The sequence below is a fragment of the Monodelphis domestica genome, chromosome 1 (genome assembly GCF_027887165.1).
Source record: "Monodelphis domestica isolate mMonDom1 chromosome 1, mMonDom1.pri, whole genome shotgun sequence".
Lineage (NCBI taxonomy): Eukaryota > Metazoa > Chordata > Mammalia > Didelphimorphia > Didelphidae > Monodelphis > Monodelphis domestica.
Window position 1 is genome coordinate 420,631,395 of NC_077227.1, and position 256,748 is coordinate 420,888,142.

The 256,748-nt window shown below is 38.3% G+C and overlaps 2 protein-coding genes across 2 annotated transcripts; both read right to left on the reverse strand.

Moving 5' to 3' along the window:
• Positions 1-29,280: 29,280 nt before the first annotated feature.
• Positions 29,281-60,850, reverse strand: TRAF1 (TNF receptor associated factor 1). The gene is made up of 9 exons (XM_007474561.3): positions 59,150-60,850; positions 57,954-58,038; positions 51,628-51,726; positions 43,508-43,579; positions 42,909-42,974; positions 40,922-41,365; positions 38,744-38,921; positions 34,765-34,913; positions 29,281-32,327 (listed from the first exon to the last, which is right to left on the reverse strand). The coding sequence occupies exons 1-9, from the start codon at positions 59,395-59,397 to the stop codon at positions 32,109-32,111; spliced, it is 1,560 nt and encodes a 519-aa protein (XP_007474623.2). The 5' UTR covers positions 59,398-60,850; the 3' UTR covers positions 29,281-32,108.
• A 64,850-nt stretch (positions 60,851-125,700) lies between these two features.
• C5 (complement C5) lies at positions 125,701-241,666 on the reverse strand. The gene is made up of 41 exons (XM_056812030.1): positions 241,510-241,666; positions 240,285-240,477; positions 238,748-238,910; positions 235,946-236,016; positions 233,601-233,692; positions 229,117-229,199; positions 228,211-228,301; positions 225,860-225,974; positions 223,620-223,746; positions 221,911-222,026; positions 220,241-220,426; positions 209,596-209,799; positions 207,672-207,881; positions 207,380-207,532; positions 204,498-204,627; positions 203,499-203,561; positions 201,490-201,684; positions 199,199-199,289; positions 197,140-197,213; positions 195,360-195,499; positions 191,931-192,158; positions 190,084-190,144; positions 182,424-182,513; positions 181,099-181,311; positions 179,890-179,965; positions 171,390-171,549; positions 169,769-169,864; positions 165,649-165,820; positions 163,069-163,274; positions 160,796-160,948; positions 157,426-157,488; positions 154,209-154,290; positions 149,315-149,372; positions 144,035-144,137; positions 137,138-137,212; positions 136,913-137,018; positions 134,611-134,694; positions 133,974-134,063; positions 131,489-131,572; positions 130,028-130,166; positions 125,701-126,528 (listed from the first exon to the last, which is right to left on the reverse strand). The coding sequence occupies exons 1-41, from the start codon at positions 241,572-241,574 to the stop codon at positions 126,399-126,401; spliced, it is 5,031 nt and encodes a 1,676-aa protein (XP_056668008.1). The 5' UTR covers positions 241,575-241,666; the 3' UTR covers positions 125,701-126,398.
• Between the last annotated feature and the right edge of the window lie 15,082 nt (positions 241,667-256,748).

The window sequence follows — 256,748 nt, forward strand, 5'->3', positions numbered from 1 at the left end:
TGCCTACTATATACATGCAAGCAAGGCCCTATGCTAGGTGTGAGATTATAGAGGTAAAAATGAAATTGCCCTTTTCCTCAAAGAATTTACATTCTCCAGGCCCTGGGTTCTAAGATCCCTTCCTGCCCTACTTCTCTGTATTTCTAGGATACCCGAACCAGTTTTGTTCATCTTCTTCACAAATACATGCACATCAAAAAATACGTCATTGTCAGCAACACGAAAATAACATTGTTACAACTGGTTCCCAATGGAGTAATAATATCTTGCTACTTACAGTAGTGTTGCCAAAATAACATGTGTCCTTAGACCTAGCAAAGCTGATGATGTGAGAATGTTACTGGCCAACATTTGCTTCTTGTTATTGGCCTGAAGTTTACATTGCTGAGCCTACCATTCTTGCATGGAGGGCTGCGTGTGGCACACGAAATACCCTTTTTTTCTTTTAACTTTTCACATAAGGATGGCAAAGGAAGAAACTGGGAGATCAGGACACTGTGAAGTCTATTGTTGCACAAATTGGTTCTTTCCTGACTACACAGTCCTCGTTTCATAGAACATTATTTTGCTCAGAGGATACCTGTTATCAAATAGAAAGCCATGAAGCATAAAGTGCTTTACAAAGGCATCACAAATATAAAAAGAAATAATTGAAACTTTTCATATTCTTCTGCAAGCAGGTGACCACTAAATAGGCTCAGGTTTCATAGGCCTAAATTTAAGGATCAGTTTATAATCCTTGTCACCACTGAGGTGTTGATAGGTTTAAAAGTCCTACCACAAAGCCTGGTTGTTAACACCATTTAAAAAATTCTTGGTTGCAAGGGCCAGGCATTGCCTCGTTAAAAAGCATATGGCCTTCCTCAGCTCCACTAAGACATAAACACCTTTACCTGTGGCTTCTGCGGGGAACTATGGAAAGTCAAGTCCCTCAACCAACGTGGTGTAAGAATCTATGAGCTGGCCTCCTACCCAGGCTAAGACTGTTTTCTGAACAAAAGCTGCCTATGGCCTTGGATAAACCACTTCCCTTCCGTGACCCTCAGTTTCCTCATCTGTAAGTGTAAGGGGGTTGGATTAAATGTCCTATTAGGGCCCTCCTAATTCAATGAAATTTAATAAATGTTTATCTAGCAATTGTCACTTATAAGAGCCTGTGCTATGTGCTGTGGACCAGGAGAAAACCCAGGCCCCGGTCTTAAGGAACCTTTGATCTGATAGGGAGGAAGAACAAGTTCAATACATAATATATGGGAGTGAGATGAGAGCAAAGGAGACATTTAAGAACAGAAGCCTTCCTAGAAGAGGGGGCCATTGAAAGACTGAACAATTCTACCATCCTATGCTCTATTTCTAACATTCTAGGATCTAAAGTCATTTTCAGTTCTAATACTCTGTTTTAACCTGCATCTACTCAGCTCCCTTCATGATGTAACACCCTGAGGTTGTAGATATATGTTGTGGTTTGAGGGGTCTTGCAAGGAACTCCCTCCAATAATATCTCCTCCTTTACTCCTTTCATTTGCCTTTGATTCCTACGATTCATTTCTATAATTTAAGGCATAGAAGGCCCCTTGTTAAAATACAGACATGCTAAGAGACAGCCTAGTGTAGTGGCAAGGACATTGGACTAAGAATTCTGTCTGGGCTCTTGCTCTGACTTCCTGCCATGAAACCAGTGCAGACTGACTTCCTCAGCAAGCCACTTTACCTTTCTGGGCCCCAGCTGCCTTATCTGCCAATTTAGAATCCCAGCCCCTGCCCTCTGCCTATCTCACAGAATTGCAGTAAAAAGCAAATGGAATCATGCTTGAAAGCAAGCTGAAAAGTAGGAAAGGATGTTTATTATTATTTATTTAGAGTCCTTTTTGAAGTTAATTTCCATTATGGAGACACAAATATATAGCCCCTCTTTCCCTTCTAGTTAATTTTTATTCTTCTCCCTTAAGTGTTCATTAAAGAAAAAGCTCTGGAAATCTATTAACTTGGATTTATGTAGTTCTTATTAAGTAAAAATAGTTTCATTTGTATAGTTTTTTAAGGTTCATAACATGTTTCATGTGCCTTATCTCAGCTTGGTATAAAAGGGGGAAAATGGACTTGGAATCAATACATACCTGGTTGGAAGCTGGAATCAGATACCAGGTAGCTGGGTTGCTGGAGGAGGTTGATCAAATAACCTCTCTGACCCTCATTTTCATACGTGCAATGTTTGCTTGAGGGGATGATTTTGTAAGGACCAAATAGAATCAAGGGCTTTGTAAACCTTCCAGCAGAGTGTATATATATATACATATATATGTGTGTGTGTGTGTGTGTGTGTATGTGTGTATATATATATGTGTATGTATATATATATGTAAGTTTTTATCTCAAGCAGTATTCTTAGATAATGAAATATTGTTACCACTATTTAGAGAGGGAAGGTGGCCTGCCAATCTCACATAGCTAGCAAGTAGAATCACAGGACCCAGGGTTGGAAGGCACCTGAGATTATCATCTCATTCAATCCTTTTATTTAAAAAACAAAACAAAACACCTTACCAGAAGGTAAGAATCAATACTAAGTATGGGTTCTAAAGCAGAAGAGTGCTAAGGGTTAGGCAAGGAGTTGAGTTACTTACCCAGCCATACAGCAGGAAGTGTCTAAGGCCACATTTGAATCAGAGACTTCCTGTCTCCAGGCCTGGGTATCTATCCACTGAGCACCTGGCTGTCCCTAACCCCTTCCTTTTTACAAATCAATTAGAGCCCTGGTAGTGGGGGTAAGGTTTGGGGTGGGGAGGCAGAAAGGGAAAGAGTTAAGGGGCCTCCCTAATACCCAATTGGGTTTAACCCTCTTCCCAGATTTTTTTTTAACCCTTACCTTCCATCTTAGAATCAATACTGGGTATTGGTTCCAAGGCAGAAGAGTAGTAAGGGCTGGGCAATGGGAGTTAAGTGATTTGCCCAGGGCCATACAGCTAGGAAGGATCTGAGGCAATATTTGAACCCAAGACCTCCAGTCTCTGGGCCTGACTCAATCCACTGAGCCACCCAGCTGCCCCTCTTCCCAGATTTCTGAAGTATCTACAGAACCGTATTTGCTGCCAAGACACTGAAGACCTTACATTTTATTGAATGAGGAAACTGCTGGGAATTGATGTAATTTACCTAAGCTAACAAAGATGTGGTTAATGATGGGGTCTAACCTTGAACTTAGGTCCATTCACCTTTTCATCACTATAGAGTGTGGTCTTGTAAGTCATTATGAGGTTTTGGTTCAGTTTCTTGGGAAATGTAAAAAACCAAACACTAGACCACCAACAGGTGGACCAACCAAACAAGATCACCAAACAATGAGGCTTCCTGAAACCACAAACTTTATGCCTCTGATTTTTCTATTCCAGAAAGATCCCTGGAAAATTCTTCTAACCAAAATTTTAGTGACTCATGATTTTATCATAAACTGGAGGGAATTCCTGTATTGGTTGGAGTTTGGGCTAGATAATATTTAAGGTCCTTTCCAACTCTGAGATTCTATGATCTGTGAGTCACAGTTATACAAAGATAATTTGTGTCCCATATTTCTTTACCCAGAAAAAAACTAGGGCAGTGTGGTATGGTAGGAAAAATATAAAATTGGGAAACAGAGATCTTAAGTTCCTATCTCAGCTCTGCTACATAATAATAATAATAATAGTTAATAACACTTAATAAATAAATAAATAAATAATAAATAAAATAAATAAGTAATAATATTTATACAGAGCTTGCTATGTGCCAGGCCCTATGCTAAGTACTTTACAATTATTATCTCATTTGATCTTCAAAACCATCCAGAAAGGTAGGTGCTAAAATGATCCCCATTTTACAGATGAGGAAACTGAGTCAAACAAGAGTTAATTGACTAGTCCAGGAGCACACAGCTAGTCAGTGTTGGATGTCAGATTGCAAGGTCTTCCTAACTACAAGCTTCTTGTCCACTGTACCACCTGGCTGCCCCCACTTCCTCTTGAGGCATTGGCTGGGATTCAGTTTCTACAAGATCAAGATATTGGACTAGATAACCTCAGAGATTTCTTCCAGTTCTAAATCTATGATCATAGACTTTCATAGTTCATATTCTCAGATCTTTGGTGGGAATTGAGAAATTATTATTTATGGAGGTAGCTGGACACACAGGGCCAGTTTTGCCCAGTAATCTATTGGCCAAGGTTCTTTTTGCTTCCCACAGTCCTGTCCCCAGCTCCCACTGGAAGTAGCTTGCTTTCTCTCTCTTTGGCCATTGAAAATCCAAAGAGATGGGAAGAGGGGCTGAATTTATGTGATTAGGAGATACTAGATATGGACCTTTCTTTCTTCTTTCTCTGCTCCCTTTCCCAAGGCTCTGAGCTAGGCATTTAGCTTGATTCATAAAATGGACTAAGATGGGCCTTAGAATAGGGAATATTAGAACATGTAATAGTATTAGACTGGAAGGAATCTTAGAATAACATGTAGTACATCCTCTGAGTTCCTTCTAACTCACACTCACACTGTACCATTGTGTCCCCAGAGTATAGGCAGCTGCTTACTTCTCCCTTCAGAGTGCTGGGAATAAACCTAAAGGGTTGTAGTTTCTAGTACTTTGCTAAGGAGCCCCTACTCGGTATACTCCTCATTTAACCAGCAGTAGAATTTCACTGGTTTTTAGAAAAAGGATTTATAGAGATAGTATGGCAAGAACAATAGTTACAAAAACAATCTCCTTCATCTGCTTCTTCCTCCATATCATGGGTTGCTCTTTTTGCATATACAATGGCTCTGGAAATAGTAGACTAAATTTAAAGTAGCCTAGGGATGTCAAACATTCAGCAGTCCACAATACTTCCAAGAACTATATATATAAGAGATTAAAATGTAATTGGAACATATTTAACAAAACTAATAAAAATATAATAAAACATAATATTTTATTTTAAAACTAAGTTGATCTGTGACCCACAAGATTCTTATGTGTGGACTAATGACCCCTATTTCTATTTGAGTACATACTACTGGCTTGGACCACTGGAGTGACTCAAGTCCCAGAATTTACTATTGAAACAGAGCTAAGTATGTTTACAAAAGGAAGTGAACAGGTTAAATCTGGCCCTCTTTCCTAGTGGTGATTGAGGCAAGGATTTCTGTAAGATTCCAGATAGGGAAAGAGGTAGCTCCAGCAGCCTATTCTCTCCACCTCAGCCTATACCACAAAATCAGTGGCTAGGAATCAGTCATTGAATACCTACATATATCTTGAAGTGGAGGGCAGGGCTCTCCATTACACATGATTGGAAGCAGGATTCACAGACATCTATGTAGGTTGGCCCCAAACAGGGCAGATTATGTATGTTTCAGGGGCTGGGCTCTCATTGGCCAGTTCCTACAATATTTATAAATATATAAATGAGAGACAGTGTGTGGCATAGTGTGTAGAGAGCTAGTGGAGGAGTTAGGAAGATCCAGGTTCAAATTGTACCCTTGAAACATACTATCTGCATGACCATTGTAAGAGAGAAACCTTTGGCAGAAATCAGCTGCAAAGAGAAACACTGGGGAAGGGCAAAGGAAAAATCTCAAGATTACAGTGAGAGAAGAGAAGCTGAAAGAACTCAAAACTGCCAGCTCACCTCACTCCTCCAGCTGAGAGCCTGAGAAGAGGATCTCTCTCTCTCTCTCTTTTTTTTTTTTTTGGATATCAACTGCTTCCCAGTGAACCCCTGAAATCTCTCACACACAGTTTAAGATATCATAGACTGGGACTTTGAAGGAAGTCGTCTACTGAGAAACTCCTTTCCAAAGATTATTCTCCACCTCTCTCTCCAACTTGTCCTTACCTCCATTACTCTACCTAGATTAGCTCAGGAGTAGGGACCAAGTCAGCAGCTGACCAGAAGAGGGGTCAAGGCTGAAAGCCTGGACCCCTGAGGTTTTGGGGGGGTCAGTCTGCCAATCAATAGGGATTCCTTCTAACCACTTTCCTCACCTAATACCTTCATCTCTCACTTCCCTGAGTGATCCCAAATAAGGTGTTACTACTTAGATTAGGTCTGCCTAGTTCCTGACACTTTATAATTTATGTTTCTAAAGCAGTTTTTGTGGTTGCAGAATGCTTTCTCATATATTATTTTATTTGAACCTTACAACAATCATTCCAGAGAGGAGACAGTACAAGCATTTCTATTGCCATGTTAGAAAGGGGAAAAATTAATCTGAATGATTTGTCCTCATAAGGAGTAGAGTTGGGACCTAGAATCATAGAATTAGAGCTGAACAGGACCTTATGAACAAAGCTGTAGAAGTCAGAATGTACATGTTTGGAGGGTTGTTAGTAGAGTCTTGTTGGAGAGGAGCAATGAGAAAAAAGGCTAGAGAGGAACAGTGGGGCCACTTCATAGAAGGCCTTGAATACCAAAGTGACGGATGATCTTGTGCTTCAATTAGGTAGGCAAATGTGAACCCACTGATGGTTTGATATGCAAATTTCTTTTTTTTTTTTAAACTCTTACCATCTGCCTTAGACTTAATTCTATGTATTGGTTCCAAGGAAGAAAAATGGTAAGGGTGAGGCAGTAGGGGTTAAGTGACTTGCCCAGGGTCACACAGCTAGGAAGTGTCTGAGGCTAGATTTGAAACAACTTTCTGTCCAGCAAAAGAGCAAAGCTATTGTGATTTCTACCAGCTTGTCTGTCCATCTGGATACCAAGGTAACAAAAATATAAATAAATAAAGCCTCCTTTCTTTCACTCTGACTTCTTTTCCAATTATTCTAGTCTCTTTTCCATCTGTGATAATGTGACTTTAATGTTTAAATTCAGTTTTTTTACCTTCTCAAGGTAAGGTGCTTTCTTTGATGGCACTCTCCCAGTCTTGTTTGAATTATCTCCTTTCTTCTGTAACACAAACAGCTCTCTTGTCAAACCCAACATAGTGGGGTTGGCCAATCAAAGACTGATGCTAGCATATCACCCATACCTTCCAGGAACTCCAGCCTAGGAAATCTCTTTATGTCTGGAATGCAACTGCCACTTAGTCAATGCATTCCATATGGGCACCATCATGCTGTTCAGTGTTCCCCATAATCTGGATCCAGGCTTGGGGGATCTCTGTCTGTCCCAAGTGTCTCACAGTTTATGTATTCTATGCCCTAAATCCTTTCTAGCTCTAATATTCTTTGTTCTATATTTTAACAGAGTGTGCCCAAGATTACTTCTGGCTTCAACATTCCAGGTTATAAAATTCCAAAAATTCTATACTTTAAAATCCCTTCTACTTTTTTATTTTCTTTTTAAACTTTATATACTTTAAGACCCCCATCCAGCTCTTATATTCTATATTCTAAAGTACTTTTCAACTCTATTACTCTAAGAGGTCTTGAGTCATGCAATATCTTCTCTGATTGATTAGGAGTTGGGACTTGAGTTGGATCTTGAAGGATTGGTAGATGATTTGGGGAAGTGGAAGTGGGGAACTGAAGACATTCTGGAGAAAAGGAGCATGCTAGGTCCCTATCCAGGTAAAGGAGGCAAAATATTCCTGTCCTGAAAGGGAGGCAAGAACATAGTATGTAGCCAAGACAATGTGGGCAGAGAGTATACTTCTTACAGCACATTTCTACCTCTTTTACACTAAACAAATGTTTCTGGAATAAGTCCTTTCTGTTATGCCATAAAACAGTCATAGAATTCTAAAGCTAGAAGATATCTTAAGAATAATTTAGTCCCTCTCCTTATATAAATATATATATATGTATATAGATATAGATATAGATATGGTGATACTAAGACTTTGCAGTAGAAATGACTTGCCCAAAGTTGAACATTATTAACAGCAAAACTTTATTCCTTTTTCCCTCTAGGCCTTTCTCTATTCCTTGCTGCCCTGTGCCATTCCAAAGCTGGTTTCAAAATCTTTAGTAGCAACTCCTTTTTCTCTCTTTCTCCTTTCACCCAGATCTTCCTCTCCCCAAAAGATACACCTTCAGAGACTGAGAAGAAAGTATCTTTGCCACGATGACTTGAGCTTTAAGTATCTTAGGGCATCCTGTGTTCAATTAGGTAACCCCCTACTCTTTTCCAAACCAGCTACATTTCAAGGATGATTTTGGGGGAAAGTTTCTCTTTTTAAAATTTTGTGTTTATTTAACACAGTGATACCTTAATGAATCAATTATTTGTTTCAAGCACAAAACTCTTTTAGGTAGCTTGGGACCTGAACCTGAGTAAAGGGGTAACTACTGGGGCTTTCAAGGCTCAGTCACCTGGGAGGGAATTATTAGCCTTGGTTGGATTATGGCCTTGTATAAATAAGCTATATACATTAGAACCATTCAAGGTTCACTGAAAGGTGGAACATCAGAAATAAATCAGTAAGGCATGAAATAAGGGGAAGTATGCTGACCAAAGGTTATTGTGAAGGTGGAGATACAGTATAGAATCCAAGTTTGAAGATGGAATCCTGAAGATAGTGAGGTCCTCCATATGCCCCTTTACATAGATGACATTATACTAGTTGCATCAAGCTCTAGAATAAAATCTTCTGTAAGAGATAGGTAACTACTCAAAAGAGTCTAACTTAACCATGTACACAAGTGAGATAAGTGGATGAAGTATGTCTATTGGCCATATTTTCTCATGTTTTTTTTTTTTATAGACAACCTATATAGCTTATCTATTGGGCTGTAGCCATCTATCTATCTATCTATCTATCTATCTATCTATCTATCTATCTATCCATCCATTCATCTACCTAACTACAGATATTAGAAATGGACAATGAGTTGAACCCAGAATTAAACTGGAAGGGGTGGAGTCAAGATGGCAGCCTAGAAGCAGCAGAAGTTCAGACCTCTGAATACCCTTCCTTACCAATCACAAACTGAATGCTCCTAGGGGACTGAAAATCAAACCTAACAACAAGACAGAGCCAAGGAACCCTCCTACTGGATGCAATTCAAAAGGTATGTGCCCCGAAAAGCCGGAATCCGAGAACACTTGGGTTTAAGGGGAAGGCAGAAGGAAGGTCCCAGGACCCCTCCAACCCCACCTAGAGTGCTAAGCCTCCAGCGGCAGCAGGAACCTCTGGGTGGGCAAAGGCACTGGTCTGGAGGGTGTACCTTGTGGGCAGGGCTGTACCAGGCTCAGAGCATTGAACACAGGCAGCAGGGAAGGAGCTGGAGAGGGAGCATAGAGCAGGCAGCCTGGTCAGAGCTGCGGAGACCCTCCATATTGCTCCAGTCTTCCAGGAGGTTTTGGCCTCAGAGCACATCCAGCCCAACCCAGCGGAACTTAATCCCATCAAAAGTCTTCAGAGCTCAGGGAAGCCCAAGCTCCAACACCCCTCCCTCACCGACTGCTAGATTTTAATCCAATCAAAAGCCTCCAGAGGACAGGGAAGCTCAAACTCCAACACTCCTCCCCCAGAGACTGCACTGAGAGATCTGACAAAGATCCAAGAGGGGAGACTGACAGAAAGCCCCAAAACCAAAAAAAATGAGAGAAGCAAGAGTACAGCCAAATATAAGGAGCAAAGAAGGGGGTAAATATGAGCAAACAACAGAAAAATAAGAAAGAAATTACAATTGACAGCTTCTGTACAGCCAACAAACCAAGAACAAACAGAACAGAGGAGACAGCAAGCAATAAAACAGAAATCCCAGCAAATTGGATACAGGCTTTGGAAGAACTCAAAATGCAATTCAAAACACAATTAAGAGAGGCTGAAGGCAATTGGGGAAAGAATTTAAAAACTAAGATAAGTCATCTGGAAACAGAAAATAGTGTCTTGAAAGTCAAAATCAACCACTTGAAAATGAGGCAAAGGAGATGACATATGAGGCAAAGAAGATGAAAGATGAGGCAAAGGAGATGACAGATGAGGTGAAGAGGATGAAAGATGACCTCCAAAGAAAATCAGACCAGAAGGAAAAAGATGACCAAAAAGCCAGGGATGAAATCCAGTCTTTAAGAACCAGAATACAACAACTAGAATTAAGTGACCTCACAAGACAGCAGGACACTATAAACAAAATCAAAAGAATGAAAAAATTGAGGAAAATATGAAGCATCTCATTCACAAAACAGAGGATTTGGAAAATTGTTCGAGGAGAGATAATTTAAGAATCATTGGTCTAACAGAAGACCATGACAAAAGAAAAAGCCTGGACATAATACTACAGGAAATTATCCAAGAAAACTGCCCTGATATTCTAGAACAAGAGGGAAAAGTGGAGATTGAAAGAATCCACAGATTACCTCCTGTACTTAATCCCCAACTGAAAACACCCAGGAATGTTATAGCCAAATTCAAGAACTATAAGACCAAAGAAAAGATATTACAAGCTTCCAAGAAGAAGTCATTCAGATACCATGGAACCACAGTGGGGATAACACAGGATCTGGCTGCATCCACACTGAAGGACTAAAAGTCATGGAATATGATATTCCAGAAAGCAAGGGAAAGCTTGGTCTACAACCAAGAATCAACTACCCAGCAAAATTGACTATATTCTTACAGGGGAAAGTTTGGTCATTCAGCAAAATAGAAGAATTCCAAGAATTTGTAAAGAAAAGACTAAACCTGAACAGAAAATTTGATGCCCAAGCACAGAACTCAAGAGAATCATCAAAAGGTAATTAAAAAGAGGGGGAAAAAGAAAAACAAGACAAAAAAACCCTTTTTTAAGAGACTTAATAAGTTAAAATGATATGTATCCCTATAAGAAAAGAGTATAAAGGATAATTTTAGCTTTGTGACTTAAAAGTCTAAATTAATTTTGGTTGCCAGAGAAAATCCCAAATAATAAATACCCAAGTCAGCTGGAAATTATGATGATTTTAATTAATATATAGAGAGGAACTAAGGACAAGAGAGAGGGAGAAGAAAGAGTTAATTTAAAACTGCTCCGGCTCAGGCTGAGCCAGGCAGGAGTTAAAGGACTTGGCCAAAGTGGCCTCCCTGAGCCCAGGGGAAAAGAAGTAAGTCTTATCACTCACCATGAGACCGTCTCAAGGAAACTGTATGAGTGAGCTCCTCCAGTCTGAGTTCTTCCTCAACTGAACTCTTGTGTCAGCTCCCCTAAATTTTCATGTCTATCAATCACAGCAGATGCTTTTCTCCAGGACTTCCCATTCTTTAGTTCTTACCTTCTTTGATTAGATTTTTGAGTTACTTAACACTTCTTTGTTAAGTTCACCTTTTGTTAGTTACTTGACCTTTTTGTGATTAGTTTAACCTTTATAGGTACTTAACATCTTTTTGTATTAAGGTCTAAAAATAGACTTAGCTTAATGTTTTAACTTCACTATAAGGTGAGAACTAAGTACCTTCATTGTTCAATCAGGAGATTACAACTTTATCTTCCCTTAAAGTATTGTCTAAGTAGGGTGGAATAATTTTAAAGTTCACAAGAGGTCATTGGTAACTCTTAAAAATTGTTATTTTCGGACTTCTGGGTAATCATGGCTGCAATCTAGACGCCACACGCTTCCTCTCCCCGGCACCGAACGAAATAGACTACATCAAAGGAGCATAAAAATCACCTTTGGCGGAACAGGACTCTCCAGTACCCCACAGAGGCGAAGGTATGTGGGGTTTGAACATTTCCACACTATAATAAGAAGGAAGAAAAGCTTGCACAGAAACGTGAACTGAGCCACCCTTCACCCCCCTCCCCCACCAAACCAGAGCTAGCTACCGGAGCGCTCACTGGGACACCGAGTGAGTGGGGAACGTCTCTGTCTGGGGTGGGGCACTCCAGGGTCCTTGGGATCTGGGGACTGCCAAGGAACAACGTCTCAGGGCGGTTTCACGGGAGAATCCTGCGCTGATCACGGGCTGGGGCTGTGGATCCCTACTCGGGGAGGTGGCGCTGAGCATCTGGGTGGAGCTAAACACCAGTGGCAGACCACACGCTGATTATCTGGGCGGAGCTGAACACCTGGGCAGTTTGGATGTGATCAGGGGCCCAGCGCTCTAAGAAACCTCGGAGGCTGGGAAGAACTAGTCTGAGGCAACCTAAATTCACAGAAAACCCGTCCACATCACCCAGACCCCAGACCAAAAAGGCAAGGGGAATAAAACCATCAAAGGGATGGCTCGCATGGCCCAAAATCAAGCCTCCAGGAAGAAAGGGAAAAAGGTGACCATTGAAAACTTTTATGGTGGAAGTACCCAAGGAAAAGAAGAGAATGAGGAGGAAATCCAAAAAAAATCAGAACATGCCTCCCAAAATGGAAACTATCAACAAGCTCTGGAAGACCTCAAACTGGAACTTATCCAAAAGATGGAAACTTGGAAAGAAAAATGGGAGAAAGAGATCAGCAGTCTGACAGATAAGACTGCTCAATTGGAAAAAGAGCTTGCAGCATCCAATAGAAGGGCAGACAAAGCTGAAAAGCAAAATCAGTCCCTAACGACCAGAATTAAGCAACTCGAAGAAAGTGAGATCATATAACAGCAAGAATCAATAAAGCAAACCCCAAAAATTAATGAATTAGAAGAAAACATAAAATATCTCACTGAGAAGGTCACAGATTTGGAAAATAGAGGGAGAAGAGACAACCTCCGAATTATCGGTCTCCCAGAAAAACCAGAGATAAACTCGATATTATTCTACAGGAGATTATAAAAGAAAATTGCCCCCACGTTCTGGAGCAAGGGGGCAAAATAGAAATAGAAAGGGTTCATAGAACACCCTCTATACTAAATCCCCAAAAGACAACACCTAGGAATGTAATTGCCAAATTCAAGAGCTTCCAAGAAAAGGAGACAATCCTACAAGAAGCCAAGAAGAGGAGCTTCAGATATAAGGGGGCTCCCATAAGGATCACACACGACCTAGCAGCCAACACACTAAGAGACCGCAAAGCATGGAACATGATATTTAGAAAGGCAAGAGAGCTGGGTCTCCAACCAAGAATCAACTACCCAGCAAAACTGACTATATACTTCCAGGGGAAAGTATGGGCATTCAACAAAATAGAAGATTTCCAAGCATTTGCTAAGAAAAGACCAGAACTTAGTGGAAAATTTGATATCCAAGCACAGAAAGCAAGAGAAACAGGAAAAGGTAAATATGAAAGAAAGGAAAAAGGAGATAAACCTTATCTTTTTCTTTAAGTCAAACTCTCTTCTATAAGGACTACATTTACATCAAATTATATATATTAATATGTGGGGAAAATGTTTTGTGTAACTCTCAAAAATTATATGCATCATAAGAGTAGTTAGAAGAAACATGCATAGGGAAAGATTGGGGCATTAAGAAGATTTGGGGAAAGTGGGGGAAAAGAAAGGAAAAGGGGGGGAACCATCAATAACACTAAAATTTACTTCAAGAAATAGGGGGGGACTTAATAGAATAATATTTCCCATATAAAGATACACATGGGAAGGGGAGGGGAAGAACTCTCATATGAGAAGGAGAGGAAGAGAGCGTGAAGTGGAATTACTTAAACCTTACTCTCAGTGAAATCAAATCTGGGAGGGAAGAACATCTAGATCCAGTGGGATCCTGAATTCTATCTTATCCAATAGGGCAAGAAAGAAAGGAAAATTAAGGAGGGGGAGGGAGTATAAGTATAAGGAGGGAGTATAAAAAGGGAGGGAAGGAGAAGGGGGAGGGGAAGGGAGCATAAAAAAGGAGGGGCTAGAAAGGGAAGCATCTCAAGGGAGGGGACTAGGGGGACTGACCTAAAGTAAATCACTGGTTCAAAAGGAGATAGCTAAAGAAGAAAGGTCAGAACTAGGGGAAATATCAAAATGCCAGCAAATCTACAAATGACAATCATAACTTTGAACGTGAATGGGATGAACTCACCCATAAAACGTAAACAAATAGCAGATTGGATTAGAACCCAAAACCCTACCATTTGTTGTCTTCAAGAAACACATATGAGGCGGGTTGACACTCACAAGGTTAGAATTACAGGTTGGAGTAAGACCTTTTGGGCTTCAACTGATAGAAAGAAGGCAGGAGTTGCAATCATGATATCTGACAAAGCCAAAGCAAAAATAGACCTGATCAAAAGGGATAGGGAATGTAAATATATTCTGTTAAAAGGGAGTATAGACAATGAGGAAATATCACTAATCAACATGTATGCACCAAATGGTATAGCATCCAAATTTTTAATAGAGAAACTAGGAGAATTGAAGGAGGAAATAGACAGTAAAACCATATTAGTGGGAGACTTGAACCAACCACTATCAAATTTAGATAAATCAAACCAAAAAATAAACAAGAAAGAGGTAAAAGAGGTGAATGAAATCTTAGAAAAATTAGAGTTAATAGACATATGGAGAAAAATAAATAGGGACAAAAAGGAATACACCTTCTTTTCAGCACCACATGGCACATTCACAAAAATAGATCATACACTAGGTCACAGAAACATGGCACTCAAATGCAGAAAAGCAGAAATAATAAATGCAGCCTTTTCAGATCACAAGGCAATAAAAATATTGATCGGTAAGTGTACATGGAGAGCCAAATCAAAAATTAATTGGAAATTAAATAATATGATACTCCAAAATCGGATAGTTAGAGAAGAAATCATAGAAACAATTAATAATTTCATTGAAGAAAATGACAACGGCAAGACATCCTTTCAAACCTTATGGGATGCAGCCAAGGCAGTACTTAGAGGAAAATTCATATCCCTGAGTGCATATATTAACAAATTAGGGAGGACAGAGATCAAGGAATTGGAAATGCAAATCAAAAAACTTGAGAACGAACAAATTAAAAACCCCCAGAAGAAAACCAAACTAGAGATCCTAAAAATTAAGGGAGAAATTAATAAAATCGAAAGTGACAGAACTATTGAGCTAATAAACAAGACTAGAAGCTAGTACTTTGAAAAAACAGACAAAATAGACAAAGTACTGATCAATCTAATTTAAAAAAAGGAAAGAAGAAAGGCAAATTAACAGCATCAAGGATGAAAAGGGGGGCATCACCTCCAATGAAGAGGAAATTAAGGCAATCATTAAAAACTACTTTGCCCAACTATATGGCAATAAATATAACAATCTAGGTGATATGGATGAATATTTACAAAAATATAAATTGCCTAGACTAACAGAAGAAGAAATAGAATTCTTAAATAATCCCATATCAGAAAAAGAAATCCAACAGGCCATCAAAGAACTTCCTAAGAAAAAATCCCCAGGGCCTGACGGATGATTCACCAGTGAATTCTATCAAACATTCAAAGAACAGCTAACTCCAATACTATACAAACTATTTGACATAATAAGCAAAGAGCGAGTTCTACCAAACTCCTTTCATGACACAAACATGGTACTAATTCCAAAGCTAGGCAGGCCAAAAACAGAGAAAGAAAATTATAGACCAATCTCCCTAATGAATATAGATGCAAAAATCTTAAATAGGATACTAGCAAAAAGACTCCAGCAATTGATCAGAAGAGTCATCCACCATGATCAAGTAGGATTTATAACAGGGATGCAGGGCTGGTTCAATATTAGGAAAACTATCCACATAATTGACCACATCAACAAGCAAACCAACAAGAACCACATGATTATCTCAATAGATGCAGAAAAAGCCTTTGATAAAATACAACACCCATTCCTACTAAAAACACTAGAAAGCATAGGAATAGAAGGGTCATTCCTAAAAATAATAAACAGTATATATCTAAAACCATCAACTAATATCATCTGCAATGGGGATAAACTAAATCCATTCCCATTAAGATCAGGAGTGAAACAAGGAAGCCCATTATCACCTCTATTATTTGACATTGTATTAGAAACACTAGCAGTAGCAATTAGAGAAGAAAAAGAAATTGAAGGCATTAAAATAGGCAAGGAGGAGACCAAATTATCACTCTTTGCAGATGACATGATGGTCTACTTAAAGAATCCTAGAGATTCAACCAAAAAGCTAATCGAAATATTCAACAACTTTAGCAAAGTTGCAGGATACAAAATAAACCCACATAAGTCATCAGCATTTCTATATAATTCCAACACAGCTCAGCAGCAAGAACTAGAAAGAGAAATCTCATTCAAAATTACCTTAGACAAAATAAAATACTTAGGAATCTATCTCCTGAGACAAACACAGGAACTATATGAACACAACTACAAAACACTTTCCACACAACTAAAACTAGACTTGAACAATTGGAAGAACATTAACTGCTCATGGGTAGGATGAGCCAACATAATAAAAATGACCGTCCTATCCAAACTCATCTATCTATTTAGTGCCCATGGAACTTCCAAAAAATTTTTTTACTGATTTAGAAAAAACCATAACAAAGTTCATTTGGAAGAACAAAAGATCAAGGATATCCAGAGAAATTAGATTAGATTAGATTAGATTAGAAAAAACCATAACAAAGTTCATTTGGAAGAACAAAAGATCAAGGATATCCAGGGAAATAATGAAAAAAAAATACAAAGGAAGGGGGTCTTGCAGTCCCAGATCTCAGACTATATTATAAAGCAGCAGTCATCAAAACAATTTGGTACTGGCTAAGAGACAGAAAGGAGGATCAGTGGAATAGACTGGGGGCAAGCGACCTCAGCAAGACAGTATATGACAAACCCAAAGATCCCAGCTTTTGGGACAAAAATCCAATATTTCATAAAAACTGCTGGGAAAATTGGAGGACAGTGTGGGAAAGATTAGGTTTAGATCAACACCTCACACCCTACACCAAGATAAATTCAAAATGGGCGAATGACTTGAACATAAAGAAGGAAACTATAAGAAAATTAGGCAAACACAGAATAGCATACATGTCAGACCTTTGGGAAGGGAAAGACTTCAAAACCAAGCAAGAATTAGAAAGAGTTACAAAATGCAAAATAAATAATCTGGAATACATCAAATTAAAAAGGTTTTGTACAAACAAAACCAATGTAACCAAAATCAGAAGGGTAGCAACAAATTGGGAAACAATCTTCATAAAAACCTCTGACAAAGGTTTAATTACTCAAATTTATAAAGAACTTAATCAATTGTACAAAAAATCAAGCCATTCTCCAATTGATAAATGGGCAAAGGACATGAACAGGCAGTTCTCAGCCAAAGAAATCAAAACTATTAATAAGCACATGAAAAAATGCTCTACATCTCTTATAATCAGAGAGATGCAAATTAAAACAACTCTGAGGTATCACCTCATACCTAGCAGATTGGCTAACATGACAACTATGGAAAGTAATGAATGCTGGAGGGGATGTGGCAAAGTGGGGACACTGATTCGTTGCTGGTGGAGTTGTGAATTGATCCAGCCGTTCTGGAGGGCAATTTGGAACTATGCCCAAAGGGTGATAAAAGACTGTCTGCCCTTTGATCCAGCTATAGCACTGCTGGGTTTGTACCCCAAAGAGATAATAAGGAAAAAGACTTGTATAAGAATATTCATAGCTGCACTCTTTGTGGTGGCCAAAAATTGGAAAACGAGGGGATGCCCATCAATTGGGGAATGGCTGAACAAACTGTGGTATATGTTGGTGATGGAATACTATTGTGCTAAAAGGAATAATAAAGTGGAGGAATTCCATGGAGACTGGAACAACCTCCAGGAAGTGATACAGAGCGAAAGGAGCAGAACCAGGAAAACATTGTACACAGAGACTGATACATTGTGGTACAATCGAAGGTGATGGACTTCTCCATTAGTGTCAATGCAATGTCCCTGAACAATCTGCAGGGATCTAAAAAATACTATCCACAAGCAGAGGATAAACTGTGGGAGTAAAAACACCAATGAAAAGCAACTGCTTGACTACAGGGGTTGAGGGGATATGACTGAAGAGAGACTCTAAATGAACACTCTAATGCAAATACCAACAACAGGGAAATGGGTTCTAGTCAAGAATACATGTGATACCCAGTGGAATTGTGTGTCGGCTATGGGAGAGGGAAAGGTGGTGGGAGGGGGGGCAGGGAGGAAAAGAAAATGATCTTTGTTTCCAGTGAATAATGTTTGGAAATGACCAAATAAAATAATGTTTAAAATTTAAAAAAAAAATAAAAAAATTGTTATTTTCAGCTAGAAGAATTACACTTAGAGGGAACAGTGACAAACTGTATAAGATGAAATGACAAGACATAAATAAGTATATAGATATATGTATGCATAAATGCATATACATGTATGTATATATATATACACAACTAGAGTTAAAAAGAGGTTAATACTAAAAGAAATGGGAAAAGAAACAAAAGGGGGTAAATTTATATGTCACAGAATTAAACTGGAATAGGTTGTACTAAACTGCTTTTTTATAAGACCAATTTTTACTTTTGCTTTGTCTGAGATCATGATTACTACCTCTTCTTTTTAAAATTTTAAAATTTTAGCTGAAGAATAGTAGATTCTGTTTCAGATCATTGCTTTTACTGTGTGTATGTCTCTCTGCTTTAAATGCGTTTCTTAGAGATAGCATATTGTGGGATTCTGGTTTCTAATGCACTTTGCTTTTCTGTTTTTTGGGTGAGTTCATCCCATTCATATTCACAGTTATGATTACTGTATGTTTCTCTCTATCTTATTTTCCCCCTTTTTATCTTTCTCTCTCTTCTTTTAGCCTTTTCTTGTTCACATGTTTTGCTTTTGACCACTGCTTCCCCCAATTCACTCTCCTTTTTTTCTATCCCCCTCTCTTCCCTTATTCCTCCTATCCTTTTACTTCCCAATAAGTTAAAATAGGTTTTTATAGTTGGATGAGTGTGAATGCTATTCCCACTTTGAGCTAATTCCAATGAGAGCAAGGTTCAAATATAGCCTGTTTTCCCCTCCATCTTTTCCTCCACTGTATAGACTCTTTTGGACCTCTTCATGAGAGATAATTACCTTCTTTACATCTCTCCATTCCTCTTCTCCCTATGTGTTCCTCTTTCCTGTGTCTTGAATTTTTTTTAAAAATATCATACCCATCCTATTCAGCTTCCTTCCTTCCTTTTAATTGCTCTAATAGTGACAAAGTTCTTAAGAATCTTAAGTGTTTTAGGTATCTTGCATACTTTAAGTAAATTAAATACCTCAAGTTTGATAGATATCTTAAACATTTCAATTTTCACTTCCCCAGGTATGAATGAATATACTCAATTCAACCTTATTAAAACTCAAGTTTTTATTTTATCTTTTTATGTTTTCCTTGAGGGCATGGATTACTTTTTTTTTAAATTGTGAAGCTCCCTTAATGATCTCAAGCTTCTTCTAGGAATAACAACATCTGAAAAACATTTATTTATATCTTTTGTTTTTATATCATGTATATTTCCATCCCACCCTCAAAGAGTCATCCCTTATAATAAATAATAAAAGAGAAAAAGTAAAATTAACATATAAAAAAACGGACATTATACACATTATTCCATACCTATAATCTCCTATCTCTACAGAGGAATGGAATAAGGAGCGCTCTCATAATGGTCCATTTTAAAAATATATAAATATTTTACCATTGCTGGCATAGAACTCTAACACTATTTATTGTTGCAGTAGGGAACACTATTGTCTCCAAAGAACTGAAGTCGAATGTGACACTGGGTCAATGGAAAGGTAGATGGTAGATGAGAACAGTCTGCAATGCTTAACCAATATGGAATTTCAAAGAATAACATGAGTAAACTATGTTGTCAGGGAGATTACGATAGAAAGAGAAGATGGACTACTTAGAGTCCAGGGCAAATAAGAACAGCTGGATAGTCTAAGGGTTCCACTGGTGCCCTTGCAGTGTTTGGAGTATAGAGGAAGTCCTCTAGCACATTGGGTGGACTGTGTAGGATGGACTTTTGGGAGGGTATGGAGAAGAGTCTCATAGGATGGGTAGATCGTTTGTGAGCTGTATCACTAGAGAGAAAGTCCAAATCAAAGAAATAATTGCTCCATGTGAGTATTTGAGCACAGTCACATAGAATTTTTATTATAGCACTGGAACTAAACTTAGAATGTGGAATGTTAGTATTGGAAGAAACTTAGAACACAGAATGTTAAAATTGGAAAGGACTTGGATATCTTCTAGTACCCTAATTTTGTAGATGAGGAGACAAGTTCATAGGGGGGAAATTAATTTATCTAAGGACACACAGTAAATTAATTAGTGGCAGAGAAGGGAAGGAAAGAAGGAAGGAAATAAGTATTTATTAAAACCACTTCATAAATATTAACCCATTGATCCACACAACAACCCTAGGAGGTAGGTGCTATTATCCCTATTTTACAGATGAGGAACCTGAGGCATACAGAGGTTAAGCAAATTGTCAAAGGTTACACAGCTATTAAGTGTCTGAGATAAAATTTGAAATCAGATCTTCCTGACTCCAGGCCCAGCACTCCTTCCAATGTGATACCTCACTGCCCAAGTGAGATTAGAACCCAGGTTTCCTGACTTTCAAATTAGTGCAGATTAGATTTAGGGTTAATATCTTCTCAGAGTCCCTAGATAGTGAATCGTCCTGAGAAGAGAAAATCTTGCTCTTTTCCTCCACTATCAATATTTCTGATAATCAAGTTTCTAACAATGAAATGTGCTACCTTAGCATATTTGTTCATAGAATTATACTGGGGAAGTGAGCTGAAAGGGAAAGGGCACTGGTCTAGGAGTCAAAGAGCTGAATTTGTGTCCTGGTTCTGCCGCTCTTATTATTTGTGTGACCTTGGAACAGGCAGCTGATCTCACTTGCCTTCTGTTTCCTTATTCATAAAATGGAGATAGCTATAGCTGGCTTTGGGGGGAAAGTGTTTGCCCTAAAATAATTGTGAGTGATTTTTTTTAAACCCTTACTTTCTGTCTTAGAATTGATACCCAGTTCTAAGACAAAAGATTAATAAAGGGTAGATAACTGAGGTTAAGTGACTTGCCCAGGATCACATAGCTAGGAAGTATCTGAGGTTACATTTGAACCCAGGACCTCCTGTCTCTAGGCCTGACTCTGTATCTACTGAGCTACCTAGGTACTCCAAGTTACTATTTTTGATAATATTATTAGAAACATGATCTCGTATTCCTGGTTTCTTCTCCCCTAACTAAAGGAAACTAACAAGTTTCCTTTTTTTTCCCCCTTTTTTCCTCCTTTTTGCTTAAATTTCTTTTCTTGGTCAGGTCTGTGTGGGAGTCTAAGTGCTCTTCCAGCTGTGCAGAGATGACATAAATCAGAGCATGTGACCATGACATAATCGTCATATTGATCAGTTACACAGTGACTCACAGCTCCAGCACAGGGAGACGCTTGGAGTCTTGGCAGAAAAAGAAGCCGGGGGCCCTGAGGGCACAGTCCAAGCTTGGGGCGTCCCTGAGCCAGTTATTGCAAAGAAAGCAGTCCATAGAGCTGCTAAAAATAAACACCACGTCTCGCAGAGGCATATCTTGGCCCAACTGTGGGTGTGGGTCTGGGCAGATGTGCTGTGCACAGGAGCTACCTCTACTCCCTGTGTTCCCAGATTCACAAAGGGCTGGGTTTAGGCTGCCTCTCCCCTTTCAATGCCCTGCTAGAGGCATGAAGACGAGAAGGGAAGGCAAGACCTTGTGGGCAAGGTCACAGAAAGGAAAAGCAGGCCAGGAGCTGAGTGATCAAGAGAATTTCTGCTTTGGGGGCAAAACCTTTTAGGCAGAAATAGAATTCTGTCTATCTTGTCATGCTGAATGATGGAAAGAGCACTGAAAAGGGTGGCAGAAAAACACCAACTTCTGATGCTACTTAGCTGGATGGTTTGGGACAAGTCACATCCTCAATGTCCCCATCTCTAAAACAGGGTTAAGAATATCGGCAATAGTAATTCACATTTTGAAAGATAGATAGATAGATAGATAGATGAATGGATAGATAGATAGATAGATAGATAGATAGATGAATGGATGGATGGATAGATGGATAGACGGATAACTAGATATATAGACTGATAGACAGAGAGACATAGACAGACAGATAGATATAGAGAGATGGATAGATAGATAAATAGATAGACAGGTAGACAGGTAGATAGATAGACAGACAGGTAGGTAGATAAGAGATATCAAAAAGTATAGCACTCGAATTTGTAAATTACTTTCTTTACAACTATGTGAGCTAAGGAGTACAAGTATTATTATCAGCATTCAAAAAGTAAAATAAGGTTTGTGTGTGTGTGTGTGTGTGTGTGTGTGTGTGTGTGTGTGTGTGTGGTTATTTTCAGATATATCTGACTTTCCATGACCCCATTTGGAGTTTTATTGGCAGAGATACTGAAGTGGTGTGCTATTTCCTTCAACTTATTTTACAGATGAGGAAACTGAAGCAAACAGGGGGAAGTGACTTGCCTAGGGTCACATAGCTAGTAAGTTTCTGAGGGCAGATTTAAACTCAGAAAACACAAAAAGGTTTATAAAGTAACATGATCCTGTGAAGGAGGTAATATTTTTTCCCCTGTTTTTTTAAAAAAGGAAACTGAGGCTCTTAAAGAAGGGTCCTAAAGCCATATGTGTTGGAGTAAGGCCTCCTGACTGCTCTGACAGCACCTTTTTTCTTTGCTTCACATCTGTCTTTTGAGCAAATGAGATATAAAAAGACTTTGACATACTATAAAGCCCGACATAGATGTGCCACTGAGGTAACAATTCTGCTTCTGGTTTGACTTGAGTGGCTCAGCTATCTGAGTTCCTGCTGAGATGGGATAGATGACACACCCCAGTCCCTCCATTTTGCTTCTCAGGCCTTGGCCCTAGGCCCCATTCTGGATTCTGACCAGGAGATGGGGCCCGGCAAGCAGATGGTAAATTTCCCAAGAATCTCTGTTCCCGCTCTTTCTCTTTTTTTTCCTTCCCCCACTCCAGAGAAGAGAAAAGCCTGAAAAGCAGCCAAAGGCAGGTTCTTCTTTTTTATAAGTTGGACTTTCAGCAGTTTCCTAGAAACTGGCAGCTAAGCAATTAACCCTTTCCCCACTCCCCTTTTCTCCTTCGCCAGTGATTGATTCGAACAGGCATTTTCTAAGATCCTTTCTCTGGGCTCTGCTTTAGAGGAAAGAACAGACTGAAGAAGAACTGGATTCTAGCCCCAATTCTTCTACAAATTCACTTTGAGACCTTGGGCAAGTTACTTCCCTTCCTCTGGGCTTCATCTATAAAATGAGGGGGGTGAATTTGGCAAATTTCTAAAAGCCTTTCTCTTTTAAAATCCCTCCCAGTTCAAGCATCTTTTGTTCTAACATTTCATTAAACATAAATTTACAAAGCACCAATTACATGCGAGGCACTGTGAATCTAGTAAAGATGAAAATGGCTCATATCCTACCTGGGGTGGGGGGTGGGTAGCATACACACTGATCAAATAACTATAAGGTAATTCAAAGATAGAGAATTAGCATCTAGGAGAAGTGGGACTAAGGGGCATTCTCTGGGAATACTTCACAGAGGTACTGGCACTAGGGTTGAAAATTAAAAGATGTATACCTTTTGATCTAATAAAATAAATTTATTTCCTAAGGCAATCAAGGAAAAAAAGAAAAGAAATTATATGTCCTAAAATATTTATAGCAGTTCTTTTTTTGGTGGCAAAGAACTGCAAACTTAGGGGATGTTCATCAAGTGGGGAATTTTTGAACAATTTGTGGTATATGCTTGTAAGGGAATACTATTGTGCCATGAGAAATGACAAACAAGATAATCACAAGAAAACCTGGAAAGACTTCTATGAAGTGATGCAAAGTAAAGTGAGCAGAACCAGATGAATACTGTATACAGTAACAACAGTAGTGGATAATGATCAACTGGGTGATGTATAATAATCCAATTTAACTTGCTTGGGGGAACAGTTAGTAGTTCTGTTTGTCTGGAATGTGGAAGAATAATATGGTATAAGCCTAGAATGGAAATTTAGAACTATATCATAGGGAGTCTTAAACACCAGGCTGAGGAAATTGTCCCAGAGATAATAGGGATCTGCTAAAGGACTTCGAATAGTAGAATGACATGGTCAGGTCTGTGTCTTCAGATGATAATTTTCACTGCTATGTGAGAGGTTAGATTGGACAAAGGGAGAAATTGGATTCCAGAAGGCCAAGGACTCCAAGAAGAACTATTACGATCCTTTGGGAGAGAGGTAATAAGGACCTGAATTAGGGTGATGGCTTGGTTAAAAGGAAGCACAATCTAGAGATCTTAATTGATTGAATGTGGGAGGTGAGACAGAACAGAGAAGAATATGATTTTAAAGTTATTTATCTTGATGTACCTGATGATATCTTGGTTATAAGTAGGGAAGTTTGGAAAAGGAGTTAATTTTGGGAGAAAGATGATGAGTTCCATTTGGGATGTCAAACTTAAGATATTTATGGAACGGTATAAAGATATTCCTCAGACAGAGCTAGTAATGGGGGACCAGAATTCAGTAAAAAAAAAAAAGAAGCCTGGACATTTAGATTTGTAAGTCATTTGTGTAGAATGTATTCTAGATGTATAGAATGTAGAATGATTCAACTTGGGTTTACTGCTGGCATCACTAAGAATAGAGGGAAGAAAAGAAAGCCTAAGATACAGTCTTGGTGGATGTCCTCACTTAGTGAGAGTTAGGGTGGTGGTAGTGGTGGTGGGAGGAAATTCATTGAAAAATCAACAGAGATAATGGTGAAAAAGAAGTGATCAGATATGTGAGAGAACTAGCAGAGAGCCAGTTTCTGAGAAGTCAAAATATTCAGGAGGAAGGTCAAAGAGTATCAAAAGCTTCTGAGATATGAAAGACCCCTTTTAGCTCTAATTTGGACTCAAGAAGATCTGAATTCATATTCCCAAAGGACTATAAAATAATGCAAATCTTTTGATCCAGCAATACCACTACTAGGTCTGTATCCTCAAGAAATAAAAAATGTACAAAAAATTTTTTGTACAAAATATTGTACAATTCTTTGTACAAAAAATTTTGTACAAAAATATTTATAGCTGCTCTTTTTATGGTGGCAAAGAACTGGAAAATGACGGAGTGTCCATTAATTGAAGAATGGCTGAACAAATTGTGGTACATGTTGGTGAAGGAATACTATTGTGCCATAAGGAATGATGAACTGGATGATTTCAGAAAGAGCTGGATGGATGCAGGATGAAATAAGTAGAACTAGGAGAACATCGTACATAGTAACAGCAATATCATGGGATGAACAACTGTGAAAGACATGCTACTTTCAGCAATACAATGACCCAGGACAATTCTGAAGAACTTGTGACAGAATGTCATCCACCTTTAGAGAAAGAACTGTTGGAGTTGGCATGAAGATCAAGGCATACTATTTTCCACATTAGTTTATTTGTGGGTTTTCTTGGTGGGGTGGTTTTATACGAGTTTTCTTACAAAAATGAACAATATGGAAATATGTTTTGCATGATAATACATGTTTAACCCAGATCAAATTGCTCATCAGCTCTAAGAAGGGGGAGGGAAGGTAGGAAGAGAGATAATTTGGATCATATAATTTCAGAAAACTTATGTAGCAAATTGTTATTTCATGTAATTGTTCAAATAAAATATCTTTACTAAAAAAAAAAAAAGGCCCAAGTTCAAATCAAGTCTTAGACATTTGTTAGTTGTCTTTTATCTCTTGGGCAAGACTCTTACCTATTCCGTATCTCCTTGTTTCCTCACTTGTAAAATAGAGAAAATAATAGCATCTACCTCCCAGGGTTGGTGTGAAGACAAAATGAGAGAATATGTGTCAAGTGCTTTGTAAATTTTAATATCCAATATAAATGTAAGTTATTTTTATTGTTAAGAGTGTAATAGTTAAAGGAATTGTTTGAAGATTGAAGAGGTACAGGGAATAAGGAAGGTTTTGTAACAGGGAATGGAGGAGTTGAAGGGATAGAGGGAATATGGATGCTGGTGAGGTAAAAGGAGAGAGATACTCCCTGCTGAGAGGCTGCCTTTGAAAAATGAGGTTCCTGAGAAATGGGCCAACTCTGATAGCCTGAGAGGATGTTTTCTCTATTGACTGATGTTGAAGGGTAGGTAAGCACGGACCCTCCTGAGAGACAAGCCTCCCCTGACCAAGGCTGCCCGGCAGGGGTCAGATAAGGACTGTTTATGGTTGAATGACTGTCCTTGGGCTCAACTCCCTTTATGTCCCCCTGAAATGATAGTCCTCTTATATGACTGTGGGTTATTTAAATAAAGATGAATTTTAATAACAAGTTTGGATTGGAAGGTATCAGAGAAGAGGGAATCGGGATTTCCCTAGATTGGTTTGAGTCTCAGCTTTTGAGCTGAGGCCAGGCCTCGCAGGCTGGTGGAGGGTTTTTTTTTTATTCCTGTCTATGCTAATCTATGCTAGCTTTCTTAAGTTCAAAGTCTTTAGCAGAAGACAGCAAGAGGAAGAAAAGGTTCTGACCTTCAGAGCTGGTTAGGCCAGTCTCTTTGGGCTAGTGCCCCTAAAGACAAGCCTTAAGTTCAAACTGCTCCCCTTAAATCCTTTTGTTCAATGATATGATCACAGGAATCCAGATAGAGCACACAGTTGGGAAAAATCCAGGAATAGAGGCACTTCTATCCAGAGACAGGGAGAGAGAGGTCCTTCCAGTCCCAGGGCCAGGAAAGAGAGTTCTCAAGAGCAACTGTCACTCTCCCAGTCACCCCTCCCCCCACCAATTGTCATCATTGTCCATCAATCTTCACTCTAACATTCTAACTGCTGTTTGCTCCACCTCAGTGGCAGAAAATCCAAAGCTTGATTCAGTTTTCCTTTCTAAAACAGGGACAACAAATGTACCCCCACCACACCCAGCCCCAATTTTTAAAATATCTAGGATACTGTCATAATGAAAATACACTTAATTGAGAGCAGCATTCGAAGAAGAAGGGTAGAATTGGGAACATGGGCTTTGTGTGGGAGGATTGATATTATCTCCAGATGGCTCTTATCAAAATATTCTCTGGGAAGCATGGTGCACTTTCTCTTATCACTAATCTCTCTCTTGATATGCAGTCCAATATTACTTGTTTTCTCCTAGATATCTCTACCCCAATATCTTGAACTCAATACTCCCAAATTGAAATTCATTATGTTTTCTTCTAAACCAATCTTTCTTTGAGACTTCCCCCTTTCTATTGATGGTTCCAACACAACCAGGTTCATAACCTTGGAGTTATTCATATATTTTTCCTTCTCTCTCAACCCCAGATTCAATCATTTGTCAAATTTTGTTGTTCCTGCCTATCATAGAATTTTAGAACTAAGAAAAAACTTAAAACATAGAAAGTTAGAACTCAGGGTGATAGATCTGAAAGAGAACTAACAACAGAGATCTAAAAGGGGCCTTAGAGATTATTGGATTTGGCATCTCACTTTATTTTACAGAGGAGGAAACTGAAACCCAAAGAGGGGAAGTAACTTGCTTATGACAGTGAGTTAGTAGCAGACCTCATAAAATTCTGAGAATTAAATGAGATATCATCTGAGAAAGTTCTATGTTACCTATACTGTATAATATAAATAAAGTATTAGTATAATTATTATCACTACAAATGTTATAAATAACCTGGATTACTGAGTGCTACAGGCTAGAGTGGCAGGAGTCCCTCCCAAATAGCTCTTATGGTTATCCCCCTCCCCATCACCTCTCCCTTTCTCTGGTTCACAGCTGGTCAGTGGGACTGCAGCTGCTTCTCCATGTAGTACATGTGCACACCCAAACCCACAGCCACAGCTGAGTGAGTGTTTATTGCAGGATTGCCCTAGACTTGGGAGCCAGTGGCTTGTCTCACAAGTGGATCCTATTAACGCTGTCTGGGGGTAATTTATTGCCAGATGGAGGGAGCTGCCTTCTTTGGGGTAGGAGAAAAAGACAAAGCAGTTGTTTGCAATGGGTCACAGAATTATAGAATCACAGAACACTGGAATGTGCACAGAGAAATTGGAATGACCTTAAGGCATAGAATATTAGATCATGGGACATAAAATGTTAGGAGCTGGAAGGCTCCTTAGAACATGGAGTGTTACCAGCCATAGCACTGCTGGATTTGTACCCCAAAGAGATAATAAGGAAAAAGATTGTACAAGAATATTCATAGCTGTGCTCTTTGTGGTGGCCAAAAATTGGAAAATGAGGGGATGCCCTTCAATTGGAGAATGGCTGAATAAATTGTGGTATATGTTGGTGATGGAATACTATTGTGCTCAAAGGAATAATAAACTGGAGGAATTCCATGGAGACTGGAACAATCTCCAGAAAGTGATGCAGAGCGAAAAGAGCAGAAACAGGAAAACATTGTACACAGAGACTGATACACTGTGGTACAATCGAACGTAATGAACTTCTCCATTAGTGTCAATGCAATGTCCCTGAACAATCTGCAGGGATCTATGAGAAAAAACACTATCCACAAGCAGAGGAAAAACTGTGGGAGTAAAAACACCGACCATTTTACCAGACCATAGGACACCGAATGTTAGAGCTAGAAGGGACCAGAAAGTCACCTAAATCAATTCATTGTTTTATAGAAATTGAGGTAGAGGGAAGGGAGTTGTGCATGGTCATGGAGTAGATGTGCCCAGAACCAAGACTGGTATATAGGCCTCCTAACTCCTGCTCTAGTATACTGGATCATGTGAAGTCAGACTCTGCTGGTCTTTCCCCCCACTCTATGATCCCCTCTTTTGAGGTCACCTAGTGGATGCTTTGTAGTATATGATAAGAAGACTAGAGAGGGAATGAATGGATTATACATCATTCAATTCAACAAACACCTACCTCAGGCCTTGTCTTGCATCTTAAAAGGTCTGATACCAGAGTCCTATTGCCTGGTCTCCATTTTGTCCTGCTACTAGAATAACTTGAGCAATCAGTCACTTAAATTTAAAGTCTGATTTTGGATGACAGGAAGTGGGATGAGGACAAGGCAGAGAAAGAGCCCATCCTGACCTGGTTCTCTCCCTGTCAGTTGTTGGAGGTGTATGGATGAGGAGAAGAGCTCAGTAGAGAGGGCCAATCCAACCCAGGACTCCTTAACCCCAACTCAACTGAAATCCCTATGAAAGTCAAAGAAGTGCCTGGAGAGAAAGAAGAAAATATCCCAGCCCAGGCAATTGCAACATTCATCCCTCTTTGGAATGTTACCGAAAGCTGACTCCTTGCCACGTGAATATAGGCTGTTTTTTTTTTTTTTAAATCATGCTTTCTTGGCAGTTGCTGGTATAACTATGTGTTTATGATGGAATTGGGGGTGGGGTGGGGCTGGGGAGCATCAACTGAAAATCAGGGCCAATTCATGCCAAAAGGCAGCTGCAGTTTAGTTTGTTCCATATTATGCCCCTTGCCACAGACACAAATTGCACAAAAGAAGCTCCCTTTCTCATCTCCCCGTTTTTCCCCCTCCAGAGTCTGTTCATTTAGTTACAGGAGTTGGCAAACTTTCCAAGTGATATGCCATGTCTTTATTTCTCTGACTTTACCATTTCTTGGGCTAGAAATACTACCATCCTGCCCTTGCTCTTATTATCATTTAGGACCCTCAATGTCAGCCCCAGGACTAAGGATTCTAAAGAGTAATTCTGATATCAATATTCCCAGATCATCTAGAGACAGCAGTCCATCCACTTGTAAATTTAGATGGGGTAGACTGTATAATCTTTAAGTTACTACCTAGTTCTAAGGTCTGGTGGTATTTAAATCTTTGAAATTTGAAAACCCTCCCCAATTCTATTTATGATTCTAAAAAGTTGATCTTATGAATTAACCACTGCTACTGGTGAGTTGGCTTACTTGTTTCTTTCCCAGAAAATCAAAACCCCCCAAAATATTCTGCTTTTGTATTGACCTTTCTGATTGTGGATGAAAGTGCTACCTCTACTATAAAATAAAAAAGCAAGTTGGCATAATCTTCTGGAATGCAATGTGGAATATTGAGAACTGAAGCAATTGCGCTATATTGTGGACTTCCTTTCCCTTAATTAATAGTGGCCTGGATATAATTTAGGCAAATATCAAATAAGAGGGTGGAGAAAGAAAAAAGAGGTTTCTAACAGCTATAGCTGAAAAAGTTCTGAGACTTGAATATAGTCTATATGCTACCCCATTTCCCCTTTAATCAATAAGGGGAGATTGTCTATAATTGCTTCCTGCTTACCTGATATAAACAGGAAGGGAGGTGGTGGAGATGTGGGTGCTTCCAGCTAAAATCTGATCTGCCTCAAGTAAAATAAGAAATAAGAAAGAACTATTTAGAAGGTCTCCTCAGAGTACCCTGTAGTGACTCTGTTTCTAGGTTGTCCTGGAACTTGCTATAATCTGATTTTACTGGGACATATTTGGTGAGGAAGGTTGGTATACAAGGTGTGATTTGGCTTTTAGAGATGGTCCTGCCATCAAACTACTTTTTTTCCAAGTATCTGTCCATATGGTAATGGGAAGAGCCTTGGATTTAGAGGCAGAAGATAGGAGTGTGTTCAATTTTCAGCTTGGACAGAGACCAAGTGTACATGACATTGGGTGTGTCCCTCAACCTCTTTGAGTTGTATCTACTCCTTTTAGATGAGGATAATCATCTCTGGCCAATCTCGCTGAAAGAGATTTCATGGGCATTAAACAAAATGATAATAAAAAACCAGTTGATTTTCTGTAGTGCTTCAAGGTTTGCAAAACAATATATATCTATAATATATATTATGTGACTTTGAAAAACATTATTATGACAATGGGTTATAGTTACCTTATCAGAAAAGTTTCTTAGGTGTACCCAGCTTGTTACTCTCCTTTGGTTAAATGAATTCTGATAATCTCTAGTGGCTTTTTCTTTCTCCCCAATTGGCCCCTCCATTATTTTTTTATTTTCATGAATAGTTTTGCCTTGCTCTTCTCTACTTCACCTGTGGGCTTGGTTCCACCCCTTTCAGTCTTCCTTCCTTTTTTCCATTCTTCTCCCCCTTCCAGTTGCCCTTCATCACAGCCTTGCCAAATTCCCAGACCTCATGGTTTGAGCCACCATCTATATCAATGGATTATCTGTTATATGCAGAGCTAGGTCCCAATTAGTGTAAACTGAATCCCATGAAGTGATTGTGTATGTTCACATTTCAAAGTTAAAATATGGTCTTTGGGTGGAGACTAGTGGAAATATGTAGCATAAATTCAAATGATGAAACCACTTCATGGATTCATTTTATTTGTACTAATTGGAACCTCATTGTAATTAAAACACATTTTTCTAACACTTTAGGATTGACAAAGCATTTTCTTCACAATAACAACAATAAACTTCACAATAATAATAATAATAATTGGCAAAGTAGGTATTAGAACCCAGGTCTTCCTACTTCTTGAGAAATGCTTTTTCCACTACCCTATTGTCCCTGGGACCACTGTTTCAGGAAGGACTCATGTTTCATCTTACTCTTTCCTTGATTTTTTCTCCAGTCTTCTTCTCCAGTAAGTGTTCAATAAATACTTATTCTGAATATATCAATTTAGGGAAATAGAACACTGGAAAAAGAGATATCATAAAGCAACAGCTAGTTGCTTAAAAGAGCACACACAGGTAGGGAATTTGAACAGTTCAATGGAGATGATGGTGGTTTGGGGATGACTCTTCCATCCTAAGGTCTCCTGGTAGTAGCCACTTCACTAGATCCCAAACGGTTCTTATGGTAAATGTGATAGGAGGAGGACAGAGTGATGAGAATTCTGAAGTGACTAAACTGAAGTTCAAAAGTTCAATTATTTTTGCCCATGATCACATAGCTGGTGGGTGGTGTGACTGGGGCTTGAACTCAAGTTTTTGGACTCTTTGCCTTGGCCCAAATTCTCTTCTTCTTTAAGATGTGGTAAACTTGTTTTGTGTAGCTCTAGAGGGCAGAACTAAGAACAGTGATTGTAAGTCACTGGGAAGTAAATTGAAGGAAGAATTTCTGAGTAACCAGAGCTGTCCAACAATAGAATGGGTTGATTCATTAGAAGTAGTGAGTTCTTGTTCACTGGAAGTGTTCAGGCAGAGCCTAGACAACCACTTGTCTTGAATGGAAAAAAAAAAAGAGCTCTATGCAAGACTAGATGGCCCCTATGGTTCTTTCCAACAGTGAGAGTAATTCTTTATATGAACTTCTTGCTAAATGTTTTCTTGTCATTCCCCTAGGGTCTGGCTGGGGCTCTGTATCTCAGCTTTATGAGTTAGTTTCTATAACACACTTGAGGAAGAGTGTGTCATCTTTCACATAGGCATGTTTAGAGGACTGTAGTTTATTCAGTGGGAAGAACATAGGGCGGCCACTGGCTATATTGCTTTCCCCCTGAGGTTTCTGGAAGGAGCCTGAGGTCAGGTCTGGATGAAAGGAATCAGTAACATGCTCTCTGTTGTTCTGGTCCAGCAACATAAATGTAACCTGGAGAATGATGGGAGAAATACTGTATGTAAGGTTTTCTGTTGGAGCCCCTGGATCAACACTGATGGCTAGCTAAAAACCAGGCTTGCTACAAGAGGAGTCACTGTGCACTGGACTGGAACTTGAGTGGAAGTGGAGGTGGGGAGAGAGGAGACACAGACATCAAAGACCATGAAGAGGTGTTTTTTGGTTCAGGTAAAGGTTGGTCTAGATGACTACTAAGGTCCCTTCCAACCTTAGGAATCTATATTCAGTGTTTAGATAGTCTATGTCCTAAGATTCTGTTCCAGCTCTAACATTCTGTATTCTGCATTCTATGTTGTAAGGTCACTCCTACTTGGACAATTGATGTTCTGAGGCAGTGATGGTGAACCTTTTAGAGACCATGTGCTATGCCCTGCTTCCACCCAGAGACCCTGTGCTGTGCCACGCCCTCCCACTGAGTGCTGGGCATGCCCCACCCTGCCCCTTACCCCACACAGGGGAGGGAGAAAGCACTCCCACTGGGCTGCTGGGTAGAGGGGTAGGTGAAGTGAGGAATGTCCTCAGCACAGGTGAAGAGGCAGAGGAAAGTGGCATGAGCACTCTGCTCCCCTCAGCTCTGCCACCTGTGAGCCACCCATCTTACTCCCTATGTACTCCCATTAACTGTTGGACAGAGGGATGGGGAATGTGAAAAAATGTTATCAAGTGCTATAGAGGGGAACAGTTCTGCCTGAGTCCCTCTGCCTTTCTAGTAATGAATGGGAGGCGGAGAGGGGAAGGATGGCACATGCCCACAGAGAGTACTCTGTGTGTCATCTTTGGCACCTGTACCATCGGTTCACCATCACTGTTCTAAGGGATTTTCTAACTTGAGAATTATTAGGATCATTTTCTCATAGGTTTCTTTAACAGTAAGAACTTTAAAAAAAATTGAATGAGCTCTCTTAGGAGGTAGTGTCATCAGTAGAAGTGATGACAGACAAAGGCTGAAAGATGACACCCCATTACTGAGGATACAGTAGAAGGGACTCTCTTTTTAAGTATCATTTGGACTAGCTAAACTAGGAGATCCTTTCTTACATTAAGGTTTTGTGGTCTCTGATCGGATGACTCCTGGGGGCAGATAAGCTTAGGTTAACCGAAGGAAGAACAGGTCAGTCATCAGTCATTTAGGCAGGCCACATCTGGGAGCCAATCAGGGTATATGCTTGACTCAGGAAATAGGAGATATTGACTTTACATCTGGGAGTTTAAAGTAAAAATCAGGGTTTGGAAAACTACCTTTAGAGGGCCAAATTTAGCCTGAAGTCTCTTTTTGTACGGGCCTGTGAGTTAAGAATGGCTTCTATATTTTAAAATAAAGTTTTATTGTATCTAAAAATGTAAAAATCATTATTAGTTCTTAGGGATATGCAAAAACAGGTAGCAGCTTGAATTTGGTCAGGTCATAGTTTGCCAAACCCTGGTCTAAAGGATTTCTCTCTGTCTGTCTGTCTGTCTGTCTGTCTGTCTCTAGCTCTGTCTGTCTGTCTATCTCTCTCTGTCCCTCCTTTCTGTCTCTCTATCTCTTTGTCTTTCTCTTTCTCCTTCCTTCCCTCTTTCCCTCTCTCTCTCCATATGTATCTCTCTTTATATACCTACCTACCCATCATCTATATATTTACCAATATATATCACATGCTAAAGAATTATTATTGGTCTTCATGATTACCAAATCAAGACTAAGTTCTTTATTTTGGCATTCAAGGACTTCCATGAAGTTTCATACTGATCTGTTATGATTTTCTCTTGTGAACTTTCTGCTTCAGTGAAACTGCCTCTTTTCATTCAGGGAATCTCACTGCTATTGTCTTGTTATTGTTTTACCTCATTACATGCTGTTATTCTTTTCAACCTTCTTCTAGCTTATCCAAATCTTGCCCATTCTCTATGGGTCAGTTTAAGTCTTATCTACTTTTTGAAGTCTGCCCTGACCACCCCAACTCAGAGTGATTTTCTCTCTCCTTCCTCTGAAGCCTGACACATCAATTTTCTGTGCTGTTCCTGTCTGACATTATTGTTTCACTGGTAGGAGTCATATTTCCTTAATTTGCCTATGAACTGCTTTGAGTCTAAGACTGTATCTTTTCTTTATCCCTCAACAGCATCAAATCCAGGTGTCTTAGTCACAGAAATTAAACATGGCATCAGGACTTGTTGGATCAGCTTGGGGTAAATTGAAGATACATATAGAATAAAAAAAATTGGACCCAGAAGGGATTTCAACATCATCTGGTCCAATCTTGCTTTACAATTGGGAAACCATTGTACCCTGTTTCACCAGTGAGTCATAACTATTAAGTGACTCAATCAAGCAGCCAGATGTCACAGAAAATGAGGATCCGAGTCAGGGCCAGAATCCAGATTATCTGCACCCAGACCACCACCATCCTCCACTTCCTATACTACTTGCCTTGTTCCGGAAAGGCCACTCCAGGAGGGCATCATATTTCCCTTTCATGACCACAATAAAGAGAGAAAGGTGTGTCCCTTTTCCCATCCCATCTCCATTCAGGTAGATCCGAAGGCATAATTTGTAGCCATAGCGGGCAGTGTAGAAAGCTGAAATCAACAAAGGAGTTTGGAGTTAGTTCTAGGGAGACTTGGTTTCCCAGTCTCTTCAAATAATACTCAATCTCCCCAAACAAATGAAAATGAATGACAATAATAGTTCACATTTATATAGCCCCTTAAGTTTTACAAAAATTATTTCATTTGATTCTGACAACAACCCTGGGAAGTAGGTTGTCATCATTCTCCATTTATATATAAAGACATCGGAGCAAATAGAAAAATAAGGAGACTTGCCTAGCTCACACAGCTAGGTAGTGTCTGAGGCAGAATTTGCACTTTGGACACCTTGATTCCAATGTCCACTGCACCACTAAGCAAAGATTGATTAAGTACATCTGATACAGAAGATGTGTTGGGGGGTGGGGCAGGGATACCGAAATGGGTTCCTACAAACTACTTAAAGGTGGGGAGGGTGCAGTGATAGGGTATACATACAAATAAGCAGTACAGCACGAAAAAAAGGAGAGATCCCAATCAATATCAGAAAGCACCTTAATTACATTCCAGGGCTCAATGCCTTAAATGGAAGGACCTCAAAATGCCAAGCTAAGGAATCTGTGTATTATATTATAGGTTATCGGTAACTATCAAGGTTTTTGAGAAAGGAAGAGGCATGGCCAGACCTATACATTAGAAAGATTACTTTGGCAGTTCTATGAAGAATGAATTGGAAAGGAGGCTGTTACTCTAGTCTGGGAGAGAGACAGCATGGGGCCTCTTGGACGTGGGTTATAGAAACATTCCAACAGATGTCCCTGTAAATAGCAGTTCCTGGAGGGCTGGGGGCCTTTTCTTGCTCTGAGCAGAACCTTTGGTGAGCTTGAGGAGGCGAGGAGGCCAGAAGAGAGACCCAGGCGAGGGTTTGACTCATCTTTTCTCTCTAGTTTGTGAATAGCAGGAAGCCTGAGGCACAGTTTGTCTTTCCCCTTTTTGGCAAACCTCAACCTAAAAAGCTGTGTGTGTGTGGGGATTAGAGCTGTGTCCTGTCTGAGGCTGTACTGTACCGTCCCCGCTGCTGGGGCCTCCTACCCCAAGCCTGGAGCTGCCCTCAGCTCTCTTGGCAGGACTATGGACTTGTACACACCCCCCCCCCCCCCACACACACACACATGCATCCACATTTATATACAAAATATACAAAAATAAATATACAGGGAGCATAGGATCCTGAATTTAGATTCATGAGAGGCCAGTTTGAATCCCTGCCCTGCTAGGACTATACTTAGAGGACTCCAGGCAAGCCCCCTTAGGGGCCTCAGTTTCTCCATTTGAAGATGAGGGATTGAACTAGATTAACTCCAAGATGATCTCTTTCAGCTCTAGCTCTAGGATCACACAACCATAGGATCACATATGCATATTCATGTATATTTATTAATGTATTAGTATACACATAAACTAATCATTCCTATAAATGCATATGTGTATATACTAACATATACACAAACACCATGTATATACACATTTTTGCATGCAACAGCAGTAGGATATGTCTAAAGCTAAGGTTTCCTTGTACTTAATATTTTCCCTAGTTTTAGATAGATATAGAAATGTACATGCATGCACACTCATTATATAAACACATATATATACTTATATGTACATGTAAGAACTCACATACACTAGCATTTATATACAAGCAGAGACATAAACGCAATTGTATTCACACTTCAGATGAATATTAGAAGTAGGATGGTGTAGTACGAAGGACATAGGTGAGGAGTCAGAAGACTGTCTCTTCCACTAATCGGACTGTATAAATCATCTCCTCCCTGTAGATCTGTCTCCTCATTAATGAAATGCAAATTGCTTTCTTCACAAAAGCCCTGTCAAGTGGGTAGTGAAAGCCCATTTTAAAGATGAGGAAATTTATTTGCCTGAAGTTATATCATTTATATAAGTTATGTAAAACTTATATTTTATGTTTAAAAAAGGTTATATAATTTACATAAGTTACATAAAACAGAGGAGCTATATCAAGGGATCTTTCAGGTTCCCTCCAGTTATAAGAGCCCATAAGCCTAAGGATTCAATCAGTCACATTGCTTAGCCATGTTGGCAAAGACATGGCACGTGTGCACCAGTGTGCCATAGGGGGCTGCTCCATTCCCCCTTTCTACAGTGCCTAAGGACATTTTTCACATGCCTTGCCTAGGAGCCAAATGTGAGCATTTCCTCTGTTCTCTGCCTGGGGTAATGCAGGGGGCTCACAGGCAGCTTGAAGGTGCAGTTTGGGCACATGATCTCTGAAAGATTCACCAATGCTGACTTAGGGTATAGAGAACAATTAATGGAATATTACTGTGCTGTCAGATAAAATAAATAGAAGCAGGAAAACAATAAACACAATGACAACAACCATCTAAATGGAAAAAACCCCAAAGCATGAAACTGAAATTTTATAATTATAATGACCAAGAAGTTAGCCCTGGAAAAAGGTTGAGAAAATATACCTTCCTCATTTATTTCCTCAGGGAAGGGATCATGGAATATTGCATATATTATCAGACTGGTTGGTGTCTTTGTCATTTTTTGCTGAACTACTTTCTCTCTTCTTGTTTTTGTTATAAGGGATGATTAGATAGGAAAGGAAGAGAGAACGATATTTGGAAGAGATGGTGGGGTAAAAACAAAAGATTCAGAACAATATAATTCAGGTGGCCAATTTAGAGGACTTTGAAGGCTGATCTCTGAAGTATTGACTATTTTAACCAGTCTTGACTATTTTAACCAATTTTGAATGAAGGGGAGGTAATCAGATTCTCATATTAGGCAGATTAATTTAGCAGTGGCATGCGAGAAGGATTGGTAGAGGCAAGGGCTAGAAATGGGGAGAACAATCAGAAAGCTCTTGTAATTGTCCAGAAAAAGAGGGTCTAAACTAGGGTGGTAATTCTATGAATTGGCAGGGGGTCAGGTAGATCAATAAAACTTGGCAAATGATTGGTAGGACAAATAAAAAGAAGAGACATCAGAAAAGACTCTGAAGTATTAAGTTTGCATATCCGAGGAGATGAAGAGAAGGAACAGATTTATTTTTTGGTGGCAGAATATAGGAGGTATAGAATGAGTCTGGTTTTGGATATATTGAGTTTGAAGTACTCATGGGACAGGTAGGAAGAGATGTCTAATTAGGCAGCTGACATTATGCCAATCCATAAACATTTCACTAACCACATTCCTAATGGGACTAATTTTATTCCTACGTAAACTTATTAGCTAAATATTATCTCCTCTTCCTTCTCCATCTCCAAATCCCAAATATATTCCCAATGAAAAACACATCATCAGGCTCTTTGTCCTGTCTGAACTTTCCAGTTGATGCTACCCAGGAAATCTTCAAATATGTTAGAAAATAATTTCAAAGATACACTTGGTTGGTTGGTTGGTGAGGCAACGGAGTGTCTTAGAATGGGCACTGGACTTGGAGTCAAAAGACTTAGGCTTGAGCTGAGGGTCCATCATTTTTTTTTAACTTTACCTTCTACCTTAGAATCAATATTTTGGATGGGGGTCAAGTGACTCAGCCAGGGTCGCACAGCTAAGAGGTATCTAAGGTCAAATTTGAACCCAGGACCTCCTGTCTCCAGGCCCGACTCTCAGTCCACTGAGTCACCTAGCTTATCCATCACTTTTGAGCAAATCAAATCATTTACTACCTCCAGGCCTCAATTTTCTCATCTGTGTAATATTTGTATCATCTACCTCATAGGGTTGTTGTAGGGAAAGCACTTTGTAAACTCTAGAGCCTCTTTCTTTTCCAAGCACTGGTAGATGCCAGTGTCTGTGCTTCTCACTAAAAATAATGACACTGTTACCTGGTGAGAATAGACTGACTGTCCTTCCACAAGCAGATTCATGACATCTCCTGGTAAAGTTGGTGATTTTCCAAAGGTAGACGCCATCATAGGAAGCCTCCTCCAGAAGATGGAGGGTCTGCTCCAACTTAGTCAGGGCAAGGTCTTTCTGGGTCAGGGTCTGTTGCAAATCCACGACCTGGAATATAGGGAGATATATATATATATATATATATATATATATATGGATATATCTCAGATCTATCTCTGCCATTCTGGGGGTATATGAATCTTATCCATCATCTGGGGAGCCCCATGGTCTCTTGGGAGCAGAGTAGAAGAAGTCAGCAACACGGTGGTGGGAAAAAAAATACTGTACTTGGAAGTTAAAATCTCTGGGTTTAAGTTTTGGCTCTCACCTGCCATGTCATCATGGATAAGTTTTATTGCCTTTCCAAGCCTCAGTTGCTCCATGTGAAAACTGGGGGAAATAATGCCTGCAGTACTTACTTTAAAGGGTTGTTATGAAGAAAGATCTTTATAAATCATAACGTGCCAAAGAAATGTGTTATCAGAAGTGAAATAAAAAAAGTTCTGGTTCTGACCCTAGTTCAGGTCCCATCTCTGCTTCTTTCTAGCTCTGTGACCTTGGGCAAGTCATTTTTCTCCTCTGAGATTCAGTTTTCTCCTCCACAAAAATGGGAATAATAGCATCTTCGCTCTGTACCTAGAAATATTGCTGTAGGAAAAGTGCTTGGTAAGTCTTCAATCATTATAGATGCATATGCTATTATTGTTATTATCCTGACACACACCAAGCCCATTTTGTATCACAGTAGGAACACATGTTTCTATAGTGCTTTGAGGTTTCCAAAGTGCTTTTGGCTCAAGAGTTGTATCATTCTAGTTTCAAGTTATTATGTAACTTTTGGAGAGTCTGGACCTTTGTTTTTATTGGTAATGGAAACTCTAAAGTAAAGAAATATCCTCCATCAACTCAATGAGTCAGCCGGTCTACAAGTGACCCAAGGTCAATATAGTCAGTATATGTCAGAGGCTGGATTTGAACTCAGGTCTTCCTAATTAAGGTTGGCTTTTTTATCCCCTATGCTTTGATAATTTATTATATAATAGGATAACATAGATTATAATGCCATATTAAATAATGCCTTCAGGTTTACAAATGGTTTTCCTCACAAAAACCCTGTGAGGTGGGGAGTAAAGGTATTATTATGTCTGTTTTATAGATGAGGAGACTGATTTGCCCAAAGTTATATAATTAGTGTTTGATTTGAACTCAGGTTTTTCCAGACACCCAAATCCAGGATTTTTGCTTTCATTCTTCTAACAACACTCAACAAATATTTTATTTTATTTTTAGAAGCCTTTATCTTCCCTCTTAGAATCAATACCTTGTATTGGAGCCACGGCAGAAGAATGGTAAGGGTTAGGCCACAGAAGCTGAGTGCATTACCCAGGGTCACATAGTTAGAACGTGTCTGAGGCCACGTGTGAACCCAGGACTCCCCCTTTCTGGGCCTGGCTCTCAACCCACTGAGCCACCTAGCTCTTTCTCAACAAATATTTATAAACACTACATGTGTTGAGTGCTGTGCTAGGGCCTGGGGGAGACACAAAGTCCAGATAAAAGAGGCTTTTATCCTCAGGGGACCTGAGACTATTCTCATGGAAGTGAAAGCATAAACACAGATAACTATCATCCATGATATTACATGATAAATGCTTTAGAAATGTCCAGCAGAAAGGATGATGACAGGAAGTCAGGGGATAAAGGAAGTCTTATCATATGAAATTAAAGTCATATAAAGAATATAATACGAGGATTTTAGTTTTATAGCTGGAATGGACCTTCGAAGCCATTTAGTTTTTACCGATGAAGAAATTAAGGTCCAAATCAGTGAAATAATTGTTGCAAAGCAAGTGAGGATTGGAACCCAGCTCCCCTGACTCCAAGCCCAGTGTTCTTTCCCACCACCGCACTCAGTAACATGCCGATACTATGGGCCCCAAACCAGCTGTACACTGGAAGCACTCCCGCATGCATCTCTGCTTATCTCCCCACTCGAGTGTAAGCCCGGGCCTCCCTTATCTCTGTGCCTCCCCCAGTGGCTGGCACCTAACAAACGGTTTTTGTGTATAGACAAGTGGGCCGGGCGGGCTGCCGCCGGGGCCTCTCACCCTCTGCTCCAAGCTCAGGATGAGGTCCTGGGTCAGCCCGCTCTGGTGCACGGAGGCGGCGATGGCCAGGTGGGAGGCCTCCACCTCCTTGTTCAGGACGGTCACGATATTCTCAAACACGCGCAGCTTCTCCTCCAGCTCGGAGAGCAGCTTCTCTTTCATGAATCTCTGCAGGGCCAGCTCCTCCTCGGAGTCCGAGGAGGCGGCGTGGAAGTAGTCTGCCTCCAAGTCCCCGTTCACCTCCACGGCTCCCTGCAGCTGCAGGTCGGACAGGTTCCTCTCCGGGGCCTTGGGCTCTGGCTCAGCAGCCTGTCTGCGGCCGGAGGCCCCCCGCCCTCTGCTGGGCCCCGCCTGGACCTTCCTGCGGATCACAAGCTCTAGCAGCCGTCTCAGGTGGTCGCTCAGCGAGGAAGCCTCGTGCTCCTTCACCCTTTCCTGGCCACCCTGCTGGGGGGAGAGACGTTCCGGGGGAGGATGGAGAAGACTGAGAAGCTTCTGGGGAGATCCGAGGAGAAAGCGTCTCCCTTCACCCCGCAGGACCCACTGAGGCAGCTCAGTCACCTGAATGCCCACCCAAAGGGACAGAGGGAAGGAGCCTTGACTGAAAGGGGGCGTTGGGGGCGGGGGAAGTCGGTCACACAGAACAATGTCCCCAGTGAAGGGGAAGTGAGGTGCTCCGATGTTATATTTTAGGAATATTGAATTCAGAACAGAGAATAAGAAATGGACTGACCAAAGATTTTTTGATATTTAAAAGATTTTTAAGAGACTTCAGAAAATGATTTAGAACAAAGCAATGATAGCATGTGGGATCTTTTAGATAATAAAGCAGTGGCAGGGCAGCTGGGTACCAATGTAGATAGAGTGCCAGGCCTGAAGTCAGGAAGTCCTGGGTTCAAATTTGACCTCCAATACTCCCTAGATGAGTGACCCTGGGCAAGTCACTTAATCCTTTTTGCCTAGCCCTTTGCCTTTCTGTCTTAGACTTGTCACTAAGACAGAAAGGAAGGGTTTAAAAAGAAAAAAAATCATGAGGCAGTGGTAAAATCTTAGATAAACTCAACATTTGGAATATTCTTTATCATCCGGATTCAGACTTGGGTATCACATGTTAAGGACACTGATAAAATGGAGGGTCTCCAGAGGACAGTCATAGCTGAAGAGGATCAGAAAGAGTAATGATCAAACGTTCAATTTATAGATAAGGGAACTGAGGCCCAGAGAATTTAAATTACATTAGCAAAGGTCACATAGATAGTAGCAATAGAGCAGGAGTGTTCATATTCAGTCCTGGAAATACTAAAGACCTTGTACCTATGCCACAAGGACAACTTGAAGGATTTCAGGGTTTTCGGCCTGCTAACAAAAGGACCCACGGAGGACATAAGCACTGAAATATCCAAAGTGCTGGTTCCCAGAAGAGAGACTTTATCATGATATCCTGAGAGATGTTTGGGAAATCCAACTGAAAATTCTGGGAGAAAAGGGGTCAATTCTGGTTTTAAAGAAGGAGTTAATAGAATTACTTTGAAAGAAGAAGAAAATGGAAGGACAAAAAATGGTCTTTTTTTATATTGTGGTCAATAAGAAAACTTTAAAAAGATTCTGCACCAATGAAGGGACACTGTCAAAGCTGTGTCTGGTGGCATGTGAAAGAAAGGTTGGTGGCAATGATCAATATGGAAGTATGTTTGATGGGAGTTGTATGATAATAAATGTGTGTCCCAGATCAAACCGTTTACCATCTCCCAGTGGGGGAGAGGGAAGGGAGGAAGGGAGATGGATTGGATCTTATAAGTTTGGAAAATGTATGTTGGACATTATTATCATGTGTAATTAGGAAAATCAAATATCTTCGAATTAAAAAATATTTTAAAAGAAAGAAGGATTAATGGAGGAAGTGGGGAGAAAGGGATTGGGCATGGGGCTACTTTTTGGTGCTATTTGGTTCAGCCTATCTAGGACCCAAGTTCAAAATGATGCCTACCTTGAAGGAACAGCCAATGTCTGCAAAGGGACACCTATCCTGGTCCTCAGCTGGCACCAAACTGTTCTGAAAAAAACCCCAAAAAAACAAAGTTCCATCATTTGGGGAACTTTCTTACAATTCCTCCCTAGTATGTGGCAGTCACCAGAAAGAGCTTCTAGTTTTGCATTTTTGGAAATTCCAGCCACCCTAATGGCTCAGGCTGAATCACTGTGAAATTCTCCCTCCAGAAATGGCTGCAAAGGGGGCAGCTGGGTGGCTCAGTGGATTGAGAGCCAGGCCTATAGAGGGGAAGTCCAGGGTTCAAATTTGGCCTCAGACACTTCCCAGCTGTGTGACCCTGGGCAAGTCACTTGACCCCCATTGCCTACCCCTTACCACTCTTCTGCCTTGGAGTCGACATTACAGAGTATTGATTCCAAGATGGAAGGTAAGGATTTAAAAAAAAAATTTTTTTTAAAGAAAAAAGAAATGGCTGCAAAAAGCTGGAGGCAGTGCTATGGTCTTACTTAGTAAATACTCCCTAAGTTCCCAGATCTGGGTCTGGCAGTGTAAAGGATCTCAGGAAGAGAAGAAGGCACCTCAGGTGTTCTATTTACCTTTTCTTCTGTGTCGATCTCGGGCATGGTCTGCTTGTGGTCCTTCAAGGAGACTCCTCCACATACATGTGTCTGTTCATAGGTGAAAAGGAGACTGCAATGAGACCATTTCAGTAGAGGGTCCGTGGAAAAGAAAATTATTGAGAATTAGGAACAAGAATTTCTTCTCTGACCTCTACCCACTTCACTGCCTTGTCTCCCATCACTTTTAGTTTATCTGCTGCTTCTTGCACCCAAGACACAGGGCTATTGGTTCAGGGATTATAAACAAGAGACAGCCATTGCAAAAAGTGAGTGACCTAAGGTATGATCTAATACAATCCCCATTTTATAGATGAGGAAACTGAGGCCCAGTGATGGAAAGGCACTTGTTGAAGGCTCAGAGATCTCCTTATAGGCATCTAGGTGTTGCAAAGGACTTGGAGTCATGCAAGTTCAAATCCTGTCACTGATACTTACTGACTGTGTGGGTATGGAAAAGTCACTTAACGTCTTTCTGCCTCAACGTTACTCATCAGGAAATTAAGGATAACAATAATACCTGCCTGATAGGGTTGTTATATGGATCAAATGAGATAGTTTTTAAAGTGCTTTGCCAACCTTTAAATGTCATATAAATACTAACTATTATTAACAAATAGACAAGCTGAGATTCTAGCTCAGGTCTTTTTCAAATTTCATACTCAGTGTCCTTTGGAGTGCTGACATCTTTCAAGGATCTAGCTTCTGTAGCAAGTTCTAATCTAGTGAATAGAGTAAATCCTGCCCCTTGCAGATTGTTCAACTTTGGGCAAGTTACACTACCTAACTCCTTAGACTTAATCTTTAAAATGGGGATAATGATTTCTTTGCTATCTACCCATCTGGCTGTTCTGAAAAATAATTGAGTTACTAGTGAAAGTGCTTTCAAAACTGAAAGGAACTCAGGACAGTTAGGATCCTTCCTCAGATAGAGAGTCAGGCCTAGAGAGGTGAAGTCCAGGGTTCAAATGTGACCTCAGATACTTCCTTGCTGTGGGACCCGGGGCAAGCCATTTAATCTGAATTGCCTAGCCCTTACCACTCTTCAGCCTTGGAACCAATACTTAGCATTGCTTCGAAGACAGAAGGTGAGGGTTAAAAACAAAACAAAACAAAAAACCAGCAACTGAAAGGAACTTTAGAGATGCTGAATCCCTTTATAAATGGATCCTCATCAATCTGCTGAAATCCACATCCCATGATGCCCTGTGCTGCCTCAGATCCTCTTCTCTCAGTCCATCCAAGCCTTACTTATTCTTAAGGACCAGCTCAAATGCCACATCATCTATGCAGACTCTCCTGATCAGCCCTGATCCCACTGAGTTAGTTCTCTCTCCTTTGAACTCCTCGAGTGCTTTCTGGATCCATCATTGACCCTACTCAGTCTGCTGGGACTGTTTAATTTTCCATGTGCATGTCTTGTCTCCCTGACTAGGCTGGAACTCCTGGAAGGGAGGGGTGGTGGCTTTCCCATCTTTTCCATATCTCCCATAATGCCCACCATATGGTTGTACCCTTAGTGGGCCTTCTGTAAATATTTGTGGACAATGAGCCTCCGGGGCAGAGTTAAAACAGGGATTTAAATGGAAGGGGAGGGGAGGAAGGAGAAAGAACCAAATATTTTATAGGCTTTTAATTTGAACTAATCCGTAGCAACACTGTTCTTTCTCCTTCAAAAGTGGAATAAGGAAAAAAGCTCTGTGGACAATTAAACAAAGTGGGTAAGGATAAGGAACCCAGCCCAACCTAACTCGCAGGAAACCGTGTTTGGGTGCCTCCCCGCGGGCTCCGTTCCCCCTTCCAGGGACATGCTGTTCCCTACGCAGGAGCCGAAAACAGCAGGGAGCTTAAAACAGCTGTTCAAAGCCGGGGCCAGAGAAGGAGGGCAGTGAGGGGGAGGGCTCTGAGCAGAAGCCGGAAGTCCGCTCTGCCTCAGCTGATCCCAGTAGGTAGAAGAGACCGACAGAAGTACCTCGGGAGGCTAATCCAAAGGATGCCCGCCTCTGGAGGCCACGCCTGCAACATGAGCTGTAAGAATGTATGTTTATTTAAAACCCTTACCTAAAGTCTTATTATCAACTCTAAGACCAAAGAATGGTAAGGATCAGGCAATGGGGGTTAAGTGACTTGCCTAGGGTCACCCAGCTATGAAGTGTCTGAGTCCAGACTGGAACTGGTCGGGTGGTCCGGATTTCGGGTCTGGCCGTCCATCCCCTGTACTCTCTAGCTGCCCCCAAACGAATATATTTTTGCCCCCAAGGTACTACACAAAATTCTGAGGGCAGGATTTGTGCTTTCAAATCTTCGGAACGGGGATGGGGTGGTGGCGAAGCCAAGACTGCTGACACCTTCCAAACCAATGCGCTTTCAAATGACAAGAATCAAAATCAAATCACCGGGGTTGCTTTAGTAACCAACCTATCTCTACTGAATATCTTGGAAGACCTCCTGGAATAATAGTAAAAGAGCTTGATTCGTGTTCATAGGGCCAGGAATTCAGGTTTAGGTTTAATCTAGAGTTCATGAAAAAGAATAATTTGAGATAAGGACCTGAACGTAGGGTCGGATCAGACTGAGGAGGGCATCCCAAACCAGAAGAGGAGTTTAAGTTTGATTTTGCAGGCAACAGAATCATAGAGTTAGAGAACTCAAGTTGGAAAGAAGGTTAGAGGGGCAGCTAAGTGGTGGAGTGGAAAGGTGTCCAGCCTGAAGTCGGGAAGACCCATCTTACTGAGTTCAAATCTGGCCTCAGCCACTTAACTAGCTGTGTGACCCTGGATAAGTCACTTAATTTCATTTGCCTAAAGAAAAAGAAAGGAAGGAAAGAGATTAGAAGTCATCTAATCCAACACCTTTATTTTACAGATGATAAAACTTAAACCCAGGGAAGGAAAATGATTTGCTGAAGGTTGCATGGGTAGGAATTGTCAGAAGCAGTAACTAAACCCAGATCTTTTAATGCCAGCTCCATTCTAATTTACCTTTTGTACCAAAGACCTCCAAAAACAAGAATGGCACACTTAGATGTGAGGCAGCATGATGTATTGGAAAGAGAGGAGTCAGAAGATCTGAATTCTATTCCTGGTTTTGCCACTAGTTAATTTGAGATGTTGGTTGGACAAAGACACTTAATCTTACCCTAAGAGAGGCAGAATGATAATACGGAAGAAATACTGATATGTGAGAGAACTTGGGCTCAAATCTCACTTCCAATGTTTACTATCTGATCTGTGTAATTTTGGGCAAGTCCCTTTACTTCCAGGTATCAGTTTCCTTGTCTTTAAAATGAAGGGGTTGGCTTCTAAATCTAAGGTCTTGGGCTATGATTCTATGACCTTTATGGGCCAAGTCTTTCCTCTATAGAATAAGAGTGCTTGACTAGACAATCTCTAAGTTTTTTGTTTTTTTTTCTCATCCTCCACCTTCAGATAACATTTATCTCAGCCAAGAAGAGAGGAAATACTGAAGTATCTGTTCCTTTGTCATGATATCCTAAGATGTATTTAGAGTTCTTTGGTCCAAATTCTGGGAAAGAGTGAGCCAGATGTGTCTCCGAGAAAAAAAAAAAGTTTATTGAATCATTAAAAAAGAGAAAAGGAAAGAAGGACAGAAAATTATTTTTATCCTCTGGATAATGGAGAATGATTAAAAGTTCTCCAGCATGGAAGTGACATACTTTAGGAAGTTCAATTTCTTTGGAAAATGACTTTTTAAAAAATTCAAACCACTTTTTTGAAGGACTCTGAACCCAACTCTAGAAAATTCTAGCCTTTAGAACAAAATACTACTCTTTGTAGTACTACATACTTCATCACTACATACTTGTGAATACTGTCCCTCTTGTAACCTACTTGCAATCTATACAAGGGAAATATCCTCCTTGGGAACTATGCTGAAGGTTCCAAGAACAAAAGAACTTGATTTCTGAGCAAGAAGGCTTGGCCTCTTACCTTTTCAAACAGGAAACCACAGATGTCAACAAATAGGAAAAAAATGTAGTCAGTGGCAACACCAAACCAAAAGATTGGGGACTAATAGAGGAGCTACATATTTTAAAAGTAAAATTTAATTTAATTTAAAAAATTTAATTAAAATTAAAAATACTCATTAGAGTATGAACCACAAAATAATAAAAACTTATCAAAACCTTAGAACATAGAACGTCATAACTTAAAAATATTCTAGGCCAAATTGCTCATTTCACAAGTGAAGAGACTGAGGCACAGAAAGGGATTAATTTGCTTAAGTAACTACAACTAAGTAGTTCCAAAACCAAGACTGGGATCAGTTGAGTACACACTGTCATTCTAATCACCCAGGTTGGTCACCTTGGCATCATCTTTGATCCTTGTGTCACCCCAAATCTCCAATCATTTGATACGTTTTGTCCTTTCTAACTTCATAACATCTCCCCCATGTGCCATTTCTTTTTTTTATTTTATTTTAGTGTATTATTATTTTTTAAACCCTTACCTTCTGTCTTGGAATCAATACTGTGTATTGATTCTAAAGCAGAAGAATGGTAAGGGCTAGGCAATGGGGATTAAGGGACTTGCCCCGGGTCACACAGCTGGGAAGTGTCTGAGGTGAGATTTGAATCTAGGACCTACCATCTCTAGGCCTGGCTCTCAACCACTGAGCTACCCATCTGCCCCCACCCCTTCTTTCAATTCACATACCTGTCACCCTCCCTTCATTGTATCTTGCCTTGACTATTGAAAGTAGCTTCCTACTTAGTCTCCCTGTTGCTACCTTTCTTCACTCCAATTCATCTACACAGCTAGCAAAGAGAACCTAAATTGAGGGTCTGATTATGTCACTTTATAGTAACAAATCATAACTAAGCTTTATGAGGCACTTCACAGGTATTATCTTGTTTGAGCCTCACAACAACCCTGGAAAATAAGTGCTCTTAATTGTAATTAATTGTAATTAACAGTATCTACTGGAGTGGTTGGCCATTTCCTTCTCCAGCTTATTTTACAGATGAGAAAAGTAAGGTACTTAACTGTTTGCCTCAGTTTCATCATCTGTAAAATGAGCTAGAGAAGGAAATGGCATACCATTCTAGTATTCTTTTCTTTTTTTCTTTCTTCTTTTCTTCTTTCCTTTTCTCTTTCCTTCCTTCCTTCCTTCCTTCCTTCCTTCCTTCCTTCCTTCCTTCCTTCCTTCCTTCCTTCCTTCCTTCCTTCCTTCCTTCCTTCCTTCCTTCTTTCCTTCCTTCCTTCCTTCCTTCCTTCCTTCCTTCCTTCCTTCCTTCCTTCCTTCCTTCCTTCCTTCCTTCCTTCCTTCCTTCCTTCCTTCCTTCCTTCCTTCCTTCCTTCCTTCCTTCCTTCCTTCCTTCTTTCCTTCCTTCCTTCCTTCCTTCTTTCCTTCCTTCCTTCCTTCCTTCCTTCCTTCCTTCCTTCCTTCCTTCCTTCCTTCCTTCCTTCCTTCCTTCCTTCCTTCCTTCCTTCCTTCCTTCCTTCCTTCCTTCCTTCCTTCCTTCCTTCCTTCCTTCCTTCCTTCCTTCCTTCCTTTTTTAAAACCCTTACTGTCCATCTTAGAATCAATACTGTGTATTGGTTCCAAGGCAGAAGAGTTGTAAGGGCTAGGCAATGTGGATTAAGTGACTTACCCAGGGTCACACAGGTAGGAAGTGTCTGAGGCCAGATTTGAACCCAGGACCTCCCATCTCAGGACCTCTGGCTCTCAATCCAATGAGCCAGCCAGCTGCCTCCCCACCCCCATTCTAGCATTTTTGCTAAGAAAAACCAAATGGGGTCATGACTAGTTGGATGTGAATGAAGTAACTGAACAACAACTATATATCCATGTTGTCTTTCCTGATAGAATATAAGCTCCTTAAGGCCAGATATTATTTCATATTTGTCTGTGTATTCCCAACAAAGTGCCTGCTGTGACAGAGGCTGGCACTAAAGAAAAAGTGCCAGGCTGAAGAGTGTGTGAAACTTATCACCTCAACGTGGGAGGGGTCCCAAGGGACTGGAATCTGGAGGAGGAAGACTAGCTGGTAGAGGAGTTGGTAATGGTTAGTCTTGAGAAGCTGAGGGGAGATGGTGAAGAAAAGACTTTTTCCTAAGGGTTCCCCACTTTTCCTACTGGTGACTGGGAATCCTTCCCTCCAACACTTCCCAATTGAAGGGACTTTCTGAAGAGAAACTTGAACAGACTTTACCTCAGCTCCTGTTGCCCTGGGTCTGAACTGTGACCAAAGGGCCAAAACCCAGGATCAGTCAACCTGACTTTCTCTCAGGGGGCTCAGGCTGCCAAGGCCTGAGTTCCCCCCCAAACTCAAGGGGGGAGGAAAAGGGTTTTAGATAGAGACAGGGACCCCCTTTTTCCCAACATTCTTTTCCTCATTCTTCCCTGTCTGTTTTTCCTTTTGTATTACCTGATTGAGTTGACATTAAAGTTATCTGTTCCCCAAGCTGAGTGTGAGTGAACAGATCAAGGGGAGAGGGGTCTCCACTCTTTTCCACCCTCAGAACTGAAAGACTTAACCCATCAGTTACAGTATAACCTCCCCATTGAATACAGATGGCACCCCAGATTTAAAAGAAACCCATTTATTTAAAAAAAAAAAAAGCTTTAGTGACTATCACCAACCGTCACTGCTTAGGTGCTTTAAAACTGATTGTGGATTGACTGATAGATTATTCTACTTTTAGTCTAATGCTCTTGTCTTTTTGGTATGATTTGAGGACTTCTGGGAAGGCCTGCCTACTCTACCTATCCCTACTATATTTACTGGCAGGTTAATGCTAGTGCTGGCTTAAATATTACCATTAGAATATAAGTCCTAGGGGCAGCTAGGTGACTCAGTAGAGAGCCAGGCCTAGAGATGGGAAGTCCTGGGTTCAAATCTGTCCTCAGATACTTCCTGGCTGTGTGACTATGGGCAATTCACCTAATCCCAGTTACCTAGCCCTTACAACTCTCCTGTCTAAGAATTAATACTTGGTATCAATTCTAAGACAGAAGGTAAGGATTTAAAAAAAAGAATATAATTCCTTGAGATTAAAGAAGAACTTGCTAATAATTAGAACTTTACAATAGTGGAATAAGATGATTTGTAAGCTAATAAATTCTGTGGTTCTGGAAAGGGTCAAAGAGAGGTTGACTATCTATTGGTGAGCACTGTTGTAGGGAAGAGGTATTCATTGGACTGGAGATTGGAATAGAGGACTTGAAGCTCTGAATAGGATGTAGATGAGTGGGAGGAGGGGAACAGATTCCAAGTAGGGGGAGCAACCTTCTACATGATCCATTTCTGTACCCAACTGAGCTTTCTCAGAACCCTGAAAGGTTAGAGAAATCATTGTGTAGATGTGTCTGCTGAGGCAAAAGGAAACTTCCTATTGATAAGGATAAGAATTCCTAAAGGATTATAGATTTAGAGTTGGGAGGGACCTTAGAAATCATTGAGTTCAGCCCTTGAATTTTCCAGATGAAGAAAATGAGTCCAGAAAGGTCACATAGTAGCATCTGAGGCAGGATCCAAAATCAAGTCTTTTTGACTTGTCGAGTGCTCTATCCACTATATTACCCTGCCTTCTCTTCCTTAGCTAACATCTAGCACTCAGGAGTTTCTCTGATGGTGGCTAGCTGGCATGCCAGATAGACCACCAGACTTGGAGTTAAGAATATCTGAGTTTAAAACCTGCCCCAGAATTCCTAGCTGTCTAATCCTAGACAAATCACCGAGTTTATGTCAATATCACTTTCTTAATTTGTCAAATGAAGATAATAATAGCACCTACCTCCAAGGAGTGGTATGATAATCCAATGATAATTCATGTAAAGCATTTTGTTAACTTTAGAGATATATAAATACTAGTTTTTCACTGATAGATAGTTCTTCTGGAATGAAAAGGACAGGAAGAAAATCAGAGGCAAAATGAGTTGTATTAGGAGATTTAAAAGGTTCCCTATTCCTGGAAGTCTTCAAGAGAAGGCTGGAAGTAGTTACTTGCCAACTGTAGAGGGGAATTCTTTGTAGGATGGTCTGAATTAGATAATCTCTGAGATCCTTTTCAATTTTGAGTCCCCTCAATCCTGGAACAAGGTTGAACCACCCACCCACATACTCCACTGACCTCAAAATTCTTCATGAGGCCAGTCCAGCCACACCCAGAAATCACACAATGCACACTCAGCTCAGAGATTTCCTTATTAATGGCAGCATCAATGAAAGCCTGACGAAGAGAGAATAAAAGCAACAATCACAATAACCATAATCCTTTGCATGAATATAACACTTAAAATACCTGCCATCCATTCTCACATGGAATACTTTCCAGAACCCTGACAGAGGACACAGAGCAGGGTGAAGGACAACCATTCAGTTCTCTGCAGGGCAGGGCATTGAATTTGAAATCAGAAAGGCCTGCACTCTAGTGTGGGCACTGCCATGTGTCATAAGGTAAGAACTTCAATTTCCTTCTTTGTAAAATGGGGAAAATAATAATTATGCTATCTACCTCAATTCAAAAATCAAAGTTCAATTCAGCAAACATTTTTAAGGACCTGCTCCATATACTAGGCACTGGGGATAGAAAAACACCAGTAAAATAATTCCTTCCCTGAAGGGGCTTCATTCTATTGGAGGGGATTCTTGGTGTACTCGGGTAAATACTGAATACTTTATATACCTTTCTGAGTTGTAGATTATAATAACAGCTCACATTTCTAAAGCCCTTTAAGGTTTAGAAAGTGGTTACCTCACAACTCTGTGAGATAAATAGTATATAGTATTAGTCTTCCCTGCCATTTTTACAGATGAAGAAAGGGAGGCACTGAGAAAGTGGAACTTGCCTAGGGTCACTTGGTAGGGAGCTAAGATTTGCCTGATTCCAAGGCCAGTGATCTTTTTATTACCCTCCAATGCCTCTCTAAGCTTTAGGTAGATAATGTGCATAAAATGTTTTAAAGCTCTAGATGCCAGTAATTATGATGTCAGTTATTGGTGGTGGTGGTGGAGGTGGTGTCTTCGACAACATTATGAAAAGAAGCAGTATGGTTTGACCGTTTGGTTTTCATGTGAAGCCTTTGGGTCCTGAGACCTGAGTTTGGGTCCGAGATCTAACACTCATTAGCCTTGTAAACTAGTTCCTTCTCTCTGGGCTTCTCCTATGTAAAAAAATGGGGTTACACTAAATGATCTCTAAGAATTCTTCTGGCTCTTACCTTCTATGACAATATTGCAGTATACAGAAGCTTGAGGACACTGAGCTCCTTGCCCTAGGAGAGGGCCTTGGACTTCTCTATCCTCCCCAGAACAGATATGGCCATTATATCAATCTGGGCTTGTTCTCAATGCCATGAACTGTCCCAGATGCTTGGAAACCAGTAAAAATAAAGTCTAGATGGACTTTCTAAGATGAATACACACACACACACACACACACACACACACACACACACACACACACACACACCATGCCAACAGCCCCTGTGATGGAACATATGGAAAACACTTGTCCTTCTGTCTGGTCTCTTCTGAATCATGGACTCCTAGTGTGTTCTCAGCAATCCTGTAGCAAGCTACAGTTTCAGGGTCTACTGGAGGGAGTTGGCCAAGAGTGCCTTACTTAGGCAGGGCTGTTGCCTTCATGAATACTAGTATTATAAGTAAAGGGAGTGTCAATACTACTTTTGTACAGACTTAGTACCTGTCCCCAAAGAGAATGGAGAGGGCATAGGGGGTTCCTTGGCTCCATGCCTGAGAATTTGTTTACCTCATTTGGGAACTGCCAAGGGTTCTAAGAACTTCTCCTTTATAGAAGGTTCAGTAGAGTTAACTAACTTGGCACAGTTTCACAGGGCAAAGGACCTCCAGAATGTCTGGGCACCATCCCTGGTGCCTTTCCACCTTGATCCCAGAATGTTCATCCTTATTCCCTTCTGCCTGGCAAAATCCTCCTTTTCCTATAGGTCTTGGTTAAATGTTCCCCTCTTCTAGAAAGCAGCCTGGTGAAGTGGAAGGGAAATTAGGGGGAGAGTGGTTCTAGTCATGGCTCTGCAGTAATCTCACTAGATGAGCCAGGGCAAGCCACTTCACTTAGAAGACTCAGTTTCTCCATCTAAAATGAAGAGATGTGGGGGCAGCTAGGTGGCTCAGTAGATTAAGAGCCAGGCCTAGAGACAGGAGATCCTGGGTTCAAATCTGACCTCAGATACTTCCTAGCTGTGTGACCCTGGGCAAGTCACTTGATCCACATTGCCTAGCCCTTACTGGTCTTTTGCCTTGGAACCAATACACAGTAGTGATTCTAAGACAGAAGGTAAGGATTTTTAAAAATAAATAAATAAAATGAAGAGATGAGACTAAACAAACTCCAGGATCCTTTCTAAACTTATATTCTGTATTCTAACACTTCATATTCTAAGCTCCTATCCAGCATAGATATTCTGGGTTCTAAGCTATTTTTCACCTCTGTTGTTCTGTTTTAAGGCTCTTTCTAAGGGGTTGCTGCATGGTTCAGTAGATAGTGAGCTAGGCCCCGAGATAGGAGGTCCTGGGTTCAAATCAGAACTCAGACATTTCTTATTTGTGAAACTGGGCAAGCCACTCAACTCCAATTACCTAGCTCTTAGATTTAAAAAAAAAAGTCCTTTCTAGCTCTTTTATTTTACATGCTGACGTGGGTTTTAAGCTTTCTTCTAGCTCTCACATTTTATGTTCTCAGTTCCTTTCCAGCCATAGCATTCTATGTTCTAGGGGCCATTCTAGCTCCAAGATTCTATTATAACCTGTGTTCTAAGCTCTCACTCTAACATCCCATGCTCCTACATGGATGAAACTCTAGTCTTCTCATGGAGTCAACCACAAGTCAGGTTTGATGGAACAGCATAATAGGCTTCATACTAATGCTTTGTACTATTAGAATGGACTCTACTCTCAAAACTTTTGTCTAAAGGAGTTTAATAACTGAAATAGAAAAAATAGACCTTGCTACACAGAGAACTCTATTATACGTAAGCCCTCACGTAGACTTATCTTAGGACAGATTTAGAGCTTAAAGGGACTGTGGAGATCTAGTCCACCTTTATAATTTTACATATGAGGAAACTGAGGCTAAAATAGAGTAACTTGCTTAAAGTAAAATCGTAAGTAGCAGAAGCAGTATCCAAAGCCAGACTCCAAATCTAGCACTCTTTCTGTTGCAACATACTGGCTCTAAAAACCTCAGGAAATAAGGTATGCTGGTTAAATGTACTTCCCCTCTGTTTTACTAGAACTCTTTCCCTCTAGAATAAATCAAGTCTCCCTATCACTTTCCCTTTCCTTTCTTTGGGCTACAACCTTCCTTGTGGTACAACTGTTGCTTTTGAGGAAGGTAATAAACATTTATACAGCATCTACTATGTGCCATGTACCATGCTAAGTATTTTACAGATATTAACTCATTTAATCTTCACAACATCTCTGGGAGATAGGTAGGTGCTATTATTATCTGCATTTTATCATTGAGAAAGACAAAAACGGGATTTGAACTCAAGTCTTCTCTATTTTGGGTGGCTAGTTTTCACAATGGATAGAGTGCTCGATTTCAAGTCCAGAAGACTCATGTTCCTGAGTTCAAATCCATCTTCAGGCACTTCCTAGCTGGGTGACCCTGGGCAAGTCACTTAATTAACCCTGTTTGCCTTAACTTACTCATCTGTAAAATGAGCTGCAGAAGGAAATATCAAAGCATTCCAATATCTTTACCAAGAAAACCAGCCTAAATGAGGTCAACAAAGAGTCAGATATGACTGAAAAAAACACTGAACATTTCTCTGCTATGGGCCCAGCACACTATTTATTCTGCAACCTAGGCTACCTCTAGGGGGCCAGGAGCAGAAAATGCCCAGCCTTTGTCCTTCTAGACTGATTTTTAATTGTCTTTTGAAAATGAGTGGACGATGTGGCCAAAATAATTTCCCACTGTTCAATAGGAGGAGAACTTTGAGAGAAAACCAGAGAACAGCCCTGATCTTGTTCAGTCTAATGAATGAGGCTTCAATGTGGGAAACTTAATCCCAGGGACCTAATGGGCCACCTAACTCAACCACTCCATTTTATAAATGAGGAAATTGGATCCCAGAGAAAGAAAGAGCCTGCCTCTAAATAACATGGCTAGTCAATGACCAAGATGGGGATTATGATGCTAGTGTTCAAATTGCCTTCCTAGAGCTCTCTCCATTTGGTACCTCACCTAATGGAATTTGCCAACAAATTTTCAACATCATTTTGATCATTTGATCACACTCAAAATATCTCTCATCAATGTGCCTCAATTCTGATAAGATTTAGTTCTAGAGGATTCCTTAAAGATTGTCAAGTCTAGGGGTTCTTAACCTTTTTGTGTGGATCATGTATCCCTTTGGCCATCTGGGAAAGCCTATGGCTCCCTTTTCATAATAATGTTTTTAAGCAGATAAAATAAAATGCATAGAATTACAAAGGAAACCAATTATAATAAAATAGTTATGAAAATATTAAAAAGTATCAGTTGGAAAAATATTCTAAATAAAAACTTAAAAAATTTAAAAAGTCTAGGACCACAGGTTAAGAACCTTGGATCTAATCCAACTCTTTTACTTATACATCAAATATCTGAAAAGGGAAAATGACGTGTTCAAAATTACAGTTAACACATAGCAAAACCAGGATTTGAACCCAGGTTTTCTAACTCTTAACCCAATGGTCTTTCTAATATATTAGCTGCCTCTTTTGTGAGACACGAAAATTGGGGCAGGGGTATTTGTGCAGAAAAGTAGTCCTAAGTCTCAGATACATGAAACTGACCATATGGGCCACCTTGAGAAAAGTGGTTCAGCATCTGGTACCTTATATTCCTTATCAGCTACTGAAAAGGCAAATGAAGCTTCTAATAAGGTCTAAGATTAATCCTTTTATGTCTGTGTCCTCTGTTCAGCCAATCATCTCATGAATCCTGAGTACACTTTGGAATAGAATTAGTTTAATGAGATAAGAGGGAAAGGACAAACTGATAACCAGCTGGTGAGCTACGTCTTTCCACATAAAGGTTAGTCCAAAGCCACATGTATGTGGATTTTTCTGGGTTTTGATGTTGTAATGAGAAGAGCTGAGCTTATTGACAACAGCCCTAGCTTTACAGATTACTCCTGATACTTTTTAGAGTAACATTAGCCAAGTCACTCAACCTTTTTAAGCCTCAATTTTTCTTCTCTATTAAATGAGGCACTTGGAAGGCATGATGTCTAATGTTTCCATTTTATATCTTGCTCTAAGGGACAATTCATTATGCAAAACATTGCTCTATAGTATTGTTGCCTTCAAATCCTTAAGTATCTCTCCCAAGTACAGGCCTAGGTCAGGGGTGAGAGAAGTCCCTGGTACTTCCCCACAGAGTCTGTGACTAAGACAGCACTGTTGGCCTCTTTCATATCTACCCTATCCAGAATGACAGACTCGAATGTCCAAATGACACTCTATTTCTGTTTTTTAAAACTGTCCCCTTCCTCCTCACCCCACACACTCAAAATATCTCTCATCAATCTGACCACAGTGCCTGGGTTTCCCCCACCGGTATTACCTTTGAAGAAGGTCTTTGTCAGAATGCAATTGGGTCCTGGAAGGAGTAACCCATTACTAGTCATTCAGTCCTCAGCCTGGGATAATTTAACACATGAACAACTTGAATCATCTCATCTAGAAGGACTTTAAAAGAACAGGGCCCAATATGGTGGTCCAGAGTATGGAGAGAGAGCAGAGCATTGAGGCTAACAATTTGGGGTGGTAGAAATAACACTGGAATGAGAATTGGGAGATTCAGGCTTTACTCCTGATTTTGTTAGAGTTCCCTCTCCCATTTAACTCTGAGCTCCACTGTCTAGTAATCTGGCTTTCCTCTGGTATAGCCTGGGTATGGATTACATTTATTTATAAGAAGCTATACTCCTGACAGACTATAAAACTATAGCCCAAACTGGGGGAATGAACTCTAATGTGTGTATAGGGGAGGGAGATGAGGAGGGAGTAAGTCACATCACTTCTCTAGACCTCGGTTTTCCCATCTGTAAAATGAGGAAGTTGGAATAGATGATCTCAAATGGCTCTGCCTGCTCTTAAAACAAACATATTAAAAAGTTCCCTTCAGGAGAAATTATAAATCTTTCATCTCCCCTTCAGGGATCACTTCTCCCCTTGTACTTTCTCTCCCTCACTTTAAGGGAACAAATACTATGTGCAAGTCTCACTGGTTCACTGCTCTTAGCTAAACACTAATTTTTGATAACTTGTTCCCTGTCTAAAGGGGATTTGCATTTTAATGAGGAGCAAAAATTCTCTGATTATCAAAGGAATAAATAATGATATTTTAGGCATTGTAACTATTTTATAACCTTCATAGAACAAGATGAATGTTCTTTTTTTTTCTTCTCACAAACATACCTTCTCTTCAGATAAAAAACTTTCATCACCCACAGTCTGTGGATTCTCCTCCTGACATCTTGAACAGATTGGGTTCTTGCTGATCCTGGCAAAACACATTCATCAGATTTGGTTTATGCGTGAACAGCTTGTTCCTCTCATTACCTGTCCTGATCCCAAACTGGAAAGCCTAGAAATCATCCTTTAGAATTAATAAAAATGGGTTACCATTCTAGGCCCTGTCCTCAGCAAGTGTTAGAAGCATCAACACTACTAAATGAGACCAAACTCTGACCTGGAAAGCACTATGGGTTGTTGTTAGGATCCAATGGGGTAATAATTGTAAAGTGCTTAGTACAGTGCCTGGCACATATGATGTATTATAAAAATGGTAGTTATTATTATTATTACTCAACTTGAAGGTTTAAACTTAAAGCATAAAATACAGAGGCAAGACTGGTTCTTGACTACTCCACCCAATTTAGAATCACTGAATTTTTGAGCTCAGAAGGACATTAGAACACAGAATGTTCCAGTACAAAGAAACTTAGAAGAGACTGTTAGAAATGGAAGGGACCTTAGAGCATTGAATGTTAGCATGTAGAATATTAAAACTGTAATAGGAGGAAATACACTCAGCAAATTGGCATGACATTCATGGTCACACAGTACTTGGCAACACCAGGATTACAACACAGAGCTTTTGACTTCAGCTCTGAGCAAAAGAGCTAACGTCACACATTTATTTCCAGGTGTGAATAAAAGTCATTGAGTTCTCTTTCTCAGAGACATTTGTATTCCATAGATTGTGATAGTGTTGGAACTAGAAAAGACCTCAGAGTATAAAGTGTTAGAACTCGGAAGCAGAAAGAGCTGGAAGCATCTAAAGGACAAAGAATGTTGGAACACAGAACATACAATATTTATGCCAGAAGTGAACTCAGATCATTGAATGTTAAGCTATAGTATTGGCTTCAAGTATCAATATATAGACTGGAGCAAGGAGACTGTTCTATCTTGGTCAAAATCTTAAGTCAACCCAATTTCTCTCCTTCCTTGATTCCCAGGGTGTGTGTGTGTGTGTGTGTGTGTGTGTGTGTGTGTGTGTGTGTGTGACAGTGACAGAGAGAGAGAGAGAGAAAGAGAGAGAGAAAGAGACCAAGAGACAGAGTCAGAGAAATAGCCCAGTTCTTCCTCCTCTCCCCCGCCCCCCTCACCTCAGTATCCAGGAGAGACAGGCAGCACAGTAGCGGTGGCCACATAGGGTCTGCTGGGCCTTCTTCAGAACATTGTGGCAGCCACAGCACAAATACTTGGGTTCCGGAGTACCCTGGCAGATGCTGGCAGGGTATCCAAAGGGGAATTCATTTTCATCAGGGATAAGGTGGGGTCCCACAGGGGCAGTATCAGTAAGGTTTTCTGCCATCTTGGAGCTCTTGACAGATGGAGATAGTTCCTCTGACATACCAGTCCCAGGGAGCAAGAAGGCAAGTGCTTAGAGGAGAGATGATTCTTGCCACCTTCTCTCTTGTGAGGTGAGACACTGGTATCTTTATTTCAGCTTCTTGATAAGTCCTAGCCTATAGTGAAATGTCATGGGGGAGGGGGTCCAGAGTGAATATGAGTAAGAAATTACTCTTTTGGGTGGAAAAATCCCCTGGACATTGAATTGCAATAGTTAAAAAAAGAAAGAAAAAAGTCCAGTCCTCCCTGTGATGAAAAAAAAACCCAAAGAAATTTGTCATAGATTTTAGGAACCACGTCATATTATTTAAGAACCTCTACTGGAGCCCCTCCTGGCTTCAGCAGAATCATTTCCCCTGAGCAATAGTTGAGCTAAGAAAGTCCCAGATAGCATCAAGTCAGAACTCCCCCAAACCACCCAGTAGGTAGCCCAAGAGAACTTTCCAGCCAAATGTTGACTTCACCAGTGGGGCTGTGGCAGTGTGAATATTTTAAAATAGTGAATTGATGACCGACTGTTCTAAAGTCCTTTCTAGATCTAATGCTTAGCATTGTAACATTCTGTTTTCTCATATCCCTTCTAGTTCTGACAGTCCTCTATTTAAGATTGCTTTCAGTTCTAACATTCTGTCATAAGATCCTTTCCAGCTCTGAAATTTTATGTCTAATGGTGTCTCATAACTGTAATATTCTCTGTTTGAGTTCAATTTAACAAGCATTTATTAAGCCCAAGCACTGTTAGGTGTTGGAGATACAAAGACTAAGAGTAAACAGTTTCTGTTCTCAAGTTTACATTCTGCTGGGAATAATGGGGGTGCAGATCTAACAAGATAAATGTAATACAACATTTAAAAGTGAATTAGAAAAGTATGAGAAGGAAGAGCATCAATAACCAAGAGAGGGAGGTCAAGGAGGGTTTCTTAGAAGAGATGGCACCTGCCCTCAGCCTTGGAGAAAGATAGATTCTGAAAGATAAAGTTGAAGTGGGAGCACATTCCAGGCATGAAGGAGGGCTTGGGTACCACACAGGAGATAGAATGTCAAGTTCAGAGTCCAGCTAGCAATCCAGTTTGGCTGGAACATGTTCTTCTTTGGTTGTTTACTTTGTTTTTCTGGATTCAAATCTTTTTTTTTCCTCCAAAAAAGCACAAAACCTTAGAGGCAAGTACCTTGTTTTCTAGTGCTTCCCAGAAAGCTAGGGAGGGGAATTGTCTACACAAAGGTGAAAGCAGTGCTTCCTTCCCATTTTAGTTTAAAAGAGGTTTGGCTTTGAGGTGGCACATGTTGCTCTGAGTCCAAAGCAACTCTTGTGGGTTAGAGTTACCCAAGACCAGGGAACAAACCATTCTAAGGAAAAGTAGAGCCATAGCTCCAAGGAAGGTTGATCTAGTGTAGCTATCATGAAAATGGCTAACAAGAACCCACTGATTTCTTCCGTCTGGTTTGGCATCTTCCCCAAGTAGAACACATTCTATTTATGCCCTCTAGGATGAGGAACTATGTGGAGCCCTTAATAGTTGTCTATTTCTCAGTCAGGGTCTCTTCAAGTCCCTTTCTTTTCTAATGTTCTATATTCTAACATCCTATGTACTAAACTGCTGTACAGATATTCTTTGTTCTATCTAAAAATTTGAGAGGAAAGGGGAAGTTAGATGGCTCAATGGATTGAGAGTAGGCCCAGAGACAGGAGGTCCTGGGTTCAAATTTGACATTGGACACTTCTCAGTTGTGTGACCTTGGGCAAGTCACTTAACCCCCATTGCCTAGCCCTTACCACTCTTCTGCCTTAGAACCAATACATAGTATTCACTCTAAGATGGCAGGTAAGGGTTTAAAAAAATTCAAGTGACAAATTGACTCAGAAAGTCCTTTTTCAGTCTGGTTCCCCAATTCTGATAATCTGGTCTCATCATTTTATATACAAATGGCCTGCCTATAGAGAGTGCCTCTTCTCTTCCTAAACTACTTCTCCTGTTGCTTCTCATGCTCCCTTTAACCCATTCTATGGTGTAAACTCCTTGAGACCAGAGATCATTGTCAAATTGTATCTTTGTATTCTCAGGATCTAGCCTTACACAAGGTACACACTTAAAAAGGTTTGCCATACCTGAAACACAAAGCATTGCAGCAAATATGAAAAATGACTGATGAATGAGAATGTAAGAAATGTAGCCTGCTAACATATATACTCAGATATAAGGTATCTAGAAGTCTTAAATGGTTTGAAGCCATGAAAGCTTAAACCATTTCCAGGGCTTTCAAAGCTTCCAAATACCCTAAGAAATTGGGAACACCTTGTATAATATAACTATATATGTGACAAAATGTATTTTCATAATAGGAAATCTTTAATTTCATATTATAATAACCATAACGGGAAAACTTTGCCATGTAAGTGACAAGAGACACTCCAATGGCAAAGGGGAAGGAATTGGTAATGAGGAGATGAGTTCTAATCTCAGTTCTGTCACTAGTTGATTTTGGCCAAATATCTTCCCTTTGGTTTCAATCTTAGTCAACTGGTGGTGCCCCTCCCTTTTGAAAAACGTTAAAAGATTTCTGTAACTGAAAAGTAAGATTCTAAGGAAGCTGGAAGGGAGGGTGGGTAATTATTTGTACTTGTGATCATGAGAAGACGGTGTTCCCACAGGCGATGAGAAAAACGAACTAGTCTTATTTCAGCCTAAAACTTTTTTGCCTGTTTGGTCCTGTTCACCTGTCATGAGCTGCTCCTCATCCACATGGAGCGTGGGATAGCTCAGGAGACCATTTTCGGGAGGACACAGGATCAAAGATTAAGGTCACTCAGTTCCGATCTAGAGGTTGAGGGGGAGGGGGGGGGGGCGTCGATAGTAGGCGGAAGGAGACCAGATGTTCAACGACTAGGGAAGTCAAGAGAGCGAGGCAGAAGTCCAGATGTGTAGGAAGACGCCTTCGACCGGGGAACAGGGGTCCAGGTGTAGCCTCTGGGCATGACCACGAAGGTCCAGATGTAAGAGAGAAGTTGGAGGGAAGTAGAAAGGAGTAGTGCTCAGTGGGCAGGGTTGAAAGGAAGGTCAGTTGTTGTGAACTGTCCCTGAGAAGCAGGTCTGGGAGATTAAAGAGGAACCCCGAGGGAACTGTTTCCCCAACCCTTTGCCCCTGGAGGAATCGGGCTTACCTGGATCCTTTTGTATCTCAGCCATCTGTCTGTCACAGCTCTTAGCGTCCTCCCCTGTGCCCCCCCCCCCCCCTTCCGGGACGGTGCGACCTGTAAAGTGGAGGCTGAGCCAGGTGGGACTCTAGGGAGGGGCTGGGGAATGCGGAGGAGGGAGTCTAGGCCCTATAAATCGATAGTAACTCCTTGCCACCCTGAAGGAAACACCCCTTGCCACGAACTTCTACTTTCTACTTTGCTGCTGCCTCTCGGTGGTTCCTAGAGGAGCTTCTCAGACTTCTTCCAGGTCTCAGCCTCCCCTAATTTATTAGTGCCTTCCTTTTTTTTTTTAAACCCTTACCTTTAGTCTTAGAATCAATACTGTGTATTGATTCCAAGGCAGAAGAGCAGTAAGGGCTAGGCAGTGGAGGTTAAGTGACTTCTCCAGGGTCACCCAACTAGGAAGTGTCTGGGGCCAGATTTGAACCTAGGCTCTCCATCCACTGAGCCACTCAGCTGTCCCCTAGTGCCTTCCTTTTGAAAAGATCTCTAGTTTCTCCTCTGTCTTGTTTGTGCATTGCTGTTTGCCTGTTGTCTCCTCACTAGTCTGGGAGCTCCTTGGAAGCTTTTTACCTTCCTGTGGATTCTCAGCACTTAGTATAGTGCCTGGCCCATAAGAGGTAAATACTAGTTGCTTAACCTATTAACTAGTGCAGTGAATATTATCTCAAAAGACAAGGAGCCAGGAAAGAATTGCACTCTAGTCAAAGCCCTAGCATTCATTCACTCTGTGAACTTGGGCCTTCTATGGACCTCAGTTTCCTCATTTGTAAAATGCTAAGATTGTACAAGCTAATGCCTCAGGTCTCTTTTAGCCATAACAATCATTCTAAAGTTTATTCCAGTTATATTTATGACTGTCAAGAGAGTGAAACAAGAAAACAGGTCACTTACTAGCTGAGCTCTCTATAGCTAAGTTACCTGATCATATTCCAGTGCCCTATCCATCTCTGCTAAAGTTGCTTTTCAATACTTCCAAAAAGCCATGGTTTATCTAGTATGGATCTATGGAGATAAGAAACCCCTACTCTATCCCCTCCCCAAGATTTTAATAGATGGTCATCATGAGAGGCCATAGCCAAATAATTCATTCCTCTGGGGCTGAACCTTTTCACACTTAGGTAGGATGATCTTAAACATCCAATCTATCAAAAGGTCTGTTTATGAAGTCTTTACTTGGTAGATCTTGGCATACTCTGGGTTCCTCTAGCAGATTTCGGGATAATATATGTAAAGTGCTTTGCAACTTAAAAATACTAATATTAGCTAGTGTTTTTATAGCGCTTTTGAGGTTTACAAAGTATTTTTCATCTGTTTTTTCTTTTAATCTTCACAACAACCTTATGCAAGAGGTGTTATTATCTCTGAATTACAGGTGAAAAAACTCAGGCTAAGAGATTGTGACTTGCCCAGGGAAGGGAAAAGTAAATATTGGAAGTATTAGTTGAACTTAGATCTTCCTGACTCTAAATTCAGTTCTCTGTTCAACATCTGTTAGCTGACACACACTGAAGCATTGTTTAAGTTGGGGAAGGCATCATGACTTAGTGGAGAGAGAACTTGATGGCCTCTAAGGGCCCTTCCAAGTGTAAATGTGTCCTGTTGAATTAAGGGGCCCAACACATTACCCAAAGTCCTTGGAGGGGAACTATTGTGGAGACATTAAAAATGAAGGTGGCCCAGTGACCAGATTCCCAGGACTGGAGTTGGGAAGACCTTGGTTCAAATGTGATCTCAAACACTTCCTAACTATGTGACCCTTGGGCAAGTCACTTAATACCCTACTACCTAGCCTTTGCTCTTCTAAGTGTTGTTACTAAAATAGAAAGTAAGATGAACATAAATAATTTTAAAATGTGGGGAGGGATGGGGTTTTTTGGAGAATTTTACATAGTCCTTTGAAATCATGGGATAAGGATATGGCTTCATCAGATCAGGGAAACATTGGGTTAAGGAATATATTTGAACTTGGTTCTGAGACCTATCATTTAATTGGGAATGTTGTCTGCTTTGTGAAAAAGAAGAGTCAGGATAAATGCTCCCCATTCCATGTTTCTTTTGGAGACTAAGAACAAACATATCTTATCTCTGGAGCTACAATGATGTCCTCAATTCTTAGTAGAGTGCAGGGCAATGGATGCTGGAAGGCCATAAAAATACCTTGAACATTTCTATTTCTCAAAGGAACAAGGAAGAAAATAGCTGAGAGAATCCAATTGGTATTCCAAAGGCTCTGGGTTCTTTCAACATCCACTAGAGACATCAAACCAAACCAAATAAAAAGTGTTTATGGGGGACTGGATGGTGTGTCTTTCCCAGAACATAAACAGATTGCCAGCTGGTCACTCTTTCTTTCTTTCTTTCTTTCTTTCTTTCTTTCTTTCTTTCTTTCTTTCTTTCTTTCTTTCTTTCTTTCTTTCTTTCTTTCTTTCTTTCTTTCTTTCTTTCTTTCTTTCTCTCTTTCTCTCTTTCTCTCTTTCTCTCTTTCTCTCTTTCTCTCTTTCTCTCTTTCTCTCTTTCTCTCTCTCTCTCTCTCTCTCTCTCTCTCTCTCTCCCTCTCTCTCCCTCTCTTCCTCTCTTCCTCTCTCCTTCCCTCCCTCCCTCCCTCCCTTCCTTCTTTCCTTCCTTTTCCCTAAAATGATATAGTAAAATTTCACTCTTGAACAGTTGCTTTCAAGATACAGCTATAAAATAGCCCATTTACAGAATAACAAGGTCATAGAATAATAGAATGTTATAGAAATGGACCCAAGAACCCAGAATATTAAGACATTGTATATTGGAACTAGAAGGAACCTTAGACTGTAGAATGTTAGAACATAGACTATAAGAGTTGGAAGATTGCCTTTTCTTCAATTGATCTTCCAAACAACTATGAATGAATATTCCCAAGACACATGTCCGACCTCAGAAGTTCTCAGAAAGCTTCAATGTCTCTATTCAAGGCTTTAAGATAAAATATAAAATCCTCTTTGGTTAGCATCCAAAGCCCTTCATAGCCTTTCTTTCCTCTCTCCTTTTCCTTAATTACACCTTCCTATCACCCCACCCCTAACCCCATCACCATGTTCTCTACCATTCAGTGACATTGTTTTCTTGTCTCCCAACTATTTTTTCTTCCTGAAAAAGCACAAACTCCTCAGTCTAGCTTTTAAAGCCTTAAATGGTCTGTCTCCTCCTGGCTACCTTTCAGTAAATTTCATTTTATTCCTTGTTAACAAATTCTGTGTTTTAGTCAAACTAGACTACTAAATGTCCCCTGAATTTGACATTTCATTTCCTGTCTCTGCTCAGTGCCCTAGCACAGGCTGGCCCCAGTGGGGGATGCCTTTCTTCTTTACTTTCATCTCTTTTAATCCTTAGCTGATTTGAAGGTTTAGCTGAAGTACCATATGCTTTCTTCCTTCTTGGATATTATTTATTTATTTATTTATTTATCCATATATATACTGCACCACCCGTCTCTCTGGTAAAAGGAAGGTAAGTTTCTGGAAGGCAAAGAGTATTTCATTTGGGTTTTGTATCTCAAAGACCTAAACTTGCCTGCAATTAAAAAAAAAGATATTTTATTTTTCCAATTACATGTAAAACTTTTCCACATACATTTCCAGAAATTATAAGATCTAAATTATCTCTTTATCTTCTTTCCCTCTCCCCTCCTGGATATGGCAAGCAATTTGATCTGGGTTGTGGATCCACGAAATTTTAGAATTGCTTTATAATATAGGATATTAACATTGGAGGGGACCTTAGATGCCACCTTGCTCAAAGATTCTTAACATGTTTTGTGCCATGGACTACTTTCTCAAAATTGTGTTCTTACACACATAAAATAAGATACCTAGGACTCTAGAAGAAGTCAATTAGTCCTCTTTTATAGGTCAGTCAGTCAGTGAACTAGTATTTATTTTAAAGTGCTTAACTAGACTATGCTAAGTTGTTGTTGGTCCATTGTTTTTGAAGAGGACCAGCAACATCACTGGTTGATAGCGAATTAAGTGAGGCAGAGTTGCACATAGTTATTAGCCTAATTCTCTCTTTCATATTCATCTAAGTCCAGTGGCAAGACAAAAGTCAGGATGACTAGTGATTTCTCCAGATGCAGTGGATGACCTTGGGATCTTCATTGTCTGACCTAGCCAAGTGGAGCCAAGATGACAGCTTAGTAGCAACAAAAGGGGGAATCTCTCTGAGAATTCTCTGTCTGACCAAGATCTAAGCTCTACACAAGACCTGCTTTTTCCTTTCTGGCTATTGGAACTAATTGTTCAACCATTCTAAAGGGAGAAGAGAAGGTTTCACATGCTTGGGGTAGACACCTCCCTAAGTCACCAAAAGGTTTGAGGCTTGTCAGTTTCCCTCAACCTAGGTTAAATTGTCTGGAAGATGGTTTTTACCAAAGGTGCTAGTCCTCCCTGAAGACCCCACTGTTCTAAGCCCTGAGAATATAAAAGCATAGTCCTTGACCTCAAGAAGCTTGTATTCTAATGAGGAAAGGTGATATGTTAAAAAGAACTGCAAAGGGAAGGGTACAAAGGTGAGGTCTAGGACATAGAATACTTCTTAGGGCGGATCATCTTGTAAAGGATAGAATGAGGGGATTTCTGGGATCTTGGAGTCCCTAGAAAACTTAGGTCTAATAATGCCTTTCTTAGCCCTTTATAATATACCAAAAAAGAAAAGAAAAGAAAATATTTTTCATTGCTCTAGCCCTTTATAATATACAAAATATTTCCTTCTCTCATTCAATATTCTGTAAAGCCCTGTGGGGAAGGCAAAGTGAGTATGATGATTCCATTTTTAATGAGGAAGAAATAGAAGCTCAGGGGCAATCTCAAGTATTTTCCTACTTTTCCTGGTAGAGGGATCAGCAAACAAAATTTCCATGCCAATTCACATGGCTTGGTCTTTCCAGGGCAGTTTTATCTGCCCTCCCACAATGGCAATCAGTGGTAGAGCACAAAAAGTTCTAGACCTTTAGTCAAGATGCTTAGTCAGAAGACCTGAGTTCAACATCTGGTTCTGATTCTTATTTGCTGTGGGACTCTGCACAAATCACTTCAGATCTCTGAGCTTCAGTTTCCTCCTCTATCAAATGGGAATAATGTAGCTGTCTGTATTACCCACTTCATAGGGTTGTCATGAAGAAAGCCCTGTATAAATGTTCAAACTCTACAGAAATGAGAGTTGTGGTTATTAGGGGACATCCTAAAAATTTCACTGCTTCTGTTAAATCAATTTTAGGTCCCATGGAAATAAATTTCTATTCTATAAGCCATCCCTTCCCTGAGCTCTTTGGTGCTCTCCTGTTTACCCCCCTCTATTTTAAGGACCCCCAAATTAAGCTGAGAAATTTAACATGAGTTTTTGGTACTTTCCAAAATTAAACTATTTCCTCTGGTAAATTTCCTTCCACTCTCCTCCTCCCCATATACTTAGTAAACCAAAAACAGGATGTGGCTTATAAAGAGATTAAGATATCATTGTGGCTATAGTAAGCTCTCTGGTAACTGAGCACCTCTCTCTTCTATGCTAGGCCAGGCACCTATTTAGGATGATTGGAAAGGGACTCAGTCTCATGGTCTCCATGCTATCAGAAACCTTTATATGTGGGGGGAAATGGTAGAATTGAAATAAGAGACCCAGAGCTGAAACCAGGCAGTCACAGATTTAGAACTGGAAGCCACCCATAAAAGTCATTGACTCCAATCCTCTCATTTTACAGGAGAGAAAACTGAGCTTGAGGTTAAGTGACTTGCTCAAGGTCACATTGTTAAAAAAAAAACAGCAGAAAGGGGATTTGAACACATGTGATTTGACTCTAAATTCAAGGTCCTTGCTGTTACACTATGCTTTCTAATCCAGTCATCTTCTCACAATTGGTGCTTTACAATGTCTTTGACATTCAAGTGTCTACACTTCCAGAAGTGTCCAGAAGTTCATTACTTCACATGGCAAGCTATTTTATTGTTGGATAATTTGGGAGGTTGTCCAACTTGTCTCCAAACACAGTCTTCATTTCTTTTTTTTTGGGGGGGGGATCTATATTTTTGTTCATGCCATTCCCCATACCTGATATTCCTCCTCCCACTTCCATCTCTTACAAATGAACCTCTCCTTCAAACTTTAATTCAAGGAGCAGCTAGGTAGTACAATGGAGAGAGCAATAGGCCTAAAGACAGAAGGATCTGGGTTAAAATGTGGCCTCAGACTCTTCCTACCTGTGTGACCCTGGGCAAATCACTTAAACTCTGATTGCCTAGCTCTTACTACCCTTCCATCTTAAAATTGATACTAAGACAGAAGTTAAGAGTTAAAAATACAGAGGCAGAGTCAAGATGGCTGCCTAGAAGGTGCAGAAGTTCAGACCTCTGAATACCCTTTCTAACCGATTGTAAACTGAATGCTCCTAGGGGACTGAAAAACAAACTTAACAACAAGACAGAGCCAAGGAACCCTCCTGCTGGACTTAATTCAAAAGGTACGCCCCCCCCCCCAAAGCCGGAATCCGAGAACACTCGGGTTTAAGGAGAAGACAGAAGGAAGGTCCTAGGACCCATTTCCCCCCCCCCCAACCCCCCAGAGTGCTGAGACTCCAGAGGCAGCTGGAACCTCTGAGTAGGCAAAGGTGCTGTCTGGAGGGCATACATTGCAAGCAGGGCTGTGCTAAGTTCAGAGAGTTCAACACAGATGGTGGGGAAGGAGCTAGAGAGGGAGCATAGACCTGGCAGCCTAGCCAGAGCTGTGGAGATCCTCCATATTTGCTCCAGCCTTCCAGGAAGCTTTGGACTCAGAGCACACCCAGCCCAACTAAGCTGAACTTAATCCCATCAAAAGTCTCCAGAACTCAGGGAAGCCCAGGCTCCACACCCATCCTCATTGACTGCTAGACTTTAATCCAATCAAAAACCTCCAGAGGACAGGGAAGATCAAACCCCAACAAACCTCCACCAGAGACTACACTGAGAGATCTCCTTTGTTAAAGCTCCAAGAGGGGAGACTGACAGAAGCCCCAAAACCAAAAAAATGAGAGGAGCAAGAGCACGGACAAATATGGGGAGTAAAGAAGGGGTGAATTTGAGCAAACAACAGAAAAAGAAGAAAGAAACTACAATAGACAGCTTCTACTCAGCAAATGGAACAGAGTGGGAGAGATCAGCAAATGATAAATCAGAAATACCAGCGAATTGGATACAGGCTGTGGAAGAACTCAAAACACAATTAAGAGAAGCTGAAGACAAGTGGGAAAAGAACTTAAAAATTAAGATAAGTCATCTGGAAACAGAGGCACTTGAACTAAAATGAGAAAACAGTGTCTTGAAAGCCAAAATCAACCAGCTGGAAAATGAGGCAAAGGAGATGAAAGATGAGGTGAAGAAGATGAAAGATGAGAAAAAAGGAGATGAAAGATGAGGTGAAGAGGATGAAAGATGACCTCCAAAGAAAATCAGACCAGAAGGAAAAAGATGACCAAAAAGCCAGGGATGAAATCCAGTCTTTAAGAACCAGAATATAACAACTGGAATTAAGTGACCTCACAAGGCAGCAGGGCACTATAAAACAAAACAAAAAGAATGAAAAAATTGAGGAAACTATGAAGCATCTCATTCACAAAACAGAGGATTTAGAAAATCATTCGAGAAGAGACAATTTAAGAATCATTGGTCTAACAGAAGACTATGACAAAAGAAAAAGCCTGGACATAATACTACAGGAAATTATTCAGGAAAACTGCCCCAATATCCTAGAACAAGAGGAGAAAGTGGAGATTGAAAGAATCCACAGATCAACTCCTGTACTTAATCCCCAACTGACAACACCCAGGAATGTTATAGCCAAATTCAAAAACTATCAGACCAAAGAAAAGATATTACAAACTGCCAAGAAGAAGTCATTCAGATACCATGGAAACACAGTGAGGATAACTCAGGATCTGGCTGCATCCACACTGAAGGACCGAAAGGCATGGAATATGATATTTTGGAAAGCAAGGGAACTAGGACTACAACCAAGAATCAAATACCCATCAAAACTGACTATATTCTTACAGGGGAAAGTATGGGCATTCAACACAATAGAAGAATTCCAAGCATTTGTAAAGAAAAGACCAGACCTGAACAGAAAATTTGATGTCCAAGCACAGAACTCAAGAGAATCATCAAACGGTAATTTAAAAAGAGGGGAAAAAGAAAAACAAAACAAAACAACAACAAAAACATTTTTTAAAGAGACTCAACAAGTTAAAATATGTATTCCTATAAGAAAAAAGGTCATTGGTAACTCTTAAAAACTGTTGCTACCACCTGGACAGCTAGAAGAATTACACTTAGAGGGAACAGTGACAAACTGTATAGGATGAAAGGACAAGACATAAATAGGTATATAGATATATGCATGCATAAATACATATACATGTGTGTGTGTGTGTGTGTGTGTGTGTGTGTACAACCAGAATTTTAAAAAAAGGCTAATACTAAAAGAAATGGGAAAAGAAACAAATGGGGGTAAATTGATATATCACAAAGTAGCTCATGGCGGGAGGGGGTAGAACATCGATACACTGGAAGGGTAAAGAGTTTGGAGATAGGAAATACTCAACTCTTACATGCTTTGAAACTGACTCAAAGAGGGAAGAACAATCCAATGGGACAGAGAATAGATTTGCGCCCTATAGGGGAGTAAAAGGGTTAAAAACAGACTGGTGGGGAGGGAAGCAGTACAAGGGAGGGAGGGGGGGCAATTTTAAAAAGACTACAGGGGAAAATAAGGGGGGAATAAGAAGGGAGGGGGGTAGAAAGGGAAGTAAAATAAGGGTGGGAACTAGGGGGACTGAGTATAAACAAACATTGGGGTAGAAGGAAATAGTGAAAGAAGAAAAGGCAGGACCAGGAGTAGAAACCAAAATGCTGGGAAATACACTGCTAGTAATAATAACTCTGAATGTGAATGGAATAAACTCATCCATAAAACGCAAGCAAATAGCAGAGTGGATTAGAATCCAAAACCCTACCATATGCTGTCTCCAAGAAACACACGTGAGAAAGGTAGATACACATAGGGTGAAAGTAAGAGGATGGAGCCAAATCTATTGGGCATCAACTGATAAAAAGAAGGCAGGAGTCGCAATCATGATATCTGACAAAGACAAAGTAAAAATAAATCTAGTTAAAAGAGATAGGGAAGGTAACTACATCCTGATAAAAGACAGTATAGACAATGAGGAAATATCTGTACTCAATATGTATGCACCAAATGGAATAGCATCCAAATTTCTAAAGGAGAAACTAGAGGAGCTCAAGGATGAAATAGACAGAAAAACTATACTAGTGGGAGATCTGAACCTTCCTCTATCTGAACTAGATAAATCAAACCAAAAAAATAAATAGGAAAGAGGTGAGAGAAGCAAATGATATCTTAGAAAAATTGGAGTTAGTAGACATGTGGAGAAAAATAAATAGGGACAAAAAGGAATACACCTTTTCAGCAGCACATGGTACATTCACAAAAATTGACCATGTATTAGGGCACAAAAACATTGCAAACAAGTGCAAAAGGGCAGAAATAATAAATGCCACCTTCTCAGACCACAATGCAATGAAAATAATAATTAGTAAGGGTCCATGGAGAGAGAAATAAAAAATTAATTGGAAATTAAACAATATGATTCTCCAAAACCGGCTAGTTAAAGAACAAATCATAGAAACAACAACTTCATTGAAGAAAATGACAATGGTGAGACATCCTTTCAAAACCTAGGGGATGCAGCCAAAGCAGTACTCAGGGGGAAATTTATATCCTTGAGTTCATGTATAAACAAATTAAGAAGGGCAGAGGTCAATGAATTGGGCATGCAAATTAAAAAACTAGAAAGTGAACAAATTAAAAATCTTCCAATGAAGACTAAATTAGAGATCCTAAAAATCAAAGGAGAAATCAATAAAATTGAAAGTCGAAGAACTATTAATTTAATAAATAAGACTAGAAGCTGGTACTTTGAAAAAACAAATAAAATAGACAAAGTACTAGTCAGTCTAATTAAAAAAAGGAAAGAAAAAACCAAATTGACAGTATCTAAGATGAAAAGGGAGACCTCACCTCTAATGAAGAGGAAATTAAGGCAATCATTAAAAACTACTATGCCCAATTATATGGCAACAAATATGGTAATCTAGGTGATATGGATCAATATTTACAAAAATATAAATTGCCTAGACTAAAAGAGGAAGAAATAAATTACCTAAACAACCCCATATCAGAAAAAGAAATTGAACAAGCCATCAAAGAACTCCCTAAGAAAAAATCCCCAGGTCCAGATGGATGCACAAATGAATTCTATCAAACATTCAAAGAACTAATCCCAACATTATACAAACTATTTGACAGAATAAGCCAAGAAGGGGTTCTACCAAATTCTTTTTACGACACAAACATGGTACTGATCCCAAAGTCAGGCAGATCAAAACCAGAGAAAGAAAACTATAGGCCAATCTCCCTAATGAATATAGATGCAAAAATCTTAAATAGGATACTAGCAAAAAGACTCCAGCAAGTCATCACATGGATTATCCACTATGATCAGGTAGGATTCATACCAGGAATGCAAGGATGGTTCAATATTAGGAAAACCATCCACATAATTGACCATATTAACAAGCAAACCAACAAAAATCACATGATTATCTCAATAGATGCAGAAAAAGCCTTTGATAAAATACAACATCCATTCCTATTGAAAACACTAGAAAGTATAGGAATAGAAGGGCCTTTCCTAAAAATAATAAACAGTAGATATCTAAAACCATCAAAAAACATCATCTGCAATGGGGATAAACTAGAAGCCTTCCCAATAAGATCAGGAGTAAAACAAGGATGCCCGTTATCACCTTTATTATTCAATATTGTACTAGAAACATTAGCAGTAACAATTAGAGAAGAAAAAGAAATTGAAGGTATTAAAATTGGCAATGAGGAGACCAAGCTGTCACTCTTTGCATGTGATATGATGATTTACTTAAAGAATCCTAGAGAATCAACCAAAAAGCTAGTTGAAATAATCAACAACTTTAGCAAAGCTGCAGGATACAAAATAAACCCGCATAAGTCATCAGCATTTCTATACATCTCCAACCCAGTTCAGCAGCAAGAATTAGAAAGTGAAATTCCATTTAAAGTCACCCGAGACAATATAAAATACTTAGGAATATGTCTCCTGAGACAAACACAGCAACTATATGAACATATCTACAAAACACTCTACACACAATTAAAACTAGACCTAAACAATTGGAAAAACATTGATTACTCATGGGTGGGATGAGCTAACATAATAAAAATGACCATCCTACCCAAATTAATTTATTTATTTTCATACCCATTGAACTTCCATACTTTTTTACTGAATTAGAGAAAACCATAACAAAGTTCATTTGGAAGAACAAAGGATCAAGGATATCCAGGGAAAAAATGAAAAATAAGTACAAAGGAAGGTGGCCTTGCAGGCCCAGATCTCAAACTATATTACAAAGCAGTGGTCATCAAAACAATCTGGTACTAGCTAAGAGACAGAAAGGAGGATCAGTGGAATAGACTTGGGGTAAATGACCTCAGCAAGACAGTATATGATAAACCCAAAGACCAGCTTTTGGGACAAAAATCCACTATTTGATAAGAACTGCTGGGAAAATTGGAAGACAGTATGGGAGAGATTAGGTTTGGATCAACACCTCACACCCTACACCAAGATAAACTCAGAATGAGTAATGACTTGAATATAAAGAAGGAAACTATAAGTAAATTAGGTGAACACAGAGTAGTATACATGTCAGATCTTTGGGAAGGGAAATATTTTAAAACCAAGCAAGTCTTAGAAAGAGTCACAAAATATAAAATAAATAATTTTGACTACATCAAATTAAAAAGTTTTTGTACAAACAAAACCAATGTAACTAAAATTAGAAGGGAAACAACAAATTGGGAAACAATCTTCATAACAAAAACCTCTGACAAAGGTCTAAGTACTCAAATTTATAAAGAGTTAAACCAGTTGTACAAAAAATCAAGCCATTCTCCAATTGAAAAATGGGCAAGGAACATGAATAGGCAGTTTTCAGTTAAAAAAATCAAAACTATTAATAAGCACATGAAAAAGTGCTCTAAATCTCTTATAATCAGAGAGATGCAAATCAAAACAACTCTGAGGTATCACCTCACACCTAGCAGATTGGCCAACATGACAGCAAAGGAAAGTAATGAATGCTGGAGGGGATGTGGCAAAGTGGGAACACTAATTCATTGCTGGTGGAGTTGTGAATTGATCCAACCATTCTGGAGGGTAATTTGGAACTATGCCCAAAGGGTGATAAAAGTCTGTCTGCCCTTTGATCCAGCCATAGCACTTCTGGGTTTGTTCCCCAAAGAGATAATAAGGAAAAAGACATGTACAAGAATATTCATAGCTGTGCTCTTTGTGGTGGCCAAAAATTGGAAAATGAGGGGATGCCCTTCAATTGGGGAATGGCTGAACAAATTGTGGTATATGTTGGTGATGGAATACTATTGTGCTAAAAGGAATAATAAAGTGGAGGAATTCCATGGAGACTGGAACAACCTCCAGGAAGTGATGCAGAGTGAAAGGAGTAGAACCAGGAAAACATTGTACACAGGGACTGAGACACTGTGGTACAATTGAACATAATGGACTTCTCCATTAGTGTCAATACAATGTCCCTGAACAATCTGCAGGGATCTATGAGAAAAAAACACTATCCACAAGCAGAGGACAAACTGTGGGAGTAAAAACACCGAGGAAAGGCAATTGCTTGACTACAGGGGTGGCGGGGATAAGATTGAGGAGAGACACTAAATGAGCACCCTAATGCAAATACCAACAACAAGGAAATGGGTTCAGAGCAAGGACACGTGATACCCAGTGGAATCACTTGCCAGCTAGGGGAGGAGTGGCATGGGGGGGGGGAAGAAAAGAAAATTATCTCTGTTTCCAATGAATAATGTATGAAAATTACTAAATAAAATAATGTTAAAAAATAATATGGAAATAGGCCTTGATCAATGATACATGTAAAATCCAGTTGAATTGCTCATTGGCTATGAGAGTGGGGTGGAAGGAGGGGAGGGAAAGAACATGAATTGTGTAACAATGGGAAAAATATTCAAAATTAGTTAAATAAATAAACTTAATTAAAAACAGAAAAAAAGAGTTAAAAATAATCCAAATATCATTTCCCCTAGTAACTTTCTCTGAACTTTATTCAGAGTACCCCCTCCCCATTCAGAACTTCTTTCTTCCTCTTCTCAGTATTTGCAGTGCTTAGTTGGTGCCTCTCCTATGCATGCATCACAACCCCCTCTCTATCAAAGTTTTTTGCATTCATGTCTTATCCTTATTACAAGTTTCATTGCAAGCTGATAGTATGTCTTAGATGCCCTGGTATTCCCTTTAGTCCCTAGCAAAGGGCTGTGCACAGAACAGACTGGGAACTGAAAATAGGTTTGTGGAATGAATATATAAACTTGAGATAAAATCCGCCTGGAGATATGAATGTTTGAGAGGGATAGATAGTATAGCTGACATTACCTGCTCAAAAACTTGCTCTGGACTTGGACTTTAGGAATCTCTTCAAGGGATAAAAGAAGCTTTCTTTTGGGGTCTACTGTTTCAGCCTCCAGGCCTGTCTTTCTGTAAAAAAGAGAAAGGAAATAGAATGTTGCTGATAGAAAAGCACTCTGCTTATTCTTACAGATTTATTACCAGCATGTAATGAAATAGTCTTGCACATAGTAGGAATTTTCTAAATGCTTTTTTGAATAATTAAAAAACACTGTGGCAAAACTCTAGGGAAATCACAGGGACAACTCAAGCTTAGTTGGTGCTTTCTAAAACATTTGGCTGGTTCATATTTCCACATTCATAATGCTTTAAGACTCCCAAAACACTTTCCTTAAAATAATCAAGTGAGGCAGGCAGTGCAAGGATTTATTGTTGTGCCTATTTCAAGGAAGAAGAAACTGAGTTTAATCAACTTGACTGCAGTCACATAACTAATGTCAGTGAATAGGACTTTGAACCCAGCTGTCTTCTGATGCAAAATGCAGCATTCTTTCTCCTACACCATCACAGTGATTTTTGGTAGCTTATTGCATTTCCTGGAAAGACTTATGGACGTGACCATTTCTTTTCCATATTGGTTTAGCTGAACAATCCTGGCTCAGAAATTGCTCTTGATTCAGATGCATTCCTTTCATAATACCTTAGGGTATTATAGCATCATACACAGTGAGTATTCCATCTTTAAAAAAAAAAAAAAGGGCTTTTCATGAAGTCAAGACATCTTCCTGGATAGTTCCCCACAGAAACTGGAGACATCTTTTGAAATTAGATGTACATTCTGATATCATCAGTGACTGGTTTTACTTTGATTTTTATTTCTTTTAAAAAGTATCATATACAAACTCCCAGGAACAGTCCTGAAACATCCTATGGGAGACAAATGTGGAAAGAGCCTAAAGTGGGAATGTTCTGGGCAATCAATCAATCAATCAATCAATAAACATTTATAAAGTGCCTATTAAGTGCCAGGCACTGCATTTGAGGATGGACTGTTCTCTCTCCTCTGCTAGTTAAGAATGAATAAATTTAGTAATGGAAATCAGAAACACACATGTTCAAATGTGGTCACAAAAGTATCTATTTCACAAAATACATATACATTTGTGTTTACATGCACATTTTTATGCTCATCTAAAGAATCACTACCTTCTCCTGAGTAACAAGGGCCTTCTCTTTCTGAGAAACAAGCCTTGTAACAAGTAGCTGATGGAAGCTTCTGGCTCTGCTCTTCGCTCCTCCATTTTAGAAAACTTCAAAAGAAGCACCCTAAGGCAATTTGTGTGGACTCATCCAACTGCCTATAGGAAGATGGAGAGATGTAAAGAAAACTATAAAAAGAGTAGAACTGCCTTTCTGAACTTCCAAAGACTTAAGGAAGGGCCAGTATGAATGGGAAGCTCATACTCTGGCAAGCAGGAGAGAGAGGAGTATGGACTCCCCAAAGTGGAAAACAGAGACCCATCTGAGTGGACCAAGAAAGATTCTCCCACACTGACCCCAAAAGACCCTTTTGTAGGAAGTGAGGCTGTAGAGCCCCCAGGGAAAAGAGGCAATGTTCTAAATAGGCTAAAGGCACTTGAAGCCCCAGAGGTGGGAAAGATATGTCACACTGTTAACTGAAGGGATCAAAGAAATGTAGAGCAGCCAAATTGTAGTAAAGAAAGTGAGAGTGATGAGAAGGAACCCTACCTGGGCCCAGCTGTATTTCTGTTGCCACTAATCTGCTGACTGAAACCCACATGGGGGGGAGAACTATTTGTGAAAGGACCATGAGGTACAGAGCACCACAGTGGAGGTGAGAACCCAGCTTTTCCTCTTATTGGGGCCCACCCAGAGTAGACCTTTAGGTCACAAGTATTTTCTATATTCTCAGAGGAGTGGGACCCATTGGAAATGGAGATAGGGATATTCTCTAGATCATCTTTCTGCTCAGAAATGAGTCCTTTGGGGGGACAGCTGAGTAGCTCAGTGGATTGAGAGCCAGGCCCAGAGACGACTCCTGGGTTCAAATATAACTCTAGACACTTCCTAGGGGTGTGACCCTGGGCAAGTCACTTAATCCCCATTGCCCAGTCCTTACTGCTCTTCTGCCTTAGAACCAATATACATTATGTTTCTAAGACAGAAGGTAAGGATTTAAAAAAAAAATAGAAATTAGTTCTTTGTGTGCTTTCAGTTGTGTAAATAAAATTGTTCTGTGCTGAAGCCTTGTAAGCTTTGGAAACTTGAGTGCTTGTTGGGGGATTGGTTGTGACTGTGAAGCAAATGTGAACTTCTTTAGTCCCCACATCCCACTTGGTTTGGGACCATGGAACTGGATAAGTGAGAGGTCCTCAAAATGTACACGGGCCCTTCGTGCCAAGAGGGATTCTTGGACAGAGCTTGCACATCTGTGCATAACTCACACTCACACACGTGCACTCTTCTAGATCCATAGCCCTAGACAGGCTGGATGCATGCAGTGTATTGGAAAGGGCATCCGCCATTGAGTCAGTCTGGTTAAGTCTCAGCACAAATAGGCATCGCTATTTCCACACATCCGAATGCTCACCAGTGTGGTGTATCCACGATGCCCTGCACGTGTGCAACACAGACACATATATATGACCCAGGGTATGCACCGTGACCACGTGCCTGCCCACCCCCACGTCTGCAGGCCCCTCCAGCCCATTCACAGCATCCGTGTCCAGAATACACAGCACCCCTCCCCCCAAGTATACACGAGTACATCCACCCCCGTCTAGGTACGTGTTCGCAGAGAGGCCCTCACATCGGAGTACAGGAGTCCGTGCGTGCACGCACATACTTAAGAACACATAAATACACACTCGGAGCCTACAGGACAGGCAAAAACTGGGCTCAGGCTCCAGGCAGTTTCCCCTGGAGTATTTGCCAGCACTTTAGCTGATGGTTTCCTGGAAATGACTTACTGGGCAGCTGCCGGCTCCTATTCTATCAGGTTCAGGAAGACAACTCAGCACTTTTACTTTTCAAAGTCTGGGACTCATAAAAGCAGCAGCTTGGCCTCATAGTTTCCACTCTAAGGATGTCTGGCTCCCCCTCCCTCCTCCACGCACTCCCAGAGCGCCCTCTGCCGGGGTCTTGGTCTCTAACGGCCAGGGATCTCCCAGGACGGTCAAAATGCGAGGGGGGACAGAGAGGGGACGTAGAAAGGCCCCCAGGGAATGACTGTGGAGACCAGAAGGGCCTGGAAGCACTGTTTAGACCGACTTCAGTTTGGAAAGGAGGAAACAGGATCATGGACGAGAAGGGCATTCCAGGGCCAAGAGTTGTTGGCAGTGGGAACTAGAACTCAAGCCTTCCCCTTCCCAGGTCTGTGAGTTTTACTCTGGGCCATGCATTCGTTACCTCTGCTGTTCCAAATGAGTAGGACTCTTTAAGGCAATCCTTCCGCAGATCCCTTCCGGAAATGAAGACTTTTTGCATACTAAGAATCACCTCCGTCTGTACCGTTAATTATTATTATTTTTTGCAGATTGGGATTTCCTAAAGTGGGTTTCATCTGTTGGTGTGTGCACTTCACATTCAGAGTGCCCTTTACATTTTACAAAGCACTTTCATTTTGTTAACCTCAAAGGAGCTTTGCACCCACCCTGGGAGGGAAGCAGGGCAGTCATTGCCATCTCTGATTTCTAGGGGAGGAAGCCAAGGCCAAGAGAGGCCCCATTGACAGGCAAGAATTGAATGGAATAGCACTTGGTTTTCTTGACTGGTCAGAGATCTCTTCATGAAACCACATATTTTATGCATGTATTCAAAATATTAGAAGTGCTTAATCTGGAGAAGAGAAAGTTTCGGAAGGCTGGATTGGGGGTGATGGCTGTTTTAAAGTATTTGAAGAGTGTTCTGTGGAAATTATTTTGCTTGGCGCTAGAGGGTGGAAGAAAGAACTCAGGAGGAGAAGTTTCAGAGAGGTAGACTGAGACTGGATATAATGAAGAATTGAGGACTGGACAGCTTTAGGAGTTATTAAGCTCCTTGACATTGGCAATCTCTAATTGGAGGCTCAGTGACCATTGTTTTGGGCTATTGTAGCTGGGGTTCCTGCTCAGGTTTGGATTGGATTAGTTGGCTTCCAAAATTCCCTTTCAAATATGATAATTTGGGGGGGTAGCTGAGGGGCTCAGTGGATGGAGATCCAGGCCTAGAGACAGGAGGTCCTAGGTTCAGATTTGACCTCAGATACTTCCTAGCTGTATGACCCTGGGCAAGTCACTTAACCCTCATTGCTTAGCCCTTACTGCTCTTCTGCCTTGGAACTAATACAGAGTATTGATTCCAAGACAGAAGGCAAGGGTAGAAGGGGGAAGAGGATGATATTTTGTGATTCTATATTGACTAAATAGCTGATATTTTATGATTCACAAATCTAATATCTTGTGATTCTATATGGACTAAAAAGCTCTCTACACAAGGAAAAAGATATCATTTACCTATCTGCTACACTTCCTGCTCATGAACATCAATATTCAACAAAAGAGGGGAAGGTAGGTAGCACAGTGGATAGAGCCAGGCCTGGAGTTGGAAGATCTGAGTTCAAATGTAGCCTCAGATACTTCCTAGCTGTGTGATCCTGGACAAGTCCCTTAATCCCCATTACCTAGCCTTTACTGCTCTTTTGTTTTAGAATTGATACCAAGATAGAAGGGTAGATTGTTTCTAAGGTCCTTCTTGCTTCTAACATTTTATATAGTTCTTTAATTTTCATTTATCAGGAGCAAGGGGGAAGGAGGAAGATGCAGAGCTGAGTAAGAGGTTGTATATTTTTGATAATTTCCTGTGTTCTCCTCTGGCCTGAAATCATTTTCCCCAAGGCCAGAGCATCTGATTCTGACTCTCGGGAAGGAAAGAGTGTCACAGAGCTTGGTAAAAGATGGAAAATATTGAGTCTGGGGCCACCCAGGACAGGCAGCCTCTGTCGCCTTTCCCCAGTGCCTGAGGGCTGTCTTGGAGTTTGTGCACATTCCAGGGAACTAAACATGCTTTGACATTTTTGTTACTGAAAAATAGACTTTTTTTTTTTAATAAAGAAGAAGAACCAGACTTTGGAGCTCATCCATATTGAAGATGGGCCTCTTTGTCTCCCTTCAGGAAAACAATTGGACTGTAGGGGGTATTTGTGTATGTGAGGGGAAGGGTTGTAAATAGAGAAAGAGAGCAGGACCTGATAACAAAGCTTCCTGAAAGAGAAAGGGGTCGAGTAGAATATGTGATTATTATAGTTCTATTTTTTAAATAATTTTTTATTGATGGATTTTATTTTTTAATCACCATCATTTTCCCCACTATCTCTCTCCCTCTCCCTCTCAGAAAGCCATCCCATATTACAAATAATATTTTTAAACCCTTACCTTCCATCTTAGAATCAATACTGTGTATTGGTTCCAAGGCAGAAGAGTGGTAAGGGCTAGGCAGTGAGGGTTAAGTGACTTGCCTAGGGTCATGTAGCTAAGAAGTGTCTGAGGCCAGATTTGAACCCAGGACCTCCTATCTCTAGGCCTGGCTTTCAATTCACTGAACCACCCAGCTGCCTCCCAAATAATGTTTTTTTTTTTTTAATTTTATAATATTTTATTTGATCATTTCCAAGTATTATTCATTAAAGACAAAGATCATTTTCTTTTCCTCCCCCAACCCCCCGTAGCCGACGTGTGATTCCACTGGGTATTACATGTGTTCTTGATTCGAACCCATTGCTATGTTGTTAATATTTGCATTAGGGTTTCCTTTAGAGTCTCTCCTCTGTCATGTCCCCTCAACCACTGTAGTCAGGCAGTTGCTTTTCCTCGGTGTTTCTACTCCCACAGTTTATCCTCTGCTTATGAATGCTGTTTTTTCTGCTGGATCCCTGCAGATTGTTCAGGGACATTACACCACCACTAATGGAGAAGTCCATTACGTTCGATTGTACCACAATGTATCAGTCTCTGTGTACAATGTTCTCCTGGTTCTGCTCCTCTCGCTCTGCATCACTTCCTGGAGGTTGTTCCAGTCTCCATGGAACTCCTCCACTTTATTATTCCTTTTAGCACAATAGTATTCCATCACCAACATGTACCACAATTTGCTCAGCCATTCCCCAATTGATGGGCATCCCCTCGTTTTCCAGTTTTTGGCCACCAGAAAGAGCGCAGCTATGAATATTTTTATAGAAGTCTTTTTCTCCATTATCTCTTTGGGGTACAAACCCAGCAGTGCTATGGCTGGATCAAAGGGTAGATATTCTTTTGTCACCCTTTGGGCATAGTTCCAAATTGCCCTCCAGAATGGTTGGATCAGTTCACAACTCCACCAGCAATGAATTAATGTCCCTACTTTGCCACATCCCCTCCAGCATTCATTACTTTATGTTGCTGTCATGTTAGCCAATCTGCTAGGTGTGAGGTGATACCTCAGAGTTGTTTTGATTTGCATCTCTCTGATTATAAGAGATTTAGAACACTTCTTCATGTGCTTATTAATAGTTTTGATTTCTTTAACTGAAAACTGCCTATCCATGTCCCTTGCCCACTTATCAATTGGAGAATGGCTTGATTTTTTGTACAATTGATTTAGCTCTTTATAAATTTGAGTAATTAAACCTTTGTCAGAGGTTTCTATGAAGATTTTTTCCCAATTTGTTGTTTTCCTTCTGATTTTAGTTACATTGGTTTTGTTTGTACAAAAGCTTTTTAATTTGATGTAGTTGAGATTATTTATTTTACATTTTGTGATTCTTTCTATGTCTTGCTTGGTTTTAAAGTCTTTGCCCTCCCAAAGGTCTGACATGTATACTATTCTGTGTTTCCAAATAATGTTTTTAAAGTAAAGAAAAAGGAAGGAGATTTTGGTTCAGCATGAATTCTTATTTTATTTTATTTTTCAATTTTTATTTTTCTATTTGATGATTTTTGACTTGATTTCAAATTTATTTCTAAATTCTTACCATTTCCCCTAACCTAGAGATCTCTTCCTTATAACAAATGTTAAAAACCAAAGAGAAGAAAATAAGTTCGATGAAATCAATCAACAGATGTGTTTTTTTGTTTGTAAGTTTTTGCAATATTCTACAATGACCACAATATTGTTTCCCCCCTTTTAATGACATCAACAAGCTTTAAGTAGTTATCATGAGGTCAATGCTGAGCTAAGTTCTAAAGACAAGAAGACTAAGGACAGTCCCTGCTCTCAAGGTATTCACAAGGAGATAATATGCAAACACCCAGGTAAAAATAGGCTAGATTGGATAAATTGGAGATAATTAACAGAGGGAAGGCACTGGCTTCTTGTAGAAAGGGAGATTTCAGTTGAGACCCGAAGGAAGCCAGGGAACCCAGCAGATGAGGGGAGAGACATCTTGGAGGGCAGTCAGAAGATGGATTATCTTGTTCAAGGAACAGCAAGGAAACCACTTGACTATAAAAGAGAAACTGGAGGAGACTGGAAAGTTAGGAGTGAAGGACTCTGAATGCCAAGTGGAGGATTTTATATTTAAACTTAGAAGTGATAGGGAGACCCTGGAGTTTTTTGAATAAGGAAGAAATGACCTAGTCAGGACTGGGCTTTAGGAAGGCAAATTTGACAGCCTAGTGAAGGAGGAACTAGAATAGGGAGACATTTGAGGTAGGAAGACCAATTAGAAGCTTAGCACAAGAATCCAGGTGTGAGATGATGGGTGCCTACATCAAGGTGGTAGCAATATTAGAGATGAGAAGGGAGCATACACGAGAGAGATTCATTGTCCTTGTTCAGTTGTTTCGGTCATGCCCGACTCTTCTTGATGTCATTTGGGGTTTCCTTGGCAAAGATACCAGAGTATTTTGCCTTTGCCCAGGGTCACCCAGCTAGTAAGTGTTCTCAGCCAGATTTGAACTCAGGAAAATGAGTCTTCCTGATTCCAGCTCAGGCACGATCCACTGCAATACCTAGCTGCCCAATGGGAGCCATTACAAAAGTAGAATCAATAGGACTTGGTATGAGGGGTAAGACGGAGCTAGGAGTTAAGGATGATATAGAGATTGTCAACATGGGCAACTGGGAGGATAGTGGTGCCCTTTACAGGAACAGGAAAGTTAGGAAGAGGGGAGTATTTGGGAGGGATGGGAAGGGAAAAAAAGTTTAGTTTTGGATATATTAAGGGTAAGTTGTCTGTGGGGCATTTAGTTAAAGATGTCCACAAGGCAGTTGGAGATGTGAGTCTGGAGATCAGGAGAGAGATTAGGCCTGAATAAATAGATCTAAGAATCATCAGGAAAGATGATAAATGAATGCAGGGAGGCTGATGAGATCACCTAGTGAAATACCATGAGGAGGAAGGAGAGAAAAGGACCCAGAAGAGAGCCTTAAGGGACTTTCAAAATTAGTGGGTGTGACCTGAATGAAGATCTAGCCGGGGAGGCTGAGAAGTGATCAGATAGGTAGGGGAAGAATGAGGAGAGAACAGGCTTGACAGCCTAGAGAGAAAAAAGTACCAAGGAGAAAAAGGTAAATGATGATGGCCAAAGCTGCAGGGATGTCAAGAATGATAAAGGTTGAGAAAGGTCGTTATTTGTAAATAAGAGGAAGTGCTCTCACATCTATTGCGTCATTTCTTTGACCATATTAATCTTTTTCCCTTGGAAGTTAAGTAGAATTCATCAAACAGTTTTTAAAAATCTTATGAAAAATATATCTATAGAGTAAAACAAAATTTTAACCTTGTGAGTTTTTTACACATTTATTTTTTATTTTTCTGTTTTTCAGAACCTACAGTTTTGTTGCCATAATACTATAGCTTTGATTACATCCTCACTTATAAAATGTCTGAGAAACTCTTTCATGAGCAGATTTTAGAACTATAAGAAATATCTCATCTGACTCATCTCATGAACTCTCAGATACTGAATTTGATGACAGGAGTGATATAATTGCAATATATAAGACAGAAAAAAAGTAATCCTCCTTTGATTCCCAAGGCTATGAGCCTATCAGTGAAGTTCCTTCTGCAACTGACAAGCTAAAAAGTAATGAGCAATTTCTCTGGACTCAAGTGGACAACAAAAGGTGAAGAGCTCCAATGTCCCCTATGGGTGTGGTGGCTTCTCAGTCAATGTCAGAGCACTGGCAATAGCTAGCTCTTAATACATTTGGATCTGGCCCTACTATATATTCTATACCCCCTTTCACCAAAAAATGTCCCAGGGGCAGCTGGGTAGCTCAGTGGATTGAGAGCCAGGCCTAGAGATGGGAGGTCCTGGGTTCAAATCTGGTCTCAGGTACTTCCCAGCTGTGTGACCCTGGGCAAGTCACTTGACCCCCATTGCCTAGCCCTTACCACTCTTTTGCTTTGGAACCATTACACAGCATTGACTCCAAGTAGGAAGGTAAGGGTTAAAAAAACAAAAACAAACAAAAAAAAGTACCATTTTGTCCTTTTGAATTTTATTTAGTGAACTAATGCTTAGAAATATGCAGAGATATACCAATGCTGAGGGCTGACAGATAACAGTCAATACTTACTGCTCTGTTATATTAGATGACTTAGAAAAGTGCATTAGTCTTGTTGTCACTCATAGAATTATTAGTGGAAAAAACTTCCCAATAAAAAGTATGTAGAATCGTACGTGGGAGTCTTTTGTTCAATAAAATTATGTAATCTTATTATGTCATATACTGTTGTATATATAGTTATAGATTATTTTGTAATTCTATGTCTAGTTATAATAATCTACCTGTAGTTATGTGGTTATATATTATTTGATATATTTATCATGTCTTTTATGTCTTATTTTAATGTATAGTTACATTTTATTTTGTTGTTTAGTCATTTTGGTTGGAACTAACTCTTCATGACCCATGTAGGGTTATCTTGGCAAAAACGCTGGAGTAATTTGCCACTTCCCTCTCCAGCTCATTTTGCAGATGAGGAAATGGAGGCAAACAGGGTTAAATGACTTTCCCAGGGTCACACAGCTCATGTCTGAGGTCAGATTTGAAATCTGAGGTATTCCTGACTCCAGGCCCAGTTTTCTATCCACTATGCCAATTAACTGCCCTACCTGTTATATATATGTTATATATTATGGTTGAAGAGCAATTTCTGCCTTGTAAGGCAATTTATTCAATAAATGTTGATGGTAAGGCAGGCAAATGGAACTTCAAATTTTGATTGTCAGTAGATATTGAGAACAAATACTTGTTCATTGAATTCCCTTATCTGGGAAGAGATGGTACTAGGAGCACTGATCCCAGTGTAGATCCCACCACAGATATAGTGTTAAATCTCATGAAGTCACTATTCAATAAAGGCTATAATGTGACAATTATTTATATCCCTTGATCTTTCTTCGAGACTTGCAGAACAAGAATGCAGCATAGTTTGGATTATTCATCAGAAGCACAGAGAATCTCTAGAAGTAACTAAGACATGAAGGCCACTGCACAAAATTCTGGTTTTGAAATCTATAGAGAGGCCTATGGTGATTTGATACCTATTGTAAGAGATCCAAACCTATAACTATTATGAATCCCTTCCATCCAGATGTCCAGATTCCAGCTGAGGACAACACAAAGAAAAAGCTGGATAGTATCCTGTTTTATAATTAGAATAAGGTTAAGAGTTGATGTTCTTGACCAAACTACAAGATGTTACTACTTAGTTAAAGAAATGACTGCGTGTTTTTCAGACAATGTTCTATATATGGTCTTCATCAACAGTTGGATAATACATTAAGAAATTTGTAATACAAACAGCTGTTGAAAATGCATCCAAAAAGCAAGTGATGAGCTTCTTGGATATTGTTTAGCCAAAAAATCAAAGGTTAGAGCAGACAAGGATGATCTCTCTCAAAAAATGAATTTCACTTGTGATACTACCAACAGTATAGGACCACAGATGTTTCATTTGTAAAAATGCACCATGGAAAAAGTATGCAAAACAAAATTTCTAAAGAAATTATTACAAGGACATATATTTGATAATAAATATTTTTGTTCTCTTATCTGTGCAAATTCATTTTAAACATAAATAACAATAGGTAGATATCATTTTACTCTGAAATAAACATTTCATCCTACTATATATCCATCCATCTGTCCATCCATCTGTCCATCCATCTGTCCATCCATCCACCTATCCATCCATCCATCCATCCATCCATTCATCCATTTATCTATCTATCTATCTATCTATCTATCTATCTATCTATCTATCTATCTATCTATCTATCTGTCTGTCTGATAATTTTTACTTTTGGATGATGAAACTCTATCAGTATATACAGTTTTATCTTTCTAGGTATTTTAAAATTCTGATCCTTCTACTGCTATGAGATCATCAATAACTGGAAAGAAAAGTTTTCGATTTGATGCTGAGGCTAGAAGTTAAATTATGGAGAGTAAAGAAGAAAATGAGAAGAGAGGAAATGGAGGCACCAAATGTAGATGATTTTCTCAACCAGTTTAACCACAAAAGGGAGGCAATACAGGATGACAGTAGGGATGGGCAGCTCTGATGAGGGTTTGTTGAGAATGAGTTACGAGCAGCCAGTAGAGAGAAAGAGATTGAAGATAACTGAATGAGGATGATAAAGATGGCAATCTACTGGAGAAAATGGGAAGGAATGGGATTCTTTATGCATATTGAAGGGTTTGCTTGTAGAAGAGCTACTTGCTTCACATAAGACTGGGGTAAAAGAGGAATTACAATAGGCATCTGAGTAATGTGAGATGAGGAGGAGGGGAGAAGAGGGAGCATCCTACCAATGTCCTCAATTTTTTTTCAGTGAAATATGAAGCAAGACTCTCAGGTGAGGAAAGGCTTGAGGAGAGATGAAAAGGTCTAGACTCATGAAACTAAATTTGATGTGACCTTAGTTGGCTACTTCCCTTTTCTTAGCCTCAGTTTCCTTTTTAGTTAATGAGAGCATTGAACTAGATGACCTCTTAAGTCCCTTTAAGGGAATTCAGAAAAATTTAGAAGCTCTAAATTCTTGGAGCCTAGTCTAAAAAACCCAATCTAAACTAATTTCCATTTCAAACCTTTTTTTGAGGAGACCCCACCCACCATAGCTGGGGAAATCAGTTTTGGGTAGCCTGAAGTACCAGGCCCCTTTACTTTCCTGGGCTCTTGGGCATATCCATGTTTACACTGGTACAGAGAGTTAAATGGGTCCTCAGGATTACAATCATCATTCTTGGACTTATTTGGAGCTGAGCTGTCAATGTTCTTTCCCCATAAGATGTGGGAGTTACTCCATGTCCGTGTTTTCCAGGGAAGCTGTGGTTGCTCCTTAGATTTGGATCCAAGGCTAATATTCAGTAGAAACTTAAAACTTAGTCCCTTAGAGTTGGCCCAGGGGTCCTGGGAATGAACTGGCAGTAGAGAAAGTATAAGGCCTCTCAATGTAAGGAAACTTCCAGAGCAAAATTACCCTGGGTGAGAGGGAGGAAAATTTCTAAAATATGATCACAAATTAGAGATAGAAGAAACTCCAGGAGGTGCTTTTGTTTTTGTTTTTTTGCTAGGAAAAAAAATCTTATCCTGGAAAATTTCCATGTGTAAGTCAAAGAGGAGACAAGGAGATAAAGAACATGTTTTACCAATAGATAATCACTCCCCAAGCCTAGCCAGCTGGCTTCAGACCAGGCCTCCTTGACACACTCAGTAACTGAAATCTCTAATGAAAATGTGAAGGAATGTCTCCTTCTTTTCCTTAGCCTATCTGATTTATGACAAAGTTCATACCTTTAGCTGATTCATCCTAAACACTCATTAACAAGTGATCTGTGCAAAAGAGTCAGGTCTGTATGTGCATATAAGCATGTACATGTGAGTGCAATTTCTTATATGCCTATGCACATGTCTTATGTCGGTTGATGCGTATCTGTAGCTATGGGAGTGGTGGTGTGGTGGGGCAAGATGGAGGGACAAGAGTTACGGACTTGACCATCACTTACTGGTTTAGGGATTATAGGGAAGAAAAAGTCTTTAGCCCTCAGTTTACTTATGTTAGGATGAAGCAAAGGAGGGTTTTTGGAATTCCATGGTTGATTGACAGGACTGGAATGGCTCCTTTGCTTCATCCTAACACATCTATAAAATTCAAGCATTAGTTTGGCTGACTATTAAGGATAAGGCTGCTGGTGGGGGCTCATGAGCAATTTGAGAGTTAGACTCACAGAATGCCTTTGAAGCCCACAGGAGGACATAATGCATGAGTGAGAATTAAGAGGAAAAAAAAACCCTGGAGAAAGGGAAGGAAACAAGCATTATTAAGCATCTGCTATGTACCAGGCACCAAGCACTTTACAAATACATCTTGTTTTAGCCTCTCAAAACTCTTGGGAGATAGGGATTATTATTATCCCCATTTTACAGTTAAGGAACCTGAAAGAGAGGGAGGTTAAGTGATTTACCCAGGATTATACAATAGTGTCTGAGGCCAAATTTGAACTCAGGTCTTCCTGACTCGAGGTCCAGTTCCTAACCACTGCACCACTTAGCTGCTTCCCTGGAGAATGAGCCAAATGTATATAAAGATATCCCTTCCATATTACAGAAGGGTTAGGGATAAGGCATTCCCATGTAAAAATTTTTGGCCTTCCTTACACTAGAGAAGTCTGAAATTTTTTCTTTTTCTTTTATGGGGTATTTACAGTATCTTACTCTAAAATTTGGGTTTAGTATTTGGTCATAGTCTATATGTAGGTTAATATTAAGATATCTCTACATTTATAGACTTTGTCATCTGTGGGCTTTTGCATTCTTTTTGCAAACTTTTAACTTTTTATTCATGTTAACTTTAAAAAAGAAATTGTGTATATTTGTGTTATTAAAAATAGAATATGTTGGTATCATATAGTACTATGCATATATTTTATGCATTTCTGAGTTTGGAAACTTATTCTATGTCCTCTGCAGTTTCTACAAATCTCTTCCAAAAATCTCATTTAATTCTTGTGCCAACCTGCCATATATTGAAATTGTGATGGGGAAAGTTGTGACATGGAAGGGACACCTGCACTTATATGTCTTTGTGTTCTATGACTACTACAATGCCTGGCATACAGCAGGTGCTTAATTAATGCTTATTGACTAATCAGCAGTTCTCTATTGAGTATTTCTCTCTGTGTGTGTTTCTAAGTCTATATTTATCCATGCGTTGATTAAGTCATTCCCTGTTTTCAGCCTCACTTTCCTTATTTGTCCTACTTCACTAACAGGACTTCAGTGGAATACAATGAAGCTTTAAAGTGTCTGGAAAGGAATAAAGGGTTCTTTGCATGGGAAGCAGTTACCAGTCAACTGCCCCATCCCTCTACCTGTCATTCCAAGCCTCCTTCAGTTAGAGAAGCCCAGAAAGCCCTTGGGTCTAGGCTCTCACCTGGAGCCAAGAGAAACCAACCTGTAAAGTCTATTCTATGGAAATGGTGCTAGGCAGATAGGGTCACAGAAAATACCAAACTCCTGAGGTCCCAGAGTTCATTTAGAGACAATAGGGTTCTGCCTATGGAATTATGGTGCACTGGGATTCACCAATCCTGGAGATTAATTTAGTTTCTACCATTAATGTTGTGTGACATTGGGCAAGCCACTACCACTCTCTGGGCCTGAATAACTGTTCTTATTAAATACTCAGATGACCTCTAAGTCCCTTCCATTTCTAGGTTTTTCTCTTCTAACATTCTGTGCCTCAGATTGTTTTTTTCTGGGAGGGTCAGAGTCGTATCTCCAGTGCCTAGCCCTGTGCCTACAGAGATTAGTCACTCAAATGCTTGTTGATTGATATTTCCTAAGCTGGTGCCAAAACTATTCCCAATTCCAATTCTAGTCCTGACAATACTTCCTTATCCACCCTGCTCTGATTCTCTATCTTAAAATAATAAAACACAACACCAGAAAAGGGAACACAGGATGTGTTGAATTCTCTTGTCTGTTTTCTTTTTTTTTTTTTTAAACTCTGGAGCCACCAAAGAGCTGGAGCACAAAAGGCCACCATTTGTTTTCTTTTAATCTTGGGAAATGGGATGTTCAGCTGCTGTCTACCTATCTTCCTCTTCCTCCTCCTCTCCTTGCTCCTCTTTTTTTATGGCTATCTGACCAGTCAGTAACCAAAAGATAATTTAGTGTCTGGGATCAGGAAGAAATCCATAGGATCTCAAAGTCTGATGGGCCCTAAGAGGTCAGCTAGTCTAACCTCTTCCCCAGTGCAGAAATACAATATCCCTTACAGGTGGTCATTTTGCCTCTGCTCAGATATTTCCAGTGACAGGAAACTCACTACCTACAAAGGCCAGCTCACTTCATTTTGGGGCAACTCAAATTATTAAACAGTTCTTTTCTATATATTGCACTGATATCTCCCTCTTTGGTCCAAATCCCTCTCTCTCTCCCCCAAACATAACTTAGCACAGTACCTGGTACACAGAAGACACTTAGTAAATGATCACTGACTGACATAGAATCATTCTGACCCTTCTTTAAGAAGGAATTCAACCACTGATAAATCTCAGAGAGTTCAGCTAGGTTGCACAATTGTTAGCTCATTCATTCTTGAAACAATTGGTCCTCTTGAGTCCTAGCCTCTATTACTTTGGCTTGAAACAGCTGCAAATAAAAGCATCAAAGCTGCTTTCCAACAGCTGGATAGCTGTGGAGATGCAGCTCCTCTTTCCCAGATGGGCTCCATTCAGGAAAAGCAGGAAGAGCATCTTGTATCCATACTGACTTGTATATATAACTATATAAAGGGCTGCCAGCAAGAATGAGAAAGTGGGCCCAACTAAGGCCACACGTTTCCTTCCTATGCTGCAATTTATCTCTGCAGTGACTCCTGTGAGGATGCAGACTGGGCCTTTCTCCAGCCCATCCTTTAGGGTAGCAGAATCCAGGAACCATTATGACTCAGTAGAATGGAAAGTCCTTGAAGGTAAAAACTTTTTGTCTTTGTATCCCTAAGGTCTAAAACAGTGCTTTGCAAACAGTAGGCACTTAAGAAATATTTACTTTATCAAATTGAAAGGTATGAGAGGTAGCTCTCTTCACATGAAAGATGTGGCTAAAGTTTTCAATCATAAAAATATATCATGGAAAATGATCATGGGAGGGAGCTGGGTATCTCAGTGGAATGATAACCAGGACTAGAGATAGGAGGTCCTGGGTTCAAATCTGACCACAAATACTTCCTAGCTGCATGAACCTGGCCAAATCACTTACTCCCTAGTGCCTAGACATATGGGGCTAGGCAGTAAATTCCACAGACACAATGCTTTCAATTAAGCAGAATGATTCCCAGAGTAGTTAATACTGATAGGGTGAGAGCTCAGACTGTTACCGACTCTCTGATTTATATCCTGGGCAATAAACAGGCTAAGGATTGTGTTAAATTAGGTTTTATGTATTAGCACTGAGGTTTGGATATGTGCTCTTCTGCCTTGGAACCAATATGTAGTAATGATTCTAAGATGGAAGGAAAGGGTTTAAGAAAATGATACTGTAAACTGTATTAATGAGAAACAAGATGGTAGCATGAAAACAACCCTGGAACCAAAGGACTTGTGTGACCTTGGGCAGCTTTCTTCTTCTCTAAGGGATTCAGTTTCTTCATCTTTCAAATAAGGGAGTTAGACTTCTAAGGTCACTGCCAGCTCTAAAGTTATGATCCTGTAATAAGACCCTTCAGTCTGTAGCTCAGAAGTTTCTAGGCTCAAAGGAAGCTTTAATCCATCAATCAACAGTCATTGCCTGAGTCCCTGCTATTTGGTAAGGCTCCAACACTAGAAACAAGCACAGTGGCTCTGGGTCACTTAATCAGGGGCTTTATATTTCCCATGACTAATAAATCAGTTCTGTGGTTCATTAGAATGATTAATCTTTCAGAGTAAATTTGAAAATCAGAGGTGGATGAGAACAATTTGTTCCAAAGGTCTTGAAGGCAACTACAGCAGGTGCTGTGGAGCACTTAGAGCTTGGTTAGACATGGAAGAAGCCAAAGTCATCCACTGAAACCCAAGCCATCACCACTCCTCCTGCCTTTTGTCTTGCCAATGGACTTTGATGTCTGGAAGAGAGAGTGAGGCTGATGACTTTGTACGACACTGCCTCACTTAAATCCAAGTTATGTGTCAGTTAAAAGACAGCAAAGTGGTGTCATTTTGGAACTCTTCAAGCACAAAAGACAATAACCAACCAACGAGTCATCTCCATAGGCTCGTGTGGACTATGGGAACGAACCTAGGGCCATATAATATCTTAATACCTTTAGCTTCAGACTGTTGAAACTAATAATTTTCAGTAAAATCTTCTCTAGATTTCAGACTTGTTTGCACTTTGGGAATGTTTGATTCTAGGATCTCTGTGATCTTGCAGAATTTCCCTAGCTCAGAGGGAAGTTTTCCAGTGTTTATCAGCCATCTGGTAGACTCAGTGACCTCTTGCTACAGGTGGGGTTGACAGCAAACTGATTCTTGGTGATAACATTAATCTGCTATAGATTACTTATTATAGTAACATATTAGAAGGTACAGGTATATAGATGATCTTGGACACCAAAAACATAAAATTGTGATTAGCAGCTACTGACATTTTTTTGAGTTAAAAATGACTTGTTCAAAATTTACTCAATAGATTAAACACCTTCTGAAGTAAGAGTAGCTAACTTTTTTATTGTTATTATTCAGTTGTTTCAATCATGTCTGACTCCTTATGACCCTATTTGGGGTTATCATGGAAAGAGACAGGAATGGTTTGCTATTTCCTTCTCTAGCTTATTTAACAGATGAGGAAACTGAGGGATATATGGTTAAGTGATTTCCCCAGAGTCACAAAGCTAATAAGTAATTGAAGTTTGATTTGAACTCAGGAAGATGAGTCTTCCTGACTCCAGGCCCAGCACTGTGCCACCTGGCTGCCCAAGGTAACTTTTATATATAACATTTTAAGTTTTGCAAAGCACTATATCCACATGTTCTCAACAGTCCTGTGAGAGGTATGCTTCTCTTATAGATGAAGAAATGAAAGCTCAGGGAGCTTAAGGAACTTGCCCATGGTCACCCAAATAAGTAGGTACCCAGGGTGGGATTTTAATATAATTCTTCCTGATCTGAGATCTAGTACCATATTGTCTCATGTGTAGGAGTCACTATGCAAGGTTACAAAGAGGAATGAAATGTTCCATGCACTAGTGCCATGGTGACAAGCCTATGGAACACATGCCAGAGGGAGCACTCAGAGCCCTCTCTGTGGGCACACTCACCATCGCCCCAGCACAGAGTTTGCTAGAGTTCATTACTAGAAAGCCAGAGGGATGTGGGGCCGGGCTCTTCCCTCCCTCTCCCCACATGTGTCTGAGGACATTTATCACATCCCCCACCCCTCTAAAAGTTTCAGCACCACTGCCCTAGAGCTTATTCATTATTAAATATTTTTTATTAAATACTGGCATAACCCCCAACTTAATTCATGAATCGATTCTGTGGGAATGTGCAAGGCAAACTAGGCATAGAGAGTCAGGCAGTAAATTCCACAGAAACAATGCTTTCAATGGGATATTAAACAGAATGATTCCCAGAGTAGTTAATACTGATAGGGCATGAGCTCAAACTGTGATTGAGTTTCTGATTTACATCCTGGGCAATAAACAGGCTAAGGATTGTGTTGTTAGATTTAAATCTTAGCACTGAGGTTTGGTTATAATGATGAATGCTGCTATTTTGTCACTATTGACGTTCAAAGTCCTCCACTATCTGGCACCACCCTAGGATTCAAGACTTACCCCATTTTTACCCCATTACTCCATGCTCTCAACATATTATTTCTATCATTCTATATACTTAGAATGTACCTCTTCCCTTTTTTTGCCTGCTGAATTACTACTAATCCTCTAAAAACAACTCATTGGTTATCTCCCACAGGAAATCTTCTTTAATTCTCCCCCTGTGGATAATGGAATGACCTTCCCTTTTACATTCCAATTTCTATGTTTTATAAACCTCTAATGCACTTTATTATTTTATGTTAGTGGGATCCGCGTTTATGTCTTATCGCCCACTCAATTGTTGGATCTCATAGAACACTTACGTGGTCTTCACTAAATTTTCTCTTTCCCACAGTGTCTGGGGTGGGATGCTCTGTTCTAGCAGGTATTCCATAACTATTTGGCAAATAGCATTATTAAATCCCAAGATGTAACTCTCAGGAGGGGAGACTACTTTAATGCTGAATATGCTTGTATATCTAGAAAGATAGCATCTCTGCACCCAGATGCATCCTTCTTTCTTCACTAGACTGTCTTTCTCCTCTAGAATCCATCTCCAAACTCAGCTACTGACTCCTATATAGCACATATACATATGTTTGTGTGCATGTGTGTGTATTTAAAACCCTTCCCTTCCACCTTAGAATCAATATTGAGTATTGGCTCCAAGGCAGAAGAGTGGTAAGGGCTAGGCAATGGGGGTTCAGTGACTTGCCCAGGGTCACATAGCTGGGAAGTGTCTGAGACCACATTTGAACCTAGGACCTCCTATCTCTAGGTCTGGCTCTCAATCCACTGAGCCAACTAGCTGACCTCCATATGGCAAATTTTGAGAACAGCACATTTGGTGATTGTAACAACCTGGAAATAAAGTGGAACCCTATTGAGTAGGGAATGACTAAAGACATTGTGACCTACAGTAATAGAAAATTATTGTGCTGTAAGAAATGATGAATATGAAAAATTCAGAGGAACTTGAGAGAGGAGTAGTATACACAATGACTTCAATAATGTAATTGGAAAAAAAAAGCCTGAAAGGAAGCCAAACTCTGAGTCATTATAATGAGTAAAATCTTGAGCCATACCTTGCTCTCTGCTTTACAGAGAGGGAGACAGGAAGGCTGGGGGAGGGGAGTTTGTGGGGTGATATTTACTGTCTCGGATATGGTCACTATATATTAGTGGCTTATCCTTAACTGTTTTTCTCTTGCAGAAAAGGATTGAATGTTGGGGTAGAAAGTTTTGTGTCTGGAAATGACTGTGATATAGGATCAGAAAGAATCAATAGGGATCATTTTTGTTTTAAATCTCTGTTACCTCCAGGAAGTCTTCCTTGATTGGCATCATCCACTCCAATGATATTTTCCCTCTGAGCTTCTTTTATCCATCTATATTCAGCATGTACTCTATTGATTAAGACTTGTTCTAAAGTACTTAGATTCAGAGCTGGAAGGAATAGAATTCTAGAGAATTCTATTTAGAAAATAAAATAAACAAGTTGGACTAAACGATCAGATTGATCACTTATTCGAACACTTATTTTAGTTGTGAGTTCTCTTTCATTTATTTTCAGGTGGGCCTATTGCTTTTCTGGTCTCTCCTACCAGATTGTGGAGGGCATGGGCTATATTTTCCATTTCTTTCTCCATCTTCTTTACCCACCAATGATAAGAATAAGGGCCTCCACACAATGGATGTCCAAGGAATGTTGCTTATTGACTGACTGATATAGACTGATAAGGTCAGGGGAAAAATCCATTGTGGAAGAAAGCATGGATCCTCTTTGTTTTGAGGAGAGAAGGACCCCTTAGATAGCTATGCCTTATTCTAGGGCAATATTGTACTTCTATGAGGGAGATAGAAAGACTGGAGCATGTCCTGAGGACAGTGGTCAGTAGTCAGTCAACTAGCATTTATCAATCACCAGCTAGATGTCAAGCACTATGCAAATTACAGGGACTCAAAGAAAGGTAGAAAATAGTCCCCACCCTCAAATAATTTAAATTTCAATAGGAGGGATAATATTCAGATAATTATGTACAAACAAGATAAAGACAGCATAAATTGGAGACAACCAATAGAAGGAAGACAGTAGTATTAATGGGGACCAGGAAAGGCTTCTTGTACAAGATAGGATTATAGATGAGGCTTCAGGAAGCCAATGAGGTCAGGAGGCAGAAATGAGGAGAGGAAGAATCCAAGGAATGAGAGAGAGTCAGAAAAACTGCCCAGAATTGGGAGATGGAATATTATGTTTAAGAAAGAGCAAAGAAGCTACTGTGTCACAAGACTGCAGAGCACAAGAAGAGGGAGGATGGTATCAGAAGATTGAAGAAGTCACACAGGCCAGGCTATGAAAGCTTTCTAAAAAATTTTAATTTAAATTTTCCCCTAATTACATGCAAATACAGTTTCCAATATTTTAAAAAGAATTTTGAATCCCAATTCTGTTTCCTGCCCCAATCTTGAGAGGGTAAACAATGTGAAAAGCTTCAAATGAGAAATACAACTTTATATTTTATTTTGAAAGTGATAGGGAGCCACTGGAGTTTATTGAATAGGGAATGGGTGACACGGTCAGATCTGTGGCCACTTTGACAATTGAAGGGAGTATGGACTATACTGGGAAAAGACTAGAAGCAGGAGATCAACTAGCAGGTGACTACAATTATCTAGGCAGGAGATGATGGTGGCAGGCTTGTGAGTGATCTGAGAACCCTGAAGATTCTGAAGGTTGGAGAGAAGAACTAGGAATGGGTTAGCCTGGAGATGGGAAGACTTGGGATGGATATGATAGTTGTCTTCAAGTATTTTAATAGCTGTCCAATGCAAGAAGGATTAGACTTTTTTTTAAGCCCTTACCTTCTGTCCTAGAATCATACTAAGTATTGGTTCCAAGGTGTAAGAGCTAGGCAATTGGGATTAAGGGATTTGCCCAAGGTCACACAACTAGGAAGGGATTTTACTTCTTAAAATGCCCCTCAGAATGTTTTTAAATGACTAAAATAAAATCCATAGAATTACAAAAAGAAGCCAATTATACTGAAATGCAATGATCAATTTTTAAAAAGTTCATCAACCTCTGTCTAAAAACTTCTGCTCTAAAGACATGGGTCCACACAAGGACCCAAACAGGAGGGAGGTGAAAGATGTTTTGTGGAGATTGAACCAGCAACCAAACAGTGTCAGTAAATATAAACTGAAGCATAACCTTGCCAAAGTGGCTGCTGATTTGCTGACATAAATGTTAGGAGGGCAGCCCTGATAGAGCTCTGGTTCTTTTTAGGCAGCTCTTTGGCTAGCTATTTCTGTAGGAGCTGGGGAGGAGAAGAGGGCTCTGATTAAAGCACTCTATTCTGAATGGAGGGGTTCCATCCCATGGGCAGGGACAGGAAATGGTGGGTGGAGGGGAGTAGGGAGTGGTATGGGGCTTGGAGAGTATGTCTGAGGGCCCCATTTCAAAATTAGTTTCTGGGAATCTTTGGAGTTTTCTTGTTGGGACATAGAGTCTGGAACATTGGGTGATTTGAATGCCTCTGGACATAAAGCAGACAGGAACAGAGAACTACTTTATATAACTCAGCGTGCAAATCAGATCTTCCAGGCTGAATACGACCCAGGCAATGGAAGTTCAGAGGGAGGAGTGGAAGGTCCCAATATGGTCCATTTCAGAAGCCTGGTAGAATATGCCTGACTATGTTCACATAAAGGAAAATCCTCTTCTTCCCTTCCTAAGACTTCTAAGGCTGCGGACCCTTCAAGGATTCTGTCTTTTCTGTGGCTAGTGTTGGATAATATTTATTCCCAGTACCTGAGAATGCCAGGAAAGTGCAGTGGAAAGAACATTGAACTTGGTATCAGAAAGATTCATTTTTTTTTGAGCCATACCACATAATGAACTCCAGGAAAGTCCCTCAACCTTTCTGGGCCTCCACTTCCTCCTCTATGAGATGTGAATAATACATTGCCCAACTTCCTTCATAGGACTTCAGTGTGAAAAATCACTGTAAATTATATAATCATTGATCTATGACCTAATATGATTAAGATTGTTGTTTTCGAGGCTGGAATTGTAGGGGCCACTCACAGGCCCAGTCTGACTGAAGCTTTTTTCAGTAGCCTTGACCTTCTCTATTTCTGAACTGAGCTAATACAGTCTCCTTAGGCAACATGGTAACCCTCACCCCACCATACCCTCCACCCCTGTTCCCAGGGACTCACCATAATCACAGCAAACTTATGGTGGATAGTTGATCGGCTTCACCTTCAGAATCTCAGACCTCTCAAGCTCAAGAGGCAACTCAGCCTTTCCAGTAGTTGGGCTTACTGGCATGGACTATGCATATCCATGCCTAGATATGATCATCAGCATTATTATTGTTGCCATTATTATTAATATTACATGACTAATACTAACTATCCTTATAGTTTTAGGCAAATCTCTGAATTTTAACTTCTTCACCTGGGAATAATAATATGGAAAGACCACCAGTTTTGTGCTACCCAGAGTTCAACATAAAGTCAGCAACTTTTTGCTGGCATACATGCCTAATAAGAGCACTTAAAGGGTAGTGGAACCTAACCTTTAAAGCAAGTTATCAACATTCTCAAAATTAGAACTGAATTGAAGAAGAAAATATTGACACAACATAGCAATTTTGTAAAGGAGTTTAATTGTACATACATATTATATATATATATATATATAATGTGTTAATGTGTGTATGTATGGGTACATACATGCAAATCCTCGATCAATTTGGAAATCAGAGAGCTATGGCAGCCAAGGACAATGCTGGCTTCCAGACTTGGACTTCCCAATGTCATGAGCAATGTTTATTGCCTTGTAATAAGAACCAATGAGAGGAAAAGGATGTTTAATGAAAGTATGGTACGATACTCAACTGAGGGCCAAATTTGTAACCATGAAAATGTGGTTGCCAAAACTGTGAATGTTAAATGACTGTAAAATGCCAAACACAAAGGTTTTGGCCAAACTGTAAAGATAATTTTTAGTGTCTTGATTTAAAATCTAAAATTAAGTGGTCACCATGGGAAAATTCCCAAATATGAAAATACCCAAGTAAGCTGGGCTTTATGGAGATTTTAATTAATACAAATGAAGGAATTATGGGAAGTAGAGAGAGATAGAAAGAAATAGAAAATAGTAGAAAGGGCCTAGGCCAAATGGCCTAGGCCTGAGCCTAAGGGAGAGTGAGTCAGTCTTTATCACTCACCACAAGATCGTCTTCAAGTAAGCTCCAAACCTCTGAACTCCAATTCCAACTAACTTCCAATCCAAAAAACTCCTCCAACTACCCTCAATTTCAAACTCCCCTTCCTTTTAAAGAAATTTTCTCTTGTGTCACCTCCCCTAAATTTTCACATCTACCAATCACAGTAGATGCTTTTTCCCAAGACTGCTCATTCTTAGTTCATATCTTCTTTTGTTCTCACCTTCTCTGGTTAGATTAAATCCTCTGAGTACTTCACACCTCTTTTGCTAAGCTTGCCTTTTGTAACTTGCTTGACCTTTTAGTGAGTAATTTAACCTTTATAGGTACGTAGCAACCTTTTGTATTAGATCTAAAAATAGACCTATCTTAAGGTTCTAGCTTTACTATAAGGAATGAATTGGAGACTTTCATTGTTCAATCAGGAGTTTGCAACTTTATCTTCCCCTAAGGCACTGTCTGAGTAGGGTGAAGTAATTTTAAAAGTTCTCAATACATTTCTGATCAAGTACCTCTATTGTTAAAATAGGGAAAAAACTTAATCAAATCTTCTAAGGTATAGTCTGAGCAGTTTTAAGATTCACAAATTGGAAGGATAACAAACTCATATGGGATTCCTCCCCTGAATAGCATAGGGTATACTATGGGGCAGTATGAAGCACCTGAATATGGTACTTAAAACAGGCAGGGCATCCGGTTTACTTTTTCTTTAAAGAAGTTTGGAGGGATCAAGTAAAGATGCTAGAATATCGACAGTAACTCAGGTGAATTCTCCCAATATTTCCCTCTAAAAACTAAAAGAATTTCTCAAATCAAGTTCTTGAGAGGAAGAATCAACAAAAGGTCTGTGTGAGACATTTTCCCCACCTAAGGCTAGAGGTTGGTAGGAGAGGTCTGTGACACTGGGGTAGGTGACCAGTTCAAAACTTATGTAGGTCTGCACCAATGGCAGGTCTTAGAGGTGGCTGCAATAGCAGTAGCAGTAGCAGGAGCAGTAGCAGCAGCAGCAACAGCAGCAGTTTTGGGAGCTCTCAACCCAGAGATGGTAAAGGGCTCAGACAACTGGTCAGAAAGAGATTACAGGGAACCTTTGCTGGTGCTGGGTGTAGCTGACACTGATCAATAATTCCATTACACATACACAATTCTGGTCATAGTTCCAGGGGAGAGAAGAATGCTTTTGGTTGGTCAGACAGGAGTGAGGGCTCTGGTCACAGTTCCAAGGTGGAGAGAGGCATTAGCACTTGTGACTATAGGGGAGTAGGACCTTTCCTGGGTAAAAAACAGAATGCAGACCAAGAGAGCAATGACTACACCTCTGTCCAGGTAACATCACCTTGGAAGCACTCAAAAATGTACAGATCCTCAAAACTAGCTCTGAAAAGAGCTATGTGAAAAAGATTGAAGCTTGAGATAGTTTCTCCTCAACCCTAAGTAAGCAGAGCTTATCGTTAGTATAATGTTCAAAGTCAATAAATAGGCTGGGAATATAGGCAAACAACAACAGAAAAGAACTTGATCATAGATCACAAAAAGTTACTATGGTAACAGATATAAACTCAGACTCATATATATAATATATCATATATATATATATATATATATAAATAAAGACTCAAAGAAAAATAATAACTGGACCTAAGCCCACAAAAAATTTCTAGAAGAGTTAAAGAAAGAGATGAGTGGTAAAGAAAAAATTGGGAAATAAAATTAGAATCATGCAAGAAAATTATGAAAAGAGAATTAATAGCTTGGTAAAAGAAACATAAAAATATTTGAAGAAAATAAAATATTAAAAAACAGAATTGACCAATGGTAAGAGACACAAAAATTTGCTGAAGAAAAGAACTTCCAAAAAGGAAAATTTGTAAAATGGAAAAAGATGCACAAGAGCTCACTGAATAAAATAATTTATTAAAAATTAGAACTGGGTAAGTGGAAGCTAATGACTCCACGAGACTTCAGAAACCAATTAAACTGGGGGCAGCTAAGTGGCTCAGTGGACTGCAAGCCAGACCCAGAGATGGGAGGTCCTAGGTTTAAATCTGGCCTCAGACACTTCCTAGCTGTGTGCCCCTAGACAAGTCACTTAACCCCCATTGCCTAGCCATTACCACTTTTCTGCCTTAGAATAAATACATAGTACTGATTCTAAGATGGAAGGCAAGGACGTTAAAAAAAGAAAATAGCCAAAGTCAAAAGAATGAAAAAATAGAAGGAAATGTGAAATATCTTGCTGGAAAAAATAACTGATTTGGAAAAAAGATTAAGAGAAGACAATTTAAGAATTTTTGGACTACCTGAAAGCTATGATCAAGAAAAAAAGCCTAGGGGGCAGCTGGGTAGCTCAGTGGATTGAGAAGCCAGCCCTAGAGACGGGAGGTCCTAGGTTCAAATCTGGCCTCAGACACTTCCCAGCTGTGCGACCCTGGGCAAGTCACTTGACCCCCATTGCCTAGCCCTTACTGCTCTTCTGCCTTGGAGCCAATACATAGTATTGATTCCAAGATGGAAGGTAAAGTTAAAAAAAAAAAGAAAAAAAGCCTAGACATCATATTTCAAGAAATTGTAAAAGAAAACTTTCCCAATATCTTAGATCCAGAGGGTAAAATAGAAATTGAAAGACTCTACCAATAGTCTCCAGAAAGAGATTCACAAATGAAAAGACCTGGGATTTCAGCCAATTTCCAGAACTCCAAAGTCAAGGAGAAAATATTGCAAGCAACCAGAAAGAAATAATTCAATATCCTATATCCACAGTTGGAATCACATAAAATTTAGCAGCTTCTAAGTAAAGGAGTGGAAGACTTTGAATATGATATTTGTGATTGAGAGAAATGGCCAAACACAGAAGAGATGAAATGCAAAGAAGAAGAGCTCAAGAGAGCAGATAGAATCCTCCAGACCCAGTGGGGGAAGGGAGAGGATTCTATGGAAGGTTGGAAAGGAGGAGCAGTTAGCTAAAGCTGCCTTCAGGACACTTCTTCAGTGGTCTGGTCACTTTTCTTGACTTCACTTCTCTCTGGCCAACCTCTCTGGAAGAAGAAGGCTGAAGAAGTGCTTGGCTTTTACCCTCCATGACCTGACTGAATTGAAAGAGTCTGGCCCAGTGAAGATCCCAGCTGAATATAAAATTGTTTTCCCTCTGGGGAAGTCAAACTTATTTCTTTTGAAGGGACTTTGAATTGAAGCCTTCTCTCAGAGATAGGGGATTATAGCTTAGGGAAATTCCTTTCCTTCTATCCTTTTTATTTCCTTATCCCCCTTTCCCAAAAGAGAATAAGTTAGACTTTCAACTATGAGAAATTGTCTTTCAACATTTGTAGGAGGGAGAATTTAAAATAGGTAGGGGTGACTCACCACCATCTGTTAAGCAAAGACTCCTGCCTAGCAGGGAGAATAAGGAAGGTGTGTCTTTGAATTCAGTCCCCTTACCTCAACCTTCTTCCTGGGGTATGTGATAGAGACATGAAGAGAGATGTTTTGCAGGACTTGTGGACCAAGATGCAAAGAATGCAAAAGCCAGGGTTCCAACAGAATGTCCCCGGTTGGTGGCAGTTTGAGCTTACATGGGGGAGGGGCTTCTGGTCTCGGTATCTCTGAATGGAAGCCACTCTTTCTTGGAGGTTTGAATCTGGCTGAAAGGACCTGGTGGGGGGGGGGGAAACTTGACTTTTGAACTTTGTCTCTGACTGGGAGACACACTCACTCTCTGGAGGTTTGAAGCTGGCTGAGAGACTTTTGTGAGGCTGACTTGGCTTTTGGACTTTTTCTCCAGCTCTGAGCAGTGGAAGCTGATCAAGAAGCTTTTGAGTTGGTAATCTATAAGAGAGTTGAGCTGGCCAGGAGAAAAGGAGAGACTTTGAACTTTGTTTCTATCTGGGGTTAAGCTGAGAGATCTGACTGATTTGGGAAGAAGAAAGAAGATTTTGAACTGCTGTTGTCCTCCATCTTCATAACTGTCTAAGAGTCACACTCATGACTCCCCAAACCCTCATTTTTATATCATTTAGATTAGGGAAATTCCTCATCCCTCTTACCTCAGTTTCCCATCCTGTTATCCCAATAAACCCCTTGACTGAGAAAGCAACTGGAGTATCATTATAGTTCAACTCAGGAGAGAGGGAAGGAGCCAAAGGCTTCAAGGAAGATTGGGGAGGTGAGGGAGGCAAGGGAGGGAGTGAGGGAGGAAGGAGGTTAGAAAGTAGATTGATCCATCAGCAATCAGTAGGGATCAATAGGCAGAAACCCCAGAACAGACCCCAGAGTGAGCCCCAGGGCAGTCCCTTATAAGCAGTGTTCCCTGTGTACCAGCATCTCTGTGTGGCAGCATCCTTCCATTACCAATAAGCAGGCTTAGGTCCCTGTAGCAGCCTCTCTAGTCACAGCCAGTCAGAGAACACAGTCATTGCTGCAGTAACAGTTTCCTCAGTTTACCTTCACTATCTCAAGAAGTAAAAGTTTCCTCAGTTTACAATTTTATTATAGGTAACATCTCTTCAGTCCCCATCTCTCAGTATTCCCCTCCACTACATATTCCAGAGGGCAAAGAAGCTAGGATTACAACCAAGAATAAACTGTCAGGGAAAACTGAGTATACTCTTTTCAGGGGAAAAATTAATATTTACTGAGTTAAGTATTCCTGGAAAAAAATGACTAAAGTTGAATAAAACATCTGACATTCAAATACACATAAAAAGGAAAACATAAAAGAGAAATCATAAAAGACTAAACTGTATATAGTCCTATATGGAAAGATGATACATATAATCACTAAGAACTTTATCATTACTATATTAGGATAGTGATATGAAATCTACATAGTGTAAAAATGAAGATTTTATACCCTTGGAATTCATCCCCCAGATATAATTTTAGATAACTAGTGGTTTCTGAATGGATGGTATATTTTTTATATTTATATATATTATAAATAATGTTGTATTAAAGATAAAAAGCTCATATAAAGCAGGATGTAAAAAAGAGCTTTTGTGCATGCATAATAATTTAACTCTTCAGTTTAATTACTTCCACCAGAACAATCTAGATTTCTTGGTGATGTTCTGGATCCAAATAAGTTTTACTTTGTTTTAAAAATATATTTGCCTAGGTTAAAAGATTTGCTACATCTATAAAATATTGTGAAAAATATCCATCAGTACATAGGTTTTTTAAATGTCAGTCAGCAACGCATATGAAATATGATAGTGGGTTTGTTTGCTGTTGTAATTAAATGGGCTATTGTGAATTTTGGGGACTTTGGTACTTTCTTTGAATGTGCATTATCTACTAAACTACTGTATTAATGTTTTATTCTGAAAATCATTTGCACTCACACAGTGGTTCATGGCCAAGTTAAAAAGGAAATGGATCTCCTTTTTTGGTGAGAGACTTTTGTATTCTACCTCTCCTTAGCTAACACAATGTGTCATTGATTGTAAGCTATATATTTTTGATTTTTAAAACTCTTTTTATTTTTGTTTTTCTTTACATGTGCAATATAGTACCTCAGTTTTATTTTTTCTCTCCTTTTTGTTTTTGAAGCACATGTCAACAGTATTGAGATTTTTCTTTAACTTTTTTTGTAGCAATATAAGTGTGATATACATTTGTTCTAATATTAATACATACCAAAAAGCTTAAGACTATACAAATGATGTCATTGAGTGTTAAAAAATTATGGGACTTTGATGAATGATTCTGTTTGATTCTAGAAGAAGGGAATAACAAAAGAGTCACTATACAGTGCTAAAGAATCATAGAGGACCTGCATAGTGTCTATGGAGCACAAGGTCAAAGAGACCAGATCCCAGTGGAATTGATGTAATTTTGAGCCAAGACACAAGGACTTGAACTTGTTTAGTGTTCGAGGTTGAGGCTGTTTTGACATATGTCAGAGACTAGACTTCCTCTAAGCCACATTCTATCAAGCACATCCTTTTCACTGCCATCCTGACTCCCATTTGCTGCTGTAATCTAGTCCCTTTTCTGTTTTTCATAGTGTGACAAACTTTCTGTAGTCCTGGCTATTGATTGGGTAAGTGCATAATTGCTTGAATCATTTTAATTAGGCCCTGATTCAAGGACCTGTTATAGTCTGTTTTTTCCTTTACTTAGATTTTTAGACATAAGAATTTGATATTTTATATTTAATCCACAAGTTATTTTTTCTTTTTTTGTTTAGATTTTTTTGATACTTTGGATTTTATTTTGCAAATTCATTCATATACCTCATAACTCAGTCTCCCATCAGGATCACAGGGGGATATTATAAATAGAGATTTTATACCTTTGGAGTTCATCCCCCAGAAGTCCCTTAGTATTTCCCAAAATTCCCTTTAATCTCTCCTGTGCTTCCATGTTTGCATGATCACATTATTGTTATATAAGTGGCTGTAATTCCTTCCACTTTTCTCTCGGACCTGCAGCCAGGTTGAGTTCAGGCAGTTCTTTTGCTTTAGTTATTGTTAATAAAACTTTATAAAATATAATACTTTAGTTATTGATTATTAATTTAAAAACTCATAATAGACAGAAGGTAGAAGTATAAGTCAATTATGTTAGGATGATTTTCTAAAGAAAATTATGGGACAGGAAAGAGGGTGGCACTGGGAGAAGAGGGAAGGGAGAGTTAGAATGGGTCTTGCAAGGAAAAGCTTTCATATTGGGGAGGAGTGGGCAATGTTTAAACCTTAATCTTATCAGAACTGATTCAAAGAGGGAAGAAAAAATATATGCATGTATAGTAAATATATATCCACAGGGGGAAGCTGGGTGGCTCAGTTGATTGAGAGTCAGGACTAGAGATGGGAGGTCCTAGGTTCAAATCTGGCCTCAGACACTTCCCAGCTGTGTGACCCTGAGCAAGTCACTTAACCCCCATTGCCTAGCCCTTACCACTCTTCTGCCTTGGAGCCAATACCCAGTATTGACTCCAAGACGGAAGGTAAGGGTTTAAAAGAAAAAAAAAAAATATATATATATATATAAGATATATATTTATATACCCATATACTCAGTTGGGTATAGAAATCTATCTTATCCAATAGGGAAATAAGGGGAAAGAAATAAGAGATATGGGAGAGAGGAGATGATTTTTTTTTTAAAAGAGGGCAAATTAAGGTAGGTGGTATTGGGAAACAAAATAGGCTTTTGAGGAGAGACATTATAAAAAGAGAGAAAGGATAAAAAGAAGAAAATATGATGGAGGGAAATATATAATTACTAATCATAACTGTGAATATGAATGGGATAAGTTTACCCATAAAATGTAAGTGGATAGAAGAATAGATTAGAAACCAGAATTCAACAATACATTGTCTGCAAGAGATACACTGGAAACCCAAAGACACCTACAGACTTAAAATAAAAAAATAAATTTTTTACAGCAAGTATCTTTGATATAGGCCCACATTTCTCAAATATATAGGGAACTGAGTCAAAATTATAAAAATAAGAGCTTTTCCTATGGTTAAAAAGTATAACAATTAAGATGAGAAGAAATCAAAACTACTTATAGTCATATAAAAATGTTCAAAATCACTATTGATTAGAGAAAAGATAATTTAAATAACTCTGAGGCACTATATCACACCTATAAAAATGATAAATACTGGAGGGGATGAGGAAAAATAGGAACACCAATAAACTACTGGTGCAATTGTGAACTGGTCCAACCATTCTGGAGAACAATTTGGAACTTTAAGGTCTAGAAAACTGCAGTCTCCTTAACCCAGAAATACTACTACTAGGTCTATACCCCAAAGAGATAAAGGAGAAAGTTTGGACCTCTATGTACAAAAATATTTATAGCAGTTCTTTATGTGGTAGCAAAGAATTGGAAATTGAGGGAATGCTCATCAGTTGGGAAATGGTCAAATAAGTTGTGAAATGGGATTGTGATGGAGCACTTTTGTGCTATAAGAAATAATGGGGGAATGTTTTCAGAAAAAAACATGACATGACCTATATGAATTGAAACTGTAATGTTTATAGGGAAAATGTAGGGGATTGAAGAATAGGATACAGGAGGTTTTACAACAGGGAATGGAGGAGTTGCAGGGACAAAGGTAATATGGTTGCCAGTGAGGTAAAAGGAGATACCCCTGCTGAGAGGCTGTCTTTGAAATTGGGGTTCCCGAGAAATGGGCTACCTATGATAACCTGAGGGATGTCTTTTCTATTGATTGATGTTGAAGATACCCCATATCAGGTTAGCACAGAACCCCCTGAGTGACAAGCCTCCCCCTGGAACAAGGTCGCTCAGAAGGGGACTGATAAGGACCATTTATAGTTAAATGGGTGTCCTTGGGTTCAGATCCCTCTATGTCCCCCTGAAATGATAGTCCTCTTATCTGACTGCAGGTTATTTAAATAAAGATGAATTTTAATAACAAGTTTGGAGTGGGAGTATCAGAGAAGAGGGAATCGGGATTTCCCTAGATTGGGTTTGAGTCTCTCTTAGCTTTTGAGCTGAGGCCAGGCCTTGTAGGCTGGTGGAGGGTTTCTTTTATTCCTGTCTATGCTATATCTGTGCTAGTTTTCTTAAGTTCAAAGTCTTAGCAGTAGACAGCAAGAGGAAGAAAAGATTCTGACCTTCAGAGCTGGTTAGGCCAGTCTCTTTGGGCTAGTTCCCCTAAAGACAAGCCTTAAGTTCAAACTGCTCCCCTTAAATCCTTTTGTTCAATGATATGATCACAGGAACCCAGGTAGAGCACATAGTTTGGAAAATCAGGAATAAAGGAACTTCTATCCAGACACTGGGAGAGAGGGTCCTTCCAGTCTGAGGGCCAGGAAGCAAGTAGTCACAAGACCAACTGCTACTCTCAGTTGTCCCTCCCCCCACCAACTGTCATTCTTGTCAATATATTCTCTCTAACATTCCAATTGCTGTTCTACCTGATTGGCAGAAAGTCCAAAATTTGCTTCAGTTTTCCTTTTCACAATTCAAAGTAAAGTGAGAAGAACTGGGAAATCATTGTACACAGAAACTACAGTGTTGTAATGATGATCAACTATGAAAGATTTGGCTCCTCTGATTACTACATTTCCAAGAGTTTCATGATGAAAAAAAAATGCTATTTACTTCCAGAGAGAGAAATGATTAAGTACAAATTGAAGTATAAGTTTTTCTTTTTTTTTCAACATGCAAAATATGTTTTGCAGGATTTAACATGTTTTATATTATTTTTCTTGCCTTCACAATGGGACAGATAAGAATGGGAAAGAGGAGCTCAAAATCAAGAAAAAAAATGATAAAAATAAATAATTTAAACATTTCTTCTGCTAAGCACATACCCCATTGATAAATTGATAAAAAGAAAGTCCTTGTATACATTAAAATATTTATAATAGCATTTTTTTGTGGCAGTAAAGCTCTGGAAACAAAGTAGATGCTCATCACTGGAGTATGGCAGAACAAACTATCATCTACAAACTCCATAATATCTTGTAGGGGAAAAAAAGCCCACAATACAATAGTTACAAGGAAGCATTAAAAGACTTACACAAACTGATGCCAAGTGATGAACCAAGAAAACAACTTGCACAGTGATTACAATAATATCCGTAGTGTGAATTTTAGTTTTACTCCACCCTGCTTAGTCTTCAGAATTCTAGCAACCAGGAATGTATACACCCCCACTTAAGGATTAACTGTAGGCGAGGATGGCCTATGACCAGCATGTGCTAGCAAGTGACAAATCAGAAACAACTGACTGACCCCCTGGGCTGTCCTAAGCCAAGTTTAAACCACTATTGGTACATGTGAGATGCAGGGAGTATTGTAAAGAACTGCTTATATATTTTGCATCACTTCCTGTGAGAGGATCTCGCTTGGCGGCATTTGGCGTGCTTGGGGCTTTGGTGGACTTTGGTGGACTTTGGTGATGGAGTTTACTGGGAGGAGCTCTGTAGCATGGTTTAGGTAAGGCGGTTTCCCTGAATTGACCTTGGTGAGTGATAAGACTGATTCCCCTTTTCCTTGACCTTCTGAAGGCACTAGCCCCCAAGGAGGCCCCTCTTCTTGGAGGAGGCCTCATGGCTGGAAGCTGAGCTAGATTTAATCATCTGGGAAGACCCTTTAGCTGAGGCCTCTGAATTCCCCCTGGCTTAGGCCAGGCTAGAGCAGATCTTTTACCCCTTCCCTCTTTCTCCCTCATTCTTAATTTCTTCCTTCTATTATAAATAAACCACCATAAAGTCCCATACTGACTTGAGTATTTCATTGGGATTGAATTTAAATCCCTGGTGACCACTAATATATTCAGTCATAACCCCTAATTTTACCCCTAACAATAGAAAGAACCCCACAAAAGCATCAGAAATTAATTTTGTAAAAGTACCAGCAATAAGCAGGGCCCTAAAGTAGAGCCAAGAGATGACATCTCCCTCCATTATGATGGGTACAGAAAGGGGAGTCCACAGAGTGAATCACTATATATTTTTTTAATATTCTGATCAACTTTGCTTTTTTTTTTTAACCCTCACCTTCTGTTTTAGAATTGATACTAAGTATCAGTTCCTAGGCAAAAGAACAGGAAAGTGTGAAGATTGGATTTGGCTCTCCCCTGATTGTAACAAAGAATGTATTTAGCTCTTCCTTGATTGTGAAGATTAAATTGTAATCCCCTGTCTATTTGTTGATTTAATCCCCAAAATGTAAGCACAATACTTAAAGTTGAGTGGAAAGATCTGCCTATGTTAGATCTAATCACCATGGGTGTAAATATTCCACTTAATCATGAAGTGGGAGGTCTGTGACCCACATGTGTTCCAAATCCAATCTTCACAAAAGACTAGGCAATTGTGGGTTAAATGACTTGCCCAGGATCACATAGCTAGGAAGTATTCAAGGCTATATTTGAAACCAATCAAGTTTTAAAAAACAATTTCTCTTATTTCTATGCCCCACCCCCCAATTTCAGTAAATAGGACAACTTTTTGGCAAAGATGAGGGAAAGGGATAAAGGAGGAAACGTAGGCAATATAAAAATCAAAGATATCAATAAAATTTTAACATAAAAAAAAGTTTGCCGATGAATACTACTAGAGTCTGTAAAAAGTCTGCAAAGGTAAATAGGAGCCACTAGACCTGGGTCTTGTGTGTAATAAAGTTTCCAGTTCTCTGTAGTTTGGTGCCTAGTTTATAGAAATGCAGATTTATCTTGTTCCCTCAGGGCAGGATCTGGTGAGGTCTGGGTTTACATGCTCATGATCAATCCAGCCAAAAGTAACCGTCTACTGCAGGCTATGATATCTATTTTCCAGCCCTCTGTCTGTCCGTCTTTCTATCTGAGGTTTAAAGTCTTCTCAGTTGTTCATTGTAGTCTGGAGGGATCAGGGTGAAAGGTATTTTGTTATTAGTTGGTTCATTTTCTCTCTTGTGTAAACCATCAACAACTCAAGGAGGAAATATTCTTTTCTCTCTTAAAGGACAAAAGGAGCCCCCCTCTCCCAAACCTCTTTGTTGCCATCATTAATCTTGCCACATAAGAATTTTGTGATGACCTAATTTTTTCCATTTCTATAAAAGGGGAATATATTCATAAATAAAAACAACAATTGTAGCAATTGGAACAATTTGTTTGTAAGAGAACAGCTGCCTGAGCTGCTTTTATTGAAGTGCAGAATTGACTCCTTTGCTTGGTTCTTCTTTGTTCAAGAAGGGAGAGCAGGAATAGAATGGTTCATACCACAAATGGAGGGTGACTTTCCTGCCAGGGATGGAGGATGGAGAAAAGAACATATTTGGGGTTTGGAGTACATATTTTTGTGTATGTGTGCATGTACACTGCATGTATGTATATGAGCATGTGCTTGTCTCATCAGTCTTCATTTTTGCCTCTCATCAGTTTGTGTGGCTGTTCCCATAACTTCATGTCAGAACCTCAGACCCTTTTCAGTTCTTTCAGTACAAATTGGTAAAATGGATGTTTTCTCTCCATCTTCTTCCCACAAGTGTCACCCACATGATTAAGTTCCATGTCACCAAACCAGTGAATTCTGGGAAAGAGCCTGATGTCTCTCAATGCTCAGCATATGGTTCTACCAACAAACATTTTTCTAAGACCTATAAAAACTTTTATAGCAAAGAATTTGGCCCATTAAGGAGAGTGGAGCCATCACACTTGAACCCTAACAGCAGAGCTCCAGACATGCCTCTTGAGGAAGTGGTACCAAACAAAACAAAGATGGAAAAAACAGTTTGACTGGAACGAGCATCCAGCAGAGGCTCATTCTAGAGGTGATGGAATTTAAAGATGTTGATGGGTAGATCTTGAAGGAGGAGAAGATCCTAAAAGAATAAAAAAAAAGTCAGGCCTTATTAAAAAAAAGATAGAAGGAAAGGCAATGGAGAGAATTTCATTAATAATTAGTATACATTTACTCTCCCTTCTATGCAAAAATTTTATAAAAATAATCTCCAAGGGGGCAGTTGAATGGCTCAGTGGATTGTGAGCCAGGTTTATAAAAGGAGGTCCTAGATTCAAATCTGGCCTCAGACACTTCCTAGCTGTGTGACCCTGGGCAAGTCACTTAACCCCTGTTGCCTAGCCCTTACCACTATTCTGCCTTATGATTCTAAGACCAAAGATAAGGGTTAAAAAAAAAAGCTATTGGTTCCATGGAGCAAAGCATCCATCATGTCAAAGGCTCTTCTCCAATAGAGGTCTCTTATGCATTGTTAGAATCATATTAGATTCCTTGAAACATTTAAAAACAGGGATAACCTTGTTTGATGATCTTGTGATCATTAATATCAGGTGAGGTATAAGAAAGGAGACATATGCTCACTATAAAAATGCTTGTCACTGTCATGGAGGATTTCCAGTGAAGTCTAGGAATAAGAGGGATTCTGTATAGGGGATGAGGCCCTCCAGGCATTCCTGTTTGCAGATGACATTGGAGTTTAATTGCATCACACCCTAGAGCAGGAAAAATCAAGTGGTTGAAAAATATTTATTGTTCAAATCATGTAAAACATTGAGTGAACAATCGTAGAACTTGGCCCATTGGTTTATGTATGTGTGCATGCATGTGTGTATGCATATGTGCATGTATATATGTATCTGTCTATGTATGTGTGTACATATATCTGTGTATATGTTTACACATACACACACAGAGCTAGGTGGTACAATGGATAGAGTTCCAGGTTTTGGGTCAGGAAGACACTTTTTAGCTGTGTGATCCTGGACAAATCATTTGACCCTGTTTGCCTCTCTTTCCTAATCTGTAAAATGAACTGGAGAAGGAAATGGTGAAATTCTCAGTATCTCTGCCAAGAAAACTCCAAATGAGATCACAGAGAGTCAGATGTGACTGAAAATGACTCAACAACAAAAAATAGGCGAGTGCTTTCCCCATCCACAAATTACTTTGAATTTATTTTGCATTTCTCTTGTGTGTATTTATAGATGTATGTATCTAACTCAGTGGTTTTCATAATGTGGTATAGGGAATTTGGGGGGTCTCCAACAGTCTTTAGGGGAGTTTATATGGTCAAAAATCTTTTCATATTAATACTAAGACATTTTAACTTCTAATACTACAAATATCTACAGATATAATTCATATAAACAAAAGTTCTTGGAAAAGGGATTCTCAATCATTTAAAAGTGTAAATAGGTCCCGGGACCAAGAAACTTGAGAATAATTGGTCTAATTTTATGGAATATGTGTTCCTCAGAAGCAGTATTTCATTTTTGTCCTTACCTCCTCAGTGCCTAGTACAGTGCTTGCACTTAGCACATAGCACTTAATAAATTCTTGTTAACTGATTGATTATTTGATCTCATAATTGAGTAGGAGAAAGAAGATGGGCTGGGTTGGTTTTGGGAAATTGCAAAGTTCTTTTAATGACTCTAAACTCTTCTCATAATTAAGTCCCTAAACTCCTCTCATTTCAATCCTGAAAGATTTATGATGAGGAATGCTCTCCACCTCCAGAGAAAGAACTGTTGGAGTCATCTTTTACATCAGTGTATCTTTGGTTTTATTTGGGGGTTTTAGGTATGTATGACTTTGCTCTTACAACAGTGACCACTATGGAAGTATGTTTGCATGATAATAAGAAATGGAAAAAAATTTAAGGTCCAGATTTCTAATAACAATACTATATTCTATTAATGTTATTAATAGGAATAGCATCATAGATTTAGCTCTGAAAAGACCTTGGAAGTTATAAAGTCCTGCCTCCTCATTTTTAAACACTTTGGAAAATGAGGCAGAGAGATGGAGTTAAGATAATGGAGTTAAACAAAACATTTTTGCCTAATTCTCCCAATATACCTCCTCCACAACAACTTAGAAAACATACTAGATAGAATTCTGATCAGGAAAGCCAAGTGAATGTCACAATGGAAATTGGGCATACATAGGGCAGCTTAGGAACTTAGATAGAGAGGTCTGTAGACCATGAAGGTGGAGGCTGACCAGGAATGGAATATTATAGTAGTGGCCAAATGGTGAGACCAGAAGTATTCCAGTGCTCAGGGATGGAAAGGGAACTGAGATAGAGTACCAGGGCAGGAAGCACCAGGGCAAAAAGGGATTTCAGGGAAACCTTGAACTTGCACTGGGCACAGGAATGAGTCCATTTGATAGCTCTATCACACATTGTTAAACCTTACTAAGAAAATAGCCTTTAAAAATTAGGATTGGTCAAATGGAAGCTAATGACTTCAGGAAATATGAAGAAATAAAAGAATATTTCAAGATTGAAGAAATAGAAGAAAATATCAAATGTATGAGAGAGAAAAAACTAAAATGGAAAAATAAATCAAGTAGAGATAACTTAAGAATCATTGCTTTAAGGACAGCTAGGTGACTCAGTGATTGAGATCTAGGTTTAGAAACAAGAGGTACTGGGTTCAAATTTGGCCTCGGATATTTTTTAGTTCTGTGACCCTGGAAAACTCAATTACATAAGCCTTATTGCTCTTCTGTCCTGGAACTGATACTTAGTATTGATTCTAAGAGAGAAGATAAAGGTTAAAAATAAAAGAATCATTGGTTTACAATTTGGAACCATGCCCAGAAGTTCATAAGATGCATATCCTTTGATTCAGCTACTAAGTGTGTATCTCAAAGAGATCAGAGATAAGAGGAAAGGACCTACTTGTACAAAAATATTTTTAGCAGCTCTTTTTGTAGTGGCAAAGAATTGGAAACTGAGGTGGTGCCCATCAATCAGGGAATGACTGAATAAGCTGTGGCATTTATTCATAATGGGAATGAATAAGCTGTGGCATTTATTCATAATGGGAAACTATTGTGCCATAAGAAATAACGAGCAGGATGAGTTCAGAAAAACCTGGAAAGACTTATATTAATTGATGTAAAGTGAAGTGAGCAGAACCAGGAGAAAAGTGCATACAGTAATAGGAATATTGTACAATGATCAACTGTGAATGACTGAATGATTATCACAAAACAACACAAAAGCAAAAATAGACCTAATTAAAAGAAGTAAACAGGGAAACTGCATTTTGCTAAAAGGTACCATAGACAATGAATTAATATCAATATAGAACATTATACACCAAATAACATAGCATCTAAATTCATTTAAAATTATTTATTTATTTTTCTAACTTATACAAAAGCAAATGAAACAAACATTTCCATATACAAAAAAAAAAAGATAGTACACAAATCTCCCATATGCTTAGCTTAGTTTTCTTCATATCTACACAATAAATCCAATTCATAAGTGTCACAGCTCCTCCCTTCCCTCCTCACATCACAAAAGATATTGTCAAGGAGACCAACATGTATATATAAATTAAGTTTTTCATGTTTCACCTTTATCTTCACTTTCTGGAGGTAACATTCACAGTTTATTCTTCCAGCATTAATTCTGTGACTGTGTATAATTTTTTTTTCTGGTTCAACTCATTTTACTGTTCATTATCTAATATAGTTTTTTTCAGGTTAAAAAAAAATCAGTGTGCTCATCATTTCTTATGGTGCAGTAGTATTCCATCACAATCATATACCACAATTGTTTAACTATTCCTCAATTGATGGGCATTGCCACCACAAAGAGAGCAGCTATAAATATTTTTAAACATATGGATACTTTTCCTCTTTCCCTGCTCTCCATGAGAAATAGACCCAGCAGGGTATATGTTTTTATAACTCTTTAGATATAATTAAAAATTTTCCTAAATGTTTAGATCAATTAACAGCTCCACTGTAATTGTATTAGTGTCCCTTTTTTTCCCCAACATCCCCTCCAAAATTTGCCATTTTGTCATTTTAGCTGGCTTGCTGGGTATAAGGGGTTTTGGTTTGCATTTCTCTATCAGTAGTGATTTAGAGCATTTTTTTTGGTATACCTATATATAGTTTTGATTTCTTCATCTGAAAAATGTCTGTTCATATCTCTTGCCCATTTATCAGTTGGGAGATGGCTCTTATTAATATACATTTCACAAAGTTCTCTACATATTTTAGATATGAAACCTCTATTTGAGAGGCTGCCTATAAAATTTCACCCCCAGTTTTTTCTTTCCCTTTAAAGTTGGCAGTGTTTGTTTTACTTGTATAAAAAACTTTTCATAGCATCTAAATTCTTAAATGAAAAGTTCATTGAGCTAGGAAATAGTAAGGTTATAATAGTGAGGGACATCAAATTTCCCACTCTCAGACCTAGATTAATTGAACCATAAAATAAATAAAATTGGATTTAAAGATCTGAAGAGAATTGCATAAAAAGTGAGTTACCTGAGTCCTCTGGAGAATTTTGAATGAGAAGAGAAAAGAGTATATCTCTTTCTGAGCTGTGCATGGCACCTTCATAAAACTGATCATATATTAGGGCATAAAAGCCTCACAAAGAAATGAAGAAAAATAAAAAGACTAAATACATCATTTTCTGAGTACAATACAATGAAACTTATATTCAATAAAGGGTTGCTGATGAAGAGATTAAAAATTAATCGGAAAATAACTTAATCCCAAAGAATGGGTTGGTCAAAAAACAGACCACAGAAACAATAAAAAATTTCATTAATGACAACAATGAGTCAATATACCAAATTTTATGGGAGGTAGACAAAATAATAGTTAATTAGGAGTTTTTTAAAACACCAGTAAAATAGGTGGACCATTGGCTAATTTAATTTGAAAAAGAGGGAAGAAAACTAAATTAACAAAATAAAAAAGGAGAAAGGAGGATTTATAACCAACAAAGAAGAAATGAAAGCAAATATTAGGAGCTACTTAGCTGAACTATATGTCAATAAAATTAACAATTTTCATGAAATGGAAGAATATTTACAAAAATTTAAATCAACAAGATTAAAAAATACAAGAAACAGAATACATAAAAACCTTATCTTAGAAGAAAAAAAATGAACAAGCCATCAATGAACTTCCTAGTAAACAGGATCAGACATATTTATAAATGGATTCTAGCAGACATTTAAATAACAGTTAACCCCAAATGCTATAGAAATATGTACTCATATCCTGGACAAATCAATTCCTGATGTTTATGTCTCATTTATACATTTTTGCTAGTAAAGTGTTCTGCATGTATAAACCCTTCATGTGTCTTCTCTAGTTATCTGTGTCCTTTACATGTGGAGCCTTTCTGGGGATATGGTAACCTGTGGGAGACCATAAGCCATGTGTGTATGGGAGAGGACTATTTTCTTATCACTTGATTTGCTATGCTGCTGATTAAATAACTTTTGCTTTTGAATAACGTGTTTTCTGATTGGTTGAGTAAAAGTAACCACATTAATGGAAGTTTGTTAGTCATGGGTTGAGGAGATGATGAATGCCTCAAATCTGAGATAGTGTTATTGGAGTCTACATGCAAGAAGCTTTTCACATGCTACTGGAATAATCCCTACACTACCTATATCTCAGGAAGGCTGTGAGGAAAATTTTAAAGCACTCTAAAAATACAAGCTACTATTAGAATGTGTATCCATGCATCTCTCAGGCATGTCTCCATGTCTACCAACTCCATAGCTCTTTTCCTCAGTGTACAAGTGTGATTTGGGGAAATTTGTCTTTGGTCCCAGCCACTGACCCTACCTCCACCCCCTACTCATCAACTCCCGAAGATTTATCATGCCTTCTTAGAATTTATCTTTACCCCATTCCAATAGGGTCTTTTTCTCAGTTCAATTGATAACTGATAATAACTCATATTTCTATAAAACTTTGAAGTTTATAAAGCACTTTTCTCACAATAATCTTGTAAGTACCACAATTATCATAATTTACATTTGATAAGGAAATTGAATTATCAAAGATTTCAGGAGGAAGGGAACTCAATTAAACCAACAGGGAAGAGGTTAATAACAGAAGGGAAGATAACTTCCAAGATATCTAACTGGGTCAAAATATCTTTGAAAAAATATTGTAAGGCAAAAGATAATTAACTAAAACCTGAGGAGGCAGAGTCCTGTGGATTATCAAAAGAGAAAAATGAAAACATAGGGGCAGTTAGGAGGCACAGTGGATAGAATGACAGACTTGGACTTGGGAGGATCTGCATTCAAACACTTTGTAGCTGTGTGACCCTGGGCAAGTCACAACCTTGTTTGCCTCGTCCTTGCTCTTCTTTCTTAAGAGTTGTTACTAAAAAAAGAAAGCAAGGATTTAAAAGAAAAAGAAAGTGAGAGAGCTTGGAAACAGCAGATAATCCTGAGTGGTTCATAAGAGAAATAAGAATTGCAAAAGTAGAATTTATGTGTTACTCAGCAGAAATAATTGACAGAACAGAAAACCTTGAAACCATGGTAGCAAATCTCACTAAAGCCAAAAAGAAAAAACAATAGATTAGGAAAGTAAATCCATAGAAGCAAAGGAAAATCTAGTTGAACTAAAGCAAAAAGCATTAAGAATAAAAGGAAACATGATCTCTTTATAAGCAAAATATCAGTCTTAGAGACAAGAGACATGGTTACAACTTAAGGGTATTGGGTCTCACAAAAGAACAAGACAAGCAAACCAAACCAAACCAAACCCCAACAACCCCCTTCCTGTTTCTCCTTCATTTCATTACAAGTAATAACCAAACTCACAAGCCACAAACTGATGGGCAACTCTTATGAATCATCCTCGTCCACCCTACTTTAGCCTTCTGTTCATGTTTAGTGCTTTGATTTGAGGGGAGGATGATGGACAACAGTGCTGAGAAATTCATAGGCACCCCCTCCTTCCTAGTCCTCATCCTCACTGGGGCAGATCTCCTGTTTCTTCACCTTTGGCTGTTCTCAAAATAACATCTTTGGGCTCTGCTCCAGTTTCCCTCCTTTCTGTTTAAAACAAAACCCCACAACTCCAAACTACCTTCCTGCCATGAGGTCTGGTTTCTTCTGCCAAGTTCAACTAGAAAAACAACAGCATCCAAAAAACAAATAAACATTCCCGAGGTCTTGACTACTCTAGTCCTATAAAAGTTAATTATCCCAAGTGCCCTACTTCTTCCTTGCCGATATTTATTCTTTCAGGCTTTCCCCTACCCCCAAGCAGCTGTCTATTCCCTGAACTTTTGCATAGTATAAAAAATTCAGGAGCAGTTAGATAAAGGTATTATAATGAAAGTCTCTTTGAACTTGGAATTTGGAAACCAGTTTTAATCTCAGCTTAGTCATTTGTATATGACTTTGGGCTATTTTTTTTTTTGGTACCTCTCAGGCCTCAGTTTTCTTTCCAAATCTTAATCATAAGAGTGTAAGAAGTGGAAAAGAATTTAGAAATCATCTAGTCTAGCCTTCTCATTTTGGAGATTATAAAACAATTCCCAAGTGATTAAACAAACCCATGTTTTCTAGAACTTCCCAGCTATGATTTCTGAGTTGGAAAGAACCTTACAGGTCATCTAGTCTAGAAATTGAGGCCAATAGAGGGTAAGTGATTTGCACAAGATCTCCCAGGTAAGAATTCAATTCAATTCTAATGTTTCTACCACCTCTACCATTCAATATTGTAAGGTCCCTTCTAGTTTCTATTCTAAGGTCCTTTCTAGGTTTTACTTTTTGTGGTCCCCCCAAAAAATACACATACAGACACACATACACCCCACCACACACACACACACACACACACACACACACACACACACACACACTGGGTTGGCAACCCAGTGGCAATCTAGAATTCCTGTGTGTGTGTCTGTGTGTGTGTTTTGGAACTCATTTTCATAATTTACATACTCTAAACTCAGATTACAAAAGATCCTTCCAGGTGACTAGATTTTAGACTAAATCCAATTTTTATTTAACACCCTCAAGCCTCCATTTCTGTGTCCTTATCTTTGTCTCTCAAAAGAACTGTGTCCTCTGGTTGTCCCAGAATTCTTGGTTGTGTACAGAACCTTCTCAAAGCTATGCTCTGAGGAGTTCCCCAAACTTTATAACTACATCTCCTGTCTTCATTTTTCCAGAGTAAAGATTCACCAGTATTCTCTCTCTGTAAAGGGGCTGTGACTCTAGGGGTAAAATCTGCCTTTATTCCTATCCACTTAGCAATAGGCTCAGCAATACACCAGGACCCACAAAAACTGTTTTGCAGAGAGAATGAATATATTCAGTTGGATTTGTAAAACAAATCTAAATCTTATCTTCCATTGATACCTTTTGTTTTTCATCCCATTATTTCTGAATGTATCCTCTCCTCCTCCTCCTCCTCTACCTAGCAAGCTCTCCCCTATAACAAAAGATTAATAAGCAAATAGAAAAAAAGCCATTTTAGCAAAAGTAACCAACAAAATGACAGTGTCTAATAATGTGTGCTACACTCCACACCCCTAGTCCTTTGGGAAGTATGTTTGCTATTTTTTTTTTCAGGGCTGATCTTGGCCATTATAATTATAGCCAAGTTCTGGTTAGTATGAAAATGATGTTCCCATATATTTGAATTCGTGTTTTTCAAAGTTGTAATTATATAAAACATGGTAATTGGTTCCAGCCCAATGGAAATAAGCAGTGTGAATTTAAATAGTGCAACTACTTCACAGGATTCATCATTCACACTAATTGGAGCTTAGAGGTACATGATAATTCATTTAATTCAGCAGGAATTTCTGTCAACAGTTTTTCTATGGCCCCACTGGGTATCGAGCAGTCACTGAGGGATAAAGCCCTTCTTCCAAACACAGGCTTCTCTGAATCTCCAGGAACTACAAGATTTCCTGACATAGTGACAAGCAGGAAGTGATCCCATCATCTCATGCACAGGGTTTTCCATCTTTATCAAACTTGAAGTAAAGGAGAGCTTTCTTGAGTTCTTGACCAGAAGGAATCCCCTAAAGAACATTTATGGGAGGGTTCTATGGAGAATTCTTTTTTCCCCTTACCATCAATTTATTTTTTTCAAACTTCTTACTGTGTATTGGTTCCAAGGCAGAAGAGTGGTGAAGGCTAGGCAATGGTGGTTAAGTGACTTACCCAGGGTCACACCACTAGGAAGTATCTAAAGTCATATTTGAATCCAGGACTTCCTGTCTCTGGGCCTGGCTCTCTATCCACTGAGTCACCTAGCTGCTCTCTTCAACTTATTTTTAAAACGCCTTATAATTACCTTTTTTTTTTTAACAACACTATTATTTTTGGTAACTTATTCTTTGACTTGAATCCTACCTTATAGTAAAGGAAAAATTTAGCAAAATAAACTGACAGAATATTCACCTCTGAAGCATAGACAATTTTGCAAATCCTTAGTAATAAGTTTTATGAGATCTCTGAGAACTGAATCTAGGGCCCTGTGGTAGATCTTTTACCCCATCTGCCCAGATTTTGGCTCCTTTTCCTTCATCCCCATCTCCAAAGAAGAATATTAACCCCCCTTGAAGAGCTCACAAGAGAATATCTGACAGGGACTTTGAGCACTTGGGATGGAAGATAATTTGCTATAACTGGATGGTTTCATCACATTTTCTTGCCATGGAATCCACCAGTTACTAGTTCTAGGACAGGTGAAGGGCTGGACTTGACTTCTTTTGGAAGGAGAAGCATGTCTTCAGGGACCCAGCCTTCCCTCTCTGGGCCCACTTCCACTGCTAGCAGTTCTGCTTTAGGTTCTTCTTAGGAAGGAAATCAATCTGATTTTGTTACCACTGGAGTTTGAGGGATTTGATGCATTATGCTCTTAAAAAAAGTTTGATATCCATTGTTAAGAAAATAGGCAATGAATGAGAAGACTTAACAGACTGACTAGGCACAGTCAAAGTTCTTAGAATATCAATAGCAAAAAACTGTTTGACCTGAGGTAGCTGGGTCTGGAATTAGTTCTTCTCCCTTCACTTTGTTATCAGTTCCTATAGGTCTTTCAATGTTTTTCTGAAACTACCACCTCATCATTTCTAATAGTATAAAAGTACTCCATCACAATCATTTGCCACAATTTGTTCAACTGCCTCTGACAACTGGCCTCAGATACTTACTAGTTGTGAGACCCTGGGTGAGCCACTTAAACTGTCCGCCTCAGTTTCCTCAACTCTAAAACATGGGTAACAATACCACCTACCTCCCTATAGGGTTGTATGAGGATCAAATGGGACAATACTTGTAGAGTTTAGCATAATACTTGGAACATAGTAGATACTTAAAATACATGCTTGCTTTCTTCCTTTTCACATGAACTTTATGTGATATCGGTAGCTTGGTTTCACTTTTTGTGTACGTGAGGGTACAGCACTCACGCTCATACAGTTAAAGTCTGTGGGTGATTGTACCCCTTGATGTGGCAAGATAGAGATGAGAGTGACCCGATTTCTTGGTACTATTTGTTCTGTTGCTCTCAATTGGTGGCCGAATAGGTAATGGAACGTGTAGTTTGGATAACGAGCAGTCTACAACATAGTGTCAGTGAGCACTTGAGTTCAAGAGGAGAAATAAAATGTATAATCAAGAATATGCATGACCTGACAACTTAGCACACTTCCTGGCACATAGTAATTGCTAACAAATGTTTACTGCCTGACCTGAGGAGAAAGTGGGCTGGTTATATCTTAAGAGAGAGATAAATGAACAGCTTACTGGAATCCATGAATATTAATAGAATTAGACAAAGGTCATAGAGCTGGCCCCTCTGTAGAGACAGTACAGACTGTATAGAGGAATAGATGGATTGCATTTTGTAGCTTTGGAAGAAGTGCCAACATTGGAGAAGTTGTAATTGCTATCTTCTACATGAATAACAAAAGCTTCCCTTTTCCTTCTCCACCCCTAATCCCCTCCCCTCCATTGCTTGGCTAGAACCCATGGGGATATCTATATAATTCCATCAACACGGAATTAATAGGTCCTGAGCCCCAATTATGTGCCCAGGGCATGTTTGTCATTATACTAGCTACAAAGATGGTCACCTCTTTCATGGACCTCATAGCTGAGTAGGGGAGATGGATGACATGTACTCACAATGCAAGAGAATGTCAATAGGGGCAAAACAAGTGATAGACCCATTTGTGGGAATTCAGAGGGAAAGCTCACTTCTTCTGGGAGTGGCCAAGCAGGGCTTACTGAGGAGGCAGAATTGACTGCTGTTCTTAACCAACTAAAGTCATGATTCTAAAACCAGATGCACCCAGAATGCCATCTTGTCATTGTGACACTAGGCATGGTGTCAGGAAAGAAGCCACAAAAGCTCATTTGACTCACAATATTAGTGAAATGTGAAAAATGAAAATGGGAATTTAGGGGCTAACAAGGGACCTAAAGACTATTTATAACACTTTGTTTCTTCGGGAAGGGAGCTTGTATTCCATGTTACAGCTATGTCAACTGCTGGCCAATATATGTGGTCATTTATTTCCAGGTTTCTGATTCCTTTGACTTTGAGAGGACTTCTTTTTGTAACTTTTGAAGAAGTATAGGATAGAAAAAGGAAGGAAAAGCTGGTCTAAGACTCCATGCTTATCCTTCCTGGTGGCCTTTAGGAAATGTATTACTATACATATTTTAACTCAAGGCTCTGTAACTTTTGGTCCTCTTTATTTTTCCTGGGTTTCTAGGAAGATGGCAAAGGGAAGATATAATCTTAAGGAATCCAACTGTGGAGTGAGTCTTTCCCACATTTAGCATCCAGTGATGACTTGCATGTCATGGATGTTAATAAATTGGGCTTTTGCAACTTGGGCAGTACTTGTCTTTTCCTCAAGCCTTTCATTTTTTTCTTTAACATTTTAATTTATTATTTATTTTTAACATTTTATTTTTAAATTTTGAGTTCTAAATTCTCCCTCTCCAGCCCACCCTCTCCCCCACTCACTGAAAAGAGAAGCAATATGATAACTATTACATACGCAAAATCCTGCCAAATATATTTCCATATTAGTTATATTTCCAAAAAAATCAAGAAAAATAAGGTGAGAGATTTATACTTGAATCTATACTCATAGTTCATCAGTTTTCTCTCTGGAGGTGAGCAGCATTTTTCCATCATGGGCCATTTAGAATTGTCTCAGATCACTGTATGCATGATCAGAATAGCCAAGTCTTTCACAGTTGATCATCATACAATATTGTTGCTACTACACACAGTTATCTCTTGGTTCTTCTCCCTTCACTTTGTTATCAGTTCCTATAGGTCTTGCAATGTTTTTTTCTGAAACCACCCCCTCATCATTTCTAATAGTATAAAAGTACTCCATCACAATCATTTGCCACAATTTGTTCAGTCTTCCCAATTAATGAGCATCCCCTCAATTTCCTAGTTTCCCACCACAAAAAGAACTACTAGAAATATTTTTATACAAGTAGGCCATTTTCCTTTTTTTCCTAATCTCTTTGGGAATCAGACCAAGTAGGGCTATTACTAGGTCAAAGACTATGCATAGTTTTATAGGTGGGCAGTACTCATTACATGAGCTCATAGGATTTGGAGCTGGAAGGAACCTTAGAAATGGTCTAGGCCCTCCCACTCTCTAATTTCTTTTTTAGAGTGGAGGAAACTTATGTTTAAGAGGAATTAAGTGTCCTTTTCTGTGTCATAGTTAAGAAACATCAAAGTAAGGATTCAAATCCAGGTCCTCTGGTTCCAGTTGTGATATTCTTTCCACTATATTCCCTTCTTTCTTTATATCCATGGTATTTGAGAGCTGGATGGAAAATGAGACCTCCAAATCTGATGCCTTTATTTGACAGATGGAGAAACTAAAGTCAGAGAGGGAAAGTGCTTCACCCAAGGTCACACAGAGAGAGGGATCTGCTACATAGTAGCTCCCAGAGGTAGAAGGACCTTGGGGCTTTCAGAAAACGATTCATTTCCATTTGTAAAATCATGGGTTATTCTTAACATTAAGAATAGGCTTAAGGGGATGAATTCTTGTTAATTTGGGATAGGTTATCTCAGTTTCCTGATGATATGTGAGCTGACCTGGACCTGTTTAGACTGAACATCCAAAACACCAATGATACCCAGTACTTAGCTTTCTAGCAACTTTGTTCCTTCTCCAAAATAATGCCTTTGTTCTTGTTTTGTTCTGCCAAGTTCTCTGCTGATGGTGCTGAGCTTGCATAAAATAACACATTTTTTTCAAGCACAGTTTAAATGCCAAGAACAGTTTTTAATGATCACTTTTCTCTTTCCCTGTATTTTCCTCTAAGGAGTGGGCATGTTTGGGTAAGATACTACATTTCAATGGGTCTGTTATTTTGGCTCAATGAAGCATTCCTGGGCGGTTTATTTTAGGAGGAGTTCCAATTCATTGCTTCTGGTTTCCAATGACTTGGGTGTATTTTTCTACATTGTCCCCCAAGGCCATGTTATTGTAGAAAGTTACAGCTCTTAAAATCATTATCTTATCAAAGCAAGTACCACGGAATAGAAGTGAAGAGGGCTTTCCAAGTTAGTCCAGGTTTAAATGCTAAAGAGCTCAGGGAAAATGACTTAAAAAAAAAAAGAAACTATACAGTTTTAAGGAGGCCTGGAGAGTAACATATCCAAGCAGGAAAGGTCTAAATTCTGGATGGGAAGTATTGGTCTCTAGCCTTCCTGGGTTTGTTTCTACATATAGGAACCAGTGACTGTGTGAGAGATACTCAGCCTCTCTTCACTCTTCCTCCCCCCACACCCCCCATCCCAAACTTTTGATGACAACCCTGGGATTTAGACAAATTAAAGAGAAAATAAAGAGCATCTTTTCAGTTCAACTACAAATTCCAGGTCCTCCCTTCTGCCTGAATTAATTTTCTTACAGAGATCAATGTAGATCTCATATGGAACTAGATTTAATCGAGCATTTTAACAACCATTTAAAAAGATGTCTTCAGAAAATTCTTCTAAACTAGCTACAAAATCTTTACATGATGAACAGGTTTCATCTGAAGGCCAAAATTCAATCCAGGTCAGGGAATCCAAAGGATACACATATCTGCCAAGAGAAATGAAGACATGTTTATCAGCTATGACCATGAAGAGGGAATATCAAAATAGCTAAATTCCTCTCAGTGTCACTGAAAAAGAAAACAACAAAACCTGAGGTAACAGTGTCCTAACTATATAGGTAAGAAGTAACCAACTTTTGTGATAAAATACCAGGTTAACAATTCCTTAAGTCCCATGACCTACTCCATCAATAAGTACACACATTTAATCTATTACCAAGCATTGGTATACTTCCCCAATTAAAAATTCCCACATTTCCTTATTTGACCATAAATTCCTAACATTTTAGCTCTGTGTCTCCCATCTCCTTAACCCATTCTCTACCCTAATTAGTGCTTTCATGCCCTCTATCCTGCAATGCTTTCTTACTTAGGCCATTACCCCTATACTTTCCCCCTTTTCAATTTTGATCCACTTCAACTCCACATTTCCCTGTATTCTCAAATTCTTTGCCTTCTTGTCCTCTTGACATTTAATCCATGTAAAACTCAGCAATGGATCACTCCCACTATGTGACTCTTCTGTTCCTTCTCACCTGCCATTGAAGAGAACTGAGAAAATCATACTACTGTGATTGTTGGGCACATCCATCTTCAGCTGCAACAAGGCAATCCACTTTTCTTCCCTAATTTATCCCCTATTCCACTTCTGTCCCAAGTTTTTCCAAACCTTTTCTTCTCAGAACTCCCATATTTCTACCTTTTTCTTTTCTTAACTGGAAACCTGGCCTCCTTTTTTACCGAGAAAATTGAGACCATTTGATGTGAACTCATTCTTCTCTCATACTCTATCTCAGAACACCTTGGCACCACTTTCTACTCTCTTTCTCTCTTTCTCCCAGTCTCTGACAGTTAGGTGACCCCTTGCCTCACCTAGGTTAACCCATTCACATCTGTCCTTGATTTTATCTTCCATCTTCTCTAGTAAATTTTAACTTCAAGTATGTCCACTGCTCCAATCTTCAACGGCTCTCTAGCTATTGATTCCTCACTCCCAGACTTCATACTCAAGTTTCCCTCATCCTTAAAACAAACAACTACTAAATCCCCTCATTGGATCCAAGTTTCCCCTCAAGCTATCATTCTATATCTCTCCTATCTTTCACAAATAACTGCTACTACCTATACTAACTGTTTCTGCTTTTCCTGCCACTCAGTCAACTTTGCAATTTGTTTTCTGATCCCATCACTTAACTAAAACTGCTTTCTTCAAAGTTACCAATGACCTTGTAATTTCCAAATCTAAAGGTCTTCTTCCACCCTCCACCCCCACCCAAGTCTTGCCCTTCTCAGCCTTTGTGTTGTATTTGTCACTGGGGTCCCCCCTTCTGTACACTATTTCCTCTCTGAGCTTTTGTGACATTCTTGGTTCCCCTCATACCTGTCCAACTACTCCTTTTCAGGTACCTTTGATGAATTATCATCCAGATTGTGCCCTCTGTGGGTGTTCCCCAAGGTTCTATCTGAGACCCTCTTTTCTACTGACTCTCTACTCCTTCCCCTACAGACCTCATCAGCTCCCATGAATAACTAACACCTATATCTATAAATCCAGCCCCATTCTTTACCCATTCTTCAGTTTCTAATCATCAGTTGTCTGTCAGATACTTCAAACTAGATATTTCAGAAACATGCTGAGTTTCATACTCAACATATCCAAGACTGAATTTGTTATCTAAAAGATTCCCCCAAGTTCTTTGCTTTTTTAAACTTCCTTTATTTCTGTCTAAGATATTATTGTTCTTTTGGTTTCTCAAATTTGTACCATTGGTGATATTTTCAATTTCTTACTTTTCTTCACCCCACATAATCAGCTGCCAAATCTTGCTGTTTCTACTTCTACTATGTTTCTCCCATCCAATCCCTTCTCTCCTCATAAAGCTGGTTCAGGTCTTCATCACTTTATGCTTCTATTGCTACAATAGTATCATAATTGATCTCCATACTCAAGTCTCTCTCCACATCAATCTATCCCACAAACTAAAGCCAATGTGATTTTTCTTAAGTACAGATTTGACTGTACCATTCCCTTGTGGTATCAACTTGTTTAGCCTATTCAGCTATGTCCAACTCTTTGTGGCTCTTTTTGAAGTTTTCTTAGCAAAAATAGTAGAGTTGTTTGCCATTTCCTTCTCTACCTCATTTTACAGATGAGAAACTGAGGCAAACAGGGCTAAGTGACTTGCCTACAGACACATAGCTAGCATCTAAGGTTGGATTTAAACTCATGAAGATGAGTTTTCCTGATTCCAAACATACTCTTCTGTTTAGCTTTTAAAGTTTCACAGCTTTTCTTCAACCTTTCTTTCCAGTGTCTTTGGACATTTTTTGTCCTCCTTCACTCTGTGAACCAGTCTAACTGACTTCCTTCATGTTCCTTACGTACAACATTCCACCTCCTATTTCTGGATCTTTGCAATGGAAGGTCTATATGCCTGGAATACACCCTCTCTTTAACCCTGCCTCAAAGAAGTCCCCTCTTCTCTCAAGATGACAATCAAATGCTGGAGTCCTCTTTCTCAAATTACTTTGTATTTAACTGTTTCATACTGATTTTTACCCATTCTGTGTGTCCTCCTACATGTCCTTGTTTCTCCTGCTAGAATGTGAGCTCTTTGAGAGTAGGTGCTGTTTTGTTTATTGTCTTTATATCTTCAATGCTGAGTAGTTATTTAACAAATGCTTTCACTGATGTCTAGCATTCTTCCACATGAATGCTCACGTAGCCCACTTAGCAAGAATCTAACTACCAAAAGCTGCCACTGTGCAGAACATATCTGGAAATTCAGATATACGAAAAAGTCTTAGAGCTCATGCATTTTCCTTGGCAGGATGGGCATAGAACCATGGTCAGTCAGACCTTTAGCCCTATAGTTATTTGTAAAGTAAGATTAAAAACATCAGAAAACATACTGATAGCAGAAGAAGTAAACAGAAAAATTGAGAAGCAATGCAGTGGATATTGGAGAATCAGTTAGAATAGGGCAAAATCACTCTGACACACCTCCATGAACAACTTCCACTTGTTCCTCTTTCCCACCCACTGCCCTCATTTTGTTACATGGTGTAATTAACTCTTATTCTTAGTAGAGGCCTTGAGTCATCAAAGTTAAATTAATTATGTTCTACACATACCATTTATAAGGCAAAGGGGAATGTGTAACACCTCATAAAGAGATCTAGAAGGGCTCCAGGCATCTAGAGAACTCTTTTATTTTCCAGTCCTCATTTCCATGGGATCCTGGATAAGTGAGGCATTGCTACCACTCTTTTCCAAAAGTATAAAAAATGAACTTGCCATTAATGGCAATTCCTCTGTTACTAACACTAAGAAAGGTAGATTATAATTACATCAGAACTGACTACATTAAAGCAATTAACACTAAGATTGCAGGGATTTCATGCAGGTCAGAATGGCAATGAACCTTCTTCCAGCACACATATGATTTGTAAGCAAGGTTACCTTCTCAGGTACTAGAGACTTACTTGAAACTGAAATTGTCTTTTATCTCAAGTGCTTCCTTTCCCATGATCAAATACTGACTCTCTTTTTTAATGTCAATATTCACACATGTTCTCTTCTTAATGAATATGACTTCAGCATTTTTCTGAGCAAGAGCTTTCCCTGGAATACAAAGAAGTAAAGTGAATGTCCTGATGTCCTGATGTTGCAAGGGGACCACTCCTCTTCCCTCCCCTGGTCCCTGTCCCCTGCTCTACCATGCTCTCCACAGTACATCCTAGTTGAGGTAGGCAACTTGAAAGTGCCAGACTTAAATCTCGCCCTTGCTACTTCTTACCTGTGTGACCTGGGTCAAGTCATTTGATGATGATGATATCAACTATAATAATAATAGCTAAAATGAATATGGTACTTTATAATTTATAAAGTAATTTATACATGATATTTCATTTGATCCTCAGAATAACCATAGAAGTTAGGTGCTATTTTTGTGCCCATTTTTTATATGAGGAAACAAAAGCTCAGAAAGGTTGTGACTTTCCTAGGGTTAAACAGCTAATAAGTGAGGCAGGATTTGAACTCAGGAGTCTTTAGCTCCAGGTCTAGCACTCTATTCATTTCACCACCTAACTGCCCCTAAAACCCCTCTCAGTCTCAGTTTTCTTATCTGTGAAATGAAGGAATTGAGCTAGGTAATCTCTAAGGTATTTCTAAAGCTATAAGCCCTCTGGAAACCTTTGAGTTGGCTCATCAGGACCCAACTCAAGTTCCACCTCCTTCATAATCCTTGATTTTTCAGAGCCAGAAGTGTTGTCTCCTTCTGCACTAACATAGTACTCTATTTCTCCTGTGAGGCTGACATCTACAAGTTCCTTGAGGGCAAGGAGTCCACATGATATAGTAGAAAGGGTACTAGAGCCAAAATTTAAACATCAGCTCTGCATTTACCACCTGTGTGATTTTGGTCCAGTTGCTTTCCCTTTATAGGCCTCAAGATTCTCATCCATAAAATGGAGGTAGTGGAGAGGATTTGGATCAACTCATCTGGAAGTTTCCATTTAGTTTAAAATCTATGATCCTATTTACTTTCTTATTCGTCGTTACAAGTCGACCAGTGCCCTAAGCCAAGTAGAATGGTAACTAGGGGCTCTGGCATGTGAAGCAAACATCTCAAAATGCACCTGGATATGCCACCACCACCATAGCAGTGAGGATAGTTGTCTCCTGCTGGGAAAGTTGCTGCTGAGAAGATAGAACAGAGCAGGGTGAAGGATGGGAGCCAGAGGGAAAGCTCATCATCTGGTAGCTTGCATTTTTATCTAATCCTTGACTCAATGCTAAATTCAATAGTATCTACCTATGAAATGGGTTCAAGGGTCAACACCCTGTAAGTTTTAGGAAAAGCTCCAGTTGTCAGCCCCTGGCTGTGACACAGAATTGTAGAAAGTATTCAGCAGACATTTACTACGTGAATGAATTCTCACCAGTCTTGAAGATATCCACAAGAGTCGCAGTGTATTTAACAAAACTATTTTCTTCAGTGATGGATAAAATCTTGACTTTATAAGCTAAAAAAAAAAGAAAACAGAGTTGAGTCCTTCCTCTGATACAGTAACACTATATCTCTATACAAGTTTAATAAGCTTCTTTTGAAATCCAGACATATCTTCATTACCTATAAGTTACAATAATTACAAAACTGTTAACTTTGTTCCTAGAGACTTAAATTGATTTACTTTAAGGACCACGGAGGTATTTCTCATGCCCCTAAAATAACCACTTAGTCACACATTGTGGCAAAGAATTGCAAATCCTGCTAATGGGGAAACTGAAGCTGGTGAATTGCTTGAGTTCAGGAGTTTTGAGCTACAATATGGGAAATCTGATCAGGTATCTATACTAAGTTTAGCACCAATATGGTGAACCCCTAAGAGTTTTTCTACCAAAATTTTCTAGGATCAGAAATCTAAAGACAAAATAAAAACACATCCAATATTGTGGTGTCAGTAAGACCTTATCTAAAGGGCATGCAGTAACTGCACATGAATAATCTATATCAAATTGCTTTCCTTCTCAAGGAGGGGAAAAGGGAGAGAGAGAATTCAGAACCCATTTTTTAAAAAACAATGTTAAAACATTTTTGTCTACATATAGTTGAGAAAAAAATAAAGTAAAACTGATAAAAGTGAAAGAAATACAAACCCACTGCTTAGAGCAGGTGGGAGGGCCTCAGATTCCTCCTCTTTTACACTAGATGGTGCCTTCTAGCTCTACCATTCTGTGATCTGAGGTACCTCTTGATTTTATACCTTTATATGTAAAAAAAATCTATGGATATTCTGGATTTTAGACCATTACTCTTTATGGAGAGCATAGGAAGGACTAGGATTTAGAGATTGGGGACTAGGAAATGCTTCTATTGTTAGAGAGGGGGAAGGGAGCAATTTAATTCTGTTGAGTCTGTTTTCCCTAGAAAAATTAAATAAATCCTCAGTGGATTTTCTTTCTCTTGGTCTAAACTACATAGCTAATATTTAAGAGACCATCTGTTGCTAAAAGAGATTGAGAAGAATAATTGACACAAACAGTATTTCCCCCCCAAGTTTCATTTATTTAAAAGTTTGCAAAAAATCTTTGCTAAGTACAATCAATGTCTGAAGCAGTACAATGTCAAAGGAGAATGCTGAAGGTGGGTTCTAGCTGTAGTTCTGCTACTAACTGCTTGTGTGTCTTTGAGCATGACACTTCCCTTCACCAAGACTCTTCTTCACTGTTTGGATTAGAGGAGCACCAAAGGCCTTTAAACTCTAACATTATGTGGCCCAACATTTTATGTTCTAAAGAACCTTTATGCTCTCACATTCTAGGACATTACCTTTCCTTTTGAGACAAAAAAAAAAATAAACCAAAACAACTATAAACCACCCATGTTGTACATCTGTATAAAAATCCAGTCTGAATGCCATTCTTCCATTAAAATGTACATTAAAATACACCAGACCTTTGGGGCAAAAGAGAAATGAAACTGAGCAGTTCTCTTTATAAATGTGTATGAGATTTACTTACTTTTTTTTTTTTGCTTTTTATGTTTGAAGTTTTTTTAATTGAAATTCCCAAATTGCCTTTGCCCCTTCTGAATCAGTGGGTAGCACACATTCCCCACACATTATTTCTCTGTGGTTTCTGAAAAGCTCTCTTGGAATATATTTTCATCTTTGTAATCCAAAGGAATTCATTGGGTAAAGCATCTCAGTTGTGCATGCATGTCAGTCTTATTACTGCTAATGAAAATCATATTTCTGCACTGAAGGACACACAATTGGGAATTGTTCCTTCAAAAAAGAACACATAGGATATTGCAGCCATAGAATATCTACGTAATTTTGATCCTTTTAAATGTCCTTCTAAATTTTGTATTCTTGAGCTTCATTTTCACAGGACAGTAGGTAGACTGAGTAAAATGACATAAAGTGCAGTGGGATTTCAGTTGAATTCTTGAGTTTAAATCCTGGATCTTATTTACCTTTGGTAAATTATTTTGTTTTATTATTATTTTTTTTAAGATCCTTACTTTTTTACTTAGTAACAGTTATAAGACAGAAGGGTAAGGGTTAGGTTAAGTGATTTGCCCAGGGCCACACAGCTAGGAAGTATCTAAATCCAGATTTGAGCCCAGATCCCCTCAGTTCCAGATTTGGAACTCTGTCTATTTAGCCTTCTAGCTGCCCTGCTTTAGGACTTTAGAGAAGCCATGTCATCACTTTGAGTTTTCAGTTTCCTCATCTGAAAAATGGGGCCAAATTACATTTTCATTGCCCAACTCATAGGGTTGTCATAAGGAAGGCATGACAGAATCACATTGTGAGTACGATAATACATGCACTATCTTCTTACTAGAACAATTATGAAAAGAAAATGAGATAATATAAGTGAAGTGCTATAGAAATATGAGTTATTGTTCAGACTTACCATATGCAATGTCTTGTTGGCAGGCAGCCTCCTTTCTGGCATCAGCAGAGATCATCAAGTCTAACTTTTCCTTCATTTGCCCACAATCCGCTGTTGGTGTGGTTTTTTGGTGGTAGTTGTTGTTTTTCAAGAAATATATAGTCAGTATGAGGCAATGACATCATTGCAAGAGAGCAGGGTTTCCCATAGGCTCCTGTTCAAGCCATTATAATTTTGGAATTGCTCATGTCCTGAGCTCCCACCCCATTACAGTAAAATAGTTCTGAAGAAGTAAGTCGCTATATCATTAGCAGAACTGGCCAACCCACAGTCCTGGCCCAGTGCCTTGCACATAGTAGGCACTTAAAAGTGTTTGTTAGATTAGATTAGGGCTTGAGGGCCCTGTTTATTCTCTGGAGTTTCATGTATAACTAACTCTCGATGGGAGTACGAAGGAAAAAAATGTTATTATAGATAACGTTCTTCCCTCCCCCATTCCCTACCCTTTACCTATAGCTCTATTGCACTGGAGACCACATGTTCACTCTGGAATTGAAGACCCTCCCCAATATGACTCTATCCTCTTTTTTTTTTTAAATCCTTACCTTTTGACTTAGAACTAATATTCAGTATTGATTCCATTTAAAGTAGAATTTACCTTCCACACACCTGCAGGTTGATCCATCACATACTTTTTCCAGTTTGCTCTGGAGAGGGCTATAAAATATGGTACACTGTTTATCTGAAGCAAAGAACAAATTGGAAGGATAATAAGAAAAGGATTTCAAGTGTTTAATGTAGTTGCCTATCTCTGAGTTTCTTACTTTTAACAAATCATAGAGGGAAGGGTAGGGGCACAGGGAGGGTTTTTATAATTTGGGGCCCAGGAAAAAGTAGAAGTTCCTATCATGACATGGTTTTCCTTAGTGGTGTGCTAGAAAAGGCTGAAAAACCAGCTCTCAAAAAATTATACATCATGTACTTTTAAATTAAACTTGTGTTATTAACATTTTATCCATCACTTTCTTAAGTCTAAATAATCAGCAAAATAATAAATCAAATACTGATTTATAGCATTTGCTGATTTCAAAAGTATAAATGCTCACAATGAAAATTTAATAGTTGGATCTTGTTAACCATTGCAAGCTGGCTCCAGCAATCCTTAGGAAGTTATGCAAACATAGATGACAGGCATTTTCCATTTATACTTTGGGACCTACAAACTGAGACCTTGCTAGTAGCATGATGTATAGAAAAGAGTCTTAGATTTGGAGGTAAGAGAGACTTTGGTTTGAATTATGGTTACAGCACTAGTTATATGATCCTGGACAAGTCTTCAACCTCTTTTAAAATCAAAATTTTCATCTGCAAAACGGAGATACAAATACTGGTGTTTTCTTAATGGGTTGTTGTGAATAAAGTGTTTTGTGAATCTTAAAACACCATGGAAATGTGAACATTTGTTATCACCATTATGGATGGAATAGATGTAAAGATGTTAATACCATTGGTTCTCTCAAGGCAGGAAATGAGGGGCATATCTCAGGAGAAAAGAGGTTTATGGCATGAAGGTTGGAAGAGGAGTAGAACAGTATTTGGGGATGAGACTTTCTTAGATTAGGAAGTTTAGAATTAAAACATTCTATTGTTCATTTAACTCTTAAGGATTCTAATATCTTTTTACCATCTTATAAACAAACCTTCAACAATGTCTTGAGACTAGAAGGGATAAGGGGCATTGAGTGTCCAAGCAGATTGTTATTTAGGGTTGTAATATATAATTGAGGGAGTACTATAAGGATGAGAATGAGGTTAGGAGTCATATTAAACATAGTGGGTCAGATCTACATCATTAAAAGGAAGACAATCCCCAAATATCCCAACATGGTAACGGTTGGTAAATGGTAAAGACATTGGGCAATATTGGATGACAATGTTATTAGTTGGAAGTAGTTGGAAGTTGGAGTAGTAGTGTTATTAGTTGGAAGCAAATGGAATGGGCTAGGAAATGTATTTTTCCATGGGGCAAAAGGAAGCAAAGTTCTTCATATTTTACTATTAGACCATGGCTATTTCCCAGCCCATCAAGGTGAAAAAGCCCTAGAATGGATATATGGATAGGCCTTTTTCATTGCTTGTCCATTTCTATGGTAAAGAATGCTAGTCACTGAGAAGTGAGTTGGACTGTAATGACAAGTGTATATGGGGGGAAAGGTGGAGTAATTTGAGGGAAAAACTAGGTAGTTCTTAAGGATTTTAAGAAAGTTTCTCTTGCCATGAAATATCTCCCCATCAAGTTGGCTCAGTGCCTACAGTTGAACTATGAAAAATTCATTCCTTTATGTTTTCTGTTCTAGGGCTTTCCTACAAAAATACAAATGCCTTCCCAGGAAAGTAAGCTATTCTATCTTTATTAACTATTTACACATTAGCAGGGGCTTAACTTATTGTATCAATTTCCAAAGTAAGAGAATGGGACAGAGGGCAAATTAGTTTGGATTGATGAAAAGTGTAGAAAAGCAGTTACCAAGTCTAGCACACAGCTTGAAGGGAGAAGACCTATGTGGGACCCAGTAGTGGGAGAATTCCACAGCAGAAAAAAAGGGAAATAATGTGGAGAAGGGGTCTCTGAGTAGGGGTAAGTACCCAAAACAAATATTATCAGCTTCACATTTTTACTGAGGCTAATTTGAAGAGAATCAATATCATATAGTGGACAGAACAAGGGATTCAGAAAAGCCAGGAGACAAAGGTTAGTATCTTACTTGCTCATTAGGAGACCTTGGACAAGTCATGTTCCCTCTCAGGGAATTTCCCTGTTGCATAGGAGGAAGGTGGGTTTTGAGAATCCCTTCTAGTTTTCACATTCTATGTTTTGAATCTTAGCTCATACTTTCTATGTTCTTAGATTACAAAATGTGCCATTGAGGAAATTGTAAACTTTGAGTATAGGCAGGTACCTGGTCTGTGGTATTCATATACTGAGAATGTAGCAGGACTACGGAATCCAACCTCAAAAAGCTCAAAGATCCGGAATCGAACACAAAGGAACTTATCAGAAGGAATCTGTTTAAGAAGTTTCAAGATTTAAGGAAATCACATAGAAAATTTAAATTCATCAAAAAAAATTTCTGGCTAAATATATTTGAATCACAGTAGTAAAAATTATGAAATGAAGGACTTACTGAATTCAGTTGCAAAATTACATGCCCATCTTTGATTTCATAACTTGTTAATAGTTGATCAACCCCATTGGTGAGCTAAGAGAAGAAGGAAAATAACAAATTTAATTTTATATTGCTTTTACTTCTTTATACAAATATGGTACAGTAATTATAGAGCCACAAGGTAATGCAATAGATAGAATTCTGAATTTGATGTCAGGAAAACATAGGCCTGAATTCAAATTCCTGCCTTAGATTAGTAATTAGCAGTGTAGCCCAGGCAAGTCACTTAAATGAGGATAGTAATATGATTTGCCTCCTTGCTGTGAAGAAAAAATGAGGCAATATTTATAAAGTACTCATAAACCTTAAAGCATTTTGGGATCTAACTTTTAAAGGAGATGGAGAGCTATGCATCTTTTCCTTATGGTTTTTTAAAATGTTCCATTACATTTATACTTGCAATCCTTCAACAGATCTTTACATACTAGGCATGCAGATTAGCCACAGAAACAGAGGGAATTCTGCCCTGGATAGCAAATTTCATCCAGCTTTATGTATCAGAACTCTCTATCATCTTTAATTGGTTCCAGGAAAGCAAGGTGAAACAATTTTGTAACACAACCTTCTTTCACGGGAACAATTTTATAAAAGTGTTATTGGCCAAATGACATCATTGAGGGGGTATTACAACTTTGTAGTGAGGTTTTGATTACAATATATTAACAATTATTGTGAAATAATGTTGGTCAGGGTAATTTTAGATGGGGCTACACCCAAGGCCTGAAATTCTAGGAAACAGTATCTTTAAAAATAATTTAAAAGGTAGAGCCAAGATGTTGGAGTAAGAGGCAATATTAGAATCTAGCTCTCCCTCTACACCTCCTCGGTAAAGATTTAAAGAATGTATCAGACTGAATTATGATTAAGAAAGCCAAGAAGTCACAGTGAGTCATTTTTTCCAGCCCAAGGAGGCTTAGGAAGATGGATAGAGAGGTCTGTGAATCCTGGGAAAGAGATCTGACCCCAACTGGTATAGAGCATTCCAGTGGCAATGGCCTGAGAGTGAGTTGAGATAGGACACAAGGAAGAGATGCCTGGGGATCCCTAAGCCAGCACTCAATTAAAGAACAGATGCTATCTGGCAGCTCTATTGCCTACCATCCAGTGTTGGATTACAGATCTAAGGTGCAGAGGAGCGCTTGGGAGAATTGGCCTTGGCTACATTTTGAACACAGGACAAGTTTTGAGAAGCAAATAGTAGCTGTGTGGCTCTGATCCCTGGAGTAGAGAACAGAGCCCCAGACCAAAGGTGAGCCAGCAGTTAATTTGCTTTGAACCTGCAGTCTCTCAGCAGGCCAATAATGAGTCAAGCAACAGTCTGCTGAAATTTCCAACCATAGGAAAGCCAAAAGACTCAAATCTGGGTCAGGAACTTGTCTCAAACCAGGTGGGCAATAAACAGGGAAGCTTAAGACACAAACACAGAAAAAAAAGAATTACTTGAAAAAACTCTACAAGATCTACTTCAAAGACTAAATGTAACATAGACACAAATCCATTAAGAATTCCTAAAATATTTAAAGCAAGACTAAAACAAGGCGTTAAAATGATTTTTAAAACAAAATGAAATAAGCAGAGGAAAGAATGTGAATGAGGCAAGAACTAGAGAAGAAAGATATGAAAAGAGAATTGATAGCTTAGAAAAACAGGTATATAATCTTACTGAAGAAAATAACTCCTTGAAAATCAGAATTGGCCAAATGGAAGGTAATGACTCCACAAGGTATGAAGAAATAATAAAATGATAAAAGAGAAAAATGACAAATGTTGGAGGGGATATAGAAAAATGGGGACACCAATACAGTTGGTGAAACTGTAAACTGATCTAGCCATTTTGAAGAGCAATCTGGAATTATGCTCAAAGAGTTATAAAACTATGTATACCTTTTGACCCAGCAATACCACTATTAGGTTTATTTCCTTTGGTGATCAAGGGAAAAGGAAAAGAACCTATATGTTCTAAAGTATTTATAATCACTCTTTGTGGTAGTAAAGAATTGGAAATTGAAGGCATGCCAATCAATTAGGGAATAGTTAAACAAATTGTAGTGCATGGTTGTGATGGACTACTACTATGCCAAAAATAATGATAAAAAGATTAATTTTGGAAAGACCTACATGAAATTAGGAAGAATGAAATGAGCAGAACCAAGAGAACATTATATACAACAATAGAAATATTATTTGATGAATGACTTGTGTATGTGTACTTCCAGAGAAAGTACTGATAAAGAGAAATGTCAGACATAGTTTTTTATATACATATTTTTTGTTAAATTATGCCTTCTCTAATTGGGGGGGGGGGAGAATGAACTGGGTATTTTAATGTAACAAACAAATAAATTTTAAAAAATAAATAATAAAATACAGTCAAAAGACTGAGGAAATAGGAAAAATATGTGAAACATATCCTAGGAAAAACAACTTTCCAGAAAACAGATTGAAGAGACGTAATTTAAAAGATAATTAGATTTGCTGAAAACCATGGACAAAAGAAAGAGCTAGACATCACATTTCAGGAAATCATAAAAGAAAACTGTTCAGGTATCTTAGAACTAGAGGACAAGGTAGAAAATGAAAGAATATACCTTCTGAAAGAAATCTCAAAATGAAAACTCAGAAGTATTATAGCCAAAATGTAGAGGTCTCAGGTCAAAGGCAAATTATCATAAACAGTCAGAAAATACAAATTCATGAAGCACAGAGCCATCATCAAGATCATACAAGATTTAGCGACCGCTTCCATAAAGTAGCAGAGAACTTAAAATGTAATATTTTAGAAGACAAAGGAATTAGGCTTACAACTAAAGCATAGCCCATCCAGCAAAACTAATAATACTACAAGGGGAGAAATGTATCTTTAATGAAATAGAGGACCTCCAAGCATTCCTTATTAAAAAAAATCTGAGCTGAATAGAAATTTGATATAAATACATGGGAATAAAAATAAATACATAGCATAAAAAGTCAAGAGAAGATAAACATGAATGAAGAATCCAAAAGGACTAAATAAGATTAATCTTTTTACCTTTGTATGAGGGAAGGGAACGCATAAATAACTCCAGAATTTTATAATCAACAAAGGGTCATAGATGGTATCTAATTAGACAGAGGCCTTGGTGTGATTCTGTTGTAGTTTAGATAATCTAAAAAAAATGAATGAAATAGGGGAAACTAGGTGTCTCAGGAAATAAAGAGTCAGACCTGGAGGCTGGAGGACCTGGGTTCCAATGTGACCTCAGACATTTCCTGGTTGACTTAGTAAGTCACATAATTGCAATAGCTTGCTTTTACTACTCTTCTACCTTAGAACTAATTAGTATTGATTCTAAGACAGAAGGTAATGGAATGGTTGGATAAAAGGAATGTACAGGAAGCAAGTTGAAGAAAGAAGAAAATGCAAGAAATTTTGTCACATACATGGGGTGAGCAAAGAGAAGTTTATATAAAAAAGGAGGGTCAGTGAGATGTAGTGGATTACTCTTGAACATCATTCTCTTCTGAACTAGTTAAAAGGGGGAAGAATATATATACAAGCAGACAGGTACAGCAACAGATCTTACCTAAAATGAAAATAGGAAGGAAAGAAGGTAAGGGAAGATCGGGGAATAAGAGAAAGGGTAAATCAGGGTAAGCATTAGTCAAAAGACAAATTCTTAAAGAGGGTGTAGAGGGGGGGAAAGAAGGATAGAAAGAGAAATACACAGTTAGCAATCATAACTGTGAATGTAAATGGGATGAACACATCCATAAAAAAAAGATAGACTGCATTAGAAACCAGAATTTAACAATATAGTGTTTACAAGAAACATCCTTGAAACAAAGAGACATTCAGAGAATTAAAATAAGGGACTATAGCAGAATTATTATGCTTCAGCTGAAGTAAAATATTCAGGAGTTAAAATTGTGATCTCAGACAAAGCAAAAATAGACCTAATCAAAAGAACTAAACAGAGAAACTACATTTTGCTAAAATATAGCACCATATGAATAGTGAACATATGCAGCAAATGGTATATCATCTAAATTTTTAAAGGAAAACTTGTAAGAAGAAACAGGCAGTAAAAAATAGTAGGGGATTTTAACTTACCCCTCTCAGATCTAAATAACTTAAACAAAATAGGAAACAGAATGTCTAATAATCCTATCTTAGAAAAAAAAATTGAACAATCCATAAGTGAATGCCCTAGGAGAAAAAAAACCTTCATTGATAGATTTTAAGTAAATTCTACCAAACATTTAAAAAGCAATTAATTTCAAAACTACACAAACTGTTTGAAAAAAAGAGGTAAATTCTTTCTATGATGCAAACACAGTCTTACTATCTAAACCAGAGAAAATCAGACAGAAAATATAGACCAATTTTTTTTATCAAATCTTGATGCAAAAATTTAAAATAAAACATTAGCAAGGAGAATGAAGTAAAATATCACAAAGATCATATATACTATGACCAAACTGAATTTATACCAGTAATTATGATGTTCAATAATAGGAAAACTATAAACATAATTGACAGTTTCAATAATTAAGCCCACAAAAATCATATTATTTTGAAGATTTAAATAAACTTTTCTGACAAAATACAATAACCATTCCCACTTAAAAACACACACACACACACACTAGAAAATATGGGAACAAAGAAAGATTTCCTTAAATGATAAGTGATATCTACCTAAAAACCAAGAGCACAGGTTATCTACAATGGGGATAAACTAGAAGCTTTTTTCAGTAAGATCACAAGACAAACAAGAATGCCCATATCACCATTACTATTCAGTATTGTTTTAGAAATGCTAGTTATAATAATAGACAAAAAAATTATCCCCTTTTGCATATAATGGTTTACTTAGAGAACCCTAGAGAGTCAGTTCAATAGCTTATTGAAACAATTAACCTAAGCAAAGTTAGGGATTTATAATAAACCCACACATTTAAATGTTCATAATTTCTCTGTGTTACTGTCAAAATCTAGTAGAAAGAGATAAAAGAGAAATTTCATTTAAAACAACTACAGATAATATAAAAGACTTGGGAATCTTCCTGCTAAGACATACATGAACACAAATACAGAGCACTCTTCAAACAAATAAAAACAGATCTAAGTAATTAGAGGAAATATGAATCACTTATGGATAGACTGAGATAATGTAATAAAAATGACAATACTACATAAATTAATTAATATTTCAATGCCATTCCAAACTACTAGAGAATTACTCTATAGAGTTGGTGGGTAGGGAATCATAAAAATATTCATCTGGAGGAACAAAAAGTCAAGAATATTGAGGAAATTGATTTTTAAAATGAGAAACTCCAGCAGTCCCAGATCTTAAAGTATACTACAAAGGCATAATCCTCAAAATAATTTTGTACTGGATAAGAAATAGAGGAGTTGATTAATGGAACAGATTATGTTAAAAACCCACATGCACACCCACACACACTCACCCACAAGGAAATGAGCATAGCAACAGAGTATTTGATAAGCCCAAAGATCCTAACTATTGAAATGGCTAGTCAACTCACTAATTAACAAAATTTGTTAGAAAAACCAAATAGTAATCTGACAGAAAGTAGGCATAGATCAACACCTTATACCATATACTAAAATAAGCTCAAAATAGGTACATGATTTAGACATAAAAGGTGTTACAAGCAAATTAGTAGAGCATGAAATTACCCATCAGATCTATGAATAAACAAGAGATTGTAAGAGTCATACAAGGTAAAATGGATAATTTTGATTATATAAAATTAAAGTTTTTGCACAAACAAAAGAAATGCAGCTAAAATTAGAAGAAAGGGAATTGGGAAAAACTGTGTATAGCAAGTTTTTGTCATAAAAGTTTCATTTCTAAAGTGTTTAGGAAAGAGAACTATTCAATTGGTAACCAAAGGATATAAATAGGCAGTTTTCAGAGGAAGAAATATAAGCTAACTACAGCCACATGAAAAATACTCTGTCACTAATTATTAAAGAAATACAAATTAAAGCAGCTCTGAGGTACTCCCTTACCCCCATCAGATTGGCTAAGATGACAAAATGAGAAAATGACAAATACTGAAAGGGATTTAGAAAAACAGATATACTACCTCATTGTTACTAGAGCTATGACTTTTGTCTAATTATTATATAAAGCAATTTGGACCTATGCCACAAAAGGCTGTTCAACTGTACATATCCTTTGACCCAGGAAAACTGCTACTAGGCTGATGAAATAAAAAGAAAGAGGAAAATAATACATTTGTACAAAAATATTTAGAGCAGCTCTTTTTTGTTGTTGTTGTGAAAAGACCTGGAAAATGAGATGCCCATAAAACGGAATAGCTGAACAAATAATGGCATATGAATCATGAGGAATACTGTTGTGTTTGATATAACAAATATGAAGGGGATGGTTTCTGAAAAACCTTAGAAGACTTGCATGAACTGCTACAAAATGAAGAGCAGAACCAGAATAATTTATAAAATAGAAACATTGTAAAGACAATCAATTTATGAAAGACTTAGTAACTCTAATCTAACTCATAAACCAAATCTCAATTCCAAAGGTCTCGGCATGAAACTTGCTATTCATCTCCTGATAAAGAACACTAATAGTGCAATTTGAAGTATATGCTCTTTTTTTCTCTATATTTATTTTTGAGACATAGCTAATGTAGAGGTTTGTTTGTAAAAGTACATAATTGTAATGGGTTTTACGTTTCTTGTTTTCTCAATGGGGAGGGGAGAGAATAAAAAATAAAATAATTCAAATTTTAAAAATGAAAACAATTTAAAAGATTAGATCCAATACATTATAAAGGGTAGGGCCCATAAAAATATTTGACTGAAATCTTTGTATTTACAGCAGATAAGTCTTCTGTATTTGCACCAATTCCAGTAGACAAAGCTATGTCCATCACAGCATGAGAAGACTCAGATGATGATTCTGTTTCATTGTGCTTGTAGCTAAATTGGAAACGAAAGTAAATATTTTAGTAGATAAGATACCTCAATTAAAGATTTTCTTTCTCTTCTTTTGTCTGTGAATATTTAATCCCATATTTATTCTTTTTTTAACCATTACCTTCTGTATTAGAATTAATATCAAGTATCTTGGTAAGAATTGGTAAGAGCTAGGCAATTGGGGTTAAGTGACTTGTCCAGGATCACACAGCTAGGAAGTGTCTGAGGCCAGATTTGAACCCAGGATCTTTTGTCTCTAGACCTGATACTCTCTATCCACTGAGCTGCCTAACTGCTCCCTTCATTCTTTTCATAAACTATCAGCAGAAATGGCAAAGTTGGATTGGATTGGTAGTCAAAAGACCTGGGTTTGGCTTATAATTCTGTGAACCTGGGAAAGTAATTTCACTTCACTGTGCCTCAGTTTCCTCATCTGTAAAATAGAAATAATAGTTCATGTATGGTCTACTTCAGAGGACTGCTATGAGAACCAAATGTTATGATGCATGTGAAATGCTTTGACAATTTAAAAGCACTGCATAAATTAAACTGGTATTATATAGGAAATGTTTTCTTTAGGTCTAGTAGTTATGACAAATAATTCATTTTGATTCATTGTTATCAGAATATAGAATAGTAAAAGAGCAGAAAGGTACTTTAAAATGGAATGTTAAAGATAGAAGTGGCAATAGGAACATCGGATGTTAATAGTTGGGAAGAACATTAGAACAATGATTACTGATCTTATGAGGCACGAGGTCCCTTTTTAATGTCAAAACTAAATTTGTGGATCCCCACAAGCTAGTAGTTTAACTATTGTCATCTGTTGAGTTCAGAGGCAATGTGGTGGAGTGGAAAGAAAGCTGAATGTGGAGTCAGGGACCTGCATTCAAATCCTGGTTTTTCTATCTACTACCTGTTTGATCTTGGACAAATCTTTAGGCTTCATTTTCCTCAAATGTGAAATGAGGAGGTTGAACATCTAAGGCTCTTTTCCTCTGTTAAATCTATGAGTCAGAATAATACATGATAACTTCAATGTAATATTAATTCAGAAATATTTTGAATTAATTTATAGTTTATTAGTCATATCAATATACATTTAAAAGTTTTATGAGACTTTCAGTTTACAGAATATGAGACATTTAGACAATCTATAGAAGTTATATTTGCTTATTTACTATAGTCATTTCCTGAGACAAATCTCTTATAATTCTGCAGGCCACCAGGGATTTGTGGTTCACAGGTTGGGAGCTACTGTCTCTGACTTGAAGGCTTAGAGCCATGGTGGCGAAACTATAGCATGTGTGCCACAGATGGTATCCAGAGCCTTCTCTGTGGACACATACACCATTACCTGATAGAGTTCATTACTAGAAAGACAGAGGGACTTGTGCCAAGCTGCTCCCCTCCCCATCTCCATGAGTCTGAGGACATTCCTCACTTCCCCTGCCCCTCTGCCCAGCAGCCAATGGGAGCACTTCCCCTCTCCCCTGTCTGGGTTAAAGGGGGGGGGGGTATCTGTGACCACAAAAATATGGTTTCAAGACTGTGAATTGCTAAAACTGTAAAGATAATTTTAGTGTCTTGAATTAAATAAAAAATAAATGGTCGCCACGGGAAAATTTCCCAAGTCAGCTGGGTTTTATGGAGATTTTAATTAATACAAATGAAGGAATTAAGGGAAGGGAGAGAGACAGAGTAAGAAGAAATAGTTAGCCTGAAGAGATACTAGTCAGTCTTTAATCACTCACCACAAGGTTGTTCCAAGCAAAACTCTAGTGTTCAGAGAGACCCTCCAATTCATCTTCCAAACTCAACTCCCTAAGTTCAGAGAGCCAGCTCCTCCACACTAACCCCAAAAACTCCAACCACCTGAACTGGGTTCAGATAGCTCCTTTTAAAGAGAACTTTCTCTTATGTCACCTCCCCTAAATTGTCACATCTACCAATCACAGTAGACGTTTTTCACAGGACTGTCCATTCTTAATTCACATCTTCTTTTGTTAAGCCTTCCCTGAGTAAACTAAAACTTCACACTTCTTGTTAAGCTTGCCCTTTGTAAGTTGCTTGACATTTTAGTGATTAATTTAACCTTTATAGGTACTTAGCACCCTTTTGTATTAGATCTAAAAATAGGCTTAACTTAAGGGCTTTTGCCTCACTGTAAGTATGAGTTGGGGACTTTTCATTGTTCAGTAAGGAGTTTACAATTTTATCTTCCCTGAAGGTATGCCTAAGTATGGGTGTAATGTAAAGTTCTCAATACATTCCTGATTAAGTACCTTCATTTGTTACAATAAGGGAATAACCTTAACCAAAAGTTCCAAAGTACAGTCTGAGCAGTTTTAAGATTCACAGTGTCACAGCACAAGATTTCTGGAGGGGGATGGGTGGGGCAAGGCATGAGGTCTCTAAAAGGTTTGCCAGTACTGGCTTAGAAGATAGGACAGTGATAGCAAATCTTTTAGAGACTGAGTGTCATTCTCTACCCCCCTCCCCTCAGTGAGTGCTGGGAATGCCTCACCTCCAACCCCCTTATTCCACACTGGGGAGGGAGGAAGCCCTTCCATTGGGCTGTTGGGAAGAGGGGTAGATGATGTGAAAAAGTATCATCAGGCATGGTGGAGAGGAGGAGGGGAGCAGTTCTGCTCAAGTCCCTCTATTTTTCTAGTAACAAGCTCTGGGGGGGGGGGTGCATATGCCCACAGAAAGTACTCTATGTGTCATCTTTGGCATGTGTGCTATAGATTCACCATCACTGGGATAGGATATTAGAGCATGGAAAACAGAATGGGAGATTTGGAAGAGATTCCAAATGTGAGATGGTAAAATATAGATCCATTAGGGAGGGAGGGAATCTTAGAATTCATTTATTACAATTAGTTTCACAGATGAAAAAACTGAAGCAAAATGACTTTTCTCAGATACCACACAATTTACTTGGCTGCAAAACTGGGAGTAGATCCAGTTTTCCTGGTTCCCAGGCCAGGAATCTGATGCCTAGCATCAGAGTTGAAGAGCAAGGCTGTTGACCTTCAAAATCACACCATGTCTTCTACTGACAGTTTGGGATGTGCTCTCTAAGATAAGAATTTGATTTTGAGACAGTAAATTCTCTGACTAATGAGATTTAGCCCCCAATTAGCAACTTAAAGGCACACCTGTAGAGCACCCAACTTCTCCTCAACTGGATGAGGTGTTTGTGGAACAGAGCCAGTTCATTCCAGCTTGCAGATGCAAACTCTCCAGTTAACCATACCCAAAAGGGGCCCCGGAGTTGTGGGCAGAGTTTCTATGAAAAGGTTGCTGGAGCCCTTATGACTGGTTTCCATGGAGAATGTTTAAACTGTGGAAAAGGAGCCTTCTTTTCAAAGCTTTCAGGGCTGGTGCCAAAGATGGTGAGGACTCCTCCCTCAGGGCAATTTTGTTCTGGGAGAAGGAAGAGTGGGGAGGGGGTGGAAAACTGCCTTTTCTTTCCTTCTCAACATACCAGAGGAGCTACAAAGAGAAAATGACTGAAGAGGTCCTCCAGGACATAGTAATTGTGTGACAGTGTTTTTAATCTGGAAAAAGACAATCTGAAAACTTGAGGACAGAATTTCTGACATGAATAGTTCAGTTACTCTTGGAATTTGCTCAATCTAACTTTTGTGTCAGAGAGCCAAAACCATATTCACTCAGCCTTCATTGAACACATTGTCCCAAAGCCATAAATATCGAAAGATAGCACTTCAAAATAAAGAAGAATCACAGTTTTATTGGCTGCCTTGCCTCAGTTTCACAATGGGCAATTAGGCTGCTTTGAGAATCAAGTCTCTTGTACTTAGTAATAATAGTAACTCACATTTCTCTAAAGCACCACAGCTGGCGGACTACTTTCCTTATGAAAGCTCTGTGAGGTAGGTAGCAGCACAAAGATTTTCCTCTCATTTAACAGATGAAGAAATGGAGAGTTGGATAGACAAAGACTAAGGGAGGATTTGGTTATGATGGCCTGGTTTATATCAGTCCTATTTATAAATATTCTATATAACATATTTATCGAGTTAAACATTAAAACGCATATTTTTTCATATCTTCTGAGCAGTCTCAAGACAATGAAAAGAAGCTATAATTCAATTTAACACATTTATTAAGCATCAATTATGCATAGGCAGTGTGCCATAGGGGATTAAGGCTAGCCTTGGAGTCTGGAAAGCCTGGGTTCAGTTCTTTTCTATCATGTATGCTAGCTGTGCTACCATGAACAAATCACTTGAAGTCCCAGAATCCTCAGGCAACTCTATATGATTATAAATGAAAGAGAAACTACTATGCATAGGGGTAGGGATTAGGGGATGGACTGGGAAGTGGATAGAGCATAGGGCTTCAAGTCAGAAAGACTTGAGCTCAAATCTGGCCTCAGAGAATTACTGTATGTCCCTAGGTTTAACTCAGTTTCTCTGTTTGTTGTTGAGTTGTTTCAGTCATGTTTGATTCTTTGTGGCCTCATTTGGGGTTTTCTTGATACTGGAGCAGTTTGACATTTTCTCCTCCAGCTCATTTTGCAGAAAAGGAAACTGAGTCAAACTGGGTTAAATGGCTTGCCTGGGGTCACACAGCTAGGAGGTGTCTGAGGCTACATTCCAACTCAGGAAGATGAGTCTTCTTGACTCCAGGACTACTGCTCTACCCTCCATACGACCTAACTGCTCCCCTGCTTCACTTTCCTCAAGTGTAAAATGGGGAAGATAATAATAGTGCCTACTTTCCAGGGTTGTTGTAAGTATAAAATGAAATAATATCTGTAAAACACTTAGCACAGTGCCTGGAACAGAGTAGGCACTTAAGAAACATTTGTTCTGGGGGCAGCTAGGTGGCTCAGTAGATTCAAAGCCAGGTCCATAGACAAAAAATCCTGGGTTCAAATTTAACCTCAGACATTTCTTAGCTGTGTGACTCTGGGCTAGTCACCTAACCCCCATTGCCTATCCCTTAATACACTTCTGCCTTGGAACCAAAACACAGTATTAATTGTCAGATGGAAGGTAAGGGTTTAAAAGAAAAAATACTTGTACTTTACCTTCTGACTCAAGTATTTGATGACTCTAAGTACTATTATGGAGAAGAGAATATTGTTGGCTAAAGGTGAAATTCAACCCCATAACTTCTATTTATGGGAAAGGAATTGAACTTACCTGGCACAAGCTATCATGAGTTTATCTCCAGATTCTTTATATCTTCCATAGCTGTTATCTAATATGAGAAACAATAGAGTTATATAAATACCATTTTCTTAGTTATTTAGGAATCATAAAAACTAAATAGGGCCACAGACATAGCAAGTACTTAATAAGTGTTTGCTGAACTGAGCTACATTTAATATATTAAATGCTGTATGATATGAACATATCTATATGATATGAGCATATGATATATATATATATATATATATATATATATATGATATAAATGCTTATATGCCATTTGGAAATTGATAGTAAATTTAAATAGAAATTTATGAGTCCTAGGAGAATAAGACTTTTGGCTATTTTTCTCCCTTTATATTTGAATATAAGATCAAATTACCCAGGGACTTCCTCAGCCAAGTCCTGGTGACCAGACAGGGAGGGAGACTCCTACCTACCACACACTTCTTGGCTTCTGTCTTGGCCACAGGAACTTCAGTCAGGTCCTCCAAGGATGTCTTTGTACAGTTTATTCACAGGTATCCCCCAGTGGTCTTTGCTCCACCCACTTAGACTCTTCTTGAACACATTCTTTAATGTAGTTTAATATAGTAGAACACTCCAATGTTCCCCCTATGTTAGTGATTTGCAACTCCCAGCTCTACTGTACAAATTCTAGTCCCCATTCCAACTTCTGCCTACCTTACCTCAACACTCCTTTCCTGATATCCTACTTCAACTGTCTGCACCTTCATTGTGCCCTCCAGAATGCTTGTTCTTTCATAATTATTCATTTTTTTCACTTTAAAACTTCTTTTCTTATTCCACCCATCCTCTGGCATTCACAAAGAGTTGAATTCCTCTTGCTGATATGGTTTCTCTCAACACCCTTTTTAGTATGCACAGTTAGGATTTTAGGGAGGAATTGGAACATTCTGCAACTTTCCATATTCTCTGCCCACTACTCTCATTTAGGAACCTCTCCTTTGGAGTTTATTCAATTCAAATTTATCGCCCTATTCAGATCCTGATGACTGTTATTTATTAAGCTCCAGGATATTCTCCGTCTTTCCAGATTGGTTCACAATCTTTCTTTTCATCATAACTCCTGCCTTCATAATAGGGAATGTGTATGTGTATGTATATATGTATAATATCTATATATTACTTTATTTTATTATGTACTATATATTTTATTTTATTATTTACTCATATTTATATTTAATTTTATATCATATAATTTAATATTTAATATATGTATAGTTATATATGAATATATTCCATGCATGCACACAATACATACATGTATATATAGATATTATAGATCTATGGATTGACCTTAGCTTTACAGAGATGGCCATACATGTGATCTTACCATCACCCATACATACTCCTCTTCTATATATGTAAACTCTGAAATTTTATTTTCAAATCATAAACATTTCCCTCTGTCTTTCAGTACCTAACCCTGTTATATGTCCTTGCTGGTTCCTACAGTTCCTCCCTTCAGCAATTCTTTCCCAGGTTCTCACTCCAGCACTGGTTCTACTCTCCCTCCTTCCCTATGGTAATCCCTTGGTGAACACTCCATCTCCCATCTCCACACCTTTGCATTCACTGCCTCCCATGCCTGTAGAGTTCTCCCTCCTCACCTCTTCCTCCTAGTTTCCTTGGCTTCCTTCAAGACTCAGCTCAAATCCCAATGTCCCCAGCCAATAGTGCTTCCTGCATTGAGAATGCCACCCACATATATTGGACACATTTAATTATTTTTATCTTTGTCTCCACCATTACAGTGGGAACTCTTTGAGGACAGGATGCCTTCTTGCCTCCTTTTGTAACTCCAGCATTTAGCAAAGAACATGGTACATGAGAGGTGATTGTTGTTGATTGAATGATTTGGTCCCTTAAGAACACCAGTTCTGGAGTCAGAGCATTTGGGCTCAGTTCCCACCCCCGACACTGTACCCTGTGTGTCCTTGGGGCAAGTAACTTACCTCCCTACCACTCAGTTTTCTCAGCTCTAAAATGATATGATTAAAGACCTCTGTCCTCAGTTTGAAATCTATCATCATACAAACCTATGTGGCACCAGACTAAATACTGAAAATAATTTTAACTTATTAAGGGCAGGTGGTTGATGCAATGAATAGAATGCTAGGCCTGGAGTCAGGAAGACCCGAGTTCAACTATAGCTTCAGACACTTGCTAGGCTCTGAACAAGTCACTTAACCCTGTTTGCCTCAGTTCTCTCATCTATAAAATGAGCTGGAGAAAGACATGGCAATCCACTCAATATCTTTGACAAGAAAAACCCCAAATGGGGTCCCAGAGATGTGACTTGAAATGACCAAACAACAATATAAAATACTTTTCTTGAAGGGATCTTGTTGAGTTTAAGAAGCATTTATAGAAAGAACAATAGATTGGAAGTCACCAGCCTGGAGTTCAAACCTGAACTCTGCTCCTTGCTATCTATATTACCTTGATAAAATCACTTAGCCTTTTGGGGTCTCAGGTTCTTCTGTAAAATGAGCAGGTTGGATTAGATGACCTTTAGGCTCAAAGGCTAAAGTGTATACTTTATATGAGCACTATACTAGGCACTGAGGATACAAAAATAAATAAGTAAACAAAACAATCGAGGTCCTGAAAGAGTTTACTTTCTACTGGGAGGATGCAACATAAACAGGTAGGTAAATATGAAATAATTTGCAGAGGGAGAGTGCATGTACAAGCAGGAGGATTACAGAAGGCTTCCTGTGTAGCAGCCCACCCCTAGCTATGGGCAAGGGGAAAACAGTCAGTCTTGAGCATGCTCAGTATTGCTCATGGCTGGGAAGGCCTCTGACCCTTGACCCCAGTTTCTCCCAGGTTAGGCGGGAAAACAGGTTTCTTTGTTCTCCCCTGGTTAAGAGAAACCACACCTATGCCTTGTCATTAACCAATGAGAATCATCCCTATGTACTGTGTATATTTGCATATCAAAAACTATAAGTAGCCCAGCAAGCTCCGCCTCTCTCTCTCTCTCTCTCTCTCTCTCTCTCTCCTTTTCTTTCAGGCTAGCTGATGGCTGTCCTTGCAGGAGCTTGGCCTCTGGCCAAGCTCCATCTTTAATCTTTCTCTATTCACCTCTCTGACCTGTGTGGTATGGATCTCAGGACTGGTAAAAGCCTACGGAATGGTCCTTTGATCAGAGCTTAGCTGTGGCTCATTGATAATTAATAAAGACTCATTCTGACCACCTCATATCTCTAATTGGACTCCGTCATCCCCCTCGTGGGATTCAAAACTTCTATCCTGTCTCTATCTTCCTACCTTGTGGCTTCTCTCCCCTCTGAGAGAGCCACATCCTGCAATAGGGACAAGGTGAAAGAAAGAGTGATAAGGGGGAACAGCCTGTGCAAAGGCCTGGTGGTGGGAGAGAATACAGGGTATGAAGAGTGCCAAGGAGACTCATTTGGATGGAATGCACACAGTGGGAAGGGTTTTCATGTGAAACAAGCTGGAAATGTAGGCAGGACACAGAGTGGGAAGTGCTTTAAATGACAAACTGAGAGTTGGTATGTTATCTTAGAGGCAAAGGTTGCCACACTGAAGATTTCTGAACAAGAGAGTAATGAGGTTGGACTTGTGCCTCTTAGAGATAATTTTGGCAACCATGTGGAGGCTAGATTGAAGAAAGGAGACAGCTAATGCAGGGACACTAATTAGGAGGCTATTGCAAAAGCCAGATGAGAGATGATCATGAGGTCTGAACTAACAACTAAATAGGGGAGTCAAAACCAAGATCAATAACTTTTCTTCCATTGGACCTTTACAGAATTTTGCACCTACATAAGTCAATTAGAAGTATATTTTTGTAAAAGCCCCATGAGAGCATAATGATCATTTATCTTTGTATCAGGCCAATCCACAAAATTTACATCACACCACCACTGTGCCTGATCAGAAAAGGAAGTGGGCTGATCACATAATGAAGATGAGAGACAATATTTTGATTGACAGCATTATCTTTCTGTGTCTCTCTCTCCCCCCATTTTTTGACTTTTTAAGCTACTAGAGGGACAGGGACTGTTTTTCTTTTTCCTATTTGTATCTTCAACATGTAGCACAGTTCCAGGCACATAATAGGTGCTTAATAAATATTTATTGATAGACTATTTTGGGTTCCTTTCAAGATATTAAAAGAACAAGTGGAAGGAATCTTGACCACTGCATTGCATAGCACACTGTTCTCTGACAAGATGCCGGGACCCATGTCTCTGTGTCTATTCAGGCTGTTCTCTAAACCGGGAAGTCTCTTACTTCTTATCTTCATCTGCTGAATTCTACCCACTCATCAAAATCCATTTTAAGTGCCACTTCTTCTAGGAAGCCTTTCTTGCTTCACCCCACCTTTGCCTCTAATGATAACAACCTTCCCCCTCATACCTCATCTAAGATTTTGTTTCATAATTCTCTAAGTGACTTGTCATGTAACATTGTAAATTATAATAGCTTTTTGTGTTGATGTCTCATTATTTTACAAGACTATCAGTTCCTTGGCGGCATTGTTAATCCCTTATGGATGATGATTTGTGGACAGATTACATAGGATGTGAAGGTATGAAGAGATTCTGATCTGCAGTTATGGAAGTGGCTATACCATTAAGATTGCAGAATTAGCAAAATACTAAATAGGTTGGTCAGAATTATTTCCCGATCAATGAGTCCTGTAAATAATTCATTTAGCTGTAGTTGTTCTCACTTGGAATCTCAATCTATAATCCTAAAGACTGGATCTCTATACTTAGAATGTTTATTTTTGAAGTATCTTTTTTTAAATTCAAGGTAGATTTTTCTCAGATGTGACCTAGTGCTTAACCCAAAACATAGTTGAGATTATATGTGACTGACTTACCTTCCAACTCTTGGGTTTCAATTTTCAGCTCAAAGCTACAGACCTCCCCAGAAGTACCAATTTTATGGACAACTGTCCTTAGCTACAGAGGGAAAAATAAGGAGAGAGAGATTGGATTTAAAAGGGAAGAAAAGGGAATAAGGGTGAAACCAAGAAAACAGGGTACAGGACCCAGTTGAACTTTCCCAACATTCCCCTGGAGACATCTTTAAAATAATGACTCAAATCAAATTTTAGATCAGCAGAGTCCACAAAAGGTCAGAGAGAGACATTTTTCTTGACTAAGACAACTTGGGATATCCTCAGAAGAAGTCTGTAACATTGGGGTGACCACAGGCTCAGAGCACAACAGGAACACCAGCAGGGAGCCTTGGAGTTAGCTGAAACAGTAGCAGCTTTGGGAGCTCTCGGGCCAGAGACAATAAGAAGGTCAGACTGTTCAGAAAGAAAGTACAGGGGACTCTGCTGGCCTGGGATGCAGCTGGCACTGATTGGCACTGCTATTGCACACAAACAAGTCTGGGTCTCAGTTCCAGGACACTGGGGTGGGGGGGCAAATCTTGTGATTGGTTATAAGGGAGCAAGAGCCCCAGTCACAATTCTAGGACCAAGAGGAGCTAAGTTCCAAGGCCAAGAAGAGCACTAATACTTGTGGCTGTAGGGAAACAGGAACTGTTCCTGGGTAAACACCAGAGGGTAAACTAGCAGAGCAGGGACCACAACGTTCCCAGGATAACACCACTCTGGAATCACCAAAAGTTTGCAGACTCTAGAACCAACTCTGAAAACAGTAGCATGAAAAATCCTGAAGCTTGGAACACTACTCATCAACCCCAGATGAGCAGAGCACAATTTAACATAAAGTTCAGAGTGAAAAAATATGCTAAGAAAATGAGGAAACAATTGAAAAAAAGAACTTGACCATAAAAAGCTACAACAGTGGCAGGGAAGACCAAAACAAACTTTAGAGAAGTCAATAATGTGAGAACACCTACAAATGAAATCTCAAATTAAAATGCTAATGACTCAAGGCCAGAATTTGGCTGGAATACTCTATTTTGCCATCTTGGTTCCACCAAAAACTATTAAATTTGGCAATTAATTTTTTCTAAGCCCTTACCTTCTGTCTTTTTTTTTTAACCCTTACCTTCCATCTTAGAATCAATACTGGGTATTTGTTTAAAGCAGAAGAGTGGTAAGGTCTAGGCAGTGGGGTCAAGTGACTTGCCCAGGGTCACACAGCTAGGAAGTTTCTGAGGTCAGATTTGAACCCAGATCCTCCCAACTCCAAGGAAACTGAGGCTGTACTATCTCCATATGTCCAGTCTTTTGCCTCTGAATGTGAGCAACTGGAGGAGGCAAGGACTATCTTTGCTTTTCTTATTTGTATCCTCAGAGCTTAGCACAATGTTTTGCACATAATGCTTTTTCTTTCATTCTTACTAGTCAATCAGTTGAGTAGATATGAGTAGAAAAATGGCCCCTTGGGATGGAAATAGATTATACAAACCATAGTGTGTAGTATTTAGAACAATCAATTGCATGAGTCAGGTCAAGGATAGTTAGTGATTGGGCCATTTGAAACTGAGAGAACAGGAATCAATGCAAATGTCTTGGAAGTGTCCCCTTCTGGATCTCAGGAAGTCTGGGTTTACCCTGGGAGCAATGCCAAAGTGGGATGTATTTTGGGAAGATTGGAGAATTAAACAAACATGAGTAGGCAGAGAGCCCTAGCTTGTGTGTCCAGTTGGTAAGACTGAGCAGGCCTGGGATTCTGTTCTTCCCACTGAACAATTCCAATTTTAGGGACGGTGAAAAGAAAAGTCCTGTCAGTAGATGAATGGCACAGTGCTCTACCTCCCCAGAAATCTCTGCATGGAAGAAGAATGGGACACAGTGGATTCTGAGGCAGAATATCACAGGGTGAAAGATGAAGTTGGTCCACTCAGAGCAGATTAGAACCAGCAATTGAGTAAAGGATTTGGAGGGTGAGCAGAAGGGGTAAAGCACAAACATTAATGATGAAAAGTGACTACTGACAATTTGAGGATAACAATAAAAAGCAGATACAATAACTCCTAAAATTCAATAGTCTATGGCCATTTAGTGAAGGGACAAATAGGCCTATGTAACTCAAGCATCCCCAAGGGCCTTGTTGTAGACCAGTTCTGAGAACATTTAGTATTTATAATGAGGACTACAAGCAACTTGAAAACCTTAAATTTTGTTCTTAAACCCTACTGAACAAAATAGGCATGTGCATAATATAATTGTGAAAAATTCCACAAAATTAGTTCACATCAAAAAAGTGCTCATGTGGAAAAACTTTATTCTCTGACAATACGGTGTTACTATATCCATTGTTTGAGGGGCGGGGAGAGGGGGAACTAGATCTATGATTTCCATTAGTGAAATGATCTCCAGGCAAGGAATTTATTCCACCAATGAAGATCAGTATTCTCTTTGCAAGTGATAGTCTTAGTTGCCTGGTACATTGAACAGGTAAATGATTTGCCCAGGGTCTGAGGTCAGCTCTCTATCTATATCTCCACACTGCCTCTATTCAATATTCTAAACTAGATTTTAAAAAAAATCTACTGAAGTCACTCCTTTGCTTCATCATGGAATGAGGTCATCCTGCGTTCTCAAAGCCTGGACCAGTGTAGTACAAACTCTTTCAGAGCTACAAAGTCTTAGATCATAGCTTTAAAACTGGAGGAAATCTCAGGAGTCATTTGGTCCAAGTCTCATATTTTATATCAGGGTAAACTGAGTCCCAGAGAGGCCAAGAGATATTCTCAAGGGAGCACAGGGAGTAGCATAAGTCAGTATGCAAACCTAAGTGCTCTAACTCCAAACCTGGCATTCTTTCTACTATTTTATGAGACCTTACATGAAATCAGCATTCCTTAAAGCACTGAAAAAAATAACATACAGAAATTGTTCCATGTATTTAAAGAACTATTCAAAGTTTGGAGAGAATCTTTCTCTACATACTATCTTCTGTATGTTATGATTAATTTTCTTCTTCAACGGAAAATTACATGGGAAATTACCATAGTCCTGGATAGAACTACAAGCATGTCTTACATTACTCCTGGGATGGAGGTTTCAATGGCAAAAGTGGCAGAACTCTCTAAGGAAATGATTTCTTTATGATAGTGATGAGAAACGGCAGGAGGAGGTATTTAACTCTCCCAGATAAGCATTTACTTACATGTACAGTGGCTAAGCCATTACTAAATCCAGTGCTGACAAGTAGGTTATCATTCAGAGGCACCTGAAAAGGTAGAGAAACACGGCTCTTATCACATGACATTGAAAAACAATGTCATATTTGGGATATATATTACAAATCTGCCTTGTGGGCTGCTGTAGTCCCCTCCATCAAAACACCACCTAGAGAGCCCCCTTGGAAGAGGGGCCCTTCTGCGTTTAGCTACTCTGGTTCTCCAATAGGAAGCAGTGTTTGCTTCCAGGACTGTACTTGAATTTGGCTACATTTCATGGGATATCACAACCTCAGAAGAAATACAATGGCAGTGGCCCAAAGCATAATGTAAAGATATAGTGGGAAAAGCAATTTGCTCCAGTAAATTACCTACCCTGACTTACACATAAAAAATATTATAAAAAATATCATTGAGGTCATATATGATTGGAACAGGAGGTTGGCCAGCCACAGAGTGAGGGTGATAGATGGCAGATTGTTAGTATTGGTATTGATGGACTATTACAAAGAGCCAGGGGAAGGCTCTAAGGTTTTTTTTGTGGCTCTTCTGTGAAGTTTTTATGCAGATATATGGAAAAGACTCACCTAGGATGATAGGGCATGGATGGGGGTATCTGCACTGGAGGAAGGAATATCCAAGATGATTATGTGTGCATTGACATTTATTTAGAGCTTGCTGAGTATGCCAGAAAAATAAAAATGAGTGTAAACCTCAAAATTTCTTAGACTTATAAATGTTGGAAATTTCACCATTGGGAAATTTCATACTTGAAAAATTTCCTATTGATAGTGGGTCTTGACTATTGGAATGTGAACCCCATTGGCATGGGAGGTTCCTTCTCCTCCCTTCTTAAGATTACTTTAGGACAGAAACCTTTTGCTGAACAATGGAAAGGACTTTGACCTATGCTTAAGCATAGAACAGGAATTTCTTTGAGTCATGATTGATTTTAGAATTGATACAATGGAGATACTTGGAATCAATCTCCACCCTACTCAGTCCTAACAGGATTGAGTAAGGGCTGCAGCATAGATCAAAATTTAATTATTCCAAGCTCTACCCTACTCAGGTTAACAGGATTTAGAAAGGGCTGTAGCAAAGGATCAAAGATTTAATTATTTGAAAATATGACTTTCAACAGACATGTGCAAAGCCAGAGACCTCTGGGCGGTCCTGGGTTAAGCTAGAGCCTCCATTGGCACAGGGAAATTGATGGACAGGTGATTGGTAGATGTGAGGACTGAGGGAAGGGAACTTGGATGGTTTCCTTAAGGATAGAGGGGTCTGAAGACTCGAGGAGGTGGAGGAGTTTGTCGGAGTGGTTGCGGTGTGCTCTGAGAAGCTTGGGCTGAAGGAAGCTGAAAGGGGGGGCCCCGGAGACTGTTTCTCCATTTTTGGTCACGTGAGTAATAGGGACTGATCTCCTTTCATTGCCCCAGCTATCTAAGGGCTTGGGCCTTTTGGCCCAGCCTAAACAGAAGGGGTATTTAAGCCCTATTCCCTTCTCTCCCCTTTCTCTCTCCCTCTATCTCTCTATCTCTAATTCCTTTCTTCCTCCTGTTTGTAATTAAAACTCCATAAAAGGTTGACGGCTGACTTGAGTTTTCATTAAGGAATTACATAGCTGAATTCCTTGGCGACCTTAAATTAATATATATCAGTCTTTTAAAAGTGATTTCCTTGTCACATGAGTTAATACTCAAATGTTTCCTTATGGCCATGTTGGCATTCCTATGTAGTCAACTCATTCTCTTTGGGAAAATAACCTAAATCAATGCACATAATTACAAGTTTGCATTTTTAAAAGATCAGATTTTTTTTTGGTGTCTTATAGAGGCTTCACAATCAGTGTAACAGTTTTCATTGGTCCTAAAGTATAGGAACATAGGATGAAACTCCCAAATGAGTAAAAAGCCACATGGTGTAATCTAAAGTAAAAGTAAGGCCAAAAATATATAATAAATATTATAAATATATAATTTAACATATTTAATAACTAATGATTTTTAATGTTTAATTAAATAATTAATATAATAATAATATTATATTATTATTATATAATAATAATAAAGATATTATAAATAAAGCCAAAGACCTTTACTTACATCAAAGAAAATTGGTTTCAAATCCTAGTTTTGATACTCAGTGGGTGTGTGACTCTGGGAAAGTCACTTAACTTTTCTAAATCTCATTTCCCTTACTTGTAAAGGTGTAAGGGAGTTGGACTAGACATCCTCTGAGATGTCTTCTAGCTATCAGTCTCTGACACTTATTTTTTATCCCTCTGTGACTTTGAAATCCTCCCTTTTATCTCTGCCCAACTTTTCTTTCAGTCTATAGGATTTTTTTTTAATTTAAATTTAATAATGATCGAAAATAGAGGTCAAATCCAGCATAAACTCCCCCCCTATTTGCCACCCAGAAGTTGCACTCCCTTTCTTGAAGTGCAGTTGAGCCCATTTCCTTGATAGTAACCAGATAATATGACAAAAGTAACCAGATGGGAGGGAAGGTCACATAGCTCATGGGAGGCAAGTGGAGAAGACTAGTTCCCATGCCTCCTGACTTCTGGTTTAATAGCCTTTCTATTGTGCAACACAGCTTCTCACAGTGAAAACCAAGCAGTGAAAGTTTCCCTTAATATTCATCTTTGATCTTCCAAATAATTTTAGGTCTAGAAGACCATAAATTAGCTGCAGGTATCTATTTTGCCTGTAGGTATATTTTATATTTTAATCAATGATTGGGATAAAGGGGATAGATAACATGCTAATCTTGCAAATGTCTCCTTAATAAAAATAAAGTATTGTATCTGGATTCAAAAAGTCAATTCCCCAAGTAAACAGAGTTGGGGAAGCCGGTGAAAATAGACTAAATGGCAGTTCTTGTGAAAAAGATCTGCTTTGGTGGGGCAGCAGCAGGTTGGAAATGAGTTTTGTAGATTATGCTAAAAATGAGTCAATACTTTGATATGGAAATCAAAATGTCAATATGATCATAGAAGCTGTGCCCAGAATAAGGAAAGTGAAGTATTATTTGCTTTGTCCTAGTTAGAGCACCTTAGGGAGTTGTGTTCAGTTGCTCTATATTTTAGGAAGGAAACATAAACTAGAGAAAGGATGACCATGTAGCCAATGGTCCTAGAGCTTTAAAATCATGCTCTTAGAAGATGGGTTGAAGCAACTGACAATGTTTAGCTCAGAGAGACATCCTTTATGTTTAACTTACTTTTCTTCATCCACAAGTGTCCCTATAATCTATTTTTAATGTCCTTTCTGAGTCAACTTAGAAGTCGTGATGGAGTTCAACTTTAATTTCTTTCTTTTTGATTTTTTAATTTTTTCTTATAGTTACCTCTACTGGTCTTCCAAGGAAATTCTGATCCGTCATTTTGTAATGGAGCAAGTCACCTTTGTGTTTGTAGGAAATTTTGATGTCCATGTTCAGTCGATGTCTCTTAAGCAGGAGTGAATACTTAGTCAGGGCCTCAATGGCATTAATTGTATCCTGGGGGAAGAATAAAGGAAGAGCTATATGATGACCAAAATAATTGTTTAGATTTGTTTAACTCTTTATAATACCAAAACCATATTTATCTCCAATATGACATCTGTTTCAATGCAAAATAGTAGCTAGATGGCAAGTTTATGGAGATATAGACTTAGTTAGCAAGGCTTTAATTAAAATTCAGTCTCAGAAATTTATCAGTTGTGTGACTCTTGGTAAGTCATTTAGCTCCTGTTTGGCTCAGTTTCTTCATTTGTAAAATTGGATTATAATACCTACCTCTCAGCGTCATTGTAAGGTAAAATGAGATCATTTTGGAAAAGTGCTTTGAAAACCTTAAGGCACCATATAAATACTAGCTATTATCATTTTAACTATGTTTGGGTTACAGTCATCATAAGTCATTTTACAAAACCATAGAGTCAGTTCAGATTATTAAGATGTTTTCCCCTGAAGCTAGTTGTATTTATGATCATACCTTTTTTTAAAAAACCAACCAACCAACCAACCAACCCCATATTCTGTCTTAGAATTGATATTAAGGATTGGTTCCAAAGCAGAAAAGCAGTAAGGGCTTGTGTGAAGTGTCTTGGCCAGGGTCACATAGTTAAGAAGTATCTGAGGTCACATTTGAACCTAAGACCTCCCATCTTTAGGCCTTTCTCAATCTACTGAACTACCTAGATGTCCCATGATTAAAGTTTCTGAAGCAAATATTCCTTTGTAAAAGCTAATCTGTTAATGATCGAATAGAACAGGGTACAGGGGACCACTTCTACACTTGAGGCAACACCACTGATGAGGGCTCACTCAAGCCATTTGCAGGGAGCCTACATACCTCCACCCACCTTAAGCATAGTAGAGGACCCTGAAGGAGGGGCGAAATCTAACCGACCTAGCATTCAGACAGTGCGGCCAGTACAGTCAATGTTAGATCTGTACACAGAAGGTGTGCCTAGCTGGAGACAGACCTTAAGAGCTGTTGGATGGATATGGAGAAGAGAGAGAAGGTCTGGATCAGAGGGTTCTGAAGCTAGAATCTATGAACTTGACTTTTGTTTTTAAAACATTTTGATAATTATATTTCAATATAATTGGCTTCCTTTGTATTCCTGTGAATTTTAATTTTTGCATTTAAAAACATTTTCCGAGAAGAGTCCATAAGATTTCCCTAGGCTAACAAAGAAGTACATAAAACAAAATCAGTTAATTCTCCTGGGCTACTCTGAGAGCAGTCTAGGGTTCCTGGAGAGCTGGATGTTGTGGCATGTCGAAGTTAGCTAATACTTGACCGAGGTCAGAGTTGATCATTAAATTTTCTGTGGAATCATTCATACTTTGGAACTAGGCAACAACTACAAATCAAGGATTAGTTGATTCTTTTCTTGATTATCTAGACTTCCAAAAGTGATTACATTTTTAACAATTCAGATTAAATATAAAATTGGGTCCTGTATACATTTTTTTCAGAGAGCCAGTTATTAAACATTTACTACTACATTCCCTCTGTATGGGAGAAATCCTTTACATTCATGCAGAACTCCAGGAAACATCTTGGTCTTATGTAGCAATACTGGAATGGCAGCTCCTGAACCAAGTAGAAGAATTTGGAGACCAGGCAGAAGGATTTAGGGACCAAAGAAGTTTGGAGACCAATTTGAAATTGGAGCCAAGATGCAACAGCCATGATATGGAGGCGCAACCTTGATCCTTGCTTGTCAACTGGTACCATGAGAAGTGTGGATTACTCCAAGTCAGTATAATACAGGGGTCACAGTGTTAGACACTTGGAGTAAAAAAATCTGAATTAATATCTTGCCTCATGTATTTTCTAGCTGTGTGACTTCTCTGAACCTCAGTTTCCTCATCTGTAAATGGACTTGATCTCTGAGGTCCCTTTAAGCTCTAAATCTATGAGCTCTCTAGATCTCAATTTTCTTGTCTGTAAAATGAGCAGATTGAACTAGGTGATTTGTAAGGTCCCCTATTATCCAATGGTCTATTGAAATAACATATTTTTATGTTTCTAGTGGCTACTGGAGGGAGCAAAGACATGGAAATATCTGGTATATGAGGGATCATGGAAATAAAGGATAAGGAAAAGTTTTAAGAAATATTACCTGGGTGGAATAAAATCCGCCTCCATATCTTTGTTCTTCAGACAACCATCTGATAACAGGCTTAGCATAATTTATGTCACTCAAAAGTAGAATTGAAAGTAAAGCATATGCTGTGGTTTCTACCATCTGGGCTGTAGCAACAGTCGGAACAGTGGTATCTTTATTATTAAAATCACTTTTCCAAAAACGATAAATGGGTGGATTGCCTTAAAAAATGAATAGAAGGTAAATTTACTGAAAGCATGTAGAATATAAATTCCTAGGATCTCTTTCCTGTCTCTGCCACTTAGTATCTGTACCAGTCATTTAAGACTTGCATTCAAATCCTGTCTTTACACTTACTACCTTGTGACCTTGGGTAAGTCACTTATCATCTGTGTTGTAATTTCAAAATGAACTGGAGAAGGAAATGGCAAACTACTCCAGTAGCTTTGCCAAGAAAACACCAAATGGGGTCCCATTAATTCTAAATCTATGATCTAGATTATATCTATATCTATAATCTATGATCCTATCATCCCCCCAATTCCACTAAACAAAATGTAACATTGATAGAGAAGTGGATAAATAAATCATAGTACATTAATGTAAATAGATATTATAATACCATCCTTTGTAATCTTGTGTATTTTATTTTATGCATTAGAAACATTCTGAGAAGGGATTCATAGGGTTCACCAGGCTGATAAAGAGGACCCTGACCCCAGAAAGAATAAGACCCTTGCACAGAAAAAACAGACTAAGGTCCCTGGAGAGATAGAAGAATCTACTATGTCCAGGTAGGTCCCCAGGAAACCTATTAGTCTTGGCAGCACGCAAATATCACTAGCAGTAGAGTTTCTGGAAGAGTTTGGACAAGCAGAAGGATCCAGGAACTAAACAAGGGAATTTATGGGCCAAGTATGAATTGGAGTCAAGAAGCAGGAAATGACAGAGCCAAAGTATAGATGCAAATATTTTACCCTCACTTCTTTCTTTTAAAACTTCATGTGTGATAGATAGCATTTACAAATTAAAGTATAAGCTTCTTAAGGACAAGGATCTGTGTCTTTTTACTATTTATATAATAATGGTATTAAAACATTTTAATAATAATTTATGAATTACTTTCATAGCAACAACTTTGGAAAATAAATCACAAATAGATTTGATCAATGGAACTGATTCATTTGGTTTATTCCCTCAATCAACCTAATGAGGTCATAGGGTATGGGCCCGAGAGGTTCACCCTTTGGGGAGTGTATCTCCTGGTACCTTAACAATAAGACACAAAGAACTCCTATTGATTGTCTGGCTAAGATTTGGGACAAGCTTTTATCAAAATACCCACTACTCCTAACTGTAGTCAATAAAAACAACTTGGGATACCATTTTCCTCTTCCTTGTACTCTGAGCTTTCAGAAGACAAACCAGTGCCAACATAGCAGCATTTGTGGGGTACAGTGGAGTAGAGAACCTGTGGCATTTGCAGACTTTCCTGCCCCACAGGAACAGTTGGTGGTGAGTTGGAGCAGAATGACATGGCAAAGATAGGGATGTGTTGAGCCCATACCTCCTGTGAAGAGGAGGGGAGATTTTTGAATATCCAGGCAGAATGATCCTCGAATCTAGCCTTCTAGTCAAAGAAGAAAGATAACTGGGGAGCACCAGCTTTGCCTCAGAGGCAGCCCCAAGTTTGAGAGTTAGGCAAGTTGAGAATATATTTAGAGAAAAAAAATTTCCTAACACAGCATATTCCTTAAAAAAAGAAGAAAAGAATCCACATAGCTTCTGCATAGTATCCTGCTCAGAGAGTAAAGTCAATAAGTTACATGGACAGTGCTAGATCAAGAGGAAGGGAATTGTTTGTTCAGCTGTCCCCAATGTATGTTTGCTTTCTGGGGGGAAACCCTAACAACAGGGTGACTCTCTAGGTTTGGTGGGGAGGAAACTGTGTGGGACTCTGGGAAAATGAGACTTGTCAATGTCAAAGGTCTGTCCCAATAGCAAACCCAAGTTCAATTGACTTCGTGGGAGAGCTGATAGGCTATTGAGTGCTTTGTGTGCTTTCTGTATCTGTGGATGGTATCCGATGAAGCTTTTGCATCTTCTGAATTGGGGTTGGGGTAAAATGAAGCCTGTTTCACCCTCAATTTGCTTATGCTAACTTGGCTTTTTATAGGAACTGGGGGGCCCTTTTACTATATTTGGGGAAGCTCAACCATGAGCTCTAGCATGAGCAGATTAGAAGTTTTCCTGCAATAACTTCAGAGAGAGAACAAGAAGCCAAGAGAGATAATGACCCATCATGGTAAATCTCTAAGATTGGATCCCAGACTGTGTGAACCTATAGGTTTGGGGGAGCCTTGAGCTATTGTTATTATTCCCTTGAAGGACAGTAAGTCTCAAAGAGGTTAAGTGACTTGTTCAAGATGATTCAGTTAGTGAGTTGTAGAACTAGGACTTGAGCCTGGGTCTCCTGACTTGCAGCCATTCCCATCCTCATTCTATGGCTGTGTTTCTCTCAGTGACTAATAAAGGAACTCAGGCATGGGAAACAATTAATAACTAATTATGGAATGGAGGAATCAATGGTCATACCTTTCACAAAAGCTTCTTTCTTCAGCTTTGAAAAGATTGTCCGAGAAGCAGGGTGAGATGTAGTCCCAAGGGCCAGAGCGTAAGACGAGATGGCCAAAGTGAAAGTGCTCTGCGCATCTGGAGCATGTTCATGGAGGAAAGACTCAGCCTTGATAATCCCATCATTGATTTTCTAAATAAGTGAAGAAGATACACTGGTCACATTGCCCAGTGTTATCATGGCAGCTGACACCACCTACCCATACATATGCAGAAGGAACATAGAGACTTTTATTTCATAAGACACTCCATGTCTCAGCTACAGGCATTCCCTCTGGCCATACCCCAGCCTGGAATACTCTACCTTCTCTGCTCCAATTATTGGCCTCCCTTGTTCCTCTGAAGTCCCAACTAAACCCCACCTTCTGAAGGAAGTCTTCCCCAACCCCTTTTAATTCTAGCACTTTCTCTCCTAATTTTTTATTTATCCTGCATATACCTTGCTTTGTATAGCCTCAGCCTTTGGACTCCAAAGCCACATGAGGGTACACCGTAAATGAAACTGCACAAAGACAATAGTCATTCTCGATCACTGAGAGACTACTACTACTGTTGTCCCCATCATTAGATTATAAATTCTTTGAGGGCAGAGACTGTCATTTAACTCTTTTTGTATCCCAACTAAAATAGCACAGGGTCTGGCACATAACAAGCACTTAATTAATGTTTAATTATTGATTAATTTCATCTTTTTTAATTACTGGGGGATGTTCCCAGAGCTAAAAAGACAGGGGCAAGAACTACTCTTCACATTAAGTAGGACCACTTAGGAAAATAAATAGGCAAATAGAAAAAAGTAGACCAGGTGTCAAAATACTTGAATTCTGGATATTCGTGATAATAATAACAACAAAAATTGGCATTTAAGGTTGAAAAAAACAGTTTACAAATATCTCATTTTATCTTAACAAAAACCCTGAGGGGAAGTTGTTATTATTTGTCCTCATTTACAGCTGAAGAACCTGAGGCAGATAGTAATTACATGACTTGCCCAAGGTCACACAGCTAGTAAGTGTCTGAAACAGGATTTGAACTCAGGTGTTCCTAACTCTAAGACCAAAATTCTATCCACTAGATCAACTAGCTGCCTACCATATTTTCTTGATATCAGTTGGTTGAAGGTTATTTGATGGGAACAGTATAAGGTGATCAGGATGTTGAGAAGAGTAAACTGATGATTAACCATATGACTTTACTTGTTGTTTGGTTGTGCCCAATTCTTTGTGACCCCCTGGATCATAGCCTGTTCATGAGATTTTCTTGGCAAAGATACTGGAGTAGTTTGATATTTCCTTCTCCAGTAGATTAAGGCAAAAAGAGGTTAAGTTCAGGGTCACACAGCTAGTGAATGTCTGAGGTCAGATTTTAACTCAGGTCTCTCCAACTCCAGGACCAATACTCTACTACTTAGCCACATAGCTACCTGACTTGAAAGTCAAACCAAAGAACAGAATTGAAAGAGATCTTATGGATCCAAATCTTATGCAAAACATGACCCTTTTAAATGAGAGATCCAACTTGAATGCTTCCAGATCTGGAAATCAATGATGGTAATTAAATTCATGGGAACTGATGAGGTTCCAAGAGAGTATGGCAAAGAAAAGAGAAGAGAACACAGGACAGGGGAATGACATGGATGGCTGACTACTCATCAGAGGAGACTGGGAAGGAGCAATTTTGTGGAAATTAGGGAAAAAAAACAATTAATGGCTAGATGGTGGACCAAAAACTTCTTTTTTCCCTTGATACTTGAGAGAGAACTTGCAACATTCTCTGTCATCATTGGATTCGTGAGATTTGTAGCCCATCAAATGTACTATTTTCCACTCCTTTGGTCAGCAAATTCCTACTATTTCCTCTCCTAATGCCCATGATGAAGTTGCTGTCTCCTTTTTCTGCCATTATTCCTCATTGCTTCAGTCTCATACACCTTAGCACACCCTCCACCCCCACAATGAGTCTCAATTCTTCTTTGTCCTTCCTTTCCATTGTGCCTCCTGAAACCTTCATTCTATCATTAACAAACTTTCCTTCATTTTAGATTTCTTCCTTTGATTTTGAACATTCTTACGCTCCCAGGGACCTGACTGTCCCCCCAAAACACTAAGACCCTGGTCACCCTTCCTAATATTGAATGTCTCTTCTCACACATCACTTCCTTCTCTCCCCCACCACACACACACCTCTGAAATTCTGGTTGAAAAGAAATACTCCTAATTCTTTATTGCCTCTACCAAATTCTCCTGCTGTCACCATTCAGCAACATTATCTTTGGAGGTCATCCTACCTGTCTGTTACTCTATCCAAATCCTGGTTGCAGTCATCTATAAGTCCCACAGCCATTTTTTCTCCTTTCTCAAAAATTCTAGTAAATAGTTTCTAGTCTTTCTTTTCACCTATGCATATATATATATATTTTAATTTTTAAAACTATACCTCCTGCCCTTAGTAATATCTCTAAGACAGAAGGGCATGGGCTAGGCAAATAAGCTTAAATTACTTGCCTAGGGTCATATAGCTAGGAAGTGTCTGAGGCCAGGTTTGAACTGAGGCCCTCGACTCCAGGGCTGGAACTCTATCTACTGAGCCACCTAACTGTCCTGGATTTTAATATGCATATCAATGTCTCCTCAAATATTTGTGCTCCACAATTCATTAATCTCAATTCCCAGGACCTTCATCTTTATTTTATTTTACTCATATACAACAAAGATTAAAATTCCTTGATTACACCAAAATTTCCTATCTATTTTCCCCATCTTTCTGTCTTAATCTTTTTTTGTCTTTACTGTGACCTCTCCTCATTCTATCTTTCCATCCTCTCGCAGTCCATAACACCTTTCAAAGCCTCATTGAAAGTCTTGATTCTAAAGTTTACCAGTTGCTTGTTATCCTATCCTTAGTACTCTACTCCTGAACTCCTTGTATTCTAGCCTTATTGCCACTCATATTTTATTAAATTCCATACTTCCTGTACCTTTTCTCTTCCTAAACACAACCTGCTGAATACTATCAGAGAAAATAATTTAGTTGATCTAATTTCTACAGTAATCCTTTTATTCTTACCACTGAATTTTTTGTTGATATATTTTGATGAAGGTGATAATGATGAAGGAGAAGAAAAAGAAGAAGAAGGGAGAAGAAGGGAGAAGAAAGAAGGACTTAACACTCCTTAGTCTCTAGTGTAGAATGCAAACTCCATAACTTTTCATTTAAGGCTTTCCTTTATATGATTCCAATATGCCTTTCCAACCTTATTATTCATCTTTCATATGTTCTATGTTCCATCCAAACCGGTGTATTGGCTGTTTCCTAGACATGATCTCCCATTTCCTGTCTGTTTTGTACAGGCTATTTCCATTCCATGCCTGGAATGCATTTTCTCCCTGCCTTTATCTCTTAGAATCTCTGGCTTCCTTAAAGTCTACCTTTATGATCCCCCATCTGTTAGTTTTCTTCCTTCTCAAATAATCATGTATGTATTTACCTGCTTGCATGTTGTATCCCAAGTAAAATGTAAGCTTTTTGAAGGCAGGGACTGTTTATCACTCTTCTTTGTATTGCTAGGACTTATATACACAGCCAACTCTAATACATACTAATTGAATTAGAACAGATTAGCAAAAGAGCCTCCTGTCTGAAGACTACCGGAAAAGTGTTTGAATATGGACCAGGCTTGGCAATAGTACATGAAGATCAACCTAATAAATTAGAGAGAGACTGTGATCTCTACTGGTGGAAGGACTATTCACACCTATAAAATGATAGTTTTTTGAGGTATAGAAGGAAAAAAATCAGTGTGTTTGTCTCAGCACAGTTTTTCTAGGATATCTAGATCTTTTCAGGTCCTGTTTCTATCATCCATTGCATTTGCTTTTTCACTCAACTTCTCCTCACCATCTGATTTGATAAGCATTTCATCTATGTCTTAATCTTCTATTGTTTTAAAATGGTAGATGGAAATGAATCAAGGAGAAAGCCCTGCAGTATATGCATAAACTGATGAGTGGTCTTTTGTTAGCTAGGCACATGGACCAAATTTGGGTGATGGGTGTATGTATCAAACTTAAAAACCACTTACCTCAGTTGGGCATATTTCCAATGACTTTCTCATTCCAATAAGAGTAAAGGCTGTGAGATAGATAGCTTTTTCTTTTGTGTCTTTAGGTATGGCACCCTAAAAAACAAAAATAGCAATAGCAGCAACAACAAACAATTTAAGTAGGATGCATCTTCAATATTATCAAAATATTCATCATTGCCTCAGGTGTAGACATTCCCTCTACTAACACTGACACTAACACCTTCAAAACCAATTTAGAGAGAGGAAGCCAGGCATGGTGGATAGAGAAAGGTCTCAAAGTGAGAAAGGTCTGATTTCAAATCCTGTCTATAATACACACTGTCTTTGTAATCCTGAGTAAATCATTTATCTTCTAGGAAGCGTTCTGAGATTATAAATTGTAGAAAAGGTTCCGACCTGTATTGCTAGAGAGTTCTCTATACCAAAGAAATGATAGGTCTAAGCCCAATCCCTGTTCAGGAGACCTTTGTGATTCATGGTTTTGTTGTTGTTCAGTCATTTTTCAGTCATGTCCAACTCTTTGGGACCATATTTGCAATTTTCTTAGCCAAGATATCGGAATAATTTGCCATTTCCCCCTCCAGCTCATTTTATAGATGAGGAAACTGAAGCAAATGGGGTTAAGAGACTTGCCCAGGATCACCCAGCTAGGAAATGTCTGAAGCCAGACTTGAACTCAGGAAGATGATATGGCTGCCCAATTTATGGTTCAGAAATTCCCAATGGAATATCTAGAATACATAGGGTCAGGGTTTTAGACCGCTAAATAATGAGTGAAGTGGGAAGATCACTAGATTGTGGGAGAAGGGAGACCTGGTTTAAGTCCAGCTTTCTCTGCCATTTATTAGCTGTGTGACTGATAGTAAGTCATCTAATTTCTTCAAGCCAGAGTTTCCTCTTTGAACCTCAGATTTCTCATCTGTAAAAGGAGGATGACAGTCCTTTAATTTAACTATCTCTAAGGGAGGGGAAAGTGTTATATGAACTATGAAGGATTATATGATCAGGAGCTATTAAACTCTATAGTCATACAGACCTTGTTTGTACCTTGTAGCTCTAGACTCCAAACAAATATCCCTACTTAGCTAATATCTTCATCCTACAGTTTGGTTTTACCGCCCACCTTAGCTAAATTATAGTATTTGTGGACTCTGCTATTTATGACATTTCATGAGCCTGTTGCTGTAAGTGCCTGATGCGAGGGGGCCAACTCTCCTTTTCAGAGTATGTCAGGTATTCTGTGACTGTTTCTTGTATTTTTTACTGTTGGTGAAGAAAAAACAACAGTCTTTTGATTGGCTGCTAAGCCAGAACTGAGTGTGCATGCAAAAAGCACTAATGTTAGGCCAAAGAGATTTCTCTCTCTGTCTCCTTTGAAGTGAGGAATAGCAACTGCTGTGGAAGAGGGGCAGTGTTGGAGGACTCCATCCCCATAGGGAGAGTGGGATGTTAGAATATCTGTAGAAGATAGCCTTTGGCACCCCTTCTTTCTTCAGAGGGAGACATTTCTAAAAGGACTAAGCATTTTCTTTTTTCTTCTTGACACATGCTCCAACATGAACTGCAGGCTCAGATTGGTTCAAATAGATAATTGCTCTTATATGTTTAGTTTTCTTACCTGTAATTTCACTGGCTGATAGTCAGAATTGTCCTTGAAAGATCCATTTTCCAACTGACATTTCTCAATTAGCCACCATAATGAATTGCAAATTGAATTTTTGTCCTGTGGTATATATTTATTTACCTGTCCAAATATTCTTAAGGCAAGAGCTGTAAACCTGTCAAAAAGAAAGCCAAATAAAAATAGCAAAGAATGAAAAAATTCAATGCTGTCAGGGCTTTGGGGAAATAGGCAATCTAATACATTATTGGTGGGAATGAAAATTGGTATAAACATTTTGGAAAGCAATATGGCAATATATATAGCAAGTCATAAAACATCGTAATTTTAACTTGGGATTTCCATCTCTTGGAATTTTATCCTAGAAATATTAAACAAAAGAAAATAAGTCTAAAATGTAGCAAACTATTCATAGTTTCTAATTGTTAAGAGAACAAAAATTTGAAAACAATTGACATATCTAGTGTTGGATGAAATAGATTATTGTAATCAAGCTCCATAAATGATACCATAAAAAGATAAATAATAAGCATATAAACACAGAATCTTTTGGGGGAAATATTTTACTTTTCCCCCAATTACATATAAAAACAATTTTTTAAACTTTTGGTTTTTTAAAAATTTTAAGTCTTGAATCTTCACCCTCCCTCCTTTTGCCTTCCTTCTGCTGATATGGTAAGCATTCTGATATAGATTGTACATATGCAATCATGTAATACATTTTTTCATATTAATCCTTTTGTGGAAGGAAATTCAAACAAAAAAGTCAAGAAAGTTAAAAAAAAAAGTTTGGTCTCAATTCAGATTCCATCAATTTTTTCTCTGGAAGTGGATGGTATTTTTATCAGGAGTCTTTTGAGATTGTTTTAGATCAGTAATAGCGAACCTATGGAATAGGTGCTAAAGATGGCACACACAGAGTTCTCTGTGAGCTGTTCTCTGTGAGGGCACGAGTGCTGCCCTCTCCCCTACCTACCCCAGACCTCATTACTAGAAAGCCAGAGTGACTCAGAGCAGAGCTGTTCTCTTCTTCCTCTCCATGAACCTGAGGACATTTACCTGCTCTTCTGCCCAGCAGCCCAATGGGAGTGCTTCCTCCCTTCTCTATCTGGTGTAAGAGGGGGGCCTATATGAGTTGGGGGGGGCAGATGCTGCACTTGATCTCTGGGGGAGTGGACACAGTACTTGGTTTGGGAGGTGGTGACAGGGCCCAGCACTCCATCTCTAAAAGGTTCGCCATCACTGTTTTAGATCATTGTATTGCTAAGAGTAGCCAAGTTATTCACTGTTGTTCATCATGCAATATTGATGTCACTGCATGCAATATTCTCCTGGTTTTACTTACTTAATTCTGCATCAGTTCATGCCTTTTCAGGCTTTTCTGAGCTCCTTATGCTAATCATTTCTTATAGCACAATAGTATTCCATTAGGATCATCTATAACTTATTCATGGGTATTCCCTCACTTTCTAATAATTTGCCACCAGTAAAAAAAGTGCTTTAAATATTTTTTTTGACATATTGGTCCTTTTGCTTTTTATCTCCTTTGGGAAACAAAACTAATAGTATTGTTGAGTTAAGGGGTATGCATGGTTTTATAGACCTTTGGGCATAGATGCAAATTGCTCTCCAGAATGGTAAATCAGTTTGCAATTCCCCCAACAGTACATTGATCTCAATTTTCCCACATACTCTCTAAATTTTGTCATCTTCCATTTCTGTCATAATAGCCAATCTGATAGGTGTAGGGTGGTAGCTCAGAGTTATTTTAATATGTATTTAGTGCATTTTTGTGATTTAGATTAGTGATTTAGAGCATTTTTCACATGACTATATATAGTTTTTATTACTTTGTTTGAGAACTGCCTGTTCATATCCTTTGACCCTTTACCAGTTGGGGAATGACTTGTATTCTTACATATTAAACTCATTTCTCTATGTTTTTGAGAAATGAGGTCTTTATTAGAGAAAATTAGAAATTTTTTTATGATTACTGTGTATAACTCTCCATCTTATTTCCCATTTGTCCTTTTCACTACCCTTTCATTCTGTTCATCCTATAAAGTATTTAATTTCTAACCACTGCATCTTTCAATTTGCCCACTTTTCTATCAGCCTACTCCCTCTTATTTCCTTTTCCTCCTACTTTCCTGTACGGCCAGTTTGATATCTCTACTTAATTGGTCATATATGTTCTTCCCTCTTTGAGCCAATTCCAATTACAGTAAAGTTCAATTACTCCCCTTCTTGTCTCCCCCATCTTCCCCTCCACTGTGAACCCTTTTATGTCTCTTATATGTGCATAATTTGCTCCACTCCATTCTCCCCTTCCTCCTCCCAATACATCCCTCTTTCTCATGGCTTAATTGATTTTAACTTTATACCATCCCATTATATTCAACTCATACCCTCACCCTCTGTCTATGTATACTACTGCTAACTGCCCTAATAATAATAACGTTCTTAGGTATTATAAGAATCATCTTCCCATGTAAGGATACAATTAGTTTAATCTTATTGAATATCTTCTGATTTCTCTTTCCTGTTTACCATTTTATGCTTCTCTTAAGATTTGTATTTGAGAGACAAATTTTTCATTAGCTCTGGTCTTTTCATCAGGAATGTTTGAAAGTCCTTTATTTCATTGAATATCCCTTTTCCTCCTGAAGGGTTATGTTCAGTTTTGCTGGATAGGTGATTCTTGGTTGAAATTCTAGCTCATTTGTCTTCAGGAATATCATATACCAGGCCCTCTAATCCTTTAATGTAGAAACTGTGGCTCCATAATATTTGAGTTGGGTTGTGTGTGTGTGTGTGTGTGTGTGTGTGTGTGTGTGTGTGTGTAGTTTGGCTGCTTGCAATATTTTCTCCTTGATTATGGAGTTCTGGAATTTGGCTATAATATTCCTAGGAGTTTTCCTTTTGGTTTTCTTTCAAGAGGAGATCAGTGTAATCTTTTAATTTCTACTTTACCCTCTGTTCTAGAATTCAGGGCAGTTTTCCTTAATAATTTCTTGAGAGATGATGTCTAAGTTCTTTTTTTCATCATGGCTTTCAGGTAGTGCAGTAATTCATAGACTATATCTTTTGGATCTATTTTCTAGATCAGTTATTTTTTCCAGTGAGATATTTTGCATTTTCATCCATTTTTTCCCCATTCTTTTGGCTTTGTTTGATTGTTTTTTGATATGTCTTAGAGTTATTAGCTGCTTCTTTCCCCAATTTTTCTTCTACCTCTCTTATTTGATTTTTAAAATCCCTTTTGAGCTAATCCATAAATTCTTTATGGGCTTGAGACCAATTCATATTTTTCTTAGAGGATCTGGATGCAGCAGAATATTGACTTTGTTGGCTTCTTCTGAGTTTGTGTTTTGGTCTTCCCTGTCAGCAAAATGAGTTCCTTTTTTTTTTTGCCAGTTTTTCAGTCTCTTTCTTGTCTCTTAACTTAAGATAATTGTTAAAGACAGGCTCTATTCCTAAAGGGAGTACCATTATAAGTTTCAGGTTCTTTGTGTAGCTGCCTTCAGAGCTAACTCTGAGGATCTATAAGTTTTCAGTTCTTCCAATGTGGTATGATCCAAGGAGTAGTGTTTTTAATATTCTCCCAGCCTGTGCTCTGGTCTATGAGCAACCACAAGTGCTCTTTTCCACCTTGGAACTGTGACAAGGGTATATTCTAGTGTTCTTCCTTGCCCTGGAACCATGACCCAGGACTACAACCTGGATCTAAGTATGGACAATGTAATAGTCTTGCTCTCAGAGCCAGCAAAGGGACCCCTATAATAGTCTTTGGAGTAGCTGTCCAACTCATTTTACTGTCTGTGGCTGAGAGCTCTGGAAGCCTTTGCTGCTGATTCAGTCGCCACCAAGGCCTGTGCTTAGCTTGCTGAAATGAGGTGTGCTTGGTGTGCTGGTCTGTGCTCCACTTCAATTCTGGTATGATGGACCTCTCATACCAACCTTCTAAATTATTTTAGGCTGAAAAACTGTTTCATCCTATCCTTTTGTGGGTTATGCTGCTTCATAATTGATTTTGAGGCATAATATTAAAGTTCTTTGGAGGGTGATTTGGTAGAGAACAAATGGGTTAATATATCTTCTTGCCATCTTCGTTCAGAGAGAATCTTTTGAAGGAAATGATGTAAAGTAAGAACAGGAGGATCAGAAATGGATCATATTGGTTTAAACTATATAAGAGATTTGAGAGAGGCAATGGGAGCATGGTGCATAGTGAACTGGCCTTAACACCAGAAAGTTTGGGGTTTGAATCATCCCAGTCCTGTCTCTCAACATCCTACTGACTGAGTGGTGACAATGTGCAAGTCACTTAACTACTCAGGGTTCTAAGCAGTTCTCTATTCTAGAAGATGCCTAACTGCATTAGTAGAAATTTTCCTTCTCCAGGAGCTCCTTATACCAATGAAATCACAGGTTCGGACTATATAACTTATGTAAGAAAAGGAAGGAACAAAGGAAGAAAGAAGAGAGAAAGAAGCAGAAAAGAAGAGGGAGGAAGGAAAAAAGGTTGATCATATACACCATGGGTCATTCCAAGACCTTCTTGGGGTGAAACCATGGCCTCTATTTTGCACACTGCTGGTTTAGTGAAATGAGCAATGGATTTTGAGTTACAAGTTGTGAGTTTGAGCCTGTATTCTTGTCCTTAACACCTATGAAGCTTTATCAGGTTGCTTAATTCCTATAGATTTTAACTTCTTCAACTGTAAGCTGAGGGAGGGATGAATAATTTGATCTCTAAAGTTAGTTCTGTATCCAAATCCTATTATCCTTTTCTATGAATGCTGAAATTAGAACTTATCAAGATCACAGGGAGAGATGTAAACCATTCCTGCTCATGAAAAGAGGAAGAGACAGAAATAAAAGTAAGGCCAAAACTTGCCTTGGGACATCAAGAGATAGATTAAGAAACTAGGGATTATGAAAGAAATCAAGGTCAGATTCCAATCAACCCATTCAGAACTATAGTGGTATATAGACTGCAGAGAGGAGAGGGCCAAACAAAGTCTATCTAACCCATGCAAGAATGCAGCAGGGATTGGAGCGTAACTCCCAATCTAAGAACTAAGACTATAGATATGAGTTAACAGAAGAAAACTCTAAATATAATGAAGATATGCTGTAGATTATGAAAATCACAAGAACTAACCACACACCCTAAAGAGAATAATTCCCCAATGAATCCAAGAAGAACCTTAAGGTAAAAAAAAAAAGAAAAGCATAATTACAAAGATTCCAAAATTAATTGGAAGAAATCAAGAAAAGATAACAAATAAAATTAGAAATGAAATTAGATCTCTTAAGAAAAAAGTCATGAATGAGAATGTTATAAAAGGTGGGAAACCTTACTGAAAAATAGAATAAAGCAAATAGAAATAAATGATTCCATGAGACAAGAAAAATCAGAACAAAGTCAAAAAGACTAAAAAAAAATTAGAATACATAAAATGCTTTATAAAAACTGACCTAGAAAACTAATTGAGAAATAATTTTAAAATAATCAGACTTTTTGAAAACCATGACTACTAAAACCTAAATGCCATATTGTAAAGTAATCACAAGAGAAAACTGCCCAAATAAAATGGAAACAGAAATAAGAGTGAAAACAAAAATAATTTACTAGTCACTTCCTGAAAGAATCCTACATTGACAACATCCAGGATTGCCATAGACAAAATTCAGAGCTTCCAGGGCAAAATTTTAAAATGCTAAAAGAAGATAGAAAGAATCCAAAGAAAAGAGACTACAGTCAGGATCACACAAGATAATGATACAAGCTATATAAATAAGAGATGATTTTGGAAGATGATACCTTAAAATGTAAAAGAAAAAGACTTATAAGAAAAACATATTTTATGAAATGCAATATAACCCTACAGAGAGAAGAAATGAATCTTTAATAGGATAATAATATTATTTAGCATTTATATAATACCTCAAAATTTATAAATTGTTTTATGTATCTTATATAAATTTGATCCTCACAACAACCCTATTGAGGTGGGTGCTTTTATTATACTCATTTTATAGATGAGAAAATTGAAATTGAAAGAAGTTAAGTAACTTGCCAAGAATCTCAAAGCCAGTAAGAATCTGAGGCCAGATTTTAATTTGGACTGATGGAGGAATTCCATGCGAACTGGAACGACCTCCAGGAATTGATGCAGAGTGAAAGGAACAGAACCAGGAGAACATTATACACAGAGACTGATACACTGTGGTACAATTGAACGTAATGGACTTCTCTACTAGCAGCAATGCAATGATCCAGGACAATTCTAAGGGACTTATGAGAAAGAAGACTATCCACATTCAGAGGAGGAACTGTGGGAATAGAAACACAGAAGAAAAATAACTGCTCAATCACATGGATTGATAGTATATGGTTGGGGATATAGGCTCTAAAAGATTGCCCTAGTGCAAATATCAATAATATGGAAATAGATCTTGATCAATGACACATGTAAAATCCAGTGGAATTGTGCATCAGCTACAGGAGGGGGGTGGAGGGGAGGGAGGGTAAGAACATGAATTTTTTAAACATGAAAAAATATTCTAAATTAATTAAATGAAATTTTCCAAAGCAAAAAAAAAATTGAAATCAGGTTGAACTGACTCCATGCTCTATCCATTGTATCACCTAGATACCTAAATAGAGGACATTCAGCATTCCTGATGAAGAGATCAGAGTTGTGTAGAATGTGTTCAAAATAGCACATACACAAGAAAAACCTAGAGAAGTAAATACATCTGAGTAATTGGAAGGATCTAAATAAAGATGAAATGCTTATATTCAAATAGGGAAATAAACAAGTATTCTTCAGAAATTCATTATTTTCAAGTCACAGAGGTGGTGAAGAAAGAATATACAGAATGTAGGTGTGGTTCCATTATGTTTTGGTGGTTTTAAGAGAAGAAAAAATAAAGTGAGGGGGGAAAGAACACAATAGAAAAAGATGAGGAAGAAAAGGTAGCAACTTATTTCTATGATTTAGAAAGGTATACAAGTATGGAAGGAAAGTTGTGTACATACAGAATTTGATATAAAAACAAATTAAATTCAATAGATAAATAAATGGAGACAGAAAAAGGGGAGAAGGGTTAAGAGGGAGAGGAGAGTTAGAGTCAAAATAGTCTCAATCAAAATGAACTTCAGCATTGGAGGGTATAACGTAAAGAGGGAATTAAAAGAAGAGAAGAAAGGTGTATGAAAAGAAAAGGTATATAGAAGTGGGATCAGACCACTTTAGTTATAGATTACCAGTAATAATTCCATCCCTTGTCTTTCATTACCTTTTCCCTTCTTTGTAAAGAGAGTGGGGTGGGAACAAAAGGAGAAAATTATTAAAGTATATAATGGAAGGGAAAACACAATGAATGATCAATTATAGACATAATTATGAATGGGATACTCACATATAAAATATAGGGTAGTAAAATGGATTAGAAAACAGAATTCAACAATATGTTGTTTATAAGAAACACTTTTTAAAATAAACATTCACTAAGAATTAAAATGAGAGGTTGGAGCATAAATTGCTATGCCTCAGACTAATTAAGAAAAACAAAGCTGGCAATCATGGTTTCAGACAAGTTAACAGTAAAAACAGATATGGTTAAAAGAGATAAACAAAGAAATCACATTATGTTTAAAGATACCATTGATAATGAAATATCAGTTCTTAATATATGTAAACTAAAGGGCATTCATAGCAACTGCATATAAATGTAAAGGAAAAGCTAATCAAATTTCAAGGAGAAATAAGCAATAAAACTAAAATAGTTGGGGATTTTATAATGCCCCTTTCAGAATTAGACAAACTAAAAAAATTAGGCAAGAAATTAAGGACCTGTATAAATTTTTCAAAAAATCAGATATGATAGCTCTCTGGCAATTCCTGAATGGGAATTTAAGGAAATACACATATTCTTAATTGTATGACACCTTAACAAAAATTGACTACATGTTAGGACAAAAGAAAAACTCATTAGCAAATGTTTTTGCTATGAAAGATATATTAAATACAATCTTTAATGACCACAACACAATAAAACTTACAATCAACAAAAAGTATTTGAAGAAAGGATTCAAATTTCAGTAAGAGAGAAAATAATATAATCCTAAAGAATATGTAGGTCAAAGAGAAAATCATAGAAGCAACAGATAATTTCATCAAAGAAAATAACAATAAGGGCATATCATATGGAAACTTTTGGGAAATACTCAAAGCAACAATTAGAGGAAATTTTGGTTCTCTAAACACATATAAGTGAAAGGGAAAAAGAATGGAAAAGTGAATTAGGCATGCAATTAGAAAAAAAACACTTTAGGGAAACAAAAAGTAAAAAAATGATGAAATAAAAAAAGTTTTAAAAATCAAGGAAAAGATTTGAAATCCAATTGAATAGAAAAGTATGCCTAGGATTTTTTTTTAATGTGTGAGTTGGAAACATCAATAAGTTGGAAATTTTTACTTACCAAGTACTGGCATCTTTTCCCTTCCACATGCTATAAGAGTGGTCTACATTTCTGTAAGACAGTATACTTACAATCCCTAAGGGACAAAAGAAGAACATAGAGTTTCATTAGCTTGGGTGGCTCTTTAGAGTGTTTTATTAGTCTCAAGGAACTGTGAGCTTCCTTCTGCATTTACCATGCCTGTGAGTGCTTCACTTATTGTGGATATGCTAATGATCAACATGAAAGAAAAGGGAATGGTCAAATAGAGCATGTAGCTTTCAGAGAGAAAAGATATGTTTCTAAGCATTTACAATGCAGATAATTTGTCTGTCACACAGTCACTAAAGGAATGACAGTCAAGACAGCTTCTAGAAAATATCATGTATTTAATTAGTATAGTTCACTTCTTGGTTCTAGTTAAAATGTGGTTTGCTATTGGAACAGTTTTTTTTTTTAATTGAGTATGAATACAGCACTCGTAAAAATTATTTCAATACTAATTGGCAAACTGTAGTGGAAAGTATACAGTGCTAGAAATCAGAAGAGCTTAGTTTTGTTTCTAGTACCACCATTTATTAGGTAGTAGTTTTTATATGACCTTACAGATTTTGCATAAACTACACTCAATTCCTCATCTGTGCAATGAAAAGGATAATATTAATTGCACTATCTACTTCTTATTGCTGTTGTGAGAATCAAGTGAGAAAATGGATATGAAAGCATTTTTGTAAGCATAAAGCCCTAAATACTAATTATTATTATTGCTTTTGTTGTTGTATAAAAAGTCTAATGACTTCCAGATATTATTATTTATTATTAATTCATTAGATGCTTCTATTCTTCATGGGGTCATGATTTCATTTGGGTGGATACTCTCTCTACTGATTATAACTTTTTAATGATTTATGGTAAGAGTCAATGTAGTTGAAAAATTCATCACTCAGTAGCCAAATGGGGGGAGATCATCTCTGAACTCACCTAGACTGATCCTTAGACAAAAGCCATTTAGTCACTAACTCAGTACTGAAAGACTTTCCAGCTTGCCCTAAGGTCATTTTTGGCCTACATCAGAGTATTCTGTGAAGGCTTTCGTGGAGGGGGTTTGATTTATCTACTTTAAATTACTGGCTACTTTACTTCCCCCCCCCCCACTACCTTGTGGGGGGAAAATGCCGATTTTAGAGGTCATGAGGACCTTTATCTAAGTGACATGAAGACTATATCTACCTTCTTTCATTTTCTTCTTCATTTTCTCCTTTTCAATTAGATGGGTAGCACCAAGGATGTCCCAGTTATCTCCATCTTCCAGGTAATGATAGACATAGAATACAGGAATGATGCTCATTAGCTCAGCTTCTGCACTCCCCTTTGGGAGATGGCTTAGAGTAGAGATGCCTTCAGGAGTCAGGACTGTGGAAATCACTTCGCCAATAAGAACTCCTGTCAACACCCATCCCCCAGATGCAAAACAGATTTAGACATTGCTGCTTTCTCTCACTGCCCAATGGTAGCACAGCACATTGTAAAGAGGTAAAGAATACCTATCTTTCTTCCCCTTTATAAGTAGAAGGGTAACTTTCAATGTCATTCTCCTACGTAAGATGATTTGTTATGAAGAGATTCACCAATGGGGCATGCAAACAAAGGGGTTGTCAAAATAACGTTTCACCTCCATCATTACACACACACACACACACACACACACACACACACACATACACACACACACACACACACACAGAGGTTTCCAGTTTGTGACAATGCCAGGGAATACAGGGCTTTGGATAACAGGTTCAGGTAAACCCAGGGATGGCTTCCCTTCCGAGTTTTACACAAGTAGATAGATAGTCCATCTTCTGCCTCTGGGTTCTTCTAACAGCTCTTCCATTTGGATATCTCTTAGGCAGGTAATAAGGGGAATGAGGTAGATAGAAGGAAGAGGAAAAGGAGGATTGCCAACAAGCAAAAATTAAGTCCTCCCCTGATCCTGTAGTAGCAGTCTTTGCAATCTCTCTGTTGCTTTTCCTATTCTGTTTTAGAGAAGTACTGAAGCCAAGGGCTCATCAGTCTAAGACAAAGGTGATTCTCCTCTTAAACTAGATACAGAATCAGAGAGAAAGCATAGCAAAGAATGGCACGTGACCTTTGGAATAACAAAGCTAGAGGGAAGAAACAGAATGCCTGTGAATGCAAAATTTCTGCAAGAGAGATCCCAGAAGACAATGGTCAGAGCACAAGACAAGAAGCCAGAAGACGTAGGTTATAGCTTTAACTCTATTACTTTGTAGCTGTGGGACCTTGGGAAGCTACTTCACCTTCAGTTTTCTCATCAATAAAATGGAGATAACAATCCCTGACTTGTCTCCCTCACAGGCTGGTGGAGGCTCAAACGAAATGATACATGTGAGAGTAGATAAAAGGCTTTACCAGTATAAGGCACAGAGACAGAGACAGACAATGAGAGTGAGAGTGAAAGAGAGAGACAGAAACAGAAAAGAAGACAAAGACAGGGACAGAGAAAGGTGAACACTTATTGGTGACATTCAATTTACCTTTTATACTCAGGGTCCGTTCAATGTTCGTTTTTGGCACCATATCTAAAGGCATTCTGTACTGGAATTCCTTTTGTCTGCTAATGGAACCTGAAATGAAAGGTTTTATTGGGATTATAGACGACATTGAGGGAGAGGACTATCTTATTTCCATAAAACTGCTCCTTCCCCCTCTCCTTCTTTCTGTTAGTCTCATGACCCATCTGCTTCTCTAAGCCCCTCGACCATCATGTAGAAAGGGGGAAAGAAAGGGATAGATCAATTTCACTATTTCCTCAAGACCTGATAAAAAGTGGGCTGCGAGGCAGGGAGGAGAGGAAGGAGGACGAAAGCTGAAACAAATGGCAGAAATTAGATTTAGAGCTTATCTGTGAATTTAAATACATACAACCTTTGTCTTATATTGCTAAAGACAATTCAACATAAACTATACTTTTACCATTTATATAGGTAGAATAAAACTATAGTTATTGATATTAGAATTGGAAAATTTTGTTTGTGGCTGATATTGTACTGAGATATTCATGGCTAAATAACAGTTCACATGTAAAAGATCTGGGAGTTTTAGCCGATTGCAAGCTTGGCATGAATCAACACCATTCTAGGACTCCCACAGAATGTCTGTTGGATCTCTATGGTCATTGCTCAAGCTTTCCTCTCACAGTTCCACAAACCTCAAATCATAGGGTATTGAGAAAAGTTCTTTGTTTGATGTCTTTAAACTACCTTGTGCCATGTCACAGAAGTATGGCAGGGGGAAAAGATAACACACTCTTAGGTGGCATCATGAGAGCAATAGTCACAGGACCAGCAGATGATAATTCTGCTTTTCTCTGTCCTGTTCAGACAACATTTGAACTGTGGTGTTCAGTTTTATGTCATACCCTTTCAGAAGGAAATTGATAAGGGAAACCAAAATAGTGAGGAACCTTGGGATGCTGGTGGATCAGGTGAAGGCTCTAGGGATGTTTTTCTTGGAAAAGAGAAAAGGAATATGATCACCTTATTCAATTAAATGAAAGGCTATCAGTTGAAAGGATTAATATTGTTCTGCTTGGTCCCAGAGAGGAGAACTAGTAGCAGCTGGTGAAAGTGACCAGAAAGCAAAAGGAGGACTAATCAGGACATCCATCCAAAAGTGAAATGGGATACCTCAGTGGTTCCTGGGTTATTCTTCCCTAATAGTCTTCAAGTGAAGTCTGGATGACCCCTTCTCAGAAATGATATGAAGGGGGCAGCTAGGTAGCTCAATGGAAAGAGTTCCAGGCCTGGAATCAGGAGGACCTGTGTTGAAATCTGGCATCAGCCACTTCCTAATGTCTATGTGACCCTGGGCAAGTCACTTGACCCTGATTGCCTAGTCCTTGACACTCATCTAAGACAGAAGATAAAGATTTCTGAAATAAATAAGAAAAAGTAAATACTTTCTGAGGGGCAGCTAGGTGGCTCAGAGGATAGATAGCCAGTCCTGGAGACAGGAAGTCTTGGTTCAAATCTAGCCCCAGACACTTCCTAACTGTGTAACTGTGGCAAGTCACTTAACCCCATTGCCCAACTCTTATCTTTATTCTGTCTTGGAAAAAAGAAATGATATAAAGTATATTCTTGTTAGAGTATTGATTGGATTAAATGATTTCTGAAGTGCCTTCAAACTCCACGATTTATGATTTTGAACAATTACAAAACAGAACTTTAAAAGAGATGTTTGATAGTAAGCCACATCTTAAATAAAAAAATAAAAACCCCTTACCTTCTGGATCCAAAGCAATAAGGGCTAGACAATGACAGTTAAGTGATTTGCCCAGGGTCACACAGTTAGAGAAGTGTCTGAGGTCATATTTGAACCCAGGACCTCCCATCTCCAGACCTAGCTCTCTATCCACTGAGCCACCTGACTCCTCCCACCCCACCCCACTCCCCACTCCAACTCTCTTAATAGACCTATAATTGTCAGTATTGATCTCCCTCATAATTGGCTATGTTGATTTGGTGGCCTTTTGCTCAAGCTTAGTAGGATGTCAGTCCTGACCAACCTCTTCAATTTACCTTTTTGCAGTTTATTTCTTGAGTTGGTAAATTTCAAAATTCTTTGTGCTTTCCTTCAGCCCTTGAAGTTAGGCTGTCTGTCCAGTATCCTGCTCCAGACACTCTGTTTCTAAAACAGAAGCTTGGAGGTAAATTCAGATTTGCTAATCTGATCTGAACATCTTTCATCAATTTTCTCTTTGTAATGGTTTATGTCAGGTGTGTGTGTGTGTGTGTGTGTGTGAGAATGCACATATCTGCATGTGGTAGAGAGAACATCTAATGGCATCAGAATTCACACAAATAAATTACAATCTTTTAAAAAAATATTCCGGGATTGGGAGCAGCTAGATGGTTCAGTGGATTGAGAGCAAGGGGTGGAGACAGGAGGTCCTAGGTTCAAATATGACTTCAGACACTTTTTAGCTGTGTGACCCTGGGCAAGTCACTTAACCTCCATTGCCTAGCCCTTACTGCTCTTCTGAACTGAATTCAATACACAATAGTGATTCTAAGACAGAAGGTAAGGGAGAAAGGAAGGAAGGAAGGAAGGAAGGAAGGAAGGAAGGAAGGAAGGAAGGAAGGAAGGAAGGAAGGAAGGAAGGAAGGAAGGAAGGAAGGAAGGAAGGAAGGAAGGAAGGAAGGAAGGAAGGAAGGAAGGAAGGAAGGAAGGAAGAGAGAGAGAGAGACAGGGAGACAGGGAGGGAGGGAAGGAAGGAAGGAAGGAAGGAAGGAAGGAAGGAAGGAAGGAAGGAAGGAAGGAAGGAAGGAAGGAAGAGAGAGAGAGAGACAGGGAGACAGGGAGGGAAGGAAGGAAGGAAGGAAGGAAGGAAGGAAGGAAGGAAGGAAGGAAGGAAGGAAGGAAGGAAGGAAGGAAGGAAGGAAGGAAGGAAGGAAGGAAGGAAGGAAGGAAGGAAGGAAGGAAGGAAAGGAGGAAGGGAGGGAGGGAGGGAGGGAGGGAGGGAGGAAGGAAGGAGGCATTTGCAAGCTTGGACAAGCTGGTTTCTGTACACTCCTGTCTGTGTTGGCTTCTGACTTCTAATAGCTATCCTCCAAGCCTATTAAAGTAACCCCGATTTTCCTCTGCCTCTTTAAGCCTCTCACTTCTTTCAAAGTTCAGTTCAAATGTTACCTTCTGCAGAAAGTCTTTCCTGATATCCCCCAGTGATTGGTCCCTTTGCTGAAATCATTCAGTATTTTTGGCATTTGCTTTGTATATACCTTTCAATGATTTATCTGTGTATACATTGTTTCCTCACAGGAAAACATAAACTCATTGAGAGTACAGACTGTTTCATTCTTAACTCTATCCTCAGAACTTAGCACAGAATCGTATACGTAGTAGGTACTTAATAAATGCTTGCACAATAAAATAATGAAATAGAAGATCTATTTCAGAGAATAATGTATAGTCCAGTTTGGTTGGATTCTAATCATTTGTGAAGGAGGAATATGTGAAATAAATGTTATAAGGTAGTCTGAGAAGGCTGTTAAATTTCAGGCCATATTATTTGCATTTTATACCCAAGATAATAGGGAGCCACTGAAAGTTCTGGGTAGAGCAATGATTTCATAGTCATAGCCTTTGCAAGTTATGGGAAAGATGGAATATAGAGAAGAAAGACTGGAACAAAACAAACCAGCTTGGAAGATAACATTTATTCAGGAAAGAAATGATGAGGGCCTGACTGATGATAGGATAGATGTAGAATTTGAATTAACAGGACTAGATAAGCATTTGAATTTGGAGGTGAGGAAGAAGGAAGATTTAAGGATAATTTGGTGATTATAAAGTTGGATGTCTAAAAGGATGTTAAAGTGTCCAATAGGGAAGTTTGAGGTAAGGGCAGATTTGGGGGGAAGACAATGAGTTCTGTTAAGGACGAGATGCCAATGAGACATCTTTTTTCAAAAGGCAGTTGATGAAGATTTGGAGTTCAGGAGAAAGATTGGAGTTGAATATGTAAATACAGTTGTCATCTATGTAAAAATGAGAGTTAAAATTTTTGAAAAGCCACTGCCTCAAGATGGGGGTATTATGAACTCTCACAATTAAAAGAAAAACTCAACCTAAAAACCTTAAAATTAAAATTGACTCTAAGTGGAAAAGGAAAAGAAACCACCATCTGGGAAAGCTAAAAGTAGGGAAACAGGCATGGATTATTTTTATAACCCTAACCTCCCTCATGAGATTTACTCAGAAATGAAAAATCATTCCTAGTGTGAAAGTCCAGATGTTCACTCACACACAGGAGAATGGAGATGGAGAAGTTCAAGGAAGTTGAAAACTATAATATCATTATGGAAGACAGAGTGCTAAAAAGGGAGGGAACATAAATGACAAATTACTTCTCTGGGACTTAAGATAACTCCATGAGACCAAGAAATAAAATTTATCAGTGCTAAATCCAAGAACTACTCCAGAAAGGAGAGTTAGGAGGAGATTTCTGTGAGAGTATAATGAGAGATCATTTAGTATTTGGACATGGGGCAGAAAATGGATTTTGTTTCTGCTTTGTTCCCATGCCTAAAACATCTATATTTGCTAGAGCAGGTCTAGCTCCCCTGAAGTGCATGTGGATATAATTTCTTGGCTTTGCCAGAGTCTTAGAGCAGTGCTCTTAATTTCTTAGTTAACATTTATCCTATTGCTACCTTACTGTGAGAGGAAGAACATTACTGCATTTATGCAACAGAGTAGTTTTCAAAGGCAAATGAATTTATACTACTTAATGATTAGAGGTTTTCTTTGAGTGAATCCATTCATTTGTTCAAAATACCAACAATATAATTTAGTTTTGTTTTAAGTATTAGAGTTGCAATCCAAAGACCCAGGTTCTTTAGTTCTTGCTCTGTTAATTACTAGCTATTTAAATTTGGGCAAATCATTTAATCTTTTTGAGCCTCATCTCTGAAATGGGCATAATATTGGCATTTACTTCATAGGGCTGCTAGGAAGACTTAGTTAGGATCAAGTTAGTTAATTGAACTTTTTTAAACCCCTTTGCCCACATGGTAAAGTGATATGAAAATGTCAACTCTTCATCCATTATATCTTTTCTTCAATCACTAGTCCTACTATTTATTGAATTGCCAATATATGCAGGTCCCTACACATATGCGCCATCTGGGCAAACTGTGTGCTCATGTTACGTATGTATTTATATACTTCATTCCTCAGATATAGGCAATATTCTAATTTAACTTCAACAAGAGTGGAAAATCTACCAAATTATCAGTAATGAGGAGAATATGTGAGTCCAACAATGAACTCATGAAATAATTTGCCTGCTTTGTTATCTAAATTCTCAAGTAAATGATATAAAATAATTATCTGAATTTCTAATTCTAGGAGGAATTTTTAAATTAGATTTCTCTCTGGGAATAAGATTTTATTTTTCTTCATATTTCCACTGGTAAGTATAATACCTGCTTGTTTATTGATTATTTAACTTCAAGATTTCCCTTCTCATTTCCACTGTAGCCACAGACTATCATGGCCATACTTAAGCCACACAAATTCTCAGAGCTGAACTATTTCCATTATTTGAAAATTTTGAAATTCTCTTCTCTGAGCATAACTTCCCAATACCACCCATACTCTTTAACCTTATTGTCATCTCTTATTCACTGACCCACCCTCATTCTCCCAATTGATCTCCTCACTCTGGTTTCGTTTGTTTGTATTCCCAGCCTTGACCCCATGGTCTTCTATTTTAGGGTTACCTCCACTTAGCCCTGGAATCATTTGACCTTCTATTATTTCTAACCTATGAATCCACACTTCTCATTAACTTCTATCACCTGATTTCTCCCTTGTTGTTCCTTGGACTTCTGAACATCACTGGAAAAAGGCAGAAAAGTGAACTGATTTCACTCACTATAAAGTCATGGCTCTTACTTATCTCATAGATTTCAAGCTGGAGGATGCCTCAAAGGACATTTAGTCTGACCCCCCTCATAGGGTAGATAAGGCAACTGAGACTCAGGAAGGTTAAATGACTTACCAAAATCACACATGTAGTGATCATCAGAAGGCAAGATTTGAAGAGAGGCCAGTGATTTTCGACAACCTCATTTTACTCCAGCCTTACACAACTTGTTATTTTATTGCCAAGAGGGATCATTCTAGACCTTTTCTTTTCTCCTCTTATCCCCACCAGTATCATATCAGATGCTTTGAGAAAATGACTTAGCCTTCTAGTTCACTGAGAAAACTGAGGCCAGCTCTTATGAATGACTGTAGCTCTCCTCTATTCATCCAACTTCAACATCATCATTCCTTCTTCCCTCTTTCCTTGTAGTCATGGAAGATGAGCTGTCTCTTCTCCATAAGACTTTTTTCTAGCTGTACCATTGATCTCCTTCCCTGCCTCCTTGCTCCTTACTCCAGGAGCCATTCCTTCTCCCACATGAATCTTCAGTTCTTCCCTTGCCACTGCTTCCATACTGTCTACCCACAAACACACTCTAGTCTCTCTGTTTCTTAAACAAATTCGTCTAGCATCTCATCTGTATTCTCCTTTTCACTGTTGAACGTCTTGAAAAAGTTATTACTCTCACTAGTACATCCCCACCCTACCTTCACGTAAAATAGTGAACAAGTCAGTTAATAAGCATTGATTAGCACTTTCTATAAGCCAGGCATTATGCTAAACATAGAGGATATAAAGAAAGAAAAAAGTTCCTATTCTGAACTACTCAAATTCTTCACTCTCCACTCTTGTATTCTTATAGTCACCTAGGTAGAGAGAGCACTGGGTCTGGAGTCAGGAAGACCTGAGTTCAAATCTAGCTTCAGATACTTCCTAGCAAATCACTTACTTTCCTCAACAAAATGGAGATAATAATAGTACCTCCCTCACAGCATTGGTAAAGTACCTGGCACATACTAGGCACTTAATAAAGGTTTATTTCCTTCTTTTTATGTATGTACTCTGGTGGCTCCTGAACATTCAGGGAACTCTCTGGTCTTCATGCTTCTGCTCATAGACCTTTCCCTGGAATACTCTTCTTCCTTCTTTACCTGTCAAATCTTTACCTAATCTCTGGAGGTCATTTGAAAGACTATCACCTTCTGAATGAAATCTTCTCTGATCTCATAATCAATAATAACTGTCTCCTGCAGACCTCACACAGTATTTTGTTTTATAACTTCCTAGTGTGGCTACAATGGAACATCATGCTTTATCTTTACATCAGCTTTCAACCCTCCTATTTCACCATGAGAGCGAAGACTATGTCTAACTCTCTTATTTCTCTCCCAGAACTTAAAGCAATCCTCTGAATAAATAGTTATTTGATAAATACTTAGTTGCTGTGAAGAAAACACTTTGTCAATGCTGGTGCTCTGAAACAATGTGGACTTTTATGAATTATCAATAATATAAATGATCACTTAATAATATGGTCACTAATAACAGTATGAACTGTGTACCTATGTATAATGATATATTATCCATATTTACCTTAGTTTTCTAAACTGTAAGATGAACTGGAGAAGAAAATGACTAATCATTTCAGTATCTTTGTCAAGAAAACCCCAAATGAGGTCACTAAGAGTCAGACATGACTGAAAAATGACTGAACAACAACAAATGATAATACAAGGTAAAGTATAAAATATTCTGCGTACCATATAGACCTTGTGGATCCAGTGTGAAACCAGCATGACTTTCCCTTTTGATACCTTCTGGCTGAAATATATAAGGACAAAAACAGATTTCAGAAGAAAAATTATTATAGAGGATATTTTAATCTGGACGATTAAATAAAAATCAGGGAACTTTTAGCCAGGAGAAGACTTGTGGGACATATGATCTACCTCTTCAAATATCTGAAGGGCTATTATAAGGAGAAAGGAGTTGTAGACTTGTACCAGTAGGTTTAGAATTTGGATCAGAAGTGAAAATTACAGGTGGGCAAATGTCTCTTTCATAATAAAGACTTCCTACTCAAGTTTTCCACTGGTCAGATCGGTTTCTATTCCTGTTATAACATAGTTTCTGGAATCCTTGCCATCTGAATCAGTCCCTTTGTCCAGTGATGAGATGAGAGATGAATTTGTGTGTGGCTATGGTAAACAGATCAGAGGAGTGAACATTTTCTTTCTCACTTGTACAAACTGAGAAATGGTATTTCTGTATTCTATAGGATAATAGAATTTAGAAATGATAGAGACCTTATGGATCTGTCCTGTTTGTCTGTGCTGCCTATAATAATTACAATGCCACATTTATTTTATATATATATATATATATATATATTAAAAGCAAGTGTCATAAAAAAGAGAGTCATTGTTTCATGTGCAATCCTTTTCATGTTCTACTTCAAGAAAATGCTCTTTGTGGAAGGAAGTTATTTGTCAAATTCTGAAAAAAAAGTTAAAATTGCTTTTTTTCTCTATAAAATGAGAATAGATATCACTTGTCAGTGGTTGGCCTAAATGGTTGTTGAGTTCCTGTCCAACCCTACTGTTTTACAAATGAGAAAACAAACTAAACCAGTTGATAGTGAACCTATGTCACAGGTGCAAAAGATGACATACAAAGTGCTCCTTGTGGGCATGTGCCCCTCCCCCCCCCAAGTTCATTACTAGAAAGGCAGAAGGACGTAAGTGGAGCTGCTCCCCTCCCCTTCTCCATCACACCTGATGACATTTTTTCATATCTCCCACCCCTCTACCCAGCAGCCCAATGGGAGCCTACAGCGTGTAGGGTGGGTGGCTCATAGGAGGCAGAGCTAGAGGGGAACAGAGCACTCAGGCCACTCCCTTCCCCCTCTCTACATTTGCTGGGGATAGTCCTCACTTCACCCACTCCTCCGTCCAGCACCCCAATCAGAGTGCTTCTTCCCTCCCCTGTGTGGGATAAGGGGAAGGGCAGGGCATACCCAGCATGTGGGGGGGGCATGACTGAGGTCTGGGGGGGGGGAAGGCACTTCATCTCTAAAAGGTTTACCATCACTGGTCTAAGCAATTAACACCTACAGGTCATTAGTAGCAGGGACAGGATTTAAACCCAGGTCTATAGCTTCTAAAGTTTGTGCTTTTTCTCCTCTATAATAATCTGATTCTGATTCACTAAAAAGGTTATAACTTCAGGGGCTATTTTCACCAGGAAATTAGAAATAGCACAACTATCTTATATTTGAAAGTTCAAGCTGATTAGAAGGGAGCATAGAGAATTTCAGTGCCTTTTCTCCCACTAGATGGAAGTCACTATGTGATTTGGGGTAAGTTATCTGACTCCACTGAGCCTCAGTTTCTGATTTGTCAAGTGAAAATAACAATGCCTGAGCTGCCTACTTCAAACAGCTTTGGCGGGCCTAAAATGATATCAGTTACAAGATAACTTTGAAAATATTAATAGAACAAAACTACACAATATAACATGTGTATATTAGATGATATGTCATAAAATATCAAAGAACATAACTATTTGAAAGTTAAAGATGTTTTAAAAATGCAACCATTTTCCTTACCACCACTCGTAAGGTTTTCACCAAGATTTCTTTTCCATATGGAGTGTTTAGCGTGAAGTTGATAGTATGAAGACCTAATTCTAATGGCATAATATTGAATATAACTGACTGAATAGAAGAACCATCTATATCCTTCATAACACACTGAGTATGCTTTATTCCCTGAGGATGAGATGAAGAACTTCCAGCCAGACAGATTCCTTCACCCACAGACATTTGAACACAGAACTGGAATATCAAAGAAGAGGAATTGTATTAATGCATTAGCCAGAATAGTTTGAATTAACAATAAGAATTCTTCCTTTTGCTCCTAGTATTCACATAATGAGCCCATGGTCTAAATAATTTACAGTGTGAATATATTAATCATTCAGTAATAAAATATTATTGTACCATGAGAAATTATGAAAGAGATGATTTCAAAGAATCCTGGCAAGTATGGACTGATGTGGAGTGAAATATGTAGAACTGGGAGGACAGTTTACACAATAACATCAACATCATAAATAAAAACAACTTTGAAAGACTTAACAACTCTGGTCAAAGCAGTGATCAACCTATCTCTGTGAGTACCTAGGATGATGCTTGCTATCCATTTCCTGATAGAGAAATATCTGACTCAATATGAGAAGGAAAAGACAGTAATAATGGAGATGTCTACAAAAGAAGAAAATAATTGAAACAGTTGAGAAAGTGCACAGAGGAGATGAAATAGAAGTTCAGAATGAACTATAACCAAATTAGGTAAACACAGAATAGTATACATGCCAGACCTTTGGGAAAGGAAAGACTTTAAAACCAAGCAAGAGCTTAAAAAAAGCACAAAATGTAAAATCAATAATTTTGATTACATCAAATTTAAAAGTTTTTGTACAAACAAAAGTAATGCATCCAAAATTAGAAGGGAAGCAACAAATTGGGAAACAATCTTCATAACAAAAACCTCTGACAAAGGTCTAATTACCCAAATTTATAAAGAACTAAACCAATTGTACAAAATCAAGCCATTCTCCAATTGATGAATGGGCAAGGGACCTGGATAGGCAATTTTCAGTTAAAAAAAATCAAAACTATTAATAAGCACATGAAAAAGTGCTCTACATCTCTTATAATCAGAGAGATGCAAATCAAAACAACTCTGAGGTATCACCTCACACCTAGCAGATTGGCTAACATGACAGCAACATAAAGTAATGAATTCTGGAGGGGATGTGGCAAAGTTGGGACATTAATGCATTGCTGATGGAGTTGTGAATTGATCCAACCATTCTGGAGGGCAATTTGGAACTATACCCAAAAAGCTTTATGTCTGCCCTTTGATCCAACCATAGCACTGCTGGGTTTGTACCCCAAAGAGATAAAAAGGGAAAAGACATGTACAAGAATATTCATAGCTGCACTCTTTGTGGTGGCCAAAAATTGGAAAATGAGGGTATGCCCTTCAATTGGGGAATGGCTGAACAAATTGTGGTATATGTTGGTGATGGAATACTATTGTGCTAAAAGGAATAATAAAGTGGAGGAATTCCATGTGAACTGGAATGACCTCCAGGAATTGATGCAGAGCAAAAGGAGTAGAACCAGGAGAAAATTGTACAGAGACCGATACACTGTGGTACAATCGGATGTAATGAACTTCTCCATTAATGGCAATGCAGTGATCCTGAACAACTTGGAGGGATCTATGAGAAAAAACACTATCTACATTCAGAGGAAAAACTGTGAGAATAGATACACAGAAGAAAAACAACTACTTGAATACATGGGTCAAGGGGGATATGATTGGGGATGTAGACTCTAAATGAACATCCTAATGCAAACACCAACAACATGGAAATAGGTTCTGATCAAGGACACAAATAATACTCAATGAAATTGTGCATCGGCTATGGGAAGGGAGGGTGGAGGGGAGGAAGGGAAATAATGTGATTATTGTAACCAAGGAATAATGTTCTAAATTGACTAAATAAATTAATTAAAAAATTAAAAAATTTTTAAAAGTTCAGAATGAAGTACAGTCAAGAAGGTCAGTTTTGAAAGAAATGGATTAAATTTGTTTTGTATCTATTTAAAAAGCAAGTGGTATAGAATACAGATTCAGTTTCATGTCAAATCCTCTGTTGTGTTCTACTTTATAAATAGGAATATTCATTTTGGGAGATGTTAAATTTAGAACAGAAAATCTGAATGAAGATTATTCAACTCAACAGTTCAATTTCACAAACATTGAGCACCTACTATATAGAATATTTTTTGTTGCTCATTCTTTTGTAGTCACGTCCAACTCTTTGTGACCCCATTTAGAGTTTTCTTGGGAAAATGCTATAGTACTTTACCATTTCATTCTCTAGCTTATTTATTGATGAAGAAACTGAGGCAAAGTTAAGTGACTTGCCCAGTATCACACAGATAGTTAGTGTCTGAGGTCAGATTTGAATTGAGGAAGATGAGTCTTCCTAACTGCAGGATCAGAGCTGTTTACACTATGCCACCTTTCGGCCTATTTAGAATATACTGTATGGTATTGAGCAAACATCCACTAGTCTTACAATGAAAAGACTTAAGTTAAGAACAGGCTCTGACACTTAGTCTTATTTTTAGTTTACTCATCTATAAACTGAGTTTTCCACTTGTCATAGATGTGGGGTGACCTAGATGGGCACTGAAGTCCCTTTCAACTCTGAAATCCTTTGGATAGAGAAGCAGAATCCCAGAGGGACATAATGATTTATCCACAGTCATTAAGCTAGTTATAGAGCTCAGACCAGAGACTAGAATTCAAGAATCAAAACCGTAGAATAATAATCCCTCCCATTTGTAGAGTCTAATTTAGAAGATTGTGATTAAACCTCTTATCTCATTTGGTTCTCACAATGATCATGTATTGGATGCATCCCCATTTTACATACTAAATAGAAGTTCAGAGGTCATGTAGTACAACTCATTCAGTTCTTGTTTGTTTTTAACGGGAGGGGGGAGATTAAATACATTGTCTATGAGCACATTGCTAAGAAATGGAAAAATCAGGATTCAAACCCACTTTCCTTGATTGTAGGCCAAGTGCTTTCTCTACCATGCTGTCTCTTTTATAATACTTTAAACATACTCTGGAGCACTGGAATTGAAGACAGTTAAGGATAATTGTGTCAGAGAAGTGCTAACTCAGAAGAGATTTGAAGAATACCACTAGAGGCAAGAATAGAGATAAGGTTGAATATCATTTGAAGTTCTTTTCTTCAGAGAAAAACATCCAGGACACATTTTACAATAGCCACATAAAGTGTATCTCTTTCAAAGGCCAAAGATTAAAAATTTTTGGGTCAAAAAGAAAGTGCAGGGAAGGGGTAGACCTAGACTCCCAAACCCTCAGAAGCTTGGAAGATTCTTTCCTAAGTATCCTTTTCATCTTGAGTTATAATCCCTTCTAACCTTCATTTCAGAAATTTTGTAGTTGTAAACTGTTCCCTTTATTTGAATCTGTTCTCCTCGCACCACAGAGTAGGGAATCTGCATCTCCAAGAAGATGTCTTTCAATACTTTGATCTTGAGTGGATCAGCAACACATATACCTAAGAACAGAAACAGAACCCATAACAGCCATATTAGGGAACACAGAACATATTTTTGGATCTAAAACATTTTATATATGGTTCACTTTAATATTAATAATTTTATTATTAACATCATAAGTAATATAATATATTCTATTCTATATCAATGATAATTTAGCAATATAAAATTATGTGATGATATATTATATGTAACATAAAAAATTCAATAATAATTTTAAAATAATTAGCATTTTAATAGCACTTGAAGGTTTACAAAGCATTTTACATATGTTATCTCATTTGGTCCTCCCAATCACCCTATGAGATAGGTATTATAATTATCCCCATTTTACAGATGAGGAAACTGAGACTTGGAGGATTTAAACAACTTAATGAGGTTCACACAACTATAGCTAGATCTTGATTAGTGTGAACAAAAATCTATAGAGTAGTCATGTGTATTCAGAGATGTACTATATGAAATTAAATCATGAAAAATATAGCAGTTGGTTCTAGTCCAATGGAAATATAAGTGTTTGAGGCAGAATTCGAACTAACATCTTTCTGGCAACAAAATGAAACCCTCTACCTAATGGACCATGGAGCTGATTTCAATATTTAAAGAAGAAAGTCCAGCTTTGTTTCTCTCTCCATTGTCCCCATATCACTGAGATTTTTATTTGGTGACCAGAATATTTTATTTGAATTGGGCTATAGTGGTCATCTCCAATATTATGGAAAAGGCACTACAGAAAGAACAAGTAGAAGATTAACTTTTTTTTTTTAAACTCTTACTTTCTGTCTTGGAATCAATACTGTGTATTGGTTCCAAGGCAGAAGAGTGGTAAGGGCTAGGCAATGGGGGTCAAGTGACTTGCCCAGAGTCACACAGCTGGGAAGTGTCTGAGGTCAGATTTGAACCCAGGACCTCCCATCTCTAGGTCTGGCTCTCAATTCACTGAGATACCCAGCTGCCCCCAGAAGATGAACTTCTAACTCATCATGAGGTTCCTCAAAGTATCAAGAAGTATAGAGTGCTGTACTTAAAAGGTTCAGCTCTTATCTCTAACACCTAATAACTATATGTCCTTGAGAGAGCCATTTTATTTTTATTTTGAGTTTTTTTCCATAAAATTAGAATAATGATCCCTTCCTAGCTATTGTGAAGCTCTAATAAGATATTGTATGCAAAGTGCTTTATGCCTATAAAGTTTGAGAGGCATGAAGAAAGATGAATCAGAGCATCTCACCTCCTGACTATGACTATTTTTTTTTAAATGGACCAAGGCTACAAAAAAAGGGAAAATAGAAATAAATGTGAAATTATTTTGTTAAAGTAATTTAAAACATAATTTTGCAATTTAAAAAGTAGTTGCATATGTGTTCATATACATACATACATACACATATTCATATGTGTTCTTCTTTTACCAAACCGTAAATAATTTGGATTTTGTTTAAGGCATGATTTTAGCCCTTGGTTCATTTGAATGTTTTTTTTTTATCAATGATGATCATATTTATAATACAAATTACTTTTAAAATAACTCTAATGTGTTATATAGTCAGCTATTACTATCCAAGAGAAAACTGACAAGTTATGAGCTCACAAAGATACACCCCCTCAGGATCTAGTGAAATTAGATAAAGCTGCTTACCTTTGTCCGAGATGCCAATGGCTCGAATCTCCCAGGATGTTATAGAGTCAGGTAGGGTCAATGGAAATTTGTACCTGAAGGTTCAAATGTTTCATGACATTCCTGTAGAACAGAAACTTAACTATCTGTAACCCAACTTGCCAGAACTGTCAAATATCTAGAGTTCTGCTGCCTTTCATTATTAGGATAAAAAAAAAAACTATAAACAGACAAGTTCATACCAAGTATTTATTTAAAAAGAAAAAAATATCCTTCTAAGTCAATGTTCTAGGCTTAGAATATTTTCAACTCATTCTCCTAGATTTTTTCTATCTTCATTTCTCTTGTGGCTTATAATGTGTTCTTTTTCAGAAGGTTGGCTTGAGAGTCTCCACAATCAAATATGTGTGTGTTTGTGTATCTATAAAACTCTTACCTTCTATCTTAGAATCAATTGATTTTTAAGAAAGAAGAGCAATAAGGGCTAGACAATTAGAGTGAAGTGCCTTGCCCAGGGATATACAAATTGCAAGTGCTAGAGGCCAGATTTGAACCCATGTCCTCTGGACTCCAGGCCTGATGTTCTATCCACCATGCTACCTAGCTGCCCCTATTCAAATTAATATTAAAGAATATTTGGAATAATCTATTTACTACAAGCAGGGAAATGGAATGCTACATTTTGGTTATACATGAAACCTGAGTGAACAAGAAACAATTAACAGAATATCTTCCTTGCATTTTGGTTAAATGAAAATTTATTTGACTTGCACTTTGGGGGAAGAAAATTTCCTCTTTTTATCTAAATTATAAAGGGAGACAATTAGACAGACAAAGATAAAGTTCAGTATTATAGAAAGAGCATCTAATTTAGTTTCTGCCTTTAATTCATGGAGGCAGTATGTGCAGTATGATTGATTTGGATTCAAGAAGACCTGTGTTCAAATTCCACCTTAAACACTTACTTGGCTATACAACCCTGGGTGAATCACTTAACTTCCTTGGGCGTTATTTTTTTTATGAGATGGCTGCACTCATTGACCTTTAAGATCCTTTTTAGCTATAAATTTATGATCCTCTGAGAGCTATGACTTTGAGAAAGCAATTTCACCTCTAAAACCTCAGTATCCCCATTTGTAAGGCAAAGGAATTGAACTACATAATCTCTACGGTCTCTAACAATCTACATTCTATGTTGTAACATCCTATTTTCTAAGGCACCTTCCAGCAATCACAATATAACATATTCCAAGGTCCCCACTGATTTAATATTCTATCTATGCATACACAGTAAAAGAAAGTTCACTGTTGGAGAATTTATGTTAGCAGCAACTGGCTATATACCTGAGCTGGGGATAAAAAATTGGGGTCTCTAAATTGAGCATAGGGACTCCTGCAGGCTGCATATTGACTTAGAAAACTACACGTTATCATTATCTATGTTTTATTATATGTTTATTCATTTTGTAAAAGATTTCCCTTTTACAATTTTACAATTTTTTTTTTTTACAAATTTTTTTTTTACAAATTTTTACAAATTTACAAATTTACAATTTAAAAAAAATTTTACAATTTTTTCCCAATTACATTTTAATCTGGTTTGGGTCACACTCAGGAGGTGACTCCTCCAAGAGACACTAAAAGTGTTATAACATCCCAGAGGCTTTATATTGTTATCTCGGTCCCAAAATACTTGAATGAAGTGAAAATGTATATTTTTTAAGAAAGCATATTGTAAGAGCATCTAGGTGGCTTAGTGGATAGTGAGCCAGGCCTAGAAAAGGGGAAGTCCTGAGTTCAAATGTGACTTCTGATATTTCCTAGGTCTGTGACCCTAGTCATGTAATCCCCATTGCCTAGCCCTTACCACTCTTCTGCCTCAAAACTAATATTTAGTATCAATTCTGAGAGAGGTGGTCAAGTTTCTTCTTTTAAAGTATATTAGAAATGGAGTATCACTTTTTATTATCAAAAGAACTACTGACACATTCTTTATGTGGAAATGACTTTCCAAATTTTTGGACATTATACTTAGTGGTCTTATAATATTTTTAAGAGCAAAATCAAAATAGTACAATACCTTAAATGAACATTGCGGACTTCCCATAACCAACTTTCAGGAAAATAGCTTCGAATTTCTGGTTTGCCAATCTCCATCAGTGTTTTAATATCTAAAAAGTTTATATTTAGTATATGTAACAATAGACTAATATATATCATATATAGATACGACTTATTAGTCTTCATCTTTTTGAATTTTTAGTCAGATTTTCTGTAATAGAAGTCATTTATTTAGTATCAAAATAAGATGATAAATGTTTAAAAGACATGTTCTACAAATCAAATTTATTTTCTAGTAATACTTCACCTTCAAGAAATACATTAATTTTGAAATTTGAATAAATGTCTTTATATATGCCTGGAACAATTACAACACTATCTACTTCATTCATGATGTTGGCATGATACTTTTCCTTTTATTTATTTTTTTAAACTCTTACATTCCATCTTGGAATCAATACTGTGTATTGGTTCCAAGGCAGAAGAATGGTAAGGACTAGGTAAAGGGGGTCAAGTGACTTGCCCAAGGCCACACAGCTAGGAAGCATCTGAGGCCAGATTTGAACCTAGGACCTCCTGTCTCTAGGCCTGGCTCTCAATCTACTGAGCTACCCAGCTGCCCCCAATACTTTTCCTTTTAGCCAAAGACATTCCTTCATATTTTGTCCAAAAAATGGAAAACATCCATTGTAAGTACCTTGGTTTATCTAATTCTATATCTCAAAATTCCCTATTCCTCATCCTTTATTTCAGACTTGGTGGAAAAGGTAACCCCCCTTTTTTTTGACAAAGCTAACCAATTTGCCTATCTCCCAATCCCATCCCTTCCAAACTCTTCTAGACATTTGCCCCTTAAACTATCACCTCTTTCTCCAATATTCATTTTTTCTCTGTATCCACTAATTTCTTAACACATTCTACTTTCTAATCAAACTTACTGACTTCCATCTCTTGTCTCTATGCCTTTGTGTACTATCCCTCTTCACTTCCATCTATTAAAGCTTAAAGCTGCAAGAAGATTTTTGGGACATCCTGTTTAACTCATCAGTGGCAAGGCTAGAGTTAAAAACTAGGTCTCAACTCTGAGGTCAATGTGCTTTTTTCATTGTGTCCTGAAGCATTTTGATGCCCAGGTGAGGTTATTCACATAAGAACCTTAAGACTTGGAATCTCAAGAACCAAAAGAATAATTGAAGAAAATTGTTAAAGGACTCTCTATGAATGCTTAATGAGAGTTGTCATAGGAAATAGAACTCTCAAGATCATTTCTACAAGCTTGCCTTTAACTGAATCTGCTAACTGATAGAATCAAATTATTCTTTCCAAAAAGTCATTCTCATAATCAGAATTTACTCTTTCCTTAATTTTGATCATAAGATTCTTTAGTTTTTTGGCATTGTTGAGATATGTAATATTTTCTCCAAATAAGAGATTATAAAAAATAAAATGTTAGAGCTAGAAAGAATGTTGAATTATAGAATGGTAAAACTTAGAATGTATACCATAGACTTTTAGATCTGGAACAAATCCTAGATAAATTTATTTGGACACCCTGTAAAACCTTAGTCAAAGCACTTTGGATCTCCAAACTTCAGTTTCCACACCTGAAGTCCTTTCCAGTTCTAAGTTTTCTGAATTTATGAAACTCCTCTCATTAAAAACAATTCATGGTTCTTCCTTCATGTGTAGATAATACAAGTCTTGGTGTTTGGTTTTGTGTTTTAAGTGATTTGAGGCATGGGGCTGGTGAAAGTAAGAATAGTGTGGTTGTGTGCAAGACTTTATATTTCCACAATATCATTTACTACCTGAATGACATTGAACAAGTCAGAGGATTATAATATCTCAGGATCATACATCTAGACCTAGAAGGGATCTCAGAAACTATCTAGTCCAATTCTTTCATTCTAGAGATGAGGAAACCCAGATCCAGGGACTTAGCTGACTTGACTAAGGTCATTCAAATGAAAGCGTCAGAGGTAGGGGTTCAACCCCATTATTCCAACTCCATCCAGAAGTCTTTCCAGTTTGAGCCTCATTTTCTTCATTTGCAAAATGGAAATAACAACATCTCTCCCATCTACTTTTCTGGTTTGATTCAAGAAATAAACTAAATAAGATATTTGTAAAAGTTTTTTGTGACCATGAAGTGAATTACAAAAGTAAGATACCATTATTGATTACCTATTTCTAAGGTCTGTGTTAGTTTTTTGCTATTATTAGGATTCTCATAACCATTACTTTTATCTTCAATACATCTGTATGCTTCCAACTCTGAGCTTAAAATGAGTATAAATTTTTTTAACTTACAATTCCTTCCCAATATCACAGGTTTATGATTGGATTTAGAACGTATTTGAAATGCCAATTCACAGCAACTCTTGAATGCTTCAATGCAAAACTGTCCCTCTTTAACTCTCTCAAGACGTTTCTCACAGGTCTCATGGGTCTTTGTGGCACCATCATAGCAGCACTTCCGAACACGTGGGTGTTTGTACTGAGCAGCTGTAATCAATAACAGATGTGCCCTTATTTAAGTCTTTTCAATGCATTGTTTCTATATTTTTTTTAAACTAAAACCCTTGCGTTCTTTCTTAGGATCAATAATGAATATTATTGGTTCCAAGGCAGAAGAATGGTAAGGGGTGGTAAGAGTTAAGCAATAGGGCTTAGATGACTTTCCCAAGGTCACACAGCCAGGAAGTATTTAAGACCAAATTTGAACCCAGGACCTCCCATCTCTGGGCCTTGCTTTTAACCTACTGAGCCATCTCACCAACCCCTCAATGTACTTTTAATTAAACTGCTATACATATTTATTCCTCACCAAAAAACAGGTGCCAAATATAAGCAGAAATACTCCTAGGGGATGCTGGTTCTGGGCAAATCTTACCATGCTGCCCATGATTCTCCCAATTTCCACCCTAGGACCTTTCATAATCTTCTCCCAACATTCATCTTGGTAACATTAAGACAGCCTGATGAGAAGGTTAGGAGGTAGTAAAGATCTAACAACTCTGGAACATTTAGGAAAGTCTAGACATGAGGGAGCAGCTTCACCTGATCTCTTCCCATCCCTTTGCTGACATCTATACTTAAGAAGTAGCAAAAGTAATAACTAACAGTGTAGTAGTGAGGATTCTGTAGTTCAGCTGTTGTTCTGGTACTCCATCCTCAAACTGCTGCCCTGGATCTTCTTGGATTTAACCAGGAGAGAGGAAGAAGCTAAGTACTGGTCTAGCATTCTCTGATGTTCTTTAATGTTCTTTAATCATAACTGATTTGGCTCAGTTGTCAGTCAACATCAAGACAAACAGCATTGGAAAAGTGACCAATTACATCATTGTTGGATGAAGGTTTGTTCATGGTTGCAGAATATCTGAGATCACTTGGCAAGTCTCATAATTCTTTGTAGGATTCCAGGATTTTCTGCCTTCCATTTTGGTAAGGGGAGATAGGGACAGACAGGACCTTCTCACCAGCAGTCACATACACTTTGCCTGGTTGGATCTGGATCCAAAACAAAGGAGCCAGTGGAGTTGCTAGTAACCTTGTCCTAAAGCTGTTTATTTTCCTAACATGGAAGAAGAAAAGGGAAAGGAAGAGGAAAAGGAGGAGGATGTTGTATTTTTTTATTATTAACACCCTTAGGAGGGTTTGTAGGGTTATGGTCTAAGGAGATATTTTTTTAATCTTCCTAGGCATTTGAAAAATCTATTTTAAAGACTCATCTTCACTCATATAGCAAAGTGAAGGGTGTGGGTGGGTGTGGAGGATGTGTGAGTATGTGTATAAGAGAGAGAGGAAAAAGAAGGAGGAGGAGACGAAGAGGAAAGGGAAAAAGGAGAATAGAAAGGAGGAGGAGGGAAATCAGGAGGAAAAGAAAGAGGAGAAGGAGAAAGAGGAGAGGGAGAAGAAATTTCATTCAGAGAAGGATTGACCAAATTCTAGAAAATCCTTAATACAAAAGAGAAATTCCATAGTGTAGACTAGGGCTTGGCATGGGAGGGTCTCACTCAAGTGTGTCTTAATCATTTCTCAGGCACAATGTAGCACAAATTTGAAAGGTGCTTAGAGTATGTTTAATGTTGACTATATTAAGGCTCTGATAAACAGGAATCCCAGTATATTAATTAATCAGTCCTAAATCCATGTTAATATCAATCACTGTGGGAAGTGTTCTGACAATTTCTAAGAAATCTCACTTTTTCATTTATATAAATAAGAAAGTAGAGAAAATAGAATTTTAAAATATATCCAGTTCCCAAAATTATACAAACATATATAGTCTTTGTAATCCAATACAATTTTCAGTGTACCTTTTTTTTCAAGTTCCTTTTGCAGCTCTCTCCTTGGTCTGAGTATTTCCTCACAAGGTGTTTCTGTTTTTTTTTTTTTAAGGTGGATGGAAGGAAAAAAAAATTTTAATACATTTTCCCAAGAAAATATCTATATTTCAAAGTCACATTCAATATTTGAGGCTGACTTGTTTTTCATCATGAAAATTTTTCCTTACAGAAAAATACCTAAGTATAGGGTAAGAATTATATTTTATTTTAAGGTAATTAATTAATTTGTTTATTGCTATAACAATATCACAGTATCTCAGACTTAGAGACATGGTTATGCTGGAACCAGCTCAAACTGGCCCTCAAGAATAGATTGCTAACCTTTCAGTGTGTACATTTATACCTTGAAAATTGGCAAATACTTCAAACTAAGACTTTTTTTATTGATTTATTGAATTTCTAGCTTTGTAAAAGTGACAGAGAAAATGTTAATAATGCAAGTTACTCTCAAAAGTGGGTCATAGGTCCATTTTTTCCTCCAGAGAGGAAATTCTTAGTCATTGATCAGTAAAATTCTGCCTGGAAGAGACTTAGGAGCTGAGCTATGCCTGTCCATATCAGAATAGGAAACTCTTCTATAATATCTCCAATAAGGGTTTGTCAGGCCTTTTGCTTAAAACCTTCAGTTAAGAAGTATCAGCTATACCCCAAGACAGCTGATTCCACTTTTGAATTGTCTTGTCAGGAAGTTTTTCCTCATATAGCTAAACTATGTTTCTCTTCAACTTCCACTCAATATTTCTCATTCTGTGCCCTGGGACAATGTTAAATACTGGAAGACAGCTACCATTTACCTCTCCTTGAATTGTCCTTCCTCAGGTTAAATAGTTCTACTTCCTTCAAGCACTCACTGTACAGCATATACTTTCTTGTCTCCATTATCATGAAACCAGTAGAACCAATAAGACTGTGGTATGTTAAAAAAGAGAAATACAAATGTAATCATAGAATAAATTCTGTCCACATTACCATTTTCTTGTGTGACTTCTGTATTAGCATTGGTGAGAAATGTAAGTCCTGCTAAATGAAACACATCAGCACTGTTCTGACCTCCACCAGCACCGCACCCCAGGTCACTTTTTTCGAAAACTCTCATTACCTATAACAGGAAGGAAGAATCATGAGCTGATTTTAATTTTAACGCGGGTAGTTTTATAGATCCTGAAAACTTAGAACTGGAAAGAACTTCAGAAATTGTCTAATCCACTTTTGAGATATGGAAACTGAGGTCCAGAGAGTTGAAGTATCTTATCCAAGGGAATACAGAGTATCTCAAAAGCTGTAGTGTGGTTTTAAGCTTTATTGGGTTTTATTAGCTTGATTTTTATATTTTGTATTGATATTTATGTAAATGAATATAACAACAATATGATCTAAATTGAGATATTAGAATAAATTTAATGGCTAACAGATCAAACTTTAAACTGACCTAAATTTTTGGGCCTCCCTGAATAACTCCCCAGTGTCAAGGCTAGAATCAGAATTGAGGTATTCTGATTCCCAATGTACTCTTTTCTCATTATGTCTTGAGGCCTCATAGAAAATGTATTTATTCACATGAGGCCCTAAAGATATAGAATCTCAAGAAAAGTACTCTTAATCTTAAGATGATTTCCACAAGCCTGCCTTTAATTCTCCTAGTTAATTAATAGAACAAAACTACCATTTCCCAAAAAACCTCACATCTTCAACCTATTTTTTTCCTTAATTTTGAGCATAAGAATCTACCACTTGAGGAATTTCACATTATTTTATCCCAATAACAGATTATATATAATAGAATGATAGAGCTAGAGAGAATCATGGGTCACAGAATAGTTTAACAGAACTTAAACCACAGAATTTAGAACTTGAAAGAATCTTAGATAAATTTAACTCGAGTGACTAATTCCTTCTCTAAAGTCTAAGTGAATATCTATTTCAAGGAGTAGTTTATATCCTTAATACTTCCTTTGAGGTATAAAGGGGCAACCTAGTAAAATGAATAGACATTTGGGACTATAATTAGGAAGAAAGGATATTAAGTCAAACTTCTAAAACAAAAAATTGATGTGATTCTGGACAAGTCCTTTTACCTTTCAGTTTCCCATGTGATTCTCCAGGACTATAAGTTACATATGAGTTGCCTATCTTACACCATCACACTGAGTTTCAATACTGGGTGTTCACCATGCTGATGAAATAATGGGTTCAGAGCCCCTCCCCCAAGAAGAAACTTCCAGAATATACTTTCATTCCAAAATCTTCTCTATTTCCCATTCCAATTTTTTTAAACCCTTCTACCTTCCCCCTTAGAATCAATACTATGTATTGGTTCCAAAGCAGAAGAGTGTAGTAAGGACTAGGCAATGGGGGTTAAATGACTTGTCCAGGGTCACATAGCTAGGAAGTATCTGAGGCTGGATTTGAACCCAGGACCTCCCATCTCTAGGACTGGCTCTCAACTCACTGAGCTACCCAGCTACCCAGCTGCCCCACTCCATTCCAATACTGAATCACCTTTCAGATTGATGCAACCCCCTCCCCCCAGTCTAATAACAGTCTTGTCTGTTATAATTTTCTGATTTATACTTTGAGCTAGGGAAATAATAAAATAATTATATTTGTTTTAAAAGTTAGAATTAATAAAGGCCTTACTTAGTCTAACAGATGATTTACTTAAACAGAGCAAAGAAAAATATTGTAAAATCCTTGAAATCAATAGGAATTAGCATAATTGAATGATATTATTCAATTTCCTGGATAATTATTATTCTGAGTTTCTTTTCAGGTAAAAAGGCATTTTAGTTCTTTCAGCATAAATTGTCCTGAGAAGAGCTGTGTGTCAACATAGTTCACAAAAAATAGAATTTTGAGTTAATTTAATCAATGCTAAAATATAAGCAGGATTTCTCAGGACAAATAAATCTACTTAAAATATTTGAAACTATTAATGTTGCCAACTACATTGGATATGACTATACTTTAGTCTCACTTTGCTGTCAGGTCTCTTTAAATGTCCTTTTAATTTTTGCCCACAAATATCCTTTGTTCTCAGGTCTTTGCTCTCAAAATGCCTTTATTTTCGTAAGAGCTGCAATTCTTTCTTCTTTCCTCAAAAAATTGCCAGATATAGCACTTTTCATTAAATAATAACTCCTCAGATGGATGAGAATTTATTGGGCTTCAACTGAGATAAAGAATCTCCTGTTCTGGCCCATTCTCTTCATTTTATAGCTAAGGGTGATTGACCCTAAATCACACAGGTATTTCGAAAGTGAGATTTGAACCTGATTTGACACAGTAGTTGGCACATAGTAGGTGCTTTATAAATATTGATTCAATTGTTTTAAAAAAAGAATATCCCCTTCCATTCCTCATTCCCTACCCTTTCCTTAATTCTTGAGAAAGTTTGTTGGGCAGATTCCTGCACACAGCAGATGACTCAGGTTCCTTCTAACTATATGATGTGATCTTGAGGACTCCAAAAGGAGTGGCACAGTGATTCAAACACTGGACCTGGAGTCAGGAAGACCTAAGTTCAAATCTGACCTCAGATACTTACTATTTCTGTACCTCTGGGCAAGTCACGTAACTTCTCTCAGCCTCAGTTTCTTCTTCTATAAAATGAGGATAATAATAAAGCCTACCTCCCCAGGTTATTATAAGGATAAAGTGAGATAATATGAGAATATTTGTAAAGTGCTTCACAAACCTTAAAGTAATATATAAACTCTATCATTAGTTATTAATAATTATTAATTAGTAGTCATTTAATTAATACTGTTAATTAAGAAGAATTATTATTTTATTTCTGAAACACAGTCTTAAGCTCCTCTACAACTCATGAATGATGCAGTATGATACTTTACTCTTTTCATATCCATGAGTTTCTTGGGTTTTCCTTTGATTCCATAGATAGCTGCATCCATAGCAGACAAAGCAACCCAGGAATTATATTGGGTTACCAAATTCAGAGAGATGATTTCTCCAGGAGTATATGCATTTTCATTTGACAGCTGAACCTGAAAGGTAATTGGAAACAAGAAAAGATTATCCATAAGAGGCCACATCTATTGGTGAGAACCACATCCATACACACAGACTGGCCATTTGGGTGGAGAGCTGACTTCTGAAGGAAACAGACTTTGAGAGATCACTTACCTGAAGGTTATTGCCACATTTTTCTTCCACATCTAACCAGACTGAATCAGCTACTAATTCTGCCTGGTTTTCTCCTGTCACAAGGTAATAGACTAGAAGTCGGGCCGAAGGAATCATATCCTGAGTTATTGGAATGTTTAGACTTTGATAAGACAAATGTTCAAGCTTCTTTCTGGTCCCAAAGTTAACTATTTTGCCCTTGGATAAAACCTAAGAGAGAAACAAAATAAAGGTGGAGCTTTTGGAATAAGCCATTTGCGGGAAACTGTTCAAATGTTAGGAAACAGCCTTTGTTCATTTATTTTTAAAATAGAGATGACCAAAAAATTCTTTGACTAAATAAATGCACAGGATTGAGGTTCTCTCCCTTTGTCTTTTAAATATCTGTCTAAAGTAGTCCATATTCTCCTAACTATTCCTTGAATTCCATATTTTGCCCTCTGTCCCTGCATATTCATCTAGGCTGCCCTCCTCCACCCCCTCTAGGCCAGCCTTGGCTTTACTCCTCATCCCCTCCTTTCAGAATCCTTTTCCTTCAAGCCTCAGCTCAGCAGCCACCTCTTCCACATTGTCTTCCTCCCTGATGACATATATGAAAGCAACTTTTCTCTCTCCTCAAATGCCCTGAGAGCACATTGTCTGAATTGCTCCATCATTCCCTCTCTTGTCACATTCCTGCTCATGTATATGTTGTAAGAGCCCCAAGTTCCTCCATTAAATGTAAACTCTTTGAGGGCAGAAAGGGAATTGATTATCCACTAAACAAGTTGGCTCCCTGCAAATAATAGGTAGCATAAACTCGACCTGCTTTGGGGAGACCTTGGCTCTGATCCTAGCTCTGATATTAAATTGCTGTGTTCCTTTGGGCACATAACTGGATTTCCCTGGGCTTTGGGATCCCAAGTATATAAAATAAGAAGATTTCACTAGTTATTCACATTTATACAGTGCTTTAAGGTCTGTGCCTCTAAAAGAGTACAAATGGGTAAGTAGCTATGTAACAGCCTTTCTAGAGGCAGGGAATCCTCTTTCCCTGATAAAATCTCCCTGATAACAATCACCCTGATGCTGGAAATCTCTTTCCCCAGGGGAAAACCTTTCATTCCATAGGGAGACAGCAATTTCCCTGGGAATGGGAATATGGTAGCTCACAGCCATACTCTAGTCTCCTCTTCTGCTTCAGGAATATACTATTTGCTATGACTACTCCCAAAGGCTTGTTGCTGAAGCTTAAGTGAGATAGAAAATCTGAAATTGCTCTGTTAAATTTAAAGTACTATGCATATATTATGTAAGAGGACAGAGAGATAGTATAATGCATACAGTGCCAGGCCTAGAGGCAGGAAGACTCATCTTCCTAAATTCAAATCTGGCCTCACACAAGTACTGGCTTTGTGACTCTGGGCAAGTCACTTAACCCTGTTTGCTTCAGTTTCCTCATCTGTAAAATGAGCTGGAGAAGGAAATGGCAAAGTGCTCCAGTATCTTCATCAAGACAACACCAAATGGGGGCATGAAGAGTCAGACAGGACTGAAAACAACTGAACAACAACTAGATAATATATTATTCTTGTTAGATACTCCATAAATATTCATTGATTTATATTTCACTAATCACCATTATAACTACTGTAGTGAAAGTGTAAATTGATTCCTTTTATGCTACTCTTATCATTGAAACAGTGAAATTCTTGAGATTGAGAAATGTTTGCTTATAAGTAAGTAGCCAATAATTATCACTGACAAATTGCCTAAAACATGATGTAACCTCTCTCACACACACACAGAGGTCCTGGGTCCAGGTCAGACAAAGCAGGATAAAAAGCTAGTCAAGCTATTTCCAGTAATTGACCATTTTTAAAATGATTTGCCCAAAGCACAGCAAAATGTATCGTTTATATAAACAGACTTTTACTCTACTTACCAAGTAATTATAGAAGGCTATCTTGTCAATATATGGACTGCTCGGTTTAACAGTAATGCTTAAGTAATCTCCCACATGTAAAGGTTTGAGGTTCTCTGTCCAGTCAATGTAAAGGTAACTTTTGCTGCGGGATGAATATGCTACTGCTCTATATTCTTTGACAGCCTGGTTTTCTTCTGGAAGATTAAGGTCTTCAGTCCTGACCTAATAAAGGGAAGGGAAGGAGGTGAGGATGGTACAAAAAGTTGTAAGAATATGAGGTTAGGAAAACAAATCTTTCATATCAAAAATGAAAAAGGAGAACTTGTAATAATTGAAGAGGAACAAAAGTGCTATTTTAGAAGAAATAAATGCATACTTAAATCTCTTAAATACTTAGATTAACAAAAGAAAAAAGAGACTATGGAAATAGCCCAGTAACAACAACAACAAAACAAACAAAAAAAAACCTTGAACAAGCCATAAATAAACTCCCAAAGGGAAAAAATGGTCTAGGACCAAAGTGGCTTAAGAAGTGAATTCTACCAAATAATCAAAGAACAATTAATTCTAATGTAGTCAGTCACCTGACACACAGCTCTCACTTGTGACTCCCAGTAGCTGCTAGCATGTGGCAGCGGCCACACCCCGGGCAATGGCTTCGACAGGCCGGCCAAACCTTGTGAGGGTAGCAATCGGGTCGTCGTCGACCCCTGGTGAACCAGGGCTTTGCTCACCCAGCATGTGAAGACTGCTTCGGCTGAACAGACGGAAGAAACCAATAAGAAGGTTCAACGGCTGAGATGGCGACGCAGCAAAGCACTGTGGAGTGTTTTGGAGTGGAGGACAGCACTGCTCACCCTAATCAAGGGAGGGGACTAGAAAAGGTGTCCCAAACATTGCCTGCCCTACAACCACCCAGTCAGCACACTGCGGCTGGCGGGTCATCCCTTTAAGAGGTCGAAATCAAATAAAAAATACAAAGAAACTTCTACTAGGAGCATGGAACATCAGGACATTACTTGATAGAGAGAATACCCCAAGACCTGAGAGAAGAACAGCTCTAATCGATAAAGAACTGGCGCAATATAACATTGACATCGCAGCCTTAAGCGAAACACGCTTACCAGAAGAGGGATCACTCAGTGAACCCACCACTGGATACACCTTCTTCTGGAAAGGCAGAGCCTCAAATGAAGACAGAATCCACAGTGTTGGCCTGGCCATCAAGACCAGTTTGCTCAAACAGCTGCCAGACTTGCCTGTGGGCATCAGCGAGAGGCTCATGAAGATCCGTTTGCCTCTCAGCAAAGACTGGTATGCCACAATCATCAGCGCATATGCCCCTACACTGACCAGCACAGAGGAGACCATCGAGCAGTTCTACTCTGACCTGAGTGCCATCCTGCACTCAGTGCCCACAAATGACAAGCTGATACTACTGGGAGACTTCAACACCCGCGTTGGACAGGACCATGAAAGATGGAAAGGAGTGCTCGGCAAACACAGCATGGGCAAAATGAACAACAACGGCCTACTGCTACTCAGCAAATGCTCAGAGTTCGAACTCACCATCACGAACACTGTGTTCAGAATGGCGAACAAATATAAAACAATGTGGATGCACCCAAGATCAAAACAGTGGCATCTCATTGACTACATCATTGTACACCGGCAAGACATCCAGGATGTAAAGATCACCAGAGCCATGAGAGGAGCTGAATGCTGGACAGACCACCGATTGGTTAGAGCGACTCTTCAAATGCGCACTGCGCCTTGCCATCCAAAATGCGCCCAGACATTTCGCGCATTTTACAACATGAGTCGTCTTAGAGATCCATCTTATTTGCAAACATTCCAATCCTGACTGCACGACAAGCTGTCTGCCAAGGGACCACTCACTGGAAGCTCAACCGAGAAATGGAACCAGTTCAGAGACGCAGTGAAGGAAACATCAAAGGCAGTCCTAGACCCAAAACAACGTAACCACCAGGACTGGTTCGACAAGAACAACACTGCTATTGAAGACCTATTGAGCAAGAAGAACAAAGCCTTTATGGAGTGGCAAAATAACCCAAACTCTGCTCCTAAAAAGGACAGATTCAAGTCTCTCCAAGCCACAGCACAGTGTGAGATCAGGAAGATGCAAGACCGATGGTGGGAAAAAAAAGGCAGAAGAAATCCAGCGGTTTGCTGATATGAAAAACTACAAACAATTTTTCAGTGCCCTCAAGACTGTCTATGGGCCATTAAAACCCACCACCACTCCCTTGCTATCCTCTGATGGTGACACTCTCATAAAAGATAAAAAAGGCATCAGCAACAGGTGGAAAGAACACTTAAGTCAGCTTCTCAACTGACCCTCTTCAGTCGACCAAAGCGCCCTTGACCAGATCCCCCAAAACCGTACCATTGAACAACTTGGCGTCCCTCCTTCAATAGAGGAAGTCCAAAAAGCCATTAAACAAATGAGTACAGGCAAGGCACCCAGTAAAGACGGGATCCCAACCAAGGTATACAAGGCCTTAAATGGAAAGGCGCTCCAGGCATTCCACATAGTGCTGACCAGCATATGGGAAGAAGAAGACATGCCCCCAGAACTCAGAGATGCCTCCATTGTAGCCCTATACAAGAACAAATGCTCATGAGCAGCCTGTGACAACTACAGAGGCATCTCACTACTCTCCACTGCCAGAAAGATCCTCGCCCGTGTTATACTCAACAGACTCCTGTCATCTGTCTCAGAGCAGAACCTGTCTGAATCACAATGTGGCTTCCGACCAGATCGCAGCACCATCGACATGGTCTTCACGGTGAGGCAAATGCAGGAAAAATGCCTTGAGCAGAACCTGAGTCTCTACATTGTCTTCATAGACCTGACAAAGGCGGTCGACACAGTGAACAGGGACGCATTGTGGGTGATCCTCAGCAAGCTCGGTTGCCCAGCAAAATTCGTCAAACTGATCCAGCTCTTTCATGTCGACATGACAGGGGAAGTCCTATCTGGTGGAGAGACTTTCGATCGCTTCAACATCTCCAAAGGCGTGAAACAAGGCTGTGTCTTCACTCTGGTACTATTCAACCTATTTTTCACCCAAGTATTACGACATGCTGTGATGGATCTAGACCTGGGCGTCTACATCAAATACCGACTGGATGGCTCACTATTTGACCTTCGCCACCTGACTGCAAAAACAAAGACAACAGAGAGACTCATCCTGGAAGCTCTCTTTGCAGATGACTGTGTCTCATGGCCCACCAAGAAAATCATCTCCAAACCATTGTGGACAGGTTTTCCACTGCAACAAAACTGTTTGACCTGACTATCAGCCTTAGCAAAACAGAGGTGCTGTTCCAACCTGCACCAGGGAGGCCAACTAACCAGCCATGCATTACAATCAACAGCACACAGCTTTCTAACATCAACACTTTCAAATACCTGGGCAGCACCATCGCCAACGACGGGTCCCTAGACCACGAGATTAGTGCCAGGATCCAAAAGGTCAGCCAGGCACTTGGGCGGCTGTGCTGCAAAGTCCTCCAACACAAAGGTGTAAGCACTGCGACGAAGCTCAAAGTGTATAATGCAGTGGTCCTCAGCTTGCTCCTGTACGGTTGTGAAACATGGACACTGTACCGGAAGCACATGAAGCAGTTGGAGCAATTCCACCAACGCTCTCTCCGGTCAATCATGAGGAGCCGATGGCAGGACCGAATCACCAACCAGGAAGTCCTCAACAGAGCCAACTCCACCAGCATCGAAGTCATGGTCCTCAAAACCCAGCTACGATGGTCTGGACACGTCCTCCGCATGGACCCACAGAGAATACCAAGACAGGTATTCTATGGTGAACTGTCAGCTGGACTCAGGAAACAAGGCCGACCAAAGAAAAGATTCAAGGATCAGCTAAAGTCCAACTTGAAGTGGGCTGGCATTACACCAAAGCAACTAGAACTCGCTGCCTCTGACAGAAGCAGCTGGCGAACCCACATTCACCATGCTGCCACCACCTTTGAAGATGAGCGACGTCGACGTCTTGCCGCTGCGCGTGAACGCCGACACCAGGCCACAACCGTACCTCCCGTAACAACTGGCGTCCCAGGCCCCATGTGCCACAAACTCTGCGCCTCAGCCTTTGGACTCCAAAGCCACATGAGGGTACACCGTAGATGAAACTGCACAAAGACAATAGTCATTCTCGATCACTGAGAGACTACCACTACTAGTCAGTCAATAAGCATTAGTTAAGTGTCTGCTATATAAGTGGTCCTGGGCTAAGTGCTAGGGATACATAAACTGTTTTCAATAACAAGAAAAGCAGGCACCTTTCCAATTATTAGGGGTAAAATTAGGTATTTGGATTTTATAAGTGAGTGACAGGAGTGAATCCTGTTATCCTTTTAGACTGTCTCAGGCCCAGCTTAGAACTTAGAGTCAAAACTGCTGCTAGAATTCTCAGGTGTATATAAGAGTTGGATGTTTCCAACTGTCATTCTGTACTATCTCTCTGGGCTAAGCAAGGTCCAGAAAGCAGTTTTCCCTTAGCTCTCTGGCAAATTCCCTGTGAAACCTTTGGGAATACCAGATTGGCAGTTTAGGAAGAGAGGGGTGACTGTTTGGTAGTGGCTGAAGTGAAAAGACTGACAGAAAGAAGAAACGAAGATATTTTTCTCTGATCTCTGTGAGAAAGCAGAGATAGGACAGGTTTTGGCCTATTCAGGTGGGTAGCCATTCCTGCCTCAACCAAACCAACTTTTGGCTAGGCTGGCAGTATAGCAGTTGCAGGAATAACATCTTGACACCGTATTTTTTAAGACATATATTATTTTATAAAGTATTAGAAATAGGTTTATTAGGTAGTAATTGGGTTGTAAAATAGAGATAAGGAATGAGTGCAGGTCTGGTTTATGAGACAGAAGTGGGACCTGTGAGGACCCTTAAATTTGGTATAGTTTTAAGTCAGTACCACATTAGTATTAGGGATATTTCCTATTAAACTATTTACCTTTCCTACAACCCTTTAAACCTTTTAAAGTTTTAATAAATAAAGGTTATTTTATATATCTGTCTCTAAGATTGTTTATAATCAGTCTATTTACTAGGCCCAAGAGCCTACTAACTGCTCATCTTCAGTTAATAAGGATCACCTTCAACAGATAATCAACTGGCTTTTTTTCCAACAAATAAGAAGATATTATACAAATACAGATACAGTTTCAATATTATTCTTACAATCTGGTGAGCCAGCTAGGAGAGAGACCTTGGGAATATCTCTCAGACATACCCCTTACTAACCCTGATTTGATCTTGTTCACAGATGGTTCATCCTATAATGAGAGAAGGGTCAAGGTTTATAGGAGCAGTTGTAGTTAATGAGTTTGAGATTCTGTGGTTTGCCTCACTACCCAGAAACCTAAGTGCTCAAATAGCTGAATTAATAGCCTTAAAAACAGCTTGTGAGATTGCCAAGGACCAAAAAGCAACAATATACACAGATTATAAGTTTGCTTTTGGAATTTGTCATGCCATCAGTTCCTTATGGTTTCAGTATGGCTTCCTAACATCTAGTGGTAGAACAGTGGCTAATGCACAGATTATCCATGAATTGCTGCAAGCTTTACAACTTCCTAAAGAGCATGCAGTAGTTCACTGAAAGACCCACATGCAGAGTGATAATTTTGTAGTGAGGGAAAATCACCCAGCTGATGTGATAGCTAAATTTGTTATAAAGCAGGGTCCTGCCCTCATATTGAATCTTTCTGTCATTGACAACATAGATCTGGAAATAATCAACTGGCTTTTTTACCAACAAATAAGAAGATACTATACAAATACAGATACAATTTCAATAATATCCTTACACAATCCATTTCTTTGATATAAATATGGTCTAATCACTAAACTAGGGAGAGGCAAATTAGGGGAAAATGAATACTGATGTAAAATTTTTCAATAAAATATTAACAAGTAATAATTAAATTTAGCAACAAGAAGCAATAAATGTTCTAATAACATTTTAAATAAAATTCACAAGTAGGCTAAAATAATAAATTAGAAAGTTCATACATTCAAATTAGGTTGGTTTTATGCAACGAATTCTAAGGAAGACTAGAAATATAATAAACCATGTTAATAATGTAAATAATAAAAACCAAAAATTTTATTGATACTGAAAAGGCATTGGACATACCCAATACTTGTTTCTATTAAAACTAGAAATTAAAATTCTAGAAATCATGGAAATAAATGGATCTTTCCTCAGTGTAGTAAATAATATTTCTCAAAATTCCAGAGCAAACATTATATGTAGTGGGATATTAGGGAAAGACCTTTCCAATAAGATTAGGAGGAAAGCAAGAATGACCATTATCACCTCCACTATTAAATGTGGAAATACTACTGGAAATGCTAACCATAGGAATAAAACAAGAAAAAGAAATTTGGAGGTATAAGGTTATAAAAGTATAACTTTTTATAGATGGTATGATGATGTAGTTAGAGAAACTTAGAGAGTCAACCAAAAATTAATTGAAATAAGGGGTAGGCTCAGTGGATTGAGAACCACACCTAGAGATGGGAGATCCTAGGTTCACATCTGACCTTAGACACTTCCTAGCTGTGTCACCCTGGGCAGTAACTTATTTCTCATTGCCTATCACTTACCATTATTCTGCCTTGGAACCAACACAGTATTGATTCTAAGACAGAAGGTTAGGGTTATTTTTAAAAATTAATTAATTGAAATAATTTCAACTAAGTTGCAGAAGATCAATCCATGTAAATTATCAACATCCCTATCTATAGATCAATATTTCTCTCTGCATACAGATCTAGATATATAGAGGAATGTTGATAATTGATAACAGATATAAATCTAAATAGATATAGGTCTATATATATAGACCTAGATTATTTAGAGAGAGAGCAAAGACTATTGATAGTCTGTTTTATATATATATATATATATATGTACATATATATATATACATCTGGATGGAAAGAAAGAAGAATGTTAATTCTATTAAATTTAAAAGGTTTTGTATAAACAAAATGAATGCAACCAATTTATAGCAAGTTTCTCTGATAAAGGCCCCATTTCTCAAATATATAGAGAACTAAGTCAAATCTATAAGAATACAAGTTATTCCCCAGTTGATAAATAGTCAAAGGATATGAATAAACAGTTTCCAGATGAAGAAATTAAAGCTTTCTATAGTCACATGAAAAAAGATTCCAAATCACTATTGATTAGAAAAATGCAAACTAAACCAATTCTGAGGTGCCACCTCACACCTATCAATTTGGTTACCATGAATCAGGAAAGAAAATGATAAATGTTGGAGGGATGTGGGAAAATTGGGACACTAATGTATTGTTGGCTGAGTTGTGACCAACCACTCTGGAGAACAATTTGGAACAATGCCCAAAGGGGTATAAAACTGTGCAGACCCTTTGATCCATCAATGCCACTACTAGGTCAGTATCCCAAAGAGATTTTTAAAAAGGGAAAAGGATCTGTTTGCACCAAAATATTTACAGCAGCTCTTTTTGTGGTAACAAAGAATTGGAAACTGAGGGGATGCCTATTAATTGGGGAAAGGCTGAACAAGTTGTGGTATAAGATTTTGATGCATTGCTATTGTGCATGAAATGATGAACAGGATGATTTCAGAAAATCCTGGAAGCCCTAAATGAACTGATTCAAAGTGAAGTGAATAGGAAAACATTATGCACAGTAACAACTGTATTTTACTATGATCAATTGAGGAAGATTTGACTATTCTCAGCAATGCGAAGATCCAAGACAATTCTGAAAGATTTGTGATAAGAAATGTGATCCATCTCTAGAAAAAGAATTGAAGGAGCCTGAATGCAGATTGAAGCACACTATTATTCACTTTGTGTGTGTGTTTTGATTTTTGTTTTATGAATCTTCTTTCACAACATGACCAATATAGAAATGTGTTTTGATAATCACACATGTATATAAACTAGATTTACCATCTCAAGAAGAAAAGGGAATGAGGGAAAGAATTTAAATGTCAAAATTTTGGGAAACATGTTTAAAAATGTTATTATATGTAATTAGGGAAAAATATTATATTTTTAAAAAGAATGGAGGTGAAACATAGTCATTTCCTGACTGAGAGATGATAAAGTTAAAATGCAGAAAAAACAAGGCCTTTTTGGATATGATTAACATGGTCATTTGTTTGGCTGGACTGCATAGATTTTTTTTTTTGCTCCATATGGAGTCAAGGGGGAATAATAGGAAGGACAAAGTAATTAAAAATACTTGTTATTTGAAAAAAGCAAAGAAGGGGAAAAGACTATAATATTAATGTTTTCTACCAATGCATCTTTTTTTTAATCCAAGTATCTATATCTGCCTTCATTTTTAGATGTCACAACACCTCATATGAAAAAGGAAGAAGAAATAACAGTGTTTCATTGTTTTAACAGCTGGGCAAATTGTAATATTACTTAACTTTACAAAAACTACTGGGGTTGGGGTAGGGGTGGGGAATAATGCAAGGAGAGGCCCAAGAAATTCAAGGCAAGTGAAGTGAAAGAGAGGGAACTCCTAGAATAAAGGCAAACTATCAAATGTAGTGTATTATGACAGAATTGATGGAGTGCTAGACTTGTGGTCAGGAAGAACTAAGTTCAAACCTTTCCACAGATATCAGCTGTGTGAATCTGGGTAAGTTTTTTTAACCACTATGCATCAGGTAGGTGTTGTTGTTCAGGTGTGTCTGACTACATGTCCCCATGGAATTTTCTTCTCAAAGAAACTGGAGTGGTTTGCCCTTTCCTTCTCCAGTGTGTCCCCATTTTACAGATGAGGAACTGAGGTAAATAGAATTGTGACTTGCCCAGGGTTACAAAGCTAGTGTCTGAGACCACATTTGAACTCAAAACTTCCTGACTCCAGGCCCTGTGCTCTATCCACTGAGCAACCCAGCTGCCTGTGCAGTATATATCTTGAAAATGAAAGAGTTGGATTTGATGACTTCAAAGGTTTGTTTGTTCTGATTCCCAGTCCATAGTCCTCTGATTCTAAACTGGAGACCCTTGTTCTACTATTGCGTAGGAAGGAGTTAGAGGATCTATGTGAATTGGACTACTGGCTTTATTATTTATTTAGCCTTGGGACTCAAGCCTTGTCATTTAACCTCCCTGGGCCTCATCCATAAAATGAGCATGGGGGACTAGATCAGTGGTTCTTAGCCTGAGATGTGTAAGCTTCCGAGTTTTAAAAAAATATTTTAATTACTATATTAAAATATAATTGGTTATCTTTCATACATTTAAAAAGACTATTCTAAGAAGGGGTCCATAAGCTTCACCAAAATGTCAAAGTGGTCCAAAACATATGAACAATTAAGAACTCTTAGCTTAAAGGATCTTTAGATTTTTTAATGTTCCTCTAAATCTATAACTTTATGATCCTATGGCCATTCAGAACTGGCATGGGAAATGAGTTCATGCCCATTTACCAAACCTCATGCAGTACAGGAGAGTCAATAGATGAACATTTGTCTGGATGAGGATAATAATAATAATAATATCTGCTAATTAAATAGTGCTTTAAAGTTTGCACAGCACTTTGTAAACATTTTATCTGTAGACTTGACCATGTCAAATACCTGTAACACACTTTTAAGTTTATTCCGTACTATTAATATTTTCTCTACCACTTCCCTAAGTCTAAACAATCAACAAAACAGTAAGACAAGCCCTAATTTAAATGCTCTCACTGAAAATGTAACAATTTTTTGAAAAAAATATCTTACCTTCTCTCTTAGAATCAATACTGAGTATTGGTTCCAAAGCAGAAGAGCAGTAAAGTCTAAGAATTGGGATTATATGACCTGCCCAGGTTCACACAACTATGAAGCATCTAAGACCAGATTTGAACCCAGGACCTCCTGGCTCTAGGCCTGACTCAATATTTACTGAGCTGCTCAGCTGCCCCAACAATCAGCTTTTACAAGCTAGCTGGAGCAAACTCCAGAATCCTCCTGTTTTCAGGGGAAAGGTGGGTAGTGGCAGTATTTCTCAAAAGAAAGAAAATATGAACTGACTGCAAACTATTTGTTTGATGCTCTGTAGATTGCCAGCCCCTATTCTGATGATAGTTTCTTTTCATCTGGAAATGTAACTGTTGTGATTTGCTGATGAAGATGATAATCATCTTGACCAACCGCAAATGAAAAATAGTTGATGGTATTGAGAAAGAGACAGAGAGGAGGGGGGGGGAGGGAGGGCAAAGTCTTCAGACTTTCTCTCTCCCTCACTCCATCAAGGTAAAAGCCAACTAATGGAAAGAAGAGTCTGCAACTCAGAATTATGATATGTTAGAATTTAAAAGTCCACCTTTCATAGGCACCATTTCATCAAATTTCTTCTAAGACATAAGAATAGGAAGTAACAAGAGGAGCAATAATTTACCAAGTACATTCGATGAATTTATACCCCTTAAAGTTTGTTCAGCCAGCTAAGCTGTGGCTCCCATTCCCACATGTTTCATGTACAATTGCAGAGCTGTTCACTTGCCTCATGTATAAAAATTTCCCATCTGTTTTGCACACCAGCCAAAACACACAGTCAGAAAGTACATACTGTCCTAGAAAGCACAACCGTTAGGAGAATTCTACTCACGTTAAACTCCAGCGCTGTCACATCAGATGAAAGATTAATCACAAACAAAGCGACTCCATTATTTTGATTGGTGGTACTTTTCTGGGGCTCTATTTGGGTCTCTTTCTCATTTTCTTTAATTGCTTTTGCATTCAGGGTTATCGGAACCCCTCCTACAAATTGGTCAAGCGAATCCTTCACCTGAACCTGTGTGCCAGAAAGGCCCAAATTCAGTTGAATTTAATAATTTCTTTTAAAGCATGTAAAGCCCTTAATTCTTTAACCATTTAGCTGTCTTCCTATTTCAGAGAACAACATGCTCACCATTTTATTTAGTAGAAGGGTCCTCAACTTCCAGCAAAAGAATTTAATTAATTCTTCTTAAATAGCTCCTCTGTCTTGGGGTCAAAGGCATTCATAATAGTATTCTTTTTCTAAACCCTTATTTTTTGGTCTTAGAATCAATACCGTGGATTGGTTCCAATGCAGAAGAACAATTGGGATTAAGTGACTTGCTCAGGGTCACAAAGCTGGGAAGTGTCTGAGGTCTAATTGGAACCCAGGACCTCCCATCTCCAGCTCTAGCACTCTATCCATTAAACAACCCAACTACCCCAATAGTATTTCATAGTATGGCAGGGCTGGAAGGAAATTTAGGGACCATCTAGTCTAACCTCCCTGCCTTTTACAGATTAGAAAGATGAAACATGAAAAGGTATAAAATAAATTGTTTAAAGTCCCAAACCAAGTAAGTGGCAGAGCCAGGATTAGAACCCAAGAGTCACACATAGATAGTGTCTGAGGCCATGATTGAACTTGAGCTTTCATGACTCCAGACCCAGAGTTCTAGCCACGTTGCTCACTTACAACATTATAGCTAATAAACTCAATTCAATTCATAAAAATGCCAGCTCTATATCCTGGTCATTCAAAGGGAAGGGACAAAAGCAGGGGTGGCAGGAGAGATAGATAGAAATCCTGGAAGACAGGCATCCAGAGAGAAAGGAAAAGAGAAAGGCAAAGACAGAGAGAGGCAGACATGGAGAGAGAGACAAGTAGCAAGGCATAGAAGAAACTAAAAGGAGGGACGGACACTCAGAGGAACAGACAGACACCTGAGAGAAACTCACTCATCTATAAATGTATGGAGAGACACTTTCAGGGAAAGAAGCACCCTTAAAAACACACTCAGAAAGAAGTGTGAGAAGAAAGGATTTCTGCCTTAATGGTTTTATAGGAATTTATTGCTAAAGACTTTATCAGAATATTGAATGTTTGTAACTGCCAGCATATCTGATGCTGTTTCTCAGCAAATGCCTCAGGAACTGGACCTGGGCCAGAGTTTTCTCATCCCTATAAGAAATGCTTCTTCCCTTCTTCCCTGTTCTAGAGAACACAGAACTAATGGTAGCACCCCAGCAGAAGGTGTGTGTGTGTGTGTGTGTGTGTGTGTGTGTGTATAGAGAAAGAGAGAAAAGAAGAGAGAGAGGGAAGAGAGAAAGGAGGGAGAGAAAGAAGGGACGAGAGAGAAAGAGGAAGAGAGAAACAGGAGAGAGAGAGAGAGAACTCAGAATAAAGTCTTTTTTTCTTTAGATTCTTACTCTATGTTTCCTAACCCCTTCCCCAACCGCCACTACCTTGTATACCATGGTAGAAGTAATTGCCTGTATTTAAAAAAAAAATCATTTCACCTTGATGGGAAATGGTATCCCGGGCTTCAAGAAAAGAGGAGTAGCAACCAAATTCAGTTGGTATGGAGACAGGACATATTTAATCCCAGGGATTTCTGCTTCTTCATAAAATCCACCTAATAATCAATTAAGTATTTATTTTAAAAACCAGCAACTCATTAGATCCCATCATTCCTACTCGTTATTGTCTTATATCTCCCATTTTTCTGGTTAACTCCCCCCAAAAGTCATCTACATAAAAGTGTTAGGGGAGGCAGAAATAGCGATGAGCCCAGACAGAAGACCAATTTCTTGTTGTTCATTTTTCAGTTGTGTCTCACTCTTCATAGCCCTACTTAGGATTTTCTTGGCAGAGATATTGAAATGGTTTACCACTTTCTTCTCCAGATCATTTTACAGAGAAGGAAACTAAGGCAAACAAGATGAAGTGCCTTATTCAGGGTCACACAGCTAGGAAGTGTCTAAGATTTGATGAACTCAGGCAGATAAATCTTCCTGACTCCAGGCCCAGCACTCCATCCACTGCATCACCTAACCAGAATACATGTTAAAAGATAGAATAGTACAGCTGGAAGAATCTTTGGAGATTGAATTAAATTCTCTCATATTCAAAGATGCAGAAATTCTATTTTCCAAAACCCAATTGTAAACTACAGAGAAAGCTTATAACCAATTGCTTATTGTATGGTAGGCATTGTGTACTATGTAAATGCATCACTAACCCTATTAAATCCTACTTTGCTACAGTTGTTTCTGGAACACAGCTCTACCTCAACTAGCTATGTCTCTTTGGAGAGGTCATGGAGCAGTGTCATGTGAAGAGCAATGGATGTAGAGTCAGATGACCTGTGTTAGAATCTAGGTTTTGCTACTTACTATGTAAATGATTTTGGACTTAGAAGTTCCTCTTTTCTGAGCTTCAGTATCTTTATCTGCCTAAATAAAGGAATAAACTAGCTAAGTGATGGCGAACCTTTTAGAGACATTGGAGACTGAGTGCTGAAACTGCAATACTCACACCACATGTGAACCACACACCTTACCCCAAATAGGGGTGAGAGGAAGCTCACCCATTGGGCTGCTAGGCAGAGGGATGGGTGAAATGAGAAATGTCCTCAGGTGCGTATGGAGAAGAGGAAGGGAGGAGCTCCCTCTGGCATACTCTGGTATGTATGCCATAGGTTTGCCAACACAGAACTAGATCATCTCTAAAGTCCCTTTCCAGCTTCTAACCCTGTCACCTTCTTCCTGAACTTTAGAATATAAAATAATAATAGAAGTATAGCATCTGTTACTATTTTTTTTTTGCTTCTCTTGGATTCATATAACTATATGTGCATATATAATTTATGGTTATAACTTTATTTATAGATACTAGTCTTTTCTGTATCTGGAATCCCATCAGGAAAGGCACTCCCTTCACAGGAGCAGTTCATAGCCCAAATGCTCTTGATCATTCTGTGAAATTCTTGTCCATAAATCCCACATAGAGACTTCACCTAGCACATGAGTCTGTTATTATTTCCTGGGTACCAGTGCAACACACATCTCTGCCTTTCTGTAAAATCTTACTCTGAGTTCATATGAAACTTTTCACCTTACCTGGCCATTCTTATCCTTGATGACATTCTTTTTACAACTCTTATACAATACAGCAATATTTAACCATATTCACTCAATCTGGTCTAAAAATAAGATCAGACTCTTACCTGTTAACTCCAGGACTGTGACAGACACATGAAGGTATTTGTTATTTAATTCTTCCAGGCTTTGATATGATAATTCTTCAATTGCCTTTTTACTGTTAAAAGTGAATTCTGTGATTCCATTTAACATCTGTTTTTCAAAAGAGACCAAAAAGGTAGATAATCTGCTACATGGGAAGTTATAGAGGCAAATGGAGTCCATTTTGAGTAGCCTAAAAAATTGTCATCAGCCCTTATCAATATTAGCAGTCATATGTAGCACAGTAATAAAGGTAAGCATGAACACTCAGAGGAATACTGCCCTAGTTCTATGTGGCAGGTATGCTTTGAGATTTCATGTAATACTCAGCTTTGCCCACATACTACCTTTTTACCACACATAAAGCTTTTATGCAGGCTCACATTAATTTCCTTTGTTGCTTAGAAAGACCCCCAACTGGCATTGATGCCTCAAAACTGCTGTTTTCTATTTGTAATATGAATCTAAAACTCAGTGACCACTCTCCACCAAGTGACAGTGTGCCAAAAGCCAGGGCATATTGCCTTTGAGAAAATCAAATGGATCTGAGGGGCCACTCAAGTAAATTTAAGAAACCTATGAAGTGAGGCTAATGTCAGGAAATTAAAAAGTTCTTTTTTAAGTACTGGTCAAGTGTATATTAGCAAAATGTAGTGGAAAATTGAACACATAATTTATAAGTCCATAGCACGGTTTTAGTATTAAATGTATCAACACTCAAATGTAAGGACTTTTTTAAAAAAATATAAATGATCAGAATACATCAATGGTTCCATGGACATGTGATCTCAACTCACTGATGTAGCTTGTAGTCAGTCCTTGTCTCTCTTATTTCATAAGTTCTTCATAAGGATACCTATCCACTGCACTAGATCCCTTCCTTTTTATCTTTTACCCTTCCATAGGCACTGAGTTTGACAAACAAACTGTCCATCTGTCATCCTTCACTTCTTATGAGGTCCCTTTCCTTTTCCAATAAAATTTTTCCCAAGGAACATGTTTTAAATGACTTCTTGTTAACAAATCTTCAGTTCCTTCTCCATTGCCATATTCTATAGCCAATTTATGAGCACTGTAAGACTCTCTACTCTTCTATGTATAATTAATAATTTAGATTCTTTGGATCTTATGTTTCTTCATATTTTGTAGTGATAGAGCATTCCCAGAAGCATATTAGTGCTAAATAGATTGGGTTTTATTTCAGGGAGCATCTTGGGAACTTTAAGAGTGCTACACACTCCTAAAATGCAATCTAGCTTGCTTTCTTCTTCCTATCATTTCTGGTCCTGACCCTCCAAAATGTGTGATTTGGTACATTAAATCAATATGTAACCAATCCATCTGCACATTTTAGTACCACAATAGGCCTCCTTCATCTACTTTTTTTTTTCTTACATATGGATTGTTGGAACGATTTCCTTTTTACTGGCCACAAATGGTATTGAGAAAGCCTTGTAGTATTTCAGGGAGTGATGCAATTATGTCAAGGACATCTGAAAATAGAAGAATCTGGAAGATCATGTTAGTTAAAAAGATTCTTTTTCCATTTGGACCTTGCCCATGTCATCCTCTATTACAGTAATAACCCCTTCAGTGAGGGGAGATCCCTCTTTTTTGTCCCTGACTTACTGGCAACATTTATCAAAAATGAGCTCTGCCTTTATACCTATGAAATAATTTTGTATAATCCTTACATGTGCATAAGAAACAACTTGATGGAAGATAGTCTTGTGAAGACTAACTTTTTATTTTGAATAGATTTAGGATTATCTGAAAAATTGCCTCACTTTCACTTCTATTCTAGAATCATAGAATTTCAGAACTAGAATGGGCCATATAGATCATCTAGTCTAATAGAGATGAAGAAGTTAGGCCAAGAGGAAAGAAGTAACTTGTACAGGATCACAAAGCAAATTAGTATCTGATTCAAAACTACAACTTAGATATTCTAACCTTAATTCATAGCTCTTTCCACTTTCCCATGTGTCCATCTGTCTTCACTTGAGGACCTCCATATTTATCTAAATGGATTCCCAAAGCCTACATGTATGACCTCAATCATATACTTCAGTCATTCCAAAATAACACTCTTTCAAATAACTCTAAGACTTCATGATTCTGTGTATATGATTACATGTTTAAAGACCATAGCCATGCCTATATGTATATATGCCAAATAAACATTTTTTAAATTTGTGAACATATCATTGTGACATCTTCTTACCTGATTTTGTTGCGTTGCTTTATACATCATTTCTTTCCTATCATCTTGCAAACTTTCTTTTATTCCAAAATAGATGTAAACATCTCCCTCAGTGACCTTCTTATTATAAAAGTAGCTAACAAATGATAACACAATTAAACCACTTAATTAATGTAATGAGTTTCAGATAAAATGAAATAAATACTTAACTTTATACCAGGTTTTAATCCTTATGATAACACAATAAGAAAACTCAGGCTAAGAAGTCAAAGGATCATAGATTTGGAGCTAGAAAAGTAACTAAAAGCCCTCAATTTTTCTGATGAAGAAATGGAGGCTAAGCCACATTAAGTTATTTGCCTAGGGTCACACAGCTAGTAAGTATATGAGGCGAGATTGGAATTCAGTTCTTCCTAATTCAAATCCCAGTAGAAATACATGTGACCACTTCATAGGATTCATTATTTGCACTAATTGGGATCTAGCTACACTCTATCCACTGAGCTACCTAAGCTGTTTCCCAGGCTAATATGCCTAACGTCACATATAAAGGATTCAGATCCAGACTTACTGAATCCTGGCCTGGTGAATGAATAAAAAGAATTTCTGCCTTCTCACTGGACTTTCCAGAATAGACTTGAGGTTTTGGCACTACTTATCTCTCTGGGAAATTGTGAACAAAATATTTTATAAGTGAGATAATTAAATGAGAGAATGTATACAAAGGACTGTGTAAATATTAAATCCTCTATATAAAATTTAGCTAATATTGTTAAATTTTAAGGCACTATATAAATGTGAATTTATGGCTGCCAAGAAAAAGGAATGGACAGCTAGCATTGAAGCCAGGAGTACTCAGGCACAAGGTCTGCCTCTGACATATTTTAGCCATGTGACCCTGGACTGAGTGACTGTTTACTTCCCAGAATTCTTAATTGCCTAGGAATTGCCTAGGATCATCTGAGTTGCAGAGAAAGGTCTAACTTGCATTTGAATTAGGGTGGGAGCCATGTGAGTAAAGAGAAAGGGACATATGCCAGAGATATTGTAGGGAAAGAAATTACAAAGTTTGGCAACTGATTGGATATGTGAGGTGTGAGAGAGAATAGCTAAGGATGACACTGAGGTTTTGAAATTGGGTAAATGAAAGGCTGGTGTCCTCTTGAAGATAATAGGGAAATTCAAAGGAGGTGAGAATTTGGGAGGGGCATGTAGTGAATTCTGTTTTGAACAGGTTGAGTTTGAAATGCATGTGGACATTCATTTGAAATGTCCAACACACAGTTCATGAAATAAGATTTGGTTCAGAAGAAAGACTGGACTAGATAAAGAGATCTGGGAATTATCCATGTAGTGATGATAATTGAAAGCCTAGGAAATGATGACATCACCAAGTGAGATAGTATAGCATGAAAAGAGAAATGGGTCCAAGATAGGACCTTGGGGAAAATTCAGAGAGAGTAGATCTAATCTGCATGCATACCTAGCCCAAGAAATTGAGGAGTGCTTGGACAGGAGGAGAACCAAGAGAAAGCAATCATAAAATGCTAAAGAAGAAAGAACATTCTGGGGAAGAGGGTCCACTGTGTCAAATGCTGCAGAGATGTCAAGAAGGATGATGAACAAGAAAATGTCATGAGATTGGTTAATGAAGAAATCATTGTTAACTTTGAAATGGCAATTCCAGTTGTGAGGCCAGATTGCTGAGAGTTTAGGAAAGAAGGAGAGGAGAGGAAGCAATAACGCTAGGCTTTTTTAAGGAATTCAGCTGAAAAAGGGAGGAGGGAATATAGAAGGATAATTGATTGGCATGTAGGGACTAATGAGGAAGTTTCTTTTTAAGGATTGGGGGAGAAATGGGTTTGTTTGTAGGTGGCAGGAAGGGAGTCAACAGATATAGAGAGAATGAAGATTAGAGTGGGGATGATAAGCATAGAGCTAAAGAGAAGAGGGGATAAGACTGAGGCAACATATAGTGGAGGTAGCCTCGGTGAATAGAAGGACCACCTCTTGATAAAGAGACAGGAGTGAAGGAGGAGATAGTGGGAGACATAACAGAGGCTAGAGAAGGAGAGAAGAGAGAGCTCTCCATGAATGGTCTCAATATTTTTGGTGAACTCTAAAGCAAACATACCTTCTATCGAAAGAATAATATCTCTTACAAATTGTACCAATAGTTTTCAAATGTATATAGATACAGTGACCAATTAAATATAAATTCATCTAAAAGTATTACTAAATTCATGATCCATTTGTCATCATATATCTTCTAAACCCATGTATACCAAAAAAATAGCTGCTATTATTTTTATACTAAAAAGAATTCCTCATACTGAAAAAAATGATAAATTTGAAAATAATTATTTTCTTACCTAGCTTTTATAGTAATACTGAACTCTTCAAATTCCTTGTAGCTAATGAAACTATTTTCTGGTACTATTGATACAGAGAAGCGTGGCATTACTGAAAATAAAAATAAAGAAAGCATATAATCATTGAAATATTATTTTAAAAGCATAACAGAATAGTCATTTTTGGTATACTTAGATGGAGTATTAAAATGGGAAAAAATTTACTTTTTAATATTCCTCCCTTCTAAAACCATAACAGAGTGACTGTTTTTTTAAAAAAAAAATTTATGTAGACTATTAAGATAGGGAAAAATACTTATTATTTTTATTATTCCATCTTTCTGATCTAGTGATTGTGATCAATTAATTTCTACAGCAAAATTTAAAGTCGGAGCTAGAACTGTAGGTATGATCCTCTGGCTCTGCAACCTAATGGCTTTGTGAACTAGGGTAAATTTATCACCACCTCACTATGTTTCTGTATTTTCATCTTCAAAATGGAATAATATTTCATAAAGATGATTTGAAGAAATCATATTGTAAATATCAATGTTTTACATAGGTGAACTCTGGTGATTATTATCATCAGCAATTATAATTAATTTGGGAATATAAGACATAATAAAACAAAGCATATATGATTTTTAGTGAGGAAATCAAGGCTTGAAGAATTACATGGTGTACCCAAGATTACAGATTTGGTGCCAAAACCATAACTATAACCCAAGAGTCCTGTTTTCTAGTCCACAGAATGCTGCAAAGTATCTTATTCATTTGATTTATCATTAAGATGATTATTGCAACAATACTATCCTGCTTCTCATTTTCAAGACTTTATAATTTTGAATTTTATGGAAGATAAAAAGCATTTTAAAAGAAATCCTTAAAACACAATCTACAAAAAGCTCATTAGTTGCTAGAAATTACCATATTCCTTAATCTCAAAATGTGTAAGGCCTAATGTTGTGAAGTCTTCTTTGTATTTGGCTTTAATTGTCCACACTCCATACCTAGGAAATAAAATATTTTAAATTACTTGGAGTTTCATCAATTAATAAAATTTTCACCTTTAACTAGTAGATCCTGAACACATTTTTTTAAGAAAGGAAAGAATCCATATAAAATCACCACAACCTTTCCTTTCACATATATATATATATATTTTTTTTCTCCTACTTAGTTACAATAATACCAAATTTGATAATGGGTTCATAGGAAATTAAGCCCATGGAACTAAAATTTGCGTTTTCTTTTTTATTCAATTCAACTCAGAAAGCACTATGCCTGCTAGGCACTAGGTTTATGTCACTTTTTTCCATTTGTTATAGTTTATCATAACAAATAACTGTCATATGAAAGACATATCAATTATTTGACAAGTTCCTTTAATGGCAGAGAATGTTTCTCACACTCAAATTCCCTTTCTTAACTAGCACAGAATTCATTCAACAAGTACTTGGAGCTCATCTATTTAATGCCCATTTCTGAGGCTAATATAGTCAGTAGCATTGGGTTTCTGGATTGGTCTAGGGCACAAGTTAAATATTCACTTTTCATAATAAATGTAGAAAAATTCACAAATGTCTAAGTTGTCTGTTCAATTTCCATTAGTGCTAATTTTTAGCAATGTCTTGTGCAATGTTTATTGAATTGAATAAAATTTTATTCCTGGGCCAATTCTGAAGTCTAACTTCAATAATAAATTATAAATTTTGGAAAATAAATAATGCTGCTGCCCAAGGCATTTGGTACAGAACACTGCTCTCCAAATGATGAAATTCTGGAGCTGTGAGAAACTAATCATCTAAACTTGATGTGAAGTTATTGTTGGAAATATCCTTTACTATTTAAATAATGTTTTTTATTTTCAAAGAACTGTGAAATTAACAAATTTTTGTTCCACAGTTTTCTTCCCCTCTAACCCCTCCCCCCGAAAAATTCCAAGACTGGGGGTGAGAGAAGGAATGGGGTATGGAGGAATCTCAAATGCTCTGTGAAACTCCAGCACCCTCTGCTGGACTGAGGGGGTGCAAAAAAAAAGTAAAGAAAGAAAGACAGAAAGAGAGGAGGAAGGAAGGAAGGAAGGAAGGAAGGAAGGAAGGAAGGAAGGAAGGAAGGAAGGAAGGAAGGAAGGAAGGAAGGAAGGAAGGAAGGAAGGAAGGAAGGAAGGAAGGAAGGAAGGAAGGAAGGAAGGAAGGAAGGAAGGAAGGAAGGAAGGAAGGAAGGAAGGAAGGAAGGAAGGAAGGAAGGAAGGAAGGAAAAGACCCTTCTCTTTCGATCCCCACCAAACCATGAGTTATTCTAAACTTGACTGGTGCCATCAGAACATTAGAGCAGGAAGGGATGTTAGAGCATAAAACATAGATTAGTAGGACTAGGAGACAATCACAGGATGTTAGCATTTAGAATATTAGAACTATAAAAGTAATCAGACATGAATATTAGAGCATATATTTTCATATAGAAAATGAACTCGAAACATTTATAGAACATAGAATTTAGAACATTTGAAGACACTACAAGAGTCCTTTAGTACAGACCAACCATAGTGCTATGGAGAGCTCTTTCATGCCCTAAAGTGTCCTCCTTTTTGTAAACCAGTTTCTCTATATGCATAGTAAGCCTCTGCCATTTAAATCATTTCAACTATTTGAGTTTCACCTTTCCTATAAAATGGGAAAAATAGTATTTGCACAAGGAGCCATAAGTGTCCAAGAACACCCAATATGGCCAGGCACACTTTCATGACTCAAAAAAAGTATTTCATTTCTCATTTTTAAAATGTGTAATTTAAAGTAGTGAATTATTAAAATTTAATTTTAGTTTATTTTGTTTAATGTATAAAAATGTCCTTTGTGACTATATATTTAATAAAGGCTCCATTTTTTCAAAATTAAAAAGAGATTTCCTTGGGTGAATATACTAATGAAACCACCTCATGTCCAAGCTCATCTGGGCAAGATAAAAAAAGATAAAATAAGATAATGAGTTTTGTAACATTGAAAACTGTACAAATACCAAAAGACCACATAGGTACATACATACTGGATATATAAGAAGCAGCAGGCCTTTGGAATTAAGAGAATTGGCCTTGGAGTCAGGAAGACTTGGGTTCAAATCCCACATCTGACACAAACTGGTTATGCAAGTTATTTAGGCTTTTAGGCTCCTAGCCTTAGGCAGCTCTCTAAGGCTATAAATTATGAAATGATGTTGATCTGCATTAATGGAAGTTTTTCTAATCCCAATTTCAATATTTGCCCACAGGAAACATTGTATAGATCTAGTACATATGTATATATATATATATATATATCATATATGTATGTGTGTGCAAAGGACCTCAGATTTCCTTCTAGTGAGGCATTCCCCCTACTAATTTAGAGCACAACCCAGCTACGATTTAGTAGAGAATTCTTAGGGAGTTGCTTGAGTCACAAAGAGGTTGTTAACTGAGTTACTCGCTCAGTGATAAACTTTGCTGTGCTGCTAAGAGTTCAGTTCTTTCTCTCTCTCTCTCTCTCCTTTTTGCTTTTTCTCTTACTTCTCTGTCTCTTCTTCACTCATCATGTGTATGACTTAAAATAGGGCCAGAGAACATACCTTGTAGACTAATCATGCTATATTAGGCATCTGTTTCAGCACTGAAACAGTTCTAAGGCTCTAATACAAATATTCTGTAGCACCTTTTTAAAAAAATTCCTTTTCCACATAGACTTCATTAATCTCAGATGCACCCCTAAGCAAGGAGGAGTTGGAGAAGCAAGTTGGAGTTTTTGCCAGTTAACTGACTTGTATTAGTCATGGCTTTCAAAAAACAACAGCTTGCTAGGGCCAGCCTAAGATTGTCTTAAATTTATTTGTTCCTTTTTGTTCCCTGCAGGTGGTGCCACATGATTGACTTTCTGTTATATTGGTGGGAAGCACTAGAATCACAAAAAGTTAGAGCTAGAAAGTGTGTAGTTAGTCCAAATCCTTCATTTAAGGAATAAAAAATTGAGCCCTAGAAAGGTAAAGAAATTTGCCCAAGATGACAGCAAATAAATGGTCAAACTGAGACTTGAGTCCAGGTCTTCTTATGCCTGGAGGTGGCAAAGTAGAAAGAGTGCTGGGCCTGAAGTCAGAAAGACTCATCTTCCTGAGTTCAAATCTGGCTTCAGGCACTTACTAACTATGTGACCCTGGGCAAGTCAATTAATTCTATTTCCCTCAGTTTCTCATCTGTTAAAATGAGCTGGATGCTCTGTGAAACTCCAGCACTCTCTGCTGGACTGAGGGGGTGCAAAAAAAAAGGAAAGGAAGGAAAGAAGGAAGGAAGGAAGGAAGGAAGGAAGGAAGGAAGGAAGGAAGGAAGGAAGGAAGGAAGGAAGGAAGGAAGGAAGGAAGGAAGGAAGGAAGAAAGGAAGGAAGGAAGGAAGGAAGGAAGAAAGGAAGGAACCACTCCAGTATCTTTGCCAAGAAAACCTTAAATGGGGTCACTAAAAATCAGATCCAGCTGAAAACAACTCAACAGTTTCGGACACAAAGCCATGACAATATTATCAACTACTTTTGATTAAATTAAAATTATACAAATATATCTGCAACTTAGAGCCTAAGTGATTCACTGTAGGTCATATAACCAGTATGTATGAGTTAGAACTTGAAATCAGATTTTCTTGCCTTGGAGAAGAACTCTATTGTCTCTCCCTCACTGACTCAGTGCCCAGACTATCAATTATAGATTTCCAACGTTATAGGGAGCTTCATCATAGCAAACTCTATACCAATGGAGTCATCCTTATTGCTTATGTAGAGGAGTAAAGAGAAGGAAATAAGTGCCTACAATGGCCAGGCACTGTGCTAAGTGCTTTATAATCATTCTTTCATTTGATCCTTATAATCATCCTGGGAGGTAGGTGCTAAATTATTATCCCCCAAGCAAGTCCCTTAGTCTAATCTCATCTAACTAATAAGTATCTGGGGTCAAATTTGAACTCTAGTCTTCCTGACTCCAGCACTCTATCCACTGAGTCACCTACTTGCCTCTAGCAGAATATATCTGTGTATATATAAATATACGTACATATATACTAATTTATGTGTATATACATATATATTTAATATTTTAATAAAAAGCAAAAATGGTTTATATTTGCATAGGACTTCAACATCTATAGAGTATTTTATGTCCATTAACTTATTTGAGAATCATGATGGCCCAGTGAAACCAGAGGGTCAGGCATTATTATTCCCATTTTACAGATAAGGATCCTAGGGCTCAGAGAAGTTAAATGATTTGCACAAAGCATCACACAGTAAATAAGTGATAGAATGTGTGCCTCACTTTTTTCTCACTCATAAGTCTAATACTCTTTCCAGTATACATGTTGTAAAAGAAGCGGCTTTATTTAGAAAAAAAATTTAAATACTTTGGATTTGAAGGAATCTTGAAATCAGGAAACGAGACAATGCCAAAATAATCATTTTCTTGGAGGATTTCAACTTCTTCTCCTTCTGGATCCTTTGGATTAAGAGAAAGAAAACTTTGTTGCTACCCCATAGGACAAAAACTTATTTAGTTACAAACTTGCCTTATTTGTATCTTTATGGATACATTAATCAGATTTTTACATTTCTTTACATTTCATAATTTTAATTATAAAGTTGAAATTGTATTTTATTCCAAATTGCAATGATTTTATAACCATTTGAATGATTAACTCTTTTACACATGTATGTTTTCTCTCAATCTCATAGGGATATTAGCAGGCTACAAAGGTCAACAGAAGAAATTTTTATTTCCTCAAGCCCATTCCCTCCTCAATCACTTGCAACCTGATGTCCACCCCAAATATTCTACTGAAATTATCCTTCAAAAAATTATATTCTAAATGCTAGATCTGATCATCTTTTTTCTCATTCTCATTCTATTTCAGATTTCTGCAGGATTTGGTACTATTGACAATCCTACTCATCCTAAAATAGATCTCTGTCTTTGGTTCACATGTTGTTCTTTCCTGGTTCTCTTACAATCTATTGTTTTGTTTTTGTTTATTTGTTTTACCACAACTACCTCTTATTCTCTTTCAATGACTCATAATCCTCCTGTCTTCTAAGCATGTATTTTTCTTTTCCTTACTCTACACTCTCTCCTTTGATGATCTCATCTCTTCTCTTAGGTTCCATGATCTATGACTCCTAAACCTTCATACCCAGACTAAATCTCTCCCCTGTACTTGCCAGGTAGATGTCTTACCAATCTCTTGAGATCATATCCAAAACTGAACTCATCTTTTCCCTTATACAGTCCCTTCCTCCCAGCTCTCTCATTTCTGTAAATGGGATCTCTATCTTGTTAGTCACATAAATTCAACCCTCAAAATTCTCTTTGACCTTCCATCTCTCTTGTCACTTGCAGTTAATTTGTTGCCAGGTCTTCTCAGTTGTACATACATAATATCTCTCTAATTTGTTCCATTTTCCCTCTCACCTTGATCCCATTCTAGTTTGGTCTGGCCAACAACACTTTTCACAGTCTAGCTTCAGAATTCCTTTCCATCATTGTTTCACATTCCCTCTTCCTCTACAGGTTCTTTTCATCACATCTCTTTCCATTGTCTCCAGAAGACTGCTAACTCAAATCATTCTTCCCACCTCACCTCCCTAATCTTTAATCTTTTCCTTTCTTTGCTCCTTTCCCTATTGTCTTCAAATATGCAAGTCTCTCCCAACTGTAACAAAAAATCCTTTACTAAATCCTAAAATCTCCTCAAACTATTATCATCTTCTATCTCTCCTCTTCTCAAACTCCTAGGGTATTAAAAAAAAACCCAACTCAACTATCTTGCACTCATTATATCTACTTCTCTCACTCATTCTTCAGCACTCTGCAATCTGAATCTAACTTCCTATCTCATTACTCAACTAAAACTGTTTTCTTCAGTTAGCAACAATCTCTTAATTGCCAGATCAAATGATCTTTTTCTCAGACTTCACCCTTCTTGACTTCTCTGCTACATTTGACATTATTAACTGCTCTCTCCTCCTGGATAATCTTCTATTTGTTTTTAGTGACACTGTTCTTTCTTGATTCTTCTCCTAAAGACTCCTGTGTAGGTTCATCAATCTTATAACATCCCCTAACTATGGATGTTCCCCAAAGCTCTATCCCTGGGCTCTCTTCTCCCCTTCAACTCTCATAGGCTTAATGATTTTTGTTCAGACAATTTACAATAATGGTCAACTTTCTGCTTCTTATCCATAATACTCCATCTTCTGTCTCCATGCTGACCTCCTGCCTGTTCTCTCTACCTCTTCTTACCTATGGGCTCCCTTGGCCTCCTTCAAGACTAACCTCAAATTCCACATTCTGCAAGATGCCTTTTCTTGTCTTCCTTGTTGCAAGTGCCTGTGCTCTGTATTCTTGCTTTTATTTACGTTGCATATATCTTGTATGTCCATAACTATTAGCATATCATCTTCCCCACTAGACAATGAGCTCATTAAAAACAGGGACAATATTTGTGCCTTACTTTATATACCCAGAGCTTAGTCCAATAACTGGTATTCAATAAATACTTAGTAAAGACAAAGTCTTATTACACGTAATAGTGCAAAAGCTCAGTTCATTATACATCTGTGCCTAATAAATGCTTCAATGAAAGTTTTTTGAAAATCAAACAGTTTGCATAAAGTGTAGATATGAAGATCACCTTCCCATTCTTGTTTCCAAAAAAAGACATTGCTTAATCATTTATATGAGCATCATACTCACAATAAAAGTTAAGGTGGTCTCTCTAAGAGCTGGCTTCAATTCTTCATTTAAGGAATAAACTCTAATCTTTACTGCAAGAAAAATTTACACATTACAAAGTATGCTGAATTCTATTTAATCTAATAATCAATAATAATAACATAAATAAGAAGTGATAATATGATCATTCATACAAAAAAAGCTTTTTTTCTGAAAGTTTTTTAAGGATTTCATTAAATATATATTTTGTCTATTTCATTTAAAATATAATAAATAAAATATTTTATTAATCATGAATTTTGAGGAATTTCTCTACTAAATAAAAATTCTAAAAAGCTTTCCCAAATATACATGAATGTATATGAGGTTGATACTATTTTACATGTGGTCCTTTGATATCCTCCAGGATCCAATTACAATACATAGATATGGATATTTTGCTAAGAAAATAAATGTTTTCACTGAAAATCCTTCCCTTTTTCTTTATACAAGGAAAGAACACCAAACTGAAATAACAGAATTATTTAAGACAAGAATTTTAAACTTTTTGTTTGTCATGTACTTCTTGGGCAATCTGGTGAAGCTTAAAAACTTTTCATAAACATGTTTTTAAATTGAAGAAACAAAATATGTAGGATGACAAAGGAAGCCAATTGTTTTTATTTTTTTAAACCTTTACCTTCTGTCTTGGAATCAATACTGTGTATTGGTTCCAAGGAAGAAGAGTTGTAAGGGCTGGGCAATGGGGTCAAGTGACTTGCCCAGGGTCCCACAGCTGGGAAGTGTCTGAGGCCAGATTTGAACCTAGGACCTCCTCTTTCTAGGCCTCGCTCTCAATATACTGAGCTACCCAGCTGTTCCTGCCAATTGTTTTTAAATTGAGTTTTCAAAAAATATTTTTTTAATGTCATTAAGCCCTAGATTGAGTTTAAAGAACTCTTTAAACTCTGGTTTAATGAAATAAACCTCCTTAAAAAAATCCCATCCACATGCCTCAATGTTTTCTCCCACAACCATGTATTTCTGTTTTGAGAATTACAGAATTTCAGGTTAAGAAGATAACCCCCTTACCAAAGAAAGGTAGAATTTCAAAATAGCATTTATAGATTCACAGAACCTGAGAGTTTTAAGGGATCCTTTCCAGAGGCCATCCAATACTCAACAGAAAGATACTCTGTACTTTGCATGAAAAGCACTAGTCAAGGGGAAACCTATCTCTTGAAATCCCCATTCCAATTTGGAATATCTCTACTTCCTAGGAAGTATTTCCTTTCATTTGGCTTTCTATAATTTCCATTATTACTAGTTCTCTGCCCTCTGGGATCAAGCAGAATAAGTCTGACCTCTGAGCCTGAAGACATCTACCACAATCATCTCCTCACCCAGCAAATCTTTTCTCTACTCTAAACATCCCCAGTTACTTTCAACTGTCCTCCCTATGGCATGGTCTTAGAGCCCCTCACCAGCCTAACACCTTCTCTACACAGAGAATGCAGAAGGTCCACACTGGAAGGGACTTCCATTCATCTGGCCTCGTCCCCTCATTTCACCAAGAAGCAGAGGCTCAAGAAAATGAAGCAACTTGTCCAAGGTCCTATAACTACTGGCAGAACTGGAACCAGCTTCTCCAGAGTATTTCCCTAATTCTTTCTCTACTCCACTTTGCTGCCTTTCCTTTTGAAATTTGTGTTTATTGTTCCATTATCTGGAGTTATCAGGTTCAAATCAACTAAACATTTAACTTGGAAATTAAATACTTTAAAATAAATGAACAATGCTAATTTGGGCTCTACATTGTATCACACTAACTGCAATTACACATTATGTTTCCTTATGTCAAAATAATGGTTAATGATGATAATTTTTAATATCTTTTATAAGCCTGCCATGGCAAATTATAGAGGAAGACAAACACTCATTTTGTGCTTTTCATTGAGGACCCAGGGATAAGAATAAGAGTTCCTAAGTAAGAACGTCTCTTCTACCATGCAGATAGGCAGTTTCTCTGTTCCTTAGTATTAAAATGCTCAGAACGTGGAAAAGTGAATGAACTTGCCCAACACCATACAACCAGAACTTTCAGAAGTGGTCCTTGAACTCAAGTCTTTCTGGTTCAAAAGCCAGTCACTACTTATGAGACATGGGCTCATTCTTTCTCTCTCAGTAAAACTTGCATCTGCCCTGATCCAACCTAATCTGAAGTTTGGAGCTCAGTGCTGGGTGTCATATTGCAGGAAGCACATTGAAAAATGGGAACCTATCCCAAAGAAGGTGACCTGCATGAATAGGAGGCTGAAGATGATACCATCCCAGGCTGGTCATGTTTAATCAAGAGAAGAGAAGATATTGGGAGAAGAGAAATGGACAGGATTATTGCCTTAAAGTGTTTGAAGGGTTGACATCCCCCATGTATACATATCTATACAATGGTTCCACTTGGTCCTAGAAGGCAGAACTTGAGGCAAAGATCAGAAGTTTCAAGGAACCATGGTTTTAGGTGAATTTTAGGACAAACTGTTAACAATGTGGGTCATCCAAAAGGCAGAGGAGTTGCCTCCTGAGGGAATAAATTCACTTGAAGTCTTCAGGTGTGGGTTAGATAATCACTTGTAGGGCGTATTGCAAGGGACTTTCTTTCTTAGGGTTAGGTCAGACCTGCATCTCTTGAGATCTCTTTTCTGACTCGTAGAGAATTTGTGAAAATTGCTAAGATGAAAAAAGTGACCTCATCAGGCTAGTTTACAGCAAAGCTAAAGAAACTCTGAGTAATGACCGGCTTTCCACTACTATGCAATTGCTTTCCACAAAAACTTAGCACTTTACCTGTCTGATCAGGAGTATAAACGGGCTTGTCCGTCTGAATGAAGAGAAATCCATTCTCATAGTTTAAGGGTATTTTTTTCTCTTTTGTAAAGTGGGGAGAAACAACTTCTAAATATACATGTGAAACTGGATTTCCTCTTCCAGACAAATCTCTTGGCTGAATCTGAAACAGAAAAGTGTTGAGAAAGAGCGTAAATCAATCTCAAAGGGTTGGTCAAAGACTCTTTAAACACCTTTGTGTGTGTTCTTTTGAGAAAGAGGAGACTCATCCTTGGAAACCAATACTGGCTTAGCTAATCCCTAGCTGAGCCTTCAAGAAGTTTAGAACTGTAGTTTCAGTTTACTCCTATATAGTAAGGATAATGCTGAGATACCCCTTGCCTCAAGAGGAACTGTGAGAACAAACCAGTGTATGAAAAGCTGCTGGCAACTACTACATACATGTGGATTTTATTCTTCTCCAGGTAAACGAGAATACAGGCAAATTCTCCCCATAACTATTGTGTTACCTTGAAATAGATATATTTTTTTTATTTTAATGACAAATTTCCATGTAAGTTTCCCAAATGTATATGATTCATATTGTCTCCCTTATTTCTTCCCTCCCCACTCCCAGAGCTGGCAAGAAATTCAAACTGGGTTATACATTCATTATCATGCAAAATGTATTTCCATATTATCTATTTTGTAAGCGAATAAATTTATAAAACCCAACCCCCAAAATATACCCAAATAAAGAAGTGATAAATCATATTTTGAAATGGTTACTCTTCCTAAGAAAAGTAAAATGTTCTCTCTGCTTTAAAATGCCACATAAATGTTAGTCACTATTTTCAAATTCTGAAGTCTAGGGCCTGCCATCTTTGTATCTCATGGGCATTTTCCATTTCTCAATTGCATATAAAATCTATTTATATTTTTTCTTTATTAGATGCAATTTTGTCATTTAAAATTCTTTTTTTCACAAATGGGAATGATTTAAATTACATGGCATGTTACTTAAACTATTTAGTGATACCATATAGGAATACAAATGCTCTTTCTATGTTTTGAAATGTCCAAATTTGATTAAAACAAAAAAAAATTTATAGAGACAGTTAGGTGGACAGAGAACTGGACCTGGAGTTAGGAAGATGTAAGGTCAAATTCATCCTTGAACGCCTACTAGTTGTGTAACTCAGGGTAAGTCTCTTAATCTCTATCTGCTTCAGATTCCTCATGTATAAAACAGGATAATTGCAGCACCTACTTCCAGAGGTTGTTATAAATATAAAGCTGGCTATTTTAGTTATAGCATGTTATGATTTACAAAGCTCTTTTCTCATAACCACCCTGGAAGGTAGGAAAGGTATTATCTCTATTTTATAGATAAGAAAACTTAAGCTTGAAGAACTTAAATGATTTGCCCATGGAAGCAATGGTTCTGGGTCTGAAACCCAGATTGTTTATCTCTCAAACAAGTAACCCATATTCTATGTCGAACTCCCTTTCCCTCTATATTGATAAAAAGCAGACAAAGTATTCTTTGAAGACGTACAGTTAAGGATGCAGAGTTCTGGAACTTGTTTTCAGGGGATAAATTCACAGTGGCAGAAGAGTAAGTAAACCTTTTGTCAGGAAAACTTTTCATGGAAATGGTAGCGGCAAATGCTTCCGTGTATCCATAAGCTTGAATCACAACATTTTCAGAGGCTCCAACATGGAATACTTTTGCTGCTGAAATTATGTATCTGTTAGAACAATAAAACAGATGGGTTAATCCCTGTATAGTTCAAGATTTCTGATTATTATATGTTCTTTAGCATTGGAAAAATTAAAGTTGACGTATCCTCTCAACTCAGTGCCCATTTAAAGCATACTTTTTCTATTTTATTTTTCTTATTTTGTGTGTATATTTTCTTTTGCAATGTTGCTCTAATATGGAAATATATTTTGCATGACTTCACATGTATAATCACTATCATCATAGCCTTGAAAAAGACTGAGATAAAGGACTTTCCACTTCTGTTTGTTTTTTAAAAAATAACTTCACTTTCAGAGTCCTGATCAAATTTGCTGATTTTTCTCTCTTATTTTTCTTTTTTCTTTTCTTTACAAGTTCTATTAGTTATATTAGTTTTGGGAAAGAGAAGGGGAGAACTACTAGGGATAAGTATGATAATGTAAAAAACAAAAGATTTCAATAAAAACTTATTTTAAAATAACTAAAATAACTAGGGATTTTTCAAACTTCCTCAAGTAAGAAGGAGGAAGTCCTAATAATGATCACTAAAGGACATCACAAAATTATTTAAAATATTCATTAACTCTTAATGTAGAATTATACCTAATATATAGCAATTAAATTCAAATTCATGCTTTATTTGGATTGATTTCTCTCTTACTTATCCTTCTCCATACAAGAAGAATGGGTAGGAGAAAAACAAACAAAATAATCCACCATATCTGAAGTTCTTAGCCAAAAAATCAACCCATAAATCCCATCTTTTCTTCCTAATCTCACCCTTCATTACCACCAAAGTAAAGCCCCTCCTTGTATGAATATTTTAATTTTACCTGTTGGCTCAAATCAGAATCATAGAAATTTAAAGCTAGAAGACTGAGCCATCTCAGCCATTATCCACGTAGAGATTTGGAAACTAAAGTGAAAGAGATAATGCAGTTCCCCCATGGCCATACTTAAAAATTAGTAGCAAAACTGGACCTAAAACCCAGGTTTCATCAAGTGGCTTTACAAATAAATATGCTTCATTTTCACTTACGTCTGCTCCTGTCCCAAACTTCTTCCAAAGCAGATTAAAATACAGATTATCCTTAAAATGTCCATGGTGGTAAGCAGCACTAAACCATTGGTGCTGCCTTTCAGGAAAGTGCCAAGAATGTTGGGTTAACTGAATTCAGCTGCTAGTGTTTGATGCCTCAATCTCTGGGTTAATTATTAATGTGAGATAGGGAACCCTCCAAGAAAGGAAACTCTTCATGATCTGATTTGATGTACAAAGGTAACATTAAGAGAGCTAATGAAATTTCCAGTTTTGGGGAAATTTTATTTGGTTTAGAGGAACACTAATGGAAAATCTAGCAGTAAGGAGGCTGGATGGAAACTAGACCTAGGCTTTACTCCCATGAAGGCTGGTCTGTTTTGGACTAAGCTGGGAGGGTAATGAGTCCAGCCTTGGCATTTTGAGAGGCACATTCTAGTTTGGGGAGTAAGAAGAGGAAAGGAAGGAGATGGTGTTCTCCTTTTTGTCCCTCATCAGTACCAGTCTTCCATCACTCTCAGATTCAGAGGGAAGACAGAGGTGAATATCATAAATGTTTAAATAGCAGCTATCTATGCCTTCTTATGCTGTGATAAAGTAGAAATAGAGCATCATGGAATATGAAAACTATAAGGACTTTCAAACAGAGAATGTTAGGTTTCTACCTAACTCAAAATCAAAGAATGTCAGAATTAGAAATGAACTAAGGGATCATTTCACTTAACCCTTTCATTTTGCAAAACAACAACAAAACAATTGAGGCCAGAAAGGGAAAATATCTTTCCCCAGGTCACACAGTTAGAAAATGATAGGGCCTGGATATAAACTGAACTATGCTGATTCCAAAAGGCAACAAATTATAGCTGACCCTGAAGTCAGAAAGTCCTGAGTTCAAGCCCTGCCTCTGACATCTACTGGCTTTATGACCCTTGGCAAGTCATTTAATGTCCCAGAATCTCAGAGAACCTTCTAAGACTCAGGTGCAGAGAAGAAGCCAATTTCCTTTCTTATTGATTTACTTTAGGTTTCTAGGTAGCAGTTACTTATGCAAATGAATAACAATTCTGGTAAAAAAAAAAAATCCCAATTCCTGAACCAGTGGTATCAAACTCAAATAGAAACAGAGCCACTAAACCCCACATAAGGATCCCTGTGAGCTTCACATTGATTTAGAAAACCACAAATTAACAAATGCTTTTGTTTTATTATGGTTTTGTGTATTTTGTAAAATATTTCCTAATTATATTTAATGTTTTTAGGTAAACTAGAAAGGGCTATGTATTTGACAATTCTGTACACTTAGACCATAACATCATAGTTTAAAAGACTATTTTTTTCCAAAAGTAAATATAAATACATATTCCCAGCTAATTCACATGCTACTAATTCAGAATTTACTACCATCACAAATGCTTATTACATGCATTATAATTGTTACTCACATAAAAAAAATTATTTCTTCATTTATGAATTTTCACCATTCTATTGGTACATTAAAGGAATATATATATGTACATATATATATGTATATTTTTTTAATCTAAAAATGAGATTTAGCTAGGCCCAATTTATACTTAAAGACAAACCACTTCCTGTTGCCCCAGTATACTTCTCAGCCAACAAAAGGAATAGTGTCACAACATCCGCAAACTTGCTAGAATTCACAGCAATATGGCAGATCCCAAATCTGAGGAATGTACCCAACACACATGGCCAACCTTGAACACTCTTATCAACTGCCTTCATCGGTTAACCTCATTTTACTCTACTTGGACTCTTTCTGAAATACTTAGTCCACCCCCACTCCCTCTTATTCTCTCCATTCCTTTGATACCAAACTTGTGACTGTTAGAGGACAAGTCCCTCTGACCTCAGCTGTCTGAGCCCACATTTCCCATCCTGCTTAATCCAGCTATCATTACCCCACTGAAGATCTGTCCACTCCTTCCACTGTATCCTCTGGAATTCCTGCTTCATAGTTAACTCATTTCCTTTCATCCTCGACCTCTTCCTTTCACATACCTTTCATCTTTTGTCCTTCATAGAGACCTGGTGCCCTTCTCTTGACACTGCTTCTTTCACTACCTTTTTTAGAAAGAATATGCTTTCACTCAAACTCCCAATTCAATGAACATGAAACTAGTCATAATGTACCTTGCTCCCCATCAGACTTCCAGAAATTCCCTTCATTGCCATCATTAAGCAATATTTCCTATTTTGAAATTCATTGTGTGTGTGTGTGTATATATATATATATATATATATATATATGTATATAAACATATATATATAAAATTCGAGATTCTTGGTTCAAATCCTGCCTCAGATAATTACTATCTATATGACCCTGGTCAAGTCATTTAATGTCTCTGAGGGTGAGTTCAATAATTTCTAACATCCCTTCCACTTCTAAATCTGTGATCCTGTTAACTACTATCTATCTATCAAGCCCCTCCCTTTCATTGAGTTCAGTGATTGGCTTTCTCTATCCCAAATGCTTCCTTCAATCTAGGACACTTTACCCCCAGGCTGAAATTCCTTCAAATATCTTAACTTCTCATTTCATCAGTTTACTTAAATATCATCATCTAATCCTCCATTCTATCTTAGCCATACACAGAGTTGGTCATACTCTGGATGTTCCTCTCACTCCAAAGTGTTCCATTCCATTTTCAATGACTCTCAGTTTCCTATATTGCATCATAATTTTTATCTTTCTGTATGCCTCATTCCTCCTAAACCTACTTCTTTTCTTCACTGTAACTCCAAATATCACCCTTCCTTGGTAATATCCCAGACACTTACACCATTTCTGGCTACATTCTTCATTCTTCCCAATTTTGGCCTATGGGTGAATCAACTCAACTCTACACTACCATCTACTCTTCAATCCACTATACCTTGTCACTAATCACACCTGGACAAATTCTAACCCCAGATTACTTTCACAACCTCCTCCCTCACTCCTGCTCACTTGCTACAGAATGGAAATAGAGGACATAAAACTGTAAAATACTTGGTCCAGTATAAATTTATGCTAGCTAATCTCAACTGGGTCCTCTCCAGAGCAAAGTAATCCTACTACTCCTCTCTTTTTCCTTTTTATTTTTTTTTTTAATATATTTTATTTGATCATTTCCAAGCATTATTCGTTAAAGACATAGATCATTTTCTTTTCCTCCCCCCCACCCCCCACAGCCGACGCGTAAGTCCACTGGGCACTAGATGTTTTCTTGATTTGAACCCATTACTTTGTTGATAGTATTTGCATTAGAGTGTTCATTTAAAGTCTATCCTCTGTCATGTCCCCTCAACCTCTGTATTCAGGCAGTTGCTTTTTCTCGGTGCCTCCACTCCCATAGTTTATCCTTTGCTTATGAATGGTGTTTTTTTTCTCCTGGATCCCTGAAAGTTGTTCAGGGACATTACACCGCCCCTAATGGAGAAGTCCATTACGTTCGACCATACCACAGTGTATTAGTCTCCGTGCACAATGTTCCCCTGGCTCTGCCCCCCTCGCTCCGCATCACCTCCTGGAGGCCGCTCCAGTCTCCATGGAACTTCTCCACTCTATCATTCCTTTGAGCACAATAGTATTCCATCACCAACATATACCACAGTTTGTTCAGCCATTCCCCAATTGATGGGCATCCCCTCGTTTTCCAGTTCTGGGCCACCACAAAGAGCGCAGCCATGAATATTCTTGTACAAGTCTTTGTGTCCATTATCTCTTTGGGGTACAGACCCAGCAGTGCCATGGCTGGGTCAAAGGGTAGATATTCTTTTGTCGCCCTTTGGGCATAGTTCCAAACTGCCCTCCAGAATGGCTGGATCAGTTCACAACTCCACCAGCAATGAATCAACGTCCCTACTTTGCCACATCCCCTCCAGCATTCACCACTTTCCTTTGCTGTCATGTTAGCCAATCTGCTAGGTGTGAGGTGATACCTCAGAGTTGTTTTGATTTGCATCTCTCTGATTATAAGAGATGTAGAGCACTTCTTCATGTGCTTGTTAATAGTTTTGATTTCTTTATCTGAGAACTGCCTATCCATGTCCCTTGCCCATTTATCAATTGGAGAATGGATTGATTTTTTGTACAATTGATTTAGCTCATTATAAATATGAGTAATTAAACCTTTGTCAGAGGTTTCTATGAAGATTTTTTCCCAATTTGTTGTTTCCCTTCTGATTTTAGTTATATTGGTTTTGTTTGTACAAAAGCTTTTTAGTTTGATGTAGTCAAAATTATTTACTTTACATTTTGTGACTCTTTCTATATCTTGCTTGGTTTTAAAGCCCCTCCCCTCCCATACTCCTCTCTTTTTGATTCACTATTCCACTCAAAGAAGCAATTCTAAACCTTTCCTTCTTTTCTCATGCCTCTCATGCCACTCCCTCACACCAACCTCTAATACTTCACCAAAAAATAATTTAAAGCATTTGATGAGAGTGTCCTCTTCTTGCCTTCTCATCTCACATCCCTAACATTGTTCTCTACTCTCTCCTTTTTCACTCCAGTGTGTCTGATGATCAAATGGCTTTCTGTTTACCAAGGCCATCTCCTCTACATGAACCCTTGATCTCAGCCTCTTATCTTCTCCAGCAGACTGTTTCCATCAAGTTAAATTTCGAACTACTGGCTCCTTTCCTGTTGTCTACAAACTCTTAATATGTAAACCAGCTACTGTCTCATATTTTTCCTTCTTTTCCCAGCTAAATTCCTTGAAAAAGCTATCTACAATTGATGCCTGAACATTGTCTCCCTTCTACAATCTCACTTCTGATCTTATCACAAGCAAAACTGCCCTCTCCAAGATTATCAGTGATCTTTCAATTGATAAATGGAATAGCCTGCTTTATTTTCAGCCTTCTTAACATCTCTGCATCATTTGGCACTGCGGGTCACTTTCTTCTTCTCTGCTCTGAGTTTTTGTGACAGCACTCTTGGTTCTTCTCCCACCCATCTGACCTTCTTAGTATCTTTTTCTGGCTTTTCATGTTAGCAAGGTGACAGACTTGATAGTACCCATGGCTTGAAATTAGGAAGATTTAAATTCAAATCATGCTTCAGACAATGAAAATTGGAGAAAAATCATATTGATTCTTTTTTTGTTATTTATTTCACTCTATATCACTGTCTGTATTTTCCTAACTACCTAAATCATGTTTCAATTGTCTCAGTTACACTTGAAAATTCAGTTTTCCTGTATATCACCCTCATCCATTGTCTCTGAGTTAAGTGGAGAAGTTCAGTTCACCTGCTAACCACAGGTCTGCTTTTGCCTCAAAGAAATGTTATCCTTGAAGGGCATAGATGGGAGTAGTCTGGTCCACTATCACTAAACAGTCCTTCCAGGTAGATTCAAACAATGAACATTTCTTAGCAACAGGATGGAAGGAGCATTATAATGCTTTCCCTATCTCTGATGCTGCCTTCTAAATATTGTTCCTTTTGTTTTTAAAACATACCTGTCAATACAATTACCCAGGACAATTCTGAGCAACCTATGACAAAGGATACAATCCACCTCCAGAGAAAGAACTGTTGGAATCAGAATGCAGATCAAAGCATGCAATTTTTCACTTTAGTTTATTTGGGTTTGGGTTTTAGGGTTTGGGATTTTTGTGATTATTTTCTTATTAAAATGATCAATATGTAAATATGTTTTGCATGATAATACATGTATAACCCAGATTGAATTGCTTGCCAATTCCAAGAGGGAGGAAAGAAGAGAGGGAGGGAAGGAGGAAATTTGGTTCATATAACTTCAGAAAACTTATGTAGAAATTTGTTATTATGTGTAATTGGTAAATAAAATATCTTTATAATATAAATAAATAAAAGAGAGCCATCTCCTTTATTTGGGGTCTTAGCTTTTCAAAAAGGGTTGATTTTCTGCTTCTTGACAAATTCATACTTCATCAATAAATTGATCAAGATTGGAACTTTTCGCCTCAGTTTAACCTCGATTTTGGTTATAATAACACTTGTTAGCTATGTGAGCTTAGATAATCATGTAACCACTCAGATTCAGTTCCTTATCTATAAAGTTGAAATAATAATAGAACCTACCTCTTAGGGTTGTCATGAGGATCAAATGACATAATGTGTGTAACATACTATGTGAAATTTTAGCTGATATATATATATACATATATATCATGTGCAAGATTAAAAATTAATATTCAAATACTCCAAGTATTATTTTTATAAGTTTTTTTCATAAAAACTTGAAGCAAAAGGAAAGTATTAGCCTTGGTAAAGAGAGAGGATTCCCAGGATTACACATGGGAGAGAGCGAGAGGAGGGAAGAAGAGAAAGCGAGAGAGGGTAATTTATATATATAAGGATGCAAACATGGGGACATAGGGAAAGGGATGCTGGGAAATGAAGTCCAGGGTACAAAATTCTATTTACACACATGTCATTATGGCATACCTTAATTATGGGTGTCTCCCAAGACTCAGTCATGAGCACACTTCTGTTTTCTCTATATTCTCTGACACTTGGCGATCTCCTCAGCTCCCATGAGTGTGATTACCTCTATGCAAATGATTTCCATAGCTATATATCGAGACCCAGTCTCTCTACTGTAGTTCCACATCACAAACTCCCCTTTATGCATCTTAAACTGAATGTCCTATAGGCCTCTCATACTTATGGCATTTAGAATAGAACTGATTCTCTCACCTCCTCTACACCCTAATGCCAAAGGTCAGATAGTCATCCTTCTAGTCCCTCATGTTCAAAACTTTGGGAGTCATTTTTGACTACTCTCTCTTGCTCACACCATATACCCAATCAGTTGCCAAATCATGTTATTTCTGCCTTTCCAAAATCTCTTCTATATGTCCCCTTCTCTCTAATCATTAATTGATTGAGTCACCTGGATGCTCTCATATTAGGATACTCATTCTCCCAAAATCATTCAGGAAAGAAGAAACATATCAGGAACTGAGTTGCCATATGTTTACAGACACAAGACAGCCAGGTGGGGAGACAAAGCATCCAAAGCTGCTTATTCTATGCCCACTCAGGGATGTATAGCAATTCCTCCTCAAAAGCTATCAAGAAAGAGAACAAGAGAGTGACAACTCAACTTTTGTAGATGCAGTCAATTCTGATGCAATAATCAATTAAAAGACTTTCTGTCACTGCCCATGAAAACAACAAGAAGAAGACGGGGTTTGGCTGCCCATAGTTTGAAGTAAGGAGAAGGACTCTTCTATCATGCATGCCCTGAGCCAAACTCACCAAGTCTCCACATGGATTGGAACAAAGATGGGCATTTTGCATATGTTCTAAGGGCTGTATTCTCATTGGTCAGTCCCTCTAATACATATCTATATCCAGGTTACATTTGTGTATGTCTGTGTATTTCTGTGTATTCATAGAATCATTGTCACTTTTGGAGTATGTTGAGAAAGAGATTGACAAGCTGGTAGAGTATATGTGGAATTAGATGATGTGTCAAGATTCCATAAAATTCTGAAGTCCTATGATTCTTTGAAATGTACCTAGAATTTATGTGTGTGTAAATATGTATAATTATAAATATATATATATATATGTATATGTATGTGTGTATGTGTGATCTTAGGCAAGTCACTTAAACCGAATTGCCCAGCCCTTGCCAGTCTTCTGTTGTAGAAATGATACTAAGAGTTTTTAAAAAGAGAAAATGAATTATAAAGAGTTCTCAATTAAAATGAAATTTACTGATGTATATTATATATGTATATATATATATACATATATATATATACATATATATATATACTTCAACCCTCTATATCTGAGAAGAAAATTGGCTTAATGACTAGAGAACTGCCCTTAAAATCATAAAACTTGGGGTCATCTCCCACCTCTGACACATACTAGCTGGCTTATCCTGAGCAGGTAAGCTCACTCTAGAAAACACTTTAAGATTCTGTGTTGCACACAGAAGAAAAATATATGATTGATCACAGGGTTTGATGCAGATATGATTGGGGATGTTGACTCTAAATGATCACTCTATTGCAAATAGTAATAATATGGAAATAGGTTTTGAACAATGATACAAGTAAAACCCAGAGAAATTGCTCATTGGCTACAGAAGTAAAGCTTCCTCAGAGGGGAGAGAGAAGCTTTAAGGTAGGAAGATAGAGAAAGGATAGAAGTTTTAGATACCATGAGGGGGATGATGGAGTCGAAGTAGAGATATGAGGTGGCAGGAATGAGTCTTTATTAATTATCAATGAGCCACAGGCAAGCTCCGATCAATGGACCATTCCAAAGGCCTTTACCAGTCCAGCGATCCAGATTTAATACCACACAGTTCTGAGAGATGATAGAGAAAGATTAGAGATGGAGCCTGGCCAGGCTCCAGCAAGGACAGGCATCAGTGCGAGCTGGGAGGAAGAGCAGAAGAGAGAAAGGGGGAGCTGGCTGAAGCATATTTAATCTCTTTGATATGCAAATATACACAGTACATAGGGATGATTATCATTGGTTAACGACAAGGTATAGGTGTGGTTTCTCTCAACCAGGTGAGCACAAAGATACCTGTGTTCCCGCCTAACCTGGGGGAAGCTGGGGTCAAGGGTCAGAGGCTTTCCCAGCCACGTGCAATACTGAGCATGCTCAAGATTGAGCATGCTCTCTTCTAATACAATCTGTACATACCAACTGTCTCCCTTGCCCATAGCTAGGGGTGGACTGCTACAAGAAGGGGGAAGGGAGGAGAAGAGGAAAAGAATATAAATCATGTAACCATAGAAAACATATTCTAAATTAATGAATTAAATTTTAAAAATTAATAAACAAAAAAATATTTTTTTAAAAGACTGCTGCATACAAAGGAAGGTGGCCTTGCAGTACCAGATCTCAAACTATACTATAAAGCAGTGGTCATCAAAACACAGAGACAGAAGAGGAGGAGATAAGAGACAGAAAGGAGGATCAGTGGAATAGACTTGGGGTAAATGACCTCAGCAAGACAGTCTATGACAAGCCCAAAGATCCCAGCTTTTGGGACAAAAATCCACTATTTGATAAAAACTGCTGGGAAAATTGGAAGACAGTGTGGGAGAGATTAGGCTTTGATCAAGACCTCACACCCTACACCAAGATAAACTCAGAATGGGTGAATGACCTGAACATAAAGAAGGAAACTATAAGTAAATTATGTGAACACTGAATAGTATACATGTCAGACCTTTGGGAAGGGAAAGATTTTAAAACCAAGCAAGACTTAGAAAAAGTCACAAAATATAAAATAGATAATTTTGACTACATCAAATTAAAAAGTTTTTGTACAAACAAAATCAATGTAACCAAAATCAGAGGGGAAATAACAAACTGGGAAACAATATTCATAACAAAAACCTCTGACAAAGGTCTAATTACTCAAATTTACAAAGAGCTAAATCAATTGTACAAAAAAATCAAGCCATTCTCCAATTGATAAATGGGCAAGAGACATGAATAGGCAATTTTCAGTAAAAGAAATAAAAACCATTAATAAGGACATGAAAAAGTGCTCTAAATCTCTTATAATCAGAGAGATGCAAATCAAAACAACTCTGAGGTACCACCTCACACCTAGCAGATTGGCTAACATGACAGCTATGCAAAGTAATGAATGCTGGAGGGGATGTGGCAAAGTAGGAACATTAATTCATTGCTGGTAGAGTTGTGAATTGATCCAACCATTCTGGAGGGCAATTTGGAACTATGTCCAAAGGGTGATAAAAGACTGTCTGCCCTTTGATCCAGTCATATCACTGCTAGGTTTGTACCCCAAAGAGATAATTAGGAAAAAGACTTGTACAAGAATATTCATAGCTGCGCTCTTTGTGGTGACAAAACATTGGAAAATGAGAGGATGCCCTTCTATTATGGAATGGCTGAACAAGTTGTGGTATATGTTGGTGATGGAATATTATTGTTGCTCAAAGGAATAATAAAGTGGAGGAATTCCATGGAGACTGGAGCAACCTCCAGGAATTGATGCAGAGTGAAAGGAGCAGAACCAGGAGAACATTATACACAGAGACTGATACACTGTGATACCAGCAAATGTAATGGACTTCTCCATTAGTGGCAATGCAGTGATCCTAAACAGCCCGGAAGGATGTATGAGAAAGAACACTATCCACATTCAGAGGAAAAACTGTGGGAGTAAAAACACCAAAGAAAAAACAACTGCTTGATTACATGGGCCAAGGGGGATACAATTGGGGATGTGGACTCTGAATGAACATCCTAGAGTAAATACCAACAATATGGAAATGGATTCTGATCAAGGACACATGTAATACCCAATGGAATTGTGCATCGGCTATAGGAGGGGAGGGGGACTGGGAGGGAGGAATAGAAAATGATTTTTGTAACCAGGGAATAATGTTCAAAATTGGCCAAATTAAAAAAAAAAAAAAAGACTGCTGCAGAGCAGATGCTGTCATAAGTTGGTAGAGGAGTTTACTTACTGGAAGTTCCATAAACTAATGAAATCTTATGTACAATTTTTAAAAATCATTACTTCCCAGTTTCCTTGAATTAATGAAGTTACATTACTAGTATCTACTAAACTGGACAATTTAGTGTTCCACATTTTTTTTGCATACTTTTGTACACTGATCCTTAGGCCTAAAATACCTCTCACCTTACATCTCTCAACACTCTGTTGGATTTTGTCTTCCTTTAGAGCCATTCCTCCATGAAACCTTGCCTGAAGATGCTAGTCAAGAAAGACAGGAAAAATGCCACAGCCTTCACATAATACCATTTTGCAACACTCTTGCACACTTTCACTATATCTTTCTTTGTGTGCATTAGATCAGACTAATAGACTTTTAGCTTCATAAGGGCAAGGACTTGTTTTATCTAACCTTTCTATCTCCACACCCTTTTGAGCACCCCAGTGCAGGAGCAAAGTGCTCTTCATGCAGTGGTCATTAAATGTTTGTTTAATTGAATTAAACTGATGGAGATGGAATTTTGTAAACATTATTGTTCAAATGTCTTACAAAGTTACAAAAAGAAATAGTTGAAGGAGAATCTTTCAGTTGCCTGATGTAAATCTTGAAATCTCTCAGACTTGTGAATGTTAAAAAATTTCCATATTGAGAAATCCTCCATTGGAACAAATTCCCTACTGGAAAACATTCCCCATTTTGATGTGAGAACTCGCCAGGATCAGAAATGGGAGGACCTCTACTCCACCCGTACTTAAGACTGCTTTAGGGGAGAAAAATCCTTGCTATGGGAGGACCTCTACTCCACCCATACTTAAGACTGCTTCAGGGGAGAAAACTCCTTGCTAAACAATGAAAGTACTTGGACCCATGCTTATAATAAGGCAAGGAGTTCTTTGAGCCATGCCTGTTTTTTAGAATTGATACAATTGGATGCTAGGTGCCTAAAAGGATAGGGCAGGTTTTCTCTTAATGAGATTAGTCGACTCATCTGTGTTTTCTCTGGTTCAGACTTACTGAGGGGATTAGTCGACTTAGCAGGAATTCATATGGGCTGTCTTTTTAGAAAACATCTACGGTGGTTGGTAGATGGAAGAACTTAGGGGAGGTGACATAGGGAAAAAAAAAACCTATATAAGAAAAGGAATCTCTTGAGCAAGGGATCCTTGGAGGCTTGGATGCTTGGAAATCCTGAGAGCCTTGGAGATAGGATCCTTGGAGACAATCCTTTTGGAGAAAGTTCTTATGAGGATCACTTGGGAAGAATCTCTTGAGAGAGGCTCTGGAGAAGGGAAGCTCTTGGAGGACAATCTCTAAGGAGGTCTCGCTGGAGCTCCTCTGAGGGGACTCTGCCCCTCTGGAGGCTCTGGAGAGAGGCCCTTTAAAACAGTCTCTGGCTGGATCTCTCTTTGAGGAGGACTCTGGCTGGAACTCTCTCTGGTGAAATCAGCTGAGATGGAGCTGGCCTGGTGTCCCTAGAATCCTTGCTTAGACAGACCTTGTGGTGAGTGATAAAAGACTAACTGACTGATCTCTCTCTTAAGACTCAGGTCTAGGCCATGTTGGCTTAAGGCCCTTCATACTTATTTCCTTTTTCTCTCTCTCTTTCTTTGATTACTCATTGTATTATTAATTAAATTCTCTATAAAACCCAGTTGACTTGGGCATATTGAATAATTGGGAATATTTCCCTGGCGACCACCTTATATTTGATTTAAAAACCAAGACACTGTAGTGTATTTTCTGTGGTCACAATTTACTCACCTGCTCTTATATCTATCACAATTTATATCTTCCACCATTTTAACTCACTACAGTTTACAACATCAACCATTTTAATTATAACAGTTTATGGATCCCACTCTTTTAACTGCCACAGTTTATGGCAGTCAACTATTTTAAATATTACAGTTTATGGGCTTCACTCTTTTAAATCTTACACTGACAATGTTCACTTCACTTTCAAAAACCAATCTGTTGAATGATTAAGCTGAGTTGCGTAAGGTAGAACAAGTTAAAACAAATAAACTACCTTTGCAATCATTTTCGGGAAAAGAAATTTATGGTGGAGAAGCCACTCAAATCAACAAGGCTAATATTTACATTTTAAGTAGATCAGAGAAAAAATTTGAGTGTCCTAATGTTATAGGGAAAAGGCAAAGGAATGTTATTTATCAATGAAGCCAGATGCAATAGAAAGGATGAATTTAGGGGGCAGGTAGGTAGTGTGATAAGGAAATCACTTTTAAAGAATGATATATATTAATTTAAGGTTGCTAAGGAATTCACTTATGAAATTCCTAAATGAAACACTCAAGTCAGAATGGAGTTTTATGGTAATTTAATTACACTGGAGTAAGAAATTATTAGAGGGAGAGAAAAAGGGAGAGAAAGGAAGAGGGAGAGAAGGAAGAGGTCAACTCAACATCCTGGCAGAGCCAGAGGGAGTTTTAGGCCTTGGAGGACCAAGGCAAAGAAGGGAGTCAGTCCTTTCACTCACGTGACCAATTTGAAGGAAAGCTGTCTGTGGACCTCCTCCCACCTTGAGCTCTAGAATCGAACTGAGTCTAGCCCCTGTCCACAGGAAGTGAGCGAACTCCAGAGGCTGTTCTCTACCTCACTTCCTGCGCCTCACACATGTCAATGGTGGCTCAAGCTTGGCTTAGGACACACCAGGGGGGCAGTTAGTTATTTCTGATTTGTCATTAACTGGCACATGCCCGTGTAGTGTGGGTGTGCACATTCTTGGGTGCTAGACCAAGCAAGATGGAGGAAATTTAAAATTCACAGTAGCACAGTGGAAAGAGCACCAGGCCTGGACTCAGGAAAACTTTCTAACCTTGTGACCTTGGGCAAGTCACTTAACCCCTATTGCCTACCCTTTGCCACTCTTCTGTCTTAGAATTGATACTAAGACAGAAAGTAAGGGTTCAAAAAAAAAAGGAAGAATGGATCACAGAGTCCTCAATTAAAATTAAATTGAACAAAATTGAGCAAAATTTAGAAATAAAGAAAATTTAGCAAAAAAAAATATTTAAAACTTAGCAAAATTTAGCAAAATTGCTACCCATCAGTGGGTAGCTATTTCATTGGATTAGATTTTTTATTGTATAGTTGTTCAAGAAGCAAGACATTATGAGGAAAAAAATATTATGTTTTGATTCAGGGGACCTGGATTTATATGAGGCTCTACCATTTGCTAGCTGTGCTGGTCTCAGGACCTTTATCTACAAAAGAAGGATTGCAATAGAATACTTCACTATAGTCCCTTCCAGCTGCAAACTCATGATCCTTTTCAGGACTATTACACAGTAGGATTTGGGGCTATTTATTTACATTCAGAGATGCTTGGGTCCCAGTCAGAAAGTTCCTGCTGTCCTCCATGTTCAGAGCAAAAACCATTTTGACTTAAGGCAAAATACTTGCCCAAGTTTATTAATAATGTGAAAATGGTTTCACTGTAACTATTTAATGGCAATTTTATTGCATGTAAAGATTCTTCAATATTAAATTAACAATGTAAATTTTTAAATGGATGTATATATAATGTGATCCATTTCCGGTAAATAGACACTTTTACTTTAAAGGTTTTACATCCTTTTTAGGAGGTTTTATTTTTAGAATCATGGAATCTGAATTAAAAGGACCTCAGAGGTGATCTGATTCCACTGTCACCGACCCACCCAATGAAGGAATGTTGCTCTTTGCTTGAAGATCTCCACATATGGACAGCTCACTACTTATAGCCAATTCCATCTTTGAACAGACCTAATTACTTGGAATTTCTTTATTATATTGAACTGACATGTTTACTTCTTTTTTTTTAAACATTATTTTATTTGGTCGTTTTCATACATTATTCACTGGAAACAAAGATCGTTTTCTTTTCCTCCCCTCCCTTTCCCCCCCCCCCTTCCCGCCTTTCCCTCTCCCATAGCCGACGCATGATTCCACTGGTTATCACATGTGTTCTTGACTCAAACCCATTTCCCTGTTGTTGGAATTTGCATTATAGTGTTCATTTAGAGTCTCTCCTCAGTCTTATCTCCTCCAACCCTGTAGTCAAGCAGTTGCTTTTCAGCGGTGTTTTTACTCCCACAGTTTATCCTCTGCTTGTGGGTAGTTTTTTTTTTTTAGATCCCTGAAGATTGTTCAGGGAAATTGCATTGATACTAATGGAGAAGTCCATCACCTTCGATTGTACCACAATGTATCAGTCTCTGTGTATAATGTTTTCCTGGTTCTGCTCCTTTCGCTCTGCAACACTTCCTGGAGGTTGTTCCAGTCTCCATGGAATTCCTCCACTTTCTTATTCCTTTTAGCACAATAGTATTCCATCACCAACATATTCCACAATTTGTTCAGCCATTCCCCAATTGAAGGGCATCCCCTCATTTTCCAATTTTTGGCCACCACAAAGAGCGCAGCTATGAATATTCTTGTACAAGTCTTTTTGTCCATTATCTCTTTGGGGTACAAGCCCAGCAGTGCTATGGCTGGATCAAAGGGCAGACAGTCTTTTATCGCCCTTTGGACATAGTTCCAAATTGCCCTCCAGAATGGTTGGATCAATTCACAACTCCACCAGCAATGAATTAATGTCCCCACTTTGCCACATCCCCTCCAGCATTCATTACTTTGCATAGCTGTCATGTTAGCCAATCTGCTAGGTGTGAGGTGATACCTCAGAGTTGTTTTGATTTGCATCTCTCTGATTATAAGAGATGTAGAGCACTTTTTCATGTGCTTATTAATAGTTTTGATTTCTTTGGCTG

Bases quoted from the DNA above. Each gene is read 5' to 3' on its own strand.
- TRAF1 (XM_007474561.3), bottom strand. From the start codon at position 59,397: ATGTCAGAGGAACTATCTCCATCTGTCAAGAGCTCCAAGATGGCAGAA. The intron at 43,580-51,627 runs GTCAGTGGAGTA...ACCTATGAACAG, and splicing joins GCCTCATGAAGAATTTTGAG to ACACATGTATGTGGAGGAGT. The intron at 41,366-42,908 runs GTAGGCATCATT...TCCCCCCAGCAG, and splicing joins ACATTGGCTGTTCCTTCAAG to GGTGGCCAGGAAAGGGTGAA.
- C5 (XM_056812030.1), bottom strand. From the start codon at position 241,574: ATGGACATTTTAAGGATAATCTGTATTTTAATCTGCTTTGGAAGAAGT. The intron at 131,573-133,973 runs GTAAGTCTGAAC...TTTTTTTTTTAG, and splicing joins CCAACAAGACATTGCATATG to CTTATAAAGTCAAGATTTTA. The intron at 126,529-130,027 runs GTAAGTCTCTAG...TTCTCTTGGCAG, and splicing joins AAAGACAATTTCAGTTTCAA to ATATGTGTATCCTTTGGATT.